The following is a 288,358-nucleotide window of genomic DNA, read 5'->3' on the forward strand; positions in this document are numbered from 1 at the left end:
TTCAACACAGTTTTACTATCTCATATTAGGTGTAGTATTCTTAGTATTTATCCTGATTGATGTTTTTAGCATTTCTTAATTTTGTTCTCTTCCATTAGTTTTGGTAATTCCTTGGTTCTTATCTCTTAGAATATTTTATTCCTATTTTCTCTTTCTTCTCCTGAAATTTTTGTTATTATATATATATAGTAGCTCTTTCACCACGAACCTTACTTACATCATTACATATCTTATATCATTTCCATATATATATACCATTTAAAAAAATTGTTTCTGTCTATTTCTTTCTGACTTATTTTCCAGTTCACGAATTCTCCTTTTAGCTCTCTCTCATTTACTCAAATGCACTTATTAAATTCTTAATTTCAGATCAAGTATTTTTCAGGTGCAGAATGTTCTACTTTTCTCTTTTTGTGGGTTCAAGTTTTCTGGTAAATCTAAAGATAGCCATCTAAATTCCTGGATTTGTTAATCACATATATTTTGAAGTCTATGTCTGATAACTCCTGTGAGACTGTTCCTTTTAACTATGATTTAATTGGATTTCTCTTCTTTGTTATGTCTCCTGTTGTGCTGTGTAATTTTCAAGTGAATGCCAAGCATTTTGTAGTAAAAAAATTATTAAAATAATTTAAGGCTCTGAATGTTTTGTAAGGCAATAGGATTTAGAATAATTTATACCACAATCCATGAAATATTGAGGTCATTTCTGGTTTTATGAGGCTGTACACCCAAGAATATCTGCTTGCGCATCTTGAGTTCTTTACCAATACTTCTCTTCCTTAAAGAGTCCTTAATTTCCAATTTTTTCCTTTATCTGTTAAGATTAACAAAAATTTCTTAGCTTCTTAGTATCTTTGAGAAACAGAAAATGCCTCAAAAACAAAAATGAAATCAAGGATATATGTTAGACTTATTTCAGCTCTCCCAACTTTCCCACTCCCTTCTCTTCCCAGGATATTTAATGTACACACACACACACACACACACACACACACTCACACACGGTTTTAAAAAGTGTTCTTGGTATGTATGTTTATCCTTAACACTATTCCATCATTGCTGGGGGTGGAAATCCTTCAAAAATCCGGTTTTACATACCACATGCACAACTCTACCCAACTTGAGGATAGGCTGCTTGATATACTTCTGATAGCCAGGTCTGTGAAAACCTTTATCATGCGATTTGAATAAATGCACTTGTTGAACTAAACATTTCTGACAATTTGAACTAAACATGTAAACTAAACGTTTCTGAGAACTGATTCTTTATTATCCCATTGTACTCTTATTGTCCTGCAGTCCCCTCAATTCATGTGAGAAATACATAAGCGATCCCAAATTTCAGATTTGAACTCAATGGCAAATTTAAAGATGTTATCCAAAAACCAGCAGGTAGGGATGTGTATGTAGGGATCATGGCCATTAAGTTGCTTATCAGTGCAACATATTTCCCATGCTGTACCTAACTGGAGCCATTCTTTATACTTCAAGTTCTGGCAGCACCCAGAAATAGTGTTCTGTGAGCTCTTTCCTGTGCCCTGACTTTGGATGTTTTCTTTTGTCAATGAGAGCAACCAATTTTGAATCAGAGTTATATGGCATCTTTGGAATAACAAATATTCTGGCTCAGACTTGTACTTTCAAAATTCAGCTCCATTAAAAGGGAGGTTCTAAGCCTTTTAATGTGTTGAAAACTGGGTTGAATCCTCCATTAAAGGCAATGCTTTACACAGACTGTAGGACTCAGTACGAAGACAGAGATGAGGAGAGACTAATAGGCCATTCTGAAAGAACTACCCGTTAAATGGTAAGTACAGTATGTTTTAAAGTGACAAACCCAAGAGCTGAAAATGACTCTTTGATCTTTAAAAGGCCCATAAACAGGGGCACTGTACTTGCAGACCTATATTTATGTATTCAAGAATTGGGAGGAAATCCAAGCAGAGTCTCAGGATTGCCAGAGTTTGCAGTTTAGACAAAAAGAGGCCAGGGAGGAGGGCAATTACATCAACCTTTTACAGCATGAAGCAAGCGTTCTTTTCTCCTTGTTAACCAATGAACTAGAATCTTGGAAAGGGCTTGTTTCTTTATGTGGGTCTTGAACCAATCATTACACAGATGTAAGATATTTGTGAAGAAAGAAAGAGACAATTGAAACCAAAAGAAAGAATGTTTTGTTTCTGAATTAGATTTGTGGTTGATGCCATCCTCTTTTACTTTGATGAAGGGCCTCGAACTATCTCCTACCCTTCAGTGCCACCCACATGCACATATCCCTCTTCTTTGGTATTGAAATCATTAGCCACATCTGGAGAGCTAATCTATGGCCAGCATACCGTGGAACAACCAGAGAGGGCTCATAAATAGCTTCAGGGACACTGTGAGTGCTTTGAGGGTGGCTGCTGTTAAGAGACATTCAAAGAAAGTCAAATAACTATATGACTTATATAGTACATGGGTGTTTCTCTTCTTACCCAAATGGCCCAGCCCTTAAGAAGAAATAAACTCTACTTTGCACATTAGAACCATAGTCACTGGAATGACTATGCAGCCATTTACTCTTTTACCTGGTTCCCATGGTGATCATACATATGTACTGGTTATGTGACAGGTTGGCTTATGAGATGCCAAGGAAACTGTGAACAGAGGAAACTCAGTTGACTCAAAATTGAATTTTGATCCCATTAACACTCTACCTGAGTCAAGTCCTCTGAATTATGATAAAATAAATATAAAGAGGCCCAAGGAAGTCCTTTACCCCTTTCCACCACATGAGGATACAATGTGAAGTCGGCCACCCGCAGCCTGGAATAGGGCCCTCACCAGAACCTGACCTTGCTGACATCCTGACCACCCAGCCCCCAGAAGTGTGAGAAACAAGTGTCTGTTGTATATAAGGCCCTCAGTCTATAGTATTTTGTTACAGTAGCACAAGTGGTCTAAAATAACACCCAAACACTTATTTCTATTCACATATGTATATATGTATGTATGTATACATGTATGTATTTTTGATACTGAGGATTGGACCCAGGGATGCTTTACCACTGAGCTACATCCACAGTCTTTTTTATTTTTAAGATAGGGTCTTGCTAAGTTGCTTAGGGTCTTGCTAAATTGCTGAGGCTCACTTCTAACTTGTGATCCTCCTGCTTCAGTCTCCTGAGGTGCTGGGAGACTGAAGAAGTGCATCATCATGCTGGACAACACCCACATTTAAAAAAAAAATCATTATCCAAAAAACACAGCAAATTCGATGACTGCCTGTCGAAGATTTTTTAAAAAGTAAAAAATGCCTACAGACATACTGAGTAGTTAAAAGCACAAGACGGCAGATGAGTTGGGGACAAGGGAGAGAATGTAAAAAGCTTTAAACTTGGGTATCATTTTAAGGAAACCTGGTTACTAGGCAAATGGATCCCAGACAGAGTGGGTTCAAGCACAGCAAGGTGGGCACATTTGGATTTTCACAGCTCTCAGGGAGGAGGTGAGGGGGGGCTTGCAGTGGAGACGTGTCATGGCAGATTGTGGGGCTACCTTTCCATCTCCTCCCACTTCCCCATTGCTCTACGATCCTGCAAGGCCCTTAGGAAACTGGAAGGCATTGGAAAGCAAGAGGAAAAAGAGCACCTTTTTTCCTGGCCAAAACTCCTGTCAGAGATGCTCGTGGACACCGTTGGGTGTGTCAGTACCGGGTTGTTCTGTAGTGACAGACATTGGGCCAGGCTCCTTCTAACGCCACCCTCCCTCTGTGGGGTGTGGTGTTCTTGTTTTAACCACTCCCACCTCATTTCAGGGCACTGGACTGAGGAAGAGAGGAAAGACTAGGTGAAGTAGGCACACCAATTCTCTTTTAAGGAGGTTTCTGGAAGCTCCCACACCCCACCTCTACTTAGATAACATTGGCCAGAAATTCGTCATTGGGAACACCAAGCAGCAAGGAGGTTGGGAGGTGTGGTCTTTCTTCCATGAAGTCATGTGCCCAAGGAAAGCTATTCCTATGAAAAACAGATTGGGATAAATAACGAGCCATTTTTGTCTAACGTTCATTGTTAGAAGGAAGGTCCAGGTGTTTTTGGCTACACAGATCCTGTTGTCTTGCAGGGTTTAACCTAAAGGCCATTCTAATTGACAATCAAAATCAAGGCACACTCAGTGAAATTCTGCCTCCATTTTTGAGAAGCAGCTCTTGTAGAGTGAAGGTGAAGCCACCCCTCAGGCTACCACTGTGCATGAGCAAGAGGGACAAAGGAAGAGAAAATGCCTCACCTGTCAACACGGACAATGAGGAGAACCTAGAGAGGAGAGTTCAAGAGGAACCCTGACCTTGCAAAGGGTCAGCTCTCCATCACCAACTCCTTGTCAGAAGATGGATCCTACAGTGCTCTCAAACAGCATTCCTACTAGGGGTGGACCAACTTTTTTCAGCTACCATAATTTCCACATGGGTGGATTCTCCTTAGTTGGATCTGGAAGAAATATCAAAGAGTATTTAGTCAGCCTCTCCTTCTCCTGCCTCAACATCAGCCTGGGGTCCCTAGGCAAACTCATCCCTCCCCAGATTTCCCTCTCAGGAAATGGCCAATGCATTCTTCAGGTTGCTTGGACCAAAGACCTTTCTCACACACCATGTACAATCCATCAGCAAACCCTCTTGACCCAAAATTCAAAATGGACTCAGAATCAACCACGTCTTACCTCCTCTACTACCGTTACCTCTCACCTGGAGTGCTCAGTGGTGAGGGTGAATGGGAACTGGAATCCAGCCCTGCTCCACTTACGGAGCTGGGTGCTTTCCCAGGGGCTGCATCAACCTGGAAGAAGGGGCACCTTTATCAGTTTTACCAAGACGCCCCATAGACTAGCAATTTCCCAGTAAGTTAGCCCATGGCATTCCTCTGCTGAAAACCCTCTTTCTCAGAAGAAAAGTCAAATGCCACAATGGTGTCTCTATGACCTGGCCATACTACTGCTGTGATTGTGTCTCCAAACCTGACCACACTAGTCTCCAAGCAAGATCCTACCTTGGGTCCTTTGCACTTGCTCTTTTCTCTGCCTAAAAGGACTCACCTCCACACCACACAAGATATGAGGTATGGGATCCAGAGACACATCCAGAGTGGATCTCTGGATCCCATAACTCATATCTTGTGTGGTGCATTTACCTCCCTTCCATAACCATTTACACTTCTGTTGTAGGTTGAATCATGTCTCCCAATATTTATGTTCAAGTCATAACTCCTGGTACCTGTGAATGTGACCTTATTTGGAAATAGTCTTTGCAGAGAATCAAGTTAAGATAAGGTCACACTGGGTAGGCTAATCCAATGACTGGTGTCATAAACATAGGGGAGAATGTAGGAGGAGGAGTTTGGAGTGATGCATCAATCAAGACAAGTGTCTCAGTACATTTGTGCAAGCATCTGAGATGGAGTAATTTATAAATAACAGAAAACTTGTTTTTCCACAATTATAGGGGATGGGAGTCCAAGATCAAGGTTCTGGCAGGTTTGGAGTCTGGTGAGAGCTCTCTGTTTCCAAGATGGTGACTTATTGCTGAGCCCTTTAGAAGGAAGAGATGCTGTGTCTGCAGGTGGAAGAAGATACAAGGGGTTAAAGAGGACCTGGCTAGTTCCTCCTAGTTCTATTCTTGAGGGCTCAATCCTTATGACTTAATTACTTCCTCAAAGCCCCACCTTTTAATACTATCACATTGTATTAAATACTATGAATTTCTACTTATTAATTTTGGAGAATACATTCAGATCATAGTAGCAAGGAGCACAAAGGGTTACAGAAGTCAGCAAGGATTTGAAAGCCTGGAACCAATTCTTTCTCAGAGTCTCCAAAACAATCAACTAACTGACACCTTGATTTTAGGCTCTGGCTTTCGTACCTGTGAGAAAACAAATGTCTGCTGTTTGAGGCCATCTAGATTGTTGTTCTTTGGTGTAGCAGTCCCCATGCGCCATGTCCTCTATTACTTATCACTTTGTTTCTCTGTCTGCTCATCAGGTGGGAAAGGATTTTGTCTGTGTTGTTCACTGCCATGTCACCCAAGGCTGGCATGGTGCTTGGGCAGAGTAGACACCACAAATACTTCCTGGAAAAAGGAAGGAAAGTTTATTCAGCTGGGCCTGGTGTGTGGGACTCTCGGCACTGACTGTAGTCATTTTCTGCTGCATCCTCTGCCTCTCCCATCTACAGTGGGGGGCTGACCCATCGGTGGCAGAGGAATGGCACTTGCATGGCACAGGTGCACCTCACTGAGATGTCTGAACCTGGTATCTTTCTAGGCTGCTGATGGGTCAGTGCCTAGGGATCCTAACAAGTCCCTTCCACCAGAGATGTGCTTCTTTCCTCTGGAATCAGAACTTAGGGAGAGTGAGAATTGTTGTAGGCCATGGTCTAGGTCTTTATCACTTTGGAATTACCAATCATGGTCAGAGAGCCAGCACTCAACACATAGTTGTGGCCTGAATTAATAAATAAGAACAGCTTTCAGTTTCAGAGCGCTCATAAGGTAGCAAGCAATGTTCAAAGAACCTAATGTGCTTCCATGCATACCAACTTCACAACAAGCCTATTTTACAGATTTGCAAAATGAGACTCAAAGATAGTTTTTATAATTCACTCTCAGAACCCTAGGGAACCTGTGGTAGGGCTACAGTCTGGTAGGAGTCCTCCTCTTTCTGATTTGCACAGGACAGTAAGACTTCATTATGAAGACTGACAATGGAGACTCAGAGGGAGTCCTCAGTGGCTGGTCAACTGCATTTGTATTAGATGAAAAAATTATGAACAATTCTGGAACAATTCTCCTTTTTCTTTCCAATGCATTGTATAGGGTTCCCCCTCCCACCGCCTTAGGAAATGTATTCTAAGAATTATACTTTGCTAGTTAACATGTTATTTCATTTGCATTCACTCAGAGAAAGGTGATAGGTGAGGAAGGCAAGCCAAACAGGATTAAATTCCCATGAATCACCAGGTGGATAACGTACCTTGGACGCTCGAGGGGGGAGTGTTGAGATCATGTCTCTTCCTATAGGACTTGTCCTTGGGAAATGAACGTGGTGACAAACACAAAACTTGAATACTTGTATCAGCTCTGTGGCTCATGGAGGACCCCTTCTATGCAGGGGGACAATGCAAAGGCAGGAAAGAGAGCCACGAAAGGAAGCAGTTGACTACCCCTGCAAACCTGAGCTTCCGGCAGTTGCTGCTATCTTTGGGATCTTTGGCTTATAGAAGCCTCACCTAAATCTCTGCCTTCATCTGCACATTGGTATTCTCCCTGGGTGCATGATTTTGAGTAAAAATTCCTCTTTTTTTTTTTTATAAGAATATCAGTCATATTGGATTAGGGATCTACCCTAATCCATTATGATCTCAACTAATTATATCTGTAACAACCTTATTCCCATTTTAGCACATTCTGAGGTACTAGGTGTTAGAACTTCAAAATTATGACTTTTGTGGGCACACGACATAACCCACTACAGTAACTTTGCCACTTTCTCCTTTTTGGCCCATGATGACCTTATGTGGGAACACTTTCGAGTGTCTACTGTTGAGGGCACAGTGCTGTCTTGGGTTGTGGTTACGAGATAGTAGCCTGTGGCTGGGAGACAAGGATGGGCCATGGCTTAGAGCAAAATCTGTGGGCTTTTACAGGGATCTGAGCCCAGAATTTTATTCAATGCCATTTTAATCCAATGCATTCAATGACTCATATGACCTTGGCCTTCCCAGCCTTGTGCTCCAAGCAGCTGACCCCCTGGTGTGTGTGGGTATGTGCTCACATGTGTACATTGAGTGCATGTGTGTGTGCACATAGTGTTGGAGACAGAAATAGCTCTAAGAATGGTCCCTTTATTACCCTCCTGATACAATTATTCTTACCTTTTTGGATCTGGTGTTTCTTAATTTGCATATTTTCACTTTTTTGCTTGGTGAGGGTACTGGGGATTGACCCCAGGGGTACTTTACCACTAAGCCACATCCCCAGCCCTGTTTTTTTTTTTTATTTTAAGGCAGAGTCCCACTAAGTTGCTGAGGGCTGTGCTAAGTTGTTGAGGCTGGCTTTGAACTTGCAACCTTCCTGCTTTAGCCTCCCGAGAGCCACTGGGATTACAGGTGTGCGCCACAACATCCGAGCCTGCATTTCTTCCTCTTGACATGACCGTCCTGTCTTTTGAAAATAAATGCCAATTATTCATCGAAGTCTTCCTTGATGTTTCCAGGCTGTTTCATTAGTACCTTTTTGGATTTTTTCATGCAATGCTACAACTCTACATGCTGTACTTTAATGGTGTGTTTGTCTGAGGTCTAATTTGTGGGTCTTATGCAGAATGAGCATGCAGGACTCCTTACTTTAAACATTATTAATGATTTCAAGATGGCTGCAGAATAACAATAAACCAAGTGGGGCTCTCCTAAAAGCACTGGCTGTGAAGTTGGCCTCTCTGCCCACCTGGCTCATGGGTTATGCGCATCCTTAGTACCAGTAACTCAGCAATGTTGGGTAAACAAATGAATCAGGGGATAGGATTGTGGCTCAGTGGTAGAGTGCTTGCCTAGCTTGTGTGAGGCACTGGGTTCGATTCTCAGCATCACATATAAACAAATAAATAAATAAATAAAGATCCATCAATAACTAATAAAAATATTTAAAAAATTAAAAAATAAATGAATCAATCAATGAACGAATATAAGGGTAAACTTAAAAATTATGAAAGGCAGTCCTCTTTATGCCTGCAACTTTAACGCCTGCAGAACCCCTCACAATCACTGAGGTGAGAGAAAAAAAACGGCTGTGTGCAGTTATTTTTAAGAACAGATAATTTTACTTTGTATTCGTGTAAGTCTTCTCATCTTCAAAACACTTGCAAAACATTAATTAATCCTTACAACAGCATCAGTGAATTGAAACTAGAAGGAGAATTTGAGGCATCCAAAGTTTAATTACCAATATTAAAATTTGGCACACAACTAACACTCCTCCCACTGGTGCAGCCAACACATTCCATACCATCTCCCTCCTGCTGAAGAGCTGAACTCTATGCTACCAGTCAGGAAGGCTGCAAGCTACCGTGAGAAACCCCAAGGGCTGGGGAGAGGGAATTATGCACTTGAGACAGAGTTGCCTTTATTGGCTTCTGAGTTTCCTTAAGAATCTGGGATCTGTAGTCACAGACACAGGGTGGGCTCATTTTTAACAAAGATGTGGAGACTTCTATGAAGTCATAAGACAAGGCTTAGCCAATTATCCTAAACAGAAAGAAAAAATAAATGTGATATATACTTCATATATATATAAAGTAAAGTGAAGAAAAGCTTGGCTTTGTACAAAGACAGCCAGCCTAGTGGGCCCACAATGAAGGCAACATTGAACTTCTAGAACCACCAGCATTTTGAACTTTTGAACTTTTGGACTCTGTAGGCTGGAGGGATGGGACTAGGGCTCGTGCTCTCAGTAGAGGGAGAAGCCTGTCCCACCTAGGGTCTGTACTATTGTTCTCCTACCTCCTGAAAGGAGATGAGCTTAACTTCCCATTTCTTAAGAGTGGACCATATGCACAGTGACTTTCAGAAAGGACAGAATGAAGGAGGCTGTTAAGCGTAACTTTGCAGAGAAGACTGGCAGACACTACCTCAGGCAGGTGATCAAGGTCAACATCACCGTGCAAATGTTATTTTCTTCTTCAGGCATAGATTTCTCCTCTGGAGTACTTTGAGTCTTCAAAAGGTACAATATTTCTCTGACCTTAAAGTTCAGTTTAAAAAACTGCTACTGACAGTGGAAACCAACATTCCCTGACTAGTTTCTCTTTTCTTCTCCCAGTGCAGGGCTACATTGTATAGAATCTGATCCTCCCACCCATTTCCTACCTCTGCTCCTTGGAGTCCTAGGTCACTTGCTTTGGTTCCTGATAATTTTGGGGGTCACCTTGTGGACCATTTAAGACCACTTGCAAGTCCATGAGACGGCAGTGACAGAGCAGAAGCTCTAGGCAGAAGTTCTTGGGAGGAAGGTGATTTGTGTCACACCAAGTCTTGAGACTGCAACACTTTGTGCAGGGGTGGTGGTGAGGGAAGAATTTCTTAAAAAAAAAAAAAAAAAAAAATCCCAACTACTACCCGGACCTGACTTGTGTATTTATAGAAATGAAGGCAGATGTGTGTGACTGGTCTCAGGTTGGACACACACCTTTTATTCTAAAAATGCATTAAAACATACTTTCGAGCTCCTTCATGCCCAAAGAATCAAGCCCAGGTGTCTAGGCCTTTTCTGGGTCATCATGCCTCAGAAGCCAGGGCATGCTGGAAGGACTGAAGGGTGAGGGCTCAGACTTGGGCTTGAGGTCATTTGTGGAAAATATTTTCATAGTGAGTTGTAATGGGCTTCACTTGACATTCTAGGCATCCATCTCAGAGAAAGACAAAACCAATTTAATAAGGTGTGCGTACTTGTCAAATTGTTTATTTGCCATTCACACTAGTTATAATATTGGATTTACAGAGGAAACTGTGGTACAAAGAAAGTAAGGCTCCAATGGCTCCTGGCAGCAGCAGTCCAGCTGCCCTGCACAGGCTGGGCATGACAGGCCCTCCCAGAAGAGGGGCAGCTGCCCATCCTGACTGTACAGTGGACTGTGCACATGGAGTACCTGCTCTCCCGTGCTACTTAGAAACAGCTTGCAGAGGGGCTTCTGGGGTATTCTCTTGTATCTTATCTGGTTGAAAACCTGAGCTTGACAGTTCCCCTTCAGGAAGTGTTCAGAATGTCAATACTAGGGAGAAAGAAGCCCATGCACCAGTTTTCAGGGTGCCTGTGACCTAATTGATGCACAGTCACTAGGTAGGGGCTGAAGTAGAACTACATTCTCCATTGTTTTTCCAATAGATGTATTATACTGTCATTTCAATTTGGAAGTTTATTTTTCCATTAATTTTTATACATCCAGAATAACACAAATAACCAACAGTTCTTTTTGTTTTTGCACATTCATTTCCCCTAGAACAAAAAGTGAACTTAAAAAAAAAATCGGAACCATGCTATTAGCTGTTTACAAAAGTGAATAAGAAGTAGCTTGTTTTTAAGTCTAAAATAAACAAAATAGAAAGAAGCATTTTTCCTAGTATTTAGCAAACATAAGAAAAAGTCCTTAGAAACACACAAAAAAAATTGAAAAAAGTTATTACAGGCATTAACAATATTTTATAAAGAAGCTTAAAATCTATTTACATACATAAATACAATTAACTTTGTTGAACCCTTCTGGAAGGGGGAAAGAAAAAACAAGCCAAATGATCAGCATCATCAATACTGACCTGGCTTAAGGGAGGGAAGAAATTCCCAACAAACCAACCAACCAACCAACAAAAAACCTCAAACAAATGTATACTCTAGGGTAAACCAAAAGGTATTTTGTTCAGATGTTTAAAAAAGAGTTTCTGTCTGAGATTATTGTCAAACCAATCTTTTTTCATGTATAAGAGACCCCAAACATGTCATTCCCTTAAAAAAAAAAAAAAAGAAGAAGAAGAAAAAACAAACAAAAACAAAACAAAAAACCGTCAAAACCAGGACGGAATGTCCCAAGGAAACAGGAATCTGCAATCCTAAATTGCAGGACATTTGAGTGAAACCATTCATTTCCTTTCTAATCAGAGAATTTCTGTTTATCTGCCCAGAAACCTTAGGCAGCAGAAAGGCTCTGTACTCCCTGATTGTAATTTGCCGAGGAAGTTTTCTCTTGCTGCATTTGGACAGCAAGCAGATCCAAAATGGTTGGCAATGTCTCTGTTCTGTTGGAAGAAACCCATGAGCAGGAGAAAGGCTGACTCACCCTGTTCTTTATGCAAAGGGAGAAGAACTGGACCTCCTGTGTTCTGGACATTTGGTATGGGGTGGGTGTGGGCTACTTCCCCAGAGAATGGGAGGATGAAGGAGGAAGAAGGTGGGGCTTGGAGGGGAGAGGAAAAGGGACACATTGAGGGGCAGAGGAAAAGAAATACAATGTCAGATAGTAAGAAAAGCAGAAAGAACTGAAGTCTGTGTCCATATAGGAATCATATGTAAGGACATGAATAAGCAGTACAAACAGTGTGTTCAGTCTTTCTTCTCCTGGACCAATGTTCCCAGATACATACAGTAATTACATGGTTGGCTTAAGGGTCTTGCTAATCTTAATTTACCTGAAGGTAATGAATGCAATTCCTCAGGGGCAAAAATTTGTTTGGATGAGACCTATCTCCAAAAGAACTAATGTGGTGTTTTTGTTTTTTTTCCTGAAATGATTAAATACTATATATGCTGGTAAGGGTCTGTGAAGCTCTGAATGGCCAAATAAATGAGTCTACAACAAAGTGATAAATCCTCTCCATACATGGCTTTGAGAGTAAAGGTTCCATGAGAGATTATCTGGTTCCCCTCTTAGGGTAACAGGCTGGTTTTGAGTTGGAATATCTTCAGGTATCAGAATTAAAGTGAAAAATATAATTTTTTTCCTTCATCTTTCCCCAACATTTTCTTAGGTCATGTATGGAAACATGGGCTAAAAAGAACATTTAAATTCTACTTGGGGGAAATAGGCTAATGGTCCTTTTCAGAAATTAGTTTTTAATTTTTCTAACATTGGTGATAATTAAGCTGCAAAAAAGGTGTGATATGGAATAATTTACTGAAACTTAATTGTGGCGGGAGTATTATCTAAAATGAAAATGAATATTTCTGAGTTTCTCCAAGACCTGCTATAGCTCTTCTAGATAAGAACAACCTGACATCACAAGCTGCTTTACTCTTTAACTCTTACCAAAGTGCTACTGCATCTGTGTAAAACAAATAATCAATATATATATATAACTCAACAAGTTGTTTTAAATAAGTCCAGCTGTTTTGCTGCCTGCAGCCAAAGATCTAATTTGAATGCTTAAATTTATAAAATAAAAATCAAACACTGTTCTGAAGTCCTGCTTTCAAACACTCTTCAGAGTTGACCTGAAATTGTTTCAACTAATTAAGAGGTACATTAAATAACACCAGATCATTTTGAGCACACATGTCAAAACAGCAGTTCGTATTTATGAGTTGTACAACAACTGCATTCTGACCAAGTCCTCCAATAAAAATAGTGCTATAAAATTTACAGTGACATTGTATACATTTGAATTGTAGCCATGGGCAGCAGTGACATGAACTTTCCTGTCATGCTGGTGCACAGATAGAAGTGCACACACCCCATAGGGCAGGGTCTCAGCCTGGTGGAAGCAACACAAAACTTGGTGAGTGAGCAACCAGAGATGGGGGTCCTGCACAGGTGGTATGAGGCTCTCCCACATGATTCCACTGAGGCAGGCAGAGGAAAATTGACTTCTTCAGGCCTGGTTTTGGGCCCACCCTCTGAAAATTTAGCTGGAGACCTGTGGTCCTAAAAGAACCCAGTCCTATCTCTTCTGCTCCCATCTTTGGGGGATAGCCATAGTCCTATTCTGCTTCAATGAATGGGTACTATATTAAAGAGAAATATTTTCTTGTTATCCCAGAATTGAGCAGTTAAGGAAATGATAAATTCAATCATTTATGTGTTTCCAAAGTAATACTGCTCCTTCACACAGCTTAGTTTGGATGTGTTGTTACAAAACATGACTGAAATTCTCAGAAGGCCATGGAGTGAGTATACCCCTAGGCAGAAAAAAAATCCTCTTCATAGGTGGAATCATTAGCACCTATGGGGCCAGATTTAACCTGTTTGAAGAGGGAGCCAGATATGAGACCCTGTATTGAGCCTAGAAGAAAAATCCCATACTTCTGATCCTTGGAGTGACCCTCAGTGTCTAAAATCCTATTTAAAACATTGCTGCATTAGCTACCAACTTGTTTGATTAACATGAAAGGGAGTTTAATGTAAACAATATTTCTAGATAACCAAGCAATCACATTACCCATCCTTTTTTTCCAGCCTTCTTCAATGTAATACATTTAACTTTGGCTACTATAAAAAAAATGTAGTACTTGATATCTTTCTTCTTAATATAAGTACACTTAAATAGTTTAAAAAAAAGTATCAACACATAAGTCAATGTCTGAACATCAAGATACATAAATATCTAGGGATTCCTTGTGGGAATACAGTAGTTAAAAAATGACCCAAAGCTGTAGCTGTCTCTCAAAACAAACAAAATCTACCCAAAAGTCCAAAAGAAAAGTTAAATAAAACTTACAGAAAAGGGAATCATATTTCTTTCAATTGTCAAAGAAAGAAGCAAGCTCAAATTTATATATATGTTTGTAAAAATAAAAACCACCCAAATGCAAATTTGCATTTTGCAATTTATAAGGTGCGGAAAAGAAAAATTAGAAATAAGAATTGAGAGGCCAAACAGGGTGAATTGCGTCCTCCCTGCCCCCCCCCGGGAACCAAGATTCCACACTCTTTGGAATAAACAACTTGGTTAAAAAGTTAAGTCAAGGGTATAAAATCTTTCTTTTATTCACAGCATTGCTAAATCAGAAGCATTCACAGTTTCCCTCCGGGAACTTCCTGTTTGCCTCGCCACGTGCCCACGTGGCAGCGAGCGGACGCTTGGCTCGGAGGCTGCGCAGGCCCGTCACCCTCAGTAGGGCCGCCACACTGCCTCCTCCAGGCGCGCGGCCGGGGCCATGTTGGTGGGCGAGTTGCTGTGGCTGCCCTCGGCCTCCACCACGTCGCTCTGGTTCGGGAGGCTGGGGTTGAGCAGCGCGGAGCCCGTGGAGGCGTTGGTGCAGGGCGGCAGGATGCGCGGTGGCGAGCGCTCGCCGCCCACCATGGAGAACTGGTAGGAGCCGGCCGAGGTGCCGTAGTACAGGTGGTAGGACGGCGAGCTGGCCTGGAACGGGCCGCCTTGCGCCTGCGACGAGCCGGGGTAGGGCGGCGGCAGGTACGTGTGGTAGCGGGTGGCCGAGCCCATGGCCGACATGCCGATGCCGATGCCCGACGTGACAGGCGTCGGGGAGTAGGTGAAGGCGCCTGGGTAGTGCATGCGAGGGTCAGAGATGGAGGGAAGCGCGGGGAACTGGCGCGGGTCACCGAAAGCCGTCAAGTCGGGCGCCGCTGCAGGGGCGGAGGAGAAAAATGCCATGAGTGTGGTGTTGAGGCCACGCCCCTTCCGCCAGACTGCTCCTGCCCAGGAAATGGGCGACCACCCAGAATGCCTTGTCCCAGGAAGTGAGGGGACTACCCAGAATGCTGCGGTCCAGGAAGGTGCGGGTTTTGTCCAGAATGCTAATCACCCAGGGAGGTGGGTATGAAAACTAATAGTGAGACAGACAGTAATATAGGCCACTAGGTAATATGGCATATGTTATAGGGATGATATTGTAAAATAAATATTTGTATTACATAGACACATAGATGTGCTACAGTGTAATATGTACCATTTAGATAAAAGAGTGATTTGATCCTAAGGGGGCAAACTGCAGCCTGTCAGCCAAATGTGACGGGGCCAAAGCTTAAGATTTTTTTTTTTTTAAACATTCTGGGAATTATGAATTCTTCTTCTTATTATTCTTTTTAATGGTAGGGAATAAAAAGTCCAAAGAAGAATAGTATTTTCTGATGTGAAAATTATAAGGAATTAAAAATCCATTGTCCACTCATAAAGTAGAACATAGCCTCACTCTCTCATATATATTGCCTATGGCTGCTTTTGAGCTACCACTTTTGAGCAAAGTTGAGTGATTGTGACAGCAACTGTAGGCCCCATAAATCCTTAAATATTTATTCTCTGGTTCTTTACTAAAAAAAAAAAAAAAAAATCTACTCTCTATATATGTTAATCGATATTAATGCCAATTAATATGTTGATAATATGAATGTTAATGTATCAACATTAATATAACAATATACAATGATATAACACTATATATAATGTAACAGATACACTTGATATATTACTAGTAATTGAATATAACAGTATTAATATATACTGCTACATTATACATAATACTTAGGTTGAATCATAGAAAACTCTGCCATTTTTGAAAGCCTGTTCTGAAATTGCTAAAATTTCTCATTATCCACATAATGCATGCCATAGTAATGACTAAAGAGAATGTTGGTAAATACCATTAGCACTTCTCTCTGGCGACCTCTGTCTTCAGACTGGTTCCAAATTTGTAGAAACAGTACAGCCTTGATTTCACTTGATATTCTCTAATATGTGCTCCAGTAGCTTGTTGAACCAAATCACTGAATGTAGAACCTTGATTTATCTATTCTATTTTTGCACATGTTGAAATTTTACAAGGAATGGCAAATCTTTGTTTATAAAATTCATTTCATAAGATTGTGAATTTTCTGTCTCACAAATTCTTGGGCTGTGGTTGTTCACTGTATCCCTCTGCATTTTTCTAACCCATAGGTTGCCATTGGGAATTTCAAGAGGTTATGAGTACTAGGAAGAGTTTCCTATGTCCTGCAGATCAGAGTTTATCAGAAGTAGCACTATTAATTTTTTCAGTCAGACTATTGGTAGGGGGGGTTGGGGAGCGTCTTGTGCACTATAGGATGTTTGGCAGCATCTGTGGCCTTTTCCTGCTAGATGCCAGGAGTGCCCCCCTCTCCATTTTGACAACCCATTGCAAAAGTTATCTGAGAGCTGGGGTGAGGGTCCCAGTCAACCCTGTCTGAGAACCTTTGCACATACAGGATGGCACCCTGGGGTAGTTTTTATTCCTCAGAATTATTCATTAAATGAGCAGACCAGGACTATAGTCATTACATCAGCAAATCCAAAGACAGCAAGAAAAGAGCAGAAGCAAGAATTAAATGTTCACAATTTTAAGTTATCAAATCAACATATAAAATAACTCTAAGCTCAGATGGCATGCAGCCTGTGTCCTTTTGAGTTCAGACTGATAGAGATCCTTGATGGAGCCAAAAGCTTGCTCTGAAAGGAAAGCTACCGGAGCGGATTAATCTGTTTTTGGAAGGCATCGGCTGTTGATCAACTTCCTCATATTTCAAGTCTATTATTCCAGCAGGGAGAGCTAGTGTTCTCTCTCTCCCTTTCTCTCTCCTCCCATTCTGACCCAGTCCCCCAATAATCTTTTATTGCACTAACACATTTTTAAAAAACGAACTCCTGTGTACATTTAGGGTGAATGTGATGAGGGGATCTACTCCTCATCAGAAAGGTAATTAAAGTTTATAGGAACAGCCAAAGTCTACAGCAAATCCCTCCACTAATGAGGAAACCAGGAGTCTGACTTTCAAACAAACACTCCTGTTAATCTTTTCAAAGCGAGTCAGACATGTGGGCAGGGAAAACGTTGTAAACTGACAGTAGTTCTGGGGCTGCCCTTCCTTGGCCACTCTCTAGCTCATTCTCAAGCCAGGCCACACCTCATTCCACAGGGTTCATCCCTGCCTGCTTGCGGGGCCATCTGTGAGCAAGCCCTGTGTCACTTGTTTTTGCTTACACAGAGAGCTGTGACACATTTGAGAGTTAACAGGAAGCTTGACTCCATTTTTCCAGTTAGATTTATATAGTCTAGGGAGAAGCCGAGGTAGGAGGAAAAGCATTAGGCAAATACAATCAATTTGTTGTCATCTGATGCAATGCTCTGGACACAAATAAATGACTCTGCCCATTATTCCTCTTGCTTCATCTGCCCTGAGACAAAAAGGTGAATCTACTGGAAAAATGAATGAAAGGTCACCCTGTTTCATAGCAGTGTCTGGATATGCTCTGCCAGTCTGTTCCAACTACTACATGGTAATGTGGTGATGGTACCAAGTTACTGGAATCCTGAGTGAGTCCCTGATTTGTCATGGCTGTAAGTACTGGAATGATGTTACAGTCTCAGCTGTTGGGGAAAAATAATTCTTTCACTGTGGGCAGAATATCTGAAAGATCCTGAAACACTGCCTGCGATGATTCTTCTATCTATACAGTAGCAATGTCATTCCCCAAAAGACCATCCATTTGGTCAAATTATCATTTTTACACACATTTTGATAATAAAACAACTTAAGTTCTCTAGATATGTTCAAGTTCAAGTGTTCTGTTCAAATGCTTGTTTTCATTTTTGTGTCTGTTCTAACAGCCCTTATTACGACCCATCAGTCATGAACAAGTCACCTACTGGGTCATAGCTTATCTGTCCTTTTGGCAGGCCTGGTGCCCCCTTATTCAGTAGCAGTATGGGCAGAGATGGTCATAGGGAGCTTTTTAAGAATAGGAAATCTGGAATTAGGAGATTCAGGTATTTTAGTTGGAAATGTTTCCCCATCCATCGGGCTAAATATTTGCCATGACAGATCAAGTCTCTACTCTGCAGCTTGACACGGATGAAAGCAGCCCCACTCCAGGGCCCCTCCCACTGCCCCCAAAGGATTAAACAACCTGAGCAGATAATGGCTGCCTTAAAAGGATCTTTTGCATGACTCAGATTAATGCATGCTGTCTGTCGCCCAGGTTGGCAGCTAAACATTAATTTTTTTTTTTTTTTTAAAAGAAGAAAAGAAAAGTAAACCTCCAGATGACAACTCTTTTCAGACAAGGTGTGGAGTCTGTCTGCAAAGGACAGGGAGAGAGACAGACAGTGTCCATGTCCCCAGTGCAGAAGGAAGCCCAGGTGGGGCTGGGGGCTGGGAGAGGGGCAACACACAGAGCTGTCAGGTGAGATTAAAAGGTAAAGCAGCCACAGAGCAGTGTCAAGTTCTCAAAGCTGTCGGTCTGGGCAGCCACTTTCTTTTATGTACCCCAGCCCCCTCCTGCCCCCAGGTTTATGACAACACTTTTTAGTCTGTGCTCCAGGCTTGATTTCTCAGAGGGAGTTCTGCCAAGTTGAAGAGTGTCTCCCAGGCTGTTCTCTGCCACTGGTGAAGGCTTGCCTGGAATTCTCCAGTCCTCCCTCCAGGACGGCAGAGCATCATTACAGAGTGCTAGAATGGGATGTGGTTTTTATCCATGTCCTAATCCCATGCCACAAAGCATCTGTCCTTACTCCTCGGGTGATGGAATCCATGTTATTTAGAAGCATAGTATGATTATAGATTTGGGAATACACATGGTATATATTCTTTTTTAAAAAGCCACCCTTACTTCTGAACACTGGGCAGCTGGAGGAGCTGACCTTGAGGATTCTTGGACTATAGGTACAGATCTTGGGTGGTAATCAAGTCAGAAGGGACAGACCAGCAGCAAGGATATTTCTAAGGGAAGCAGTGATTGTTTCAGATGTAGACTATAATCAGTGGGCACAGCAGTTCTGTTGAGAAGAACCAGTAAAAGCTGACAGGGGCCTTTGGAATCAAGTTCTGTTCCCAAGAGATAGGTTTTTAGAAAAAAGCTGAACAGACGGCACTCAACTCCTTAGACCAGCAGTGAAAATATTGGCATTAATGGCCCAAAAGAATGTGAAAACAATACCTAGGTTGGCTTTCCTGCTTTACTGTAGCATCAAGGAACATCTGAAGGCAGTGGTTCTCAGATGGGGGCAGTTTTGCTGCCCTGTGGACATTTGGCAATGTTTGGAGACATTTTTGAGTGTCACACTTAGGGGAGGTTCCCTAACATTTCATTCTAGGTGCCACTGGCACCTAGAATCCAAGGGTGCTGCTAAATATTCTACAGCACATAGCACCCAGCACCCCTCCCCTGCCCCAACAAAGAATTATTTGACCCAAATGTCAATAGTGCTGTTATTGAGTAGCTCTGAGGAGACATTTATATGAAGCACTAAGAAGCAGTTAAGGCATCTGGTGAGATTTCAAGTAATCACACTTGTTTGGAAAACAGAAGTTCCCAACATTCAAAATGGCAGACGTGACTCCTTTGCCTGACCCTGTAATCTGCTATAATCTGATCCCAAGAGCTAAAAAGCAAAACCCATCACCCTCCCCTGGTTCCAACACACATGCAAGTGTGTTTGCAGGCCTCATAATGCTTAAGTTCTCTGAAATATTTCCACAGTTTGGTCCAGCTCCAATTTCAAAGCCCCAAATAGTAAGTTTCTTCTTTTGCTTTCAACAAAGGAATTTTTCTCTGTAACTCTGATTTCCCTGCCCACAAGCAAAGGTGAGTGCCAAGCCTAAAGGGCTTGTAAGTTAAATGACTAATATTTAATGAGCTCATATTAACAACAGTTATGCTAACCATGACACCTGAGCTTTTCACTGTGCCCCTCTAACCTTGGTCTGAATAGCTCTTACTCGAGAATACCTCATTTGGGGTACATTTGCTTCCTATCCTGCATGTGCCCCATCGTGTCATTCATGGGACCTATGAAAACTCACCACCACCAGATAGACCAGTTCCATCAGCCCACAGTCCAGTTGGAATAATGAGTTCTGAAAGATGGCCACTTTAGCTTTACAGGTTAACCCTTTAGCTACCATTCTTTCCCGACAAACATGAACAACCCCCAGTGCCCAAGGAATCAAATTCTCCAAGCCACTTCTGTCTCCATATTCATAGTCCCTGTCTTTCAGTATCAAGAAAAATCACTGCATACTTGTCAGGTATGGTGGCACCCATCTGTAATCCCAGCAGCTCAGGAGGCTGAGGCAGGAGGATGGCAAGTTCAAAGCCAGCCTCAGCAACTTAGCAAGTCCCAACACAACTTAGTGAGAACCTTGTCTCAATCAATCAATTGAGGGTGTGGTTCAATCCCTGGTCCAAAAAAAAAAAAAAAGAAAGAATCTATGCATGGGCAAGGGATTTAGAGCAGAGATAGGCAACTCTGTCATTATGTCATGTTTTAGTCAATTAATAATGGTCTGCCAACCCCCTTTATGCCACCTCCTCTAGCCTCCCAAACCTTCCACCACAGCTGTGCTGTAAATATTTTCAGAAGACTTACTTGAGAGTCGACTGGAAAGTTCTGCAGAGAGGCTTGTCATGCCACTGGCACGTCCAGGTGATATAGGCGTTGCTGGGTGTACAGAAGGAGAGGCGATCGACCCCAGGTATTGGTAGGACTGATCGTAGGACCATGGTGGGGACGGCTGGATCTGCCTTGTATCTGTAGGGAATCAGGGAGGCAGGTTAGAGTTGTGTGGGGTGGGATTTAAAAATAAAATTACTTTATAAGAAACGAGCAACCTTTGTTTAAATATATTATAATTCATGCAGTTTGTTCACCAGTGTTCAGTATGCCTACTTGACTCCAAGAATCTGCCCATTATATGCTTTTTCCCTTAGAAGATGCTGAGGTACAGATACTGAAATATATTTGATTTTTGTCAGACAACTCTTCCTTCCAAAGGTTTTATTTAATCACACTAATAATGACAAGGGAGTCGATTATGCTTTTGAGTGTTCTGTTCAAACTGTTGGAGTACTGGACCTACAATACCTGCTGACTTCAGGTATGGGCCACTCGGTGGCCCTTTGAAGCTTCACCAATAATTAGTTACCATTATTGGAAACATTTTACATTAAACTCAGGTGATCACCTGTCTATCAGTATTCAGTAAGCAAAAGGGATGTGGAGTTTGGCAACTTTTTGTACCTTTGACAAAAATATTCCATGGGCTTGTGTTTTCCATGTAGGTGGATGATCTTCCAAGAACGACAGAGAAGATCTGGCTGAGGAACTGGCAGTGGCTCTAATGACCTGTTCACAAACCCAGCAGTGGCATTGGCTCTGTCAACCCAGGCAGCCTGCTGCTTTTCCAGACTTGAAGTTTGCAACATTTGAAGGGCAGATTTTTTTAGTAAGTATTTTATAGATTGCCATTATAATAAGAGACTTGAGACAGAGAAGGGACAATAGTCTGACTTCAAAGGATTTAGACAAAATGGATTTTATCAGTTTCCCTGTAGCACACAGAAGACTCTTAGTTTTCCAAAGCATCACATTGTTTGCAGAAGAAAAGGTGAGGGGGTGGGGCCTCTGTGCTTAGGCAAAATATGCAAGGAAATTTAAGTCAGATGCTGTTCCCTACTACAGGACAGTTTTACATTTCTTTAGGGTTAAACATTTATTTTCTCTTTGTGTCCCATCTTTATTGTGGACAAAAATAACAGAAACTACATGACTCCCAAAGGTCTCTCCATAGTTAAAGCCTCATGACCTTGGGAGTTGCAATCCAGGAAGATCAGGCTTCTTTAGGAAAACACCAGGTTTAAGTTTTGTGAACCCTGTGTTATAATGAAATGAGTTATTCCTGCTCATTATGAAATATGTGGGTCTGCTCCTCCAGAGACTGCATTTCCAGCAAAGTTTATCTCTTTTTATGTTTATCTCTTTGAAGTTGCCACAGTGGACAACAGAATCAGACATTTGGAGACCCAAGTCTTCCTCCCCACTCTTTCCCTGATAGCCTTCCTCCCTCCCGCGTACTGATCCATTTCTCTCTTTTTTCCCCCCTCAAAAACATCTTAAGTTTTAAGTTTCAAAAACCTGGTAGTTTCTGGGCAAATATTTTTTAACTTGGAATCTTTCAAATCTAATAGTAAAGAGAGGTCTTCATTTTCCCCCCAAATTTGAGAGAACTTGAAGAGATGGAAGGAGTAAGAGAGCTGGTCCATATTAAACTCAGTGGAAAATAAATGTTGAACTGCAGTTGAAGCTCCTATTAATCTCATAGCTGGCAGTTTCTGTAGTTGAAGGCAAACAGATATAGTAGACTATTCAATATTTTCATGTTACTTGATGTATTTTGCTCCAAGTGGGAAAAAAAATCACATACTCAGATGTTTTCTATAAGATGCATTATGTTCTAGATACACACATTTACTAAGTGAATATATAGTACTCAAATATTCTAATCACTTAAAAAGCAAACAAAAGAGGTTTTATAATTGTCATAAAGCCCTCTGGGGTGTGAATTGCGGTATCGTAATTCACGCCTTGTTGTGTAGACAGCCTAGTACCCCTAAACCCATGTCTAAAACCACACTAAGCATAAAGCATTATGCCATGATTCATGCTCTGTCATGTTTTACTGTAGTGAAAAAGTTGTGCTAGGCTTTTCTAAACTCATAATTAAACCATGCAAACGTTGCATAATATTTCATAGCCTTTTAAAAATATGCTTTGGTAAAATGATCTTTATGATTAAAGTCCAAGTTCTGTGATTTCTTTTTTTAAACACAGGGTTACAGATTCAATATAATTTTACTTTACACCATAACTTGGCTTTCCAGGTTTCAGAGTAGGGGACAACACACAAAACCTGAAGCCACCCTCCCATCGGCTTCCATTCCTGTGATCACTGTGAATTGTGTGCTTGGGTTCATTGCCAGTGGTGGGCCAGAAGGTGGTGATGGTGAGCCTTTCCTTGCAGTTTTGGGTGTTTTCTTCTTCTACAAGTGTTCTTAATGAAAAAGAACAAAATGGGTGTGACAATAAGGAGCTTCCTGCATATAATTTACCAAAGTTACCATCTTTGCTCTGATGGGGCCCACATGAACAGGCAAGCATAGAAATGGCGGTGTCGTGGGCTGCCTGGAGCACTGGACTGACAGGCAGAAGTGGGCTTTGGGCCTGTCTGTGTGGTGAGCAATTAGGTGATCTTGGATTACTCATTTATGCTTTCTTATTCTTATCTCCCAAAGGATGTGATCTCTAAATCCCTTCTGATAGTAACAGAGCAGGATTCTTAAATACTGGGTATTTCTGGGCTTAACTTGTATGCAACTTGGGCTTGTTTGTTAAACAAAGCCAGGAAGAATCAGGTGGGGAATATGGGTTAAGGAATGGTCCTTGTAATCATAACTGTATATATTTGGGGAAGAGAAAATAGGGAGGGATAAGATGGAAGTTATCTAGAAAAGGCCATATGTTGAGGAAGAGAAGCACCAACAGTCATTCTCCAAAGCACAGGGCTACTTGTTCTTGAAGGGTTTCCTCCAAAAAGTCAATTCATCAAAAATCACACAAGTTCATTAAACATATACTATGTGGCAGGCATATGCTAATTTAGCTGACAATAGTGGTAAAACTAATATAGTTCTTACCCTACCACAACTTATGTCAGTGAAGATCTGAGGACTCTGTGGTGTTTGGAAACTTTTCTGTTGCATTAGTCATCATATTGAGAGTTGCTTCATCCATCCATCCATAGGTTTGGAAAGTTTTTCACTTGCTCATTCATTCATATTTCCACAAACATTTTGCTTTACTAGGGCCACTGTGTTGGAGACTCACTAATGAATGGGTTGTAGTCCTTGCTTCTAGGATTTACGGCCGTTGGGGGAATATAAGGGCTGTATCAAGGCTAACTGCTCTAAGTTAATTATCTAATTTGGACTTGCAAACAGCTATTCCCAAGGTAGAGGTAAGAAGTCCAATGGTATTTGTTAGGTGCTTATGTTCTGCTTGTGAGTGGAAAAGTCAAGGGAAAGTACAGAACTTAACTCTCAGATTCAGTCTGAATTCTGCCTTCACCATAAACCGTATGACTTTAAGCAAGTCATATTTTTTTTCTGCTCCATAGTTTTCTGACTTCAAATGTTGACAGTGAGGAATAAGTAAGATAAGCCATACATAAATCAAGTACCACAGTTTCTGACCATAGTTAATGCTCAATAAGTCTGAGTAATTATTATGATTATATTACTGAAAAGAAAAAGAAGCCTATACCAAGAGACATCTGATGTTTATTGGTAAGGCAACACACACATGCTGCAGGATGAGGCTCAGGTGACATTGCTTTATTCTGTGCTAAGGAGCTGGGCTCAGGAGATGAAATGGTGAAGGAATAAGGAAACTAGAAAGTTTCCATGAAAGTGGAGATGGCAAGAATTCAGTATTTTAAACTCATGTTTTCATTTTTTAAAATGTACTGGATTTGATTTGAAAATTTTAAGTTGAAGTCTTTCTGCACTGAGGTGTTTCAAGAATAGATAATGTTTTGATGCAGATTACATTTTATAATGGGACTGCTTTTATTTATTTTTATACAGTGATATTAAAATGTCTCGAGTCAATAATGACCCTATCAAATAATTAATGTCAAAATGTCCTGCTTCTCCAGTTTGAGCTCCAGATGTGAAGAGTCAGGATTGTCCTTCTTGTCTGTACAACAGAAAAAAGCTGAACAAACTGAATACCCATGACTTCTCTGGGATCTACTAGGGAAGTGGAGTTGCAGGGCAGGCTGCACCTCAAATCTTGAGAGGCAGGAAAATACAGAGAATCCCAGTGAGGGCTGCTTACCAACAGCAGAAGCTGCTGGACATGTAAACTGATGGGGACAATTGTGATAACATTGCCGGAAGCTGAAAACAGGGGAAGAAACTCCTGGGAGCTGTAGTCTTATCTGGGAATGGCATTTTTTGTTTTCCACTCATGAACTCTGCTATGTTCTCATGGAATCAATATAATAGTGGGCTACAGCTTAAGGAGCTTCAAGGCAGAGGCTATTTAAGGAGGAGGTTGTAGGGAAGCCCAATGATGATAAGGGAGACAAAAGCAAGGACAGTGGAGAGATTTGAATCCTTTGGCAGCTATAGCAGCAGTAAACATTAAAAACAGCTCAATTCCTGCCTAAACAAACATCAGAACTCACTCTAAAGGCCTCTTTGCTGAAGTTCCTACTGCCTGATAATTCATGTTCAACTTTCAAAAAAATTTCAAGAGAAAACACAAAAAAAAGTGTGAGAACCAGACTCAGATATGACACAAATTTTAGAATTTCCAGCAGGAAAATCAGCTATAATTAATAAGATGTTAAGGCTCTAATGGAAAAAGAAGATAACATACAAGAACAGATGGGCAGGAGATGGAAATTCTAAGAAAGACTCAAAAAGAGATGTTGGAAATGAAAAACACTAACAGAAACGAGGTACACCTTTTAGGGCTCATCAGTATCAGGGCTTGATTGAGGAAAGAATCAGTCAACTTGAAGATGTGTGATAGAAACTTCCCAGACTAAAAGATAAGGAGAAAAATGGAAGGGAAAATCCAGAACATGGAAGAACTGTGGGATAATGTTAAAAGGCATGACATGTACACCTGGAATGCCAGAAGGAGAAAAAAGAGAAAACACAGTAGGAGAAATATTTTTAAGTATTAATGGCTGAGAAATTTCCAAAATTAACGAAAGATCCAGGAAGCTCAGAAAACTCCAAACAAGTCAAACACCAAACCTACAACAATGCAGAAAGCAGAGAAGAGAGAATCTTTAAAGAAGCCGGGGCAGGGCAGGGGAATGACACTCGCCTAGGGAGGAACAAGGGTAAGAACTGCGCAGATTTTCCCCCAGAAACCATGCAAAGAGAGAGCCGAGTAAAATAACATGTTGAAAGATAAAGGCCACCAACCTAGAGTGCTGTGCCCAGCAAAATCATCTTTCTAATGTGAAAAAAATAAAGACATCCTCTGACACACAAAAATTGAAGTCATTCATTGCTGCAAGACACAAGAAATGTTAAAAGAAGTACCAAAAACTAGGCCCAAAAACTTAGATCTGCATGAAGAAAGGAAGAGCATCAGAGAAGGAATAAAATTAAGGTGAAATAAAATCTTATTTTTCTTATTGTTGTTTAGTTGAAAGATGACCCTGTTTAAAGTGACAACAGTTACACTACATTGGCAGTTGGAGCATGGGGATAAATGAATGAAAGTAATGCCAGACACGAAAGATGTGATAGAGTATGATTCGATGGTGAGCTTAGATTAATCATTCATGTGTTTTTCAAACTCTAGGGCAACCACTAAGGACGTTTTTTTAAAAAAAGTATATTTCATGATCACAGAGGAGATAAAATAGAATCATATAAATGTTTTTAAAACCAGAGAAGATAGAAAAGAGAGGGAAAGAAGAACCAGGTACAACAAATTTAAAAGTTATAAATATGGCAGGTATTTATCCAATTATGATAGTAACTAGTTTAAGTACGAATAGTCTAAACACCAGTTTAAAGACAGATTGTCAGACTGGGTTAAAAGTAAGAACCAACTATTCGTTGCCTCTAAGGGACTCACTTTAAATGTGGACTTGGGTAGGTTAAAAGTAAAGGGAAGGATAAAGATACACCATGCTAACACTAATCAAAAGAAATCCAGTGCAGCTATGTTAGTCATACACAAAACTGGCTGAAGGAGAAAAAGGGATGTTTTTAGTGATAAAGAAAATTAACATGATGATAACGGGGTGACCTCTCTAAGAAGAAATATTCCTTAACATGTGGGCCAAGAAACCTGAGGCAAAAACTGGTAGGACTAGAGGAGAACTACAAATTGTTGTAGTCAGAGGAGTCAGCACCCCTTTGAGTCTTTGATACATCAAGCGGGCAGAAAATGAGGACACTGTTGACCTGAAGAGCACTACCAACCAACTTGATCATCATGGACTGCTCAACAAGCAGCAGCAGAATATAATTTTAAGCTCACGTGTAAAATTAACCAAGACAGAGGCCCCCAAACACACCTTAAACTTAAAAGTACTGCAGTGTTACAAGGTATTTTCTTAGGCCACATGAATTTAAACTAAAAACAAACAAACAAAAAACCAGCTGGAAAATCCCCCCAATTTTGGAGATTAAACAACATACTTCTACATTACACAAAGCCAAATAAGAAGTCTTAGGAGAAATTAAAAAGTGTTTTGAACTAAATAAAAATAAACATTACAGTTTGTGGAATGCAGCAAAAGCAATGCTTGGAGGGAAATTTGTAGCACTGAATGTACATATTAAAAAAGAAAGCTCCAGAATCAGTAATCAAAGCTTCCACTTTAAAAAAACTAAAGAAAAAAAAAGAGCAATATAAACCTAAAGCAAGTAGAAGAAAAGTATTAAGAGAAAAATTAGTGAAAACAAATGTTTATTCTTTTAAAAGTTTAAAATGTCATGCCTCGTTCTGATGTTCTCCTCTGACCACGGAAGAGGACAGATAAGAGACATCTATCTATTGGTCTGACCACCTACTTCCAGGGTCTTTTCGATACCCACCCCTCAAGCTTGAGTTTCCAATAGAACCTGGTGAGCTGTGACACCTTCCCTCTGCCCGGGTGGGAAGTCGATGGGGCTCTGTTGCTCAGGTGATGAAGTTAAAAGAGCCCTTTGCCTGGCTGAATGGAAGTATCTCTAAGAGGCCAGCTCTTTCAGTCACCTCTCAGAGCCATTTATAAATAAATAGTAGTTTTGCATGTGATGGGGCTTGATCATCTATTTCTAAAAAACCAAAACTGCTTAGTGGACACATAAGCCCTTGTGGCCACTCTGGTTTTTTCCTTAGAGGATTTTTCCCCCTCTTGCAGTTTGGAAGAAGGCAGGGAAGTTCCCAGGGTGCCCTCCAAGTGCACCTCAGTCATGGGTAGCTGGTGTAATGCCCTCTTGGATGCCTCAGAACACACAACAGGATGTGACTCAGGACTCAGAGATGTGAGTCAGTTTCCAGGGTGATGTGTCAGGGCGAGCCCCGGTGGAGGCTTGCATCTCCTCATCTGGGACCCTTGGGAAGAAAGATCTGGGCTCCCCTACAAGCAAAAGTTGCCCCCAGAGGCTTCGCAGCTACCAGCAGAATTGTGATAGCTTTCAGGCCCAGGGGCTGGGTAATTCTCTGCGATAAAAGGGGCTTTTTCCTGAAAGGTCTACTGTCTTTGAGAGGCAGCATTTCCTCTGGCTTCTGTGCAAGGAGTAAAACTGCAACACAGCACAAGAACTAACAGTAGTGTCATCTCCAGGTTCCCCCAGGTAGCAGACACTGGATTAGCACCTTGTCACTGTATCAGTGCAGACCCGTGATAACATGAGTCAGTTCCCATCAGCTCTGGATCCTGGAAAAAAGGGAGGTTGTGAAAGAGCTCTGGGGTTTGCCAACCGTTTGTCTCTGGCTGGCTGCAGACATCTTGGTTAGTCATGTGTAGCTCAGATGCATTCATTGTTCCAGCGATTACTTTGAAGGGAAGCATCCAGACCAAGCCGGGACAGAGACCTGCCCGGGTATGCAGTGTTTCAAAGGCCTTCAGGGTTTGGAGGGATCCCTCCTCTCTGCCAAGCAGCGGGCCTGGGAGGTGGCAGGCTGCCTGGGAGAGAGAGGAAGGGAACTGTGTGGCTGTGTGGGCACCACACACTGCTTCCGGGACCTACATTCCTCACTGGGCCTGGAGAGGCTTCGTGGCTTTGTGGTCAGGGCCCTGTGAATCTGGAACGTTTGTTCCTAATATCAGGGCCACTCCCAACTCTGGTGGCTCACCCCGGAGTCCTTTTCCTCTCAAACCTCTGTTTCCTCATCTTTAAAAATGGGGGTAACCAGACTCACCTGCCTCACAGGTGTGAGAGTTAATTAATGTTTGTGGTGCAGCTTTGAGATCCACAGATGAAAGGCTCTCTATAAATGCAAAGTGCTATTCCTCATTAGAGTTGCCAGACAGTTCCCAGGGGAAACAGTTCAACCCTCACCACGAGGCCGCTCCCTCAGCCAGATCAGTCTGAGACGTGTCTGGAAAAGGGCTCTGTATTTAGGCAGAGTCCTCTCTGAGGAAGGGTTCAGGGATAAGTCACTGGCTTCAGGAAGAGACGGGTGTTTTTATAACTCGTCTCATTCTCTTTTGGCATTGTTTCCCTGAGGCAGAGGGAGAATGACCTTCGGTGCACTCAGTGGAGGGACCATGGCTCTGAGTACATGGAAGGCAGCTTCTGGTCTCCTCTGTGTCCTCACCTGCAGACAGATTATTTCCCTGTACTTTGTTAACTAAGTGTCCCTTGCAGACCTCTCATCCATAAGGATTTTCTGTACCCGCTTTCTGCTCCTGGGCCCTCCAAGTATACTTTCTAGACCTGAAGGAACCCTACAGGATACATTTCTGTGACACCGGAATAATATGTGGTGTATCTGAATTTTTCTGTGAGGACCCTATACTTTCCTCTACTCTTCCAAATTCCGAAATATGGAGGGTAAAAATGGCTTTTCCCTCCATCCATAGGTCCTTCTTAAGAACTTTTGCCTTCTTTTTTCCTTCTTTGAAATGGATGAGCCAGAAATATTGTGTGAAGGGCTGGGAAGTCCCGGCAGCCTCTGGCCCTCAGAATAGATTGAGGACCCCTGTTCACAGAAGACAAGTTACTGATGCCTAAAGTGGATGTGACAAGCAAGAGAGGCATGACATCTCCCAGGACTGCCTGTGACTAAAGAAACATGCTGTTCTGAAGGGACATTGCACATACGAGGGTGGCACATACCGTAGAGGGGTGAAGGCTTTGCTCGGATGGTCTAGGATGGGAGATGTCAGAACCAACCTGCAGTTCAGGATGGTGTGGAAGGCCGCATATTCTGGCCAGTCCTTGCTGTGTTCTGATGAGGAGATTCCTGGCATCCCCAGAGGGGCACCTGCAATCTCCTAAATAGATGGAGAAAGTGCTGTCCCTTGGGCAGACCATATTAAGCAATGCAACCAAGATTTTGTCCAGGATTTTGTAATGCTTTGGGTTTGCAGCAGACATGAAAAGAGGAGTTGTTGTCTTTGAAACTGCAGAGGCTGTGATACGCTAAGCCCCCCACCCCATGAGTTGTCAATGTTGGAGAACATGATGCTCTTGAGCCCAGCTCACAGTGAGATCTGGGTCCCTGCAGGTATCTGTCATGCCATTTGGCAGCTTGGCTTCCGCTGGGGGTCACCCCTCCATCTCTGCAGGCCCAGGTATCTGTGCTGAGTGTTGCCTCTGAGCCAAGAGCACCTTTGGTGGGGGAGACAGAGGGACACCCTGCCCACCAACTCAGCCATGGTGACCTCTGTGTGCCTCCCCTAGCAGCACTTTAACTTTGGTGCTTTTGTGATTTTGTCAAATGTCAGGGGTTTTTGAAAAATTCTAGAGTCACATGAAGGCCATAAAGCTTTCCTAAAGACTCTGTCATCTTCTGCTCCTGTGACCCAGGTCTTAATGCATCCATATTGGATTTTATACCAGAGACTCTGGTTTTAAGCAGCAAACTCTGAAGCACGACATCGTAATAAAATCAGAAGAAAAACCCATTTCATGGCGAAAGGGAAGAGAATGCTGGACAATACCAGCAAGAGAGAGGGCGAGGGAACAAGCTACTCCAGCTGTGCTTTGGTTTATGTGGACCCCAGACACTTCCAGGATTTGGGAACCTCATCTCTGAGCTTCCCCTCCATGGCCAAAGAACTTGAGCAAGGATACAGCAAACTGCTTTGCAGGCTGAGAGATCAGAGTGGAGACCCAGCTTGACCTCTCACTGTGTGCTGAGGCAAGTGGCTTATTCTTTGTGGACTCAGTTTCCCCACCTATAAAGAAGGGTGATTGCATCAGCCCTATGGAGAAGGTGATGCAGTCACCTTCATCAAAAGCCTCATCATTGTCAGTGCAGTTCCTTGTCCCTGGGAGGCAGGACACAGTCCTTTCTCCCTTGGCTAACAATGTCTGAAGAGCACGGCTCAGCCCACTGTCCAGCAGACTCCCTGTCCATGCCAGACGATTCTTCATGTGACAGAGGGGAGACGGGCTCCATCCCCTGGTGTCACCAGGAATGAGGCTTTCTTAGCCAGCCAGAGTTCCAAGGGGCAAAGCATGATTGCCCAGCTGATGAGTCTGCTGCGCTGCAGGGTAGCGCCTACACTGCTAGAACTTAATGGAAGCCCTTCCTCTTGCGGAGCAAAAGCGGCCACTTTGTAGAAGGTGACCACATCACAGACACATGGCAGGGTCGCACAGTCTCTGCCAGGAGAGGAATCTGAGAGCTGAGTCTGAGTCGTCAGTCAAGGATTCATTGTTCTTTGTCTTTTGAGGTGTGACTCACATCCAGTGGCAACCGATCTTTCTTTAAGAGCTTCCATTCCACACTCCCAACTCAGAAGAATTCTGACAAAGGAAAATAGAGTAACCCCAGCTCAAGCTGAAGCGCCTAGTCCCTTTGATAAATGCTTGTGGGTGAAACCAACTCATCATCTGCTTCCATGTTCTTTTCCTGTTCTGTGCATGCGACACAACTGTATGACTACTGTTCTTGTCACACTTGTCTCCTCCTTGTTTTACTCTTGCACACATCAGACCCGAGCTTCTAGAATAATTTTCTTGCTGTAAGAGCCAGGAGGCCAGAACCTTGGGGAGTTGCCCCGTGGGGGTGTCTAGCTCTGTATTCTGTACATTCTGTAGCTCCACCAGGCTCCTGCACACAAGTCTCTCCCCCTTTTAGAGAAGTCTCAGAAATGACCCATCTAGTGTCTGCCTGAAGAGAGGAGAGAGCACTGTGTGACTGCTGGCCATGCCGTTGCCTCCAATCTTTAGAAAACCTGGGGGAAACACTTTGGATGTTTGGAGAAAAGATTCTGTTTGTCTCTTTTAAATGACACTGCCATTCCAGTTGTCCTTTTTTATCTCTCCCTCTTCTGTACTAGAAATAATGAAAACCCAGGAAGTACGTTCTCTTCACGTAAGAAGGGGCCTGGTCCCCAACTGGAGACTATGCCATTCATATATCTGCTATCTGCTCTGTTGGTGACCTCAGAGAGAGAGCAGGATGTGCAACACTGAGCTCAGCATCCACCTTTATTTCTAAGACATGATGCCCTGTGGCCCCACCAATTCCAGCTATTTTCTTTCTATAGACAAATCTTTGAAGGAATAGTGTCTATTACGTTTCTTAAACACAAGGTTTCTCCATATGCAAAAGTCCCCTAAGAAAGAGCTCCTCTACGCGTCTCTTTATTTTTCTAAAAATTGCTGATCACTCAGATATTTGCCATCAAGAACAGAGTGAGGAAAAGGGGCCAAACTATTCTCTCATCTGGTTGCTCATTTCTGTGCAGGTTTTGAATTCTTGAGAATAATTGGACTTCTTAGGCTCTCAAACTCAGGGGAATCACCGTCAAATCCTTCTGCAGTACTAAGCAACTCCTTCTTCGAAGTTCTGCCGCTGCGATCCTGTCCCCTACCTTCATTGTGCTCTACACCAGGGGCATTTGTTCACTCAAGTTTGCAGCCATTTTGCACACCCCAAAGCACTGACCTTGATGTGAACTAATTGGGATTGCAACAGATTAACAACACAGGTTCCAAGGTGGAGTTTGCAGCATAAAGGAGACCTTTGAAGATAAGAGCCATTCGTGCTTTCATAAGCTCATCCCTGATGCTCTGAACAAAGGACATAAACTAATAAAGTCAGATTCATCTGGGGGCAATCTACACTCGCAGAGGAATATCACCCCATACTGATTCAGAAAGGCAAACGGAAATCTGCCAGAATTCTTTTAAACTCCAACACAGATCTCAATTTAAAAAATGACATACACACACAGGAAAACTTCTGGTAATAAGCAGACCTCTGATGATCTAAAGATCCACAGCTTCATTTATTGACTTAGAGAAAGTAAATGGCATTTCAAATACAACCTTCATACTTTAATAGATGAGGTCACCCTGAGAAAGATGATACCGCCCGGCAGTGGGAAACTTCTCTCTAGAGAGCTGCTTTGATTTACAAGGTCAAGGAAGTCTTTCTCATAGAAGCCATAGGTTTTTAGTGACTTGGACTAAAATGGAAGGATTTAAAAAGAAATTAAACATAGAGATGGAGATAGCCAACAATTACAAGGCTGTTGGTCAACAAAAGGGATGACCTATGGAGAACCGAGATTCGAGGGACCTAAAGAAGTCAAAATTGATTTATAGACACCCAAACAACTCACATTCGTTTTAGGCATTGAGATCCTGTGTGTGTTGACTAAATCCTTGTGAATTTCCCAGATGGGTCTAAATCAGCAGCTGTCACATGGGTGATTTCTCCTCCAGGGGATCCTCAGCTGTATCTGGAGACATTTTTACTTGTCTTAGAGTCTGGGGAGTGCTAGTGGCATTCAGCAGGTGGAGGGAGGCTGCTCGACATCCTGTAGTGCACAGGATGGGCCCAACAAGAGTGAGTAATCTAGTCCTGATCCTGCCTCAGTGTGTCACATGTCCAGTGACAACAAGCCAGAAGATGTGACTTACAGAGATGTTCCTCAGACAGACAGAATGCAGCATTATGCCCTGGGGGGAATACACATGGGCCTGAGGTGCGTGGGGAGGTGAGTTGTGTTACATGAGAACCTTCTGGAGCTCCTGTGGGAATGCAGTCTCCAACCACCCAGGGACAACTGCATCCCCACACCAAGATTTGGGACAACTGCTTTCTCTCAGTCTTATTACTGGCACACAGACTTGGAGCTGGCATGTCAAGCCCTGAGTGAGCCGCAGGTGTAAATGACCAACAAGATCACTCCTGAGCTGACCGTCAGCTTTGCCACCTGGAAGGGGACAGGCCAGCACTTGCCTCCCCTGAGCTTCCCGGGCATGAGTCACATGTAACTAGATAATGATGCAAATCGCTGTCAACATTTCTGAGGTTTTATTCCAGCATCTCATGGAATGATAGAGCAGAAATCAGCCTCAGAGACTTTCCATGCCAACCTCATTTCAGAGAAAGCTGAAGTGCAAAGGGAAGGGCTCCCTCTACCCTCATGGCAGGTCAGTGACGAGGCAGGGACAGAGCTTTCCATTCTTTGTAGAAAAGATGTTAGAAACCATTCCTGCCTCCCATCCAGGACTATACACTGGCAAACATAAAAATAAAAACAGGAAAGACTGACTTAAACCTCAAACAAACAAACAGATGGGAGCAGCTGCCCAGCATGCTGCCGTCACAGGTGCTGGGGACGGTACTTTCGCCTGCTTAGTGGTCGGTGGGATTCTGAGCTTTGTGGGGCTGACTCAGAATTCCCTCTCCCCTTTATTTCTCCTCTGCACCCTGAAACCAAGTCCCTACAACCCCAGATGGCAAATAAGAGTTGGTGTCTGCCACTGTGAGTTCATGAATAACCCAAAGTCAAACTTAGGGAGAGAAGGGACTCTTTACCCACTCTGCTTTGGGGCTGGGGGCGGGGGGGGGGGGGGGGGGCAGGCTCCCAGAGGCAAGGGCACTGCAACAGGATCACACTGTCACCCTGCTTGTGCTTTTTCCTCTAATGGCCTAAAACTGCCAAGTGGCTGCAAGTACTGATTTTAAACCCTTTTATGGAAAGTGCCATACCCTTTTCTGCTCACATCACTTAAAATAATGAGTTAGCTGCACTTGTATTAGTCTGTCTTTCAAGTGGATTAAATTCATGGGCTCGCTCCCCTCCAGTCTCGCAAGCCTTGGCCTGGCTGTCTGAACCTCCAGATTAGACTGATGAGCACATGCCAGACAGCAATGAAACGCAATTACCTAGGCAAACTTTTGAAGGATTTGAGCCCTGGGGCGCAGGCTGTTTATGAAAGACTAAAAGCACCGTTTGTACTGAGCAGGACCAGTTGCCCTGGCCGTTTGGAGTCCTGGATCCCGCCTGCCACTGGACTCCAGGCAGGATTTCTAGGGGCTGATAACATCAGACTTCTGTCCGCACCTCAGCACCTCAGGGTCTTTGCTCTGTTTTTCAACAAGAAAATACAAGTACCAACAAAAGCCTATTATAACATCTCTCTTTGTATTCACTGACTCTCTCTGTCATTGGTTTCTTTATTTTAGTTTTGTATTGTGTACCACCCCCAAAAAATGCAGCCAGAAATCATCCTGTAGCTGATTGTCTCTGAGCTGCTTTGGAAATGAACAACCTTTCCAAAAAACAGGAACTTCCTGTCTTCTTAAAAAAAAAAATTAACAAACCAGTTTTAAAAGCACATCCAAAGTATTCTCCCCATGATTTGAACAAAAGAGACTTCTGAGGACTGGAAGGAAGAGGAGGAGCTAAAGGAACCAGAAAGGGAAGACTCACAGGGGAGTGACAAGGTCCCCTGCAGGTCCCCATGTTTACTATTAATTTATTTTTTTCAGACAGGGAACAAACACACATGGGTTGGGGTGGTTCTTTGCCCACCCATCAGATGTGGTCATATGAATGAAGAAGGACATGGCGGTGGGAGGAGGTGGGGAAGGTTCACCGGCTGCTTGGACTGGTGTGAAGCAGGGGTGAAGCTATCAGGTTGTGAGGGTGGGCCCTGCAGCCCCCAGGCCAGGCAATGGGTCAGTCTGTGATGGGGCTTCCCCTGGGGGTAAGAAGGTGGGAAGCAGAGCAAGAGAGGAGCACACTTGGAAGCATGGGTCTGCAGAGTGCTGGGAATGGACCGGTGGTCTCAGAGGAGGAGGCAGCACAAGAATGCCTGGACAGCAGGAAGCAGGAAGCAGGCTGGGGCACTGGAGGTAGCAGTGAGGTGCGGGGCTGGGATACCGAGGAAGCTGTGAATAAATAAGAGTCTTACTTTGGGATCTAGATCTCCAATTAAGTGTGTAAACAGGTATTTGCAAGATTGCCTGGGGGAGGCTGAGCTGTCTGAGGAGGAAGGAAGACACAAGGAAAGTGGGTGAGAGCAGAGCATTTGGCCTGGGGCAGGGGATGGCAGAGGGAAGGGTGTTGCTGCTTAGTTAACAGAGGCTGTGGGAAGTCACTGGGCCAGGACATCTAGAGGCACAGAGACTTGCCATTTTCCTCCGAGTCGCAAAAGCAAGGGAAAGGGCCCTGAAAGGGCCTGCCTTCAAGTTGGTGCTTTGGGAGAAAGGGAATCAATGAGGGGACAAAATTTTGAAATTGGGCTTAAAACCTACAAATAGTTTTGAACTGCTGTCCTGAGACCAGGGAAAATCCTTCCCCAAAGACTTCTGCCGGCCCCACCTGGAGATCTGAGCTAGCACCCTGGAGGTCCAGGGCAGTAGGAGAGAGACTTCCAGCCCACCTGGGGCTCTCCCCACTTGCTGACCTCAGAGCCCTGATGGCTCTGGGGACGAGAGAGATGTGCTGCCTCCACACCAGTGGGTTGGCTTGGACTATCTTGCAGCACAAAGGGAAATACCACCCATGATAGCTCGGGAAGCAGCCCTCAAACGCATGACCTCTCTGGTGACAGCAGAGGGCCACGGATGGGAAGATGTCAAAGTGAGAGGGACTGCCAAGTGGGTCCTGGAACTGGGAGAGGAGCCAGTCTGTACCACCATGGGGACAGAGATGTCATGAAGGACACAGGGCAGATGAGGTACATTGAAGAATGGCAGTGTTTTGGGGGTGGGGCTGGAGGTGATGACAGGGTACAATACTAGCATGGATTAAAGCTTGTGCACAGGATCAGCAGCTCACAACCACCTCAGTGCCCCAGGCTCCTCCCTGCTCAACGGCTCCTCATTGCAGAGTATGGATGGGTGGAGGAATGGAGAAGCTCATAGCCCAGAACATGGCAGGGAGGTGTGGCTAGAGGAACTCCATAGGTAGCATCTCTGACTTCTCGATCAGGCCCTCCCTGGCCATCAGGTGGCTTGAAAAGGCAACATCTGCTTGCTTCCTATGCTATGTCTCTCTAAAGGTGACAAGCTCAAACTCACTGGTCCCAACTAGGAGCGCAGGGCAAGGGAGGCTGTGTGACAAGGTCCTTGGACTCCCTGCAGGTCAAAGTGTGAGGCCACAGGGTCTTCACACATATTGTCACTCAGTGCCACAAAGAGGGGACTCACACCAGGTCAGAGGGCAGCCTGAAGTCCCCAGAATTCCCATGTCTCATGGCTGTTCACACTGTATCACTTTGCTGTTTCTGAAAAGCTGTCCTTTTGTCCCTCTGGGGATGTTGGCTAATATCCATATTGAGACAGAAGGTGGGTGAGTTTAGTGATTTATGCTGTGAGGGGCAGACTGGCCAAAGTTCATCTCTAATGGCTCCTGGGTCTCCCATGAAGTGACAGCATGCACATTTTCTTTGTTGTGTCTCCCAGGCTGAAGTTCAGAGTCTGATGTGGTCAGTGCATAAATAATTTTCACAAATAATAAATTGTTTGTGGGTAAGAAGGATGGGCCGCCTGTTTCTTGTTGGAAGAAAAGCAGAATAGAGTGACCACGGGCACCTCAGTGCTCAATGGGGAGGTCAGTGCCTCCCTGACTGTGAAGGGCTCTGGGAGTCTATGGAGCAACTCCCGCCCCCGGGGCCATTGAAGCTATGTGGGGTGAACCCCTGTGCTCCTGTGCAGGCTCCTCACTGAGGGTCTCACTGCCAAAGGCAGGTTCATAACTTTGGAAAACTCTTTTCTTGACCTTATCCTATGAGCCACCACACTGTGTGGTTCTATGAAAAATGAGTCATTTCAGAGTAGCTTTGGTTGAATAAGGATCGTTCAAAGGCACTGGCCTTAGGGGTGCCAACCTGGAAGGATTCCTGCCCAGGAGCTGCCTGTTGGGGTCTCAGAAGGGCAGGGTTTGCACAGGGTCTGCAGACACAAGTGCTGGTGGCTAGCTCTGTTCTCTGTGGATCACGTGGGACACAAGGCTGAACTGGGACGGAACCATTTGCTATTTCATTGGTGAAAAATATTGAGCTGGGGAAAAAGTTCCCCTCTGCTTTCTGCTCCAGTCACTGCAACGTTAGCAAAGGAAGAGGAAAAGAAGAAGATAAAACATTGCAGGACACGCTGGTCAGAGGCGAAAGGCTCAAGGTTCAGTGCTGGCAGGGCTGGGGTCTGCACCTGGCTTCTCCACTGTGCTGCTCAACCCCCACAGTGACTGGGAATTTATTCTACAACAGGCCTCGAGTTCCTTGTTTTGCAGAAGGAAATTCTCCTTCATAAGAGGACTACTGTTGGTATTGTTTGTTTGTTTTTTAATTTCCAAAAATAAGGAAAAGTTTATAAAACCTGGGGAGGCACTGTAGAGGGGGCAGGGGACCCCAGCATTTCCAAGCCTCCTCCTGGCCTCTCCCAGTCCCCCTGCTCCAAGGTGCCCCTCCTCCTGATTCTGAATGTGAAAATAAGCAGGCTGAGCCGCCTCAACTGGAGATGTGTCTAACAAGGCTCTCATTGTCTCAGACAGGTGTGAGATTGGACTTGATTCGGGGCCAACACCTCCAGTACCAGAGCCAGCTCTGTGAGCTAAAAACATGCACCAACCCTCCAGTAATACCACTGCAGCCAGCCAGAGACTCAACAATTTAAGGCTTAGCACACACAACATAAATCAGAGAAGGATGGACCAGCCGACCGGCAGCTTCTTGGGCAGGTGCCTGCAGACTGTCTGCAGATCAGACTCTGCCTGTTTGGGTTATTTGAGCCTTTTTTTTTTTTTTTTTTTGGTAATATAAAGATGAGAAACTGGGTGGAGCAGTGTGCAGAGGCTCACTGGGGTTTGCCCTATCTTGTTCCAACAGCCCCTCTTTTGCCTAAGTGCTGTTTTGAAGGGACTGCTCAGGACGGTTCACATTGCTACCTCCAAACACCAGGAACATGTTCAAGCTGGGGAGGATGGGAGACGACAGCTGAGCACTAGAATAAGCACGCTGTCCATGTGACATGACGCATGTCCCTTAACCTTTCTGGGTTCCCATTGCTCATCTATTTAGGGAGGGGGCTGACCATCCCATGATGGTTGAGCTTTCTATGATTCATTCATCTCCAATGGTCACAAGTTCAAAGTCACCATAAGAACTGCCCAAATCAGGAGAAATTGCTGTTGAGAGAAAAGTCTCAATACCCAGACTGCTGTGCTTCTGAGGGGGATCCGTCTCTGAGCAAGAAAAGCCCATTTCCCAGCATCACCCGTCACCACGCTCCTCTTGTCTTCGTTAGAAACCTGTGGTTTTTCAGACCACTGAGGCAAGCCCAGGGCCTGAGGCCCCTGAGAGTGTGGGCGTGACACGTCAGGAACCACGAGCCATGGGACGTGAAGTGGAGAGGACAGGTCCCTTTGGCTAATGAGCACCAGTCCTCCAGTCCGTTTAGGAGGCAGGATGACAGAGCCACTGGGTCTCCATGAAGGAAAGGAATCCAGAAGCCACTCCATCAATGCAGGGACCTCTCCAGCACCTCCTAGAGAAGGGCATTTGGTCGCTGATAATTCCTGTGACATTGCAGGGTGGCTCTGGCCCTGCTATTCACGACCCTGACCCTGAATTCGCAGACAAGGACATGGCTGTCACAGAGAGCCTTTATCTGGCCTTAGCTTTCTCACTCTGTGCTGTGAACTCTTTCGTGAGTAAATGGCATGAAGCTGGCATGATGTCCTGAACTGGGACAAGGGGACTGTCACTCAGGCACCAACCTTCTACCCCTCCCAGCCTCGCCTGCCAGAGCCGCCTGGCATTCCCACAGCTGTGCTCCCGGGCTCTGCTCACACTCACACACCTGTTTGCTGTCCTTCTTCTGGCCCGACAGCCCAAGCCACAGCCACACGCAGGCTTAAAGGGCCCGGCTTGTGGGCGGAATCAGCGGAGGGAGGTATTTACTTAAAATCACACAGGAAGGTGAAACTTGGTTCAAAGAATCCTTTTGTAGATGGTTCATTAAAAATGCCAAAGAGGCTGGCCGTTCACACTCTTGAATGTGTCCGATTCATGCAAGTCACGGAACGAGTGAGGGTTCATCTCAGACCGCTGCCCACGTGGGTCCCGTGGCAGGAAGTAACCTGTCAACTCCATGACAGCTGTTGCTCTCCCCTCATGCCAGGGAGCAGGGCTGAGAAGGACGGAGGGTGGCTTTGAGAAGAAGAGTCTGTCCCTGCTTGTTTTAAAAATCCCTAATCCATGGGCTGGGGTTGTGGCTCAGTGGGAGAGCGCTTGCTTAGCATGTGTGAAGCACTGGGTTCAATTCTCAGCACCACATAAAAATAAATAAATAAAGGTATTGTGTCCATTTACAACTAAAAAAATAATAATAATCCCCAATCCCACAAGCATTAAATTCAACATTTAAAAAAATGGAGATGGCTGGGCATGGAGGTACATGCCTGTAATCCCAGAGATTTGGGAGGCTGAGGCAGGAGGATTGCTAGTTGAAAGTCAGGCTCAGCCACTTAGTGAGGCCCTAAGCAACTTAGCAAAAGCCTGTGTCAAAAAAAAAAAAAAAAAATCAAACAAAGGGCTGGGGATGTGGCTCAGTGGTTAAGAGCCCCTGATTCAATTCCAAGTACCAAAAATAAATAAAATGGAAAGACAAAAGAAGTGTAGGGTACCTAATCCAACCAGAGGGACCTATCATCTCATTGAGGAAAAGTATATTTCTAGAAAAAGGCAGAGTGAGGCTGAGCATGGTTAGATGTCCACATGAAAGATCCATGCTGCAAACAGACTTAAACTGCCACTGGGAAGTGTGCACGGGCCAGGAGCCGGAAGGCTGGAATTTCAGGAACACCATCACCAGGCGTTCACCAAAACTCTCCAGGTCTCTTGGGTAAAATAAAGAGCTTTGAGCAAAGAAGGCAAAGTTCCCTTTCACCTTCGCAGTTTAAATTCCCATTTGGTCCTGTGGAACCATGGTTATAGGTCCCTCCTGCCCCCTGTGAGTTTTCCCACAGAAACAAAATTCAACTGAAAACACCACTAAAACCAGTACTCCCCTTACTCCCCAGGGCTGCAGTCACTGCTGGGGAACAGGGAGACTTGAATGGCGATTGCCACAGAGTAGCCGAGGAACATAAGACTGGACAGAGGCACGGCACCCTGGTGACCCACGAGCACCACCAGTGACGACAGTGAGCAACGAGAGCTCAACAGAATAACACGACTCTGTTCTTCAAGTGTACAGTCTCCACGAATACCTAACAGAAGGATATCTCAATCTATCAGGTGAAGCTTCCCACCCGCGAGGCCTCGAGTACTCTGCGCCTGTTGACCACTTAACCCTCACAGCTATCTCGTGAGTTAGGTACTATTAGTAACCATGCCCAGGGTACAGGTGGGAACACAGGCACAGAGGACGTCAGTGCTTCTTGCCAGGTCACACAACCAGGATGTGGACAACGTGGGACTTGATTCCAAAACCTATATCCATTATTCTCCACACATATTCAAGGGTTAGTATTATGGATCCATGTTCAGTTTTCCTTATAAAGTGGGAGGTCCCAAGTGTAATTCTAGTCCCTTCTAATGATAAAAAGAAAAGAATAGCTCTATCCTGGTTGGTGGGATGGATGGACAGACAATTGGCATTCTGCCTTGACATCTCCAGGCTGCTGCGTCCTCCTTGGATGGCCAGGGAGAAAGTTCAAAAATGAGAGAAATTCCTTACAGACCCACTCATATATCCTCCCTCCCCCCAAGGCGTGAAAGAATCAAATGAGGAAATCGGGAAGAGATTCTGGAATAGGAATAACAAGATTTCCTTTCCCTTCCACCTGAATTGGCCATCCGTAATTTTACACAAATTCAATTTTAAAGTCATGCTTTGTAATTTGTGGAAAATTACATTAAATTAAACAGATCCATGTCTGGGCAATGACTTCTCTTATTTAGCCAACATATGGTGGCTCAGAGCCTCTTGAAGCTTGATCCACAGGAAAAATATTAACCCTACCCCCAAAGTAGCCTTTACTCAGAGGCAGAAGAGTGAGAGGCTCTGGGGCATCCCCTCTGGTTTCCCTGTGAGTGTTAAGGGAGGTCCATTAATTCTCAGGTACTGCAAAATCTAGAATCCCAGATCATTAGAGTTTCAGGCTACCTGGTGCATCACTTACATGAGCAACAAGGGCCTGGCACTTGGTGGTCAAGGAAACAATGCCAGGACATGTACAGAGAAGGGAGCACAGGCAAACCTTCTCCCCACCATAACATGCCCCTGTGGGTGGCTGGACGGACTCCACAATCCATTCTATTGATGTGAGCTATTATTGTTTTATTATTGCCCTTGGTCCTTGTTATAATGTTGCTGCCTCAACTGCTCCAATAACAACCCAGATGCAGACACAATCACAAACATGTTACAGTTTCAAAAGGTGGAGGGGGGGATGTGTGGGTCTCCCACTCCAAGCACTTCTGCATTCATCCTTAGGATACCAGCCTTGTTGGGCAACCAACAGAAGTGCGTCCTAAAACTGAGGTAATTATGGTTGTTCCACATAGCAAGCAATTTACAACAAAGTACAGATGAAGATTAACAGACCTTGAGACAAGAGATCTAAATAAACCACTTAGCGGGCAGAAAGGCCAAGTCAAGCCCTTGAGCTTGTGCTGACTTTTACAGATATTTTAATAACTTTATCATCATATAATTTGCCATCTGATATGTTCAGAGAGATGCACTAATGGAGTGAGAGTGGCCACAACAGTGCGGTCATCCCCTGAGACTTCATAAAACAACCACGTTCGTTCCCCTCGTATAACTGGCAACGCCAAGAAATGCATCCCTAGTCACATTATGTCTTCCTCCCTTTTTATCTCAAGATGTTCCTTTAAAACTACAGAAGCAGCCCTTCTAATGAGGGATCTGCACATTGGATGTGCTCTGGGTCTTGGGTCTGGCCTTGGAATGACTCAGGTTGAACACCTACAGATGCAGGGTAAAGAGGACTCCTTCCTAAGCAGAAACCAGTGGCTTCCAGAGCTAGGGGAACTTTGGGTGAGGTGCTGACACTCGAGGTGGAACTGACCCACAGACTTTCCCTGATGACCCTCTGCTCTTATGATACCAGTGGAGTCACTCCCAAACCCCAGAGCTGAAAGACCCAAGTGCATCCTCGTTGTACTCCCAGAAGAACCTGGCTGGTCACCACAGTGGCCCAAGCCTTGTTAAACAGAACTGATTATATTGCTTTATGGAGCCTCAATTCAGTGACCCAATTCAGACTGCATGGAAGAACCAAGATGGTGGGGTGACACAGGCACCATTCCAGTTCCTACGGTGTTTCCAAGCTCAGGTCTCATGCCACCCAGGAGCTGTAGGTGACATGAGATGCAGATTCCTTCTGTCCAGTCCATGCTGATTCCCTCTGGGAGGAAATGCAGGGAGTTTCATCTCTAAGAAGAGGAACTGCAGTTCCATGGGGGTGGGGAGTTAAGTGGGATGATAAGCTCTGGAGATCAGAATTGGAAGACGACTTTCCAAATCCTGCAACTCTATTTGGAAAGTTCTAAACCCTAAACATGACGTGAAGGTGGTATGAAATAATGATAATGATGGTGTCTGGAACTGTGGCAGTTCAGCCTCCATCTGGAGAAGGCTCTCCTGTCCCTGGCTCATCTAGGCACTTAATGACATGGCCCATGCTTTCTCTTGAAAATGCTTATATATTTTTAAACAGAAAATGTTTTTTTCATGCTACTCAGGAGAGCTGGGATGGGCTAAAACTAAACCTCAAGACTTTTCATAAACAGAAATCAACTGGGTACGAAGTGGTACACTCCTTATTTTCTCCCCCGTCAATTCTCAGGAGTGCACAGAGAGGCAACACACACACACCACTGACCAAAGTTTGTTTCGGGGGTGAGCTCTATACATCTTTTAAAATTACTATTTTGTCTTATTTACTGTGGATGGTAACTGAATCTCTAACATCGAAATGTATAATGTTCTGCCAGAAAGAGATTATAGAAGAAAAGTCTATGGAAAGAAACTGGGTTTGTCAGGGAAGATTTTATTTGCAGGCCTTTTGCAATCCTGTATCTTCAATCTCCATAACAACTGGCTGTTCAACTGCACAGGAGGCAGATGTTTCATAATGAAAAAAAAAAAAAGAAAAAAGTAGGGGCTGAGGCTTTGAAAGGGAAATGTGAATATATGGTTCACATAGGCACAGAAGCCACTGTTGGTGTGGAGGCAGGGGAAACCCTTTGCCTCACTCCATGTCCCCTGAAAGTCAGGCTGGGGCGCTCTGAGGGAAATAAGGAAAGACAGAAGCAGTTGCAGTCCCCCAGCACAATTTAAATCCCAAATGCTGGATTTGAAAGAGTCTGAAAATGACAAATAATAATGCAAACGAGTAAAACCAACTCAGTTTGCAGAACTAGGTCTGTCAGAGCCATTTTTCATAGCTGACAGAGTGTTTGTTCTTCTTTTGGCACAAACTTTTGCTAAACTTCGATATGACTTCATGGCTACCATCAAAATTTCTTTGATAAATATCCCAGTTTGAAAGACTGTCGTCAGGTGATTTGTAAATTTGGGATAATGAGATATACAAAGTAAACCACTATTCCTTTGAAACAGATGTCTGGCAATGATGCTTTGCAATAAAGCCATTTGTTAAAAAGGCAGCTTGTTTCAAAACAACAGTGTTATGTCCAGCTTTGTCCAGGAGGTCATATTCTTGAGCCCATCCCAGCTGGCTGGCTTTGGTCTTCCTGTCCTTCTCTGGTCCTCTGCTTATTGATATTTATACTGCCATGGCTTTGGGGGACTAGAATGAGAGGCACCCAGGTTGCCTGTCTTCTGTCTTGCATTGCTTCCGAGATCAGGGATAATCTCCCTTTCTCTACCACTATTGGGGTCTGTGTTTCCATTTGTATAGGTGTTCCAGAAAATACTGAGAAATCTTACCTTATCTAGGAAAAAAGAGAAAAGAAATCCCATGTTCTCCTGGCTGGGAAATGAAGGTGCACAGCACTAACCCCCAAATGGTGGACGGAGATGCTAGTAGTGGTAGGACGTGAACTGGGTGTGTAGGCACAAGTCCTCGTGTTCCCATTCACCTGTCCTCCTATCTGTTATGGGGGATGGACATGCACAAGCTATATGTGGACAAACCTGAATGCCACTGGCCAATGACCTGATGACCTTGGAATGTGAGTTGAATGGTGCCCCGTAAAAAGAGGTGCATGTTCTGACCTTCAGAACTGTGAATGGGATCTTATTTGGAAAAAGGTTTTTTTAAATATTTTTTTTAGCTGTCGATGGACCTTTATTTTATTTGCTTATTTCTATGTGGTGCTGGGAACTGAACCCAGTGCCTCACCTATATGAGGCAAGTGCTCTACCGCTGAGCTACAAGTCCAGCCCCTGGATATAATTACATAAAAGACCTTGAGGCCACCAAGGACTGGGTGGGCGGGGCCTAAATCCAATGACATGTGTCCTTATAAGAAACAGAGGAATAGATGAGATAGAGGAGAATGCCGAATAAAGAGGGAAGAAGAGACTGGAGGGACACAGTCACAAACCAAGGGATTCTGGAGCCACCAAAGCCGGAGAAGAGGCAGGAAGATCCTCCCCTACAGCCTGCAGAGGGAGCTTCATCCTGCCAACACCTTGATGGTGGACTTCTGGCTCCAATTGTGAGAGAACATATTCCTATGGTTTTAGCCCCGAAATTGTGGCACTTCATCATAGCAGTATCAGAAAACCAAAAAGCTTGGTATTGTTTGTCAATGCCAATTGTGACGTGGCCCTTCCTGAGTGTTAACTCTGGGCTGGCTCTCACATCCACTGCCTTATGGTTCACTGTCACTATACCATCTGCAAGGATAGCTAGATAATTCCCACGTGTCAGATGGGAAACTGAGGCTTTAAGGGGTTAAGTATCTTGCCAAAAGTCCTGTAGCACATGTTGTGGAGGCCAGATTGGGAAGACCAGTTTAGGGGGATTGCCTCTTGGATCTTCCTTCTTAGCCTATGCTCTGCTATCTTCTAACCCTATTGTTAGCATCAATATCATATAAGTGCACCGACTTATAGCTTTGTTAAAACAAAGCTTCTTCCCCAAAAAATCTTTTAGTGCACTGTGTGCACCGGCCTCTAGGTTCACAAGCATCAAGGAAACTTTTGGAACCTATGCAGCCAATAAGAATAATTTATCATTAAGATCAAGTCCTAAAGTGAAATCTTTTCCCCTTCTAATTAGAAAAGATGCCCACAAGGTACCAACATGCTCCTGAGAAAGTGGCTTGACCATTCTGAATGATATCCATGGAAACATTTGGTCTGCAAAGGAAGCCTGCTAAAATGTGGGTTTTGATTCCTAGGGTGCTGGGAGGTCACAGATTGGCAAGCCCCTGTGAAGGGCTGGCTTATTAACTACTTAGCTATAAGTACCTAGCTGTAAATATGTCGCAGCACTGGAATGTCTGTTCGGGGACTGCTGGGTTGGTCCCTGTGCCTATCTATAATGGCAGAAGGTGGCACATCAGAGAAGGCACAAAAGGTCTGGCCGCTCTAAACATCATGAAGCAACCCCAAGGAGTGACTAGCCAGCAAGGATGTCAGCCACCTGGCACAGGTGGGTCAGGACGCAGGGCCAGCCGGCTCCTTCTCCTCCACTCCTCTCTCCAGTTGTCCATGGCCACAGTGCAGTTCCTTACTTTTACCTTCCCACACTTTCCTTAAACTTCTGGTTTGTGTTGCACCCGCCAAGAATATAGAATAGGAACCGCGTTCCAGTGCCTGCCTTGAGGAGCTTCTCATTCCACTAACCTGCCTGCTGGTGAGGGGGCGGGGGGTGGCTGCCCCTCACGCCCAAAGGGGGCTCTTTGTTCAGTGCCCATCCCCCTAGGTTTCCCTTCCTCTCTCCTTCCCTCTCTTCCTTTCCATTTTCATTTTCTCTCTCTTTCCTCCCTCCCTCCTGCCGGCCTCCCGCAGCCCCCTTCCTCCCTTCCTCTAGTTTATGGGAACACCGTACTCGGGCTGGCTTTTCAGGTACGGTTCTGGTGCTATGATCTTTAGGTTCTCAAACACTACAGCTAGGTAAGAGGGGTTTTTCTTGTTTTAATGAAATCTTGCATTTTCGCGTTACAACAGGTCTTACAAGTTGGCTTCCAGCACTGAATATTTTACTGTATGATCATGAAATGATCATTATAGATTTCCATATGAGAGTCTCTGGTTGCGTCTAATTTGATTGTAGTATATAATTCCAAGGTAAACAAAGTCCCCCTCACTTTGTTTTCAAACTTCTAGAATTGCTAGAAAAGAAAAAAGGGGGGGGGATGGGAAGGAGGGAAGGAGAGGCGGGTGGGTAATGCTCTGCAGCTGGTGTGTCCTCCACGTCTGGAAGGGGTCTTCATGTCATTTTCTGGAGCTTTCTGGGCAAGAAGCCCCCAGGCCCCTTATCTCCTCCTCTGGCATTGTTCCCTGGAGGCAGGGGTTACCTCTGCTCCCTACAGGAGGGTGGAAAAGTCTGCCCACACGGAGAGAATCAGACTGACACGAGGAACCCAGCACAACTGAGGAGCAAGGCCGATTCAGTACCTCAAAGAATTTCACACACGGTGGCAAGAGAAGACAATCTACTTAAAGTAACATTAACTTTGGGGGAAGATAAACATCAATACTAAAAACCAGGAGATGATCTGTGAAGACAGAGCCCTCTTGGCCATATGGAACTCTCCAGTGGAGGTACCCACTCTCCTCAGGCTGATCAGATGTTTCCTGGTTTGGTTCCATTGGACCCTACAAGAAAGGCTCACCCCTAGGAAGGCAGTTGCCCCATCAAAGGAAACACAGAGTAGCTGGGGAGCCCTCTTCCTGCCCACGCATCCCCCTTCATGCATGCTCAGAGATTCATTATTCTGAGTTGTCTTTTCTCCCCATCTTATAAACAAATGTATACAGCTGGGCACGGTAGCACACACCTGTAATGCCAGCAGGTGGGGAGGCTGAGACGAGGACTGAAAGTTCAAAGTCAGGCTCAGCAACTTAGCAAGACCCTGTCTCAAAATTAAAAAAAAAATAAAAGAACTGATAATGTGCCTCCACAATAAAAAATTAAAAAAAAAAAAAAAAGATAATGTGCCTCAGTGATTAAGCACCCTTGGGTTCAATCCCCAACCCCTAATTTTTTTTTTTTTTTTTAAAGTACAAATGTACCAAAAGGGGACAGTTTAGAAAGGCACCAATCAGAGAGCCCAGAGTCATCATTACGATCAACACTGAGTCATAACAGAATGCATTCAGTCAGGACAGCTCCGTGAGCGGCTAGCCAACACCTCTCCCATGTCTCTCCTTTTCAACACTGGTCAGACCTGTCTGCCCTTGATCCAAGAGTACAACTTGGGAGCGATTTCCAGCCCACCTGCGCTAGCTTCATGAACTGCCAGGAAGGTCTGTGTTTGAGTCCAGTCCAAGCCAGGGAGCTTGGAGACAGTGGGCACGTTCGGCTTCTCTATTAACCGTGTGAGACGGCCATGAGCATAGAACATGGGAGACAAAAGGTCTGACCCGTGCCACGTCACAAGTAGGCCAAGGAAAGCCAGCAAGATGCTCAGAGTAACCAGTGGGCGCAGTGACAGCAACACCGGCCTCTTAGTTCAGCTGAGTTTGACAATTTTCTACAGCAGCTAATGTCCCTGTATCCTCATCTCCCCAGGAAGGAGGAAGCTACACCACCTTCAATGCGGTTCCCCAGATTTGGTCAATCAGAGTTAAATTCTTAAAATTACTCACTTGGGTTGCCCCAAGCCATCTCCAACTGGGAGGTGAGACCAAACAGCTCTCTAGAATCTAACCCTGTCCCCTGGGTTAAAAGGAATATGCGAATTCTGAATCACAACCATGGAAGTTCATGCTCGCATCTCGACTTGCATAACCATGAAGCCATGCAAAAGGCTTTCCCTTCAATTTTAAGACCTGGCAAAATAGGAAGTTGAAATTAACCTCAGCCCTTTTATAGTTAAAACCTCAACAAATAAATAGTGGTTTGGTGGCATGGCAACCTGCCCCCCTCTCCATCTGCACCCTGCTTCTGATCATTCCAGATGTCTATTTTGAGTGATTCTGAAGCCCATCTGATTCTAGATAAATAGAGGTGCTATTCTGTATCAGTGACTTCCTGCTGACAGAGGGGCTGGCTTAAGCCTCCCCCCCCAGCCTCTCTATGAACCTTGGTGATCCCCAAATCCCCAGGTACAGACATGGCTCTCTGTAAAGCTGAAAAACATTCACACAGCACCACAGAAGGGCTGCCCTGCCCACTTCTGGGATATTTTTCTTAAAACTACTGCCGCCATTTCAAAGAGTGATTTCTTAAAGTATCGTCTTAATATGGACACTCTAGGCTAATCCTGGAAATCAGCCTTTTTCTCTTGTTGAGAACAAAGTGAAAAAAGACTGGTGAAAGAGACTTGCATATCATCCCTGTTAATTTTTTATTTATTTATTTTTTTGGTACTGGGGATTGAATCCAGGGCCTTGTGCATGCAAGGCAAGCACTCTACCAACCGACTTATTCTCCCAGCCCATCCCTGCTAACTTCTAATTTCCAGAAAAAAAGCTTAAGGGGCTACTCAGAATGTGACTGTATAACACCATTTTCTTACAGGAAATATGGTGGGGGGGGGGAAGGAAGCGGGAGACAGAGGAGGGGAGGAGAGAGAGAGATTGAGAGAGAGTGTAAGGGAGAAAGAGAGAGGACAAGTAGTTTTAAAGAAAATATCTTGCTCACTCATTTCTAAGATGCTGTTCCTTCCATTTTACAAGTGAAGTATTTATTGCATATCAGATTCATATTTTGGAGAGAAAGAACACCAGCAATATAGTTAACACATTCTTTAGAGTAGCAACCAAGCCCCTAGGGTACTCTAAAAGCAAGTTATGATTGCTTAGATGTTGCAGAAGTAAAAAGTTTTTAAAAGGAACAAAAGGGGTGATACTTGGCGCTAAGCACACAGTACTCCAAAGAGCTACAGGATGCCTATGGAAGGCCAGGCCTCTGGCCCAGAGCCCAAGAGCGGCCGCCTGCAGAGGACAAAGAACCCAACCTGCCAACTTCCCATCCCCCTCTTTTTTCTTTTTTTCTTGGCAAAGAGTCATATCTGATGAAAAGAGAAATCAGATTACATTTGCTCCTCACCAAAACTGTCCAAAATAAAACAGACCCAAGGTGAAATTTTCAATTTGCCCCACCATGGTTGAATTCTCTTAAAAATGCTTAATATTTTTCATTCAGAAGTCTGTCCTACAGTCAGCAAATCCCTTTATCAACATGGTAGTTCAAATGGTCACAGAAACGAAGAACGTTTAACACAGTTTTAACCCTTTGATCTTACACACGAATTGAAAGATGACTTACATTAATTTAAATGATCCTAAACAAGATAAAATAATCTCCTGGATATTTTCAAGATAAAAAAATCTTCAATTTTTCATTGAAATAAAACTTGCCCCAAGTCCATCACTCTAACATATATACCAGCTGCTCTCATTTGCCACACATTCATGCACTGTGGAATCTTTTAAAATCAGTGTGCATATTTTGAATAACTATATATGATTATTAAGCATAAGGAGACTAATGATTTCATGGGACTGCTTCCTAAATACACTTACAATGAGATCGCAGATGAGAAAGAGCCTCCAGACCTCAAGCTTTAGGTTTCTATTTGTATACAAAAGGGCTACCTACAGATAGGTCACTCAGTACCATGTGCACAGTTCATCGTATGGGGAGATTTCTTTGGGAACTTTCCACTCAAATAAAAGCACCTCCCTCAGGAGCCTCACTGTGAGAATGAATGGCCTGGGCTTTCCATAATGCTCAGTAGAAGATGTGGGCACGCCTTGCAAGAGCCCTGCGTGTGTTAGCCCTAAAAGAAAGCAGTTGGCCTAATAAAGACATGCTGCCTGCGCCCCTCACAACACAACCCACATGCAGAAAATGCCTGGGGAAGCTAACGTCTCCAAGGAACTGCTATATCCCCTGCTGGCTACCTGCCCTTCTCCAGATGTGTTGTTTATCTTTTCCTTTGAGTTGAACAAAGCTGCTTCTTTGAGAAGGGAATCTTACTGTGACCATATTAAATACAGCTGTGTCTGCATGGCACAGAGAAAATGACTGCATTTCAGATATTTGAAATGGTACCATGGAGCAAGCTATCATTGACATCAGTGGTTCTCCGATGTAAACAGTAAACACTGTGTTATCTAATTTGGCATAGTGGGTTTTATGCAATTATTGCATTTTATAATAGTTTTGCGATTGCTCACTGGCCCCTTGGGGTGGGGGGACTTGTGTACTTTATTGCTTTGCAAATATTATGCTTGATATAGTGGCACCCATACATTTCTACTACTTCTTAATATTTTAAAAAATAACATATATTAGATACAAACCCATAAATACTTTACATGCATCAAGAACTTGAAATATCCCCACCTCACCTTGCTAGACATGCATGTGTATGTGGGTGGTTGTGTGTGATGTATCTTCAAGCCTAAAGAGTAGGTAAGAAAATAGCACAACCAAAGCTCTTTAAAAAATTCCAGATTGCATATATGTGTACACACTCAGACACACTCACACACACACAGAGTTGGTCCTCTGTATCTGTCAGTTCTGTATCTAAGGATTCAATCAACCACAGATTTTAAATATTTTCTTAAAAACTGCATCTACACTGAACATGTAGAGAGTTTTTTCTTGTCATAATCCCCCCAAAATACTATTACAACTAGTTATTTAGCATTTACATTAGCTACTACAAGTAGTCTAGAGGTAGCTTAAAGTATATGGGAAAATATGTGTAGGTGATATGCAAATATTAAGCCACTTTATATAAGGGACTTGAACACCCATGGATTTCGGCATCTGCATTGGATCCTGGACCCTATCGCCCATAGATCCTGAGAGACACTGTGTGCCCATGTGTGTGTATCTCCTTATCTCCTCTGCAGCCTAAGCAGCACGGCTTCTCAGTCTGCACATCCCGCGGCAATGCAGACCTGACTCAGTGGGCGGAGTGGCCAGGGACTGCATTTCTAACCAGCTCCCAGGTGCTGCTGCTGGCTCAAGGGGCTCCCTTTAAGCATCCAGAACAAGCCACCCTGGTCTGGGTGGGTGGGGGAGACGCGCCCCACCTGGTACTTACCCTGCATCTGGCTCTGAGGCTGAGGGTTAAAGGCAGTGGAGTGGTTCAAGGAGGCCCGAGGGTTGGGCGTGGGGGCTGGGTGGTGCGGGCTGACCCTCATGGCCGTGCGCCGCAGCTGCTCCAGTTCACTGAGCCGCTCGGAAAAGGACAAGCTCCCAGGCTTGGTCTGATCATCTAGTTTCTGACGATGTCCTATTGTGGGCAGCGGGTGGGAGGGGTGGGAGACAGAGAGGGAGATGGGGAAGGAGGGAGGGAAGAGATAAGAAAATGTATCGTGGAATTTCCAAAACGGGGGCTTTTCTCGTCTTTTCCCTCCCTCTTCCCTCACCCCCAACGTGGACTTGCTGGACATCTGCCCAGTGGGAATTTGGCTGCTTGTGGGAATTTGGGGCCACTGTCCCTATTGCAGACCAGGACCTCTTTCATCATACTGGCCACTAGTGCTCCTTCAGTCTGGGCCTGGTCCTCACCCCCCCCCCCCACTCAGCTCCTACCTCAGCTGGGCAGGATGAATGCAGGAGGACACAGGAAGTGGCCATGGCAGTGGCAGTCGGGCAGGAAGCTGGGTTACCTGTTGGCACTCTGCCATGGCTGTGGGCTAACTGTGGTGGCCAGGAAAGGTGCCCTCCCTGCGGCACCAGGTTGCCCCTCCCTACTGCAAACCCAAGTACCCTCAGGCCTAAGCAGCAGCCCAGCTGGCCCTGGAGGCCCCCAGCATGCCCCTTCCAACAGGAAACGGAGTGTGGCCACGAACCACTGCCCTGGAGGTCAGATTTCCTGTCATAGGTGCGCCTCCAGGGGCCATCCCTCGGCCCCCCACCCTCTCCAGGCAGGCGCCTCGGGGTTATTCTTTCTTCCCCGAAGCCCACTCCCTGGGTTCACTCCTATGAGGGGGTCGACAGGAAGGTGTGACCTGGTCCTCGTCCAGTACTCATGCCAGCCCAGGACCTCTGGAGCGCAGAGCGAGCAGCCAGCGAACTTGGGGAGCTTCCCCAGGCTGATTCAGGGATCTAAAGTGGGAGGGTGGGCCTTCGGTGTCTCTGTGGACAGTCGGTGTCACTGTCACCAGGAACAGCCAGCAGAGGGGCTCACATGGGGTGTACCAGGAGGCCTGGGCCTCCAGTTTTCTCTCTTAAATTCCCAACAAAATGTCATTAAAGGAGAGATAGCAGAGCTGAGGTTCCCATGTAGGGATGCGGCCCCAGTGGGCCTTGGCAATTCATTCCTCTTTCAAAGAAGATGCCCTCTGACCCCCTCCTCACCCTTGAGGTTTGTTTGGATAAAGAGTCCTTGATCGATTTCACAAAAAAAATCCCAGCATCAAAACAGCCAGCTTGCTGCCCCCAGAAAGCGCTCCTTCCATACCTTGTCCTAACCCTAAAGTAGAAAGAGAATCCTTGACTGCACGCCCCCCAGCCCCGGGTAGGGGTGCCACCTGGAGCAGCACATTTTCTCCTAGTTCCCCATCACTACAATATAAAATTAAATTGTATAACTCATGTTATGGTTCCCAATCTCCGCGGCCTGCCGGTTCTTCCTGCTTCGGGGCCCCTTGGCACGGTTGACACTGTCTCAAATTCCACACCAGAAAAAAGGCCCACTATATTGCAGTGATTTTATCATTAACAAGACCTGTTTGGCTCCAAAAGGAGGAAAAATACTTAAGCATAATATTTGTGTAGTTCAAATGCAACGCTCCCTCTTTTCATGTGTCACCCAGGCAAATCTGGACTCTGATTCAGTGCTCCAGCCCACAACACTCGAGTCAAACGCAAACACCCTGAGTCACGCAGGCTCGGCCGGCTCACATGTGAGAGGCCTCTTACAGGCTGAGTATTTTAAGCACCAGGTCTGTGGACAAAAGGGGCCAGGTCCCGGAGCAACCGCCATCATCCCTTTCCCTCAGAAGTACAAAAATGTCCTTTTCTAGAACATTCTATTTCCATCACGGTGTAATTCAGTGTCCCTGAATGGAGTCCTCCTGGTTCCTTCCTCCTCTTAGGACTGACCCTCACTTCCTGATCACACTGAAAAATCTGAAGGTTTCCTTGCAGAAAAACCCACAATTCCAACTCAAAAACCTTTAAAAGCATAATTTAGCCCTTTAAATGCCTCCTGAAGTTTGATGCCTGGTATTAGGAGTCAAGGAAAGAAAATGGCAGGAAGCATGATTCTGGAGTGTTCTACGGCCTCAGAAAGAATGCTGGTTGGCAAGGGCTTCCAGCAGGCTCTGTCTACATTTCAACCTCACATTCCTTGGGCACCCAGTGGCATTTTTGAAGAACACTGTGTGAAGGACAGTGGGTGACCCAGGGAATGATGTGTACAGGACAGTCCCGAACGCACGGCTTCGAGTGCGGTGGCCTCTTCGGCCAGCCTTTGAAGAAACCTATCAGTGTGTCTGCCTTAGCAAACCTGGGGACAGGTGCCACCGAGAAACTAAACAGGAATAAGTCATTTCAAGTGGCCACTGTGGCCCGACGCTACAGGAGGTTGGGATTTTTATTAGTCCCCTCTTATTACCCTACGCTCTAAAAAATGTTTTAACATGTGAACCATTTCTGTACCAGCTGACACCTGCCAAAACTGTAGTCATTTGCAGAGATTAACTGATGGCCGCCTGCTTTAGCAGGAATGTTCAGGCATAGCTCTCAGAGAAAACAATTCTGCACTCTAAGCTATTCCCTAAGCCCTGAGAGTCTTGGGGCTGAGTTTAATGCCAGAGGATTGGGGAAGAGTTCATTCCACACTCTCCCCACGTGTGTTCTGGGAGCAGGGAGGAGCAGTGCTGCCTCTGGGGGGAACTTGACCCCCAAGCTCACAATAGCATTAGAGAGAGGCAGCTGAGGGCACAGGGAAAAGTACACATCATTATGTCCAAGGTGTGGTCCAGATGCGCTCAGGAGCTAGAGCCCAAGAACACCTAATTCTTCTTTTCTGAAACCCCCAGGCATTGTGTGCCAAATAAGCAATATTTTGCATGAAATATAGGAGCTTCCGATATAAACTTTCAGACTGGGGAAAATGGATGCTTTATGTCTTCAGTTTCCTGTACTTGTGTGCTATTAAAGCGTCAATTTGCCCCCTGAATTTTAAATAGAGGAGTATGGAAAATGTCCACTATGAAATTCACTTTTCTGCTTCCTTAGTGAGGGCGGGACTTTGGAGGGCAACAGGGAATTCAACACAGGACCAACCCCCTGGGAGAATTACGATATAGCCCTAAACATATGCACGTTGGCAACCTGGCTTTTGGAGCGTGTTGAAAGTCAGGCTGCTGACTTGAAACCACGGCTACCCCAAGACTCCACGCTGGGACAGCTCACTAACTCTTAAACAGAGTTGAAAAGTACCCTGAATTATTTCATTATCATTTTTACATTTGTGAAAAAAAGTATTGATTGGAATTTCATTATATATGCAGAGTCACAGAAAGAATGAAAAAGTATAATAAAAATGAGTGAACGCCATTTGCTAAATTTTGCTTCATTACAAACACATTCCTGTAGTTTCCTGGGATGGCTGCTCATGAGGGTATTGCTAAATGTTATAATATTTTATGACAGATAATGAGACCAGCTTTCATTTTTCTCGTAGACTGAGAAGGCATGCGTGTCTCATTGATAACTGAAGTGGCTTTTTCAACACACCATTGTGATCTGTGGTGGTAAGTGAAATGTAGTAGATCATCTTCTATCAGAAAAAACCAATATGGCTAAATTGCTAACTTTTCTTGGCAAAAGTTAGGCAAAAGTGTATAAGGCATTTTCCAGGAATCAATAACTTGTTTGTCCATGTTTCTGACGTGGGCTTACTACTTTTCTTGACAGCAGAAAAACTAGGAAGGTGTGTACACAAATCACCAGCATGATGAGCAGTTGGGAAAAATCTATGTGAAATGATAACACTAAAGAGATCTCTGTGTGCTCACGAGTGTGTGTACAAAGTTGCAGGTCTCCTGAAAGAACAGATGGACTTCATACTCTCATTTTAAAAGGACACTTACATTTCAATAGATGTTTGCCGATGAACCTGACTCTAAATTTAAAAACATGGAATTTTTCCTTTATCACTGCAGTTATATGACTGGGGAGAAGAAACTGATCCATGTAGAGACAGCTCACCTTGCCTGTGCAACAGTTTAAACTCTAGGCTTCAGGGCCATTGGGGTTTTCAAGTGACAGTACTGAATGTGAATGTAATCCCTCACTCTTGCAAGTGAGATGTTACCCTGCCTGACAGCAAACCCAGCCTTCTTCCAGCTTGTGTAATTTGGGAAACTTTGTCCAATACTATATATCATTTACATATTACACATACAATATATAATGCAACAAAAAGCATGTAGTGATGTATAATATGTTTATTACAATATCCTATATATTACATATCCTATTATATATTACATATGTATGTTTATTACCCAATGTTCTATAAATGTAGACAGCCTCACTTCTCATATAGTGAAGCTAACAGAACAGCACAATGTGGTTGTATGGCAAAACAGGAAAAAGGCCAAGAAATCTATCACATTTTTATACGCGGGAAACAAAGTTCAGAGAGGTTATGCCATTTAATCCACCTCACACAGCCAGTTAGAGGAAGAGCACAGGCCTAAAAGACATGTCGCTCAATACCCTCAACATACACACTCACACTTGATGCTCCTAGAAACAGAAGTTTCTGTGGATCCAAAGTGAATCGAGATGAGCAGCACACAATGCTACTTAGATCTAGATGGCAGGGGTCTGGGCCCTTCAACTTCTGCCCTCCCCATCTGTATGATCTCACTTGCCAGCTTGGTTTGCAGGTATAATTAGGAGAGCCAGAGCTGGGGTTCACGGTGGCAGTGTGTCAGCATGCTTGAAGCAGGCGCTGCAATACCTGGAGATGCCAGCTTGGCGGGTCTGGAGTATTCGGGGGCCTGAGAATCAGCATTTCTAGTAAGATCCCAGGTGCTGCTGCTGCTGCCAAGCAGGGCACCTAGAAGCATGAGCTAGAGGGAGGGGCGGCTCCAACTGCGAGAGCTTCCCCAGTGCCTGTCTCTGACCTGCTTCTAATTGGCTGTGTGCTGGGAAATAAAAGGCCAATAACATTCATCTCTCAGGATCCTCAGGGGAATGGTCCCAGGACCCTGGTGGCTACCAAAATCCACAGACACTCAAGTCTCTTATTAAATGGCCACATATTTGCACATATGTACGCATCCTCCTGTGTACTTTAAGCTATCTCTGGACTATTTATAAAACCGAATATAATGTCAATGTCATATAAATAGTTGTTACATTGATTAGGGAATGATGACAACAAAAAGCCTTTACCTGTTCAGTACAGGTGCAATATTTGTTAATATTTTCAATTTGTGGTTGGTTGTTGAATCAGCAGATGCCGAAGCCACAAACACAGAGGGTTGGCTGTAGACCTCCACTGTGTTTAGACTAAGTGTCCCTGGGCACTGAGTGATGGCCTCATTTGGTGATAACTATTTGGTAAGGCTTTCCAATTTTTTTTTTAATTTTGATGTATGCACAGCAGCTTAAAGGGCCCATACTCTTCCCTTCTGGGTGGATGGTATGTAACTAACTGTCCTCTCCCAGTATAACTAGACAGATTCTTCTAGAGCCCAGATCTGACAATCAGGTGATCTGTAAGGTGAGCCTAGATTCTCGAATAGGAAGTTACCTCTGCCTCACCATCTGAGGGAGAACTTTAGGGAACGGCAGCAAGAGGTCACATGGAAACTTATACCATTCTAGAAATGTGGCATTAAGACCTGGAGCACTCTGAGGATCAGGATGTCAACACAGGTGCCATAATCCTCCTCCCATCCGGAGAAAAGACACGGCCCCAGGAGACATCACTGCCAGTCTGGCACACACGCCCTCTGCTCTGAGTCTGCATTTCCTCCAAACTTTGCTGTGGACGAGAGGAGTCTCCTCGTCACGAAGACTCCTTATCTGGAAGCCTGGAATTAAAGGACTAAGATGGATTACTCCAAGGGGCTCTAAAAGCATCCATAGCAATTACTCCTGCTGTGATTATCTACTCAACCGGTTCTCACTGAAGGCTCCAAGCACCCTCTTTCTTGAACAACTTAAGGTGACCTTGCCTATGACTTTCAAAAGCTCCTTTTTGTCTCTTGCAGGTAGATACCTGGCCTTTGGGAGCCAGTCCCCAGCATGGCTGTTGAGATGGTTCTCAGAGCTCCATCTCAGTCCCCACCAGGTGCTCCTATCTGGATTCCACTGGCAGGCCCTACCTTTCTGAGTGCTGGTGACTGGCAGCTTGGCACAGGGTGACCTAGGGACTTGTCCTCCCTCCCGAGCTGCTCTATCAGTGGCTTCTTGTACAGTGGCTGTTAGTGACGAGGAAACCCGTCTTCTTGGGTCCACTGCTCCCTCCCCTCAAGCCTCCATAGAGCCTTTCCTGCCTCCCTACTGAGCAGGACATGGTGTTCTCCTTTGCCTCTGCCCCCCTGCCCCTTTGTGGCCCCAGAGCTGAGTCCAGAGGGAAGGAGGTGGTAAACTCAACCTAAAGGAACTTGCCAGGGGCTGCAGCTGGGAAGAAAGAAAGCCACTCAGCTGAATCACACCCCAGCTCCCTCTTCCCTGCTCCTCGTAGGGTTAGAAAATAATGATGCTCTGGGGTCCCGAGGCCCTCACCTCCCATCAGTGGCGGGAGAACGTAAGTCCCCCTTCAGCTGCACTTTCTGTGCAGGGCTCCTGTCCTCCTTTCTCAGACTCGTCCTACCTTCCAGAGGTGGCTAAGTCACACCAAGTCAGTGGGGAGAAGTCTGCCAGGATGCCACCTCTTCTTAGGTAACAAACATTTTCTGCTTACTTGAGGGGCCCAGAGACACACGTCTTACTCCAGGAGAATCAGCACAGGGGATGGCGGTGCCTCTGTCTGCCAGGAGCTTTTGCCCCTTGCTGGGGGCATCATAAGTAAGTGCACAGAGTCCACCTGTGCATGGTGCCCCTGTTCCTGGGCCCAGACACTCTTCCTTCAGATGCCTGTGGCCTTGTGCCCCTCCTTCAGGCACTTTCCTAAAGGCCATCTTCTCAAGGGACCCCTGGACACCCTAAGTGGCCATGTCTCCCCATCCAGCCCTTTGGCTTTGGCTCTCTCTGAGTGCTTAGTGTCACTCATGGTGCTTGTGTCCCCCCCCCCCCAGACCACAAGGGACCAAAAGACAGGGATAGAGACATTCCTAGTGCCAAAGAAAACTTGGCACATAGTAGGCTCACTAAATGCTGACTGACGGCCTAACACAACAAATGGGTGCTCAGATCCTTCATGACTGGTGTGGCCAATTGTCTCCACTGACACATTAAACATAGCACACTACTCACCTCCATCACGTACACACACATACACAATCACATGCTTATATCACACACATACAAACCACACACATACACACACCATACACATATGTGAATACATGATAAACACACATACACATACAGGGCCCATACACACACATACACACATCACGTGTATACATGGACTCCTCCCACACACACACCATCTACTTCTATCACACACATAATAAGATACGTATCGCACACATGCACACATTACACACATCTAAACATCACATCCAGATACATGCACACAGAAATACACATACACATAGCATATGCACGTACACACCATATACTTATTTTACACACACACAAAGCACCCCACGATCGCCTCCATGACATGGGCTGATACAAAAGCTCAAGTGAAGTGCAACAGGACAGACGGAGGAGCCACCGTAAACGGGAGGCAGAGGCAGCCAAGTCCAAAGAAAGATGAAGAACCAGCGGCTTCAGGGGAAAGGTCGCACAGGGCCGGATCCCGCCTACCTCTCTGGGACCCGCCTCCAAGACTCAGGGAAGAAAACAGAACCCACACTTAGCTCTTGACTTCAAGGCTCAGAGTGACAGGCTGTGGCGTCTGCCGCCACTCACAGGACTCTGGAGGCCTGGGCCTACAGAAGCAGAATCAGCCTCTGCAGGCTCCCCTGCCCTTGGTCACCGCCTCCTTCTGTCTGTCTGGGACTAAGGAGGGAAGAGCAGCTTAGGGTGGAGCACTGCTCCACCACAGGTAGCCCTCTGTAGGTTGGAGAGGCAAGTTCCCCACAGCCCCAACCACAGGTTCATCAGCCTTCCCTCAAGACATTGTCTCAAGGACCCCTGCCACGTGTCATTAAAAAGTAACCCGAGTGGGGGCTGCCAGTGAGCTTGCTGTTTATCAGATAGCCCCCATCCTAGGGAGATGAAGGGGGACAGCCCCAGAGGGCAGTCTGAGATGCAGGGCAGGGCAGGGGAGGGCTTAGCGGGTGAGCAGGGACTCCTGCAAGGTGCCTGGAGTTCCCACCAGCTGTGGAGTTCAGGCCTTCAGCAGGCCAAGCCAAGCCCCGGTGGACAGGAGGCCTTGGGAGGAAACAAGCCCCCAAGCCTGCCAACTCCCCGTGCGTCAGAGTGTTTCCTGGCCGCCATTCTCTACCCAGACCTTCTCCCCTCCTGCAGGGTCTTGTCCCCCTCCTGTGTGAATAGCAGGGTGCTGAGCAGGTTTGGAAAGGACCTTTCAGGGCTGAGCAGTGCCCCAGTAAGTGCGGCCGAATGAATGAAGGAGTGAATGGAGGACGGCCCTTCTGTGGCCTAGGTTGCTCCAGGACGTGCTGGGTGCAGGGTGCACCCTCCTCTGTGCTTATAAAAAGGGGCCAGGAAAGTCCCTCCTATTCCTCAGAGCTCTGCCCACGCGGCCCCAGGGCCTTTCCCAGCAGCAGGGGAGGGCACCTGATTCTCCCTCTCCCTCCTGTCACAAATGCCAACTGAAGTTCTAGACTGGCCGAAAGAAGAGCCTGGCCGGCACCGGGGCCTGACTAGCCAGAAAGCCAGAGTTACGAGTTGTTTTTATAGACTATTAGCCCTGCCTCCCACGTCCAGAGGAAGGGCTTTCAGGCTGTTTGGGGGATGACAGTTCCACTCAGGCCTCAGGCAGCCTTTTTTCCACGGCTGTCTGCGGAGGCCTGGGGGAGGGCGACAGAAAAGGCCACGGGAATCTCAGCTACCACTCCCCTGACAGGCCAGTGGCTACATGCCTGGACTCCACAGCAGGGTGAGGAGAACGGTCCCACCGTCTGCCAGTGATGCTGGGAGGGAAAGTTCTGTCTTCCAAGACACAAGTGCCCCTATTCTCCCTGGTAACCACATCTGAGTCACTTATGGAACTGAAGGGGGAGAAGACCTGGTGACTTCCCTAGCAAAACTCAGCGATTGATTCTCCCTTCAAATCCTTTTCAGATCTGAAAGCTGCAAGACCTTGCCCCTGGCCCATTGTTACCCTGGGACTCGGCCCAAGGAGGCTGGCCTTGGGGGACCAGACTCCCCACGCCCTCTGCTACCTCGGCAGTAGGGAACCCTTTGCCTTTTGACAAATGTTTTGAACTTTCCTGTCAGCTCCCTGCACAGTCACTCTTCTGTGTGACCACGCTGGTGTGTCAACACAGAATCAGCTCTGGAGAGCTCTATATTAAAGGGCCGCAGACCTCACTGTCTTTTCCCAGCCTAAGGGGGCCCCGCCCCACTCTCTTCCATCTCTTCCCCACCCCCAATTTTTTATTTTCATTTTTTTTTTTTAAAGCCACTTCTGCTTCCTTCGTTTTTTTGCAGCTGCAGCGAGAGATATAGTAAAGCTACTGTATAGGATTTTGAAAGGAGGGCCGCTGAGAGCTTTCCAAGCTCCATACAAGCCGGTTATTCTCTGGCTTGTTTTCTTTGGCTTCGGGTTAGCAGCACAGAATGAGTCAAACAGTATTAACTTTCAATAGGGAAGTGGTGTGGTCAACCAGAGCTGTTTGCGGCTAGATTGTGAAGATAGGTAGGGCAGGTAATGAAGAACAGCCCATAATACTGCTCAGAGAAGGAGGGAGGCAGCCTCGTCAGAAACACTCAAACAATTAAGTCAACAGAACTCACACCATCTTTTCAGTTGGCTGAGGAATTCACACTACGGTCTGTGGCTGGGACAATTGAACACTTTGTAGGTTTAAGGATGTCTTTTTTTTTTTTTTTCCTTTTAATGTTGCCAAAGTCATGGGAAATCTAGTTAGGAAGATTTCCCCTACGTTGGCATGTCACTCTTCCTGGACCTTTGTTCATCTCTTCCTCAGCTTGGGGTGTACACTGATGGACTCTCCCTCCCTCCCAACACCTGCCCCGGCCCCAGTCATCATCTCACTCTCCCAATTTGGTGCTCTGATTACAGCGGGTCACAGCTCTCCTTCTGGAAGGTAGAAGATGATGCTTTGAAGGCAATTGCTCTCACAGACATCAAAACATACTTTTAGGAAATGAAAAGAACCTTGAAAATCGCTAAACCCCTCTTCCTCTCCTGCAGATGAGGAAATGGAGTTTCTGAGAGGAGATGGGACCCGCTGAGCTTCCTGGAGGAGGCGGGGCCAGAGTCCAGGACTGGGCTCTCTTGGGCAGCTCCCTTGCCAGGGCTCAGGATTCCTTTTAGAGCTCAACTCCAAGAACAACCCAACCCTTAAGACTCAAATTTCTGTAGTTCCCAGTTCTTTCTCCCTGCACGAGGTACCTATTTATTTTGAGACTGGCTGAGTTACCCAAGGAATAGAATGGGTCTCTCTGATCCTAGGGGTGACTAGCATGTCAGCAAATGAACAGGACAGCAATCTGGCCCGTGGAGCTTTGGAAGAGTCTCACCTCCAAGCAGTTGCAGTTTTTAAAACTGGCACCAAGTCTCAGGGGTGTAGCATTTCACCACCCTGAAAGCTAACCCAGATATCTCCAGAAAGCACCATGTATAAAGAGCCATGGGAGAACTCAAGGGTTAAGGCCCAAGGAGCCAGCAAGTTGCCATGTGGTCTACCCCATTTCCCTTCTGTTCCCAAGTGGCTGTTTCACTCTATTTGAGTGTTTCATAGAAAGTACATGGAATAATAGAGTTGTAAAAAATCATATTTGGTCTTGTCAAAGAACATACATTCAGATAAAACTCAACTCTCAATTGTTGGTCAAGGTTCCTTCCTCCGTTTCTCACATTTTTAAAGAGTATATAGATGTAGGCAGGCCAAGGAAATTAAAAGATATTCTAATGAAAAAAGGTAAAATTTCTGAAAACTATGGATTCATAGTGATGGACGATCTATATTTCCCTATTTTTTCTCTATAATTTTCTTCTCATCAGTCCTGAAAGATACAAGATGATATCTATCTTCGAGAAACTAATAATTATCATATTTAAGATCCCTAAAATTTCTGTGTAAAACATGCAGAATGGTAATAGTAGCTTTGTATTACTATTTTCTAGTACATTGCTATTACCTAGCTGAAAGATTATTTAAACCACACTTTGACATAATCTGTCTCAATTTCTGCAAAACAATCTATGCAGTGGGCAGAGTTCATATCATTATTTTATCTTATAGACACACACACACATACACACATGCACACACACGCACACACGCACACACACACACACTCCAGAAGCTTAATTGAGGGATAACAGGAATCAGCTAGATGCTAGGACCTTGGCAGCAACATGGGTGCTTACTGTTCAGTTAAGAAATGCAGTTGGGCCAGGTGATGCATGCCTATAATCCAAATGACCCAGGAGGCTGACCTGGGCAACTTAGTGAGACCCTGTCTCAATTAAAATATAAAGAACTGAGGGTATGGCTCAGTCGTAGAGCATCCCTGGGTTCAATCCCCCATACAGGGGGGGAAAAAAGGAGCTACAATTTGATTAAACTTTTCATGTTTGGAAAAAGATCATGTCTCCTTCTCTGAAGCAGAACAATAGGTTACCCCAGTTGTGCTTCAATAACAAGGAATGAATTTGTTAAAGTAGGTCCAGTTTTCAGTATTTGGAGTTTCCAATAGATAGAGTGAAAGGAAAGAGAGAGGGGGGGAGAGAGAGGAGAGAGAGAGAGAGAGAGAGAGAGAGAGAGAGAGAGAGAGAGAGAGAGAGAGAAAACCCTTATTATACTATGTCCCAAGGGCCCAATTTGTGGGGATTCTTTTTCTCTTTTAAATAACTTGGCAATGGCAAAACTTTGACCCCTACTTGGGCAGGATTCCACTGGATTCCCTGGTAAGGGCTGTGGGACCAGGGAAAAGGAGCTGCCTATGTCCCTGGCATGTGCTTGAATGATGACAATTAATATTTAAGGGGCAAGTCTGTGCCTAGCACATGTCCTTATAGGTATTACTTCATCTTCATTCAATCTGCACAAGAATCCCCAGATAGGAATCCCATCTTCCTGGGTTCATATTTGCAGAGCTGACTTGGGGAGGTCGGTCTGGTTATGATGGAGAGGTGGTCCTCAGCTGCTGCAGGTCCAGGTGGCCCCTCAGTTTCTTAATTAGTCCTCACATTCCCTCAGGGCAGATATCAGGAAGCCCATTCTACAGATGAAGAAACTGAGATGTGCAGCCCGTAAGCAGCAGGGATCAGACCTGAGAGCTAGGTTGTCAGGTTCTGATCTCCTCTCTCTGAAGCTCCATGGGGTTCCCCTCTGAGGTGCTGAGCTAGGCCTGCAAGTCAGGTCAGGCAAGAGTGAAAGATGTTGCTCCTTAGTTCTTAAAAAGGAGTGAATTAGAAATACCATAAAACCACTCAAAGGTAAGAGAAAATAAGATGCCAGGAACAAATCCAAAAAGGGCCATAAATTTATACAGTACTTAAGAACTGACTGACTTCAAATGTTTACTTTTTATCTCAAATGACCAGAAGATGACTTATAAGCCATGGTGAACAAAAACAAAAGCAAAAATCAGGAAAGCACATAAAATATCCAATGTTTGCCAGTTCAGTATAGGAAAGTACGCGGAAAGATTTCAATAACAGCAAGAGCTTTAGTCAATACTTGCTTTAATGGAACCTGAGTGTACGTAAGTCATGGAAGCACCAAATTAATGCATTGCCATTAACTGGCTTTATAGGGGTCTAGGGAGTTGCAGATTAATTCCACTGTGTTGCTTTAAAAAAGGCAAACAGAAAAGAATAATGCTTCGGGTACTGAAGTCCTTTCCCTTCTTTTTTTTCCCTCTCCCCCCACCCCTTCTATCTTGGCTTTTACCTTTGGAAGTAAATCTGGAATATTTGCTATAGACTGGAGTGAACATTCCCAGTGATGCCGCATAGCTGATGTGTAGAACTTGATCAAAATCATACTATGAAAAAGGCATTTCCTGTCCCACTAGATGTGTGTTGCCGTGTGACTGACAAGCCAGCTTAGCACACACGAGCAGGTGACACCTGATGATTCCCTTCCCTGATGCAACATTTCAAACTTTCACAGCCAAAAGCAAACCTCCTGAAAGAATGGTTTTTGTTTGTTTGGTACTATTTATTTGAACCCAGGGGCACTTAACCACTGGTTTACAACCCCAGCCCTTTTTGAGACAGGGTCTCACTAAGTTGCTTTTGGGCCTCTCTAAGCTGCTGAGACTGGCTTTAAACTTGAAATCCTCCTGCCCTCAGCCTCCCAAGTCACTGGGATTATAGGTGTGCACCACTGAGTCCCGCCAAAGAATTTTTTTATAGGAAACACATAGAAAGAACAGGGGAACTCAAAAATTGCAAATTAGCTCAGATGAACTTAAACACAGATAAGGATGTAGGTTCACCTTATTTAAGTAAAGCTTCTGGAGTGTGTGTGTGTGTGTGTGTGTGCGCGCGTGCACACGCGCATGGACAGTAATGGTAGAGCTCTAAAGAGACCCAGTGGATCAACTCCTTACTAAGGTCTTTCATAGCTAGCTGGCTTATAAGAAAAAATACAAGCCTTGGGGAAAACTTTAAAATATTTTCAAAATGGAAAATGCAAAGTGTCTAGGGGATGAACCAAATTCAAAACTCCATCCAAAAGCAGAGAAGCAGACACATATGCTATGAAGCTGTGACTGCCAATCACAATCCATCAGCAAGCTGTGGGTCCACCCACCTCTACACAGTAAAGGAGCCTGCCCACCCCTGGAGGGATGGGACCCAGAGGTCACAGGCAGCAGACACAGCTGCTGTGCATGAAAGAAAGGGGCTGCAGCATGTGCATTGCTTTAGGAACCCAAAGGGTGGCTAACCGTGTTTCTATGCCTGCACAGCTTAGCCGTGTGTGGCTGGAGGTCTCAGGCACGGTGGGAAGACGCGCTGCACTGGCCTAGCACAGTTGCCCCTCCGTGTCTGTGAGTGCGGCATCTGTGGATTCAACCAATTTGGACTGAAAATATTTGGGGGGCGGGGAATCACATCTGTATTGAACATGTGCAGACTTTTTTTCCTTCTCATTATTCCCTAAGCAATACAGCATCACGTCTATTTAGATAGCACTGACATTGTTAAGGCTCTATAATAATCTGGATATAAATGGAGCAGACCAGGAGAGTGTAAGAAGGTTCTTACACTTTACACTCTAGTATGTGTTATATGCACATACTAGGCCATTTATATAAGGAACTCCAGCATCCTCGGATTTCGGCATCTGGATGGGTTCTGGAATCCATCCTGAGGTCACCAGGGGAGGACCTCCCTAAGAACCCTGCGTTTGCATGCAGCAGTGAGGAAGGAAGGCTTCTCCAGCAGGATCATATGCATATGGAAAAGGATTCACATGTTTGATTTCAAATACCCACTTTTGATGCTACTCAGACATGATTTTTCCCCTGAATTCTTCACAAAGTGCCACATCTGGGGGCAAGTCTATTTTACCCATTAGGGACTTAGAAATAGTACCCAGAGAGTTTCAAGGGCCCATATATACACAAGAAAAGAAATCTTACTGGGTCTAAATACAAAACAAAAAATAAAACAAAAAAAATAAGATTTATAAATGTTTAATTAAATGTTAAAAAATACAACATTGTAGCAACTTCACACATTTTTAAATCTAGGATTCATAGATCTTTTTTTGTTTAGAGTTTTCTCATTTCCAAAAGGATTCTAAGACTAAACATAAACAACAGCTGACCTCTTCTGAACACTTATGGTGTGCCAGATAGGGCTGTAGGCAGCCCACAGAGGCTGTGGCCTTGAGCTTCTCAGCCTCAAGACATTATGGCCACCGTCACTGTTGTACAAAGGCTCGGTTGGACCAGATCTCACCCGGAGCTGGCCCCCCAGAGTCAGCAAGTGAGAACACGGGAATCTCAACCCCTGGTCATAATCCCTTGTTGGTGGAGAAATCAGGGCCACAGGAAATTAAATGAATGACTCTTGCCAGAAAATTTCAAAAACAAATCACAAAGCCCTTTCAAAAATGTACAGCAAAAAGTGATACCTGAGGTACGGCGTGGGTGTGTTGGGGTTTGCCTGATGTGACGCAGGTTGACACTGCTCAGGGAAGAGGGCTTAGAGGCTGTGCCCTGAAAGGGGCCCAGTTTGTGGGAATCCATGACTATTTTGTTGACAATATTTTGTTACCCCTTTTGAGAACTAATTTAGAGATTATCTCGTCCCATTGCCTGGTTTGACCAAAGAGGAAAAAGAGGACTAAAGTACTTAAGATAATTGCCTAAGTTCACACCCACAGGTCTGGTGGCGCCATGTGAAAACCCAGGTCCCCGGGGTTCAGCATCCAGAAATATTTTTAAGCATTTTAAGATTAAGGAACGGAAGCCTAAACGTAGACAGGATTTTTTTTTCTTTTTCTTTTAACACATCATAATAAATTCTAACATGGACTGCAATGTTAGCTTAGATCTCAACTTCCCTGGTCTGCCATTCAAAGTATGATATAGTTTTCCCATGATCAGGTGGAAAGAATGGAAACTGGTATCACAGGAATGGTTCACGTTTCATTTCACATCTTCTTTCTCCGCTCTCTGCCTGCACTATAGACTGAGAGGGCACCTAGAGCATTTCTTTGGGTTCTTCCTGGGACCTGGAAGGAATTGTTTTTCTTCCTTCTCATAATAATACAAATGTCACCTAAAATAATCTTGGTGGCTTCTGTATAAGATGAGTGGTCCCCAAACTACTGGGGGCAGAAACAGATTCCCTTCAGGGTCTTCTCACAGATCCATTTGCCCCTGGGGTCCTTTCAGACCTCCACAGGAATCAAACTCTTTTTTGGTCCAATTTGATACCACCAAAAGAATGAACAGGAAGAGATCCTAAAATTCGTGGGAAACACTTAGGCATGATTATTATTAATGTCTTGAAAACTGCTTTTGCTGAGCCTTCAGGTAGTTGGGGAGCTAGCACAGTAGAAACTGAAGTACCAGGGCAAGGTCCCCCAGAAACCTTTCAGAGTGGGTGGAGGGAGGGGAGCAGGCCCAGCTGGTTCCTCCTCAGGGACCCTCCGTCCTTCTCCTACTTCATATTTAGGAGACAGGGATGAAGAAGTATTTCCTTTTTCCTTGGTGGATCAAGATCTCATCTAGAAAGAACTGATGTCCAAATCTGATTGAAGAAGGAGTGAGCAGACCCCCGTTCACACCCAGGAGACTCCCGGTGAGCGGTGCAGGTGTGAATCCTGAGATGGCAGGATGAACCCGCCGGACACTTTGATAACCAGCTGGAAGCAGAGAGCGGACGGGCTCTCTGTGCTGGCAGGACGGCGTGCACACGCGTGCCTTCCACCAAGCCCTGCGCTAAAGGGAGAAGGCGGCCCTGCTGGTCATGTGCCTTGCCTTCTTCTTTCCAGGGTGCCCACCGCAGGGTCCATGCTATGTGCTGCTCTGGGTTAGGTCCCCACTAATGCGCGTCCCCAAGCAGAGCTAGGTGACATGCAGCATCAACCAGCACATGTGACCACGGTGGCAGCGTCTGTGTGTTAGGGGCTCCTCTGGGGTGCATGTCACTCCAGCCCCACCTGGAAGAAGACACCAATTCCTTCCTCACAAAGTAAAAACTGCAAAGTGGCAGGGTTCTATATCCGTGAAGAAAACCGTATGTGAACCAGACCTGTATTGGCAGGTCTAATAAAAAACACAGGAATTACCACACAGTGAAGCTCAAGAAATAATCCGCACAGTCCTTCAGGACGATCAAGGGCATCTGTGGATTCCAGAGTCTGCACTTCTCAGTTTCGTTTCTGGCTTATTAGTTGGACCTCAGCAAGGTCCTCAATTTCTTTCTGTTTTAATTTCCTTATCTATTCTTCCAAAGATTCCACACATCGATATGCATGGAGTACTCTGAACAGTGTTGGGCAAATAATTAACACTGTCTAATATTAGCTGTTATTGTAACTGATTTTATTTTTGAGAGAAAATAATATTTGGAAGAAGTACTGTATGTTACCCAATCACGAGAACAGTCCATAAACACACTCGCCCCACAGTTTTCTGCCTGTCTCTAGTGTTTTAAGTCCATAGCCACTTCACAACACACTCGGCATCTCTAAAGATCCTACTTCACGGGCAGGTAGATGCAGAATGACACAGATAATAGGTTTGCCATTTCCTTTTCAAGTCAGAGATTATGTGCACGATATCATCTCAGTAAAGTACTTAAAAACGTCACTGGACAGCACGGGGCTAAGACCTATTTTAATGAAAACTCTCTATAACAAAAGACTAATCAGCAAGATGGACACTCTGGAAAGTTCTCCAAAGTTTTAAGGAATGGCTCCGCCTTGCTATCTGTTCGCGTGACTCTCAAGAGCTCCCACAGAGCGCAGTCACTGTGAAGGTCTCCTTTACCCCAGGGTGTAGGTACCCCCAGAAATGGCCAGTGCTTGCTTCAGTGACCTCTTGAGAGTTTCAATAATGTTTCTCAGTGTTCCAGATGTAACAGATATCTGACCAGACAGGTGACGGCTGCCCAGACCACACCAGGGTGGCCCCCTGCGGGCCCCTCGGCGCCCCAATCATTCGCTCTCCTTAACCTCCCCCCAGCGGAACATCTCCTCCATCTCAGGGAACCACACCATGCGTTCAGATTATTTGTGAAATACCTGCAGAGAATGTCCTCTGGCCTCTCATCACGAACACAGAGTCACTAACTGCAGACTCGGCAGAGAAAGCTGAAGCTTTCCCACTGGATCCCAGAAATAGGAAGACTACAGAAAATTACTCTTCTATATCCTCTTCCTGAAAAACCCTTTTGCTGTATCTTTTGTGCTTAACTTATCTGTCCATACATTAATGAGGCCCCGAGAGTCCCACCCACCCACGGGAAACTCCTCTTATAAGAACCCGTTAGCTGATGGTGCTTTTTCTCCATAATAAATTCAGTTTTTCAATAATTACTCATTTCTATATTGCTCTGAGATGTGGGGGGAAAAATCCCATGGAATGCGTTGAAAACATGTTTTGGACTTATTCAGTGGCAGACCAGTTACTGTAAAAAAACAAGTCACCACGTGAAATGGAAACCACTTCCAATTTTCTTTGGAATACACCTTGTACTACAGCGTCACCACCGAAAACCATGCGAGGGGAGGGACGCATCTAGTCACCCAGCAGTGTGTCCAACAGATTGACTGTGCGCCCTTCTCCATGCTTTGTCCTTGACTCAGTTACCTGGATGGCAGGTGAGCAAGGGGAGCCTTCCCTTGGGACTTTTGCACAAACCCTGCAAACTGAAGGCTCTGAGGCTACCTTTCTAGACAACCTCAGGTCCAGGACCAATTGAAAATTCATATTAGCCACTTGCTCAGTTCAAGGGTGAGGATGCCAGGATCAGGGGCATTCCTAAGAGATGATATGCGAACCAGATGCAGTGGCACATGCCTGTATCCCATTGGCCCGGGAGGCTGAAGCAAGAGGGATCGTGAGTTCAAAGCCAGCCTCAGCAAAAGCTAGGTGCTAAGCAACTCAGTGAGACCCTGTATCTAAATAAAATACAAAATAGGGCTGGGGATGTGGCTCAGTGGTTGGGGTGCTCCGAATTCAATCCCTAGTACCACCATCCCCCCTGCAAAAAAAAAAAAAAAAGAGAGAGAAAGATGATGTCTGAGACTGTCCTGGGGATGTGGAATGAACCCGAGGACTGATGGCTAAGAGTCCAAGGTTAGTGTCAGGGCTCCTGTTCTAATTCTGACTCAGCACCATTTCTTTTAGGCTGAGGCTGATCACAGCATTTCTCTGGGGCTGCATGCCCTTAGCTTTGAGTGTTTATCTTGGTGGCTCCCTAACATCCCTTCTAGCTCCCAGAGTCTGTGATTTCGAGGAACAAGAGAACTTTGCAACACTATTCAACCTGGTGCATGATGGCAAGGCTGTTCTGCTAGAATGGCACAGAATTCACACTCATCATCCTGGAGGAGATGGAGTGGTCTTAGTAATCCAGAGACCTGACACCAACTCAGGCTCCAAGGCTCACGCAGGGTCCTCCCTGCCCATTACATTCAAAGCCACTGTGAGTGGAACTCCATCCAAGAAGCAGCCCCCTCCCTGAATCAAGATGTTCAACCAGGAAGCACAAGAGGCTCATGAGAACCAGCAGACAGCCAGCCGGCTCTGGCTCTACAGGGCACAGAGAAAAGTCAGTGTCTCCCAAGTTGCCCTGGGAGTCTGTTTGCATTTGGCTTTTTTAATAGAACTCTCATGTGAAATTTGAGCCTGTCTACCTGGGGCTAAAACATCTCTTTATATCTTACTTATCCTTATTTCCACCCATTTAATTTTTCTCTAGACCCCAAATTCCATTTGGCAGGAAAGACTGTGCACAAATTGGTGCCTCTCTGGAGCAGATCTCTTCTGCCTGTTCAAACGGCCCTTCTCCTACACTGTCCTTAAGTTATAAAACAGCAGGGGCTGCGTAAACTGTAATGCAGGCGGCCCGTTACAATACGGAGATGTATTTTTCCCTTCTGACTGCCAATTCTTAAAAGTCGGAGCAGCCACTCTCTGTTTGCTGAAGTTGAACGACTTCATCAGGTCTTTGCAGGAAATGTAACAGGAAATGCTGGCAGTGGGGTAAAACCAGCCTTTTTATGCATGAGAGAGTAACAGGCGTAGAGGGCACATCAGGGGTTCCCAGTGCGAGTGCCTAGACCAGGCCAGCATCAGCGGGTCCACAGCCCCTGAATGGCCTTCCTGAGTCTGCTCACCGCAGTTTCCTCCAGCCCCACTCCTTGCCTGCTGCAGGCCTGCTTCCTCTGTGGTCCTCTGTGGACAGCCTGGCCCTTTGGTGTTGTCACATGTAATGCAGGGTCCCTATTGGTCTTCAGCTAGCCACTCCTACTCTGGAAACCTGGGACGTGCCACAGTGGTTCCTGGGTTGTGTGACAACTATATGGTCCCCCAACTTTGGTCTGCTGTTTACATACACAGTGGAATCAGGGGTGTTGTCAGCCCTAGGGTTCCCCGAGTCTGGGCAAGGCCAGGCAGACTCTATGGGCTTCAAGAGAAAGGCCAAGAGACCCTCCAGGGAAAACAGAGGTCAGAAGTGGAGGGGAGGGGACCTGTGCTGGAGCCGGGGGCCGTCCCTGGGGGCTGGGCTCTCTGCAGGCTCCACCACTCAGGACAGGGGAAGGAGGGGTTAGGCAGGGGAATGGTCTAACGGGGCATGGGGTGTGGCCAGGACTGCAGGGAAGGCCACCACACTGCGGTGGTCCCCCCAGGGGGCTGTGAAGGGCTAGAGCAGAGAAGCCCCTCTGGGGTCCCTTGTATTTCCCAAGCCCTTTCTCTGCACCAGGCACATCATTTCATGTGCTCTGACAAAGGCACGCTCACTCTCCTCCCCATTTTGCAGATGAGGAAACAGGTTCAGAGAGGCTCTGAGACCTGCCGAAGGCAGAAGCACTTCACCCCGGAGCCCAGACTCTCAACCATTCTGCCCACCCCCCCGGCCTCCTGCATCGCAGCCTCTGGGGACAGGAGGCAGTCCCACTTCTCGATATCCCCAACTCTGAGAAGAGGGTATTAATGTCACGCCAGGGACCTGGTATGGCTTGGGACGTGCAGGGGCTGAGCCAGGGCTCCAGTCGGCCCACAGACACAGACCCATGGCCTAGTCTTAGGTCCTGGGGCAGGGTGTGGCTCGGGAAGAGAGTGTTACTCTGTGTTTACTCAAAGATAGTCATTAAGTCACTGTGAAGAAATCTTTTCTGCAGACTAAACAACCCCACTCCTTTTTTAAAAGCTTTCCTCACAGGAGCTATTTTTTGGTACCATCTTCTATATTTACTGGTTTCCCCCAGGCACTCCTCTACCCTCCTATTCTCTATTTTAAACAATCCTGTAGTGGGATTTTCATCTATGCCAGAAAAAAGAAGAGGCTCATTTTCAGAGTTTTCATCTTTGGCTTTAACAAATTAATGAAAACTGGCATGGATGGTGGTCAGTCCCTTTGGTCTACTTTGACCCTCAGGTCTTTTTTTTTTTTTTTTGGTCTACCCTGTACCTGACCAATCTTCTATTCATTGTTTGTTTCTGATAATACTGAACTTCACTTACTGTTGAGGAACTTGTCCTTAGTCTCATTCAGCTCTAAAATGGTTCCAACGTGCACTTGAGTCAGCTAAATTTCCTTTTGACCTCTAAAAGCATGATTCAAAAACAGCCCAGTGCCCAGAGACAACATCAGAAGTGAATGTGTTGACCATGAAATTCCTTCTCTCTGCAGGGCCCTGACATCTCCCTGGGTGGTGAAGCCACAGACTGTGAGACACAGTGGGTTCCTGAATGTACCAGGCCAGAGAGTGTACCGACCCCAAGGGGGCCCACTTACTTCGGGGTTCTCGGGGTCCATCCACTGTGATTTTGATGGCTCTGTGGTAGGTGGCTACTTGCGGTGGGTTTGTGAACACGGTGATGGTCAGAGTGAAGCTCTTCCCTGTTGGGACACAAAACAGAATGAAAAGAATGAGGGGGTGGCCCGAATACGTCTGTGGGGTAACTGATGATTCATTAATGCTCTCCAGCTCTCGAGGGGAGAGGCGGGCGCTTCAGGCCAGGCTAGGGTCCCCAGGCGGGTCTGCTTTGCTGTGTCTGGGATGCACACCTCTGGTATCGGTCCAGGTGCAGCTACAGGACTTTCCGTTGCTCACCAGCCAGCAAACAGGCTCCAGGGTGAGGCTCCAGGGATCACAGGGTCGGACTGGCAGCTCTCCGTCCCTGTCCCTCATCTCCACCCATCGCCCGCCCCAATTATTTATAAAATCAGGGCGAAGAGGAACAGAAGGAACTGCATCTTTCCCTCTTTTTGCACATCTCAGGATTAGAAAAGACAGAATTTCTAAATCTGAGGATATGCTCAGTTAGAATTACTCGGTCTTTTTAGATATTAATTGCTGGTTGGCTTTAGATATTATTTGTAAATACCCAAAGTTATCAGGGACACTCATGGGATTGTCTAGAATGAAATTCATGGCCAGCAAATGAGCTTAAGGATACGTAACCGACAGACCAAGGAGCAGTAAGCACTAGCTTAGATACACAGGTGGACAGCCTTGCACACGCTTTACCTGCGCTTAGGAAAGGTGAGCGCACCTTCACTGCCTGTGTTTAAACACAGTTCTTCCCGGACAAGTGACGTGGGGGATGGATTCTGGGTGTGAACTCTGCTGGACCTATGGCAAGTCCTCAGGCCTACACAGCTTTGGGCCTCAGTGTGCTTGCCTGGAAGGTGGGTACACAAAACTTCTACCTTCTAGGGTTCCAGGGAGGACGAAGGAGCTCATGTCAGCCAAACCATGAAAACAGAGACCGTTACAGGCGTTCAGAGGTGTGTGTGTGTGTGTGTGTGTGTTGTGTGTCTTCTCTGTTGCCCAGAGTCTAACATTTGAACCCATATCTAAGTGCAGTTCTTTAGTTAGCACAATTTCTCTTAATCGTGCAGCAGAAACAGGACCCAAAATAAATGAAAGGAAAACAAGCCATGCCCATCCCCCAAGTCATGCATCATTTTAAAACTCCGCTCATCTTCCTCCCTGACGTTAGGAAGTGGGGATATTTCCAGTTGTCACGCTTGTTTCCATAGAAGGGGAGGCCACGGAAAACTGCTCCAGGGCCACCGCGAGCCAGGGACCCCTCAGGAGGCGCCTCCACCTAACGTTCCCCAAGGACATGGATCCACCTCCTGACCCCGCACGTGAGGTGGGAGGATGGCACCTGTTTTGCCTCAAAAGACCCTGTGGGCCACCGCAAGGTGGCCAGGAGACGCTGTCCCCCCTGGCCCCAGCTGCTTCTCCTTTGGGAGAGTCCTGTCGAGCTTTAGAGCCTCGCCACCATCAGACAGATGTGACGGGTGACACTCCAGATGGTGTCCTGCCCTGGCATCCAGCAGCTCTGGAGGAACAGAGGGCAGAGGCTCTGGTGGGCCGGCCAGGGGGCGCAGGATGGCGGTGGCACGGAGGCCCCTCGCTTGGTCGCTGCTGGCTGAAAAGACATCAGGGGGCAGCAGCGGCACCCCCGCGACCCCCTACTGGGGAAGACTCTTCCTCCAGGCCCCATGGTCAGTCTGTCCCTCCTCATCAAGAACCCATGAACTTCACAACTATATCATCAAGATGCACTCTCAGAGCCAGCTTCTAGAATCTTCCCCATTGTAGGGCCCGAGGGGTCTCTGTCACCCTGCCACATGCCCAGCCACTCAGGAGTGGCTGCTTGAGAACCCCTGCCTTTGGAGACCGCTGGCACTGGCTGCCAGCGCTCCAGGTGGCCTCCCCTGCGGAGGGCAGTGTGCTCTGCGGTGTTTCGACAGCTTATAAGCCCTCTCCCCTTCCTTTACCCAGGGCCTGGCTCCTCGAGGACAGGGACCACGCACGCTGTGTACCCGGCAGGCGCCACTCCAAGAGAACTGGGAAAGGGGGGTGTGGGAGGGGCTGCCAGGGAGAGGGATGGGGCACCAGCAATGGCAGTGACACTTCCCAGTCCTGAGAAGGCCTCGGGTGCTGGAGGGAGACGGGGCAGTCGGCTCCCTCCGGGAGGCCGGGCGCCTGCCCAGCCCATCCCAGCTCCCCAGATCTCAGCTCCCCGACCTGCTGAGCCAGGAGGCTGGGGGGCGCCATGTGACATGCAGACGTCACACTCTCCAATCGCCACCCAGAGGCCCCAGACACGGCGACTGCTTCCTCTGTCACCGATGGCGCTGGCACTTCACAGGCTTCCTAAAAACGCCGAGTCCATTCCCCAGGGCTGCCATGATGAGCTGCCACAAACGGGTGGCTTAAAACCACCTGTGCGTATGGCCCACAGCTCTGGGGGCCCGTGGAAAGCCACGGCGTGGGCAGGGCCGCGCACCCCTCCAAGGCGCTGGGGGACCTTCCTGCCTCCTCCTGGCTGCTGGTGGCTGCCAGCACTGCTTGGCAATCCCTGCTCCCCTTCACGTGGCTGTGGCCCATCTCCCTCTCCTGGTCAGGACGGCAGTCATGGACTTGGGGCCTGCCCAGGCCAGCACACCTCACCTGAACTGGATGACGCCTGTGAAGTCACTGTTTCTAAATGAGACTATTTTGAGATTGCAGGCAGATGTGAATTTTTAGGGACGCTGTTCAACACAGCAGCAACTGTCCTAAGGGTTCGTTTTGCCCTCTGCACAGTCTTGCTCCTACCCTGGTCCTCCCATGGCTGTCCTATCCACGATTTCCTAAATGACATCAAAGAACGTGCTCATCACATTGGCATTTTTAGGTCTGGGTAGAGCTTACAACTTTTCAACACTCGCCCATAAAGCATTTTATTTGGTATTCACAATAACCTCGTGAAATAAACAAGATAGACTTTACTACCTTTAATTAACAGATAGCCAAGCTAAGACTCAGAGAAGTTAGGTAATTTTCTCAAATTCACACAGCTCCTACATAGAGCAGAGTCCCCAAGATTTACTCTCACTGTTCTTTGTGTTATTGTTGCCGTTGTCATAAATCTCCAATTGCAAACCAGGACAAGGAATCCAAACTCATGGTACTCTACCGCTGTTCCAAAAATGGAGGATTGTTCCTGTGACTAATGTACATAAACTGTCCTGTGAACCTGGAAGACTGTGAACCTGGGTTAGGGTTGAAAAGCAGGTTCTTTGGGGCTGCATTTGGGCTTCCAGCTGCTGAGCCCTTCTGAGGAGCCCTGGGTAGCCGCGGACCAGCCTCCCGAGGAGGGACATTCAACCAAAGTGGGGGTCTGCCAAATCACTGCTCGCCATCCTAAGTCTCACATTCTGTGCCGCCATCCTAAGTGCAGTCACAGGGAGTCCGCCCAGCAAGGCTGCCGCGTGGATCCTCTCTGCGAGGGGTCTGGTCCACCCAGCAGGTGACCTGTAGTCCTCGGCACCACGGCCTCTGTCTGCAGCTGAGTAGGTACGAGGACATCTGCTCATTATCTCGCAGACGGGGTGACTGTCTTCTCACAGGCGACTGGTGTTTCTCTGGGGTGAAAGCCCTGCCTTCCTCTTCCTGTGTCTTCCTGGGGCCAGACCCCGCATGCCCTTGACAATGGGCTCCAGGTAGCCACTGGGCATGGCTGCCCGAAGCCCGTGCTCCGCCCACCGGCCCCCGGCTGCCGAGATGCAGCCCTTCTTGGCCAGCACCTGCAGAAGTGGGCGCTGCCCCCCCGGAGCACACCTGTCATTAGCCAAATTCCCTCATTAAAGCGACCTGCGGGCCTGGTATTTCAAGTGCGTGGGTGTGGGCAGCGAGAGACTCTCAAGTGTTTTTCTCAGCAAGTTGCAGCCAGAATAGCAAGAAGTCTAAGGGCGGCAGAGGCCAGGCTGGCTGCAAAACAACACCCCGATCGCTGGGCAGGGTGGGGGGCTGAGGGCCAGGCTGCCCCAGGGAGAGCCCACGTCCTTACTCACCACCTAGCAGGGCCCCGGTCCCCAGCTCCCAGGCCTCGAGACCAGCCAGAGGCTTTGGCTCCAGGGCTGCCCCACGGATGCTGCTGAAAGGGGGAGCCCGTGGCTGGAGGGGCAAGCTATGGGAGCCGCAGCGCGGGCACCAAGGAACGGGACACACGGAGACCCTCCTTCTCCTGCTCACAGACGCCTGGCCAAAGCAGCAGCAGCCCTTCTGGCTAGGCGTGCGCCAGGAGGACAATGAGAAGCAGCAGGACTGAATAAGAAAGTGCAAAGAAGCGGCAGGGGAGGGTTGTCCTGACTTAAGTGTGGAAGCCGAGAGAGACAATCCCTTGCTTTTCCAACCCATGGGGGTAGGAACACAGGGTGACAGCTAATAGTGCAGACTCTCAAGTTGAACCACCTTTGTTCAGAAATGCCACTTGCTAGCTGTGTGGCCTCGGGCCAGTCACCTCACCTCTCTGGGGCCTCAGCTTTGTCATCTGTAAGAGGGAAGACAACGGTCTTTCCATCTCAGCCTCGTTATGCAGGTAAAATGAACACGGATGTGAAAGCAGGGCACCGAGCAAGCTCTCAGAAAACATCAGGAAAATTGTTAAAGACATAGCAAATGTTATTTCACAATCCTGGAGCTGGGGGAGCTGGCATGTCGAAGAGCTGGATGAACGGCCGTGCACATGGGATGTGTGCCTGTGTGTCCAGCAGGTGACGGAGCTGCTACCAGGCCCAAGTTCAACTCCAACTTCAAGTTCAAGTTCACTTCTGCCTCACCAGCTGGCAGCCTTCATAAGGTGCAACTGTGACTGGCTGGTCCGCTACATAAACAAGCCCGGCCACGGCAACAAGTGTTGTCTCCCTCGACGCCAGTGTGTCCATCCAAATGGCAGGGCAAAATACTAACTGCTTTATTTAGTTGGGAAGAAGGTCACGGGGTGAGCCTTCCTGGACACTTGCTGCCCAGCCGTGCTGTCCAAGGCAGGGCTGCAGGAGGCCCCGGGTCTAGGCTGAATGGTGGAGTCAGTGGCCGACTGTGCACTGAGAGGGCAGGGCTGGACCCCCCAGGTCTGCATGCAGCCCGCTTCTCACCATGTCTGGGAAGTGGTCAAACCGCAGAACTGCTGCAAATATGCACTCTGCTCCCCAAAACGTCAAGGTGAGGAGGAAACCAAGGCAAAAACTCCAGGGGTCACTGCAGTGGCCAGTCCCGAGCAGGGGGCAACGTGGATACCTCTGCTGCTGCACAGGCACGCGCACGCACACACCACGCAGGACCCTCCACACCACAGCAGGGGCCAGGCTGCGACTGTCACTCTCCCTGGAGTGAGTCATCTTCTCCCTCCAAGGGCAGTGCTGGGGGCATCTGAAACTAGCCCTGTGTCCTGGAAAGGAAGGCCTCAGGCAAAGGCTCAGTCTTCCCTGAGAGTGGGACCTCACCCTTCAAGAAGCACAATATTAACATTTTTCACACACTTGTGTATCTCTGTAGGAAACTGCTTGTGCCCACAAACTGGAAGCACCCAAGAGAGTGGGAGAGGAGAAATGAAGGGAAAAAATACAGACTTTTTTTTTTTGTTTTGGTGGGGGGTCCCAGGGATTGAACCCAGCCACAGCCACAGTCCTTTTTGCATTGTATTTAGAGACAGGGTCTCACTGAGCTGCTCAGAGCCTGGCTAAGCTTCTGTGGCTGGCTTTGAACTCAACATCCACAGAGAGCCAGGGAGGACTCAAAGTCAGCTCTTTGCAAATGTGGGAAATCCCCAAAGATCCTGAAAGGGTGCAGGGGGATTTCTCCTTAGACTAAAGATTACTCCAGGTCTAATTTTGATCACAATTAAGTATTAAAATCAATGCACCGTTAGATTCCAGTGGCAATCTGCATTTTGGAGTATTTCACAATGCACTTTCAGTTATTTCTTACTTTTCCATAGGAACAGCCTGACAAAATTCATGCAACCACGTCTCTGCCATTTCCTACCTCACACTATTTCTGACAGTAAAACTACATAACTGATTTATTTGAGAATTTGTGAACAGGAAACAAATCCTTCACTTGTACAAATCTCCTGGTTTCTCAAAATTGAGTTGAATCAGCTGTCAGTGTATCTCCACTCATGTGCAAAGTGCCCCACGTGTGCAGATGCCCTTAACCATGTCACCTGAGTCCAGACAGGCAGAATGTGGACCAGAGGCCCAGGACTGGCATAGGAACAAAGCCCAAGAGCCAGGGGCTTAAAATAGAGAACACGGTTTTCCGTAGGAGCAGCCTCTGTATGGAAAGAGGAATTATTTGGAAAATAGCTATTTTATTTAGAGAAAACCAAACCTTGAGAAGCATTTTCTCTCAAGAAGTTGTAGGGAGATGAGACATTTGAGGACAGGGGTCACATCTGATTCATCCCTGTATCTTCTCTTCAGGAGTTGTTAAAAAATCCGAAAAGTGAATCAAGGAATCACTCCGTCAACTTGGACACCTGGCTCTTCTTGGTGTCTAACTCCACTTGGAGAGAACTGCTTTCCTTTTGGAGGCGGGAAGAGCTCGGACTTAAAACAGGAATGGACGGGAAGCCTGTTCCTTCACAGGAACACAGTGGGTCCTTTGGTCCATATCAGAGGGTTCTGTATCCAAGGGGTCAGCCAACCGCAGAACGAAATATTCAGGAACAAGATACTGCCTCTGTACTGAGACTGGATGGACTTTTTCTTGTCGTTGCCTCATAAAGGTTACAGTGTAACACATAGCTCTCACATTGCATCAGGCATGTCATGAGCTATGACTTAAAATACATGGGAGAGCTGGGTGCAGTGTCAGAGATCTAATCCTAGTGACTCAGGAGGCCAAGGTAGGAGGATTGCAAGTTTGAGGCAGGCCTCAGAAACTTAGCAAGACCCTGTCTCAAAATACAAATTAAAAAATGACTGGGGATGCAGGTTAGCATTAAAGTATCCCCAGGTTTGATACCCAGTACCACGCAACCATACACACAGAATAATGATAAAAAGAAAAAGCCTATTAGGCAAAAGGGTTTACGTAGGTTACATTCAAACACTAAGGACTGGAACATCCATAGAACCTGGCATCTGCAGGGGTGGACTCCGCCCCTCACCACCATGAGGGCTGAACAAATCACCTCCCACCCTAAAAAGGACCCTGGTGCTCTCCTGCACTTTGTGCTTTTCTTTCTCCATGCTTCACACTCCCTTCCCATCTTCCTGATTCTGTTGGTCCCAGAGTGACTCAGCGGAGTCGCCCACCTAGCGGGCCATGAATGCACAGTTCTCTGTAGGCCAAGGCACCCAGGAGAGCCGCTGCTTGGCACACCCTCTACCCCAGGCTCCGCTCATCCACCACGGTGTACTCCAGCCAGAGGCCACACAGGGCAGAGTGACCTCCCGGGTTGGCTGATGCCCCAGCCGATGTGTGCCCAGAGCCCAGAGCCTCGAGCACACAGTGCATGCCATCTGGAGCCACAACAGGGGTGCCCGAGGCTGCGCAGCTGGGCCTTCAGATCCTGAGAGCCTGGACAGCCAGGTAGACCGGATGCTATAGGGCAGGAGAGAAGTTCAAGGCCAGACTGAGGTGCCAGCTGACATCTGGGTACAGCTACCTTTACCCAATGGGTGTTTGAAACTGAACTTACACGTGTCTGAGGCTGCCTGATTGGAAACCAGTTCTCCACCTCTGGATTGTCTGGAGTCCCTAGAACTCTCCAAGTGTCCCTTCTTTCTCCAAACCTGATCCACATGTCTGCTATGTTTACATCTGGTGGTGGCACTTGTCTGTTGGTGCTCTCCTTGTCATTAGGGTCAGATCAATTCCTAGTGTGGACTCTAGGCCTTTAAGGGCATCCCTGCCCCAGCCCTCTCCCAGGCCTCTTGAACTGGCCACCAGCATGTGCCTTGGCTCCTCCAAGACCTGGTGTTCCCACTCCACGCTAAGTTCTCTGCTGGATGCCTCCACCTCAACAGCATTGTTGTCACCTGAAGGTCTCAGCAAAGATGACAACCTGTCTGAGGAGACTGAGTGCCCCTTTGCCAGGTTATGCATCAATGTTCATTTGCTCCCATCACACCTGCTCTCTGCCCTCCTGCTATCCTCTACAAACAGTGATGGCCTGCTTGTCCTGCTCCTCACTAGTCCCCAAAGGCTCGGCCCAACTTTGTATCTCCAGTGCTAACCCAGTGCCTGACACACAGTAGACACACAGTAGACACATGAGGACAATTTGATGAAGGCAGGCAGGCAGGCAGGAAATGCCCTCCATTGATGAGCCAGGGGACAAGGCAGGGGAACAGTTACAATGAAACAGAAATAGACACTATGTTTCAACAACAATAGTCAGTGCCCAGCAAATGTTTGTAGGAATTATTATGCGTGCATTTATTTGTGACTGTAAGAAATTCTTGCTGTATCTCGGCACTGTCATTTCAGGTCTATAATAAGATAAAGGAATGCAAGTCCCTTGCTGTGAAGGAAGGACTGGATTGTGGAAATCTCTGCCATTCCTAACTTTCTGATTCAGTAAGACACGTGCTGCCTCCAGCCAGCTGTCTTCTCTCCTCCCTCGGTGACTGTCACTGTAGAAGGAAACAATGTCACAGAAAGGAAAGCCGTGGCTCTTCTTCCTGCCATGTTACCTACATGCAGCACTTTAACCCTTCTAACGACCTTGTGGGGCCTGGATTAAAGACACGTCACACCTATGTACAGAAGGGGAGACTGAGGCCCTGAGGGAGTCCCGCAGGACGCCCTATTTTCATAGGATGTCACACTACCTTCCTAAGATCTGTAGAGCTGTCGCAAATGGACGTGTGTTTCTATGGGGTTATTATGAATCAGAGGAATATTAAATGGACACAGTGGTCCTGGTGTAATCTAGAGCCCAGGGATTTGGCAAGCACGAAAGATAACCATTCAGAAAGACACCTCTCCCATTAGCAGCCTGGTCAATCAGTTCTTGGGTTTACATTTGGCCACAAGAGACAAACACTCACGGACATTCGCGTGCAATTTAGGAAAACGCTGAGATACGATCTTCAGAATGGCTTCCGGTGGAAGAGTCAGCATGGCCCGGAGTATGGTCCAGGGCAAGCTGCGGTGACACCACCATAAAACTCCCCTCCACTTGGGTGGAGGCAGCAATTATGGCTCAGGAAGAATGTGATGCTGCTGGGTGCCAGCCTGTGCGGCCCAGCGACGGGACAAAGGGATTATTCTGCTTCATTGTTAAAATGCAGTGTTTATTGTTAAAATACGATCGGGAATTAAAAGGGGCATTATGAATCATAAATATTTGCATGCCATTAATGTTTGAACAAAAGAGCTGGAAGGGCTAAGTGGGGAGGACTTCTTTTCCCATGAAAAACAGCGCCTCAAATTACAGCGCATATTTAATTTCATCTCTGCCATCGCTAATCTGAAATCTCAGTGCCTGTTGCATAATAACCCTTTCGGGGCCTCAGAACTCCACGGGGCTGAGGAATAGGGATAAGTGTCAATTCTGCCTTCTGGAAAACTCATCCACTTTGACCAACAAAGAGCAGGCCCCTGGGTGATACTGTTGCTTGCTATGAACTCACAGTTGTCACTGTCTACTCCAGAGTTGGTGTCACTGCAGAGATCTTACCAAGCAAAGAAACGAGCCCCGGCCCATGCTTTACTGGGGGTAATCCGTCCTCACTGCCCTCCTGGCTCCCGTGGAGCAAGGCAGAATCGGGCTTGGACTGGTCAAGCTACTTGTTCATGGTGACGTATTTTTAAGTCAGGAATTCTCAACTGCTCCTCAGGGGACATCTGGCAATCCTGCAGACATTTCTGGTTGTCACAACTGGGAAGGAGGTGCACTGGTTACTGGATCAAGGGCAGGAAGGCGACCAACATTCAACAGCTCAGGGAACAGCCCTGCACAGCACAGAGCCACCAGGCTGAAATGTCAGCAGTAGCTCAGGTGAATCTGCTTCCTCTTGGTGAAGTATCCAGTGAAGCCCACGTAGGACCGCTTGGCTCTACCGCCTGGGGCAAAACAGTCCCGGAAGTCATCCGTGTGCAGATATTTCCTGAGTGTCCCCATAGTCTGCCAGGCACGGACCTCATGGCTGAGGATGCCACTCGGAGCTTCCTCTGGGTATGAGCTGGGTCTCTTGCTTGTGGACGATTCTTGTCGGTCCCCCTCCGGATGCTTTCCAGACACATCACGGCTTCTGTTCCACCGTGCGGGGGTCCAGGTGACTCCTGGAGTAGGCCCCTCCCACCACAGACCTCCCCCAGCGACCTTCACTTCCAGGCACTGTCCTGTGGGCTCCGGGCAGTCCCCAGCTCCATTACCAAGGGAACGCCCACCTGGACTAACTCTTACCATCACTAAAGACTTGACACACAACTGAGCTCTCTGCCAAACCTGGGAGCTCCGAGGAAGTGAGAAGTAGAGCGTCCCAGGGGAGCTAAAGCAAGCAAGTGGAGAGAAAAACAACGGAACAGTCGCCGCCACTTAGTCCAGAAATGCAGCCTGCCACAGAAGAACACCTGGAGGAGTCTCCTTAGACTTGGAGATTTCAAACCATCTCTCCCTGAATCTCAGTACAAAAACAGGGGAAAGCTAACTAACTCATGGGGGGACGTGGGGGACACTCCAGAAGCACCCAGCCGTGCTTCTGCTTGTGGAAGCCACAAACCCAGCGCAGGGGCAGCAAACCTGGCTATGCTCAGAGACAGGCCAGAGAGCTGGGCCTTAGTCTCCTCTCCTCTCCATTTTTATTTCATGTGCACACACAGCCCTTTTGGAGTCTAGGGCTCTGTGGATTACAATTACCATGGCCTTACTGTTAGCACTTTATAATTCTAGTAAACTGTGCCCATCACATTAATTGATGTTCATGAATCAGTGGATCTGTGGCCCCTAGAATGAAATGCTCAGGGAGAGCACTGGATTTGCGCCATGTGACCTCCATGAGGGAGTGGCCGCAGTCAGGAGACTCCCTGGAAGAGCTGTCCCTGATGTGTGGACCACCCCACTGGCAGCCTCTCTCTCCTCTGGCTACCACACAGCCCTGATGCCAGGTGAGTCTGACAGACATGCAGCGACAGCACAATTCTATGCACTTTAAACACTGGGATGTTTTCTTTTTTAAAATCTTAAATTCAGTGATTCTCTCTCATTTCATTTTTTTATTATGTGTAATTTTTTTTTTCTTTTTTTCAGTACCAGCGATTGAACCCAGGAGCTTTTAACCACTAAGCCACATCCCTATCCCCTTTTTATGTTTTATTTAGAGACAGGGTCTCGATAAGGATCTTGCTTAAGGCCTCACTAAGTTGCTGAGGCTGGCTGTGAACTTGCAATCCTCCTGCCTCAGCCTCCTGAGCTGCTAGGATTACAGGCTTGCGCCACTGCACCCGGCTGCGTGTAAATTTTTAAGTTAAGTTTTTCATAAACTTGGTGGGGAGACAGACATGGTGGGGGGAGGGGCAAGGGAGATATGACAACTTATGAATACTGCCGTGCTAGGTCTGGGCTTTGTAATTGGTCTCCTCAGTTTCAGCATGACTGACATTTTGGATTAGGACTTTGTTGGAGGAAGCTGTCCTGCACAGAGTAGGATATTTAGCAGGTCCCTGGCCTCTACCACTAGAAGCCAGAAGCAGTCCTCAAAAATCATGTGTGATAATCTAAAATGTCCACAGTTATTACCAAATGTCCCCTAGGGGTCAAAGACCGGAAGCTGATAGCCACTGAACAACAGGAGTATTCTTAAAATTGATAAGCAGAGCCATAGATAAGATAATAAGCGTGACCTCCCCACAGTTTCAAATGGAAGGACAAAAGCAAAACATTTATCATAGGTTCTGGAGACACTAGTTAAAGAGGCAGAGGAAGCCTTATTGATGACATAAGTTGACAGCGTCTTGTTAATGACAGATAGATAGGTGGACAGGTAGATAACTAATAGCACACAATGGTTTCAGATAGGAAGAAGGAACACAGCCATGAAGTCCTGCAACCAATGGCCTGGGCCACCGGGAGTGTTTCCACCTCCAACACCCCTCCTTCATCATCTACCAGCACGTCCGTGGCTGACGGCACTAGAGCCAGCCACGTTGCTGAGCATCACACACCTTTGTTGAGGGCCGGCCAGGCCCCCTCACTGGCCAGACGCCTCCCTGGGTCAGGTGGTGGGGAGACTGGGCAGCGTGGGCTGCCCGTGCTCCATGATTATGGTCTTAAATCTCATGGTAAAAGCAGGCAGTAACCTAAGTTGTGAAATAAACAGGAAAATTACTTCCATCTTCTTAGGGAAAAATACAGTTTAAGTGGTTCCTGAATAAATGCTTCCTCACTGAAGAGCCTCTTAGGAAGTGACTGGGATTCCCTCACAAGTTATGGGTCCCCAACTCCGTGATGGCCTCATTGGAGAAAATTCGATAATTGAATCTCAAATGAAATTCCTGGATGGGATATTGCTGCCCAGCGTAGGCTAAAAGAGGTCTGGCAATGCTGGATTCCCAAATCAGAGCAGCGCTAAATGAGCGCCAATCTAACTCCATTCCTGACACAGACAAAAATGCATCTCTGTTGTCTGTAGAACTCACGTTGGAACTACGCACTGAGGGAAGGCACCACTGAAATCCACGAATGCAGGCTGCTAAATACAACCACCACGTGTGGGGTTCATCGGGCCTGCACCTTATGGGGAGCAGACAACACTGGCACCTTTGAACAAATTCATAGACAGCTCATTAAATCCACTTGACTCACTTATTAATTTCTGTTAATTCTTTAGTCTGGGAAGTGTCATCAGCATGGATTTAGTCCTCAAAGACATCTTGGTCCAAGAAATCCCTCAATGGAAGTATGTATGGTCACACACACACACACACACACACACACACACACATACCCACACACACACGTAACCGGCTAAGAGTCCAACAGAGTCTTCAAAAGTGGGCAACCACTGCAGATTGATAGCACAGTCGGCCCTCTGAATCCACAGGTTCTGTATCCATACATTGAACCAACCATAGATCTTATCTATACAGACTTTTTCTTGTCATTATTCCTAAACAGTATAGTATGACAACTATTTACAGGGCATTGACATTGAATTAGGTATGGGCAGCAGTCTAGAGACAGCTCAAACTGGACGGGAGGATGTGACTAATGCAAATACTACATCACTGATAGAAGGGATCCAAGCATCTGCAGATTTGGGTATCCAAGGCAGGGGGTGCCCTGGAGCCCGTTCCCCATGGATACGGAGGGGCGACTGTACACGTTCCTCATAAACATCCCTTGCTGATCTAAACTTGTTTTATAATCATCAGCAGAGAGAGAACAGTCATCAGACATTACACCATCTCTCTGTTTCAACAAGTAATTTTTCTTTAAAACTGGAAAAAAATTCCAGAAATACAGAATATGTTCTTCTATAACCAGCCTTCTCCACCCTCCCTCACCCCTCGCCAACCAGCACAAAAAGAAAATACAAAACTGATTTATTAGAACCAGAGGCGCGTTGCAGCCGCTGGCTGGACCAGTGTTTATGTCTCTAATGCTTGCTGCCGAAACAGGAAGCTCTAAAAATCACTCAACCATTACTTCTCTCCGAGGCACTTTCTGATTGATAGTCTTCTGTCTTGACCAAAGAGAACTGGCTCCACCAAGCTGGCTGGTGAGGAAGGGGTCGAGGGCAGGCGGAGAGAACAGCTTCTGCCCATCAAGTGAAAAATATGTTCGTACAAATAACCTCAATTAAGAAAAGCTGTCCAACACCATGGGCAATGGCTGGCACTTCATAAAATCAGCAAGAGGACCATGAAGGGATAAATTGTGACACTGTTTGTTCAGGCACAAGTTTTCAAGTAAGTTTTGCTCTGGTCCTTGCTACAGCAAGGCTTTAAGCAGGGCAGAGAACAACTTGCTTGAAGAAAGTGCTGTTCCTCTTTTATTGGCGAGTGTAAAAGAGAGTGAGAAACCTGATCTCTGGAGATGAATTCAACATCAGATCACAGATGCAAGCTCATGACCTGCCATGGAAAGGCGGTATTTGCCAGGGCTGGCTGGGGCTTGCTATATCAGAAGCATGTCTTTTTTCATCCTTATTTGCTCACAGTTAAATCTCAAGAAAGCAAATTTCAATCTATATGCTATTTAAAAGTGTAGATCAATAACAATAGAGAAAAAGCGGGTGGGGGATGAGAGACTGGGTTTTAACATAACTGGTGTCCTCTTGTATTTTCTCTAGGAGATCTGATTGCCATCCTGTATCTAGAACGTTATCCGTGGAATGTCTCTGGGGTTGGCAGATGGATTTTTTTTTCCCTTTCCCTGTTATATGAAATCTGTAATGTAGTAGAGAATGACTTGGATTCTATGATATTATTGTGAGTCATTCAGACCATCTTTCAGTAAAAACCACTACATAAGGACTTGTCTCTCATTTAGAATATGGGTACAGTTCGCCAGTTCCCAGTTATACCTTCTCTTCCTCACCACCACAGTCTGCCACTCATCTGAATGACAACGTGTCCATTCTGTGCTCGGAATGATGTAAAAGAACCTTAACAATGTAAATTCCTTAAGTAACCAACCTCACATAAATATGAAACAGCCCAGAGTTTGACAAGAGAAATATTACAACTGGGAAGATATCCACAGTGAGAGCGAAATGAAGGAATTTCACCTTATAAAAGCGTCAAGAAAGGATCCTACATTGAAAGTGGACAAGGTTAAGGTTGCCAGGGAAACCATCACAAACACCAAGAAATGAAACCTCATCCTGACAGGCCTCAGAACACTCAGCATCCCAGGACTGGGCCTGGGATTCCCAAGGTGGCCCTGCAGCAAGGGGCTGGTGCATACAAGAGGGAACAGGCTGCAGTGTCCATGACAGGATGGGCCCCCTCCCCTTTACAAGTGATTACATTCACCCACACCTGGTGGCCATCCAAAGGCTTGGAAGGGCAGCCTGGATGGGATTTATCTCTAATCCTGCTAACCAAGTCCTGGCTATAACAAAAGAAGGCCACAAGCAAAACAGCTCAGAGGCAAGGAAATGCCCACCTCATTTACTCACGTATTTTTTCATTTTCCAGATATCTACTTGATGAAACCTTGTGCTAGACTGAGGCACTGTGGTCGATGTGAAGTTCTAAATTCACGGATTCCTGGCCTGGCACCCATGGATCCCCAGAAGCTTTACAAACAAATTCCAGAAGCTCTGGAAACTTAAAATTGTGCAGGAAATTTCGTACACAAGGGCATATTTTTCCTCCTGGGGAAAAGTCTTCCAAAGGATTTTCAAAATTACGTATGACATTTTCAAAATTGTATTCTGAGAAAAAAGAGAAGGAAATCTGCAAGGGATTCTCTTTCCCTGTTTATGATGTGGCTGATGATATGGTTTGGTAGATTTCTTGTTTGGTTCTGAAATGAAATAACTACAGCTGTATTCACGGATGGACCGATTTCTCTCTAGCTGATTAAATACGTCAACAGGGACAAAGCACTCACAGATGTCATTGCTAAAATTTCTTAGATGTCTCCACCTGAAGCCGTGACACACTTATAACTCTGAACATATCGGGAGCATGTGCATTAACTGCAGGTAAAAACTTATGCAAACTGCTGTGTTCAATAATCTCACTAAAGAGAATCACTTTTGACCCTGAATTTGGGATTTTCTGGAGATGACTGATAGTCCCAGGCCATGTGGTTAAAATGTGCATTGTTCTGAACAACCAACTGTATCCTCTCCTAATCTCTAACTCCTAGAGCCCCCTACTCCCTCCTCCGGGAACAGCTATCTCTTCTTCCTTGGCTATTTATCTTTTCTTCCTTTGTAAAGGTGGTCAATTCACATGGTGATACTGAATCAAAGGGAGAAACTTTCCAAGGCTGAGATATAGCCTGAATTAGATTTAAGCTGCCAGGGAGAAAAAGGAGGAAATGGAAGAAAACGAAGAAGGTTCGGGCTTCTGAGGCCTTCACCCATATTTTTAGGGGCCAGTGCAGTTAGCAGGGCTGTGGAAGCCGGACAGGCAGGTTTTCCCAGTTACAGGCTGAACCCGAGGTTAGGAGCTGTGATTCTGGACTCCAGCCAGCGCCCGGACAGATCAGTTTTGTACAACAGAAAAATTGGTAATCTCTGGCAATTTCTCTGAGGTTTACGATCCCCACAGTCGGGCAACTAGGAAAATAAAGGGAACATCTTTTTCTACCTTTCATCCTGCACTAGGCACCTGGTCCCTTTGGGAATCCATCAGATGAGTGGCTTTGGATAGAATTAAAAATTGGTACTGAAATGAGTAGATGAGCAATGGACCTTCTGGGCCACCATGGGTTGCATCAAGACCAAGGGCTTATTTTCAAAAGCAGAAAATGAAACAATAGATAGTCTTAAGATCATCTAATTAGAAAAAAAGCAACAATGAGACTTTTAAAGGATAAGATTCAGTAAGGAAGATTAAGACTAATTGTCAAAATTAGTGAGAATCATCTGCTCTCCTCCTAATGAGAAGCAAATTGCAAAGAAAAAATAAATAAATAAATAAATAAAAGCAAAAAGAAGAGGAGGGGGAGGAGGGGGGGAAGAAGAAGAAAGCCTGGCAGGCTCTGATGTTGACACTTACACTAGAAAGAACAAAATCAAATTACACTTTACAACTATGGAGTAAAATTGTGAGACCAAGTCAAATTGGGCCTCTTGATAACTCATTTGTATTATGCATTGATAACCCCTTTGTCCCCCCAAAATCACTTAAGACCAATATTACACACGCTAGACATAATCAGGTCAAATGTTCAATTAGTGTTCCTGTATTTTTGATTACTTATTATCATTCATGGGAAGGAGAGTCTGTGCAAAACACATATTGCCATTTATGGCATTGAGTTAAGTTTTTCATTCCAGGGTATGAGAAGACAGCCCAGCCTCGGCTGCAGCTATGTCACTCTGGGGGGTTTATGCAAACTCAAGGGCACACTGGCACAAATCAGGCAGCCGAGCGCAAACAATCCACGCCTTGGGGAAACAGTTCACTGTTACCCAAGTCAACGCAAGCACCTATTAGTCACCCACTCAAAACAGAAATGGCCAACAAGGGATAAGAAATCAGCCCTCACTACCAGAAAAATAAGCACGCTGCTTTCAAAACTCCTTCTCTACAATCACCGATTTACTGCACGTTGCCAGAAAGCCACTATTGAACTCCTTATGGGAAAATGTCACTGGCGTGGGTCATTAAGTAGCTTTGAAAACTTTTAGAATCAAAATCTGACACACAGCCCCACACAGACGCATATTATGAAAATAATCCTTTCTCTGGAAAAGCAACCAAAAAGATACTATACTCAGCTATCAATTTTGGAAAGTAGACATCCACAATAACTGGACTAAGACTGTTAGCCAGGCAGGTGGACCCGGCTTTTATTGGCTTCTCACCCATTCTGCTAGCAACTCATCCGGGGCCTTCAAGATGATTTCTAAACACACATCTCTGAATCATAATGCAAATTCCATTTGCTGAAAGGCAGGGACTTTTAATATAACAAGTGAACCCATTTAATGACTTGTGCTTTTATATCTTATAGCATCACTCGTACTTTCAATAAATGGATATGATTTTCTCTGCATTATCCTATTATTAACATAGTTACTACTGTGAGCATATATTTTCAATCATGTTCTAAGTTTTTCATTTTCTCCAGCTATGATTCTATTATGAAAATGATCCGGACAGCAAGGGTAGCAAAAAACAAACAACAACAACAAAAAAAAACAGTCCCAAAATCCAATACTTGTCTGCCCCTTTCCCCTGTTCCACTAATCCAACTCTTTAAGAATGCAGATTTTCTAATATTTTTGAGTGCCTTTATAAAGAATAATGACTACTCCTGCAGTTGATCTTTTCATTTTTTCTTTTTTCCAATACAAGGACTATTGTTACTAGGTATTTATCGTGTCTCTTTTATTAAACTTGAAAAAACTTTTATTCCTAAGATTATTCAGTAGTATATTACAGAAATAAGATTTTCAAAACGAATTATCCTGCCTCTTTCAATTAAACTTTTGGTGCTTGTTCCCGTGTATAAAATGTGGCTTAGGTTTTTACAATGCAGAGAAAAGACAATACTTGAAAATAATTGGAAACTTGAGATGATTACAATGAGCCAAGATTCCTTTTCTTGCTTTAATACTTTGATACAGTGTTAAAGAGAAAGAAAAGCAAAATTACCCATATAGCTGAACTAATGCAACAATTTCTTTGGATTTTCTGGTTTCTAATGTCATTAGTACCTAAAATGTTAAGTGGGCCAATTCCTCTCCCCAAATCGTTACAAGGCATTCAAAACAAATGTAACAGGAAGGGCATATTGCCCTCAGTAATACTGACATGATTTCTTCCTATTTTACCCTAAAGAGGTAAGCCTGCCTCAAACTATGCTTCCATAGCCTTTCACTAAGAATCCCTTGAAACTATTCAAAGAGGTCACTAGAAATCCTGCCAATTGTCACAGATTGCACATGAATCATAAATTCAAGGCTTACATTACTTGATTACCAAAGAACCCCCATCATATAATCTGTTTCCATTTGGTAAATTTTATATTTTCACATTTTAGTAAAGTTTAGTAAAACTTTGAGGGGTTTTGTTGAAATTCACAATTTGTTTTGCATGTTCCATATCAGTCTTAAACCAATTTAGCAACAGAAAACAGTAACATAAAGTTAGATTCTGTTTAAAACATTGAATTTTAAATAAATATTTTCAAAAAACTTCGACATAACAATATAATAAAGACCATCACAATAACTGCTGGAAGTTTTGAAATCTAAATTGGTCACCACATAATATTTTGTGTTGCAAATTCAATTTTGACAGATACATACCTCTTCCACTCCGACCGACAAACCTGAGGTCATTGAATCTTGCCACTTGGTTCTTCATGGCCGCGGTTGCATTTCTAAGCTCAGCCGAGTAGTTTTCATCATTGCCAGCCATTACCGTGACCAGGGTGCCATCTGGAACATCCCCTAGAGCCACCACCTAGACACCAGTCAAGGGACAAACACAGGCATCAGGAATGTCATACATACACTTATATATCATCTGTGAAGCAATTGTTCTAAAATAAAATGTGTGTTAAATGATACCTTCTAGTTTGCAGAGGAACATAATCATAACTTAAGCAACACAAGGAAACAGTTAATAATGGGAAGATTTATTCTAATTGCATTATGTATAAGTAAATATAATTTTTTCCCTGCTGAAACTCTTACTAAATTCACCTCATGAAGGTACCTAAGGTCATATTGCCCAGCTGGAATGACTAACAATGGCAAGGACTTTGAAAAGCTATGCCATCTCATGAATACAATTATCCTCTTAATTCCACATATCTGAGAAACAGAATGTCTGTGTTTGTGAGTTTAGAACCTAACTCATCTTCTATGTGCTCAGACCTCCACTGATGGGCCTAACTGAGCCTGGACTTCAAGTACTTAAACTTTTTTTTACTAAAACTAAATTCAACCTTTGCTAATGATTCTTGAATGACGTAAACTGTCCCTTTGCATTTCATCTTTGGTCCCTCTACTGGGTTTGATTATATCAAAATTTCACTAGCAGTGAATCCTGTCAGGCAAGGGGAGTGGGGAAATCAGATAGGTAACCTTTGATTATTACTAGTTACAAAACTGGCAGACCTCAGAGAAAAGGTCCTCCCACTTTGGCAATTCTCAAATCCAGGGTGAAACTGGTTTGCATTTTTATATCTGTGAGTCCCAAAGATGTGTTAATTATGTCCTGATAGATGACTGAGGTTTTATCCAAACTGAGCTCATCTTAACCATGAATTCCTTTAATGTAATGAAAAATATGGTTTATTATCAGGACTACTGAAAAAAACCAATAGATAAGTATTTTGAAACTCAGGGAATGAAACAGGAGTAACTCAAGGTAAACTGCTCTGAAGAGCATGGCCTGAAGATGCTTTATGCCATGGTATCCATTTCTTGGCCATTGTGTGACCCTGCTAGAAACAGTTTTCTTGGTCTAGACATTAATTATTGGCTTTATTTCTATTGTTTCAAAAAATTTTCAACGTGATCATAGAATTTCAAATCCAAATGCCCCAAGTTGGACTTGTTCCTATCATTTCTGATCTTCTCGGTGAAGATCAGTAATCTTTCTCAATCAGGAATGACGTTTGTGTTATTCATTCCAATGGTATAATTGTTTTCTGGTGGTTTTCCAACTGCTAACAATCAAGGATTCCTTAGTCTACTGTTAAAATTCTTCCCCCTGTTTTTCATCTCCCAATTTCTACCTCATAATTGTTACATCATTTTTTGGTGGGAATTTCAAGTCCTCTCTCTGTATCTGAATAAGGCTGCCAGAGTTTCCTTTGTCTGACACCAAAGTCACATTTCTCAGCATTCCCATCCTCATTATGAGCTTAGTCATGGCCCCTTTACTGTGTCCTTCAGATGACCATGTGCTGTTTTTATTCACAGTGGCTACTTCAGCGCCTAGGTTCTAAGGAGCGTAGCAGAAAATGAGCCCGTTACTCTGAAAGGCAAAAAGCTCTGGATCCTAAGACCTCACCAGGACAACCTACTCCCAAGGCACTAGGTAAGTATCTTCCTCATCTATTTCACCCAATTTACACTGTCAAACAAGATCTGGGCCTCTTATCTTTGTTTTTAATCCTTTCATTTCAATTGTTAGACATGTTTTCCATCAAGGAGATTTTAAAACACTGGTATTTATTCTCCAAGCAATCTCTAATTAGGTATTTAGTTCCCATTATAAGTGTGTTTGTTGCCATTTAATTAAGAACCCTAATACGACAATTTTCTTTTGTTTCAAAAGACATTATTGAGATAAATCTCCTTGATCAATGAATTATTTTTACCTTTTCTTCCACTCCTACAAAATATGCTTGCTTTATTCTGCTCTTTTTAGTTTCTTATTTTTTTTCCTCTTTTTTCCCCTATTTTCACTTCCCTCTGTGAACTTAGCTCACAGTGTTGAAATGCTCTCCTTTCACACTGATTTTGACTTCCTCATCCTCACCTCCCTGTGGTGACCCAGGCTTTTCTATTTTGATTCAACATGCAGTAAATGTGCAGGGTATTGGTCCACGACATGGCTTTCAAACTGAATAATTCATGGTCGGGCCCAAATCGGTAAAGAGATTAAGATGAATAAATCTTGTTTTATAACCACCCAAATGCATTCTGAATCTCTGTGCTGTTTCTCTGGTCCTCTACCTGTGCCTCTCATCTGTTCAATTAGAGAGCTGGCACACTCAGGAGGTGGTCACCAAGTAGAAACAATACAACATGAAATTATCATGGTGGCTAGATAAGAAAAGGTTGTGATGTTGGAGTACAAGAATAAAAAAAAAAAATAGAAATGCAACTTTCACCACTCCCATTTTCTAAAATGTAGTGGGAATCCAAGATTTTGGGGTGCTCAGAGATCATTTACTTGGCCTTTTCCTGATCTCTGCCGGATTGGCAGGGGGAGTTGTTTTCCAGGGTAATGTCATTAATAATGTATCTCATCCAATGAACAAGCATACTCAGGCTAGTTTAAAATTTTTTAAATGTAAAAGTAATATGTCAGCTAATTTGATCCAGTTTTTTTTTTGTCACTGATAGGCAATGTGAAGAGAATGAAGAAATATCTCATTTCAAACAGAAAAAAAGAAGCAACTGGAATGAAAAGCTATAAACAATAGGTAAGGGAACACAAACATTGACATTTTAACACAGACCAAACAGACAAGAAGGGACTTGCTGGCCAAAGACATCTCATATTTTGTTTTACTTCTCTGTTTCTAAAGTATCAGGAAGTTGGGCAAAATATCAACTCTCCTCTGCACTGTATGGACCTCCCAACACTGCTCTTTACGACTCAGTTCAAACTGTCATTTTCAACCAATTCTAATGAGGTTGAAATTACAGTTACAATTCATTTACTTCAAATCCCTTAATCTTCCAGTGTTTCAAAGAAGGCTATGGAGTGGAACACAGAATTCAGCCGAGATGACATTTAATGCATAGCTAGGGACGGTGATCTTGGAGCCAGAAACATTCCTTTTTTACAGAAAGCCTATCACCATCAGCATCCAAGGTCTCCAAACTTCCCTGTTGAAGGCATGTTTATGTCTTTGGACTTTGGTGTACCAGGGCCTAAACAAACTGTAATATTATAGCATTGCAAAATCTATCCTAAGCCATCCAAACAGCTCTGTAGGCTGCTTCTGTAAATACTGGGCAACACGTAGCAAATTTAAGATTTTCTCAGTGGTAAAAATATGTACCTCATCTGTGCAAAAATAAAGGTCTGCTATGGGAGGAAGGGGGTGGAGAACAGGTTGGGAGGCCAGGACACATAATTAGGACAATTTTAAAGAAAATTAACAATTTCAAATCTCTCATGAGTTCTCAAGATTAAGGCAGAGGATTTACACATAGAATTTCAGAAGACTCCTAAAGAGGCACTTAAATGCTCTTTTCATCGATATTATCCAACTTTATAATTGTTTCACATTTTCTCTTCTATATCATAGGGAAAATATTAAAATCTCTAAGGATTAGCTTTCTAAAGAGATTGAGGTTCACTTAAATGAAATTTTAAAGGAATACTTTTTTGAGAAACAGCTTAGGAGGTGTTTGGTGGGTAGGTATGTACAGGGTGCAGCCGGGACCCACAGTAAATCAAGCCAGGATGCAGGCGGGGTTGAAGTTTCGCCTGCTTTTATTCTTACTCTTTAGGTTTACTTCTGCACTGAAAATTCTGTCTACTCTTTCAATTATGTAGTGAGCAAGTCTCCTTGAAGAAGGAGCCTCTCTTTTCGGGACTTGGTGACAGATATTAATCAAGTGGTTTTTCTTTGCTATCCTTTTCTTTCTCCCAAATGTTCTTGAGAGACCCACTGGGACTTTTTGAAGGAGCTATACACCTTGACCCTACAGTAGCCTACAGGCACAGTAAAGAAAATTAAGACTTTTTTTTTTTCTTACAGTGAATTGTCTAAAGTCATTTTTAAAAGGAAATTTATATATAGTTATTGCAATTTCTGCTAGAAGGAATTTTATGGCTCATAAAAGCAACTTGTATGACTTTTCATTCTTTTCGAAGAAGACTTTCATGTGGTGGCTGAAGATTTTGCATTGGCCTAACTCCTTTTTATTAAGCATTCAGTGTCTTGCTATATTGGGGTGTGGGCTCAGAGGCAGCACAGAGTTCAGAAGAGACCCTGATTTCTTTCCAAGGGAAGCCACAAATCCCTTCGTGGGCTGGTGTGTCAGGGGACCAGCCTTAAATGGTCCCTTCAGTTGATTATCAGCCTGTCTTCTCACTGCTCTTGCCTGACAGTGACCCCAGGACCCAGCCCTGTCACCCTTAGACAGTGAGCTAAGAGATCTGCCAGCACATGTAAGGGGATTAGAATGATTTGAAATTGAAATGCCCCCCAACCCAAATCTAAATAATCAGAGGAAGGGAAGGAAGAGTCCGCTGGCTTCTCCCCTTATTCTCATTCCTTTCCCCACCCTAAAAAAAAAAAAAAAAAAAAAAAAAAAAAAAGCTTTCAAAAAACCAAGTAGAAAAGGAGGCAACTGCAAATTGTGTTATTTTTTTAAAAAATCACAATCTAACTTTGGAAAGTGTGTAAACTTTAAAAATGAAGAACCCCAACTTTTTTTTTCTAAGTGAACACTATTCATTGTAATTAGATCAAAATCTGTCTAAGATCTGGACCTATAAAAAGCTTATATTACATTAATCTTCCCCTTATAAGGAACAATTATTTTAAAAATACATATAATATTTTATGAGTAGCCAATCTTTACTGGTTGAATCACCTGCCTTATTTAGCTCTTTAAATGAACAGGAAATGACCACACTGATTGTACTAAAAAGCTGCACTTTTTAAAACCCACCAAAGACAGAATCCCCACCGCAGAAATTAAATTCCTTCTGCTGGCTGCCAGGGTAGTAGGGTGGTTGTTTAAAAACGCCCTGAGGTTGTTTATATATCCTAGTTGAAGGCCAAGGTTTTTAAAGGCAGCTCAAAGCTAGGGCAAGATCAGGGGTGAAAAGTGAACCCAGACCTTTTGAGCTGCTCTGCTGAAGTTGCCAGGTCTACCCTGTGCCCTCCACTAACAGAAAAACTGTCGGATTGGACCTCCAGGCTCTCAAAAGACACCTTTTGCTGCCTGGGGCTTAATCTAGGTGAGCAATGATAACGTCTGGAGGGTTCCAGGAAAAGAAACAGGATTTGCTACTTGCCGCTTTGGGCAGGAGTAGACTAGAGGCTCGAAAAACTCTTCGGAAAACTTTTGCAAACTTAGCTGTGCCTGCTGTGGACTTTGTACATGCTAATTCCTATAGGGCGGTTTTTAAAAGGAGGGGAAAATCCCTGACAGTTTTCCTGGGTGGTTTGTTTTTACAACCGGAAAGTATAAAAGTATCTCTATTTTATTTCCTGATGCCTTCATCTGAGACAGACAAAATGTTTTGAGTGTTAAGCCAGAGGTGGTGAGAGTCGTATGAAAGCATAAGGGCTTGTCCCTTGCTAGGTTATAACTTTTCCTACTTTGTATCAAAGGTAAGGCCCTTGCTAGGGAGGTCCCGGCTGGCCCTCAGTGAATTTCCTAAGGGCATCCTGATTTTTCAGCTCTCCCTGGATGCCGCTCTGGCGGGTTGAGGCGGGTCCCTTCCAAGGGTCGCCACGGCAACGCAGCATCCCGCATCCCCAGCGCAGATAAAAGGACCAGGGGCAGCGGTGGGTAGCGCCGTCTGCTTTCTAGAACCCGGCCCCGCCTGCCTGGTCGCTGCCTCCCGGGTCGCCCCGGGCATCAGCCGACCTGTACTGGTCCTCCCGTCACCCACTCCAGGCTAAGTACCTTGAAAGCGATGGGCAGGGTCTTGTTGCAGCGCCAGTGCGTGGGCAGCACAGAACAGAGGAAGTTGGGGCTGTCGGTGCGCACCAGCTCGCCCGGGTGGTCGGCTAGCACCTCCACCATGCTGCGGTCGCCGCTCCTCAGCTTGCCGGCCAGGGCGGCGCCGGCGTCGGGGGCGCCCAGCGGCAGCGCCTCGCTCATCTTGCCCGGGCTCAGCGCGGTGGAAGGCGGCGTGAAGCGGCGGCTCGTGCTGGCATCTACGGGGATACGCATCACAACAAGCCGATTGAGTAAGGACCCTGCAAACAGCTCCTACCGGACGGCGACAAGGGCGCGGATCTTCAGCAAGCAGCTCCCGAGAGACCAACATACAAGTTCAGAGGCCTTTATTACTGCGGGAGGGCTAGGGAGGAGGGGAGACGAAGTTACCAACAGTTCAGGATAGGGAAAGTTCTAGTTACGCCGACCGACCGGCCTCAGACCCAGGCAGGACTCCTAGCAACCGGCCGCTTAGTGCATTAAAAAGTGGGCAACCAGAATCCAAAGTCAAATTGCAAAGGGAGCCTATCTTCTTCTGAGTCTTGCTTTGAGAGTTTAAGTTCAATCTTTGGCTATTAAAAATGTTTCCGGAGGCAAAATTCCCGCACTCTCTAAAATATTTGTGCGGAGAGCAAAACGACCAGCAAATACATGGTTTGAAAGTTCCAGTAGTTAATCGCCTGTCAGTATTTTTTTTTTTTTTTTTTTTTTGGGCAGGTGAGTTTTGTCTAAAGTCCCATCAGAACACAAAATACAGGAGTGTCTTCCATACAGGGTGCCCCCTTTATCATGAAAAACTGGCTTCAGTCCTCAAAAGCAAGAGCTGTGACTTCCAAAAGTTGTGCTAATGTATGTGAACTTATATATAAATATATACATATGCTACTTCATAAAATATTTACAGTACAATCTGTAGAGAATTTAAACACAACAGAAATCCATTAAAGTCCGCTGCAGATTTTTTTTTTTTAAGTAGCCTTGAAAATCAGCTTCAGTAGTTGGAAGAGGGCTGGGCTAGAATTACTTGTCATGTTCTCTCAATAAATTCTGGCAAAATACTCAGTGCGGAAAATTCAGCTTTACAAAAAATTCTAGCTAAACTTTAAAAAAAAAAAAAAAAGTCCAAGTCGATGATACTCAGGGTACAGCTCTCCAGATCTGAGAACTTGGGTTTGGGGATGTTGGTTAAGTTTGTGGCTGATCCTGTGGTTTGGTGGGAGTTGAGCTGCAGCCGAATCACACACATGCAGACACGCACCCTTCAGAAGCCAGCCACTGTCTACATCGGCTCGGTGAGTCAGCCCAGACTTGGGCAGTAGCGAGATGATCTTCCTCCAACGTCGCCCCAGCGCCGGCGGGTTAGTTCCTCCGACGCACAAATACCCAGGAGCACCGCGTAACCGCAGCAGGTGGAGCGGGCCTTGAGACGAGGCTCTGCGGCGCAGATCGAAACAGAGCAGTCGGCTCGAGTTACACACGCGCGCACACACTCCCACGCACACTGCCAAGCACACGCAACTTCACGGTTAGCCGGGAACCGCAGCGCACTTTCTCCCGCAGTTGTCAAAAGAAACAATCGGGGAAAAGTTCACAGCCAGGAAAGAAGTATAAACAATCCAGCCAAGAAGCCAGTTCATTGAAAAGTAAGAAAGAAGGAGGGGGAAAAAGAAAAAGAAAAATTAAAAAGGTCCAACGCAGGTCAAGGAAAAGCAGCAAAGGTTGACTTTCTTGTGGCGTCCCCAGGAGCCCGGGTTAGAGATGCCTGCCGGCGCAGGGCCGGGCAGCGTGGTGCCCTGGCTGGGTCCGGCCGCGGGGCGCCCGTCCCGCCCGCGCCCGCTGGCTCTATGAATGAGAGTGCCTGGAAATGAACGTGCTTTTACTGTAAGCCCGGCCCGAGGAATTCCATTCCCTCAGCTCGTTTGCATAGGGGCGGCGGGCGGCCAATCACAGGCCTTTCCGGTATCAGCCAGGGCGCGGCTCACTGCCGCCTGCTCCTGGAATTGGCCCGCGCGCCCCCGCCGCGGCGCGCTACTGTACGCAGGCTCGGCGGGGAGTTCGTGGCGGCTGCCGAGGCCACCCCCGCGCTCCCCGCACCCACGCGAGGCGACGCGTACACACGCACACCCTCGCTGGGGGTCCCTCCCGGGTGCTGACCCCAGCACTGCAGCAACGCGCTTGGTTGCAGTGCGGTTCGCCGGGTTTTGCAGCGCGCAGCGGTGCCACAGGCGGCCACAGTCCGGAGACCCAGAAGGAGAAATAAGGACCCAGCCCGTGAGCTGCGCCAGGAGAGGCCTAGGCACCAGCTACAGGGAGGCGCCTGGCGTGCCTTGGAAACACAGCTGCCGCCGCGAGGCTCCGGGGCCGGTCCCAGCTGTGGGAAGCCGCCCACGGCCAAAGCTCCGCTTCCCGGGCAGGGGTGGGAGTCGGCCGCAAGGGGGCCGGAGGGCCCGGGACCCCCAAGGCCTGGTTGTCAGCTACAGCGAAAGACGCTGATCCGTTTATTAAGACCTGACGATGCTCCACCACCCGACTGCTGTGTTTTCAGCGTTTTCCTTTATTAGTGTTTTCGGCCGCGTCCGGCTCGGCTCCTAGCGCGCCTCACTCTGGCTGAGTGCTAGCGGCCAGCAGAGGAGTCGGGTCGTAAGAGACCCCAAAGAACCCGGGGCCGGAAAGAAAGTTGAAAGCCTCCCCTCGCTGGCTCCCGGAGCGTCGGCTCCCCCAGGGCCGGGAGAAAGCCTGCCGCGGGGCCCAGCGGCTGTCCGCTCGCAGCAGGGGCCGCCCCAGAACCACCCTTCTGCTCCCCGGAAACGGCCCCCGCTCCTCCCCGCCCCGCGCTCCCGTGGCGGGGTGTTGAACCCACCCGGCTCTGCGCGCGGCAGGGAACTTCCCCCTAGGCCCGTCCCCGCGGCGCCGGGGGCATTTTCGCGGAGCTTAAAGGACCCGCCCCTGGTCCGGCGCGCTGCCCACTCCCGCGCCCCGCCCCGCATCTGGCGAGGCTGCTCCCTTCCTTCCCCGACCCCCAATTCCTTCGGGGACCCTTCATCCTCCGAGCTCCTCACCCCTCCCCATGACAAGGCCGAGTCCCTCAACAACAGGAACTCCCCCGCTCCGGGGGTCCCTCACTCGTCCCCGCGGGTCACCTCCCTCCCCTCGCGGACATGCGGCTAGGGTGCTGGGTGCTGCCTCTGGGGCCTGACGGAGGAGGAGGCCGGGTCGGGCGCCGAGGTATTTCCCGGGCGCCCGGGCCGCTTCCCTAGCCCCAGGCCTGGAGAGGACGGCTAGCTGCGCTGGGCGCCAGGGAGGCCTTCGCGAGGCGCGGCGGGTCTCTGGCTCGGGGCGGACGCCAGGGGGCAGCAGCGGCCCTCGCTCGACGCCCGGGGCTCCGGGCAGCAGCGCAGTGCACCCAGAGCGCCCCGACGGCGGGAGCTCTGCGGTTCTGCCTCGCGGCCTTCGGGTCGCCCTCGTAAGAACTTGGGTTTAGGGAGAAACGACAGGAAACGGCCGCCGGAGACAACTTGAGCGGCCGCGTCTCGCCTCAGCGGCCCTAGGCAAGCGGCTCAGCTGACCTGGCTGGGAACCCGCGGGGCCGGGGTCCCTGCTGCCCAGACTCTGCTGAGTCCTGTGTTTTCCCGAAGGCCCTCCGCCTGGTCACCTCTGTCGGCTCACCCGGGACCCTAGATGCTCCAGGTGACTCGGGTGCCTGGGTAGAGTCGCACTCTCCAGTCCCGGGCCTCGCCTACCCCAGCTTTCTGCATTTCTCCCCAACGTGGGCCATCCCCTAACTTTTTTGCGCCTGAAAAACAGGGACACTGCCAGCACCGAACTACATTTTCTTTGTTTAATTGGGTCTGGGGTCTCTGGAAGAAAAATGCTCTGCGTTCTTCTTTCTAAATGATTTTTTGAAGAAACCTTATTTCAGTTGTTAAAGCCCGAATGTCTATTCTCTGACACTCCGCCTCGGCTGCGTGAGGCCACACACTCGCTTTGCTGCCGCCTCCCGCTGCCGCTCTCCTGCCTGGGGCCATCCTTTCGTGGTGACCCGGCGCAGACACTGCCTGCTCTAGAGGCGAGTTCGGGGCTAGTGGAACCTGTTCTCCTGGGCTCGGCTCAAATACGCTCCCCAAGAGCCGACCGAGGGCTCTGGGGGCCACCGACAAGTGCATCCCCAGGGAACCCGAGGGACAGGGATGAGCAAGAGTGTGGCAGAGACAAAAGTGGGCTGTGATTCCACGTAAGGAGCTGATTCAGGAGTAATCTGCCTCTCAGAGGTGAAAGGAGGCTCCTCTGGACTTGGCCCTTTGCCTAAAACCCTAAACCTCGCGAGGGACTGCGGGTGGGGACCTTGGCTGAGTGTCCGCGGGGAAAGCCAAGTTCCCTTTCACAAGGAAAGTAAGTTACAGCACCTAGCTTAACTTTCTAGGGCAGTTCCCTGGGTGCTGCTCAACTGAGTTTCAACCCATAAACCCTAAGTTCCGAGCCAGAGGAAGATAATAGCAACGAAAGCTTCTAGATCGGGCCGCCTGACTTGTGGGCTTCCTCGGACCTGTGCGGCTTGTGAATGCGCTGCGCGGTGCACACTTGAAGAAAACTAGAAACAAACAAAAAAACACCGCCCCTTCCTTATAGAGGAACTAAAATGAATGACAAGCGGGGCAGCTTGGGGCTCCACTAATGGGTACCTGGGATCCCTTAGTCGAAGGGCTTTTTACCGAGTTTAAAAAGTACTGTAACACCGCGTAGAAAATGAGGAATTCCTTTCCACCGAGAGCGCTCATTTCAACGACAATATAGAATTTCCTTTCCTTTGTATCTCCAAGAGAGAAAGGAAACATTACCAAGCTCAATCCCAGTGCTACCCAGAATAATACAAAAATTTACTAATATAAATGAAAAAAAATGAGACGCAGTGATGTATTGGGAGGATGCTATATGAAATTCTTCTGAATTTGTTGCAGGGGGGATATTTGAACATGTCCAAACAGGAATGAAATGTAAGTTTCCACAGTGAATTAAGAAGTAGTTGATTATCTGGAAGACGACGATTTCACTGGAGAACAATAACAGTTCATTGACATTTTCTTTCCACGACTTTAGGTGGTCTCAGAAAACATCTAAATGTTTTTGTATTTTTGCTTTTTCGAAACCTTTTCCAAGATAAAATGAGTTTAAAAGTGGGATTGGAATCTCAACAATTCTCTTAAAATCATTGTGATATTTCCAAGATTAGATTTCTAAAAAAAATGTACTATTTCTGAAAGAATTGTTTCTATTCCTATTTTCATTCTTTTTTTTTTTCTTCTTCTTCTTTTTTAAATTAGAGAATGTATCCTGTATTGGTTCTGGACAAAATTGCTGCAGTTGGAAATAATGTCACAGGGATAAGGAACTATTCTGACAAATAGTAACATATATGTCCACAAAACCTGCTTTTCTCACTGTTCAGTTTTGAATATTGAAATTCAATCAAGCTTTTTCCCCCCCAGAAGTGACTTTGAGGTTATTTCACTTTTGAAATTTAATTACTGGGGGGATGAGATTCCTTTTTCTTACACTGTATCCTTCCCCTGTGTGAAGAAGTCCCTGGTATGCTGTGGTTAATGTGTGATTATCTCACTTTAACTTCATAAATCACTTGTGTACCTCACAAGTAGCAAACTGAGAATATTTTACATTAATCTTTTGTAAATTTAGGGGTGCTTAGTAAACATTTTACCCTTATAAAATTTTGCATTACCACAGCTATAACAGAAGTAATAAACTGGGTTATAGGAGATAGAAGCTAAGCTTTATTTTTTAGAGAGTCGTATAGTCATTTAATAACAGCAGAATGTACAAGTGGTAAATGCCATAGAACTGAAGGTAGCATTTAAGGTTTTATTGAAATATTTTATATGGTATGACATCTGCAATACAGAGAATTGCTTTTAAGTATAATGGAATCAGCAAAAAAAAGCTTTAATTATTTGTTAAAATTATATAATGTTTCATATATAAACATAAAATCATGTATATGCATAGGTGAATATGCCTTTTTATAAAAAATATCATTTAAAATTTAACATACCGTGAACATCTCTAGAAGGATTCATTCCATGTACGCATTCTGAAATAATAGAAAGTAGGAAAATAAAAATAGTCATATGAATATACTTGCAACCAACTGACAGTTAATGAAATTTAATTTAAATATAATAACAGCACGTTTAAAAACAATTTCTACTGAATTATTTTTTTGTTGTTGTTAGTTCATGGCTTCTCATACTTTTTAGTACTGGAGGTTTTTCACACCATTGTCCAAATATATCCAGCATATTTGGCACAAAACTAAAAACAGCATATCAACAAATAAAAAATAAACTGTCATAGGCACATGATTTTATGTGTCATTCATCCCATTGCCTGCTAATACTGAATGTGTGTTTTAGACCTTTTCCCTTTAAGCTCTTTATATGATTTAATAATAAAGATAAAAAAATACACCAGGAAGGTATAGAAATGAATCAGAATTCAAGGTGAAATTAAAACCAAATTCTAACTGAATGTAAGAACACTTTAAAATCTGTAACCAAGCAGAGGCTAAATAAAAAAAAAAAAAGCATCCTTTAAAGCAATGAAAATAAACAATTTAGAATCTGTCTTCTAAAAGGAGTAAGCTGGTAGATAGATATTATAATCATTTACTTCCAGTGACAAGATGTTTTAGAAATATTCTCCCTTTCTTGTTTTCCTTCTCTTTATCTAGAAAGGAAGTTTGTTTACATTGAAACTACTCTTGAAATAACAGGTGATATCAATTATTATTGTAAATAATTGTCATACGATAATTTCCAAATAGAAAGAATACAACAGTTACTAATATGGCATTATGTAAAAATGTGGATGTGTAACCGATGTGATTCTGCAATCTGTATTTGGGGTAAAAATGGGAGTTCATAACCCACTTGAATCTAATGTATGAAATATGATATTTCAAGAGCTTTGTAATGTTTTGAACAACCAATTTAAAAAAAAAAAAGAAAGTACTTACTACATGCTGCTGCATAGACGGCTCTAGGGAAGTACCTGAAACTAAGTCATATAAAGCTATTCTCTTTCCCTTGAATACTTACAGGTAATATTGTAATTTAAAATTACCCTATCAGCCTTGGGTATTGATAATAATCAGCACCCAACACATATTAAGAAAATGCTACTTTTTAAAGCCTTAGGATTAGAGCATTTCAAATACTGCAGACCTAAAGCTTTGAGCCCCACTCTACAATATTAGTATAATATGACTTTTAAAAACATTAAAAATAAGGAGGTAATTATTTCAGATTTCCAGACGCTGTTTAAATAGGGAGGAGAACAAGATGTGCAGCTCCTTAGTTGTATATTTTTGCCAAAGTAAAAAGAGCAAATAAAATAATTAGAGCTTCTGAAGGACTGCCCTATAATGAAAGATTAAAGGACTTAAATATGTATAGTCTCAAAAGAGCTTCCTTAACACAAAAATTTTAAAAAGATCATGGTTTACAAGTACATAAAATGACTCCATAAAGATTTTCTTAAAGAACAGGGCAGGGACAGAATCATTTGCACTAATTATGAATGACAAGGTAAGAAATAACCAGTGTACCCCAAAGCAGGTAAACTCAGTTTTAACAGCACAGAGGTACATGGGGGATTTCAGACAGCAGGATTTATGCTGGAGACCCAGCAGAACCAGGCACCCTGGAAGTTCTCTCGAGAGACCCCGAGAAGCCTCTCCATGTCTAAGGCTGAGAAGCTGCAGGAGAGTGGAAAACAAGGTTCATACACACACCTGCTATTTGGAAAGAAAGGCCAAGATTTTTGTTCTTTAACCTTAAAGGCAAAAGCGAGAGGCTTTTGAAAGTTATGCATGTTACCTCTTAAACACTTTTTCGCCTTGAGAACTCAGCAGGCAAGGGGTGCAGGTGAGGTAGAATATGTGGGGATTTGAAAGGATTTGCCCACAGAGATGTGAAAAGCGCTAACTTAAACCTGAATTGCAGGAGAGGAGAGGTTTGTGGGTCCGTGACAGTGGAGGTGGAATCTGGCAGGCTCATCCTCTTGCCATTACCACTGAAAGTGATCACATGCCTCGCCCAGTTGAATCCCTGCAAAACCATTTCCCTCTCATTTTACAGATCAGGAACCTCCCTTTGAGAATTCAGGAAAGTTGCCCAAGGTCACTTCATTCTTGACCTCTACACACACACACACACACACACACACACACTCCCATCACACACTCATGCACTTATGGGTTCGCATGAATGATGAGCTATGTTTCTTTTGACCACAACTGTGTATTTTTATGGGTATCCCTTGCAGAGTTGGGAAAAATTAACTCTGATCTCATCTTTCATTTTTATCCTATGGTGTGTTATGCATGGTCTTTAACAGAAAGTATTTCTGAAATTTTTACCATGCAAATATCAAATATTTAGGAGTCACATCCTGACATAATTTCTGGTCATCTAGAGGGCTTGGGGAGCAGGTCAAGGGTCATTTGACTGAGATGATTTAAAATGCATAATAAATATAAAATGGCTTTCTAGTCTTTTCTGACCTCCATTCATCCCAGCAGGCAACTTTGAGCCTTTTCCAGAATATGAAGCATTTGATTTTCCTCCTTGAGCATTTCTCCAGTGGTTCTTATGTGCCAGGCAGGGTGCTAGGCTCACTGGTGACAAAGTGTAAAGAGATGGCAGCAAAGAGGTGTCATAGCTGCTAACAGACTCATGTGCAGGGCACAGGGAGCCGGTGGGAAGAGACACAGGAAGAAGAGGGCCCAGTACCACCTGACAGGCTCAGCAGAGACTTTTTTTTTTTTTTAGTAGAGGTGGTGCCTGATTTGACCTTTGCAGGTTGGGTAGATTTGTAGGTGGTGTAGAGGGATGGAGGAAGAGTTTGGGGAGGGGACGGTAGGATGGAAGAAGGCTCTCCAGGGCAGAAGGAGCATCTTAAGCCCGTCAGCTCCAGTGCAGTTGGAGCGAATGCTTGAGATCAGGCTAGGGAGGGCAGAGGGTGGCGGCTCACAGAGAATCTGAACATATAGATAATGGGCAGCTTACCCAGCCTGAGGAAATGTGAACTTCAGCATGAGGGCCATGATTCTAGAGATGCCATGCACACAGCAAATTAATGAGTACGCCTTTCAGAAAATAAGCCTGTCAAAGGTGGCTACATGAACTGGAGCAGGCAGAAATGAGAATCAAGGGAGCTGTGAAGGGATCTTGAGGATCTGAGTTAAGGCAGAAGCAAGAGGAGGGACAGGAAGGCTGAAGGTGAAAGAGGCAAAGTTCACCCACTTCCTGGCCACTAGTCGCAGCAGAGAAGGACAAATGAGGATGGGCTTGGAGGTCAACATCAGGATTCATCTTTAGCGGAACTAGAGGTGCTGCTGGTGGCAAAAGCAGTCAGAAACCCATGGAGCGGTCTCATGTGGAAATATCGAGCGGATCATCCTCAGAATTTCTGGGACAACTTTATATTCCACAAAGAACATGTCCAGGGAGAAGAGAGCATGAAGGGGTGTTGAGAGCCACAGCCGAAGGGGCCCCAGCAAACTTCCAGCTGCCGGCTGATGATTGGCTCACAGCGGCCCCAGCAACATCTAGCTGATTGGCTCCTCTGCGGTGATGCTCATTGGGCTGTTTCCCTGCCCTTTCAGACCACGGAGCTGCTCATTGGGGGACTTTTTTGGCTCCGCCCACGTGACCCAGCCAATAGGCCTCAAGAGCAGGAGGATTGTGGGAGGTGGAGAGAAGCTTGTGTGGGAGAGAGAGGCTTGTGGAAAGCCGGTGGTGGCAGTTGAGGCTCTGAGGGTTTTTCCTGAGAGGCTGTTTTGTTTGGCGTGTGTGGTTCTAAAAATAAAGTTAGTTTCTTTTGACAAGTGGCTCCTGATTGTGCCCAGCCAGACTGCGGCAAAGGGGCTCTGGGGTCCTTCCAAAGATGAGCACAGGAAGAGGGATGGACCAAGGAGACTGAGCTGGGAAGGGAAGAGGAGAGAATGGGCCCTAGAACCTAAAGAGACGGGAGTCTGCAGAGGAAAGCCATGTCCCAAAGACCAGAGAAAGGTTCTGAAGAAGAGGACTGAAAAGATCCTGTTGGGTCTGTGTGTTGGCAGCGTGACCACAGCTGGGCCAGAGAGAGGCAGAGGAGCAGAGCAGCCAACTGTGGAGCACAGAGACAGCCGTGGGGAGAGCCAGTGGGGTGCAGGGAGGGGGGGAGGGGCTGGTGGAAGAGAAGAAACCCAGCTGAGTGCAGAAGGCGGGAAAGAACAGGATCAGCGGTGCAGTGCGGGTGGGAGAGTTTTACTGAACAAAGAGCAAGGTCATCAGCCCCCACCTCAACCGGGTCTTCCTGTGGTTCCCCCATTGCACTAGCTTCACCCCATTTCCAGACTGGAATCCATGGATTTATCTTTGACTTCATCCAATCTGTTGCCAACTAGTTTTCTTTGCTTGATTAATTTGTCCCCCTATTGCCATCATTTTGGTTCTGATTTTCTGACCTCTTGCCTGATTTCTGATGAAGATCTCTTTCAAAGGGTTCCCACTCATCTCATATGGGACTGCCACACCCCAGCTCTGCCAGCCTTGCCACCCAAATCCAGTGCAGCTCAGAGCATCCTGCAGGGGGAAGGCCCCCTCCCCTCCTTGTCCTGGAAGAGGATGTCAGGGCTCTCAGCTCTGCCTCCCTCTCAGAGACCAGCCACAAGCTTCACCGGGGCTTCTGCATCTTCTGAATCACTCTTGAACTATACTTTGGGTTTTAGGCCTTGCAGTATATTGGGGTGTGGGCTTGGTCAGAGGCAATGACAGAGTTGTTTTTTTTTTTCAGAACAACATTATTTAGTGTAAAACTCTGGGCCCCTTTCCACACTCTTATTCATCCTCTACCATAAAAGATTGAATTGCTTGGTTAGTAACTTTGAAAACAGAAAAAAAAAAAAATGAAGAAGAATCCTACCAAATGGAACCTCTGAGATTCCTACCCTAATCCCTGTGAGTATGACGATGAGCTATTATGCTCTGGCTATGGTCCTTGGAAAAGAGGGCTATTTCCTATGTAAGCATAGGTTTTGAGTCAACCTACAGGGAGATCAGCCCAGGAAGCCTAGCCTCATCCAGGGAGACTGTTGATAATGGAGAGCATTTCTGATTGGGTCAGAGGTGACGTCTATTCCCGGAAGGGGCAGTCAGTATAGGAAAACAGTCCTTCGATGCTGAGGGTGAGCCCCTGGCAGCTAGCCAGCAAGGAAACACGGGCACCATCCAATAGCTCTGAGGAACTGCACATGCCAATCCCCACTTGCATATGGGTTTTCCCCTAAAGCCTTGAGATAAGAACTCCACTTGGCTGATCCCTTGATCTTTGGCCTCGTGAGATCCTGAGCACAGAACCCTGCGGAGACCACCGTCCTTCTAACCTACAGAGCTGTGAGTTCAAAAACAGGTATTGTTTGAACCTCTAAATTTTATAACTTGCTAATTGCATAACAGTAGAAAACTAACACACTGAGCATACTCTTCCTCCTTCCTGTTGTTTTGGGTGACACTACCTGTGTATCAGTGAGTGAGTCTGCATATTTCTGAGGCTCAATGGTAGGAAGTCTCATGCCTAAAGCTCTAGAATGTCTATAAGTGAAAAAGTTGATATTTTGATCATGTCCATGTGTGTATTCCTTTGTCCATCTCACACTTGATTAGGAGCAGGGGAACCTTTCATCTGGGCCCTCCAAAGTCCATTTATACAGTTGTCTTATTCTCTTCTGATCCACTCTCACCTATACACAAACATGACCACTGGATTTTCAATGCCTCATCCATGAGGCTGTGTCTGACTTATCTTTAGATTTGCTGGCACCAATGCATAAATTGAAGCCCCCATATCAGAAGCCCTGGGGGTCTCAGTCACTATAAATTCTGACTTAGCAGGTCTGAGGAGGGGGCTGAGATTCCTGCAGTTCCCCAAAGCTCCCAGCTCTACATCTATGACGGCTGGTCCAAGACACTCCCAGCTTGGCAAGTCCTCAGCACACAGCTTGGTCTCCAGCAAAAGTCACGCCTAGCACAGACTTTTAGGCAGGAAGTTTTAAAAGTTTTTCATAGATAGCAACGTAGATTGACAGTGAAGTCATCTTGGATTGGACTTTTTAAGCTAATTGTAAATGGGCAATATTTGTATCCCCCTCAAGATTCACGTTAAAGCCCTAATTCCCAATGTGATGACATCAGGAAAGGCACCTGAGAGAAGCACGGAGGTTAACATGAGGTGGGGAAGTTGGGTCCTTGTGGTGGGACCAGCGCCCTTATTAGAAGAGAGATCCCTCTCTCAATCTCTCCAGGACATGCGAGGACAGAGCAAGAAGATAGTCATCAGCAAGCCAGGAAGAAGGCACTCTCTTCAGGGCCCAATGGTGCTGGCACCCTGATCTCTGACTTCCCAGCCTCCAGAAGTGTCAGAAGTGAAGGCTTGTTATTTAGGTCACCCAGTCTATGGTGTTCTGTTATAGCAGCGTGAGCTAAGCCAACTGTGACAATGGAAGTTGTCTCTTAGTGTTTTTCTGTCAGGCCTTCCCCTGAACACTCTCCACACATTACCCCACTTCACCCTCCAGCAAGGAGGTCTACAGACACAAAGGAGGAAACAAAGATTCAGTAACTGGACATTTTGAACCCAAACTCCATTTACAGTTTGCCACGAGAGTGCCTAAGTTGTAACCAGCACTCTAAACCACCTTGCAAGTTGGTTCATATTCTAATATTTTGTCTTTAAACCAGGTGGGCATTGTTTCTTATCCTAGAACAGCACCATCTGATAGAAATATAATATATGTATCTAACTTAAAATTTCCTAGAAGCCACACTTTCTTACCTTTTTTAATAAGAAGAAATGGATGAAATTCATTTTAATTATGTTTTATTTAGCCTAGTCTATTCAAAACATTGTCACTGGAACATGTCATCAAGGTAAAAATTATTGGTGAAATATTTTACATCTTTTTTTATTACATCTTCCAAACCCTGTGTGTTCTTCATATTTACAGTGCATCTCAATTGGGTTAGCCAGAGTGCAGGGCTCAGCAGTCACTTGCAGTTAGAGGCTATCATATTGGTCAGTGCAACTCTGCAGGGATACTCAATGCACAATTCCGCCTGAAGAACAATTCTGCTACTGTTCTGCTAGACCCCTGTTTCTAACCTGCTACCAGTGAAGACCATTAAAATGTGCACCTTCCTTGGCTCATATTTTCCCTCCGAGCTATCCTGAAATGAAGTTCAGAATTTTTACTATAGCATCACTTGGTTGACTCAAAGGCAGAAACACACACACACACACACACACACTCACACACACACACACTCACACACACCACACACACACACACACATACATGGCAGCGACTGGATTGCCCAGGCTACTAACCAGTGTCAACACCCCAGTGCACTCCACAGCCCCTGGTGAGCCACAGCTCTTCTTTCCCCTTGGCACTTGGTAACCATGGATGGATGGCTCAGCCTGTAAACTACTACCCTGGTTTCTTTGAACTCTCAAAAAAATTATCAAAAGCGTCTCTTGTCCCTTTCTTTTCCTACAACACTAGTATTCTATGAAATCCATCCAATGGTTTCTTAAATATCAGCAATACAGCCTAGAAATAAAGGTTCTGTTTTCATAGGTCACAATTTAAAAATTGCTAAGCAGCTAAAGAAACTCATTCTCAAATAGGAATCCCTACAAACAGATTTCCTTTGAAAATATGGCATGTAGATTTTTCCAAGAGCCACTCAACACGCCAATGTGTTAGCAATCCATCAGTTAAACTTCAGCAATAGTTCAGTGCAGTGAGGCAACTTGTACTGAGCTGTGAATCACATCCTCCTGTCCTCAGAAGACAAAGCCAAGGTCTGTCATAGAAACCCCAGGCCTCACCTCCCGGAGGGGCTGGCTGCTGGGAGCCCCCAGGGGCCCGCTGTGTCTTTTGAGCTGCATACTTGTTGCCATCCTTTAGTCCTTCCAGTGGACTGTGAAGTCAAGGGCCCATGCATGGACCCTAGAAACAGTGTGGACCCTTCTCCTCATTCTCTCCGGCACCATTAGCCATGGAGGGTGGGTTTGAAGCCTATACTGAGAACTCAGTTTCTGCCTGAAACTGTCTCCTCTTTGAATGCTACCCTCCTCTAAGCATTATGGGGAAATACCCATGTGTTAGGGGGCCTCTCAAAAATCACCTGGACTTGAGGAACAGGGAGGTAAGTTTAGGGACTTGACCATGACTCTGATTCTCTACCTGAGCACTCTGAGGCCAGTAAGGCATGCTGCTGGATGATGAAAGCAGGGCCTATAAAACAACTAATGCTATTACAGCTTGCTTTATTTTAGGCATTTTAGTTAGTAGATTTAAAGCCATTTTAACCACAATGAATTTGAAACAAAACCAATATTTATTTCTAGGTTTCCTAAGAAACCAATGAATGAATGTATGAATAAATAAACAGGGTCATCTTATTTTTCCTATGACCATCTCACAAAAAAAAAAAAAATTCTCCTCCCCAAATTGAATAGTTTATTTTGTAATTTACCTTTTCTCTTTCATTTGGATATTTATGAAATAGGAAGGTATGTTTTTTTTCCCCTTAAGTAACATTTATGTTTAAAAATAACTGAGTCATTTTAAATGGCTCTTGAACTATTAGCCATAGAGAGGAGGATTGGGATTAACACAGAACCAACTCAATATAATACATTTTAATGACTATCATTTTCCAGCGTTTCTCTCCTTTCATATAACATTTTCCATTCTTTTCAAGCAGGCCCAAGGAAATGTGATTTCAAACACAAATAAGTAGCAAAAAAATAACTTAGCTTTTATATCTTCTGGAGAATAGTAAAACTGCATTATTGCGGTGTTCTGTAGCTTACATATGGATTAAGTATAGAACAAAACATAGTTACTTAGTATATGTTACCTGTAATAATTTATTATTACAACCATTAGAAATTTAAAAATCAGCTTTTTCACTAATTCTTCTTTCTCTGTTAGCCCAATTAGTAAAGTTTCACTATTATATTACAGAATAATAGCTTTAAAATAATAGGGAGGTACAACACAGTCTACTTTCTTTAAAATAAACAGTTTTGAAATTATTCATTATTAGTAGTACTATTAGTACTTCAGATTGGCACTTTATATTGAGATAAATATTTTTCTATATGTGATTTCATATAAGACTGCCCCACACATACAGCAGAATTCCTTAGAAAAGGAATTTAAAAAATTAAGATAGATCTTTGGAGCTAAATTGCCTATTTTGCATACAAGAATTCTACTCAAGAATCAGGAGTAAGAAGTGTAGCTAAACTGTGAGATATCTATATTGCTCAGTTAAATAATATATTATAAATGTCTGCCTTAGAATATTCCACAAGCACTCAGGCAAGAAAGCAAATACTTTCATATTAATCCTGCTATTTTCCAATTTGGAAAATCAACTTTGAGCTAAAGTTGCCCTTGCCCTGTTTTCTTGCAGGATCATGGAATTATCATGATCCATAAAAGCTTTAAAATGTCATGTTGCTATATAAAATTTAAAAATTTAAAAAACTGAAAAAAACCTAGCAGCAGCAGAACTAATAATTCTAGTCTCTATATAGTTACCTTTTGAAAATTTCATAAAAATTGTCAACAATAGACATGAGAATGGTTACATATTTTCAGATTATACTAATAGTATTATATGATTGATGTTCAAGAAATAATCCCATTTTATGAATAATGCCCCATACAATGAAATGGAATAGTTAACATTTTTGGACACTTTTGACAAAACAGTATTGTCTATTTCTCAAGTAGACAATGGTTAAGTCAGATTTAAACTTTTCAAAATAAGATTTCCTTAAGAATATTCTGCCATTTAAATCTATCGCCTATGTTAAGGAAATGTTAAGGAAAATGTTAAGGAAATTTTGCTACCTTTTTGAATGAGTAACTGGTGTTAATTTTCTAGGGTCTACCTTTTCCTGAAAAAGAAGAAGAGTGAAAAGAATTGTTTTTCAAATTAAAGAAAGATTTCTGAAAATAGATATTTTCTGATACCTATTTTTCAACTTATACTTCCATGCATAATGAAAGTTTTACACAGACATCACCCACAAATTTTAAACATAATGGAGTACAAAATAATATTTGAGGAATGTTATTATATGTTTTTGCAGAGTAGGTAGGTTTTTAAAAATAGCAATAGCAGAGGGACAGATGTTTGACCACACATGACCACAAATGAGCCCCAAAATGAATTCTCGCTCATTTCTACGAGAACCACTGACCAAGGAGTGTGCTCATACTTTGTGGTTATACCACTCTCCCATTTTTTCCTGCTTCAGTAATTACCTAAACAATTCAAATGCACACGAAGATTCCCATTTTGAGGGGAATTTCAAATGTATTATGGGTTAATATCGTACTCATAAGATTCTAAGAAGGATCTGAAGTAAATATTTCTATAAATGGGAATTTTAAAGAATATTTTTAAAGCATTCATGTTAAACAGTTCTGTAATTGTCAAGTTTTCAGTTTAGGGAGGAGCATGCCCTGTTTGAGAGAAACATATTCTAGGTCAAGTCTTTCCATAGGAGAAATTGTATGGTTTCTCAAAGAGGAATCACTCTCTTTAAGCCAAGAACTCTCTTTTATACCGAAGCCACCACATGATGGAGAGGACTTCTAAGGAGAGAGGAAAAGGTCTGCAGTTGGTCTGCAAATACCACACCCAGGCCATTGGAGCCACGCAGTCAGAAGGGCCAGCTCCCAGCCTAGCAGGATGACAGGACGGGCAGTGGGTACCTACAAAGTGGGTGGTGGGCTCACTCTCTGAGGCCTGCACAGACCCCTTCTCCTAATTCACTCTCTGCCCCGGGCATCATTATTTAACACAGACAAACGGAACAGTGACACGAAGTAAAAGGCAGGATGGACATTCTCTTCCCCTCACTACCCCAGCTCACCAGAGAATTCATTTCTCTTCTTTTTGCCTCAGGCATATATAGGCTAGCAATTTTCATTTCGTTACTGAAATGATTTCCCTCCTACACTGCCCAATTACAGTGGAAGTGGATTAAGACTTCAGTTAACCCCTTTGTTTCCAGGAAGAAGAAGGAACAACGCCACAGGTAGGTTTTGTTTTTACTTTTATGGGTTTTTTTTTTCCCCTCCTAATCAGGATAAACCTATAGATTCATCATATTCTCCCCAAAAGACATTCCTGTAGTGAAAACACGATCCTGCCTTAAGGTAAGTAGCAAAATAAAAGCCTCTTTATTCAGACTTTTATTTTTATGCTGATCATCTTTATATTTAAAAGTGCTCTTGAATTTTTATGCATAGAAGTAGGAAATTCAAATATAAACAAGAAAGTTATAATAACACAAGAAACACACCACTTCCCAGGTTATAGAGAATGAATATGGAAAACATGGAAAATTTCCTTGGTTTTATTTAGCTTGAAATATCTGAATCTTTAAAAATAAAAAAATAATAAAGAAAGCAGTGTGGAGAGATGTCTAGAAAATGCAGGGTCACCTCAAGTCTGCAGCTTATTAAGTAGTCCCCACCACAACCCCAAGAACCTAAAAATAAAAACTCCTATAGTAAAAACATCCTCTCTTTATTGATCTTTAAGATTTTGGAATGTTGAAGTCCAAAGTCCATATCCCTTAAATAACTCCTCAGTAGCAACCAGTGAAGGCAGAGCTTGTCTCTGTTGGAGGTCTGTTTATTTGCAATGAACAAAAGGGAAGGGGATTTGGTCTCCCTGAAAAAAGCTAAATCCCCCTCTGAGATAAATTCTTGAATCTTCAAAAGTAACTATGGTTCTTTTCAATTTTTTTTTTTTTAAGAAATCTTATGTAAGTGTACACAGGATGGGCTTAACAGGTGGAGGACATAATTTACATCTCAGGAAGAGCCTGGGTAGCGGAACAGCAGGTCATGGATGCACTGGATCTTGGTTATGCTGGAATTTGATAGATTTCGGGGTTCATGAAGCAACTGGATCATTTGACATTTGGGAATTCATCAGGGGTCCCTAGTTTATGAAAATAGAAAGCTATGGAATCTCAAAATTGGAAGACTATGGGCTGATAGTGTTTTGATGACTGAGCACATTTTAGTGGACAAAATAATAAAGGTCACCCACATTTTCTGAGCTACTCTGAGCTCCAGGCAATGTGGCAAGGCCTTCCCTTCCATTATCCCTTTTAGTCCTCCTGCTAAATTCATTAAGTGAGGACCTATTAACGTCCTCAAGACCAAGTTGGAGAGAACCTGAAAGTAATCCTTTGACCCCGATACAAAGAGCAGATGATCTTCGAATTGTGTACATTTAAAAAAATGTTTTTCATATAACTCTTTCAAGAAGTTTTATAACAAGGACTTTAGAGGATGACTTTTGCTTCTGGAGGCAGCCCCTCTGGGGGTGAAGGGGCTTTGCCAACAGGCCAGCTCTTGCAGGTATGGTGCAAAGAAAGAAGGAACACAGAACTCAGATAGAGGGATAAATATTTCAATGACTTTTCCAGAATGGTGCTTAAGGAGCAGAGCCCAACTCAATTTGGGTTTGAGCCCATGGCCTTATGGTTTAAATATAAAATGCATTAAAGCTCTTTATTTAGAGAGCCATATGCCAGTTTTAGGGAACAGCCCTGATTCTCCCTCTGACTTTAGTGGGAGGACAATGCAGGTAGGTGTCTCAACGCTGTCATTAGTATTCATTATTTATTAGGACTTGATGGTGTACTCAAAGTCAGCCAGGAGGGTCATGTGCCTCTTTGGTGCAAAGCTTGACTCTAAGGACAGAGCTTCGAGTGTGCAGCCTCAAGAGGCCCTTGACAGGGTGAGAAAACCAACACAGCACACAATCCCTGCAGGTCAAGGTCTCCACAGTCCATCACTTGGGTCAATTTAGAAAAAAACAGAAGGAGGCTGCCATGTGACGTTTCTGGAGAGTCACTTCTAAAGCACAGCTTGTGATGTATTTGTTGGCGATTAATTAACACTAATAACAAAAGAGAAGGAGAAGAAGAAACAGAACCACCAAATAACTGGAAGATAGTTTCACACATGGTAAGGAGAAGTACGGCTTCCTCAGGCTGCCTGTTGACTGATGGCAATTTGAATGATGGCAATTTACTTCTGACTGTTGCTTATTTTTCAAAAAAGTTTGAAAGACTCTTGCCTACCATGTCCTTTTTTTCTTAGTACTCATTTTGTCCCGAGTCACATGGCTTGGTGGGCTAACTCTCTGTGGCTCCAGAGGCCTCCTGACCTTCCTGGGCCTCAGTTTCCTCCTTTGCCAGTCTAAAACCGTGGAATTCTTAAGAAGACCAAATTAAATCATAGCTGCTGAAACACGTTTAGGAGCAGAGCCCGATTCAATGGTCATCCAAGGTAAAGCACTATTATGAAATAAATCAGAGCAGAGCTGTTTTGAAGGCCACCCTTCTACAGAAGAGCATCAAATCATTTTGTTCAAGAGGTAATAAAGAGTCCCAGCGAACACTCCACGCAACTATTCATTTTGTAGAGGGAGAAGGAGGCTCTGAGAGATGATTTGGCTTTTCCAATCTCATTTCCAAACAGTAACTAATCTGGGGTCCCTGGAGTGTAAATTATTGTTTTCTCATTGTTGGTACTGGGGATTGAACTCAGGGACACTTAACTAGTGAGCCCCATCCCCAGCCCTATTTTCTAGTTTATTTAGAGCAGGGTCTCAGTGAGTTGCTTAGAGCGTCACCATTGCTGAGGCTGGCTTTGAACTCATGATCCTCCTGCCTCAGCCTCCTGAGCCATAGGGAGTACAGGTATGTACCACTGTATCCAACTACCTGGAGTATAAATTCTTGTCTCTCTCTACAGCTTGCCTCTCCCCTAAAAGCCATTTCACTGTTTTTTTTTTTTCTTTTTTTAAAAAAGAAGGATCATGTGAAAAAAAAATTATAGGAATTTTACAACTCCTGAAATGCTAAGTTGATTTCTTCCCTCTCAAAGTGATTTCTTGGTTGCTGTCACATATACTCAATCCCAATCCCAAAAAGAAATCATAAGAAATAAGTACTACATCTCTAAGAAGAGAGACGGATGAAAAATTCTTTGAAATTCTCAAGATTCAATGAAAATAAAATATGAAGAATAAATATTATTAATCTCCTACCCCAAATGTCAATTGAACATTTATTTTAAATAGCATTGGAAAGGAAGAGGGAATAATATTTCTTTTCCTTCTTTCAAGATCTAAACTGAAAATAAGGGGAGAACAACAACAACAACAACAACAAAATCACCCCAAATATCCTCTTTGGCTCTCCAGAGGAAAAGTGGTATAAAATATAGACATGAATGATACAGCAAGGTTGTTGCTCAATTTTATGTTGAAACACAGTTTTAACTGTCACTGAGGGCCAAGATGGCAAATATTGCATCAATTCCTCTGCAAGGTGTTTCCTGGACTTTGCAGACAGGGGATCGGGGGCGGTGCAATCTATTCTTGTGAAGGGCAGATAAAGTTTTCTGCCCTGCCATTATCTCTTAGTGCTGAAGCTGTAGATAACAGTTTCACACACCCCTGCCCAAGTCCTGCTTTCCCAATTTGTAAGTCTTTATTGCTAAATTCTTGTGTGTGTGTGTGTGTGTGTGTGTGTGTGTGTGTGTGTTTATCAGACACATTTTATCATCCTTCTCCAAATGTCCTTTGTCAAAGTCAGCCTTTGAACTTCTTTTGCTTATGCATTGAATGGGACCAATGATTCAGGATATGTAAAAGGCTTATCTTATAATTCTAAAGAAAGAGGAACAGAACCATTGATCTTTCTGCTAGAATAGATCTTGGGGCTGGTGTGGGTGTGTGTGTGTGTGTGTGTGTGCACATGCTAAGGGATAAGATGTATAACTTTTTTTAATATTTAATTTTTAGTTGTAGGTGGACACAATACCTTTATTTTATTTTTATGTGGTGCTGAGGATTAAACCTAGTGCCTCCCGCATGCTAGGCAAGTGCTCTACCTCTGAGTCACAATCCCAGCCCAAGATGTATCATCTTATTATTTATCTTTAGGGTAAAATGTAATAAGTTACATTATAAAGATGTTTCATGCCTTTTTGTTTTTTGCATCAATTAAACCTCAATCCTGGGGCAGTGAAAACATGCTGAGGTCCAACTTGTCTTGGATTATACTAAAGGCTCCTTTGCCCCCTGGAGCTGGGTTCAGGGTCTGACCCTGGGACTCTCAGTGTGCACTGCACCGGGCTGACTCCATGGCCAGGGCTTCATAGGACTCTTGATCTTATTTGACTGAGTGGACTCTGAAACTGAGCATCAGTCTTTGCACAAAGAATCAACACTTGTTTATATTGCTTACATCTTAATGAGGAAAACAGAATCCATTTGGAGCACAGATAGGTTTATAACTTCTTTCTCTCTCTTTTCCTCTCCTTCTCCCCCTCTTCCTGCTTCTCCCTTTTTAAAGTTTTTCACCATTACCTGTCAGGTTGTAAACCAGTTGCCCACAGTGTTTCGTGAATATCCACAGGCCAGGGTGGCCCCTGAGACAAGCCAGTGGATTCAGTTTTACACAAATCAAGACTTGCACAAACTGCTCTGGGATCAGCTTCCCCAAGCCAGCTCTAACAGCACGTGCACAGCTGATCTTTCCCTGCCCCACGGCTCCGACTCCTCAGTCTCCCAGAGAGACCCAAGTCTGCATCTGTGGGTCTGAGTCACACCGTGTGGCTCCCTGGAGTCTGGCAAGCCAGGCAAGGGCCATCACTTCCCCACCTTCCCCCCACTGGCTGGAGTGCTCAAGACTCTCCCAGGCCCTATTTTTCTCATTTTGGTAATTTCCAGATGGAATCTTCAGTGATGGAGATAATTTTCAGAACTTTTTTTTTTTTTCTGGCAGAGAATTCATTTAGGTTTCTGGGAACTAAGAACAAATGAACTGTCCTTCTGAAGTCAAGAACTGCATAATAAAAGCCAACTGCAGAGGCAAAAGCCGCTCCTTACTTTGTCCTCTCCCTCGCTAACCCTGGACAAAGTATAGGAGTGCGAGAAAATCAATCTCACCCTGCCCCACTGAAACCCTGCGATTGTTCTGAGTGTGCCCACAGAGCCCTCTATGGACTGGACAGTGTCCAGACGCTGCCCTCTGAGTGGCTGTCCTGGTCCTCACCCCATCTAGAGTGAGCATGGTGTGGAGCTCCCAGGGCTCATGCTGGGACTTGATTTAAATAATGCATCATTTTCCAAAACAAGACCTGGGAAGAGGGCCCAGAAAGCCTTCATTGGCGTTTACTGGGGACAAAAGGAGGTATCAGATTAGGGGAAAGAGTTGCTTCTTGATTTCGTCTCATGAAGTTGTGGTATAGGACCCAGGAGAGGGACAGTCAGTATCAATAAACGCTCGTTGGATAAACCTCGTGGCCGTCACATCAACATATACTTAAGGGAATGATGCAAGGTGACATCAACAGGAGCAACCTCCAGTGTCTATTTTGGGAGGATCCTGGTTCTAGATGCCTCACACCCAGCAGCCTTGGGAGGGGGGAATCTGATGTCCAGGAGGCATAGAGAAGGGAGATCTGCCAAGGTTGTGTGTCAGACTGTCAAGGTTATGTGCCTTCGCAGGGGAATGGCCTGTGGTCTGCTCAGTGTTGGAGTCTGTCTGGGGGAATAGGAGCCGTCCCTCCAGCCAGCATCCCCACCCCTGGTGGTTGGCATCTCCTCCCTGTGCCACCGCATCCTCCTGGTCATTCTCCCCACTCCTTCCCTTACCCCACCACAGCCAAGCAGTCAGGGAGAGAAATTGGAACGTGGTTTCCTTCATCCAGACTCTCCAAGTGCTTTCCAGGGTATTTGGGGTTCCAGGCCCTCGGTGTACTGGCCCAGCTAGGACCCTGGCCTGGGAGTCCCTGTCCTCCTCAGCTGGCTCTACCGTGGCACCTGTTCTGTCCCCCAGACATACCAAGCTCCTCCTGCCTCGGGAACTTTTCACTTCTTTCCTTCTACCTGGACTGCCTCCCACCCCCAGGTTTCTCATGGCTGCTCAGCACCATCTTCCAAAGCAGCCCCACTTCTTATCCCTGCACCCCTGGGGTCACCATGGCTTTCATCTTACTTAATTTACTGATTTGTTGTCTAACTCCATCCTCCAAGGGACAGGTGGGAAGGATGGAGTGAGGGAGAGTTTGTCCTGCTCACTGCTGGAGAGCACCTGGTACCAAGAAAAGTACTCGGAAATGAGTCAATAGTCAATAAATGCTCTTTTAGAAATGAATGAATGAATCGCTGGCGATGCCCTCTAGCTGCCACCTCCTGCAGCCTCCTGGCACCCTGAGGCGGCCCAGATCTCAGACTGAGGGAAAAACCACTTCCAGGTGTTGAGTGGCTGGGAAAACCATCTCCCTCTGCCTCGGCTCCTTGCTCCTCTGTCACTGGGTGACACGGGAGCCCCAGGCCACCTCCTTTCTCCTTCTTCTCTGTTTCGCAGTTCTCCTGGTGTCTGGAGGGCTTGGAGGTTGATGTGGTCAGAACCCCCTGTGACCACATCTGAGTTTCGGTCACAGCAACAACCACAACTGGCCAGCAGCACTGGAGCCTCTTCCTAACACACTGCTGCAGATGCTTTGGTTATGCAAATGTATGGCTTTTCTCTTTCAGATGGTAAACATCTCTGGCCAAATCAAAACCAGAGACACCCCGCGGGAAGACTCATCTGTATACTCTTGGTTTTATTGCCCCAGCCTGCTCCCCGCTTTTTACAAGGGCAGACCACTTTGGGATACAAGAAAAGTGGAAAGGGATCTCTTTGCATTTGGAAATCCCATGTCTGATGCGTATCTGAAACTCCAGGTCAGCGTTAGTTAGAATTGTTTCCAGGTATGTGGGACATGGAGAGAGGAGTAGTGAGTGGATCTGAGCTGAAGGGTCCAAGTCAATGCAAAGCAGTGGACAGGGTGGGGGTGGGGTGGGGGGAGCTCCTGGCTTCCCACTCGGTGCTTCACTTGGTCTGTCTAGCCCAGGACCAGGCCTAGAGCTGAGAAGGAGGGCGCAGTCCCTGGCAGGGACTTTTCTTTAAGATGAGCATGGGAAACAGACACCCCAGGGCTCTGGTGCAGGGTGTCTATCCACAAAATGCAGCCAGGAGCCCATTTTCTGCAGAGAGAGGAACTATGGTTGGAAAACCAGGACAGGAGCCTCCTCCACCCCTTTGGGGACAGCGTGTAGCAGCACCCACAGACTCCTGCTTCTGCCAGGCTCCATGCTTTTTAAGTCTCGTCACCTCGCTTTGCTGTTTTCTCTTTCAGCCTTCTACCATTCTGAATTGGGATTCAGGGCAGAGTCCTGATGGACATTTTGCACTGCGCTGTGTCACGGGGTCCAGTCTGGGGCAGGCAGGGGGACCCTTTACATTGTATTGTTTAATAATTCACATGGCAGCATTGTAGGGGTACTCTCAACTGCTTCTTAAAAGTAATTAATTGATTTTCTGACATATCAGTTAACAATATTACCCTGACACAAAGTTGAGTTTAGGCTCTCGATTGGACTAGAGGCTGCCTGGATTAAATTCAGCCTGAGTTTAGCTTAGGAGATTCTAAAAATATGCCTCTATAAAAGGAAAGGCTTTTTACATGGAGTGTTGTCTAAAAATCTAAACCATATGTCCTTCCTGGGGCTGTCAATGGACTAAAATATAGGCCTGAGTGTGTGAAGCTGCTCAGACTTGAGCATGTGGGAGACGTGAAATCACCTGCTGGTACTCAGTGAGTCTCACACTCTGGAGGGAAAGTCGCCCAGGCTGTGCAGAGGGAAACGGGGGAACTCCATCCAAAGGTGGCTTACTAGGGGCTCTTGGAATAAAGCAATGGCCCTCTGTCCCTGATGCTGATCATCTCCTGGCAGGCAGGCCGACTTTTTGCATAGCTGACTTTGCAAGATCCATTCATGGCTGCCCTGTGATGCAGGTCTTGTGCATAGGGAGGATTCTTGTCAACAACACAGACGTTATTAATGGGCACATTAAGACACAGATTGGTTAAGTGGCTTGCCCTAGGTCATGTCATGAGGCAGTGGGATGTTGGGCACAGGCACTTCTGACATCTCGGCTTGTATAGGGACTCATGTGACGAACTTCTACGATGAGGAAGTCCATGTGTATTTAAACACCTAATGAATCCGTGGACATTGGGGGTGTAGCATTTCTTCCTCATTCCTGATGCTTCTAGACACAGGGAGGGGAAGGGACTGCAGGAACATGGCTCTGCTCTTTTCCCCTCTCTGGGTTGGGAGGTGAACCCAGAAGGGGGAGTGGCAGCTCAGGAATGCAGCCTCCTCCTCCAGCCTTCTTCTTGGGCTGGCCCTGCAGGAAGCACACCCTGTGGCCTGTCTGCAGGGCCCAGCACTGGCACAGCCCTGCCTGAGACAGGCGAGTGAGTTCAGCAGTAGAAGCCATTGTCCTGTGCTGTGAAGCCCCATTGGGCAACCTTGGAAAAGCAAGGATTTTGACTTGCCTATGTCTTGCTTCTTTCTATCTATGTGTTCATTGATTTGGATCTCAGGAAACCTGCCATTTATCTTCAGCATCCACAAAGAGATCTGAGCTGAGGGCCAGACGATGGCAGAGCCAGCCCGTTTGAGTCCAATATACACAGAGCTGAGGTCTTGCTTCCCAGCTGGGTTGCTTGCACTAGGCTGGTCATTCATTCTGCTTCTTGAATGACAGAATGGGGATGATAATTCTTAACTCATAACACTGTTATGGTGATTAAACGAGATACTCCGTGGGACAAGTTTACCCCAGCAGGTTCTCAGTTAGTGAGACCTGAACTATTTTCTATTGCGAAGTACCAGAAGATGTAGGAAAAGTGCTTAAAAACCTCACTACATTTCCATATTGTGCTATTGTACTTTTTAATATTTCGAGAGCATCTTAAGTTCTGAGAGAGACTTTCCTGGAAAGATTAATGACTATGTGAAGGGAAGGGAGAGTATCCTTTAAGACAAAAAGTTCAGGGAACATCTCACAGGGAAAGCCCAGCTCATCTCTGATCAGTTCCTGCTAAGGATGGTGCTTGACAATCCTCACTTAACTGTGGGACGCTTCTTTCTTCCTTGCTTAGCCTAACCCGTGTGGGCATAAAGATTCACATTTCTGGTATCTGCTTTGGTTACATAGATGTTTTATGTGGTGAGCCTCATGAGAGAGAAAGGAATTTTAAAATCACGTGAAGAAGTGTTATATGCAAATAAAAATGTTCTCATTGATATTCATATGACTCTATGGATCAGGTTTATTATTGTGTTTGTTGCTTCTTGGCAATGTGGAAGGTGTTGTCAGACTACAGAAATAAGTGCAAGAGATCAATAATGTTTGGGTGACTCACTTCAGAATTATCTCCAAATATTAACACTCGCAAATTCCTTTTTTTCTAGGTCAGTGTTTTTGCTTGTCTGTCTTTTTTCTGAGACAGAGAACAAAAGTTAACGTAAAAGTCTGAGTAGAAGTATCCTGGGGGTCTGAGGTGTGTAATATCAACAAGGCCTTCACATTTCTTATCTTTAGAAGTGCAAAAGCTTTTACCCCGAAATATAGGTTGTTTTCTGTTTAAAAGTATGGTAACAGGAGCTCCAAGGCAGATTCAATAATGCATATTCTGGAAGTTATTTAGGTTAAGAATAGAAGAGTTGTTTTTGTTGTTGGGGGAGTGGGGAGAGACATGAATTATTTACCACGGCTCTAGAGACGGAAGAGAGCTTTAAGATTTTGCTGAAGTCACTGATTGATTTTCTGACACAACAAGTGAGATGAAACTCAAGCGGCCCATCGGCATTGCATGTCAGACACACGATCTCCTGGTAAATGCAGAGCTGTGTTTCAGTTGCTGGGGGTTTGTGTTTCGGTGTGGGGTGGGGGAAAGCTGATCTCTGTTGCCTTATAATTAATATGCCACATACAGTTCTCGAAGAAAACAACATATGAATTCTATGCTCAGTTCATGTGGCAAAGCCTTTCCCATGCGAAAAGTCCTGTCCTAGGCAATTTGGGGAAGTGAAATTTGATGCAGGTATGGCCCCCAACCCTTACCAAATGCATAGTCTAAAAGATGGATCCTCAAATACCAATAGTCCAGGCTAGAATGCCATGAAGGGGGTCATGGAGACAACCACTGGAGCTACGGGAGCTCCCTGGGAGCTCAGGAAAGGGGGGAATGGGCTCCATCTGGGGAAGCTTTGAGGAGATGTGGAGAGGGCTGAGTCTGGAAGGAGCGTGAGTTTTGAGATCCTCTACTGGGCCAAGGAATTTGAGGTTAGCAGCATGACAAGAGGAAAGTCAAGGAAGTAGGAAAACACAGGGAATGTCCCAGAGTGGCACACAGGGGAGGTGGCTGCATCACACAGCAGCATGGGGAAGAGGCTCAGGCAGGACACAGGGTAGATAGGGAGGCCGACCCTGGGGCAGGGCAGCATTTAGTGAGCTGCCAGGACCCGAATTAGTTCTTTATATGTGTTATTTATTGATTGCTCACAACACTCAATAGATACCATGCATGTTCTATTTTCATAAATAAATAGAAGATTTATAGAGAGCCAGTAATATCCAAGGCCACTCAACCTGTAAATGGCAGAGTCAAGATTTAGGTTCAGCAGCATTGGTACAGTGAATCCATGCTGTTTCTGGTATAATAGAAGTCCTACAACTAAGTCTATAACCCAGGGGTTTAGAGACTTATTTCCCAAGGGCAGGTGAGCATCATACAAGGAGTTTGAGTGACAGAAAAACCTAAGCAGTTATACTTCTTAGAAAGCCTCAGGAATGAGTGGGCAGAGGTTGGAAGCCCCTCAACCAGTGAGGAGATATGGTAGACATCTTGGTGAGGGGCTGTGGTAGCCAAGGAAACAGAAGGTGGATGGAGAAGACAGGTTGAAGAACACTTAGAACTTTGGAACTGGACATAGGGGTTCAGATGACAATGTCCAGGTGTTGAGCCTGGGTGATGGGGAGATTGAAAAATACCAACATTATGGATCATCAGGCGGCTCTAAGTTGAACTTAGAGAACTAAATTGTACATTAGCATTCCGGATCCTCATTCTGAATGCACGAGTATTCGATTATTAGCCGATTATTAGCCAGTAAGAGAGATGCTGGACAGAGTGGTAGTAAATCAAATTAGGTCCACTCCTGCTGGGGTGAGAGATTTAATGAAACAACAGCATCCCTTGATGTTGGTCTTGCTCTTGGCAGAAATATCTCAAAGAAGAGAGATGGGAAAGTGAGCAGACAAATAGAGAAAATGAGAGAGAGCCTGCAACGTTTAGCCCTCATACAAGCGCTAAAGTGCATGTGAAGCTTGGCGATACAAAAGGCAAGCCAATTATCATCACGGGAACTTGGAATCAATTTGTAAGATGGCTCAACTGGACCCCAGATGCATAAACAAAAGAATAAAAGATGGTTATAAAGTCCTTGGCTTTTACCCAAGTAATGATGCTATCTATGTTAAGGTCAGGTTGATCTGAAAAATCACTATGCAGTAGTCTGAGCTCTTCCCTTGGTGGTGCTCATGAGATGGGAGATGCCTGAGACGACACTTCTCACCTTGAAAAGCTCTAGGGGAGGCTTCTCAACAGATGTTCATGACAACTGTCCTCTGGCCTGGGAGTTAAAAGAATCAGGTGATCAGCCGCATTGCCAGGTTAGCACTGGCACTTAGTGAAGTAGCCATCTGCAGTTGCAAGTGGTACATGGAGGGAATATGTTTATGAGTTTATTTTGAAGATTTGCTTATCTTATATATTGTGCTGTCATTGATGTCCTTGACTTTTATTTCTTGGGACAGGATAGCTTTATGATCATGAAGACTGTACTATAAATCTTTCACAAACTTCGTAAATTATATGAAATAAGACGTGAGATATAAACAGGAAATTACAATATAGTTTTACTTTGAGATAGATCATAATGCTTAGTATATGCCAGACACTATCATTATATATCAATTCATTTTAAACTAACTCATTAATTCCTTTCACATCGATGCTATGAAGTAGATATTATTGTATGCATATTTTGCCGATGAGGAAACTGAGGCAAATAGCAGTCAAATAACTTAACCAACCTCCAAGCAGAGGTGGGATTTGAATCTGAAAAGTTTGGTTCCTGAATGTGCCTCTTAACTAGTCTTCTAACCTGCTTCCCTGGCACTGAAACTTCATCCTTAGCATGGATTTGCAAGCACAGTCTTTGAGAAGGGCTAAGAATGGAGACACAGGACTTCTGGGAGAAGAGACCTCTGACCCAGTGACCAATAGGAACCAATTTAACTAAATTCAGTGAAGACTTCATTTTATATGTGAACCCTGTTATTGGAAAAGGGGCCCATTCGGTTCTTTGGGCTTCTTGACCTTCTGCACTATTTGCCAAGTTTGCATGGAAGCTCTGGCTGGAGGATCTCACAGGCACACTGGCCATCCTTGCTGCAGTGAGCCGGGTAAGCCTCTGTCCCTCCTTAGCGGCGGCTTTCTCTCCACCACACATCTGGCTCGCACTCTTCTGGGGGTGGTGGGGTGTGTGTGGGAGAGATTTACCAAATTAGCATGGAGATAAAAATACTTTCTTCTTTGATTGAGTGGTCTTCTTATAGAACAGAGACAAAATTAGATCCAGGAAGTGGCAGGTACTTTGGTAACTGATGCTTGATCACTGAGCATTATTAGATTCAGGTTTTTGCCCCAAAGAAACAAAAGAACATTAGAAAGGACTACTTTAGATGGATCAAATTGTGAGGGGCACATGCACATTCTGTATTAGTGTTCCATTTTGGAGGCATGCTGGAGAAGTGGATATAAGCATGCTCTCAGTGGAGAAATCAGAAGGAGCTCAAGGTCCATGTTTGATGTGTGAACATAGCAAAGCAGCACAGTGATCTTTGTCCAAGAAAGGATCTCTTGGTCTTTAGACAGCTGGCCTCCTTCCTTCTTTGATCAGCTTTGGAGATTCTCAGGTACTTTCTTCCAAGCAACTAAATACATTTTAAGGATCACTCCCACCCACATAGAGGGATTTTTAATTTTTTTTTTATTTTTTAGTGTTTTCCTATTCCACAACCAAAGCCTTTGACCCTGCATTTTCTTTCAACTGATAGTAATTATGGCCAAGTCATAACAGGAGGAGGATTGTCCTGTTTCTGGAAATGAGAAAAAGCAAGTACGAGAACAATTGAGGTAGCTGGTATGAACTACAGTGGAGTGTCTAGCCAGAAGCTCACCCAGAAGTCTGCCAATTTCGACCAAATTGAACAGTCAGTATAAACCCTATGAGCAACACCCACCTCTGCTCCTCACAGTTCAGCGGGAGGCACTACATTCAGGGAACACACCTGAGAACGTCTTTTGGGGTGACTCTCTGGAGACGGTCTTAACACACCTGAGATTCTCAGGACCTTTTCCACTTCTCACCTGAAACCTAGAGTTGAACATGAGGCCAGCGCTGTTCCTCTGAGATGGCGATGGAACAGAGAGATCACACTCACGTCCCCACGGGCAAGTCACAAGGGCACTGGAGAAGGCCCTTTTTTAGGAATACCAGGAGTTATTTAAATATCATTTCCCCCCTCTTTCTACATTGATGGCAGTAAAATGTGCTCAACATAACATTTGCCATTTCAACCAGCTTTAAGTGGACAGTTCTGTGGGATTAAGTACAGCCTTGCACAAACATTGCCATCATCTCCAGAACCTTTTCATGTCCCCGGGTTGAAACTTTGTAGCCACTAAACAACAGCTCCCCATCCCGCCAGCCCTGGGGGTCACCATCACCTTCTGTCTCCATCAGGTGACTGTTTAGAAAACTCCCGGCAGTGGAATCAGTGCATTCGTCTTTCTGTGGCTGGCTTATCTCACTAAGCTTAATGTCCGCAGGCTTCCTCCACGTGGTAGGTGTGGCAGAATTTCCCTCCTTTTCAAGGCTGACTGACATCCCATTGGAGGAGTGGGCTACATTCTGTCTGTCCATTCACCTGCCGATGGTTGCTAGTGTTACTCCCACCTTGTGGCTCTTGTCATTAGTGGTGTTATGAACGTGGGTGTACAAATACAAATGTTCCTATTCACTCTGTTGACATAAATAGATTTTAAAAAATATGCAGAGTCCCATATGACCAAGCAAGCCCTTTAGAAGATCTGTGGCAGCATTAATTAAGATGAAGATCTTAATTTAAATTTATAGAGGTAGAAATTTTTTATTGGAACATAGCTAGTGTTTGACAGGGCAGTGATATGGAGCAATGTAGGCCCCAAATGGCCAATGGTCATTATCAATGTCCTGTGTATGTGGCAGACCCTAAAGGTCAACTTCCTCTCTTTAGCCTGATACAGTGGGGTTGATGAATCCTCTTAAGGGACAGCTCAGCACGGCCGTTAAGACAGGTGGCAATGTAGTTCAATGTGACCAGAAATAAAGACAAGACTCAAACACACGGGGGCTGCTCATTCCCTTTCATCTTGTGCAACAGCAAAGATGAAATATCTATATTTAAGTTATGTTCCTTAAGAGGGGGGCTGTCACTGTCCGTTAGCTTTGTGGTTTTCTTTCCAGCTCAAATCGGCCTTGTGAGGAAATTGAATAGCAATGAGCCAGGCCCTGCTTACTTGATGACAGTTAAGTACATTTTTAATCATGACGTCATGAAAACCAGTGGCACATTTCTAAAGAGTCAGAGCTTGATCTCAAACAAAACTCTAATTTTAGTTGTTTCTAAAAACATCCGCACACACAAACCCCAAAACCCACAACCTACTTATCAACTTTGTAAAACCAAGATGTCCCATGGGAATTCACTCAAGTGCAAAACTAAACTTGTGGTGACCCCCAAACCTACTGCCCGCCCTTCTTCCTCAGTTTCATGAGTGGCAACTCTGTCACCTATCACTCATGAGAGAAACCTCAAGCCTCTCTTTCCCACCATTGCAACCTCCTTCCCATCCACTGGTTCATGCCGTTGACCCCCTCTACACTGCCAGGGTCTCTGGAGCTTATTTGTAGGTTCCCTTGCATGGCCTTGACCCCCAACTTCCATCTTCCATGTTCATGCTGAACCAAGTCTTTCATATTCAAACCTGAACTTATATCTCTGCCTAAAATCTGCTGATAGTCCTAGGTGCCAGAGGTCCTGCACATTGGGGCCTCTGTACACACGCCTATGTACCACATGTTTGTGCCCCAACCCAAAGTCACATGTCAAAGTCAACCACCGATGTAATGATACTAGGAGGTGTGGCCTTCCAGAGGTAATTAGGTCCTGGGGGTGGAGCGCTGTGAATGGGAGTAGTGCCCGTACAGTGACATGCGCCAGAGCTTGCTTGGTCCCTGTGTGAAGATACAGTGGCCAGGTGGCCATATGCCAAATAGGAAGGAGGACCTCACTGGAACTGAATCTGCTGGCACCTCATCCTTTTAGAGTAAATTTTTTTCTTCTGTAAATGTCTATAGCATTGATAGTTTAGGTCATATTGTGAAAACTTAATTATAGAGATCTCCATTCTCTAAGAAGATCATACAAATCTATTTTTTGCATCCCTAATGCTATACATTAAATCGTGGCCCTCCCCAGATGTGTTGAAGTTCTAACTCCCAATATTTGTGACTGTGACCTTATTTGGAAATAAAGTCTTCCCAGTTATAAATCAAGTTAAGATGAGGTTATTAGTGTGAGCCCTAATCCAAAATGATTGGTATCCTTATAGGAAGAGCAAAGCACCACAGGACAAGACCACGGTGGTATCAGAGGCAGCGACTGAAGTGGTGCAGCCACAAGCAAAGGCATGCCGGGGGCTGTGGGCCACTGTGGGCAGTTGGGAAGGGGCAAGGAAGGATTCTTCTCCATCATAGATTTCAGAGGGCGTATGATTTTGTACTTCAAGCCTCTAGAACTAGGAGACACTAAATTCTTTTTTTTTTTTTAAGCTATCTATCCAGGAAATGAATATATCCAATTATTGTCAACTGTGTGCTTTTCAGAGGTAGCCAATGAATAGAGGACCCTGGATTCATTACAGCACAGCTCAGGAAGTTGTTCAAGAAATATTTACCAATTGATTATCTGATAGGTGCATGGAGTGGGGGTGGGGGGTTGTGGAGGAGGGGTCAGAGCCATCTGCCCTCCGGAGCTGCTAGGCTTCGTGTGTTCCTCCTTGGCCCTGGAAAATCTGTGCTTCTCTGTTATTTAACTTCTGGTCTCCATGGTCATTAAAAGCAAAAATGAGGGCTGAACATAGGCACAATTGTTAACAGAAGTTATCTGTAGAGGTGATGTTTTGAGTCATTTCGATCAACTTTTTGCTTTAGTTGGAAAGGAACACGTATTTCTTTCGTAATGAAAGGAATTTTTTTTTTAAAGGCAAATGTCTTATGTGCCTAATATGAAAAGACAGCGCATATTTGTTGTTGATTGATTAAATCTGTCAGTGTCTTGATCCGCAGCAAACACAAACTGGGTTTTTCTAAAGCTCTTTGGGGCCTCTCATAAAGCAGGCTTTTTAGCCAATGTTTTGAATATATCAGGTTAAGGTATGCGAAATAGTCTCTCCAAGTGGGATTTAATATAATGCAATAAGAACTGAAGATTTAATAGAGGATTTCGTTTCTAAGCAAGGGAAGAATCAGGTAGTTGTTTATCATTCTTGGTAAGGGGCCATTAGCACTTACATCGTCCAGACGGGTAAAGACAGATGTTCCCTGCAGACATCAGCACCTTGCAAAGAAAATCAAAACTACTCAACAGAGAAATATGAAGGTGGTAGGTGACGCAGATATGTCTGGAAGGTTGGCTGGGAGCTAGCCGCGGTTTCTCACACTACACTGCTTTTCCCCTGAGGCCCTGAATCTGTCCCTTTGGCTAAAGCGCTGTAGAAAGGGCAGCCGCTGGAAAGAGTCCTTTAGTGGGAAAAGAGGTGTGAATTCAAGCATTTCAGAGAACTTGACTTCTCCTTTATCAGAGCAGGGAGAAAACTCATGAAGAAGGTGAGCCAATTAAAGAAATAGGGTTTTCAGGTTGCTGATACAGGGAAACTGAGGGTCCTGCAAGGCACCATTAAAGAATTTACGGATGACGAGTGGGACTTCAGCCTGTTTTTTCTGGGCCACATCCCCATAACAGAACACACAGAATGTGAAGCCACAGGTGTGGTTTATTTGGGCACAAGCGTAGGGCACTCTGCTGTTCGGTTTGTTAATCAGACTTCCCATTTGGTGACTCTGCCCTATGATGTAACTTGTTTTCCAGACATTAGGCTTTGTCTTGGGTAGAAGGTGATGGGCCAGAGCCCTGGGCCAAAGATGGCATCTCCTCTGTGTTTTGGGAAGATGCAGATGGTGTGTGTGTGTGGGGGGGGGAGGGCAACTCATTTCTCCTGTCTCCTTTGACAACAGGGACATGCTCATCTGTTCAGATCTTAAATCTTTCCTTGAATTTGCTGTTTACTTTTGACATTGATGTTAGTTTACCAAGCACAAGGCTATTTTACAGCACAATAAGGTGCTGTTAGAACAGATTAAATACCATGCCTGTCACAGAGTAGATCCTTGTTCTCATGTTCTCAGAAAACATGAGAATAGCTTGCTTTGGGGACAAAAAATCAAACCGTATATTGCACTGATGATATTTCAGACGTTCAAATCCATGTGGAGCTAATAGATGGACTAGCTTGCTGAGTCTGGAGGAGTTCTTTCTAGAGCAGTTGTTCTAAAAAAGATTACATGTTATGATTTCCTGGAGAGCTCTTTAAAAGCATGATGTCCAGGCTACTGTCCCTATCAGAGAAAATGACACTTTCTGGGATGGCAATAGCCATCAGTCTGATGTGGCAATTTAGAATTAAATTAATATAATTTAAAGTTTCTTTTTTAGTCACAATAGCCAACTTTCAAGCACTCACCGGCCACCTGGCTAGTGGCTACCATGTTGAACCATAGAGAGTTGAGAAACATCCATTATTGAAGAATTTCTGTGACTTCACTTAGAGGCTAACATTCGAGATTTATATCTACGACACTAATATGAATGAATACTGAATGGCCACACTGCCAAAAAGATTTAAAATAAAAGAATCTTGCCATAGTTTTTTTTTTCTTTCTCTTTTTAATTTTGACCTATATCTCTGAAAGGGTCAACTTACAACTAGAAGGCTAATTAAAATCATTTAAGATTTTCTGGCCAAAGTTATATCCCTCTTGGCTGAAAGAACCCGCCGTACAGGTTGAAACAGTAATGTGCTTTCTTGAGACACACAGGGCTGTGATTGGTGCTCACGGTTGTCCCATAGAGGTGACTTTGATCACCTTGCCACAGAAGAAAAAGGGACAGGCCCCACAGAATGCACTGGTCAGTTCTGGGGCCAGAAAGGCCCCTGGAGTCCTGCAGGACTCTCTGGATTTCTTTGGGACTTTGTGAGCAAACCCCTTTTAGAGCTCCCCACTCTCTGCCCTGAATCCTTAAATCTATAGGAAGCATCTAGGCATGTCCCTTTTATCCCGACTCTGTAGATCAGCCTGAAACAACCTGTCACTAAAAAACAGAAAGTGAGAAGATTTCCTCCTACTTTAGTAATCAGATTATCAAACTCAGTCTCTCTTTGGAAAAATCACATCTATAAGGCAGAGCTCTCAACAAGTTGTCTAACTCAATCACGGGATATTTAGGAGTTTGATTATAAAGGTACCTTTTGGCTAAACAACACCACCATTGGCAGACAGACTGGTGCTAGTTTTGAGGAAACAACTTGAAGATTCGATAGATACTTCATCTGAGAAAAACAAGTGACATGAACAAAAACATTGGTTCTTTAAGAGATGAAGCTGACCTCTCAGGAAGATCCCAGTTCAGTAGTCTTTATCCAAACCACTTCTGTTGCCATTTTACCAAACACACACACACACACACACACACTCCTTACAGTGAATTCTCCAGAGCCCTAGAGATGCCACCTTGGTATTCTATGAATTGTTTTCATCCTGGAACATTCTAAACTTAAGTATTCATATAGCACCTTTTCAATATTAATCATTGAATCAGATATAAAATAAGCATAAGACACAATTTCTTGTTCTTTAGGTATGAATGATATATATATTCAGGGTAAATGATCAGATAGATAGATAGATAGATAGAGACTCTATTCAATTTCATTTAGAGATGAAATATTAAGATTTGAGAAAAGAAAAAAAATACCAAGTGAACCAATTCAGAGGTAGCTGTTCAATTCCAAGGTCATAGCCACTTCTTCCTTGTTTTGTGGAAGATGGCAGTTCCCATACCCAGCCCTTCCCCAAAGTTTCATGGTTAAATCTGCAAGTCATGTTCAATGCCCAAGAACTCACCAAGCAATCTCTGGTAGTGAGTGAGCAGTACTGGCTAGATTTGGCAAGAGAAACCCATCTCTGTCATCTACTTGACATTTGGGCTGGAATCAGATGGGTTTTGTTTACTGTAAGGATTATCAAATTTACCTCCAAGTTGTTCTTTGTCATTCTTGGAGCCCAGCATCCTGATGAATGTGTAAGTGGAAATTTGAAGTGGTTTGTGGTAATCATCTTTACACACTTATGCCTAGAGGTGACTCACTCTTAAAATTCCTCCAATAATATTATTATTTTTCTAACTGTCTGGAAGTTCATGTCTGTGTTTGCTAAGGATTGTTTACATTTGAAAACAAGTTAATCATGTCTTTTATTAAGCAGTTAACAGCAGTAATCTGGTAGGTCGTTCAAACCCAGGTTCTTTCTTTCTGACAAGATGACTAGAGGAGAGTGGCCAAATAGGTTTATCTGGAATCCCACCTCTGATTGATTGGTACTGGCTGATTCTGAGACCATACTTGAGCACAGCAGGAAGAATGCTGCGATCAATTAGTGATGTCTGCAGTAGGCAAGAGGGGAAGATGTGGCTGAATGCATAATAGATAGTTCCAGTCTCCAGAGTATAAGTTAAGCACGTAGAGGGGACAGTGGACCATAGGTAGCATAGGATGAAAGACACCTTGAGAAATTTGAACTTCATTCCTTAGGCAGTGGAGAGTCACGGAGAGCCTTGAGCATGACCACAGTATGATCAGATCTGAATTCTCAGGAAACCAACTTCACTGTTTAAGGTGAGCTGAAGTGGGAGAGGGCAACCAGTGAACTTGGAGCCTAAGTAAGGAAGGCAAGGACAGGGCAGGTGCAGGAGGGATTACGGGGATTAATTTACAGAGTTTTCTTCTTTTTTCTGGTTCCTAAGTGGAACAGTAGCACACCATTTTTTCCCCCTAATGTTTCAGGACACTAACACTGAACAGACATTATAAAAATGTTTATTGATATAGAAGTAAAAGTGTGAATGGATGACAGTGGAGAGGAGGAGATGATTTGAGAGGAAAAGGGCACATTTTATTTTAGATATCCTGAGTTTGGGGCATTGGCAGAGCCTCAGTAGAGAGATCTGCTGATCAGATAGCTCCCTGGTCCTCTGCAGACCTTCTGTTATACCACTGCTGGGTTGTAGATCTTTCCTTCTAAACAACTACTTCCTACATTCTTCCTTTCCAGACAGCTCATTTAAGAGGCTCCTTTGCACAACAGGTCAGGGTCTCTTCCTATCTAAAACAATGACCATTTCCAGAGGACTTCGTCAAATGTACTACTTGTACCGCAGTGTGTCATTCAACTTTCATGGCTCCCTGTTGTCACATAATTATCCCCATTCTACAGAGCCGGAAACTGAAGCTGACACTCAGATGGTTTCCAACTCAAGTAAGGAAGCTAGGACTCAATCCCAAGTCTCCCTCCCTCCAAACTTGATTCTTGTCTCATTTTCCCAATCTCATTACTGATTGATAAATTGTGGAACATGCTCATCCTATGCCGGCCTTTTGCCCTAGTTGATTGTGTGTAGAGAACCCTTTATCACTCTCTGAATGTTATGTGCTTCTTTCCCACTGTGTCAGTCACCTTTCCATGACTATAACAAATACCTGAGATAATAACTGATGAAGCAAAAAGGTATATTGTGGCTCCTACTTTTGGAAGTTTCAGTCTGGGTTGGTTGGCCCCATTGCTTTTAGGCCTGTGTTGAAGTGGGAGTGTGTGGTGAAGAAAGCCTATTCACCTCATGGTCAGGTAAGCAAGAGAGAGAGAGAAGAAGAGACTGGGGTCCCACAGTCCTTTTTAAGGCATATCCTTAATGACCTAAAACCTCCCACTAGGTTCAACTCCTTTAAGGTTCTCACCACTTCCAATAGTGCCACACTGCAGACCAAGAGTTTACGTGGACCATTCCAGATCTAAACTGTAGCACCCGCCTTACCAACTTCTCTCATCCCTGCTCTGACCAATTAGCCACTCTTTCCTACTCACCCTCCCTGGCCCTGTTCCTGTCCTCATTGCATCTGTGTTCTCTTCTAGGTTTCCCCCTCTCTTTCTCCTCTGAGTACAGACTCACACGTGTGCATAATGATCCCTTGCTCTTGAGTGGTGCTAAAATGACTTATCAAGAAAACGTGGGACAGATATGGGTATAATGTTGTCCGTGTGCAGATGAAGCTGGTGGCTTCAACCAGAGATCTCGAATACTGACACAGGGTGTTGCTATTTTGAAAAGCAGTTGGGGACACCTTGGTGGTGGAGGTGTTCAGAGGAAAACGGCTTCCCCCCCACTTTCTGTGTCCACCCACCTTCTACGGAGCTGCCATCTCATGCGTACTGTGAGGTGGATGCTCTGTCAGTAGGGACTCGTGTTTCCAAACATCTCCATTACTAGGACAAATGACATCCAGAGCCCTGATGCTTGGATGCTATTTACATTTCTCATTGACTCCAAGTTTCTAATGTTTCAGGACACGAACGCTGAACCCGACATCTGACATTTTATGAGTGGTGGGATGCTATCAATCCTTCACCAAGTTTTGATGGGCTTTTATTTTATGATTTCTGGCATGTGGGAGCCATTAAGATTTATTACTAGAAAAAGGAACAAAGACGGTTGTCACTGTGTCCAAGGTATACTGAGTTAAAAATAGATAAGTTTCAAGACCTGTGTTCTTTTTTGAATAGAAGGTTCCTAGATCTTGCCTTTGTCTTCCGTCTGGCTGGGCATGCAGTACACTATACTGGATTACCTGGCGGATCAACAAGTCCCTGCACCAGCATGGAAACTCTTGGCTCAGTGCCATAGAGCTTGTCTTGTTTTGGGGTCTGGGTAGTCTTGGCAATGGGACAATAGCCACTGTCATAAATGTACAGCTGCTGGTATTGTCATTACAGACTAACAAACCTAAAGGGTGATGCTAACAAGAGGCGCTGGTCACTCCTGTGTGTTACCTGGGGGAAGGGATATATGGATGCTGATGCTGGGTTTCCCCAGTGGCTACTTGGAGGTGCTGGGTGAAAACTCATATAAGAGCAGGATTGATATCCCATTGGGTGAGTTTTTGACCCACAAGAGACAGTAAATGGGAGGACCCAGAAGAGAAGTTGTTCACTTTTGTTCTAAGACATGGCAGACATGTGCAGGCGTGTGAATGTGGGCATGTCCTGAGATGCTAAGTGCTCAGCTGGGTTTCTTGTAGGCCACGGCTAGCTCAGTCATGCAGCATCTTAAATGGCTCTCTCTTCCATTGGGCCTCTTTTTTATTTCCTTTCACTACTTTCTTGGGCTTGTGCACCCTTGTCACCCTACTCCATAAGGTTTTCACATATAGTATTTCAGCATAAGATCTGCTCTCTACCCATCTTAGGATAAGACACTGTTTTGTCCTTTCTACTAGATGGCGAGTTCCGGTAGGGTGGAGATCACATCATATCATGTTTCTCTTGATAGGACCTAGATATTTAACCCATATTTGCTGAATGGACATGGCTGGCTGACCAGCCTGAGGGACCTTAGCCAAGGGAACCTGACTCAAACCCGACTCACTTGGGTTTGACTTGTATATTCACCTCACGCCCAACCTGTCACCCAAACACTGGTCCAGCCCGCTGTGTCTTGAAGATATTGGAAACATGGCCTTGGATGTGGGTACACAGACCAGCTCACATGATGGAGCTTCAGGTGGAAGGAAAACTACGAGAGAGAAGTGGAAACCAAAGGTGTGGCGCCATCTTGGTGGGCTGTGGTCCCTCAAGTCAGGCAGTGACAGGGAAAGCTGTGATGGGCTCATGGAATCAAAGCTCTGATAGGCTTTGACTCTTCTGGAAGAAGGCCGTGTGGTGTGAACCAGGGAGGGGGTGAAAGCAGGGTGGGAGTTGGGCAGAGAGTGGGCAGGTGGTTCGGGGGTGCAGGGCTCACTGGTTGAAGACCTTCAGGAAACAACAGGCATATCCCTCCATTTTCCCCCTTTCCCTTTTATTAGGGCTTTTCTTTCTCCCCTGCTGTCTTTCTGTTCCATCTTCTTCATTCTGTCTTCCTTCTACATTTGTTGGTTCAAAATATGATCTCTTTACACTTAATAAATTCTTAACCCAATGACATTTTTTAAAAGAGTGAAATTAATAAAAGAGGATTAGAGAGGAAACCAAAGTAGGCGCCTATAATGAAAGTAACGTGTTGCCCACATGGTAACTGATCTTACTGGATGAGGACTAGGAAAAGTACCCAGGCGTGGCTCCTGCAGCCGTGGGCTCTCCTTCCGTGGCTGGGACTTTCTGCTGCACAGCAGGAGATCTGGGGATTCCTAACTGGGCTGGAGTGGACCAGAACTGGGTTTAAATGCTGCTGCAGATGTTCCAGTGTCACAGGAGTTGAACACTTGGTTTCTTTATTGTTATACAGGTAACACCTTCATATATGTGCTGTGGAAGTTCAGGGAAGATAAATGAAGTAAAGGCTGAATATGATTCACCGGCATGCTGGGTTCAGGGATTTTAATGTTTGTGCAATAATTGATTAATATGAGTGATCATGCTAATTGAACCAGGCCTCAATAAACAAGGTGGGCTGATACATCTTTGTTGTGGAGAGTTTTACTCTATATTATGGGAAGCTGAATATACACCCTTGACCTCTACTTACTGGAGATCGCCAGCGACCCCTACTCATGGTGTCCCATCCAAAAATGTCTCTAGACATTGTCAAATGTCCCCTGTGGGGCAAAATCACTCCAAGGTGAAAATCCCAGGGATAGAGCATGCCCAGTAGAGCCATGGTCTCCCTCCTTTATATATTAATGTTTTGAATAAAACTCAAAAAGCAAACACAATAGATGCCTCCATAAACAGCAGAGTGGGCTGGTGCCTTTGCCAGTGTTTATACAGAGCACATGACTATGCTTTGCTACGGCCAGTGACACAGTCGAGAGTTTACTTGCGATCCATACTAAGAAGGGAATCACACAGGGAGGGACAAGAAGCCGGGAGCCTGCCCTCCCAGCGGCCCCCTTCCGGATCACGAAGCACATGTGAGCAGCGAGTGTGAATTGATTTACGACTCCAACGATATTTGTCCACATACATCAAATAAAATTTGAGACTTCGAGACACAAGCCACATGCTCACCCCCCGCCCCTCATACTTGTGTGTGACAACCATTTAGAATTCAGCCTGTTTTTTTTTTTAAACAATAGCTTGCTGTCATTTCCAGAAAATGTTTTAAATTAGTATAAAACTTGGCTAAATTTAGCTTTTATAGAAGAAAGAATAAAACATAATTAACTGTTTAAAGAAGAAAACAGAAACCACATGAAGGAATGAAACTTTCTGGCGAGAAATCTAACAGTAGTGCTTGGTAGCTAACCCACCTCCTGTGGAGCAGATGTTCACGAATTTAAATGGGAACAGGACGGGCATCCTGGTGGTAGTTTCTGTGATAAAAAGCTGCTAACCGTGCGGAGATACAAGTCGGGCACAGGTGTGGTATTTTGTCTCTCTTATTGTGCAGAGATGGAACTGTATGATCACTGGTGTGGACCTGCCATCCCAGTGTGGTCAGTGTGGTCAAAGAAGGCTTTGGAAGTTCCTGGCCAGCAGGCCCCGTGAGTCCACAGTGTCTGCTAATAATTGCCAGGCAAGTGCAAAGCAAACTCTGCAGCATTAGCCTCTGTTTTGTGCAAAACATATTACATCTACTGTAATTTCTCTGTAAATACTTGCCAGTTGAAAAGAGCTATTTTTTTTTCTCCCTATGCAGACTACTATTTATGGTACTGTAGTGGGAAAGGGGCAAATTTGATTTAAAAACTGAAAATGATTCTCTGTTTGGTTTTTAAAAAATATTCCAAAAATTCTGCACAGAACAGAGAAGAGACAAAGGATCCTATTGTACCACTGACCTAGGTGTGCCTCGTCTCCGAAGGAGCCTGCCCTGGAGCATGTGAGATTATGCACACACGGGTCCAATCTTCACCACCTAATAAAGACTCATTGAATCAAAGGCCAGGTTATCATTTATTCTGCAGGACTGACTAATGCAACACTCTTTCTTTAATGCAGTCTTTTCTTAAGACTCAAACAATTATAGCTATTATTATTGTTGTTGTTACTGTAATATTTTAAAAACACAGATGGACCTGGTAATGTGCCATTGTGACATTGTGGCTGTTGGCCAAGAGAAGTACAATAATGTATTGTTGAGCTGGAGCTCCTCTGTGATTCACAGGCTCTGGGATAATCCAATAACTTAATCCACTCTCTTTTCTATTCTTTCTTTTTTTTCCATACTGGGGTTTGAACCAAGGGGCGCTTTTCACTGAGCTATATCCCCAGAATTTTTTATTTTTAATTTTGAAACAGGGTCTCACTAAGTTGCTTAGGGTCTCACAAGTTGTCCACGCTGGCCTTGAACTTGTGATCCTCCTGCCTCAGTCTCCAGAGCTGCTGGGCTAACCAGTGTGCATCAGTCTTGCTCCGTTTCGACATTTCATCTTCTTTGCAAGGCTCAAACTAATAATAAATGAGATAACCAGCAAGCACCTTGAGAGATTACCTCATATTTGGTCACTTTTTACTTGAGATCTCCCTAAATATTCAAAGAATGGCTTTCTTCAGTTGAAAAAAAAATCTGAAAAATTGAATCAGAAAACTTTAGATGCTCAGTGAGGGTGTTTGTGTTCATTTTTTTGTGTGTCATAACTGATTCCATCAGGTGATAAAATTTCCTAGTGAATAAAAAGAAGAAATATTTCTGTTCCCTGGGTGCAGGAAAAGAAAACCTCCACCCTGACTCAGTTACCTTACTTTCCACCTGTCTTTTCTGAAATTTTTGACAGAAGGTGCCAGATGAGGTCAAGTCTCCATTTAAAAAAATTTGGACTCTCTTTGACTTGTGGATTTAATAATAATCCAAGAGGTCCCTGTGTCCCTAAGAAATAAGAAGGGAAGCTTACTGCCTTTTCTTTTACCTGCTCTCCCCCCAAATGCTAAATTTATCACATGAGCTGTCAAGGGTTTGTATTGTATAGGCAGCCTGCATTTCTCATGTGCACGTGCTATGTGCTATGTGACTTAGTACCATGGATGGCTTCCAAAGTTTGCATTTTAGTTAACAGGAGCAATTAATAAGTTATACACTCTGCACAGTGAATATTCCCAGTGATGCCGCAGAGAGTTTGACATATGCAGTGCCTCTGTGAATCATCCGTGAGTTCTTCTGAAGCAGGCTCAGTTCTGATTTCCAAGAGAACCGAAGTTGGTGTGTTTATCTTCTTTCACTGAGGAGTCAACTCGATCAAAACAAAAAGCTACCAAACTCTCTCTCAGAACTTAACATTTATCTAAACTACCCCAGCTTTAGAGTTCTCTTAGTTCTCATTAGAATGAAGAATTAGAATAAATTGTTCTTCTTTTTTAAAATATTTATTTTTCAGTTGTAGTTGGACACAATACGTTTATTTTATTTATTTGTTTTTACGTGGTGCTGAGGATTGAATCCAGGGCCTCACGCACGTGAGGCAAGAGCTGTACCGCTGAGCCACAACCCCAGCCCTGAATGAGTTCTTCCTTTAAGATGAAATTTCCTTAGTCTGATATTTTGCACACAGACCAATGAGGCAAACTAGATTCCCTAGGTCCTCTCAGTTTCCTTTCTGCTCTTCTTCTGTTCTTGGAAATTAATGCTTTCCTATACCTGGTTGTCTTTCTGACCTGCCAGAAGCCACATCTGTCCAAGTGCAGACACACACTGTCTAAGAATAAGGATGAAAAACTGGCCCCTCATTAAAAAAAATAATTTAAGAAACATGTTTTGGTATGCAGCTGTGCTCACCAGATACAGTTTCTTATTCTATAGCTACTTCTGTAGACAGTAGCAGCAAATAGAAAACAAATAGTATTTTCAAAGACTAAGTGGCTACATTCATTGGACTGCCAATTGTTGAAAGAGTCGGTTTGCTTGTATGCTGTTCTTCAAAGTTCTTATCTACTACTAAAATTCACTTTGGGTTCCTTCTATTGGAGAATAACATAAGGACCATGTGTGAGGTGTAGCGCAAAGATCCTCTCGGCAGAAAACATGGGGGGAGAGAATGTGTCTGCCATCCAAAGTGCTCCAGCCAGGTCAGAATGAGAGGAGAAACAGAAGGCCCCTAGTCTCAGTCTTGAGCATCTCAAACAAGCACCCGTGGGGCCTTGGGGTTCAGCCTTCATGAAACTTTGGAACAAAGCATTAGGAGCCCCCCCTTCTCAATAACCAGGGCTAACTGGAGGCTGCCTAACACTTTCTCCGTGGGTGGGTGGGTGGCCTAAGCACATCAGCAAAAGCAATAGTCCGGGGAGCAGAGCTGCATTTGCTAATGGGAATATTAGACTCCAATCAGCTCCTGTGTGAGTGGTCCAGAAAACTCTGGAACATTTCAAATTCTAGGATCTTTGCATCACTTTACTTCCAGGCTTTATTTTATTTATTTATTTTTAAAGTTTTCTTCCTCCCAGACAAGACCTTTCAGGTTAGCCCAACAATTGTGCAACATATAACCAAGTATGCCTCTCCCCTTCTTATTTTGTTTTGTTTTTAATTTAAAGAGAAATCAAGAGCCACCACCCATATAATGATCTGCAATAAGGAGACTAAAGCAATTCAACCTTGTTAACTTTTCAGTGTAAAAAAAAAATAAATAAACAGCATTAGCTTCTTCTGGTATTCAGACAATTCCATCTGCTTTTGCTTTGTATGTCCAATGGGTGGTTGAGTTGGGAAATAAAGCCACAATGTGGCTATTGGGAATCTTGTGGAAAGGCAGCTGCCAAAGGGCTGGTGAAACCTTAATGATTTATGAGGCAGATTAATAATGGCAGCTTCCACATAAGCCCCAGCCCAGAATTCTTGGACCATAAGTAAAGGGTTGCACGTGGTCTACCAGGTGGTAAGTATTCATTAGAGCCTTAGTGTCCTGGTTAAATGCGTTTTATATTAGTCATCAAAATCGAGAATTTCTCAAGTCAAGTTCTAAACACACAGAAAACAACAGAGAACACACTGCAGGAATATTTCCTCTCATGATTTTTAAAATCAGTTCTTTGATAGTGCAAAGCCCATGTTCCTATGGGTGAGGACAGGGGACCACGTGTATGCGTATTCGTACTGTCACCTGGAGCAAAGAAGAGTTTGCATCCAATGGATTTCTAAGTGCTAAATCAGAGCTGAGGGAAGGCTTGAAGTCACCACACTTAGTCCCCCCTCCCCCCAGGAACAAGAGTGTGTGAGCTTTTCAGAAGTCCACCATTAAGTAGTTTCACTTCACCTTGAACTATTCTGCTCCCCAGAGAAGTACAGTGATGCTTTACCTAGAACTTTCATAAGGGAGTGTAGGAACTTTCTGGTGCTTTAAAGGGTGATAATTGGTAGGTATGTCTTCCACTGGGCTTGGAAACCTTTAATTTGTTTTTCTGGGCTTTCCAAAACATATTTGCCCTCTTCAACATGAAATTAAATAAATTCGAGCCTTGGTTGCCTCCTTGAGGGGAGCGACTACCCAGCAATGACTCTTTATCAGCCTAGGGAACTGAAAATGTCTGATCCTGACACTGCCATAGAAGGATTGCTGCTACGACTGCACTCGGGGGGTCTGGGATAGTCCTCCTCTGGGTCTGTGCATTCGGGTCTGGCAGAGAGTCACTCTCTGTAGCCTCAATTGTCTGATCAATGTATGAACAGCTAAAGTATCCTCTGGACAAGCCTTAACCCAGAATTGTGACAATTGCTGCGCTCACCCTGGTGTCCAAGAGTCAGTCAGCCTTCCTTCAGTCTTGTCTGTGTCTTGGAAAGGGGATGGGGGGAGGGTGGTTGTTCCCAGACAAGAATGGTAAAGGCTCAAGGATAGAACTTTTATGTCCCTGGGAGAGTCAGACCTGCTCACAAGACAGTGGTCTAAATCAACATGGTGTAAGAGAAACATCTGTGGGTTGGGAATTGAGGCCTAGCTTTTCCTCCTGGTTCTGTAACTGATGAGGAGTGAGACCTGGGCCAGTTTGCTCCTTGGTACTATCTCCACATCTTCCCAGATGAAGCCTATATAATGATATCCATGAACTGGAACTCTGGGTCGTCTATCACTAGCCTTCTATTCTCCTTCTGCAGTTCTACAATGCATTTTTGTAGAAAGGGAAATAAGTGAAGATGAGCACAATAGGCACTTTTCAATGGGCATGTCCAGGCTAACTGTGCAGATGCCTCTGGCAGGAGTTGGGGGAGCTCGTGATTCCCGGCTGGTGCCCACTGTACTCCAAGGCAGTATATGAGGTCTGCTTCCATCTCCCATCTTCAGCCTTTCTGTTCCTGCAACAGCCCCTGGATCTCCTCCCAGGTAAAATCCACTTGCTGTTCTGTCGGAAGAGCCATCGACTCTCACATATGGCTTTAGCACCCTGCCCAGTTCCAGCCACCCCACGCTCAGCGTCTGATTCCATCACAGTCTGAATAAGAGACCGACCCAAGAGCAACGTGTTTGGCTTTGTGATTGCTAACGTCACCTACAGCTAGCCTTTCCAAGTCCTCACCTTCTCTTTTATGACATATTCAGACTCTTGCTAAAGAGCTCTCTTAAATGTCAGTCCCTAGACACTGCAGAAAACGTGCCTCTACCCACTGTGATCTTCTCTAAGGTCACATTACTGAAGCCAGATAACTGGAAGATGAATGTATGGAATCTAATTTCTTAATGGTATGGAAAGCTAAAAATAGCTTTATTGTTTGATGTTCAGCTATAGATGATTTCTCTTTCTTCCCCACTTTTTTTTCAGGTTTGGAGGATTACTTAATGAGAGACATATGCAACATGTTAAAGCTTGAAGCTTCCTTCATCTCAGTAATGCAGAAAACTCCTTAAACTGTTGATTTTCTTTTCGAAGGCCCTTGGAACCATGCAAAATATGATCTGATTCCTCAAGGAAAACAAAGAAGGAAAAGTACCTTTGAATTTATGAGTCTCCCTCATCACCCCCATCCAATCCAGGATTCAATTAGTGAGATTCAAATGCCAGAGATGTTATAGTAATGGGATGTTTAGAAATTATTCCCAGAGGCCCCTGCCTGGACTGGGTTGGACCTTGGTGCTCACAGGGACAGAGCATGGGAGTAGGCCAGGTGATACACCACAGGTAATTTGTATTGCACCTTACCAAGATTTATAACACTGAACTTGGCCATACTCTGACGTGCTCAAGTCAAAATTACATTTTGGTTTACCTGTCCATGATAACTGTCTCTGGTGAGCGTCTACATGTGATTGCACAAATACTTTCACATAATTGGCCCTCCGTGAGGTTTCCTAGTCACTTGACACTCTCCAGAGGCCCGAGGAGCACCCGCCTTTCTTCCCTACACTCCAAGTTCAGGTACAAGTGTCCATTATGGCTCTAAGAGCGAGACTTGATTGTGCTTAATTGATATTTCCATTAGTCTGATGAACACAAATGGCATTAAATGCCAGGATTGGACATGGATTGAGAACAAGAGGTCCTCGCAGCCCCCTGGGAGGGTGAGCAGGGATTTTGAAGGCAGAGTGGTGAGGACAATTAGCAGGACTAATGGGCTCTTTCCAGGAGTGAGATGACTCCAGATGTCCTTCGGGTGGGCGACTCTGTGTCTATGCGGGTAGCGGATCTCACGGGTCTCCGTTCAGCACAACTCTGTGCTGCGGACATGAAGCTGCAAGACGGTGAGCGGGATCGAAGCCTCGGATCAGGCTGAAGGAAATCTTCCTCCTCCTGGCCCACCAAGTCTCCCTGCCAGGTGTGGAGCCGGGAGCTCTGTCCAGCTGCCGGGACGCCTCCCTGCCTCAGGCTCACTGCCACAAGAGCGCCATGTCAGCCTTTAACACGGGTCCCTTCTGCCCCTATCGGCACACCATGCACCTCCAAATAATTGGGATAGACGCAAAGCCTAAGTGGGGATGGTCCACAGGGGACAATCAATCATGTCATCAGGATCCCTTTCAGAAGAAAAGAATCACAAATGTCTTAGAGAAAATAAGCTAATTTCACTCTGACTTGGTTTAATGACCGTGTTTTTTTACACTGTGTGGAAAAATACAAAGAACTGCTCAGGAACTAAAAACAGAAACGGACTTATTTTGAGGACGGTCCCTCACCGACTTTACCCAATGTGATAAGCCCCATCCAGCCCCTAGCAAGTGCCACACTGTGGACCCAAGGCCCAGTAACCAAAGCCAGGATTCCTACAGCTTAAACATGTAGGAATGCCATCTTTTGGGTGAAGGAATTCACATGAATTTCCAGTTTTCCACCAAAGAAGGATGAAAGGACCAACTCATCAAAAGCCATTTTATTTAATACAAAAGGGAGAAGTTATTACAGAGCATTAAGGTGACTGCGGTCTTCATTCAATGATTAGACTAGCAGTCTCCTACATGTTATCTATCTATCTATCTATCTATCTATCTATCTATTTTTGGTCCTGGGGATTGAACCCAGGGGGGCTTAACCACTGAGCCACATCCCCAGCCCTTTTTTATATTTTGTTTTGAGACAGGGCCTCACTGAATTGATTAGGGCCTCTCTAAGTTGCTGAGGCTGGCTTCGAACTCATGATCCTCTTGCCTCACCCTCCCAAACTTCTGGGATTATAGGAGTGCTCCATTATGCTTGGTCTCTTACATATTATTTTATGTTGACATTTTCTTGAAGATGCTCAGGGATTTATAAGATTGTAAGGGATTTATAAGAGTTTGGGCTTGCTCTGATGCACTCAAGTAAAAATTACATTATCAATTTACCTGTCCATTGACAATTGGGTCTTATAAAACTTGGGGAGGAGAAAACATGGAAGCCTCTCCAACCCATTGCACACAAGCTTAGTTGAACCACATAGGTTCACTTTATAGTCACTCCACCTGGGGCAGTGTTGGTGGCAGCTACGGGAGGATTTTCCTAAATAGAGAATATACTTATGTAATACATAAGGACATAATACAATTTCTCTTTCATCCAAATCCTTTTTTTTTCTTTCTGTTTTAGTAATGTAGGAAGAAAGAAAAGAAGATTTAGGAAATTATTTCATGTACTTTAGTACAGACTCCAACAGTTTCCTTATTGAGTTTCTCATCTTAATGAACAAAAAAAGGTCCCGAATTACGTAGGAATCAGAATAAAGTTATGTGGATTCAGATCATGTGATAATTCTTTTGTTTGGCCATTCTTCAGAGTATTAGACAAGGAGTGTATTCTTCATTGGTTAACATCTGTGTGCACAAGCGTGCCAGCACATGAAATATGTGGTTGAACATTGTATTGCTTTAGGTATGTGGCCTGATACGAGTGTGTCTAACTTGAACATTATTTGGCAAACTTGGCTCTCACAGTTCAAATGCAATCTGGGGAGGGAGGAGAGGGTCTGTCATCTCTACTTAGGTCTGATGGCAAATGCTGCAGGGTGAAAGGGAGAATTGGAGAAAGTTGGGTCTGTACTGATGTGGCTGCAGAATACAATAGAATTGTTAAGGGAAAGTTAAAAGAAAGGGAATTGTTTTGTTTTCAGTAATTTCAGTGATGAGTATCTGCAAATCAACTTGTAAGTCTAATATATTCTTTGGCTAATGTCCACCCATCAGTCAATAATCAACTACTGTAAATTTCCAATTGTGTAAGTAAAAAATTGCATCACATACAATGAACCTCCCATCATCCTAGCTTAGCAACGCGACTGGGAGCCAAGGCTCGCGGACGCTGCCCGGATTCATGGGAGAGGATTGTACCGCATGTCACTAGCCCAGGAAAAGACTGAAGCTCAAAATTCACACCATGTTGAGTCAAAGCTATCATTAAGTTCATTAAACTATGCTATCATTAAACATGCAACATGTTTATGTTGCATCCAAGTTTCTTCTTTGGTTTCCTGAGTTACTTTCCAAATTATCTTTCTGACATCTAAGATTCCCTTGAGTCCAGTTAAATGAATCATTTCATGGAGACCAGGCATGCTATTCTAGCTGTCATCAAGAAATGCCATCTCTCAGAGGCACTTGATGACCATCTTCTATGGGCCAGTCACGCAGTGGTGGATCTTCATCTATCATCATGGATGTCAACTATAATATGTACACGCCTAAAGTTTCAGGTGGACTGTGACATCACGTTACATGAAATACAGACAAAGGCATCCTGAACTTTGGCTTTTCAAGCATAAGACAATTCTGCCATCTCCCAGAGGCATGGAGACCCTCGTCGCTGTGCTCTTGCTCCTGGGTGTACAAGCCACCTTCCATGACCTTGACACCTCCCCTTTTTGAGAGTGTTTTTTCTTACCCACGTCTCAGCCACACACCCCACAAGAGTGCCCCCGCCTCCCACCTCAGTCTCACTGTCCTCTCACCCTCCCGCCCAGGCCTGTTCTCTACTCCCACTGCTCTCCTGAAATTGCTTTCTGAAATGTCACCCAGGTCAGCCATTGCTGATTCACTTCTTCCCTTCCAGACTTCTCCGCAACGCCCTTGACAACACCCTCCCCGAAATGCTCTCTGCCCTCAGTGGCACCCGGGCATGACAGCAGCCTGAGGCTCCTCCACCTCTGATGGTCTCTTCCTTCTCTTTGCTTTTACCCCCTGCACAATGGAATCCTGACTGGTTTCCCTCTCCTCGGTGTGACCCTTTCCTGCAGAGCTGTGCATGTCTTGGGCTTTCTTACCTTCCATGACCGGCAGCACTCCTCCTCCAGACCTGGCTTCCCGTGAACTCAGCCCACGATCACCGTGTGTTAGTTGGACACCTCCTCTCTTGATTAGTCTTAGAATTCAACACGTCCCTCAAACTCATTGACTCCCTCTCCCTGGGCACCTTCTCTTCCTGGGTTCCGATTTGGGACAGGGCACCCTGATCTCCCTCTCAGTTGGTCATCCAATACTGGCAGTTCTGTCCTTACCATCTCAGTGACTATGCCACCTTTTGGCTTGTCCTGCCACCTTCTCCCTCATTAATTTCCTCTAGGATCGGGTCTTCCTAACGCTAGTCTCCCTTCTCTCTGGTTTTGTCTCACAAGTTCTCAGGCTAATCTCTGCAGAGAAAGATAGCACTGTGACACTTTGCTCTTCCCAAACACCTTATTGTATTCTGATCCCCAAATTCGCATTTTAGCCTTTTCTTCTGCTCTTCCTTGAACACAATGGTTCTTCACACCCCGTGGCTGTGGTGGTAGCTTCAATTCACAGGTCACATTTCCCTCTCTGTCCCCCTTCTTTTGTGTGTCCTTCCAGCTGTGTGGAAGATTCTCCTGCACTCGACTCTGTCCTTGTCATCCTCTGAGTCCCAAGTTCTGGTGCCATGCTCTCCACAAAGCCTTTCCCCTTTTTGTGGCTGTTTGGGAAGTTACAGTAAGGCCCTGCACATCCCTACAGTTTGGCCTGATTGAGAACCACAGATAAAAAAGATTGGAGGCATCTCCTCCATATGGCCACACACCATGGACAACTCAGGAGGAAGTGGCTGCTGCAGGCACAGCCCTGCTTGCCAAGCCTCCTGGGCCAGGCTTGGCCGAGGCACAGGCCTGGAGTGGTGGTCACAGGCGAGTCTGAGCTGTGACATCTCTGCTGTCTCCAGCCTTGACTGCTCACCCCCAAAGGACTGGTCAGCCCCACAGGACTCCACAGGTGGGCATCACATGTCATCTGACTTCAGAGGAAGGGCCAGTTCTTCTACCTTCCAAAGCATCCACCTGCCTCCCTCAGCCCCAGCCTTCTCAGGGTCTTTCACCAGCTACTTCTCAACTCTGCCAAGCCAGTTTATTCTTTAAAGACAAAGCACCTCAAAGGCCACCTCCTTTTGATTTAATGCGTGGTCATTAATGCTCTCTTCCTCTCCTGACCAAACTGGCGCTATATCTGGGCCTCAGTTGGCTCAATGACTGTGCTACCTGGTGTTACGAGGTTCGTCTCCCACATGGATTCTAAGTCTTCTGAGCCCAGAATCTGAACTTCATTCCTCATGATCGTATCCAACAAGGAGCTCAGCATGTGAGACCTTTGCTTACGGACCATTGCATATGGCAGCCCTCGGCACATGAGCCCTTAGCTCCTAGCTTGAGGTTTAATAAGTGTTGGTCAAATAAATCTTGAAGGATGACATTTTGGATTCCTTTGGCCACCACCACTCTCAGATGTGTTGGTGAACTATACACGTATCCCACGTGAACACGAAACTATTCGCCAAACTGCTGCTCGAATTTATGACTTTCTATAGGGCTTCTAGGTAGAGCGACTTTTAGAATGAAGACACCCACTCACCCTCTATCACACAAATGACATAAATGACAGAACAATCTCAAACATTATTTATGTAAATACAAATCGCTGCACTAAAACTTCATTTATTTTCTGAAAGTGAAATCACCATGACAAAGCAGGTTGTGTCTTTTTCATTTCTTTTTGGTCAGACTTTTTTTCCTTCCTAGTGTGCTCACGAAGGTGTCCCATGTGTAACGGGGACCACAGCGATTTTTCTGGTAGTCTGAACACTTTTCACAGAAGCCCTATCTATTGTGGTAAATGATACAAAGGACTTTTGTTTGTTTGTTTGTTTCCTGCACACAGCCTGCGTTTTCCTTCCTGTGCCCCCTCGGAGGCCTGTGCACAGTCTGAGGGGACTTCACAGTTGTGCTATCCATAGACTCACTCTCAGGTTCCAACCTTCCTAGAAGTGTCCCCTGAGATCTCCACTGTGGTCTAGAGGTCCTTGGCTACGTTCGGAAAGTCACTGTCACGCTGTGAGGAAGCAGTGGTGAACCTCTGAGCTCAGCTTATGAGGACACCTCACCTCCGTGGCTCACACCACAGCCCGAGACCCCAACCTCGATTGTCTCTCCCTCGGTGATTTTTTCCAGTGTGTTGCTTCCTGATCTCCCTCTCAGCGGCCTTGTCCCCACCTAGACATCAGTTACACACAAATCCTTCCATTCTGAAGTGAAGGGTGGTAGTTCAGCTCTAGATTTAAAGTGGTCATATAATATATATATATATTTTTTTTTTTTCAAAATTCAATTTTTCATCTAAATTACAAGAGGGTTAAAAGCAGAACAACAAAAGCAACAAAAAGAAGGTCTCTTCCAGCCTGGTGTGGTGGCTCGTTCCTGTTATCCCAGTGGCTCTGGAGGCTGATTTTGAGTTCGAAGCCAGCCTCAGCAACTTAGTGCAGCCCTAAACAAGTCAGCGAGACCCTGTCTCTCAGTAAAATATTTAAAAAGGCTGGGGATGTGGCTCAGTGCGTAAGCACCCCTGGGTTCAATCCCCAGTACAAAAAAAAAAAAAAAAAAGACCTTGTCCACAATAGTCACAGGAGCTGCCAATGTGGACTGAACCTGACCTCCCGGCCAGCCCAGTGGCCTTCCTTAGGGACGGAGGCCTGCAGCTCATCTGTCTGCTCTGCATCCTCCTCCTTTCAGTTTCTAGCTACAAAAGGAGTTTCAAAGGGCTCCCATTTGGATAGGCCCTGGCTCCGAGAGGAGAATTTCTCACAAGACTCCAACGCGCTCTGCTTACATTACTCCAGGCCTGGGCCTGAAGGGCCAGGGCCCAGAGCTCAGACATCTGTTTGGGGCCGTAAGGACCTGGAACAGGGATGAGGTGGCATCCTGGCTGTGGTGATCAGCACTTCCCTGATTTGGGTTTGGCTGGTTGAGGAGGTCAGGGTTCCCCAGGCCGCTGGAATGACAGAGTGGCCCAGTCCTGGCCTGTCCCATCAGTGTTGAAAGCAGGGAATTACATTTTCTGGTCTGGAGATGCTCCCTTGTTTATGTTACTTCTGCCTCGGCCCCAGACAACTCAACTGGGCTTGTTTGTCTGCAGAATTGCAAGAAAGTGATGAACAGTGGTTTGCGATGTTTTAGTGAAGTCTGACCTAAAAATAGGGGAATGAACTAAATGACATACCAGAGTCCTTTGTGTTCGACCACCTATGTCTGTGCAGCAATCACTAGCCCACTTTTGGGGTTCACCGGGGGAGCTTAACCACTGTCGGGGTTTTCAATTGGTAATCTCTCTCTTACTGAGTAGATGTTTTCCAGCTGCTGCACTGGAAAGTGAATTTCTGTAAAGCAAATTGTTTATCATGTTTTTTTGTTGTTTTGTTTTTGTTTTTAAAAAGCAAAATTTCCACCATAAAAGCAGAGATGTAAACTTCAGTGTTGGAAAAGCTCTCTGACCTGGCTGGGTTCAATGCTGTGGCCAGGGAACGGTTGAGGGGGCACTCTGAGAAGGTGGACCACCACCTGGAGGAGGAAAGAGGACTTCCTTGGCACAGAAACCTCTCTCTCCAGGTATGCCTGGCCATGAAGACAGCCCAACCCCAGAGACCCGCGGTGGACACCTCACCCTCACCAGTGAGGGAAGGCCAGTAAGGCTCGTCCTGACTTTTACCCTGGTACAGCCCTGGCAGAGTGTGAAGTGGGCATCTCAACCCACCCTTCATCTTTTTTTGGCCAACCAAATCATATCCCCTAGGGGTACAGGTAGAAAAATGCACCAGGCCTTCTTCCAGGAGTCTGTGGCTCCTCCAGGTAAACCAATCTGGGTGTCCCCCTGAACTGACCAGCACAGAGTAGGTGACAGCGGTGTCGGCATCTTGTCCTCAGAACTACAGAATCACAGTTGCTCTGACAACCCAGGGTCATGGAATTCGATAACGCTAAGAAGCCTTAGAAATCTTTTAGCAAACCAAAATGGAATTAAACAATTGCCACAGTACCTTATAAATGCCAAGAGCTAAACAAACATGATCATCATCTGTCTGAGCCTCTCGGTTTACGAAGGAGGCGGTCTGTCTCAAGTGAAATGATCACCAAGGGCTCAGAGGTAAGTTGTTCCAAGGGATGTTTAATTATCTTGAACAATATTTTATTTTTAACTAATATTTTATTTTTCAAATTCCGTGATAACAGGGCTTATGAAAGAAGCTGCCTTGAGGATAAATTGGAAAGCAATTTTGTTCTGCATATCTAAGGTATGATTAATAAGACCAGTCAATGAGCAAGAAGCTTCCAACCCTTATAAGGACAGTTTAAGTAGTAATTAATTATGCCTATAATTACGTGATGATTTAGGTTGCCTGTCATAGGATATTTGTGGTATGCAGAGTACTGGTGAGTGGCCCCCAAGATTCCCCACCCTAATCCTCATGCATGTCTGACTCCCAGCATCATTCAGAGGAAGCATCAGTACCCTGCGGAATCCCAGAGAATATAATGAGACTTCTGTTGATAAATCCCTTATTGACATCAGTGAATGATTACAGTGCTGCCAGCGGCTCTGCTCCATAATAGCTCATCATGAAGTTTTTTACAGAAGACATTAGCATCTGTCAACAGCCTCTGGAAACCAAGTGACAAGGTATTTACCTTTGACAGTGTTACCAAATGTTAGGATCTCCTGGCAGGCGGGAATTTAGCCATTCATTTACCAAAGGGACCATGCACCCCGAGTGGCTCAGATTTGTTGAAGCCACACTACAATGAGTTCTAAAAGTCAGCAAGAGGAAGATGACAGCAGTCCCAATGAAGTGTCCCTTATCACTGAAGTTTGAGGCCCTGCTTGGAATTTCTTTTGTCTTTCTAATAAACTGAAATTCTTTTGAATAGCATTTTTTTTTTGTACAGAGATTGACCATCTCCATCCCATTTTATTTTTTTGTTTTGAGACAGGGTATCACTAAATTGCTGAGGGCCTCACTAAGTTGTTGAGGGTGGCCTTGAACTTGCTATCCTCCTGCTTTAGCTCCCTGAGCCGCTGGAATTACAGGTGTGCACCTTGAATAGGAGGATTAAAAAAAAAAAAAAAAAAAAAAAAAAAAAAAGAAGTGCTTGGAATTGGTGTGTCTTTATGCTGAGTGCCTGAGATTTCAATCTGGGTCACTGGTACACAGTCATGTCTGGAAGACCAGAGAGTCAATACCTGCCGCCTCAAGGAATGAATTCATCCTAAGCTTGCAACTGCTTTATGACTCCCACAATTCTCTTGTTGTATCATCTTATTGAATCACTTTGTCCTCATTGCTTTGGAAAGTAAAAAAAAAAAATAATGTTCTCCTTTTACAGAAAAAAGAAACTGAGGTTTGGAAGTTTAATATGTCCAAGGAGCCATTTCTGATCACAGGTAGACTGTTTACTGACCATGATGGGACTGGCGTTAGGCTGGTCTTTCACACACATTTCACATATGTAGGCCCTCCACAGTCCTTCCTCATTAATTACTTCCTCACACCACAAGGTTAGTTTTGTTTTTTTTTTTATCTTCAGTTTTAGTTCACAGGCTCAGTGAGGTTACATAATTTGGACTGAGTTGCATAGTTTGTGACTGACCCAGCTGGCTTTAAACTGGACATCTGTCTACTGAAGAGAGCAAGAACCACCTTCTATAATTGGTCTGTCCTTCCAGCTGAGCTACAAAGTGAGGACTATTGCCACTTTTAAGTCTGAAATTCAGAAAACACCAGCGTAAGTCATGGTTAAGTGGACAGCTCAATTAAACAGACAGCTTTGGGTGTTTTTTTTCTTTTCCTTTGTAAAGTACATTTTGTAGCATTTTTATGCACTCCAAATGAATTAAATTCAATCCAGCAAGCTTTGATGAGAGTCTGTTTTGTGCAAATTCTGTGTGATACCCTGTGTCCATTTCCCCTTTTTCTTTAGAAATAGAGTTACAATGTCTTTGGGGACCACAGTGTACTTAGGGAAAAAGATGCCATTTCTCATCTTTTTGTGTAGCTGGGCAGCCATGAGAATACATTTTGGATGGGATTTTTTAAAGGGCTCCTTGAAGGGCCATTTTGACTTTCCTCCTCCCTCTGGCTAGAATGTAGACATGACATCTGTTGCTTCCTGGGTTATGAGGCATCCTTGTGAATGGTAGCCCAGGGGTAAGCAATGAAAGATATACGGAGCCTAGATCCCTAATGGCATGATAAGACCATCAGATCAGGCTACTTACATCTGGATTGCCACATGAAAGGAATAAAATATTACCTTGTTTAAGCCATTACATTAATTTTATTTATTTTTTCCTGATATCTGAATGTAATTTCTAGCAGACAGAGTGCAGAAAAACTAAACAAAATACACTTATTGGTCTCTATGAAAGACAATTCCACAACTCATTAGAGTATGGTCTGGGTGTGATTTATCTAATGGAAAGGTAAATTCAGTGTGGGGGCATTCCAAAAAAAAGAAATTAGTTCTTTCTGGCTAAGAGAACGGTGTCAGGAAAGCTGTATTATTCCTTGAATGGAAGAAAATAAGAAGTGAAGGAGAAAACTCAGTAAGGAGAAGCTGGTGGCCAAGAGGTGGAGGGTAGGTAACTGTGAGTTTGATGCAACCAATGGTGTTGTTATTTCTGAGATGATCTCCTTGGAGCTATCAGCAAAGCATGGACCATCAGTCAGGGCTGGACCTCGCTGTATGGACCCAAGTCTAAATCACACAGCAAGTTGGAGTGTGCCATTTGGGATATTATGATACACTGAAGTTCCCTTTTTAAGCACATAATCTATTAAGCGGTTATATTATAAGCAACAGAAAAAGTGGGTCTCCTTTCTCCACTGGGCTGTAGTTGAGTGGAAATGGCTTTCATAAGATTCAGGTTTCAGGCCTTTCTTTGACTAAGGTGGGAGGGGAGGGAGAAGACAAGTGCCATTTACTTATGATCCAGCCCTTCCAGGTTGGGCCCATCTGACCGCCTGGCCTCTCTCCCTACTGTGTGACATGGATCTTGTATTCCAGATGGTGTAAGGTAGAAGCAGCAGGGGACCCTGAGTCACTGCAAGGGGACTGTCCTTACGGAGACATTTCCTTTGTGAGTGAGGTAAACTAGGCTTGGCTGTATGAAGACGCTGGACTTGGGAATTATCATAATGGCAGCTATCACTCTGATTCTGACATTACTCTTTGGCAAAGAAAATCAGTGCCACTCTCTGGTAAAATGAGTGAATGTTGGTGGAGCTCTGGTCAGGGGCATGGGATCTGGGGTTGACACATCCAGACTTCAGTTTGATTTCTGGGTTTGGTGAGTTTCCTAGCCTCTTCTACCCTAGATTTGTATCTATAAAATGAAACTCATGGTTGTTCCTCGTCCCTAGTTGGAGTTTTCAAAGTGTGGCCGTGCGGACCACCTGCATCAGAAACATTTTCAGTTCTGCTCTATTCTATTAATGGCCAATCACTGCTGCCCACGCAGAATCTACTGAACCCCCAGATTGTGGGGTGGGTGAGGGGCTTGCATGTCCATGGTTTTCAACAGGCTCCCCAGGTGATTCTCATGCCCACTAAAGTTTGGAAAGACCACTGTGAGAAGTTGGGAGGTCACTATGCAATACTGTGAACCAAGTGCCTACCACCATATCTGGCCCGTGGTACATGTTTAATAAATGGGAGTGATTATTTTTTATCACTTACAGAACACATCAGTGCTGGTTGTAACTCACTCAGGAAAGTTGAGCAAGTCCATAAAAGGTGAGAAGGGAGATGGCCTCCCTTTCTTTAGGATCTAACTCTGACCTCAAGGGATGGTGGGAGGGCAGGCGTACTGAACGTAACCCGATTTGACTTAAATGGAAGGTTGAGGCAAATGGCTGTGATGTCTTGTGTATTCAACAACAAAATAACCTGAAAGCAGGCAAGAGAGAAGGTCACTCTCCTACTGGCAAAATCCCCTAAGACTCCCAGGCTTTGCGAAGGTGAATTTTTATGCATTGATGGAAATGCGCTAATGAGCATATAAAAATGTGGTTGGCTGGTGACCACTGTGCCTGAAGCTCTGCTGAAAAATTATTGACAGCTATATTGCTTATTCCTGTAGTGGTTAGGAAATGAAATGCCTTTCTCTAATCAAGTAATTGCATTAAGGAGCTACTGGGAACATTTGGTTGCTTTTCCGGAATAGGCAAGAAGTCAACTGTGCTCCAACCAGGTTAACTGTCAAGAGGAGTTTGGCTCAAATTTCTTTTAGTTCAACTAACATATTTTTTTTCTTCTTACATATGCAAGCAAACATGTAAAAATAAAGTTGAGTAATAGTCAAAACAAAACAGCACATTTATAATAAATCCTGCCTGCTTCCTAAATGAAATTCAGCAAAATATGTATTTTAGGGGGTGGAGGTGGGAATGGGGGGTATGGGTTTGGACACAGGGTCAAGTCCTAAAACGAGCAGCAAAGGCTAGGACCAGCAGAATATCCCAAGTTTCAGCGGGCAGCTCCATGCCCAGCTCAACACTGTTTCTCTTTCCTCTGTGGGGACAGTCCCCGTGCATTTTGCTATAACCCACAGAGAGAGAAAGAGTTTCAAGTTACGTTGGTTTTCATTGGTAGGAATTTCCTAAAAATACAGGGTCAATTCTTGTCTGAAAGATTAACTGGAGGAAATTCTGAGCTCCCAGAACAAGACTTAAGCAGAGAGGAAAGTGATTGGTCTGTGCTGACACTGTCCCAGTGAAATCTCCAGCCCCTGGGGTCTCCCGAGGGTCCCTTTTCTCTCTGTATAGTCATGAAGATACAGGCACAGAGTGAAAACAGGGGTGGGGTGGGGGCAGGGTACTGGTCATCTGGTTTCACACTGTTGACTTCTTGGCTAGTCCTTTGGTCATCCAACTGTACACAGTGTCCTTTTCATGTCATGCCTAGGTACAACTAGGTGAGGATGGGTGCCAGGATGGGTGACCACCTCCCTCATGGGCCGTGGTTCCCAGGCCCTGGACCCTGAGCCGAGTGGACTCGAGTGGCTAGAACTTTTGACCACTGTCCCATGATCCGTCTCTTCCTCTCATTTCCTCCCGCCCACACAGTAATATGCAGGGTATATCACTACATTCTCTACCTCAATCCAAATGACTTCCATCTGTGAGGTGAACTTGCTCTTTCTCGTGGCCTTGAACTTGCTCCCCAGCCTTGCTGTGAAGAATGAGCTTAACAATAGACTAACGATTTCCCTGTGGCAGGACCACGGGTTCCAGAGCACAGCTTGTGCTTCTGGATGGCCACTGTGCTGTTCTTGCTTAAAGGGCAGTGCTTCATAACAGGAGCCTATCTGATGCCGGGGAAAGGTGACACAAGAAGGAAGCCAGCCTTCAAGCCTCTGAGCTGGGTGACACAATGCTGGCCTTGACCTGAAGGCCAGGCTTCCATCCCTCCCAACAGCCAGGTGCCAGGCCGGGAGGGAGACGCTGACTTGGCCAATCTGGGTGTTATGAGTGTTTGCTAGTATTCGCTGGCTGCTTTGAAGATGAAAAGCATTATGGGGCACTAAGTACAATAATTATCAATTATAAAGCCTCACGCAACTCCCTGGAAAATTAAGGATAAATGGGCGGGAAATAGAAGTGTTTGTGACTGGAAGCCAGGAGCCAAGATGGCCTTGGACCAGCCAGGAGCTCACGTGTCTTTGGAAAGTCAGTGCTACCTTGAGCTGATGTAGCAGTTGTAGGGGAGGCTGGAAAGGAGATTCCCTTAGAAACCTGTCTTCTTAAGCACCCGGGCCTTCTGGGCAGGGGTCTCTGTGCACGCTTCCTCTCCAAGAGCAACCGGGCCAGAGCATGGCATCTTTGGGTGCCATGAATGGAATACTCTGTTTGGAGCATAAGCTTTTTCCTCATCTTTTCTGTATTACCTGAGGGTGGCAGGGTGATAAACCCAGGACCTTTTGGCCACTTGATACTCACACATGCAGACCCCTGTGATGGTGATATTTGAACCCCACGGTTGTGACACTATTGCTTGGATCCTGGAGTGAGGCACACCTTCTCTGGCTCACAAACTGACGCTTTTTTGCCTTAGAAATCCAACCTTCCCTGAGTCATCGGAGTCATTAAGCTGGTGTTACAACTGGCTCTGAGCACCTGTGCTGTGGGCAGTTGACCCTATAGCCTCGTGGGAGGTGTCGGGAAGGGTCCGTGCCAGTGTTTGACCCTTTTGCCTATCATGGCACCATTGGGAATTTGTCCAGTGTTGGTTTGTCAGCACAAGCCTCTTAACAAATCCATCTTGGCAAAGGGTGTTGGTAAAATAAAAGTTCTTCCTAATGCATTTTTTTTTTTTGTAAAATAGAGAATCAGGGGCATCTATGGGAATTACAATGCATGTTCTCATATTAGATAAGTGATTTTTAATGGGCTGATGTGTGACCACAACACAAGACAGTGGACATGGTGCCTCTTATTGGGGGGATGTCCAACACCGATGCCAAGTGTGAGATGGGCAGCAACCAGCCATGTGGTTGTGGACAGGGCCCTTCCCCTTCTCAGGCTCAGTGTTGCCATCTGTAGAATGGAGCCCAACTAGAAACATAAGTTTAAACACCTTTCTACTATTAAGACACAATGTCTTTTGAGCTAACTCTAAAATGTTTTTGTCAGGTACAAGAAAAAGAGAGTATTATGGCCTACGTGGGAGAAACTGCTAGCTGCATGATCCTGGCAGAGTATTTAACCTGCCTGTACCAAAGCGTCTCAGTGGAGATGACCCTGGCACTGCCATGCAGGGTTCTGAGGATGACATACATTGATATTGGTAAAGCTCACACATAGTACCCAGCACATAACCAATTCCATGTGGAGGTTTATTAATAACAATGAATAAACTACAAATCCCTTCGGCAGCTAGAGAAAGAGAGCGTGAAAGGACCTTTGCCAGCCACAAATCTATTAAAAGCGAAACCCACAGAGATTAAAAAGACCTTCTCAATGTCCTAAAGAGGACAGGTGTTTACAAAAGGTTAGGAAGGCGTTCAGTACCCAGGGTTGGAAGGACGGAGAGAGTTGATTTTGCCAGGAACTTGGCGGCCCGAAGGAAAAAAGCTCGGCCTAGGTCAGGAGGCAGAAGCAGAGAAGTATGGAGAACCGGAGAGGTGACCCGGTCAGGGCTGGAGGGGACGGGCTCCCTGGTCAGAGCCCATTGATCCTAGGCAAGGGCAGCAGTGGGTGGAGATGGAGCAGCAGCAACAGGGACAGGCTCCCCGGGGTTACCTGGAGCCTGGGTGCCCTGAACAGGAGTGGGGGCAGGTGGGCACATGGCCGGGGTGACAGGCGAGGTTAAGAGGAGAGGGATCAGTGGGAAGTCTGGCACGTGAAGTCACCAGATGCAAAGAGGTCGGCAAATATGAGAGTATGGAGAAAAACAGACAAGAAAATGGGCCCTGAAGCCCCGGGCGACTTCAAAGAGCAGGCCACAAGCAGGGGTCCAGCTACAGAGCAGTGTCCGTCACCACAGAGGAGCTAGGGGCCAAACCTGGGCATCCCAGGAGCAGAGCTGCTCTGAGTGTGGCAGAGGTAAAGCCACGTGTGCCCCCAAGTATTTCCTTTCTTTCTGTGCCCAGGACTAGAGACGTGTCCAGGGCCCAATAACAGAGGCTGGCTTGGGACCAAGTCTGGCCAGTGGAATAGGAACAGAGATGGGGGCATCATCATTCCTGCCTGGTTCCAGGACTCCCCTGAATAATCCTCCATTGGTTTTCTCTCCTCAACTGTTTGCAGAGCAGCGTGGCAGCCTTGGAAGGAGTCAGGGCCACAGTGGAAGGGACCTGGGTCAAGGATCCAACCAGGAACATCTGTATTGGACTTCATGGTGATAGAGCACTCAGGTTTGTGGGTTTCTTTGGTATATAAGCTAGTGTTACTGAGGTCACTCAACTGAGGCTTTCAAAGATAAAGTCATCTAAGGTTAAGGTCAAAGACATCCTAAGACCTGCCTGGTCTTGAGAAGCAATGGAGGGCCCTGGCTACTACCTGGAAAGTCGCTGAATTTTATAGGAGTGTTGGTTTTTGGTGAACCGTGCCTAATTTTTACTCCAGGACTGGACAACTAAAAATAAAAAATACTCTTGGTCCCTTTAAAAGAATAGAAATCTTATGAAAGCCCAAATTAGTGACCAGATTTGGACAAAACCTACCCCATTTTTAGAAACAAGGATATTCATACATTTTCTTAGGACAGGGATCAATTGTGACTTTTGAAGAAAAGTCTGAGTTAACAATCCACAATAGACTTTGAAATGGAACCATCCTGATCCACTGAACTTCAGGGCCTGGTAACTCTGCTTAACAACTGTATTAGTAGGACAGAGGTCAGTGACCTCAACCCAAGCAGTGGCAGCTTCTCAGAATGACATCTGACCCTAAGCTAGCCTGTAATTCCAGTTCCTACAGTCACCAAGGATTTTAGTCACGATGCACACGCAATGTCCTTTCCCAAATCAAACTTCCATGAGAGGGGAGAGGACCAGAGGTACAGGGGGTGAAGATGTGCTCGCTTTCTTCCCAGTGAGCTGATTCTGAGCCAGGGGGCCTCCGTCTGTGTCCTTCAGCATTGCAAAGTTCTCATCCATTTTAATGGAAGTTCTATTTATGTGTCTCTTAAATTTATAGATTTTTTTAATGTTTGAGAAGTTCATTGCACTTTTCGCTTCCACCAAATATTTTAAAACACTGAGAAAGAGGAGGCTGTGTTTTGCCAAAAGTAAGAGACCGAGTGCCCTTTGCAACTTAAGTCTGCTTAGAACTCAAAACAGGATGTTGAGTTTGACCAAAAGAAATCGTCTTTCTCTGCTTTTAATTCTCCTCTTAACTCTTCCCTTTGGAAGGGATTTGAGAGATGCTATCACCAGGCAGAGAGATTTACAAATCACTGGGCAGTTTCCCCCTGCATTCCTGCCAATTTTGACATCTGTCCACCATTGATGATTGTTGTTATCAATACGTTTCCTTCTTTACCACTCCATCCTGGATTTTTGAGGCTAGACTTGGGTTCAAAATGTTAAGTGAAAGGATCTTGGGCATGTGGTCCAAATCCAGGTTTACGTACTGGAAATTCCCCCTCCCCAGTCACAGACATGCCATCTTCCCCATGACCATTTTGCAAAGAGTGATGGAGAGAGGGCGAATGTGCTTTCCTCCCCCAAAGACCTACTGCCAGCACCTCCCTGCCTCGCAGTTGTCACTCTCCTGAGTGTAGGGATAGAATTTGGATACAAGTTCTTGAACTTTGCCAGTCCAAATACGTGCCTGCCTTACTGCCCCTTAAGAGACCCTACAGCAAACCCAGGAAAGAAATGCCACTGTCATACTCAACAGCAGCGCTTGGTTCTCTGCACTGTGTAAAAGCTCCCAGGCAGTCCCATGAGCATCGAGGCGGAGGACCCCAGCTGCAGAGCTATTTCTACGGGTTGGCCCTGGTCCTCTTAAGTGTGGGGCCTTGACTTTATGGTATTCCTGTCTCCGCAGCATAGAAGGATCGCCCAGCAGTGCTGAAGGCACACACTGCTTGCTTTCCAAAGACCAGAACTGGCTTCCCTGGGCTCAAAGCCACTGCTTGGTGTTTATGGCCAAGTGGGACAGAGGTGCTAAGGCCACATGGATGATGATGTCCCCATCTTCCCAGTCTCCAGGGCAGGACACAGTGGCCTTTCAAAGCTTAAAGGAGGCTTATAAAAGACCAGAGGAGCTGCAGAAGGAGGCTGAGGAAGCCCAGGATGGAGTGAGGTCTCACCCCAGCTTGGCTGCCAACTGGTCCACTGTTGGTCCTTCCCTGGGCCTCCGTGTCCAGGGACTCAAAGTGACCTGCTGTGCTCAGATGGTCTCTCAGATCCTCTGCACTGCCCCCAAACATCCTTCCATTTCCAAAGTGCCAGGGGGGGAGTGGAGGAATAAGCCTGAGATGAGGGGAGTTTGACAACCAGGATGGCTTTTGACACCCACCCCACTATACACTGTTCAAGCCTTGGACCCCTCCCAGGGAGCATGACATCAGGACGGAGTTGAGGGCCGACAGATGTGGGTTTTGACAGGATCAGTGGGCCATGATTTAGCACAGCTGCTCTGTTGGATGACGGGACAGGAGGCTCTGACCACACATTCGAAGTGGACAGATCCCTTGAGAAGAGATTTGGAGGGACTCGCAGGTCCGACTGTCAGACACAAGGAACACTGAACCTGGTCCCCTGAGCAGGGCTCCCAATCTCTGCTTTCTTTAATTTCAAATTAGTAAAACGCATTGACATAGATGGATGGCTCGGGCTGCCAGCCATCCAGCCATCGTTCATTCTCTCCAGAACCTGTCCTTGTCTCGCAGAGCTGGCCAGAGAGGGGAAGCCCACTGAAACCAGAGTCAGGCACAGTTGGAGACACACCCCTCAACTCGGTGACCAGACCTGCGATTCCAGCAAGAGCATGTTCATGGCAGAGATGGACACATTAGTACTAACCTAGGATTATGAACTCCCTCTCCAGCCAAGTGCATGTCCCTCAGAGCAAGTATTGAAGACACAAAAGTCCAGGCAAGTGGAGGTGGGCTATCAGTGCCCCGGGAAGCTGGCCACAGCAGGTGGGCTCTTGAGGGCCAGGAGTGAGGAAAAGCAGCGAGGGCAAGAAGAGCAAATTTGGTTTCTGGTTCAGCATTTGCCACAAACCAGCTTTGACACTGGGTGGACTAGGTCCCCCTCTGGGCCCTGACTTTCTCTCTATGTATTGAGTGCAAAATGTCTGAGCTCTCATCTGGCTGGCTCCGAGGCCATGGCAGCTGGCCAGCGCAGCTTCCCACCAGCAGTGTCCTCAGCACGCACAGACAGACACGCTCACACTCATGGGGAGCACATGTGTGCTTGTGCATACACATGCACATACACTCACACAGGCAGCCTTCCTGCTCACTCTCACCACATCCACCCATGCACACAGGTGCAGATGCAATGCACACACACACACACACACACAGAGGCAACTTCACATTTCCATGTGCACGAAACACATACAGGCTCCACTCACTTGTTTACACAGGCTCTCACGTGCATGCTCCCAGGCCCTCATCCAAGCACACTCCCACTCATGCACACACACACAGGCTAACACGTGTGCATACACAGCCCCATACACACACACGTGCACGTATACACTCTCTCATGCACACACAGACATAAATGCACTCAGATCTCAAGTCCACTATGCCACACTTCATTTCCAAATTTTCAGAAAACCGTAACAGACCAGTCAGGAAACGAAAATAAAAATCATCTGGAGTGTTTTTATAGGATCCTGATGATCTCGCAGCCTCTGCTTAGACCCTTTTTCCACTGCATAGGGCCAGATACTTCATTTTTATGTAGGCACCTCTTCTAGGGAAGGAAAGCATTAAGAGAAAGAGCTAAGGGAATGACATTTACAACAAGAAAAAGCAAGAAGTAGAAAAGAAGCCCTTCTACTCCCATCCATGACAAAAATAAATTAAAAAGTATAAAAGGATGTTTAGCGTGTTCTTTCAGAATATTTGTATAAAGAACTGCGCGTCCTTGTTTACTTTCTGTGGAGCCCCATTTCCTCCCTAGAATTCCTGGTGCTCATACTCACCAGTTATGGGGCTCTTTAGATGAAAATCAGAGATACAGAGAGCGCACGCACGGGCAGGCAATCCCGCCAGGCGGGCTCCCAGTCAGGAGCACTCTGGATCCAGCATCTGTCTCCCTGTTCCTCTCTGCTGTCTGTTCCCAGATGAGGACAGCACTGCTGGGAGTCCTGCCTGGCAACAGCTGTGTGGCCCATGGTCTTAGACAGTGCCCACCCCCAAGCCTGCACACCAGGACAGGGACTGTAGGGGCCAGCCACTCTCGGCTGGTCCACTGCGTAGCTGTCCCGGCAGTGCCACTGACTGTCCTCAGCAGAAAGACAAATCTTGGCAAAGTGTGCTCCCTTCTTACTTGATTTCTTCCACACACGGCACACGTTCGAAATACCCTGTTATATAGTTTCGGAAACGATAGAGTGATTAATGAGCCAGAGATCACCCAGAAAAGTGGAAGAGAGGGAACTTGGTCTTACATCACCTACGTCCAAATGTTGTTCCTTTGCCGTTGTATCGTGAATACTAAAGAACAGTAAAACACGCTAATCATTTCAAAATGTCTGGCACCATCTCAAGTTTTATGGTATCAGTTTCTCTAATCGTCACAATGCTGTGAGGTGGACACTTTTGTTAGTAGGTGTGGAAACTGAGCCCCCAAAGGTTAAGCCACTTGCGTGAAGTTTTTATAGGATCACAAAAGGGAGAAGGGACACTTTGGTCCAACTACTCCAAGCCCCAGAGGAAGGCTTGGGCTCCCTCCCCTCCCAGCAGACTTCAAAATACAACGTCACTTGAGCCTCAGCCTATCATGGACACCATGGAGGGCTTCACCCCACCGATCGGTGACAACTTACTTTCTCCCCAAGAAGCTGATAATTAATCTGTTCGTGAGTTTGCGGCCAATTGAAATGAATGCTATCAGTCCTTCTATTTATTTTTGCTTTTCCTGCTAAAGTAGCTATCATGGTTGTATCTGCCATTTAAGAATTGTAGCAAGGTTGCTCCTAAATTAATTTCCATCCAGGAGTTTTTGATTTTCACTTTTGATGGGGATGGAGACTGCCAACATGAAACAGAAATTCCTGTAAATCCTCTTCCTCACTAAAATGTGACCAATAAGGCAGAGAAGCAGGACAGGAGCTGAGAGTAAAGGCACATTAAGAAGGTTCTTCAGACATGTTTCCCGTGTCTTTAATAATTGAAAAACAATCTTAGGGGACGTCATAAAAACAAATTAATAAACACATTTTAAAAAATAGTGTTTTGTTTTCCCACTAAGCTTTGCGGGGGCTGAAGGCATATGGTTGGCCCTCCCCACCGTGTTGACTGAGCCGTTAGTGCCACACATACGGAAACATTAGTGAAACAGCTGAGCTCTGCCCCCATTCCCCCTGAGCACAGGACCCTGTGTTGGGAGCATGCACCAGGCCCCCAAGTGTCACTTCTGATGTTCAGTTGAAAAGGTGTGCTTTACTGTTTGGGAGACCAAAGGATCCTCCAGCCCCATGGTGAGAAGTGACAGAGCACACTAAAAACAAAGACAAGGCACAATGTAATATAACAGAAGGGTGACCAACTGGTACTAGTTCTGGGGTCCTTGGAGACCCCCCGGCAGGGTCCTAAGGACTGGATTGAGGCCTGTGTGGGAGGCCTGACAAGCCACATGGCGCTCCACCAGGACAACAGCCCTGGTTCCCAGCACTGAGGGCTGCAGTTTGCTGTGTCACGTAGTCACCTACTTCCGAGAAACGTCTTTTCCATGTCAGATGAAAACCAGCTTTGAGGCCTCTCGCGTGCAGGTGCTGAGGCTGAGCTGACTGGAGAGATGGTGAGTGCCTTCCTGCCCCCATTCCCTAGTGGCCCAGCGCCTTGCAGTCTGGGAGAAACCCCCATGGACGTTTCTGGGTTGCTGCGGCTTCTTCCCCAGTGCTACCTGCTGCATCCAGCTTTCTGCAACCTTCCCAAGCGTCAGAATGTCCTCAGGAGGCAGGTGGCAGAGTTGCTTAGCTCTAGGGTGGAGTCCTGATTGTCTCTCTGAGACAGAGTAAGTGAGTTGGTCTACACCCTCTGCGGGGATCTGGTGCAGCCTGTTCCTTTGGCCTGGGGATCCTTCCAAAGCAACGCTTCCCTCTGCAGCCTCCTCAGACCTGCAGGGTGGTGTGGGATGACCTGAAGGGAGGATGGGAAAGTCCAGAGGCTGAGGCCTTGGTCACAGGATCCTTTGGCATGGCCTCTGAAGAGCCAAGTGAGGGGCAGGGCCCTCCCAAAGCTGGGCTTGAGGAGCCATTCGTGAGCAGCCCGACATGGAAGGAAGGGGGCTCTGCTACCCCTCACCAGATCCTCAGGTGGCCTCCTGGTTGTGTGTCAGTTCAAGACTAAGACTGTCTAAGTCCAACTGATAATGTTGGCAGAGGAATGCAGATGAGGAGAGCCACAGCGTGTCCTGCTCTCAGCCTCCCCCTCCCCCAGGCCCAGGAGCTTCTGGAACATTCCAACATTGCTGTAGGGTGTCCACGCAGCATCTACCACAGTAAGCGCATGACCTGACCCCGGGAAAACCTCAAAGTGACTCACCTGAGGGGAGCAAGTGGGCTTTGTGATTTGAAAACATGAGCCGACAGAGTTTTCTCATTACTTAGCAAGGCTAAATTCACGTGTTTTAGGAAGCCGTATTTGGGTTGATATCCAGCTCAGACAATTCAGTGACCACACAGGCGATCCTGCAATCGTTCTTGGGGTGGTGAAATCAAGAACGAAAAGTTCTCTCTCCCCATTTAGAAACCCACGGAGCCGGGAGGCCCAAGGCAGACTTTTTATATTACAGGCTCCTTCTGTGTGAAGAGGAAGTTCAGTTTTCATTTATCTCTGGCGCCCTTTGAAGTACAAGCCTCTGTCTGCTTAATGGCCCAAACCAGAAAGACCAGGATGAATTCCTCTTACATTAAACAAATCCAAGTCTGAAAAGGCTGTAATATTTCTAAACAAGTGAACCCGCCTCGATCCTGGCATTTCCTCGCTCAAGATGGTGCCTCGGAACTGTCGCTCATGCTGCAAAAAATATGCTGCACTTCACAGCACGGAGCTGTCGGAGGTGACAGAGGAGACCCCTGACAGCTCTTCCTGCCCGAACCCAAGTCTTCTTCTAATTCATTCTACTCACAGGGCAGTCTGTCTCCTGCAGGGGCTGAGAAAAAATAGAGGTAGAAAGAGAAGAGGGGGCAAGAAAGAAAGAAAAGATGAAACATGGAGAAACAGCAAAGGAAATGAAAAGAACTTAACTGCTCAGTTCCTTCTCCTGCCTGACCCAATTATCAGATTTTGCATTTAAGTTTAAGACAGAAGATCAAACAGCAAGAGGCACTTTGTACTTCTGCCAGGAGACCATATGATATCTCTCAGTGACTCTCCTGCATGCCAGGAATACGGAACCATGCCTCTCAGCCCGCCTGCATATGGTGCAATGCATAAAAAAACAGCAACATTCATAAGTGACTGCACTCATGGATCCTGTCCAGGATTTATGGCACTTTATCAGTTAAAGAAGAAAGGCCATGGCACAATCTAATTTTAACTTTCCACAAATAAGTCAAAAGTGGAATGAGAACTGAAAGAAGGACCAAGGCTTGTGTCACGCTTACTTTGCAAAATTGATCATCTCGAGGGTCGTTTTTTTATGTGGTACAGAGCTTTTGACAAGGTATGGATCATGTCTGCTCCGGGTATTTTGACGTTTCTGGCAGTGGCCATATGCATTCTCCATAAATGGGAAAGGCTGGATGGCAAACCTTCCCTGCTTCCTGCCCAGGCTTACAGCTTGACTCCTGGGAGAATGACTTGAAGAACACATTTATGTTCAGATAGTTTATGGGGGCCACGGTGTTTCATGGGGTTTCGTGCCTCTGAAGAAGGCTTTGTGCAGCTAGATGAAATAGATAGACGCCTTGCAAGAGTCACTTCCCAGAATCGAGAGAGCGTTGTGAAATCTTGACTTCTACTTCAAGGCTGGGAGTTTGTGAGTGGTGGGTGGAAGGATCTACCCTTTGTGGTGACAAGTTTTGGAAACACCCTGGATGGCTCCCTCACTATGAGTGGCAGCAGAATTCAGTTGGACCAGCAGAACTCATTTATCCAAACGGAATCAGCTCAGATTCTTTTGAGATTTTTCAAATTCAGCCCCCCCCTTTTTTTGCGAGAAGACAGATATGACAGAAGATGGAAATGGCTGTTTTGTTCTGTTACTGGATGGCTGGGCATTTTGAGATTGACCTTGAAGGTCTCCCCCCCATGGCCCCTGCACAGACCCCACTTCCCTTCACCCTGGAGGAGACTCACTTCCTCCTTTGCACCTTCGCTGTGCTCCTGAGTTGGCCAGAGGCTCTGCTGTGTTTCACTGTGGCAATTAACTTCTGCTCCTTGTTCTTTGCGTCTGTGAACTCATCTGTCCTCACAGTAACCCCAGGAAGAAGGTGCCCTACTGTGTCCATTTGACAGACCACTATGGACCACAGAACACGGACGAGAATCCCGACTGCATGAAGAACGACGGGGAACAGTTGGCCAACCTGGGCGGAGAGTATGCACCAGTTCTTTGCGTTACTCTTGCAACTTTCCTGTGTGTTCAAATTATTTCATAATGAAAGGGGGAGAGAATCTCAAAGGTTAGACACTATCAGTGTGTGAACGATGGGTTTTACATATAACAGCTCATTCTATCATCGCTCTCTTATCAGTTATGCACGTATCATATATTTATCCCAACTGAGGAAACTCGAATCAGGGAGATTGAAGAAGACATTCAAAAAGGCTGTGCTTGTACATCCCAGCTGTGCTTAGCTGCAGTTGGAATTGGCTTATTAATGTGGTGTTAAGCTCTCAAAAGCTGAGAAGAAATACAATGTCAGGTCAGTTCTTTTTACCAAAGAGAACTTGATGAGATAGTAGCTGCCAATCAAGACTCTGACCTCAAGAGATACAGTATAAATCTTAAAGTTTCTTAGCTCTCTTTAAATTAATTTACAGATAATAGATTAAAAAAGTGGAGGAATCCAGGGAAAGGCTAAGCATTTGGAACTTTGTTAATTTTAACCCTTCCTTGTAATCATTAGCATTTAAACAATAATTTTTTTTTTACTTTGTCTTAAAAACATAACATGATCTTGATCTCTTTTATCACCTCCTGGGTACATCAAAATTTTTTGTTATATATCAGTGTGTCTGTCGTTTATCCAACCATCCATCCATCCATCCCTCCATCCATGGACCAAGGTTTCCATCCATCCTTGCATCACCCGCCATGTATGATGTATGTACTATGAACAGGTCATGTCCAAGTGAAGGCATATATCTTGCCTTCAGTGAATTGGAGGCAGAGACGCATGTGTAACTAACTAGACCAGGGGAAGAGTGCAGGTCAACCAGAGGGCAGTAGATAGGGAGGTAAATGCCAGAAGTTCAGAGGAGGAGAACTGGTCCTGCTGTGGGGCCTGTGATTGCAGCAATCAAACCTCAAGCACCACATATTTCACAGAACAAGCACAACAGCATGTTGTGTGGTTCACCAGCTCTTTATTAGGGATTTCTGTGGCTGTCCAGATGGAGCAGTGCACTGCATCGATGTCTCCCCTGGAAGTACCATCTCCGGGAGGATCTCCATGACCCTTGTCACCAACACAGGTCGTAACTGATCACTTAGAGACCATCATGTTTCCTAAATCCAGGGTAATTTCTCCTAAATACATTAATAGGCCAACATTTAACTTTATGTGGCATTTTTATTTCCCACTATCTAGATCTTTCCAGAATGTGTTTATTGATATGGCACCTGGACAAGTTCATTTTCACTAGGGAAACTGAGAATTTCACTGCCTGTTGCTCTGATTTCCAGAGGAGTTATAAAATATTGAACTGGTGAGTCCAACCTGACCCCTGGGGACCTGGAATTAAAACATTTCATTTAGGAAAATGTCCATTGGGTTTCTGCCTTCATATCAATATTCTATAGCAAAACATCTTCCAATTCCATAGTAATTAAATAAACAGACATTTTTACTGGGCCCTGTGCCAAAGGCCTTTGGAAGTGAAAATTGATTCTATCTGCTGGCTTCGTTTGTCCACTGGCTTATTCTTTACATAAAGATATCTGTACTATATACGTTGCCCTAAAACGCAAACAAATGGAAATCACCAACCCATCTTCCTAAGAATAGTGGTTAAATGCAATTTCTGTTTCCTGCTTGGCCAAATGAGTCATATATTACTATCACTCGGGCCGTTTGCTATTTGATAGAATTCTATCATAAAGTAACACACCACCCCAATTGATCTTTTGTGAAAACTAGATGTTTATATGTTAGGTTTATTTACTGTAGACTATATGCTATAATGGAGAAGTGAGACATGACTTTCCACTTAAAGGGAAAAGTGGTTTGGGATTTTGTATTGATCAACTCTGTGGAATGACAAGAACTCCCTTCCAGCCGGTGGTGTGCACACACCACGGCTTCAGGCCCTGTTTCCCAGGCCTCTCCTCGAGGATCTTCCTACATTTTCCAGTTGCATAGACAGACTCATGGGCCCCAGACCCTGAAGTGAACTTTGACCCTCTTCCCCCTCAACGTCTTGGGTGGGGGGAGGAGGCGAGGTCATGTTGTCACACCACTTTTACATTAGTGATTCCTAAATCCAAGATCCTCAGCCCACAACTCCTTCCCTGGAATTCCAGACTTCAATTTCTGGAAGACATCGAGATCTCTACTTGTATATTTGATGGGATCTTCAAAACCAGTATATTTCAAATTAAGCCCATCACATGAATGGATTCTGAGGCTCACTGGATGGCAACCTGTTAAAAGGTTTTTCCCTCCTAGATCTTAGGTCTGTCTCCTGGATTTTCTAGATTTCAGCCCTGCATTTAGGAGGCAGACGCAATCTTTCATTCATCCTCCTCAACTCTCTAAAAGATATTCTCAACCGGGCACCTGTGACATCATAGTGTAATGGTTGGCATATTTGATTTGTTATTATATGGAGGACAGACTTCTGGGTATGAGGTGGACAAGGGAAGTCCAATCCCTGCAGCTTCCTGGCTTCCTGACCTGGGCTCACATAACTCACATAACTTTACATAAAGTTATCTGTACCATGCATTGCCCTAAAAAGCAAACAAAGGAAAATAACCAAAAGCCCTAGGATCCAGGGTAGTCCTATGTGGGGAATTTTGGGGTGTGAGTTTTATAACATCTCACAGATCAAAACTATTTTTTAACAAGCCTCTTATTTTCTCTTAGAGTTAGTATTCTACTTTGTACCCATTAATGTAATCTATTTTTCCCCCACAGAACCAATCCATTCTTCTGTGTGTTCATTGCGATAATCCTCCAATACTTCCTCTTGTAGGTCCCAAGTACTAGTTTAATTTACTAAGAGAACAGTGGTGGCCTCCCAACATGTCACTGGAGGCTCTTCACATTAGACCCTGTTCCCCAGGGCCATCACCACCTGAGCAAAGCATGTTAACCCTTTCTACTACTGCCAGTCACGAGTGAGTCACACCACATCTGCTACTAACATGCAGACTGACATCCACCCCAGTTGTCATGGCTATTAAAGTGTTCCCCAGGAGGGGACCCTGGAGCTGGCTCTCACCCCTCCTGTGAGTGAGCTCTTAGGGTCCTTTTGCCTTATTATCTCAGTAGTTCTGATGAGTTAGCATTGTGGCTTGGATCATCTTAACCTTTGCAGTACAACTCTGTCTTCTTATGCATACAAAGTTCTAGACAGTTCCTCTGTCCTTTTTTGATTCATTGCTTTTCAATTTTATTTTTTAAGTCAAGAGCAAAGAATTGAACTAATTGATGTTTTTTTCTTTTTGAGGAGCTTGACGGTGTTCAGCCATCTTAATCATTTCACTAGTGAGACAGCTCAACCCTGGGCCTTCTGAGGGAGAACAAGGAGTGACCTCCCCCAACGCCCCCACCAGGCTGGCTGACCCTGGAGAGTGCTGAGTAGGGACAGTCCATGTTAGTTAAAGACGTGCCGGAGCTCCACCAAGGAACTCTCCTGAAACTAGGGCACATTGTACAGAAACCCCATTTTCAAACTGAAACCATGAACAAAAAAAGGTGGTTCAGTGTGGTTTTTACTCAAAACCAGGTGAAGCTTTGTGGTTCAGCCAAGTTTTGACTTGAAGATAGAAAGAGCTTGCTGTGTTTAGCTGGATCTTATTTTAACTTTCATGTTCCATTTGGTTTTGTTTCCCAAACCTGAAATCTGGGGTTCATATGATGGGCATGAGATGAGGGAGCAGCATGAAATCTGGTGCAGATGAAGACAACCTCAGCTTCGCAAGGGCCACCCCCCCTCCCCCCGGGGTTCTCTCTGCTCCTTCTTTCTCCTGACACTCCTTCCAGAAAGGATCTGGCCCACACTTGGGCTTTTTAAAAAAGAGTAGAACTATTAATACCATACAAAAACAGCAAAGGCTGTTTTGCTCTTGTTTATTCTAACAGATCCATTACTGAACCAGCTTTTGCAAAGCAGCCATTACAACTTTTGAGGAAAAAAATTTTAAGCAACAGACTGCATTTTACATATGATGTAATATTTATATTCTTTAAGTATCTATTGTGTGCCATATATTCGGACTTACTAAATTCTTACAATATATCACAATATTTTACAAAAAAGGGAAATTAGACTCAGAGAAATTGGATAATAGGCCCATATACTTAAGAGAAGGCAATCAAGTGATAGATTGAGTATCCCTTATCTGAAATGACTGGGACCAGAAATTTTAGATTTTATTTTATATATTTTTTAATTTTTAGAATATTTGCACATACATATGAGATTGATTAGGACCGGACCCCAAATCTAAACAGGAAATTCATTTCGGCTTTATATACACTTATTCATATAGCCTGAAGGTGATTTGATACAATATTTGTAGTGCACCTACATTTTGAATTCACCTAGAACATAAGGTCAGGTGTGTAATTACCTGTTTGTGGCATCATGTGGGTGATCAAAAATGTTGGATTTTATAGTATTTTGGATTTTTCAAGTTAAGGATGCTCAATCTATACTGGGTAGAACCATCTAGTAAGTGGTAGAGGAAAGTGTGCCTCTCTCCCCAGGGACTTTCTCTAGCTCTTTCCATCATACCATGGTGCCTAGAAATCAGGCCAAATTTCTATTTTCCAGTGGTTTTCAACTTGGCAAAGAAGCCAAAATACATACCTAAAACCATAGTCCATGGAGAAAGTGCTCAATGTCTTATGAGTTGCTGGGATGGTAGGCTGTGTAAGGCCAGGGGAGAGGGAAGGTCACTCACAGCAGATAAACGAGAGGCTTATTGGTTAGAGTGTCACATTTATCAAGGAGAACCGAAAGAAAGGAGAGGCTGGGCCTAAACTGTGGAGGGTCTTGGTTTTGTGGCCAGTGAATTGAATTCTACCCAGGGAAACCAATCAGGATTGACAAAATCAGAAAAAAAATTGCAGGCTAAAACCTGGGATTTAACTTTGAAAGTCATTCATGTCTCACTGAAAATTTGAGAGACGCTTTTAAAAATGCAGTAATTGGCTCACTTTTCAAGAAAAAATCACAGGAAAAAAAATGAATCATTTTTACACTGCGCTCAACAATGAGATGTAATTATAGATTAATATGAAGCTTTGCTTTAATTTCTGAAGTATTTATTAGCACATATCTTGCATCTGTCAACTGCCTACTTTCTCCAATCAAAAAATTTCCCAAAATATATGGGCTTTTTTTTTTTTTTCATAATCATCACTTCCTAGGAGAAAAATGAAATCAAATTTAAATTCTCCCTAATGAGAAAAATGGGATGCTAAGGAAGAAGCTCTCAGGTAGGATTGGACCTTGGAATACCACAGAAGGTATGATGTCTGAGATCATCTCCCCACTGATAAGTAACTTTCATCCCCTTGGATGTGACATGGCCTCCACTGGAAATGGGAGGCAAGGTCCCAGGCTTGCTTTGGCATGCTATTTTAGTGAACATAATGAACGCTCTAGAATATGATAAAGGTTGTATTTCAGAAAGGTGGACAATTGCTGAGATGCCCCCCTGAAAGACAAAGGTCAAGCAGAACCTAGAAGGATAATCTTGTTGGAGTGTCATGGTCTATCACCTGTTGGTATTTATGCTTTCCTTTGGCTACTAGTTATTTCTGTAAGATAATTTTTATTTATTTATTTTTTACCAAGCAGCCTGGTAAGGTTATGGCAACAAAAGAGTCAAGAAAAATCATATATGAATTCTTCAAAACCCCAAACATGAAGGAGGCCAACAATACAATAGACTGCTGAGGTCTAGAGTTTACACTGACTCCCAGACTGCCTCCTTACACTGCCTCCTCACAATTATCCTTCACGTGATAATTGTGAAAATGTTCATTTCAACCAACTCTGTGGACATTTCTTGGAGAAACCTTGATTAACTTATGAATTTGATAACCTAAAACAGTGTTTGAGCATGTAGTGTTCTCTTTTGACTGTTGTTGCTTTACTGTGGCTACTGTATAAAGTCCTGTTTCTTTTCAATCAAGATCATCCCTTTTATCTTTAAAAAAGAAAGTGAAAAACTGAAAAAGTTGGGACCTTGTGCTCCCTACTGTTCCCCAAAGGCCAACTGTTCATCATCTTCCAAAACGAATATTTTGAACCCACATCATAACATTTGGCAAGAGTGTGGTTATTTTCAAAGATCTTCCAGTTGGAGAACACTTATTTATTTTTTTTTTCAGAAGCTACCAAAAGTCATCTCTGGAGGATTATCTGGGTTCATTGAGCTTGGGCTATGGACTTCAGAACTGAGTTGGTTGCAATTTTATAAAATTTGACTTTGGATAAATCATTCCAAGAAATCATCATCTCAGCCAAAAGTCTAACTTGATGGCTTATCATCTCTAACCTATGACCACCTACTGTATACAGAGAGAAAGACAAAGATTCAACCTGAAAGCATCTTTAAGCTGTCCTGAAATTGCTGACCACAGAAGAGTGGGCTTCTGTGGGCTCTGATCTGAATCAGGTTACACCTAACTTCACACCAACTCTAGAAGTTGCTCCTGGCAGGGTTCCGGGACCTGAAAGCACTAGAGTGACTTGTCCATAACCCTGTAGGGGGATGTCTTCAGAGAGAACTGAATGCTGTCTCTGTCTTTGACCCAGTCTCCTGCTCATGTGGCCCAGAGCTATGTGAGGGATGGGACTGCTTCCTCATGGGCTTCCTATTCCCTCACGGGTCCATGAGGCAATGTGGCAAGCGTCCAAGGTCCAAAGTCTTCGCCGAATAAGGGATGCTTTGCGTCAATGAGCAAGAGGCCCCTTCAGACATTCTTGCACACTGACTGACCGTCCGATGACGAGTGTGAGGGGCTCCTTCTGGTGAGTTTTCCACAGAGCTCACAAGTAGGTGGTCCTTGTGCAGTAAATGAATGGGAAGGTGCTTTCAGAAATGAAAAGGAAATGAGCCATTCTTCCCTTTCAACTAACCTCAAAAAAAAAAAAAGAAAAAAAGAAAAAAAAAAGACAGAAAGCCTGGGTTTGATGTGTTATTATTCGTACTTTCCCAGGAGGGGAAAAAAAGGCCTTCAAACTTACAGATTCTATTTTTACAAGAATAACAAGATGTCACTGGGAGAACATTATTTTATTGGGGAAAAAAAAATTTATTTGTCTGCCGCTGCTTCACATATTTCACAATTGTGTGTTTCCTGGTTAAAAAGCACTAACTTTTTCAACATTTGTTGCTCATTTTGTGAGCCAGATCAGGGCAAGGAAATTCCATTATTTATGAACAGCTGTAGAGGGTAATTAAGGGACAGTCTGATGTTTCTGCCAGTTGCTGATAAACTGTGGGCTGTCTGCTTGAAGCTCGTTTTTCTGACTTGGGGGTATGTTTTCCAAAGCCACCTGGATGCAAAAAGAGTTTTTAAGTGGCCCAAGGGTCTCCCTTGCTGGAGTTCTCAGACAAAGGAAACACTATCCTGGGTCTATCCTGGGCCAGGTAAGCTCCTGGTGTCTTTTAGGAGACAGACCATTGTCCCTTGAGCTGGGGAGGGGGGAAATTCCATGCTCCCTGTCAGCTCTGGGCTCTGGATGCTCCAGCTGCACATGGCTGGTTGGCAACGGCCGAGCCTCAGGAATATTGCACATATGCCCACACCAAAGTCTTGGGATTTCACAGCACATAGAGTGAGAGGAAGGTTCTAGAGCCCCTGATCTGAGATACCCTCTGAGTTTTATATGTTGTAAACCCCGTTGGTCTTTCCTGTAAGTCACTGTCTCTACTGCCAAGGTTTTGTTTTTTTTAATCTTTTTTTTTCATTGGTTGATAACTCAGAGATCAATGCCAGTTACTCTCTACAATTACAACCAACAATATTTATTAGGAAAAGTTTTTCTTTGTTGATTTGTCAGAGAATTATGTAGGTACGTACGTGGGTTAGGGGGACTTACGGTTTCCTTCAGCAGATGTTGACAAATGTTAATATAAAACCCTCCAGACTGATACCTAGTCTTTCTAGAAGTGTCCATACTGGCCATTTCATGGCTGCTTCCCTTTTTAACCTGTGATATATCTATTGCTCAATATTTTGATTATCTTCCCCAAAGTCATATGCACTCACGGGTCTCTTAACAACAGGGACACATTCTAAGAAATATGTTGTTAGGCAATTTTATCATTGGGGAAACATCATACAGTGTAGTCACAAAAATTAAGACAGCTACAATGTCACTAAATGATATCATCTTACGGGACCACTGTCAAATGTGGTGGCCATTGCTGAACTGAATGTCCTTCTGTGTCACATAACTGTACATCTATCATCTGGATAAGCCTATCTCACAGGTGGATAAGTCAATTCCACATCTCCTTTTAAGTGCATTTGATAGTACCCTGATGATCTTTCTAGTGACATAAAAAGAGCAGCTTTGAGTTGTGCATGGTGGTGCAGGCCTGCAATCCCAGCAGATCTAGAGGCTGAGGCAGGAGGATCGTGAGTTCAAAGCCAGCCTCAGCAACTTAGTGAGGTCCTAAAGCAATTCAGTGAGACCAGGTCTCTGAATAAAATATAAAAAAGGACTGGGAATGTGGCTTACTGGCTAAGTACCACTGGGCTCAACCCTGGTTCCAAAAAATAAAAATAAAAAATAAATCAGCTTTGTGAGTTGGGCTTCATTGACAAGCTTTTGGTTGCCTTGGTATAAAAGCAACACAATACACTGCAAAGGGCAGGACCAAGAGGCGGAGATGCTGGCTCTGCAAAGCACAGGGCCTTGTGTGAGCTCACGAGGCTCCAGAACCAGGTTGCCTGGTCCCAGCACCATTCCACCCTGTTCATTCATGGCCCCGGGCTGCTGGCCGTAGACGGGATCATAACACCCATCCTGCAGGTCGCTGGAATGATCAAACGAGTCAATACACATGAAGCACTTAGAAGTGTGCCTGGCCGAGAGTAAGTGCTTTGCCATGCAAGGATCTGCTGTGATTACTTGGATCTTGGCTTTGTCCCAGGGGAGCAGGTTGGTGAACCCCTCTGGGTCTTGATCTTTTCATATGGAACATTAGGACTGAGTTCTCTGAAACCTTCACCTGAATTTCTTTCTTTCTAAGCAAGGCAACTTGCAATCGCCTAGGGAAGGTCACACAAAGGAAAGGACTAATTTATCCACCAAAACAGGCCAATGGGCACAGCCGGGCAGTGCAGTCTGCCTCATCCTGAGCCACGCACAGAGATGGGGGAAGGGAGATTCCGCCTGTGACGATATGGGGGCGGGGCACGTGGTCTCCAATGATGAAGGTCACATTTAAATGGCCCTTAAATGAAACAACTGCTTCCCAAACCTGACATCCTATTGGAACCCGTGCTTTTTTTTCAACATCCATCTTCATTTATTCCTGACTCATAGAGGGGACACCAAAGGAGGAGACCTGAGTTAAAAGTCATTTGTGTGAATTTTTGTCAGCTGTTTTCTCTTGTAAAGCCACATCCACCATCCTGAGAGAAACGGTTTTCCCCGTCGCTGATGGAAAGTTCAGTCTCCTCATGAGGAGGATTTCCCTTCCAGAAATCCAAAACGAGGAAAGCATCAGACAATGGAATTTTGTGCCAGGGAGTAGTTTTTTTCCAAAGATTCAAATGGAATAATTTGTTTTTTCATGGTTTATAGGTAGTAGATAAAACTTACATGGAAAAACGGATGAGAAGAAATGGAAAATAAGACACAGGCCCTGGAATTGTATGTTGAAAAAGCAATTTGTTTTCCTTTGGCTGTGCCCAGAAATAACTTGAGGTCAACAAGTGAGTATTTCTACTGGAAGAATCATCTACAATTAGGTCCCCAACTTAGAGAAGAAGTGGGCGGAAAGTTCAACACCAACTCTATCATTATAAAGGCACTTGATCAGCAGAACTGTCAGTGATGGACTGTTGACTTAAGATGATTAAGAGGATAAAATATCAAAGCAGAAGATGAGGAGTTTGTGGAAGCCCCCCTCCTAAGATCAACAGCAGCCGAGGGTCCAAACATGGGAAAGTGGTTCTAATAACGTCCCTGGGGACTTCGTTTGAACTCCGTGCCTTCCACACAATCTGATGTGAGAAACACGGGTGATTCTGCTCGGGGTCTCTGATCTGGCCATGGAAACATGGGCCATGCATTGAGTTCTGGTGGTGACCAAATGACAACTCTGTGATTGTCAAGGATGACCGAGACATGGCAATACTCTTCTGATGTCCTGCTGGGAAATTGGATGTGAAAACCGAAAACGGTATGCTCAAGCTTCTCCTTAAACAATAAACACAAATGACCAAGCCTGGGGCCAGTGGACAGATGGGCTGGCCCAGCTCACCCAAGAATGGATGTATTTTTTTTTCTTTGAAGTTTATTTAAGGTTTAAAAAAAGAGACTTGTTAATTGGATACCTATTATCACATTATTTATGGGTTTATTAATGACATTTTATAAATATCAGATCCATATGAACCATGAGATGCAGAAAGTATTATTCCTGCTTTGTTAATAACTGACTTTTCACAGTAGTTTTTCTTGATAATTAATTTGCTCCATTTGGTTTGATCATTGCAGAGTCTGAACTACCCATTGATGATCTATTTTTTTTTTCTTTCAAATCTTCCTTCCCCGTAATGACATGGCTTTAAGTTTCACAATCTTGCTTCTATTTCGTTAGCAACAAAAGGGGTCTGGGTCCTGGTTTTGGGTATCTGAGGCTCACTCAGTGCCAAGAGTTCCCTAGGAAACCTTCCGTCTCCACAGCGGGCGGAGGCTTGGACAGAAGCCCAGAGAAGAAGGGTCTAAGAACATCTGGCAAACACGCAGCTGTAAAGCCAGGCAGGAGCAGGCAGCGCCAGGTACTACGGCATGTATCAGTGCCCAGCGGTGCCAACGGGCCGTCTGCAGGTGCGCTGCCTCAGGCCACCGCTGTCATCTCCATCATCACGCGGATGTGAGCACTTTTCTCCTGCAATCGCCACCACCACGAATCGCCACACCCTTTCTTACCAAGGATCTAAAGAGTCTCCTTGGCCACAGACGAGGTGTTTAGAACTCTCCCAGGAACTCTTTGAAGTCCCACTTACCCACAGAGCTGCCATCTCTACAGCCTGCTCAGTAAAATGAAGAAGGTTTACTGTTGATGGAAGGGTGGGGTCAGTCCAAAGTTGTTATGAAGTCGGAAGGGGTGTGTGTGTGTGTGTGTGTGTGTGTGTGTGTATGAGAGAAAGAGAGAGAGAGAGAGAGAGAGAGAGAGAGAGAGAGAGAGAGAGATATCAGGTTGGAAAAGCTACCATCCACTAGACTCCTAGTGTCAATGTTCTCTTTATGGTGAAGAAAACACAGCTTCATTAATACTTATGACATTATAATCTCCATCTTTAACATAGGAAATGAACTTAGAGAAATTAAGTGATTCCCATGATCTCACAACCAATAGGTGGAAGAACTGAGGTTTAGGCAAGTTGGCCTAACCTGGTGGTCCAGGACACTAAGCTGCCTCCCGAGTGACTCTTCAGGAACATTCCAGGCACCCAGTTCTGGTCCTCTGCGGCTCTTTCCCCCACCCACAGATGTCTGGTAGGTCACAAAGGGAGAAGGCACTGAATGTCAGGGCAAGTGCATAAGGTAGACTTTTTGAAGGATGCCCCAAATCACACGGCAGGCGTCCATCTTGCTTTTCAGTGTGACTTGTAGGAAGGTAGAGAATTGGGAGTGCTGGTGGTCACGTGACTCATAGGAAACTCGAAGCTAAACTAAACTCCGAATGAGTCATTCTTTCCAGAAACAATGGCCCTTATTTCTCCAAAACTCTTAATAGACTTTTACAAATAGGGTTATAAAAAAAAGCTACTTAAGTTTAATATTACCGCTACTTCCACTCATTATTGCCAAAATAACTTTATTATCACCAATAATAGCTTTCCATTTTTGATAAGCTGTTATCAACTTGTCAGATTCATGTTATCAAACATCAAATAACATGCCTGGATGTCAAATAAATGCTAATTACACTTAATGGCAATGATCCGCGATCTTTGCACTGTCTTGTCTCACACAATGTCTCTTCTATCCTTGGCCCATGACAAATTTGGTTCTTGGAAAGCTGGACTGAGACTTAGAAACTAAAGAGGTGGAAAAGATGGAACTTGGCCAGTGACTGGGAGTGGGTTGAAGGATGGGGACATCAAGACCCACTCTCAAGTCCTAGCCCCACTAACCAAGGGCCAGTGGTGCCATTGGTAGAGGTAGTGAAGCAGAAAGTCTGAGAAGATGTTGATGAATTCAACTGGGGACCCACTTGCTTCAAGTTCCTCAGGGGACACCCCAGTGGATGTGCTTAAGACTTGATTGACAGCAAGTCCAGAGCTTCAAGGCAGCTGGCCTGGCTGGGTCCAGTTCCAGTTCTGGGCCTGCAGTGTCAAGGGAGGAGTGGGAGGGTCTCCAAGGGTGAAGGTGGACCAGCCAGAGTCTAGGACTCAGATGGAGTAAGATGGAATGAACAGTGGCCAGAAGAGGACGGGCTAGTAGGAGTAATGAGACCTACAGGGAACAGCCAGTGTGAAGGAGAAGGGTCAAGGGGTGGGAGACATTTTTTCAAAGAATTCAGTGATCTAGAATTTAGTCCCTTGTGTATCATCACATTGGTCACCAAAGTGGCTCAATCTTGGTATTTCATTGTGTACGAGTCCTTTATGAGGGCTAGAGAGAATTACAAAGAAACCTAGAATGATACAGCCTGCCTGGACCTCGACCGTGGAGGAACCATTGCTGTGGCTGCCCGTCTTTGGTGCATGTGGAGGAAAGAGTTCGAGACTCAGTACTTCAGAGGAAGTGGTGGCAAAAGGAATCTATGCAGATGGTGTCTGGCAGGCACAGCAGAGCCGTAAAAGAAGGAATGTTTAAGATGAGAGAAACGCCCACCTGGTGGAGGGAAACCAAGAGAGGAGAGGAGAGAAGTGCAGGGGACGAGGAGAGGGAATGAGGAGCGGATGCAGGAGCTCTAGAGGGAGCAGCAGGTGACCTGTCACGCCTTTGGGAGGCAGTTGGGCAAATGCAATATTCATTAGAGAGAGGAAACGAGGTGCTGCTAGATCCTGTCCTGGGAAGGAGGGAAGTTCATAGCTGCTGCTCTTCCCAGGAGCACAGGACTGAGGGGATCTTCCCAGAGGTCGGGGTGCCAGGGCTGGGGGTCAGGGTGGGCAGCCCAGGGCTGGGTTTGGCATACCTCTGAAGATAGAGCCTGGCAGAAGGCTGGGCAGGGGCCAGTCAGCTACCGAGTGCACAGGTTAGAATGAAAAGAAAATCGTGTCCAAAGTGGCCTTGTGATGCCAACAAGTTTTAGGAGCATTTGCCTAGAAGGGAGGAAGGAAGTGGAGGGGAGTTTCCACAAGGGAGGCCACTTGTGGTGGTCATGGAGAGTGAATGAGTGACGAAGGTGACAAGTTCAGAACTCTTCTGAAAGATGCAAGGGATTCCGTGTGACTGTTTAATGGGGCGGTCCGAGCATAGCGTCTTGCAGTGGGTTGATGGAGCTGCTGGAGGAACTTCCCTAGAATGACGGGACTCATGGCAGAACCAAGGTGATCAAAGGACACCGCCTGGCACGGGAGCAGACGTGGCCAGAGGCAACGTCACCATGAACATGGAAGGTAGACAGGAAGGAGTCGAAGCCTTGAATGAAGGAACATTGCAGAGTGCGAGATCTTGGAGACGACACCATTTTTGCTCAGAAAGTGCTGAGCCCACAGTGAGCACTGAAATAGTGTAAGACCAAGGACACCTTCCTCCTGCACTGACCCTCGTCCCAACGTTGGGGAGGTGTCCTTAGTGAGCCATGTCTACCCAGAGCCTCAGAGTGTGACATCTTTTGCAAAGAAGGTCTTTAGAGATGTGATTAGTTAAGAGGAGGTCAGACTGGATTAGGGTGGGTTCTCCATTCAGGGACCGACGTCAATGTAAGAAGGACACAGAGGTTCAGGGGCAGACCCACGTGAAGATGAGGCAGAGACTGGAGTCCCACAGCCACAACCCAAGGGACATCAAGGACTGCTGGGAGCCACCAGAGCGGGAATAAGCAAGGGAAGACTGTCCCCCCGAGGGACCATGGCCCTGCTGACACCTTGCCTTTAGACATCTGGATTCTAGAACTACGAGGAACACATTTCTGTTGTCTGAAGCCACCCAGCTTGTGGCAATTGGTGTGGCAGCCCTAGGTGGCTCACAGGGTCCCTGAGCCCTGCCTCTGAGCTTTTCTCTGTCCCCCTGGAAAGCTCCCCCTGGGGTCACACGGCCCTGGTGCACGGGTCATGATTGGAAGGCTCCGGAGCCCCACCGCAAGGCTTTGGGCCCAGGTCAGGGCCTTTCTCGGCCTGCCAGTCCTCCCAGCATTCTGACTTAACATCTTTGTTCCTTTGAACTTGAGGCGGTGGCTCTGGCTGGAGGCTGGAGCAGGAACGTTGTTTTGACTAAACTCCCCACTGTGTGGTTTCCAGGTCAGACAGTCAGCCTTTGTTCTGTGAGTCACCGCCCAGAGATCCAATTAAGTCCTGCCTCCTCCGCCCGGAGGCCAGGGCTCGGTGACTTAGGGAGACCTGGAGCATTTAGCTGGTGACTGAGGAAAGCCAGACGTGCCAGGGGAACCGAGTGCTGACACAGGCAGTGAGCTCAGAGATTAGGGGCCCAGGACGGTGGGTGGTGGCAAATGAAGTCCCCTGATCGCGGCTTCCAGGATCAGGAGCAGCTGTTGATGCCTGACACACTAATTTAGGCCCCAGGAGAGAAAGTGAGGGGCCTTGGCTACGTTCTTAGAGGAGGCCCGAGGTCAGGGGGAGATGAGACACGCCTTAGCACCTCTGTCCCTTTCACATGGGATGAGAAAGAGTCACCAATGGGAGTCTGGCGGGATCTTTGTGGCGGGGAGGATTCCTTTGAAGTCTGACATCACTAAGAAAATTCTCATAAAACCGAGAAGTGGGGGAAGAGACAGAACGTCTCATCCTGGCAGGGAGCACCCCAGAGACCTGGGACGTGAGACCCGAGTCACCCAGAAGAAGGGGCCCCACCCCCCTAGAAATGAAGAAATTAAACAGACAAGATTTCCAGAAGGGCCTGGAGAGTGCGCCTTTGTGGACCGGTTTTCCCCTCGGGGAGGAGTCCCCTGTCCTGAGGGCACAGGTGGCCCCAGAGTCACAGGGGTGCTCCGGCCTCAGCTGGGCTTCTGAGACGGGGGGTGATTTCTGCTGGTCCCCTCTGTCCTTGCAGGATGTGTGGGGCCCAGAGGGGCCATGTTTTGTGACTTCCCACTGCGCATCTCTAAACGTGGTCCTATACACACTCCCCCCACTGAAGGGCGCCCTGACCTCCCTGTCACTGCCACCACGTCAGGTACCTGCCACGCTGCCACCCGCAGCCTGGGTCTGTGCTTTGCTCTGTTCTGTGACATCATCCAGTACTTTCAAAAAAATGTGCCCGGGGCGCGCAGCGGCTCCTTCCCTTCCTTCCGAGGGAGGGTCTGTCCTGGAGTCCTGCCCAGAGGCTGCCCCTGAGGCGCGGCCGTCCCTGGGAACAGGAGCTTGGCATTTTCTCTGTTCCCGGCTGGCTGGCCCCTCCCTACTCACCCCCCCACACACACTCCCGACTGTAGAGCCGAGCAGCATCGACCTACTAAGATTATTTCTTTTGAATGGACTTCTCGACACCCCAGCCCTGGCCCAGGTACAGCGCCTGGAGTGACAGTTGTTTGAGGTTGCTGGCTGGATGAGTGAACAGCTGGTGGAACAGCTGACCATGGGCAAGACACCTTCAGGCTCTTGGGAAGGGGAATGGATGGTGTGGCTTTCCAGGCTCGGGAGCCCCCGATCCTCAGAGGACTGAAATGATGCCAGTAGTTGGGGGTTTAGAGAGAGCAGGGAGGTGGGGAACATTGCCTTTGGGATATCCTCTTAGTTCATACTAAGGTGTGAGTGACTGATAGTTTTACACTATCCTGCAATGGAAGGGGACTCCCTGGTTCTCACCTCCCACCTCTGTGCTGTGGGGGACGGCGTTTTTGTTGCTGGTTATTTAACCTCTTTCTGCTTTCTCTTGGAGTCTCCTCAGAGAGTGGACAATGAAATGAAATGACACACATAGAGTATCCAGCTCGGAGGTAGAAGCACCATAAATGTGAGCTATCCTCACAATTACTCGGGTCGCCCCTGCCCTGTGCTTCTATGAATCTGATTCATTTCCCTGCGCAGGGACTGACCTGAGCATTGAGGTTCTATCCTTCTTCTCTTCAGAGCTGCTTCCCACCAATGGGCTGTTCTTCATGTCTCCTTGTCAGTTTCTCTCTTAGTCCACTTTTTATTACTATAATAAAGTACCTAAGATAGGTTACTTTATAAAGAAAAAAGCTTATGTGGAGTTCATGGTTCTGGAATTTTAGGGGTCATGTCATGTGATAATCTTGTTTTTTTTTTCTTTTTTTCCACATTTTTTATTGGTGCATCACAGTTGTGCATAATGATGGGATTAGTTGTTGCATGTTGGTGTATGTGCACAATAGAACAACATAATTTGGCCAATATCACTCCCCAGCCCTTCCTCCAGGTGATGATCTTTTCTCTGCCATCTCACTGGCAGCACAGAGCATCCCATGACAAGTGACAGGAAGTGTGCTGTGTATGCATGTGTGTGTGCTGTGCGTGTGGTCATGTGTGTGCATGTGTGTGTGCTTGTGTGTGAGTGCATGTGTGCGTGTATATGTGTGCTGTGTATGTGTGTGCTGTGTGTGCAAGCGTGTGTGTGCGTGTGCATGTGCATGCATGTGTGTGTCTCTGCAGGGTCTCTGTCTCCATCAAGCCCAGGTCTCAGTCATGAAGACACCACCCTGACGACCTTACCTAATCCTAGCCACCTCCCAAGTGACCTTGGTAGTGACATTGTTGGGTGGAGTGGCTACCCTACCTGACAGTGGGGATGAAGTGTGACCCATAACAGGTGGGAGAGCTCTCATCAACCCAACCTACACAGCAGTGTCCTTCAGAGGAGGATCAGATGAGCCGGTGTCGCTGTTAGGGTGGGCTCTGAATCTGTGACTAGTGTCCCTCCAAGAAGAGACAGGGAAGGATGTAATGCTGGGGTGCAGCCTGAAGTGACGGAGTCAGAAGCCAAGGAGGCTGAGGGCCACTGGCAGCCACTAGCTGGCAGACAGAGGCAGGAGGAGCCTCCTCCAGAGACTGCAGATGGCGCACGCCCTGCTCACACCTGAGTTTGATTTCCAGCCTCCAGAACTATAAGACTCAGTCTCTGTGGTGTCGTGTTCAGCCCCTCAGTTGGTGGCAGCGTGATTTTGCAGCATGGGTGGGTAACGCACAGCCTCTGCAGAGCCAAGGGGGCTTCTCTAGAGCCTGCAGAGGTCCTACTCTTCCCAGGAGCCCAGAGAGGCCAGGGGGCTCCCTGGACACTCCACCCACTGACAGGAGCATCCTGTTCTGTCACACACTGCACAGGAGGCCCCCGGGGCTTCTTCTATGAGATGGCATTTTGGGAGGGTCACAGTATTGGAGCACAAACCAAGGGCCAGGGCACATTCCCAGCAGCTGGACTTCGGGAAGGTGGACACCTGGAGCCTCGATTTCCATTTATAAAAAACTGTGCCCATAAGTGACTGGGAGCAGGAGTGATCTTGGTGCCGGGATGGAGCAGGCAGCAAGATGGCCTGGTCTCTGTCTCAGGTAAGGAACCCTCAAGAGGAGGCAGGCAACAGTCTCTCCACAACAATCTCTCCAATCTCTCCAAGCATGAAGATTCCATGGAGTAATGACAGATGTGGAGAGGAAGCCACAGAAGATGGCATTAAACCTGCTAAAGACCCAACACGCCGAGGGCCGATTCCTTTGGCTGGCAGGGTCACCTGTCACACAGACATCCTGGCGGTGCAGCAGCACCCGGCAAGCTCAGCCCCCGCTGGTTCTCGGACTGGCCCTTGGGCTGGCCCAGCTGGGGTCAGAGGGCAGCCGGCTGGTGGCCAGTGGCCTTTCCAAGTGCAGTTTTTCCATCTTGGGGCCAGCCGCAAAGAGGATGACTAGACAGGCAGACAGCCCAGGCCTCCGCAGGGAGGAGCAGAGACTCCTTCCAGGCCGTGTCTCAGGCTGAGCTGGCAGCGAGGCCCACGGTTCCCCGAAAGGGCCAGGGCCCTCTCTGCCAGGAAGAGCAGACGGGGCCACAGGAAGCGCACTGAGAGGTGCGGGGCTCGCAGGCCTGGGTCAGGCAGGTGCCTTCACCCCTGCACGTGCGTCTAGGTGACGGCTTGGGGAAGGATGATGTAGCCCAGAAAAACTTCCAGGAGGAACAAAGGGCAAACTTTCCAATCTAATGCAGATGTCTCGGTGATCACCATGGGTCATTTGAAATGCAAGCAGAGCGACTTAGCAATAGGAGAGGATAGCGCAAAACCACAGTCAGGTGAGGGATGGGGTAATAGAAACCATCCTCTTAAAAGATCAGTTTTGGAGAGACGGGCAATTCTAACTAAACAAAACTGAACCGGGAGCTCCTTGTCCCTCCCCGGCTCTCCTCTGGAGTTACCTTGTCAGACAGAACGCATTAGGAGGAGGGGGGCGGCGGTGGGGAATGTCAAGCTGTTTGCTCATCCTAGACACACACACTCGCATGTCCACATGCACACACACACACACACACATGTGGATTGTCCCAGGAATGTAGGGGAGGCTTGGTATAAATGCAGTGGGCTGATGCTTCCTTCCCACAACACTCTTTGAGAAGAGTGTTGCTAATTTTTCCTTAAAGTTGAGTTTTATACCCTTTGAAATCAGGAAAGGGCTTTGGTAAAAAATATGTTCCCTCCAAGGTGGCAGCCTGCTAGATTGTCTCAAAGAGCCAACAGCCACAGAAATAAGGGTATCTCTCATTCGGGAATGAGAAAATAAAAGTTGAGGCTTTGGGCTTAGAGCAAATTTTGACAATCAGTGGGTCATTTAATGGTACCAGAACATTCCGGAAGAAGGACATTTTCTTGACCACAATCATTATATTTTTTCCTTAAAAAATTAAAAATAATCTTGGAAGAAATTTGATAAGCTGGAAATAGGATAAAATATTCACTGAAGATGTTACCTCTGCAATTCCAATGATGGATCGTCTTTTTCCATTGAAGGGGACACCGCGGAAGCTTTTGCATTTTAAGCTCACGTACATACTCGCAGACTTTTAAACCAATAATTCATTTAGTCAATAAGATGCCAGTTGCCCTAAGAAAATAGGCATTAACTTCCAGCCTAAATATTGACTGGGCACTTCTGTTCTCGTACACTCTCAGGGTCCGCAGCCAATTTCTGGGGCGGTGATCTTGGTTTCCTGACTGGAACTGTGACTTGTAGCTCCGGGCAAGCCTGCAAACCCGGCGGTGGGAGGTCCAGGGGAGCATGAGTCAGCTCAGCTCTGGCACCCTGGCGTTGGGGCTTGAGAGGAAACTTGACCAGTAGCCGAAGTCAACAATAGGCTCCAAGGAGCCGCGCTGTGCAGTGCTGGCAATGTCGGGCAGGGGTGGGAGGGGACCGGGCAGGGCAGGGGCAGGAGGGCCCTCCAGGGCCAGCATGTCCATGGACCGACACACAGCAGACTACCCACCATCCCCAGCTGCCCACCCAGGGCAGAATTTAATGACCTGGGAACTAGTTTCTCATTGGTTTTGGTAAATTAAAAATGCTAGTGTGAGTCAGACACTAATATCATCTTCTATTTTTAAGGAACAGTATCAGAGCTCTGAGATTTGGCCTCACTGGAGTAGTGATTGCTACCTGGGGAGCTACTGAAGTGAGCTTTAAATGCTGTACTTTACTATTGTCCTCTGCTGGGAGCCATTAGCCAAGTAGGTATGACAATTTCCTTGCCAGCGTACCCCATGTTGCAGTGACATTGAATGTACGTGACCTTGCTCAAGGACCAAGGCAGATTAGGGTGTTCCCGGTTTTAAGATAGTCGTGTTTAGGGCGTTCCCAGTTTAGGTTCCAGGTTTAAGGTTTAAGATTATTCCTGCTGGGAATAGGGCGTATCCTGCTGCCTGAGTTCCCCTTGAGTTCTCACGGGATTCAGACAGTATATTTTGGAGATAGAAGCCCAGTGGAGGTGGATTTGGGCAGAGAACGTGGATTTGGGCAGAGAACGTGAATTTGGGAGAGAAGGTGGATTTGGGAAGAGAACGTGGATTTCCCCAGAACGTGATTGTAGACGGCTGGTGTGAGTTCGGGAATAAAGAGTTGCTGTTTGAATCTACAAGCTGTGTGGTGGCTCGTGATTGTGTGCCCAGCCAGACTGCGGCATTTGTGCCCAGCCAGACTGCGGCAGTCCTCTATGGCCGCGGGGTTCATAGCAAAGGCCATCGGGAACACAAGGTCTCTCGGAGCCTCTCTGTCCCTTCTCTGCCTCTGTATACACACGGGGGTGCATGTGTGCGTGCCTGGGTGTGTTTTGAGACACTTGTGCTCTTGCATGTTAGAACACCCACACGCAGGTAGACTTGTTTGTCAGAATCATCGGAGGCTCCCAGGCTGCTTTCTGATGCCTGAGGAACATTGACCTGGCTATTCTGCAGCCCGGCCAAGGGTGAGGGCAGCGCTGGGATGTCAGGCTGGGGAGCACCGTGGTGCATTGCCGTGGACGCTCCGCCTTGTCACCCTGCCGTCTCTGAGCTCTCCAGGTTGGGTCCACTCCAGCAGGGGTGAGTCACTTTGCACCCTTCAGCCCAGCTGAACAGCTTAGACGTGACAAGGCTGCTGAAGGGGGGTTGAGGATGGGATTCAGCTGAGGGAAACGTGAAAACACCCGATGATCTGGGCAGAAGAGGCAATCAGAAAGGGAGGCTCTCCACGTGGGGTTGGGGGCAGAGGCCGGGCGGGGGAACTGCATCTCTGGAGAAGGGAAACTTATCGATGTGCATTAATGTACAAGCACTAGTATTTCATGCATCCCAATTTTCTATCAAAGACCGTCTAGCAGTAAAGGCTTTTTAAGTGATACTTCTAAAGAAAAGCAAGATGGTTACACCCCACTTTTTTTGCAAAAAAAAAAATGTTTGCTATACAATCTGTGCCGGTCATGCAGTCAAATACAGAGAGCAGCAGATTCGCCTCCACCACGCCGCCGTTCCGAGTGTCTGACCCTTAGCAGCTCTTTCTCAAGTCAGACCACGAGCTCGCTGGGGGCCACGGGAAGGCGAAAACTGAGGGTGAAATCTTTGGCTTCAAAGCAAAGAGTTCCTGGAACAGTTTTGACACTTCCAAAGCAACAGCTCGCTCAAACAGGAACGGCAAACTCGTCCCCCTCCCTCTGTCCACCTCTGCTTTCCCTCACAACAGTGAAACCATCAGTGGGGAAAAAAAGTAGGTTTCACAGAGATCCTTGGTTCAGAAAGTGTCGCTGTGGATGATCTGGAAGCTGGGGCGTTTCTGCAGCCCTCCTCTCCCCGGCTTATTCTTTACACTGTGAGACCAGGAAGTTAAAAATAAAATGCCCATGCCTAACAACCCACCTCCCCAACTGGAAAAAAATAAACCCAAAGGGTTTAAATCTTGAGCAATAGGACATAGATACCACCACAATATTTTGCAAAATTCAGAAACATTGCCACATTTTCCACAGGATTAACTTTTGAGACAAAAAAGTAATTTGAACTTGTGATTTCTTAAAAAAAAAAAAATTCCCTTCTCCGAGCTGAAGAACTTTACTAACTGTTGTTCCCACAATGAGAAACACATTCCCACGGCCGTCCGGCCAGCCACTTGCTGTCATTACACCACAGGCTAAAATTGCATTCATCTATAATGAGTTAAAATATGAATGAAACTTTAAAGTGAACTGGGAACATAAAGTCATGGTTTAAACATCCCATCCCTCCCCCCCTCCCCCAAAGCAAGAGAATGCTGGCTGGCAGTTGACATAAAGATCATTTCCAAGGATGAATCCCAAACCCAACAGCTCATATTTAATTTCAAACTGGATGCTGCAATTTCACAATTAAAAAAACAAACGTAGGCATGTCCCTGTTGCAGTGACATAGGAATATAATGGCTTTGAGCGTGCTCCTTCCTGCCACGTATCTGGCCTGGAGTCTACAGAGCCGGCCCACATCAAAGGAAGCAGGGGAGATGGTGTGCGGAACCCCAGATAGCTGCAGGAAGGGGAACCGTCCTTTGTGAGAGCAATTGCTAAAATTAGATGGCGAGGTAGCCTCAGCCCTGGAGGGGATCTTGCTGACCATCTGCTCCTATAGGTGATGGGGCCCCTACTTACTCCCAGACCTTCAAAGAGAAGGGCTTATCCCACAGGCAGGAATGCTGAACAGGGCCCACGAACCTTTCTGTCTGGGGATTCTTCCTGCATCTCTCTGGAATTCTTCTTGCTGATATGCAAACCCCTTTTCTTTTCACTGTGGTCCTCCATGCAGGGGGAGGTGGCAGGCGCCACGCTGGCCCTGTAGACTTTCTAAAATGGTTTTCATAATCCGAGACCATCACTGCTTCTTTTGGCCTCCTCTGTACATCTGCGTTGTGTGCGGGAACTGTGTCTGCACAATAGGGTGGAAGGTCAAGGTCAGCTTGGGCTGTGCTGGTCACCGGGATGCTCTGGAGCAGCTCCCCTGCCCTCTCTCCGCTCCGTCCATGTTGCCCTGGGACAGTGTCCAAACGTCTACCCCTCAGGGATGTAAGCTTTGGGGTAACGTTGCTCTGTTAAATTTTGAGGTCATCAGGGAAAGGTCAAGCCCGAATATTAGTATCTTTGCTGCCCCGATTTCCTCTTGAGAAAACATTTAGGGAAGCGAGAAGGATTGAGAGGGGAGATGAAGAGAGTAAGAAAAGGGATCAGGGAAAGGGATCTGCACGGGGCCACAGAGATCAACCCTGTTTCCCTGAGAACATTCTTGTGGCTTCCTCCAAGCACCACACGATGTCCAGAGGCCACTGCATGACTCTCAGAGATAACAGGGGCAGTTCCTGGCAACACTGGCTCCCCCTCCCCTGACATCCTCCGCCTCCTTCCTCCCCCTCTGGGGAGCTCTCTCTGGCTTTGGGCACCATGAGCCTCCACTCTGCAGAGCAAGGAAGGAGCCAGAAGGCCATCGTTCATCTCATCTTGCCAACGTCTTTTTATATATATATATTTTAGTTGTAGATGGACATAATATCTTTATTTATTTTTATGTGGTGCTGAGGATCGAACCCAGGGCCTTACATCGTGCCAGGCAAGCGCTCTACCACTGAGCTACAGCCCCAGCCCACCAACTTCTTTTTTAAGACCCAAACAAACCACAGACCCTCTTACCCCACTGCACGTCCACCCATGAGGTTCAATCATTCCTTTTGAAGGAGGTGGCTTTGAGCGCTCTGTCCCACACATGGGAGGTCTCACAGACCTGAGCCAGGTGGGCCCGCAGTGGCGAGCGGGTTGTTGGGGAACTGCTGAGCTGCTGTGGGTGAGCCGGGCACAGACAGCTGGGCAGAGTGGCCCTTTATCTCATGCCAGCTGGACCCAGAGTCGGGGTTTGGAGGCTGGAGCGATCTGGCTGCTCTTGGCAGAGGTTCCCCAGACGACCCTGGTGGCTGTGGCTCCAGGCCTGGCCCAGAGTAACACATTGTTAGCACATGTTAACAGGGTGCTTTGGCTCCAAAGATCACAAAATGCATTCCAGTTCGTGTCTGTTCCCAAAGTGTTACTATCCGTGTTTTATAGGCAACAAAACCGAGATACGGCGAGGTCACGGAGCCCCACATCTGAGTCTGAGTGAGTTAGGGGCTGACCTGGGGGCCTGCGCTTCGGGAGTCTCAGGCTGCTGCTCACCAGCTTTCTCCTGACCTTTTCAAAATCTTTCCAGAATGGTCTCTCTGGCTGGCAGATCTCAGGGTCTGGTGGGAGTTAAAAGGAACACGTGTGATCCGAAATGCCTGGAAAAGGGAGCGGTATTGGGCGCAGTCTGGTGTTCAACATGTGGGGACAGATGAAAGGAGTCGGCTGCTGCAGTCGTGGGTTCTGTGACCACACGTGGCCAGGCCTCCGCCCCATAGGAAGCACATGAAAACTGAAAATAAGTCCAAGAGCTGGCTCCCCCGTCCCCTCCCATCAAGCAGTCTTCCTCGTTGGAGAAATGTGACCATCACGGTCCCCCAAACTGGCTGAGGAACTCACCACGGCGGAGAGCATTCAGCAGGGAGAAGCTTCTGGACTACAGCTCAGTGGAGTTTTCCTAATGTGTTCAGCAGACCCTCTCCAGAGCAGAACCAGATGAACCTTCACCTAAGACACTGGAGCCAGACTTATAATAATTGATTTTATGCAAATGAGCCTTTACTTGTAACCCAAATGAAGGCAAGTGATTCCAGAGTTAGAATCATCAACAGAAGGCTCTGAAACACCTCAAGACACAGGCTGAAAGTGAATCCAAGGCGTCCTTGACTCACGGTGGGGCCACGATAATTCCCCAAAGGGAGCTAGAGTCCACCGATTTTTTTTTTTTTAACTTATAGGGAAGATGGCATGATTTTCATCAGGAAGGTAGGAAGGTCTAACAACCAACCAGCAAATACTTCCTACGGACCCTGTGCAGGCAGGGCTGTGGACAGGCACAGGGATGCGCACTTCATGCATGATTCTAGGGTGGACAGGGTCATGCTTTGTTCACTGGTATAAAAACTAGAAACTTCACTCAGCTTTTGGAAATTCTTGGTCATCTCTTAATTGTCTCACATTCATTGATTTTAAGTGGCCTCCTAACTTGACTTCTGTTCTGGGAGAGATGGGGATGGGGTCACCCTGTGGTGACAGAGGTGCACGCACAGGGACCACCAGGCTGGCCCTGAGCCACTTCTTCCAGTGCTAGTCTAAGCAGCAAGAGGGGCAGAAAGTGCAAGGCAGGCCCCCTGCTGTCCCCAGCCTGCCCCCTGCTCTCCTCCTTACCCTAAGGAACGTGGGTTCCTCCTCGTCCTCTGTCCACGCTCTCACAAATCATGCTGCCTGACCTCCAAAGCAGCCTTTCTCCCTCGACCAAGAATACCTCCAACAGTTTCCTATTTGGGCTTTTATTTAAAAGTGTTTTTTAAAAATAGCTTTCTTGAGATAAAATTTGCATATTCTACAATTCACTTCTGTAAAATATATACTTTGATTTTTTTTACCTTTTATAAAGTTTTTGTTGTGATAAAATGTGTATAAAATAAAATTTCCATTTTAACATTTTAAGTATACTGTTTGTAGCACTGATTACATTTGTGTTATGAATCACCAGTATCTATTGCCAAAATGTTTTCATCACCCAGACACTCAATAATTAGGAATTTGTTCAACATGATAAAGTTCACATATAAAAAACCTATACTTAAAATCATACTCAGTGGTGGACTACTGAAAGAGGTCCCCCCTGGGTCAAGAATAACAAAGGAGGCCCACTTTTGCCTCTTTTACTTAACAGAATACTGGAAGTTCTAGCCAGAGCAGTTAGTCAAGAAAAAGAAATAAAAGGCATTCAAAGTGGAAGGCAAAATGTAAAATTATCTTGGTGCACAGAGGCCATGATATTATATGTAGGAAACCCTTAAAGAATCCTCTAAAAACCCCTATTAGATATAATAAATGAATTCAGTAAAGTTTCAGTGTGTGAAATGACTACATGAAAACCAGATGTATTTCTATACACTGGTCATGAACAGTCCAAAAAGGAAATTAAAAATCAATTCCATTTATAATTGCATCGAAAGAGCAAAACAGAGAAGGAGTTAACTAAGAAGGCAAATTCTTGAACACCGAAACTACAAAACATTGCTCAAAGAAAATAAAGGTCTTAGCAAATGGAAAGACAGCGCCTGTTCATGAACCGGAAGGCTTCATGTTGGTAGGATGTTAACACCATCCAGAGCAGCCCACGGGTCCGTGGCTGTCCCTATCAAAATCCCAATGGCATTTTCACAAAAATAATAAGACCCTTCCCCAAGGGCCAACTGTCATTTGCACTTGTTATTTCTCCCGCCTGTCTGGTACTCTCTTGGCCAGGTCTCTATCTACGTGGATCCCTGTCCCACCTCCTCCAGGTGAGCATGCCACCTCCTCAGTCACATGACCCCATCACGCTCTCGGTGTGGCCCCATTCACCCTTGCACCTCTAGGAACACCTGTTCATCTTTTCTCTATTCCTTGTACTATCACTTTTCACGCTGTCTTTTTTAGTCATTTATTTTTAACTTCATCCCTTACATATAAAGGTCACAAGGGGAGGGACTTTACGTTTGCTTACTGCTGTATTTCCAGCGACTAGCTCAGGCCAGGCACATGGTCATCCCCTAAGACAGAGATTTACTGAATGCAAGCAGGAGTGGGGGACAACTATTCAAGTCATTTTTGTAATAAAACAGGAGACTACTCATGGAATTTTCCCCTCATACTTTCCTTAACAGAGTCGAGCTTTATGGCGAAACATATTGGTTGCAAGAACAACACGACTTCATTACCCATCCAAAGAAGTGGTGAGTTCATATGTTTCCTCCTGTTTGAAAAGCGGGTCCACTTGGGCTCTTTACACATCATCAGCTCTCCTGCCAGTGTGCTGTTCCCTGAATCACAATGCATCTGAAATCACTTCCCAGTCTGAAAAAGTCATCAAGGTATCTTAATCCCTCTTAATCTCCAATGGCAGAGGCCCCTGTGTGAATGGAGACGCAGTTATGACTCAGTGTGGGGCTCCAGAACTTGGCTTTGGCAGGGTGGGAGCAAGTCCCCATGGCCAGGGAGGAACCGTCATCTGGCAGGGGAGAGCGGGTGCACTGTGAACCTGTGAGGGGACAGCCCGCCATGGGAGACCCCGCGAGGGGGTGTGTGAGCGCACGCAGTCTCCTCTGCTGCTGACCGTGTGGGCCTGCACAGGCCCGACGCCTGATTTTCACTTTAATGGTGATGAGTGAACAAGGCAGGAGGAGATCTGTCTGTTGAAGGAGGTGACTCACCCACGTCTCATTTGCTGTCCGTCTTGGGAACATTCTGCTGAGATTCATCACTGATCTCATGCAGCCATGAAATCTCCAGAAGAACATCACCAAGCCACAGGCTGGTGGCCAGGTCACCATGTCATGGCGGCACCTCTGCTGGGCTCATTTCCTGTCTCAGGGGGTGTCATAGGAAGAGAAGACTGCTACCTCCCCGAGACCAGAACTCAGCTTTTCCCACCCAGCTGGGTGCCTGAAATGGGTGCTGGAGCCCAAGCCATGGACTGCATCTTAAAAATACTCATGAAGCTTCACTTTGGCTCTTCCTAAGGTGGGACTGGGACATGGTTCCAGGTTTGATTTCTGTGCCTCAGTGTTCTGCTCTCCCCACTGCAGCAAACGCCTCTCAGCCTAAGGTCACCTGTGGGTGTCCACAGAGAAGTCATCGTGGCTATTTCATTGATCTGTACAGAGTTTTCTAGAAATCATGTTCTTCTTTTTTTGATAACCCAGAGTCTCTTCACCACTGAGCCATATCCCCAGCCCCATTTTATAGTTTATGTATTTAGAGGCAGGATCTTGCTGAGTTGCTTAGGGCCTTGCTAAGTTGCTGAGGCTGGCTTTGAACTCGCAATCCTCTTGCCTCAGCCTCTTGCCTCAGCTGGGATTATAGGCATGCGCCACCATGCCCGGATTAGAAATCATGTTCTTTTTTAGGACTGGATATCTTCCCTGAATCAATGTGCTCACCCCATTTGACAGTGTGTTGGTGAAACAGGAAAGAGAGAGATGGATGGATGGATGGACAGATGGATAGACAGACAGGCAGGCAAGTAGATAGCCTCCACTTAATTCTACCCCTACTACACACACTGGAATTCTGTATCCCAAAAACACCATTAGAATCCTGTGTGACAGATTTTATGTCCCAAGAAACAGCCTCTTCTGTCCTCTAAAGTACCACGTCACTTTGAATGCCAGACTGAGTCAAACCGGAGTCACATTCCACCAAGGCTCCACATTTAACCCACAATTTCATTCATCTATTCTGAGAAACTCAACATCATATATTCTCCATCAATGTTTAAGCCTAGTGACGTCAGTTTTCCAAACGTGCCACACCACCTGGAAGGCAGTCTCCCCAGCCCCAACCTGTCCCTGGCACCTGACGGTCATGCTGCACAGCAGGGTAAATATCCAGCTGCCGTGGCTTCCTTCCTATAGCTGGGCCCTGGTGGGAGGGCCCCGGGAACGCCATCAGCACTGGCTGGTGGGCATTTGCCTCTGTGCATGCTGCCCTGAGGAAGAACAGGACATCTGGTGACAGCTGGAGCCCACCCGTTACGTACCTTTCATGCCAATACTGGGACATGGGGTGGCCTTGTCATGGGATTCCCTGACTGCACTTGAGGCCTGCCACATGACCTTCACCTGCTTAAAGCTACTTTCTTTCAATTGGAGCGTGGTGGCCAGCACACCCCCAGCTGGACCGCGGGGGACTGACTTGCTGGGCAATAACACCACAACTGGGAAGAGCCCCTGGAGGGTCTCTGGCAATAACTGAGCCTCCCTCTCAGCTCATGGTTGGCAGTGCCCATCTGAGGTCATCCTCCAAGACAGGGAGGCAAAAGACTCATCCATAATTGCCACCAGGCCTCTAAGAGGAGCTACATGACAACTTCACACCTGAGCATTGTCTCCGAGAGAAGGACTCTGTGGGAGGATAGGAAAACGCACGCCCTGGAGATCTGAGGTTGGAACAGAGAACGTCCCGTTCAAAGGAAGAATCTGCTTTGCTTCCCTGGAAGCCTCGAGCAGGCAACTGAGCTCAACGTTCTTTTCAGGAAGCATAATGAGAAGGATGCTCCATCTGGTTCACAAAATCAAACCACATCACTCTGTCTGTCTTTCAAGCCTTTCAAAGCACCCTTCCTCTGGCAGACTTGGAGGAGAACTCCATGTGGTTCAAAGGTTAAGAGCCTGGGAGTTACTCTCCGCCAGATGTGGACCTGGGTTCCCGTTCTCTGGGCGACCCTGGGCAAGTTAGAAAACCTCTCTGAACCGCATGAGGATAACAAGAATGCCATTCTCTTGGTTGTTATGTATGAAGCTCTAGGCACAGGCTGGAACTCAGCAGGGCTCAGTACAGGGTGGGTGACATTATGATTATTACTACATCTTTTCCTGGAGTCGTGGACAAGAGCATGGAGAAATGGTATCAGCAAATCCTTTGATCCGGGGGCTCAGCCTGGTGCTTAGAGGAGTTGAAGCAGGGTTTGAGTCATTGCGTGTACCCAGCCTTCTCCACCAGGCTGAGAGATGTGGAAACACAGGAGAGGGGAGCAGCGGCTGCCAAGAGGGAGCCCAGGGCAGGACACTACCTTCCTGCTTGGACCATGACAGTCCTGTTCACTGCTGATGCTACTGGGACACCCTGCCAGTCTGACTATGCGCCCATCTCAGGGACTCACTAGAAAGGGCGGAAATGACTGTGTTAACCACTTTGGTATGGAATGCTTGAGGAAGTGGTATGGGCACAGCATTTGGCGGTACGGGGTTAAGTTAGTACTAGCAGAACTGACCTACCAGGTCACCTGTTTGAGGACGGCTGCCCGGGAAGTCAGTGCGTGGGCTTGTGCTACCTTCTGTTGGACAGAGGTAACGATCAGACCCTGTGGACAGTGGACGACTCTGTGCTGGGTGGGCGCCACGGGAAATGCCCCTCGCCCATGGGACTGCTGGATGCCCTGGGCTGACGGGATCTCCACTCTGATCCCTTCCGGCCCAGACTTCTCTCTGGGCTGCCCACTCCCCGGCATCCTGGGGACCAGGGACCCTCATTCAACACATGCACACCCAGGTCAGCACCTCCCACATCCCATCTCCTATTGCTCTTCCATCAATGCTCCTCACCCCGAGTGACAGCCACCAGCTTCCAGCCCCCTCGACACTGGTCTCGGCTCCTTTCCTCCAGGAGAGTTCCTGCCAGGCCCCTGTGTCACTTGTCTTTCAAGCCTCTTCTTGCTGTCCTGCTGCCCGGGTCAGGCCCTGTTATTCTTTACATTTATTGTTTCAGCATCTTCCAAACCTCTTATTTCTTTCTGCACCACCCCAACACCAGTGGAGTGTCCTCTCTCAAGCAATGTCTCCGAGCCTCCGTTATGTCCAGCCCTGCACCCTGGCATTCGAAGACTTTAGGACTCAGGTCCACTTTTAGGTTGCAGCTCGACACCCTGTACTTTTGAGGGCCTCTCCCACCCCACCCCACCACCCCTAAGCCAGGCTGTTTTCTGTGGACACACGCCGTGTTCTTTTTGTTTGTTTTGTTTAACCTTTGAGTCTTCGGTCTGTGGTGCTCCTTGGCGCTACGTCACCCTGCCCCCTCATCTACTTTGGAGAGTTCTAACTCAAGGGCACAGTTAAAAACCCACGTTCTCCACACCTTTCCCAGGAGAGATGCTTAGTACTTGGCACCTATTCATCTCTTGACCCTCCTTCCTTCATAACAGCTAGCACCAATTTCAATAATCCCTTGGAAGGTGCTCAGTAAGCGACAGTGAGTGTGTCAATGACTGGTGTCAGTGACCTGATGGTCATTGACCAGGCGTGTCTGAACCGAGGGCTGGGAGAATTCCCGGAGGACCAAGGAAGAGGGTCTAGAACCTGGTAACATAGAAGCAGAAATGGGGACTTTAGGCTGTGCACATCTGTATAGGCAGACTTCCCAAGGACGTCACATGGACTGCTGGTTGAATGTGCGCCACAAGAATATTCAACGTCAAGAAGATCAAACTTCACTGCAGAGGAGAGAGGTGGACTTGGCTCTTCTCACCATGCTGACTGTGGAATGATCATGGAGACGGAGAACAAGGAATGCTTCGGAAGGAGGTGGAATGACATGTGTATTAGGGTGTCAAACAAGGCCTTATCTGAAAAGAGCTGCAGATAATGGGGAGAGAGAGAGAGAGAGAGAGAGAGAGAGAGAGAGAGAGGGGCCCCGGCTGTAATGGAGAATCTGCAGCCTGGCTTTCGCGACGGCTGGTCGTGTGTGTGTGTTGAATTACAGGCAATTATCGGTGGGCTCCCTGTTGGCCCTGAAGAATTCAGAACCAAGCGTCAAAGGGAAACCTGACCCAGCAGGAGGGAATCCTGCTGCGTCTTTTCACCCTGGGCCAACTCTGCTGAGCTGGAACCTTCCCACGGTGCATTTGATTCTCGAAATCTCACAAACAGTTGTTGGTGAAAGTTTATGTGAGGATAAAATTCTCTGCCAGGTCACATGGCTTTTTAGGGGTCCCCATTGGGATTGTGAAACAGCTCCATGACTTTGAAGGTTGAAATCAACCCTGCTGAAGGTCTCTGCTGACTAGTGCTCTGTCCGTAAGGGAAGAAGTGACATTTTTGCAAGGACCAACTGTGTAAGCTTCACTAAGAGGACCTCGGGGCGCTGCAGGATCAGAGGGTTTGGTTTGACTCCTCAAAGAACAATCCTAGTGTGGCCCAAGCAATCTTAGTGTTAGTTCCACATCATTACACTCCCGGGGCGTGAGCATTGCAGACACTTGAGCCTGCGTCACTGGGAAAGAGACCCCAGGATGGTCCAATCACCTCTTGGAGCCAGGCCTGCTAGACAGCAATGTCCCGATGGGTCCCCATTGTTGTTCCTGTTCATGCCTGTCCCCAGCCTTTGCCTATAACAGAGACACACTCTGCTTCTGATGTAGAAGAAATGAATGCTATTGGGTAGAGAAAATGGAAGCCAAATGTCGGAAGGATGACCCTCTAGGTTCTTATTTCCCAGGTCAGATTAAAATTTTGACACTAAGGAAACACAGTGTGGGCCAAACAGCTTGGCATTCCTGCATTCAGTGCAAAAAACGTGCAACTGTGCACACACAGCCCCCAACCTCAAAATCCTACCGGTTCACGCTCAGGCTGTTCCACAGACCACACCCTGGAGAAAACATTCCCTGAAGTCCGTCCTGAGTGTTCTTGAAGGGAGGCTGCTGACAGAGAGGTCTCCATGACAATTGTCCAGAAACCGAGCCCTGAACTCTGTGGCTGGCGAACACCGTATGTTGGTGATCGGTGGGATTCTGTTTCCTCTCTGGCTCTGAGGCACACGAAGGCCATGCTGCATATTCTGTCTCAAGGTGGGTTCTCCCCGCTACATTTTCAACCAATAGTGAATCATGACTATTCCACAGAGTTCAGAGGCATTAAAACAAAGACCTCAGTACCGTAGATATGGGGTCGTGACAATCACAGCTGGAATTGAGTGTCACCAAGCTCCTTTCCATGAGCTCTTCTACCTCCACGCTTAAATAAGCAGAGGTCCAGGCACCCACAGTTGTCACTATTCATGTCACGTAGGGTGGGCCCTTTGCCAGCGATGGGAATGTTTCTACCTGACTGTATTTTGGATTTCTTTCTATCCTAGCTTCTGGAACACTACTTGGTGGAGAACTACGGTTAACAAATTTGCCAAGCGAATGAGCAAAAAGTAAAAGTCACACCACCCCAAGTAGAGAACTCTCTCTCTCCCTCCCTCCCGAGACCTATGTCGGAAGACATCTCAGGACATCCAGTAGTCTAGGAATGGCAGACACATTTCATCTCCTTGGCTCTTGACCCAATCCTAAGCCCAGGACACACAGAACAATGGACCCTGGCCACTTTCCTACAGAGATCCTTCTCCATCCCCTGCTCACAGGCAACAAGACAGCCACTTCTGATTTTCTGAGAGCTGTCACTTGGGGTAGACTCAGGTGTCCCACCTTGGGCTAGGGACTGCCCGTCACTGCCAATGAGAGCTAATACATTGGGGTCAGGTGCAGCCCTCCGTGGGCTCAAACAGGAAAGAAGAACCTCAAACAACCTGGCTTTGGCCAAGGGAAGCAGAGGAAGATGAGAGACATCTGTATTCACCGAGGGTGGGAAGCAGGAGATTCCAGCACCCGGAGAGCCAGGGCCTGTGGGAAAGTGCGCCGTGACCCTCCCGCACAGTCTATCCCTCAGGTATCCGCATTTCCACAGCGAGTGGAGGGAGAAGAGCATTTATAGTCAGGAAACAGAAAAGAATCCCTGCTAATGACCATCTTGTCTTAAAGCCTGGTAGGACCCGGGCACCCTCCTCCCCTGCCAGCTCCCTTCTCTGGCTTTTATGTGGGCAGAGCTGTTGTAATTTCTCTGTTCAAATAAAGTCTGTAGAAAGCCACAAAAAGAGATCTGGACCCTAGAGCTTAACGGATTCTGGAAAGCAGCTGGTTTGTAACGTGAGTCACCCCGGCCCTAGCTTTCTCTTTTGTGTGTTTTTCTCTGACCTAAAGAATGGGTGATTGGGTGTCTCCTGGCAGGTGCCGCAGGATTAAGGAGGTGGCTGGTCAGAAACAAACTTTGAATTAGGGTGTTTTCAAAAACTAGTTTACTGAAGTAAATATGATCTTTAGCTTAATCCCCCATATCTAACGTGAGGTTCAAATTTAACCGTGAGGTTGAAGAATCGGGCGGCATGTGCATCTATTATTTGTGCCTCTGGGCCCCGCTTCCGGAGTTACCTTTTAGTTGTTAAGGACGCTGTCTCCAGTACATTCCTGTTTATCATGGACAGTGATCTGAGAGCTCTACTAACCATATTATTTTTCCTTTTTTTTGCAATGACAAGAGAAAACAAAGTGGAATATTAATAAACTTACTGCAGGGAATTTTTACTATTCTAAAAGTCATTTTTAAGGGTTGGCACAAGGTCTGCAGAGGGTTCACGGCGGTCTCACACTCCTACAATTCCGGGCCATGATAAATGATCAGATTTTCATTATGATGATTCTCCGGTACTTGGAAAGATGCTTCAGAGTTGTGAATCATGGAGGAAAGATTGACTTGAATGGTCTATTTTAGTGGTATCAACTCTATCAATATACCTAGTACTCAAATTAGCAAGAATTGGTGTCCCGCGCGCTTTATGTCTCACTGGATTTAGATGCAGGGTAAGATCTAGGTGCGTAGGTCATTGCCACTCCTACACTTGTTACCAAACAGAAAGCGCCAGGAGGAGGGTTTTGAAGGAAATGATATACACTTGCTGGAACAGATGGACGAAGAAGGGGCAGATACAGTGGCCTTTTGCATGTGGAAACTCTATAAATAACTCCAAATTTTGGATCTAAAGATCTAACTTCAAACTCCAGCTCCTCCTCACAGAAGCTGAGCACGACCTTGGACAATCACTTAACCTTGGAGAGATTTGTCTACTTGTCTCTCCACTGAGATGAATAGGAACACCTGCTCTCTCACAGGACGGTAAGGAGGAGGGAGGCGACTGTGGCCCAGCCCTTTGGCTACTCACAGGAGAATACACACCAGGTGTCCATGAGGGTTCTTAGTGCAAGCTGGACAATCAACATCTTAGGCTTTGTGGGAGAGGTCTCCATCAAAACTACTCAGCTCCATAAGGTGAGAAGGCAGGGAAAACAGCCAGAGCTGATTGATAAGTGAATGGGCACGGGCACGGGGGTGTTCCAATCAAACATCGCTTACCCCTCAGGCAGCGGGCCAGACAGGGCCCATGGACTGTCCGTCATTTGCTGACCCCTGATGGAAATGATAGCCCTGGCCACGTCCACACAGACGCTCACAGACCCCCAATCAAAACTCAAAATCTTGCAGCCTCTGAAACAGCATTTCCATCGCTAATAACTTATCCCGTGGAATCTCAGAAATGCACCCAAACATTATGTTCAGAGATGTGCACTGCACCATTAATTAGCACGGTGAAACAGCAGAAACAACCTAGGTTGTCATACTTTAAGGCTGTTATGGAATTCCATAGAAGTCCACATAATATTTTAGAACAGCGGGAGAAAAATGCTCATAATATCTCTAAGCAACAAGGGAATAGTTGCAAAGAATACTTGATGTCTGAGGCCACATAAGCATGCACTTCAACACCAAGGAAAACTGAACTGCTAGGTGGATGAAGTGGATTTCTTTAATTCTGACTTTTCCAGTATTTTTTGCAGTAAGAAAAGAGTAAGCACTATTCAAAAAAAAAAAAAAAATCAACATCTTGATTGGCCCAAATTGCCTGATCTTGAACTACATTGTTTCTGAGGATGTGGACACTTGTATCTAGATACGTATTCATGTTGAATGACACGCGTCATCACCCTGAGTCTTCGGTCTCCTGCAGCTGCTGAGTTCACGGTGATACATCCTGCTGGGTGATGCACCTGTGCAGGTGAAGGACTTTGAGGTGCAGACACCTGATTAGGAGTCAGATGACCTTCCTTCTTATCCTGAGTGGGCACTTACATCCCTGTGGCCCTGGGCACATTTCCTAACTCACTATAGGCAGGAGCTAGTCTTCCTTAGTCAGTTTACCTCTGAAGAGTTCTGGGGAAGGTGAGCTATGGCAGGTATGTCAGGGCTTTGTCCTCATCACTAGTACTCAAATCTGCACGCTCTGAAACGCGAAGGCTGAAGGCTGTATAAAGTGCTCACAAATAACCTGCACAATATTTGCTTTTGACAAGAGTGAGTGGTTTTCGCCAATTGGAGACCCCTTGGCTGGCACTGCCAGGGCATCCTTAGGGCTCTGCTTTCTCACTGTGCACGGGCAATCCCTCCCGTGGAGGGAGGAAGCCGGTTTGCTCTTCACTGCTGCAGGGCCAGCTCACTGTGGCTTATTTTTGTATCTCCCCTTGGGGACACAGGGATGCTCTGATCAGAGCGGGCACCCACACCCTCCATCCTCATGGCTACCCTCAAGGTCTGGGTGACATGCAACCCACCAGCCTACAGTCCTGGCAGGGACTGAGGAGACCAGGAAGAGAGCGTCTCAGCTCTGGCCAAGTTCAGAGGCGAGGAGAGGAAGAGCTGGAGGAGCAGAGATAGCTGTGCAGAGTGGCCGAGGGCAGAGATTCCGAGCCCAACTGCCTGGGTTTCCTCACCGGCTTTGCCATTTCAGTTGTGAGACCCTGGCAAGGTCCTAAATCCCTCTGCATGTCCGTTTCCTGGCCTGTGTGACCCCCTTAACTAACCGGAGTGCTGCTGTGAGGGCTAAACTGGCTAGCAGACGGGACGCGCTCGGGCTGCACCAGGTGAGCCCTGCGCTGGTGTTCCTGCTGCTGCTGCAGGGAAGGGTGGCGTTGCTGTTGGGCTGTCTCCCCTGGAGAGGGTGCCGACCAGGGGAAGGACGTCATGGGTGCATAGGTGGACAGGCAGGTGGGAGGGCGTGCGGGGGGCTGTCCAGCCAGCAGATGGGAGGAGCCAAGCACAGCAGAAAGAGGCATCGCGTCCTTGAGGTCAAGAGCAATGAGCTCAGAACCCATGACGTGGGGGTCCTGCAACTGCCTGAGTGGGAGGTTCCAGCAACCTCCTTCTGGGTTGAGATGGTGAAGGGCAGTGGTAGTGTGGGCCCCAGTGTAGACACTCACAGGAGGGAACGATCAGGGAGGGCAAGAGGATGACTACGGCTGCCAAAGGAGGGTCTGGATTGGGCAGAAGAAAGCAGGACAGAGGAGAGGGACGCAGAGACTGAGCAAAGGTGGGTCCTGCTGTGGAAGAGTAGTCTCCAGGAGGGGAGATTGGGAGGTGCAGAGGACCACTAAGACCCCAATCCCAGTGTTCCCTGAAGAGGGCCTGGGGCTGAGGTCTGCAGGCAGGACCACAGACCCAGCCTCCCACGAGCTGGCCCTGGCTACATAACACAAGTCACTAAAGGACAGGACACATGGAAAACGATGACCAAATCCTCCAGCGGGTACCTGCCTGTCCCCTGGCTTCTGTGTGAGGTGAACAACGATCTCAGAAACCAAAATCGAAACCAAACCCCAGCCTGACCTGCCCTTGACCTAGAGAGTGGCCCTTTGTTCCACCGAGCAGTGTCCAAGCCTCATTTTCCTCCTGTCCCTGCAGGTCCCTCTGCATGGGTCGTAGCCACTTGGCAGATGGTCTTGGACACTGGCACATGGAGTGGGATGTCCCCCTTGGCGGTTAGGGTGGGGGCTCCTCTATCCTGTGGACGTCGCTGCTACTCAGACCCTTTGAGAAACTCCCCTCTGGTCCCCTTTCAGAGGCAGCTTCCTGTCACAGGGGATGGACCACACACAAACAGTCATTCTCATATCTGGTCTCGTTCACTTTCAATCCAGTCTCAGATCCCAATGAATTGTCATACCATCCAAAAGTCAATCCACACTCCAAGGAAGATTTTCTCCCCCACTTCTTTGAGGATGTTCATTGGAGTAGACATTTATTTTCAAATAAGAAGATCACAAGTCAAACACCCTTAGATATTCTCTGCCCAACAAATGCCATGAGATGTTAATAGGCTTGAGAAACAGAGTTAACCAGGAATATCGTATCACTGCGGGACTCCTCAGAGCCTTTAATATTTGAAGGAACCCTGTGACTCTCCCAAGGGGGGACTTTCTGGGCAGTAGGAACACATTCACCCATGTTCTGGGGTTCATGCTGTGAAAAAGGCCATTGGGTGAAGTCAGTTAGTTGGGAACCAAGGTCAAACTCAAAAGTCACAGTGAGGTGGGCTTCTCTTGGCCACGGAGAGTCCATCACTGGAAGAAATCATGTTTCTCAAGGGAAGTTGTTGACGGAGAAAATGCCCTGTGCATGCGCAGGTTCGCCACACCTGCCCATGGATGTGGGCCACAGCAATCTCTTGGTTGGCCATGGGGAAGACTGTAGAATCTTCTGGAATGAGCCTTCCTTGGAAGGTCTAGAAAGTCTGTCCCAAGTGGGCCTCAGGACAGGAGGCCAGCCTAGAGAGCAAGAAGAGCTGGGAGAGAGGAGGGGGAGGAAGTGGACAGCACGTGTTTTCCAGTTCGCCTGTGTTGGCGGCGGGAGTGGCTGCTCCTTCCCCCTTCCACCCAGGTGCCCTTACCTCAGGGCCTGACCTCAGTTACCACGGGTCCCACAGGCAGCCTCCTTTCCACGGAAGCTGGAGTCTGGCTCCAGGTGGCTGCAGGAGAGACTCTGGTTCCAGGAGGGCTGCTGGGCTCTGCGGCCACACCCCAGGCACAGGACGGGGGGCCTGGAAGGACGCCTGGATTGGGCTACAGACAGAGAGCAGTGGGAAGAGAGGGGACCACAGCCCAGGCTGCATCTCAGGAGGCCCCAGCTGTCCTTCCCAATGGTGGGCTCTGGGGTGGCTGAGCCAGCAGGAGCAGAGTGTGTTCTTGGGATCCAAGAAAACTGCTCACCACGGTCCCCCCACACGTGCCGACAGCCCGGTCTGTTTGCAGAGCACGGGGTAAAGCAGCGTCTGAGCGCAGCTCCCTCACTACATGGCTCTTGAGCTGGCTCCACCTGCTCACGTCTCTGAATCTCAGCTCTGTCACCTGCACAGCAGGGACAACACGGGCCCCACAGAGCCTTGTGAATGGGAAATGATGCAGGTGGAAGGCCCCTCCAGGGCAGGGCTTGGAATGCCCTGGGTGCATAATGAATGCTCCTTCGCTTCCTCCTTCCTGTGTGACCTCTACGTACACCTGGTAGGCTGGTGACTTTTGCCCTGTCATGAGTTTCCTGGCACTTGTCATGAGCATCCATATCTCATATTCGCGTCTGGGCCCCCACCACGCAGGGACCCAGACAGCTCCGAGGGTGCAGCCCTGATCCTTGCACACCTATGGCCTAGGGCCCGGGGTGTCATGTAGGAGCTTTATTTCTGGGGTCAGAGTGCAGAGGCATGAAGGGACCAAGACAGAAGGCCCTGGGGCCCTCCTCGTGCGCCCCAGGCACCTGCTCCCTTGGTTGGGCCCACGTGGGGCTCTGTGTTAATCATCTGGGGAGCCTGTGGCATCAGGATCCCGGGGCTTTAAACACGGGCATGTTCCCTGGTTGTGTGGGTCTGGGCACCAGGACTGGGGCAGGGTGGGAGGCAAGAGCTGGCACAGTGGGTGATGACAGGGACGAGGTCAGGAGGGGAGGGGCTGGGAAGAGTGGACGGCAGCCTCCCTAGGGACTGGAGCCGGGCTGGGTAGCCTGGGTTCAGAAGGGGACGGGAGCCTTCCTTTCCCAGGCTCGGCCCTCCTCTGCCGGCTCAGGGTGGGCAATGCCTGTTTCCCGGAGTTTGAGGTTGGAGACGTCCATCTGCCAGGCCTCGGGGAGCTCGGACACCAGCGCAGATGGACTTCCTATTTAAATAATTCCCAGAACCTGGCCGGTTTGATGGGAGAGAAGAAAATAAAGCTTATGCAGCAGAGAGTTCAAGCCAACCAAAGAAGGAGCTGATGAGAGGGGAAGACTCGGGAGCCACCAGCTTGCAGACGGTCCAAGAGTCACTCTTTGGTGAGGGACCAGGCTCACTGTCATCCGTGTCTGAACAACTGGAAAATATCTGAGAATTTGCCAACACCAGTTGTGAGAAGGTGTAAGAATTCTGAATTGGAAATGAGAATGCTTATGGTCTTGTGCTGGGGCTGTCCTGTGTGACTTTGAACAAGACACTTCACCTCTCTGGGCCAAAAGGGGACAAGCTATAGAATGAGCAGGGTAATGAGGGAGTTGTTGGGGTTCGTGCTGCGGTGAATTGCTCTGGGTCTGTGTTTCGGGTGACTAAGGCAGGGGGGAGTCTGGGGTGTCCGTCTTTCTCACAGTGATGAGCTCTCAAGTTTGCTTTTATGATAACTGTCTTTCCAGAAGGGATCGATCTGCGAGGCATTCACACGGGGCACCAACAGCCCCTCCAGAGAGAGAACTAAAGCCTGCAGCTAAAGAGCAGAAGTTTCCACTTGACTCGGAAGGGCTGGCAGCTGTGGGGCAGCAAGTGTGTCTCCAGACTCTGAAGTCACACCTGGAAACCAGCTTTACCGTCACATAAGACCAGGACATGGCACCCATGCCTGGAGTTGACACAGCCTGGCAACAGGGGCAGACTCAGCCTCTGCCCTCTACCCTCAGCCAGAGGCTGCAAAGGAGGCTGGAGGCAGTCGAGGCTCAGACATGAAGCAGGCTTTTGAACAGTCACTAAACCAGAGACTGCCATGGATACTAGAGTCTATTGCTATCAGGTGAATGGTGTCCCCCAAGTTTATATGTTGAAGTCACAAACCCCCGTACTTCAGAACATGACCTTATTTGGAGATGGAATTTTACAGAGGTGATTAAGATAAGATGAGGCCATCAGGCTGGGCCCTAATCCAATATGACTGGTCTCTTTTTGGAAGAGGAAATCTGGATGCACACAGGAAGATGGGGGATGATGTGTGGACGCCATCTACGAGCCAAGGAGGGAGGCCCAGAGCAGGTCCTTCCTCTCAGCCCTCAGGAGGAAGAATCCTGCCGACACCTTGATCTTGGATTTCTAGGTTCCAGAAGTGTGAGGCAATAAATGTCTGTTGTTGGAGCCACCCAATCTGAGGCACTTTGTTACAGCAGCTCCTGCAAACTCATACGCATGTCATATAAACCTTTCATGAAAACCCTCGGCTCTGCAGCCCTGGCAAGTAGTTTACTAGAGTGACCTTATGTCGTCAGGCACTCTGCCCATGAACAGACCCGTGGGTACACTGGCAGGTGAATGGATGATCCCTTTGTGTGAAATGACTCTTCTTCTTCTGGTGGTCACATCTCCTGCAGGGTCCCTGGATTTGACAGCGCCCTGCCTCCATCTCCCCAGCTGGAAACAGCTGTGCAGTGTCCAACCTGGCCAAGCCCACTCTGTAGGCACCCCGTCCCGAGGTTTGGGGTACACTTGTTCCCCATGACTGGCAAAGTGAAACTGAACCCTGGAGCCAGAAGGTCAGGCTCAGGCCTGGACCCTGGCCACCAAATCACACTCCGGTTTCCCTTCTGTAAAAGGGGCAAAGGGTTCCTACCAGGTCAGGGCTGTTTGAGGAGTTCATGGCTGTTCACAGCAAAGTGCCCGGGACAGCATTTATGAACTGACTGACTGACCGACCCACCAGAGGGTCTTCACTTTTCAGCCTGGCTTTTCCTCTGCAGGAATACTTTGTTCGCGTGCTCTTGTGGAATAAGCATTAAGGATGGAAACTGCAAGCCAGCGGCTTCAGAGACTCACTGTGGGCGTCTTGGGTGCCCGCGTGTGCCGTGACCACGCAGGCAACATAGAAATTCATCGAGTGCTATCATCCGGGTCATGAATGTTCCCCCAAATCAAGCAAAGGCTTGGTCTCCGGAGAGGCTCTGTTGGGGGGCTCTTTAACAGGTAAGCCCAGTGGGAGGTCTTGAAGGAGACTGTGGGACCCTGGCCCCTGCCCACTCTCTGCTGCTTCCTGGCTATAAGGTGAGTGGTTTTGCTCCACCACGTGTTCCTACCATGATGTGTGCCTTGTCACAGGCCTAAAGCAACAGGGACCACTGAGCAAGGCTTGACACCTCCAAAACGGAGCCCCAAACCAATTCTCTTTATTATCTGATTTCCTCAGGTTGTTTGTTATGGTGATGAAACGCCACTAACACTCAAGGCCCAGCATTGCTGCCTTCCTCACAGGCTCTGGAGCAACTGAGAGATAAACCCCAGAAGCCAACAGAGACGTCCAGTGTCAATATTTGGGCACAGAGATGGATGGAGAGCACGGCTCAGATCTGAGGCCAGGGAGAGCCCCTGGGGTTTCTTCCACTTTCTACCTGAGTTCATTCCGTGGAAACCTGTCGTTCCCCACCCTCCCTCCAACCAGCCGCAGGGGCCTGGGCCTGCCTCCCCCAGCTGGGCCCTTCAGCAGGCAGAGTTGTGGTGGGGGCAGGAACCTGGAAGGCAGGCCTCCTGGGGCCTCACGCAGGGGGACAGGGCAGGGGAGAAGTCACCCACCTGTTCAGCTGGCCCAGAGCTCCTCCCCGGGTGGAGGGGCCTCCCTGCCAAAGAGACAGCCCAGAGCCACTTCTTCAGTGCTTTCTAGAAGGTTCCCATGTAAAGATCCCAGGTGGCAAGAGCATCCCGGGCACACACGCCAGCGAGGACCCCATGCCTTTCTGCTGTGGAACTGCCAACCTAGTCACCGGAGCAGTTTTCTGGGGCTAGAGTCTACACCAGGCTGGACCCGGGTAGCTGGAGGGACCTGGGGACAGCAGGCAGCCCTGAAGGAGCTCTTGGCGCTGCCGGGCTCCCTCGCAGCGCTGGGGAGAGGGGTGTCTTGTGTTTGTGGAGGCTGAAGAGACCTGAGGAGGCGCCTCTGGCCTTGCTCTTGATGGAGCGCGCTGGTCCCGCAGCCCAGCTGCCCAGGAGAGCTGACCTGCACTTCATGTCAGGGGAGGGATGGGGACAGAGCCTGCTGCTGTGACCTAACCCCAGAGTGCTGGTGGGACAGCTTGGCCACCAGGTTCCCAGGACAGAAAGCCTGACCTTACGGCACTGGGCAGATTTCAGCAATTCCACTGATCACTGCAGCTCTGACCCCAGCGGTGCCCGCCATTTAAAGAGAAGAGATGCAGGTGACCCAAAGCCCAGGCAATTGTCAACGGTCATCAAATGACCAGGCAGTGAGGACTCGGAGCATCTGTCACTTTCGTTTAAGTCCGTATGATTTCCTTTTGCATCATGTGCGTGTTTGACTACCAGCTGGCAAAATTCCTGAAAGTTGACAGTCCGCTCTCGTGAGATCTGCAGGCCCCAGCGGCTGGGAGCCTGGGTCTCGCTGCAGGAGGAGGAAGCGGGCCTTCGCCCACAGAGGTTTCCCTTCTGTGACTCCCTCCCCTCCAGGTGGGACAGTGGATCAGCTGGGCTGCAGCTGCAGGCAGAGGGTGGGGTGGGCTGCCCTGGCCATGTCCCTCCCACACAGAGGCCCCTGGCAGGAGATCAGAGGGCTCCAGGTGACTTAGGGGCCAGCCTTGCACTCTGTCCCCCAGCTGGTCAGCCCTGCCCATGGAGCCCAGGGCCCGGCTTTCCCTCCTGGCTGCTCCCCAGCTGCAGATGCTTCTGGATACAAAGGGACCTGGAGCCCGAGGGTAGGAAAAGTGGGGGGGCCGGTCAGCATTGTTTGGCTCCAGGGGTGGCTGCTGGGGAGGGTACACAAAGAGGATGGACGGAAGAGAGAGCAAGACCAGCCTCTGTGGGCACCAGGAGGCTCAGGGTGTGCAGGCTGCTACTTTGGCCAAAATATAAAGTTGAACATAATTTATCACATATGATGTCAAGTTGCTGCATATTTTATTTACATAGTTTACACCCTAAGTTAATATAGTTTATCTATTTATAATAGTATGCTACATGTATACCATTTATAAATATATGAACTATATTAAATAAATATAAATGAACAAGTTTAGCCTGACACTTGGCCACCCAGCAGCAGATGACATTTCTCAGCCTCCCTTACAGCTAAGTGTCTCCATGTTTGTTTAGGTTAGGGTCAGTGGGTTGTAAGTGGCATTGTGTGCTAAGTTTGAGATCCTATTCTTAAAGGGAAACAGTAGGTGTTCCTCTTCCACATTCTCCCTTTCTGCTGGCTGAAATAGGGATGTGTTGTTGGGAGATGGAGCAGCCATTTTTGAGCCATGAGACAGGAGCCAGGTGTTACAGAAGGGAGCCCATCAATGTAGAAGAGGCCTGGTTCCTTGTGATTGTGAGGTGCCATGCCAACTTCCTGAGATGTCTATAGGAGAAACACACTTCTATCTTGTGTGTGAGCCCAATAATTTGTAATCTCTTACAGCAGCCTAGCCCATACCCTGTACAATCCAATGTACTTTCCTGCCTGCTATTCAAAATCAGAGCATGTCTGTGGTAAAAGTGGATCTATGAGCATTCTCCAAAAGATGTCACAGAATTTTAATTGACTTTCTGCATCTCATTCCTTTAACTTCTCAAATAGTGAATTTCAGTTATATAATTAAGTTTCTGCCCTAAAAGTACTACTTCGTAGTGTTCCTGCTTTCCTGTGATTTTGCTTTCTGGGATTCCACTTAACTAAGGTCAACTGAGTCTGAAAATATATGGAAAATTCCTGAAATAAAAAATTCATAAGCTTTAAACTGCAAACCATTCTGAGAAGCCTGGTAATATCTCATGCCATCCTACTCGGTCCCTGGAATGTGAATCAATCCTTTGTCCAGAGTATCCACACGGTATACACTACCCACCCATTAGTTGCTTAGTAGCCCCCTCGGTTTGCGGATCCACAATTGTGGTATTGCAGTGCCTGTGTACAAGTGATCCTTACTTTCCTTAATAATGGCCCCAAAGCACAGGCAGTAGTGGTGTTGGCAATTCAAATAAGCCAAAGAGAAACCAGAAAGTGCTTCCTTTAACTGAGGTGAAAATTCTTTACTTAATAAGGAAAGAAAAAAACGCAGTCCTTATAGTAAGACTGAATCTATTTGTGAAGTTGTGAAGAAAGGGGGAAAAAATCATGCTATTTAACTGTCACACCTCAAATTGAAAAAGTTACAGCCCTGCAAGGGTTAATTAAGATGCAGAAGGCAATGAGTTACAGAGTTCAGTGCTCTCCTTGGTTTCAGGCACCCCCTGGGGGGTCTTGGATGCAGGACCACCTTACAAAATCGACACAGCACCAGGCTGCAGGGTTGTTTTTTCCGTGTGATCAGTTGTAGTGACTTTCTAAGCACACAGGTGCACAGCTCTAGGTGGGTGATGTGGCCTCTTAATCTTAGCACCTTGCAGCTCCACACTCTTCTCTGTGATGGTGGACTTCTCAGTGTCCAGCTGGAATTCACAGCTCGGAGCATATTCTACGGAAGAGCCACAGTGTCTGGGAGATAGTGATGGATTGCATCTTTAGAAACAACCAGAAACCACTTAAGACCCAGACAAGAAACTTTACCTGGTTAACCAACAAACTGACTCCCAACATCATTTCCAAGGAGCAGATCCAAAGAGGTTGAAAGTCATAATGACACTGTTGCAAGGGGTGCCCTGCTGCACGCCCCCCGGGACTACTTGGAAGACTACAGTTACAGATGCAAAAGTTCTGAAATGTATCTTTACAGTCAGTTTAGTATTTTCTACTCACAACTTAGGCACCTTTCAATTCATTTGTTAATGATGGCTTGGAAAGGAGAAAGTCCATTTAGGGCTTTTCTATGAAGACTGGGACTCCCCAGGCATCAGCTTCTAAGCTCTCCCCGTGCTCCCCACCCCCACCCCACAGGGGCACCATCGCAGACTCCCTCTGGGCTCTCCACGCCCCACGCCAGCTCAGGAGACCCCCAAGTTCCCCCAGTAGATTGGACACCTTACACTTCATAGCTGGCCCAGGCCAGCCCTGGCTCATCCCCCCTCCTTCTCCGAGAATGAATCATCCTCTGGCCTGAGATTTTACTCCTTTCCATCCACATAATGTTGAACTCATACATCTACAGTGCAGACCTGACCTGCTGAAATACACAGATCTTTTTTGAATATTTGGGCCAATATAATAGAACCTGGAAGATTCATGAAGGTGTGCACACTGTCTTTACCCTTGGGTTTTGGACCAAGGGGAACAACAGAAGCAAATATGAAACTCTAGTGGGATAGCTAGAAGGACTGCCGGGGCCCTGTGATGATGGGGACTCCTTCCCGCGGTGGCACAGCGGTGGGTTCTTGCAAGACTCTCCATCAACCTCCACAGGAGCCTTTCCTGTGACACAAAAATCCCTCTTTATGGTGTTTGTTCTTTTCAATGCTCAGAGAAGTGCCGTCTTCCTCATCTGAGAGCACTGAGTTTTTCAGCCTGGGAGAAACTATTTTCAGGTTAATTCTCAACTACACCCTTTGCCTCGGAGGGTCAAGTTGTTCGGTTTCCAGCGAATTTGTGGTCTCACCTGTGGTTACCCGCTGACTTCTCATCTCCTCGCTTATCTGATAACAGGCAAACGGGGAAAGAGTTCTTAATACCCCTCAAAAGGGAAGACTGGCAATGAGTTATTCACGGCAGGTCAGTCAACCTACTCCAAGAAGGGGGGAAATCTGGATATGGGAGTTGGGGGTCCCTTTTCCTCCAGAGTTTGGCAACTGAGGCCTCGTGTGCACTTCTGGTCTCTGTGCGCACGATGTGTGCGTTTCTTTATAAAACCAGCTCCAAGCCCCACATAACGGAGTGCAGAACCAGCCACCTCTGCACCCCCTAAACCGTCATTTTCGTGACAGCTCGTAAATTTCGGCTCATTCCGGGGTCCACGCGCTGCCAGCATCCGCCCAGGGAAGTCATCGGTCGGTCCATCTCTCCTAGCCGGGGGCATCCTTTAGAAAAAACAATGGGCCAAGTAACTGAAAGAGCGACGCGCACTGCAACAGCCAGAAACGGTGGCGGGGACGCGAGCGGCGGGGACAGGAAAGGAGGCGGTGGCGCGGGCCGGGCGCGCTGCGCGCTGCAGCGGCGGAACTTCTGCAAAAGCTGCCGCCCGCCCTTATCAGCGGCGCGCAGGCCTGCGGTTTTCTCGCTCTCGCAACCCTGCTTTAACTGCCGCTTTATTTTTCGACAAACAGGATGCCTCCCTCGGAGGCTGTCAGCATCCCGGGCTCTCGGAGAGAACAGGGGTAGTGCGGCCCCACCCCAGGGCCAGCAAGAAGCTTCCCAGAGAAGTGAGAAGCCTGCAGGTGCAGCCCGGAGCCCGGGGGGAGCGGCCAGCCTGCGCAGCCCCGCGGGGACGACCCGCTGCCCGCCTCTGCAGGCAGAGCCCCCAGGACAGGATGGGCTCCCGAAACTCCAAGGCGCCTGCAGATCCCTTGGGCGCTCCAGGCAGAGGCCCCGCTCAGTTCCCAGGCCAGGCTGATGCGCACTCTCTGGGAGAGCCGCCTTGGAGGAAAGGCTCATGGGTGGGCACAGGTGTAGGGGGTGGGGGTGGGGCGCCTTGATTCCCCGGACTCTGGTTCAACGCGATTCCTTCGTGTTCCAGAAGCAAGGGAAATTTGAACCGTGGAGGGGTTTAAAAATCCCCGGCGGGTACACCTCCGAGATTCAGGTGCCTGGATCGGGGTTCTGAGCCGCGAGATGGTGGGGGGGGGGGTAGCATGTGACAAAAGAAATAAAAACACGCCCCCAAAACACCCACCCACCCCCGCCCCCCTGTCAGGCTCTAGGCATTTTGCCTTTGGAGCCGCCGCAGGTCCACAGTTTGCAGAAGCTGGATCGTTCGACGTAATGGCACAGAATTTGGAGCCCATAGTTAATCTCCAGCCTGCTCTAGGATCCTGTGGCACGCACTTCAAAATGTGCGTTTTCTACTCACCTCTAATCACTAAGAAATCTGGCTGGAAGCCCACCCCTTGTATGCAAAATCACAGGGAGGCCTCACTGTCGAGACCGCCTGGGTCCTGCCAGAGGCAGTGCCCTCAGGTACAGAACCAGGTTCTGCTGAATTTTGCTCAGGCCTGAAGTTGCATGAAGATTCTAGTTAGACTTCTTCAAAATCAGTCAAAGACTTCCTGATACAGAATCTAATGTGGAAGACCCCCGGGGAGGCAGGGTTGATAAATGCAAATTCTTGCTCTCCGCCCTGACTCATGGTTTCCCAGGGCAGGTGTTAAGGGACACTGCACAGTGGTCTACAGGTTCGGGTCCAGCCCTTGGATTGGGTATTCAGTTCTACCCTTCCCTGTGGGCTGCTGCGGCTGCTCCACTGCCCTCGAGCATCCCTCCAGCCTCTCATCCGCATCCTCCCTGGCCCTGGTATAAGATGACTCCCATCTTCCTCTTTGAACCCTTCTCAGTTCACAGCTTCTCCTATAACAATCGGCGACTTTCCTGGACTGTGGCTGCTTTGGGACAAGTGACATGCTGCTGAGCGCACTCCCTGTTCCCTACGGCCCCTGAGCTTGGGTTTTTCTCCCCCAACTAACTGGTGAGTTCCTTGAAGGTTGTTCATGCAGCTCAATCTCATGTATTTTGGGCCATTAAAATACATGCTGTCATGGCCACTGGGACCCTTCAGTAGCAAATGGCTCACAGAGGTTAGCAGACACACACAAGCTGGGAAGAAAAATGGGAGTTCCATGAGAATCGGATCCCATGGGTACAAAAGACACAGAGGGCGTGGGGAAAGGGGAGGGGGCTGTGTGAACTGGGGAGGGGGCTCCTTTTAAGTTCTGCTTGAAACCTAGATCACCAAGTCTGTGAACCAAATGGCGGGTGTCTATTCTTCACCCTCACCCTCCCAAGCCAGGTCTGTGGTGGCTTCTCTTCACGGACGGCTCTTCCTCTTCAGGTCTGGCTGGCTTCCTCCTCGCTTTCTGTCTGGTTGGTGGTCAGCTCAAAAGCTCACCTCCAAGCTAGAGGAACTCTCAGTGTATTACACGCAGCCGGGCAGATGCAAAGATCCGGAGTGTATTAATAAGCTTGCTTTGATCTGAGCTCAGTATCATTTGCTGTGCAGCCTCGGTTCTCATTCTTGGCCACACTGAGTTTCAAGATTTTTGTTCCCTGGGCTCTGAGCTTCTAGGTCATCTTGGACAATGTCATTGTCACAGCATGGGCTGCTCAGGCATCCAGTGGTTCAGGGACATATGCACAGAGACCACCCGAGGGAGACTGGCGCACATTGGGTGCTCCTAACCGACTTTCCAGGGAAAGTAATGTGTTCCTACTGATTGATAGGACGAGGTTGGACCTCTGCACCTCGTCACTGTTCACATCTCGGGCCTGGAGGGTCTTTGCCGTGGGGCTGTCCTGTGCGGTGCACTGTGGCTGGTAGCGTCTTTGGCCTCCGCCTATTAGTTGCTAGTACAGCCTCCCTAGCTCAGCCACATCAACCTTTAAGCATCTCTAGAAATGGACAAATCTCGCCGCTCCACTCCTTCCCCCAGTTACACAGCACTGGTATAAAATGTTCTAGGTTGACATTTGTGGAGAAGAAAAGTAATTAGAACAAATACTCTGGCAAGATAAATATGATATCAATAAACGAAAAAACACACAGAACAAGTAGGCCCGCTAGAGAAGGAACGAGGGGACCAGATCTTAAGGAAGAACACAAACATTGCAACAGTTAGAAGGGATGAAATCAACTACGACTGGATTAAAACCGTAAAACCCCAAACTGTAAAACTTCTAGAAGAAAATCTAGGGGGAAAGCTTGATATTGGTCTCAGTAAAGATTTTTGGATATGATCCTGGAAATACAAAAGAACAAAAGTGAAAATAGACGCATAGGATGACATCAAACTGAAATCTTCTGCAAAGCAAAGTAAGCAATCAACAGAATGAAGAGGCAACATGCAGAATGGAAGAAAATATTTGGAAATTATATATCTAAAAAATACAAGGAGCTCAGACAACTCAATAGTAAGAAAACAAGTAGCCTGACTAAATCACAAGCAAAGACCTGGAAGAATATTTCTCAAAGACCCACAAATGGATGTAAGTATAAAAAAAGGCTCAGCATCAGTGATCACCAGAGAAATGCAAACTGAACCCAAGAGATGACTTCACACCTGTTAAGAGACATGTTACCAAAAAGCCCAAAGAGAACAAGAGCTGGCAGTGACATTAGACAAAAGGGAACTCTTGCACACTGTTGGTGAACATAAGTTAGTAGATACATTTGAAAAACGGTAGGGGAGTTCCTCATAAAACTAAAAATAGAATCACCATATAACCTAGTAATCATATATATATGTATCCCCAAAAGAAATGAAATGAAATCACTATATTGAAGAGATGTGTGCACTCCCCATTGATTACAGCATTATTCATAAGAGCCAAGATAAGGAGTCAGCCTACGTGTGCATCAACAGATTGCTGAATAAAGCAAATGTGGCGTATCAATACAATGGAATACTATACAATCCAGAAAAATAAATCCTTTCATTTGCAAAAAATAAATCCTTTCATTTGCAAAAAATAAATCCTTTCATAGATGAACCGGGAGAACATTATATTAAATAAAATAAGCCAAACATACACAAATATTCCATGCTCTCAAATGTGGAATCTAAGAAGCGGTCAGTCTAAAAATGTTGGTATACCATAAATATATACAATTTTATTCACCAATAAAATATTTTAAATAAGGCATTTATTTGGGTGGAGGGCCCGCTAAAGAACATTCCTGAATGGAACAAAGAGAGTCAGCACTGACAGAATCTTAGCTGTGTATGTGGGCAGAGGTGGGAGCTTCTGGATGACAGATGGACGGGCCTGGTAGAGTGACAGGTACCCAGGGGCTTTGAGGAATGACCAGATACCACAACTGTTTGACCATCACAGGATGGAAGAGGAAGAGGCAGATTCAGCACCACTTGTCCAACACCTCACTGAAGGGAATTTTCCCCTAAATTGAGAGATACAGGAAAAGGGTGGTGGGCACAGTGGGTTGATGTCCAGAGGGACAGACCACACAACCGCGCAGCATCCTATTGTCTTTGATCCATTCTTAGAGCAGCCAGTGTGGAACGGACCAAATCTCACTATCGTGTGATCAGGCTCTCGGGCCATGGACATCTACTTTCCTCATAGGGGCTCGATTTACAGCACAAACCCATCGGAGCAGAAAGAGGTCCCTGGACTGTGGTGTTTCTCTCCTGCTTCTTACAGACGTGCCCCGCCTCCCTGAGGGACACCCACAGGACTTTTGGCCTGGCAGCCGTGGACAGAAGTTGAACCCGTCTCATGCCTGCTTCTCCTCCCTGTTCCAACACCTCTGCACAGAGCTGCTCAGTGCTCACAGGAGGGGAGGGTGGAACCCAGTCTGCATGGAGGCCCCAGCCCGTGGCTTCCTACTGTCGTTGTGTGCTGACGGCGGGGGATGACCCTGACCTCTTCTGATCATACGCCGTGGGGTTTTTATGCCCCAGCAGTAAACAAGTGGCTGGTGAGGCTCCATCCAACCATCCATCCATCCAACCACCTGTCCATCATTTATCCTGCATCTCCCTCCATCTGTCCACCCATCCAGCCAGCCACCTCTCCATCCATCCAACCACCTGTCCATTCATCATTCATCCCCCATCATCCACCCACTCACCCATCCACCCATCCATTTTTTTTTTTTACCCTTCCAACGTTTGTCGAGTGCTCGCACCCTGCCAGGTTCTGTAACTAAAGACATAAGTGAGACGTGGGACTCTCTCAGGTGCTCAGTCTCTGGGAGCCCGCCTCCTGTTTGGGGGGTGCCTCAGTTGATGTATGCACTGAATAAACTTGAGCCTGACGGAGAACGTGGCCCTTGGCCCGAGCTCCCAATGGACGCCCCAGAACACTTGCTCCTGTAGTGTCACTTTGGCAGTCCAGCTGCATGAGGGAGCGAAGGCAAATGGAGTGTGTGTGTGCCAGGTCTGTGACGGGGACAGGGTGGCCGGGGGCACACTCTGGGCTCTCCCAACACCTTGTGCAGACACAGGCCTCAGCTTTCAGAACCTGCTCAGTGCCTTTGCTGGACCGAGCAGCAGCCCTGTCACGCGGCTTCAGGGACTCTGCTACCAGGAACTGTGGAGGGAACGCAAGACATTCAGAGGAGCACGGAGCAGCGACCCCCCAGAGGGGACTCGAACATACAGTGTAGAAAAATGAAATCCAACGTGCTCTGGGGTTTCTGGACCTTTTGACTAAGTCTACCATCTGTAGATCCTTGAAGTCTATCACTGCCTGCTACTCTCAGTTACTTCTCTCTCATGTTCAAAAAAAATCCTTGTGGGAGATGATCTCCACGAGGAAAAGAGAAGGAAAAGGAGGTTCTCAAAGTTAGGCACCACAGCATCAGAACTATGGCCCTGTGCACTTCAAACCCAGTTTAAAAAGAGTCCAGGTCTCCTTGGTCACTGAGTCCCCATCCTGTCCCCATGACATCAGTCATTAAAGATGGAGATGTCCCATTTTAAGTTTATTCCAAAGAGCCGGAGTTCCCTTGGTCACTCTCTAGAAGTCCACGTCTTGACAACGTGCACAGCTTGGTGGCCGAGCGCCCCCGTCGCTCAGGACAGGGTGCAGCTCATAGTGAACACTTTCCATCCTCACCTCCTGCGGGTGGTCACTTTCTTCTGAATCGTAATGGAGCAGCATGGGACCTCACGTTCCTCCCTTTGCCCTGGGAAAACGGGTAAAACTCGAGGTAGCCGTCCTGGCTTCCTCTGGAAGGTGCTCCCCCGGGTCAGTTCTTGACTAGCTGTTTGGGTCACGGTCACCTTCCCCCTCTGCCCTTAGCTACGGGAGATGAGTTGGCTGCCCTGATTCCGTGCCTTGCTCACTGACCGCCGGCTTGATGGACCAGGGTGGGCTGGAGCAGGGGTTAGGTTAGGCTGCAGGATGCCCCTGTGTTGAGGAGGCTCCAAACCCCACACGCCATTTCCTCTGCTTGGTGGGTCAGTAAATGGGAAGTCACGACAGCGTATTGGCTCTGAAGGCTTTTCGGGGGCTCTTTGGTTCTCCCACTCCAGATTGTATCCCTCGGGGCTCACTGGGTGACGCTGGGAGAATCACAACTTGCTGGGGACAGGGGGTTTGCTAATGGCATCTGGTGGGTGGGACAGGGAAGCTGCTTAACAGCCTGCCACGCACAGGACAGACCCCCCCCCCCCACAAAGGACAACCTGATCCAAACAGCTACAGCTGGAGACCCTCCAGGGTCAACCGAGGGCCAGCTCAGCCTGCCTGACGCTGTTGGCCTCGAGCGTAACCGCCCACTGTCCCGGCCACCGCTGTCTCCTGCAGGGTGGGCTGTGGGCGAGGAAGGTCCCGGCACAGAGGCACGTGCGGCCAGAGAGGAGGCTCGGCTCAGCCCAGGGCTCTTTCTGTCACACCGAGCCTCGTGCCAAATGTCAGTGATGTGCTGCGGGGGTAAAATGTCACAGGCTGCAAAAATGCATTAGTGACCCTCTGCAGTCCCTGGAAGGGCAGACGCGGGGCTCACTGTTAGACTCGGGTTTTGTGTTGTGTGAAAAACATAAAATGGGAACATGGAGGGACACGGTTTGTAATTGAAAAGTAAACCGGAGTGGAGAGGAAAAGCCCAGGGTGACAGTGTCTGTGAACTAGATAGCGTGGCCATCCCAGCTTCCTGTGCATTTCTAATTCAGGGCTTATAAAGATCCTAGGAGGTCACCACTGTCACCATCACACTGTACAGAGGAGGAAAGGCCGGGACAGAGAGGGGTGGGCATCTGCCCCAGGTGGCTCAGCAGGGCCAGGCAGGAGCGGCCTCTGGGTGCCAGACGCTGTGACCCCACAGGCTGCACCTGAAGCCCTGTCCCTGGCTGCGGGTCGCAGAGAGGCCCCACCAGAGCCCTGAGAGTCGCCTCCCTCCCGACAAGCCGTGTGGCTTTTGTAACTCTCTCTGCTCTATTTTCCTTTTTGGTTTTATCCAGTGGCAGCGAATCTGCACCTGTATCGTAGGCCTCATGTCCTGGTGCTGGGGATGGAACCCAGCGCCTCGTGGGTGAACCCGCATCCCTCCCGGACCTCAGCCCTCCCGCTCCCACCAGGCTCTTGTTTTGCTGTTCTTTTTAGATGTGCAGGACAGTGGAGTGCATTGTGACACTCATACACACCGGGAGTAGGACATTCTAATTAGGGTCCAGTCTCGTGGTTGGACGTGATATGGAGCGACACTGGTCACATTTATAGGAGCATAGGAAGTGATGTCCATTCACTCTACTGTCTTTCCTATCCCCATCCTCCTTCCCTTCCCTTCATTCCTCTTGACTAATCCAACGAACTTCTACTCCCCGCTGCCTTACTGTGTGTTAGCATCCACATATCAGAGAGAACATTCAGCCTTTGGTTTGTTGGGATTGGCTTATTTCACTTAGCATGATAGTCTCCAGCTCCATCCATTTACCTGCAAATGCCATCATTTCATTCTTCTTTGTGGCTGAGTAATATTCATTGTGTATATTTACCACATTTTTTTTTATCAGTTCATCTGTTGAAGGGCCTCTAGGTTGGTTCCATAGCTTAGCTATTGTGAATTGAGCTGTTATGAACACTGATGTGGCTCTGTCACCATAGTATGCTGATTTTAAGTCCTTTGGGTATATACTAAGGAACACGATAACTGGGTCAAATGGTGGTTCCATTCCAAGTTTTCTGAGGAATCTCCATACTGCTTTCCAGAGTGGTTGCACCAATTTGCAATCCCACCAGCAACGACTGAATGAACTTTTCCCCCACACCCTTGTCAGATTATTGTACTTGTATTCTTGGTAATTGCCATTATTTAATCAAGAATGTGAAGAGAGAGGCTATATAATGGGAGAAAGTCTTTGCCACGTGCACCTCAGATAGAGCAGGAATCTCCAAGATATTCAAAGAACTAAAAAACTTGACACCAAAAAACAAATAACTCAATCAATAAAATGGGCAAAAGATCTCAAGAGGCACTTCACAGAAGAAGACATCCACCAGGCTAACAAATACATGAAAAGATGCTCAACATCCCTAACCATTAGAGAAATGCAAATTAAAACTACCCTGAGATCCTCTCGCTCCAGCCAGAATGGCGATTCTCACAAGGCTTTTAATTGAGAAAGACGAAGGGAGCAGCAACTGGGGACAGGGGAGCACCTGGTGAGTGCTACTTGTTCTCATGATTTGTGTCACCATGTGCCTGGATTACGGTGTGACTTTCACCCTCCAACCCCAATGGCCCAGCGCTGCTGGAAGGACAGGCTGGGGCTGCCTGGCCTCCCTCTCCCTCCCCTGGGGTGTGGGTCCAGCTTCCCAGAGAGCCAGCCGAGAGGAGGTGGCTGAGGTGACTCCGCTGCCTCTGTTGGTCCTAAACTGGTGTGGTGGAGGTGAGACCTGCCACTCAAGACCGGGGGACACCTGGGCCACAGAGGATGCTGCTGTGGGCTGTCAGTGGAACCTGGGGACTGAGATCCAAGAAAGGACCTAGGTCTTGACCCAAGGGGACAGTGGAGGCCACTACCCGGAGGGAGCACAGAAGAGGGAAGGAGAGAGGCTTGGCCGGCCGGGTCCTGGTGGTACGCGCAGCACTAACTAGGCATGAAGAAGCTCCCGAGGGCGTTTCCTAAGTCACAAAGTTGTCCCAAATACAGTCTCGAGTTTACTTCCTGGGAGTTCAATTCGCTGCGGATCCTACACCCTGTAGGAGAAAAGCAGCTCCTCTGACCTTTCCAAGGAGCTTCATTGTTTTACTTTATTATTATTATTATTTTTTATTGCAGAGCATAATTAGCTTGAGCACATTTTAATTTGCTCCTATTAAGCTGTTTGCATAGCAACAATTAGAGGCTGGCGCGGCTCCTGCATTTGTACGGACTTTCCGTGGCTGCCCAGGAGCTGGCTCTGGGAAGGGGGGCGTTAATTATTGCACTGCCTACCCACCCGCAGCGTGTCCCGAGGAAGAAGGGAAGGAACTTTCGATGACTCTATGGTAACTGGCTACAGAACAGTCCGATGGGAAATGCCTTTTCTACAGATACAGGTTGAAAAGGGAAAAAAAAATGAAACCTCAAACCCACTACGGGAAAGAAGGATCTGCAACGGTGCAGGAGACTGGTGGCGTGCACTTTTAAAATGACAAATGTTTCTGGAGAAAGAGAGACTGATGGTGAAGTCCACCAGTAGGGCCACCTAGCACCAGAGCAGGGAGGGCCCAGTCTACAGGAGGGACTGGGCCACTTCTTGCTGTCTCAGCTACCTCAGCTGCTTCTGGGTAGAATTTCCAACCACAGCAAGGACTGGATGCACAGTGTTGCGTGGGAGCCTCACGGCCAACCCTGGCCAAGGTCAAGGTCAGAGTCAAGGTCACGAAGGTGCTGGCTCCCAGGGCCTCCCTGCCTCCTGAAGGAGAGGCTCAGATGGGAGGCCCCTGGCTACTGGCTGGATCATTGTGTGTGTTCCTCTGGGTCCCTGGGCCTCCACTAGGGTGGGACAAGAGATGCACCGGGACACAGAATTTAAGGGGGCGTTTTCTCTTAAGGTGGTGCAAGTACAGGGTGGACCCTGATCCTGGGAGCTTCTTGTGGGAAGTGCCTGGCATATGGGACCTAGTCTCCCTCCTGACTGACACCGAGGAGGCTGACAACAGAAACAACGGACTAGTTGGGATGGAGACTGGGCCACGGTTTCTCCCCCAGCATCTTGAGGCAGGCAGGAGGCAGCTGTGGTGTGGAGGCCACGGGGATGAACCTAGCAGGCAGGGGAGGCCTGGACACTAAGGTGGAGACCCAAAGCCCCCGAATGCAACCAGAGCCACAAATGCAGCCCAAGACAGTGAAGGGTGCCCTGGCCTGCAGCCACCCACAGTGCCCACCATGACCCCGGGCCTTGGCCTGCCCCTCACTCGGCACGGCCCCGTCTTCTGTGGGTCAGACAGATCCTTTTCACTCCCACCTGCTGCTCTACGGTAGACAGCGGCTCTGCTGCACAAATGCCTCTGTTTGGACCTGGCCCCTTCATTTCCCAGCAGCCTGCCCTCAGGAAGGTTCTCTCTCTTCTGTAAGCCCCGTCCCTCCATCAGGAGGTATCCATCATGAGAGTCCTGCTTACAGGGCTGGGCAAGGGTTTCATCTGCAAGAAAAGGCTTGGCATAGGCAGGTGCCTGGCATGTAGTATGTGCTCAATAAACACCAGCTGCTACTATGACCAGTTCTGGTAAGTGTGGGTCGACCCCCTGCCCAGGAGCCCTGGGACCATGCTGCACTGGTGCGTGATGAGGGAAGCAGACCCCATGGTCTTTCTCACAGGTGGCTCATTCGAAGAGCACACAAATGCCCTTGGTGGCATTTTTCCATGTTGCCTTTTACTTTTTGAGTTTCTCTGTGTGTCCAGAGTTTCATACATGTCACCTCAAATCCTCAAAGTGGAGGTCATTACCGCTTCTTTACCAGCAGGGAAGCTGGGGCTCCGTGAGGCTGAGTCAGTAGTTCAAGTTCACATCAGACAGATGAGACAGAAGCCACCTGATTCCAAAGCCCCCCACTCTGCCTCTCTGCTGCTCAGGCCTGTCCCCCTCCCAGTCTCCCCCAGAGACAACTTGTGGGAGAGAACACCGTTCCCTGAACTTGACAAAACTACGCTAGGTACACCTAAGAATATACGACAGTGAATTCCACTTTACGCACAGCTACAAAACACTAAATAAAAATTAAATAAGTACAAAGACCCGTCGAACAGAAGAAGGGGAACAGGGAGAGGGAGGAGGGGAGGGAAAGAGGAGGCACTGGGGCCGATACGGAGCAAATTAAATCCCATGCATCCACGATTATGTCAGAATAAACCCTGTTATTAGGAATAACTATAATGCACTAATAAAAGCACTTAGAAGAAGATCTGGCGACCACAGAGGCTGGTGAAAAAGCAGAGAAACTGTGTCCCTCCTGCACTGGTGGTGTGAACGTCCGCGGGCGGAGTCACTGGAGGCAGCTCAGTATTTTCTTAAAAAAAACCAAACAGGCAACTACTGTATGACCCTGCTACCGCACCGCCTGGCACTGATCCCAGGGAACGAGAATTTATGTTCACACAAAAATTTATATGTGAATAATTTTAGCAGCTTTATTTATTAATAGCCCCAAACTGGAAACAGCCTAGATGTTCTTCCACAGGTGATTTGGTTAAACAAACTGTGGTACATTCACACCACAGAGGAAAAAGGGAAACAGAAAGATGCTTTTATTGCTAACATCACACATTTCCAAAATCTTGGTTTCCTCTGAAGCTTGTGAATCTGACAATTAAAAATATATGTCATTGTATAAAACAAAAAAGAAAGAAAGAAAAAGAAAACAGGAAGCACAACTCCTTGCAGATCCTTCTGGATTGTTGCCTCTGGGGGAAGAGAGAGGCTGAGTCCTTCGGAACAGAGACACAGTATTTGTAGGCCTCTGGGGATTTTCTGATTCAAATTGGGTGACCATGGAGGGCTGAGCAGAATCACAAGTTCTGTTTGAAGCTTATAAATCTCTTTCTAATTTCCATCTGAGGATGTGTTTTATAATGCAGACGCTGTAATCACACCAGTGCAGCACGCAGGCCTGTAATTGGTAAGGAACTAACTGCCCGGGTCGTGGAGCATGCTCACCAGCTTCTCCTCATCTGTGGCACAATCAGGAGCCGGAGGAGGCTGGGGGAGGCTGCAGGAGGCCCACGTTCAGCAATTCCTGCTGCCTGGACAGAGCTCTGCCTGAGGCAGTGCGTCCTGGGGCGAAGTTCCAGGAGATTCCCCAAAGCATGCACATTTTGAATGATGCCCCCCACCCCATGTTGGGGGAGGCACTTTGTTTTTCCAGAGAGAGGCCACTTCTGAGTGTATGAGCTTCTCATCAGCAGTGCTGTGAGGACACTGATTCTTGCACTCAAGTTTGGGCAGCAGTGACTTCCTCTCACTTTCCAGAGGCCCTCCCTGTCTGGCTGGGGCCTGGCAGTTGGTGGAACACATCCCTTCTGCATGGACATGCCCATTTGCATTCTGCTCATTTGGATTTCACCATGGACGCTCACCCACACCAACCCAGTGAACCATGACTTGGCCCCGGGGGTGGGCTGTGGTGGTGAAGGGGCTGCTGGGTTTGTGGGAGAAACGTACAAAGGGCTCCAGCAAAGTGGAGGGCCTTTGGGAACAACTGCCTTCCTCATGCAGCCTAAGGAAGGTGCTCAGGACTTAAGGCTCCTCACACGCCGCCCACTTCACAGTCTCACTTTGTCTGCAGGGGTATGGGGTCCAGGGAGGCAGAGGAAACCAAGAGGATTTTGGTGTCTGCTAATTATTTGGACTCCCAGATGGAATCAGCCCCATTGGTCCAGTAGCTGCAAAATTCTGTGGGCAGAAGCTAAGGAGACCTGGTTTTTGGTTCTGACTCAGGCATTGACCGACTGTGGGACCTTGGACAAGTGAATCTTTCTGAGACCCTAAGGTCAGAGTGTTTTAAAATTACTCCATTCAAATATTTCTCTTTCTTTCTAAAAGTCTTGGAAAAAAAAAAAACAGTTACATATAATAGCTGTATATCTACAGCTATATAATTTCAGATCCTCACCAAAACTATATAAAACTACTGTACACAACACTATACACAAAACATAAAACTTACAAAGCACCATCATATGGGGAAAATGCTCACATGTGTCCTAGTTCATTGTGTTTTAAACAGATTCATCTACCTCTGTCACACAATTATGTCTTTGTGTCTTTGTTTTGAATATTACCCAGGAAAAGCATATGGAAGGTAAAGTTTTTTTTTCTTTTTTCAAATGCAGTAATGATGTGGGGTGATTGACAGTTGAACAAAATTTCCTTTGTTGGCATGTCTGAGTTTTTATGCGGTCCCACACCCTTCACAGTCCTAATATTTGTTAAAGGTTGCTAACATTTCTTTCCTCTGGGACTTTGAGGGCAATCACTCTTTTGATCTCTATAAGCAGCGGATCCAACAACAATAAAAGAGCAGCCTGAATTCCTGTTCCTACCTGCGATGTCTACACAATTTCATTTTCACTATTCCTGCCACACTAGGAAGAGGGCTGAGCTAAGAGCCAACCTCTGAAGACGTAACCACCTTGTCCCTCCTTGGGGTTCCTCTGGACCCTTGCATGTGGCCTCAGATCTGATAAATTATACACTTTCAAAGCGGGTTAGTGTCAAGCTCACTATGAGTGTTAGGGAACCCCACAGGCGCGGCCTGCAGGTGGTGTGTGATGGGGGCTTCGTGTGTGGGGTTCAGAGTGCAACAGAAGCTGTGTAAGAAAGTGCCGCATGCTGAGGTGGTGTTGAAAGTGCTCCCAGGGAAGACAACATGTGGACCAAGGCATTTCAGCTAAACTGCGTTCTTCTCTGCACCTTCTGAGGCTATAGGAATAAAAAACATTGAAGGCTCCTCGCCGTACACAATTTGCATAGGAAAAGGAAGTGAGCAAGGAGACAGCTTCTTTGATGTCATCTTTTGCCTCCCCTGGTACAACTTACCCCGATGGAATGTGGTCTGTGTGACATGTGCTGGGTTCAGTGTCCTTTCATTTGCTCTCTTGAAGACACCCCTATCTGGCAATTCGACTACTGCAATATTTTCTAGACCTTCCTTCAGGGTCTACAAATAATGAAGCACCCAGTCTGCAAAATCTTGTCCATTTCAGCAGCATGTGAGTGCCACCAAGACCTCTGAGGAGAGGAGACCGAGGCTGCTCTGTGGCATTGCCCCCAGGCTATAATCGATGGATCGCTCACATTCGGTCAATGCGTTCTCCATCTAAGACCAGAAGAGATTCTTTTGAGGAATCGGTGTTCACAGGGAACACCCAAAGACCAGGAGCACAAGCTGGACGGTGGACAAACCAGGGAAAGCAGAAACTCGGCAGAATGTGAGAAGTGCCTATTTCTCTCTCCCAGCGGATGTGGCTTCCAGACGTGGTATGTGGAGCCCGGACTTAGAATCAATTTAACACGGGCTTCACATGCACACAAAGAGGCGTCAGTCTTGAAATCAGCAGAGCGCTGAGCAATCCCGACTACGAAACTGAGATTTCTATTTTTGGTGACTCCCCAAATGCTTCCTTTGGAGCCCCTCTAATGTCTGTTTAAAAAGAAGTCCATCTAAAAATAGACAGTGAGGAGCATGAAGCCAAGGGATAGCTCTGCGTACAAGACCCACAATCCTCTGAGTGAACACCGATCTCACAAAATGGAAGGTCTGTGTTATTTCCTATCGCAAGGAAAAAACCTGAATAAGGACTTTCTTTCCTTTTTCTCAGGTTTTGCAAAGGAAGCATTGACTCAGGGAGACAGATTTGCATCCACACTCAGGAAGTAGACAGTAGTTACAAGGCAAAAGTAATGTGTGTCTTGCAGCAATACGAAGCAGAGATCAGCATGAAATCTCCTAGATAGACAGCAGTTATCTGCCTTTCGGATTTCTATGAAAGATAAGAACACATTTAGGTAAACCTAAGGCGGATCATTTGAAGGAAAGTTTCACTCAAGAAATTCCGTAGAGGGTTGGCAGTGTAGCTCAGTGGGAGAGCACTTGCCTAGCATGTGTGAGGCTCTGGCTGCAGTTCCCGGCATGCGCGCGCACACACACACGTATCTGCAAAGAGATTAGGGTTTTGGGTGATGGAGTTTTGAGAATTTAAAAAGAATGAGAAAGAGAGAGAGAGAAAAAAAGGAATCATTGCCATCTATTCGAGCCAGGTGTGGCAGCTCTGATGAGCTCCGTTCTGGGAGAAATGGGGCTGTGTTCCTTTTGCTCACGATGGTGAGCAAGTATGATTCTGGGCTTTGGCATTGAAAATTGATCTGACCTTGTCTCCCATTAAGCCTGCTCTCTGCCCTGCCCCACCCTATTTCCTACTGTTTTGCTTGCAATTAGCCAAGAATAAATACCAACCCCCCACATCCATCTACCATTCCAGGGACTCAGGAAGAAGTGAGTGTTTGCGCACGCTTTGTAACTACTGTCTACTTCCCGAGTGTGGATGCAAATCTCTCTCCCTGTGTCAATGCTTCATTTACAAAACCTGACACCCTGGGTGTCCTGGGAGGGTGGAGGACCTTCCAGGAACCTCTGTGGAGACCAAAGTCCATTATATAACATGGCAGAGTGTTGGCTATAACCTGTGCGCGTCTTCCCCACATTTAACGCACCCTGGATTACTTGTCATACCTAACACCAGGTAAGTGCCACGGACACAGGCTTGTTATACTGTGTTGTTTAGGGACTAATGAAAAGGGAAAGTGGGTCCATGTTCAGGGCAGACACAGTGTCCTTCCCTGAATACCTTCCACCTGCAGTTTGTTGAATCTGTGGATGAGGAAGCCCTGGATACTCGGGGCTGGCTCTATTTCCAGCACACCCCGGGCACGGACAACAAACCCTACAAGATGTAATGGGAAGGAACAGCCTGCACAACAAGGGTCTTTGGTGCCGGGTACAGTGGATGCTAAACAGCCTCACTCAGTTCCAATCCCATCCTCCTACCTCTCAGCTCTTCTCTACTCTGTGGGCAGAAAGTGACAATTCCACTGTCCTAGGCCATTTCCAGCCAGAGGCTTGTGACAACAGTTCTTGCCTACATGATATGGAGGCTTCCTTTCTCGAATGAAAAGACCAGGCCCCACAAGGAGAAGAGCTAGAGGTCTCCCCGCTCCTTCCCTCCTGGACAGATCTTGTGAGGGACCATCTTGCCCTGGTTCAAATAGTGGAACCAAAAGCAGAGGCATCCTGCATTCCTCTGTAGCAGCTCTGGGTTGCTGGCCGATGACCATCTCTCTACACACAGACCAGCGCCACCTGCCAGACCACTGTGGCCAGCTTCTCCTTTATGCGTAGGTGAACACAGTTCTCACAGATAAACCCAAGCAAGAGCTTCACTCTCTTTCTGTTGTTGTAATAAAGTGCATCATTTGCTGAGGTTTCAGATACAGGACTCACTGATTTCCCCATCTTAGTTCCTCCAGTATCATTCAATGTGATCAGGAGGAGAGAGACGAAGGAGAAAGGTAGGGGAGAGAGAAAGATCCAGGAAGCCAAGAGAGGATGAGAGTATGTCTGTCCAACAGAGTGGAGCCTGGGCCACATCTGGGTGTGTGTGAGCTCATCTTGCCAGAGGTCAAGGGGACCTGAGGTTTTGAACCCTGTGATCACGAGCCTCCCCCATCTTCTTACAGCACTCCTGATCTTGTCCATGGTCTGCAAAGGTCTCAGAGGAAATGCTCCCTTTCTACCACTCAAGGACACCACAGTTATGTTTCTCTGCAGGAGGTTGGGGAAGAGGTCCAGAAAACACATAACCTTGGTTTGAATTGATATTATTACATGTAGCCCCCGCCCCCCCCCAAAAAAAAGAAGAAGAAAGGAAAAGAAAAAGAAAGGGATTGGTGGCACCAGGGAAAGTGCTTGCAGATTTTAGTGTCTATTTGGGCAACAGAACTGCTTCTGCAGATTTCTCTAAAGAATAAAATTTTGGGGAAAAAAATAGTGAATGTTGGAATCTGACTTCCATGTGCAAAAGGGCAGGATAAGTTTTCCTAACCAAAAAAAAAAAAAAAAAAAAAGAAGAAGAAGACATAAAAATTGCTTCGTGGTGTTAAACTAAAAAGATTGGTGATGTGTTTTATGATTAAGGTAGTCAAAGATTTTGAACAGGAACTTGGTGACTCTGAGGCAAGCTGGCTGAGAACACTATTAGCCCCTTTTGCAGAACTCAAACGAGACAAAGACATTTATTGACTCATCTAGGTCACTGGGAAGTTACCTGAGAAACTGAAAATGTGCATGAGTTTCCTGTGTGGGCCTCCCCACCCGCCCCAACCAGACCCAAAGCCAAAGCTGCTTTGTCTCTGAGCTTTGACAAAGGGCACGAAGACAAATGTCGCCGAGAAGGGAGGAAATGGCCAGCTTCAGAGCCCTGGAGAAACTGCACGTGGCTCAACAGGCAAATGGTTGTTTCCTTCAGCAGAACCTTCCAGAAAACAAAGCTACCCAGAACTCCCAGCCAGGGGAACCACCTCTACTGTCCCTGTGTGTTCAGACCCAAGACTGTGTTGCAAGGTGTCCCAATTAGCCTCTGTCTTTAAAAGCTCGCCCTGCGAAGTGGAATTCCACAAAGGGCTCTTGCTCTTTTTCTGGCCTCTTTATGGCCACTGACAAAGGATCATCAGACCATCAGATGGGCCCATGAGCTCAGGGCCTCCCATGCCCCATATGGGGTCCTATAGTTCTACCTGGGCCAAGGCTGGACCCCCAGCCTAGACTACCCTTTCCCTGCTCTACCCTCCCCATCTTCTCTGCCAAGTCCTGCGGGGAGCGTTTTCTCCTAGAGCAGACAGAAGTTGACCAAGTAATTGCCATTTTAGGGAACTGAGTAGCTTCGATAAGTAGCCATCATTAACTCCTAACTGCCTGCTCGGCGTGACTGGGCCACCCACTTGCCACGGGTTATTTAATGGAGTCTGCAGTGCTGCTTTTTGTTGATAGGCATTGCAACTGTCCTCAATTTGCAGATGAGGAAACTGAGGCTCAATAGAGAAGCTCTGTATGCTATTTGACCAAAGCCAGGAGAGACAAGAAGGAATAGGCCCCACGGTGTCCCCGAACACGCCCCACTTTCAGACTCCCTGTCTGTGCCCTTCTAATAGGGACTGCTCTTAAACACCCAGCCAGGCCCCACCTCTCTATGAAGGCCTGTGTGTGTGCACGGGCTATAAGTCCTCCTCTGTCCCAGCACGAGGCCGGCCTTGCTGCCCCTGTAAGGGACTACATCACTTTTAAGCACACCTTCCACACCTATGTCCATAAGACAGAAAAATCTCCCTGCTGCAGGTTTTTGCCCTTTTAAAATGTAAGCATCTCACTCAACAAGACCCTGTCTCAAAATAAAAACAAAATGGGCTGGAGATGTGGCTCAGTGGTTGAGGACCCCTGGGTCTAATGCTCTGCTACCAAAACAAGACAAAACTGAAGCATCTCAAAATTGCCATTTTGTTGTTCTCAAAATTTTCTCAGTGTGCAAATGAATTAAATAGCAAATGGTACAAATGTGATATTTAGATAGTATTTTTTTTCACATTTAAAAAAATAGTTTCAAAATGCCTGGGCAGTTTTAGATCTGAAACTCTATCTCAGGAGACCTGATTCTTCAACAGCCTGGAGAGCAGCCAGGATCCTTGTACCACAGAGTCCTACAGGTCAGGAGCGTGGGACTTCCTGATACACACCATTAGGGACTACGGTGCATCCCAATCCCCCTACCCGGCATTCACAGGTTGAAATCCCAATCCCCAGTCCCTCAGAAGGTGAATATTTGGACCTTTAGATAGACTGAGATATTGGTGTAGGCCTGAATCCAATGTTCCTGATATCCCTTTAGGAGGAGATCAGGACAAAGACATACCCAGGAACAGCCATTCGTGGACAGGGAGGAGACCGCTACCCACAAGGCAAGGAGAGAGACCTCAGGAAAAACCAACCCTGCCAACACCTTCACCTCAGATGTCTGGCCTCCAGAACCAGGAGGAACACATTTCTGTCATTCACACCACTGAGTCTGTGGTATTTTGATCTGGCAGCCTGAACTGACCAACACAGATTTCACACGGTGGCCGATGCCATGGCCGGTTTAATCCATGGCTTTTTAAAGTCTTCAGTTGGGCTAGAAGAAGTGTTTGGATAGATATACACTTTTTAAAACAGTGGCAAACTGGTGCCCATGAAGCAGCGGGTTGCACACGCTAGATCTCATATTCTACAGTCCCCTTTGAAAGGCCCCAGAAGACTGGAGTCACCCAGAAGCAAGCGACAAGTAGTGTTGCTGAGATTTCTACCTGTGGTTCTAGGAACTCAGAGGCACCTCGGCATTCAGACTTTGCATAGACCACTAAGCCACTTCTAAGAACCAGGGTACCTGAGGCATCTTGCAAAAATATGTATGTGCTGGGGCTTTTCCTCTCCACACCTACCGCAGCCCTTTGGGCCAATACATCACCCCTTTCTAGGGGATCAAAGTTGGGGTTCTGCAAGAATTTTATGTTACAAACCACACGTGACCATTCCAGGGAATCTCAATAGCATCTTATCTTCTTTCCTAAGCAAACCAAGTGAGGACCTGGTGTGGTGTGATAGAGAAGAGCTGCACTCTCTGTGGTAGACCACACTCATTTCGCGTGCCAGTGTCTCAGACGCTGGCCTGACTCTCACGAGGAAGGGAACAATGGTTTGCTGGGTCCCACATCTCTCTTTCCCCCCATTTCCACATGGGTATCTGGCTAAAAATGAGTTACGAGTTTCCTCCTGTGAGAATTGCGGGGACTGATAAAGGACCATCCCAGGAAGAAAACAAGACGCTGGGCCGGCTCTCAGTTGCCGCTGGGAGGGAACACAGGCTATAAATTACAGGAGGAGAAGTGACCGCACGGGGCACTGCCGGTGGCCAGGCTGTGGGAACAGGGAGAACTGTGGGGGAGAACAATTCACTAGAGGGGAGAGGGTTACTTCTAGCATCTGAGGCTAAGGTGGTGTCTAAACGCTACCAAAAGAAAGAAAGAAAGAGAGAGAGAGAGAGAGAGAGAGAGAGAGAGAGAGAGAGACGGAGAGAGAAAATGAAATTTGCCACCTCTCTGCCTCGGTGAGTGGTGTGGACAGTGAATCTGGACAATTAACACCCTTGTATTCTTGTATTGATGGATCATTGAGATGAAATTAACCAGGAAGCAGCCACAATTTCACTGGACCCCCAGAAACTAAATCTCCATATTATATTATCAGGTTAGAGATTCCAACCCCAGGTTCTTTTAGCCAGGGGGAAGGACAAAGACCTTCACAGATGAGCCCTTCTGAGCCCTGCGCTGCCGGGGGTGGCCCCTCGAAAGCTGGCTGGCCCTTGTTCCTCAAGTCGGGTGGTTGGGGTGGCTCTCCAGGGGCACAGCAGTCCTGAGGCTCAGCTGGGACTGGGCTCCTCCTATTTCCTGGTGTCTGCAAAGGTCACCATGTCCCCTAATTATCTTTGCTGTTGGGACAGTAAGAACAGCTCTAAGAGCCAGCACTACAGGCTGCCCGCCAACCTTACCGCCCAAGGGAATGTTCAAAAATTTCCTGAATCTGCTTTCCTGAGTTGATAAAATAGGAAACAATAAATGTTTGGAGGGGGTACTGAAAGCGGAGTAAACGCAGGAAGATCTCTTTTCTGTTATTCTACAAATATTGCTTCCTTTGCCTGTTAGCAGCCCAGAGGAAATGCAGCGAGGGGGCAGATCGCAGCTTTGCACCAGGGCCCGGTGTCTGCTGTGCCCGCAGCACGACTCTGCAAGGCGTGTGACTCACTCGAGTCCGCATGATTCAACTTCACTACATTTCCTCAGCTGCCAGGAAAGGAGCACTTGAAAACCTTTTAATTTGAAGGTTGGAATCAGTTAATGACTTGCTTTCCTCCCTTCTCCCTCTATCCTCCCCATCACCCCACTGCGCGCACACTCACAGGAACACGCGGACGCGCACGCGCACGCGCACAGCTCTGCCAAGTTTTTAAATTTCAGGGACCCGGAAGCACAGAAGCTCTGTGGCATTCACAATGGCATTTGTGGTGACACAGTGGCTGGCAAACCCTCTGCATTCCCCTGCACACTTGACTGTATGAATAAATAATGAGTCACAGATACTGTTTGGGTGTGCTTGAGAGTTTGTAGCCAGAAAATTAATTATTCCCCCATCCCATCCCACTCCACCCGGGCTCTGCCAAACCATCAAGCCACACTGAACATCGGTCAAAGTGTGTGCCTTGACACACTGTGAAGCCTTCGTGACATTTTTACGGCATTATTTTTGTCTAAGCATAGCCTTCTTTTACCACTAAAGATACACAGTACACACATATGCACACACAGCCACTCATGGCTCAACCCCAGCTTTGCATACTTTAAGATACTGGGTACAAAAAATGCAGACAGGTTTTGCACACTAACTGAGCCTCTTTGTAAGCACGCAGTCTAACGATTTTAGCTGCGAGAATGCTTGACTTAGGAGACGTCCTCATTGCTCTTTTTGACAGAGACCTCATAGGCGACAACTTGCCTTCTTCCTCTCTTGAAAGACACTGGTTGCCTCTTTGCAATGAGGCTACAAGGGAAAACACAGCATAACCCCAATCTGATGGTTTAACCTAAGCACATCAGCCCGGAGGTTCCTGGGCTCTGCTTTTGGGGACAGCAGAGCTGCCACAATGGCCGTGGTTGAAGGCGTATCCATCAGCCTCCTCCAGCCCACACTGGCTCCAGCCCTCCCAGCCGGCTCAGTACACGTGCCTGCTGAGCCCCGGGGCAGGCTGCAGCCTGGGCCACACAGCAAGCTGAGTTAAGCATAACTCAGACAGACTCATTCCACCCCACATGGGAACCGCCACCAAAAGCCAGGGAGCTTCGTCAAGCCTCCTAATCTCTAGGACTTTAAGCAAGAACATCACAACTTCCCCGCACTTGACAGCTCTCACACACTGACCGAACACTTCAACAGCTTAACTAAGCATTTCTTCAAACATTTCTGAAGAGCTGCCTTCTGGTGAATAAGTAATCCAATAGCCTGGTAATCACACGCCTCGGTCTGAATTCCTCCCACCCCACCGACAGAGAACCGCCGGCTCCGAGGTGCATCTGCACCGAGGTCCAACAGGCTGCCATTTCCTTACACGCAGAGCTGAGCAAAAGTAGATATTAAAAGACCAGCGGGTACTCACCTCTCATGAAGCACTGTGGGTACGAAGGAAATGACTCAAATATGCTGTCTGAAGCCATCGCTTCCTTCTGAAAATGTACCCTCTTCTGAAGGCAGGGGATTCAATGATTTACCTTAAGAGCGAAAACCAAGAAAGGTCACTGTTTCAACCTCACCTCTGCCCATGGCTCCTTGCATCTCTTTTTCCTCCCCCTCCACACCACTGGGACTCCCCAAGCCCTATGAAAAATGTACCTTCGCGAAAACAAATATTCAAATTGTTAAAGATTAAGAAGGGGGGAAAAAAAGCGCCGCTTTGGCTGTGGGTTGAGGATGCTCACCACTCTGCGAAACCCTGTGGTTTGCATTCAGTGTGATTCGTCCTGCCTGCTGACCACTATGCCGGGCTCAGACTTCTGACACTGCCAGCCTACCCAACTTGTGGTTCTGTGGTTGTTTATGAGGCCCAAAGAAGTTTTCACACAACCCAAATTACAAATTTAACTGTTCCCCTTTCCACAGCTCATGTTAATTGGTTCTTGCCAATCATGTGACTTAAGTGATGTCAATTTTTTTTTTTTTTTTTAACTTTCTGAGCAATGTCCCTCCTTCTCTCCACCTGCCCTCCCCCAGGCTGGGTAAGAAAATAGTCGAGTGCAGTTTGCAAGAGAGGGAATGTAAAAAAGTGACTCAGTCTCTTATTATATCTCCATGCTCTTTGCTGATTTAGTATAGCTCGGCTCCTGATGTTCTTATTTGTGGTTTTTGGAACAACTGATTATTTTGATAAAGATTTCATTGCTGCTTATTCAATAGTAATTCAATGCTGGCATCAAGCTGCTGCTTAGACAGGATGTGGCTGCCATCATCTGAAATGCTGGGCATTAGCTCCGGGAGAGAGTTCAGTCCTTGGTAAAGACTATAATGGCATAAGTGAAACTATAAAAGGGAAAAATAAATAAAAGGAAATGTTTTGGTGAGAGTCTGACCCCCTAAAAGGGGCTAGCAACTTACTGCTACTTTAAAGCCTGAAAAAAAGGAAAGCATTTTAATTTTGAAATGAAAAGATGATTTTAATAAAACCCAAATTATGTGGTTTGGGGCTGGGGCTGTAGCTCAGTGGTAGAGTGCTTGCCTAGCATGCATGAGTCCCTGGGTTCAATCCTGAACACCGCAGAACAACAACAACAACATGTTGTGGTTTTACTCCCGCATTTCTTCAAGTGAAGAGATAAATCATAGCAGCTCTTAGCAGCCACATCTACACCCACACTCACACACCAAGTAGGAAGCTACAGGAAAACAAAGGAAGAATGTCTGCATTCTGGGATGAAACAGTGGTTCTTCTGTAACTGTCTGTTTTCCCCCCAGTCGAGGTCTGACTACGGCAGACCTTGCTCATTGTTCAAGTTCAGCTCAGATCAATAGGCTAATTCGCACCTGCAGGTCCCACTCCACTTTGAGCCCCTTGAGACTGCCCCTCCTCATGGGGCTGCCCAGGGAACATCACACAGTTCATCTTCTGCCTTAGGAAGCCAGGCTTGTTTGGAGGAGCTAAAAAATAGGACAATCCTGGTGGGAGTGACCCATTCAGCTCACATATATTTATGTGCTTCTTCTACCCCTTGGTTTTACCTGCTGACAAACAAAGCACATTCTCTTTGTCGTTCCAGGAGGAAGAACGACTTTCCTTTCATAATTAATTTCTTCCTTTCAGTCTGATCTACATACACCCTCGACTCTGCATAAGTCAAGTCTTGACACACACTTGATAGAAACAGTGAGATGAGACGAATCCAGCTTGGCTTCCCAGGAACCACCAGCAAAGGTGTTTTGAAAACTCCGAACCCCCAAATAATCCCTTGCCTCATCTTGGTGCAGGTTGTTCTGCGCACAGAGACCTACTGCGATGTCACCTTCGATGGCACAGTTCTTTCAAAAGGAGCAGACATAAGTTTTACTTACTCCTGTTTTGACCCAAGCAGGAATTGAAACTCTAGAGACTGCTTTCTCTGAGACTGCTGAGAAGTCAGCTCGACAATGTCACACTTTGCTCACATTTAATAGAGTGTAATGCTTGAATTTCTGTTAGGAAGCTCATTGATATCTGAACGCAGTGCTTCTGAAAGCAAGTCCGCGGTTGACAAGATCCACTCATGTTCCTGTGCTGTTAGAGTCCCTAAAATGTCAAGTCTGAGTCAAGGCCCCACTGGGTTCTGTTCTCCCTTCTCCACTGAGGGTGGGGGGCTTCTGGGAGCTGAGGCCCGGTGACTATAGCTGCCATCCCAAAGTCGACTCGGACTTAATTATGACAGAGAAATTCAAGTGGGGATGCACGCCGAGTAATCTGGAGACTATTTCATTTTAGAAAATCCCTGGATGATTTCAGCCTAGGATTCTAGATGCCTGAGCAGAGGGTTTGGATATGTTGGCTTCTCTCTGTGGCCTAGTTATAGGCTACGTGTCTTTCTCGGTGGGGCCTTCAGAGGACAGATCAGAATTTGCAGAAGGCCGTGAGGCTGGGGCTGGCCAAGGGCTCGCTGCACACATGTGTCTCTGGCTGAGTTTCCGGCAGGCAGCAGGGGGCAGAGCACAAAGGCCTCACCAGGCCGGGCCCTGCACTGCCTTCCCTGGGCTCTGTGGCCACAGCAGCCGCAGCTACCTTCACAGCCTGTGAGGCAACTGTGGGGCTTTCCTGGGCCTTGTCCAGGTCCTGACAGGGAGACTCAGCCGGCTGCTGGTGAACTTGGCCTTCCTGCTTCCTTAGGAGCCTGAGCCGCAAATACTCATCTGTCATCAATGAACAGCCTGGAGAAATACTTCATCACATCTTCACCAGGACTGCTTAGGATTCTTTAAGTCTATGCACGGACCCAACCCTCCAAGTCTATGCACGGACCCAACCCTCCAAGTCTATGCACGGACCCTTCCTGCGAGTGGCTCAGATGGTGTCCTGAGCTGCTGGCTTGAGAATTGTCCCCGAGTGGCTACAGGGAACTGCGGCTTTGCCAAGTAATTGGATGGCAGTTTTCATCCTTGCTAGGGTTAGCTACAGCTTCTAAATGCCACCCTTGGGGGTGGGGTGAGGAATATGCTCAGGTGTCTTTTTAAATGGCCCTATAAAAATACCAGCAAAGGTTGAAAGATGCATAGTTGCATCACCCTATAATTAATGCACAGAGCTGTGTGGGCAATCCAATCCAATTAAAGTACTCTCTGGTCTGCATTTTTATCGCCATTACTACATGCTGCCTCTGAGCTCCACAGGTTGATGATAAAACCTTCTCTGGCCAGGAAATGGAGGTAAATAGGATGCATTTTATTATTTTCTAAATCTGTGTTTTCCAACAGAGGCGCTAACTTGGAAGGTTCCATGATAGGCAAACCATGAGCTCAGAGATGATTCTGAAATCGAGGCATAGGAAGACATTGAAGCTTCATGGACTGAGCATACCTTGCTCTTGGCTAATCCAAGGGTTTGAGGTAACTGGACAGCCCAAAGTGTCCACCTGTTGCAGATTTCTCCTTAGACACTTGGGATGGGTGTCCAGGTGAGGCAGGTCTCCCTTCTGCCCAGGTCTTTCCCTCCTCCAGGTATAATTCAAATTTAAGCCACTAGAAGAACTCACCTGACAGCCAAGCAAGATCTTCACATGTATTTTTTTTTCCTGTAGATGAAAAACTATCGTTCTTTGGGAAAATTGAATATAAAAAGGAAAACATTGAATTAACCCATCAAATCAACGTGGTCTATTGAAATGAAACACTGTTTACTGAGAATTGTTTCAAGTGGATGTGTTTAAGCCTCTTTGCACTGTACCTGAGGACTGTGAGCTGGCAGCAGTGACACCATCTGGCACTTGCTAGTTATCAGGATCCTGGGCTCCATCCTAGGCCTCTTGAATCAGAGCCTGCATTTGTGCAAGATCTACAGGGGACCCCTGTGCCCATCAAAGTGGGGGATACTCGCTCTGAGGGAAGCAAGCATTGCGCGTGCTGGAATTTAGTAAGGAAAGAAAGAGCAAGGTGCTAATTGTTGACATTCTTGAAGATCTCCTCTTTCCCCAAGTTTTCTGAAGCATTTGACTTTAAAAGCATCCGACTTGGCATGACTTTTTAAGTCCTGGATGTTTCTAGACAGCAGAAACCCACAGGAGGTATGGCCCATGTTCCTCCACAGTGAGCGTTCTGGGGTCGTCACTTGGACCACTCATCTCATGCTATGTTAAGGTCAACTTTTCAGTTCAGGGTCTGACACTATGTGGGGGGCACCCCTGTGTGCCGTGTTGCTGGTGGCCAGGGGCTAGACTCAGGGGGCTTTTCCTGCAGGGACACTGGACTCTCAGTTTCCACCTACTTTGCAGTTTGGAAACACGTGGATTCGTCCTGTGAGTTCTTCCAGACACACACCCCATATCTGGGAGGCAGGCAGCATTGCAGGTGGTCTTGGGGTCCCATGGAGCTCTTCTCCTCCCCAGGGGGTTCCTGCCCCTGTTCTCCAGTGACCAGTGTGCACATGTCATGCCCTGACCTTGCTCCAAAAGGAGCGCTTGCCACTCGTAGCAGCCAGACCTTCCAAGGTCCAGAGGCTCCCAGGAGTTGGCTCCTTCTCTTAGATGCATCTGGATCGTTTCAGGTTTGCTGTGGGCCAGAAAGCTTGTTTGGAATAGTTTCTTCTTACAGACTTTTGGCCCTTCTGTTTCTGGTGCCATTTGAAACCAGGAGGGTAAAACTGGGAAACTTAAACAAACCCTCTTTGAATGCTAGAAAGGCTCCGGCATTCGAGGTTTGGTCAAGTGATGGAAAACATTCTGAGTTTGTACTGAACTTTCCAACCAGTTTCTCCAACCTTGAGGCTAATTTTAGTAGGGTACCCACATGGGGGAAAGCAAAGGGAAATGAGGAAAGGGCTCTGGGTTGGAGAAGCCAGAACTCACATTGGTTGGATAATGTAACACTCAGTACTTCAGTTTAGGTGGCAAATAATGGTTCATGTCCCAAGTATGATCAGAGCACTTGGCCTTAGGAACTTTGGACTTTTATTTTAATTGCTACTTCTTTTCCTGGTGGCAGGCAAATTAACCAACTTCCACATGACTATTTAGAAACCAAAGCATAATAGTACCTTTGTCACTTGGGTGCTGTGCGGATCAGTGAGTGTTTGGACTATGCAAAGTGGTTTTGAATGGACTAAGAAAGAGGTCTGTGGTTGTCATTTTAATATGGAAACATCTAACATGTGAATTTTAATACTTGCACTTGCCAGGTACCATGAAGACATGGTGTCAGGTTCCCACATTAGAGGTCCCGGTAAGAATGAGGTGAAAATAGTTGATGCTACAAAAATCCCGTGTTCATGACTTCAGTTTTGAATTCAGTGTTATTTTGAAATAATATCATATGGTCCTACAGATGCAGGCTGAAATTCTTTCAGAACCTCAAAATGTCAAAATTAAAAAGAAGTCAATTTTACAGAGAAACAAAAATATTGGCACTTAAAATCGTGCGCAGTGGATTTTAATTTCCGCCTCTTTGAATTCCATCTTCTTGTTGCCAGTTCAGCAACTGGCTGGATTTCTGGGTGGAAAGCAGGAAGGAAGATCTGGTGCATGTTTCAGTTCTGATTTCATCTCCTTCTCAAATTTTTACTTCAGTTGAAGCAGAGAGAAGACACTGAAATGTCACCTGTAGTACAGGGATTGTACCACAGCTACCAGGACACGATCACAGCATCTGGGGCAGGTTTTTGTCAACGATTAGTCACCTGATGTCATCACTGGGACCCAGATTTGAAGATTTGAAGAGTACAAGTCTGTGTGTGTGTGTGTAAAACACATATATGTGTATAAAATAGTGGTAAAAACACTTAATATGAGATCTACTCTCCTAACAAATTATTATTATTATTGTTATTGTTGTTATTATTATTATTATTATTATTATTATTATTATTATTATGAAGAGCAAGCCCAGAGCCTGATGCATGCTAGGCAAATGCTTCCCCACAGAGATACACTCCCAGTCCCAACACATTTTTAAATGTACAATATAACCTTGTTAGCCATAGGCATGATATTGTACTTATTCATCTTGTGTAATTGAAACTTTATGCCTGTTGGTTAGCAATTTCCCATTTCCCCCTTATCACTGCCTCCCAGAAACCACCATTCGACTTTCTGATTTCAAGACTCTTGACTATTTTGGAGACCTCCTGTAAGGCTACCATGCAGTATTTGTCTTTCTGTGACTGACTTAGTCACCTGGCATGACATCCTCCAGGAGGGCCCCTGTGGCCACCTATGGCAGGGTTTCTTTCTTTTTAAGGCTGAGTAATATTCTGTTGTATCCATGCACCCCATTTTCTTTATCCATTTATTTTTTTTGCTAATGGACATTTAGGTGGTTTTCATATCTTGGCTACTGTGAATAAGGCTGCAATAAACATAGGAGTGTCAACGTCCTCTGGGGTCTCAGTTTTAATTTGTCTGGATAAACATTCAGGACTGGGATTGATGGATCACACAGTAGCTCTATTTTTAAGTTTTTGAGGAACCTCCATACTGTTTTCCATAGCAGCTGCATGACTTCCTACCAACAAATACACACATACATACACACATATATATATATACAAACCAAAGAGACTGTTTCCCACATAGGACTTGGATCTGAGATAACCTTCCTTCCAGAATAAGGGGATTTGGAGGGCTGGCAAACATAAGACTGAAAGGTTATTTGGAACAAAATGGGAGGCATTCATCTTGTTTTCATCATCAGAGGGCAGTGGTCTTTGCTGTAGGACACATTGAGTTTCAATGGCCTTTGATTATTATGGAGTTATTACCCTTAGGTTGCTTTTTTATTTCTTTCACATTTTACCATACTCATGTCATAATTCTCAGAGTCTATACTGAGATTGGAGATTCAAAGACGTTTTATCTTGCCCATTAGGACCACATGATGTGGACTGGGCCTCTAGACCTTATTCTAACTCAGAACTGACACCAGGGGCTTTCAGAGATCAAGCTAGCAAATATTGAACATCACTGGGGATTCTAAAACATTCTGAGCTACTTGAGGATTTGATTTCTTATCTCTGTTTTAGTCAGCTTTTTTCACACTGTGACTAAAGGATTTGACCAGAACAAGTATAGAGGAGAAAAAGTTTATCCAGGGGCTCAGGGTTTCAGAGGTCTTAGTCCATAGAAGGCTGGCTCCACCCCTCAAGGCTCGAGGTGAGGCTTAACATCACGGCAGCAGAGTGTGGCAGAGGGAAGCGGCTCACATCATGATGATCAGGAAGCAGAGAGAGACTCCACTCTCCAGATACAAATATATACCCCAAAGCCATACCCTAATTCCCACCTCCTCCAGCCACACCTACCACTTCAGTTATGGCTCAGTTAATCCCTATCAGGGGATTAAGTCACTGATTGGGTTAAGACCCTCACAACCCAATCATTTCTCCTCTGAACCTTCTTGCATTGTCTCACACTTGAGCTTTTGGGGGACACCTCACATCCAAACCATAATAGTCTCCATTAGTATTATCCAAGGAAACAAGTTTAACAATGTGCACTTTCAAATTTTGCAAGCAATCTTTAAGCTTTCTCTATGGGGCTTTTATTATTATGTACATAATTCCATCTATATTCTTCTGGCTAGTCATAAATACCAATTCTTGCTCCTCTTTAAATCACTATGTTTCCATGATGGATAGGCTTTTTATTTTTACCCTTCAATTTTGGCTATGGCCATAGCCATGTGTGTATGTATTTAGCTTTATCTTCACTACAAAAGCCAGCCCTTAAAGCCCTGTTCCTCCATCCCCCATCTGTGTGAGTTTACATGGGGTCACCCCACTTGCTGCTCTTCTGCTTCCCAGATGCAACATGCCCCACAGATACTCCATGTCATAGCAACAGTGCTTGCCTTTAACTCTTGTATCATTCACATATATTAACTTGCCTTAATCAAATGTAGAATCATTCCTCTTCCCCTTAATCCCTACAGTATTTGCCTCTTCTGATCTTTTCCTTTACCAAGTATCAGAAATACCCCAATTTCCCTGCAAACTTGGTTATTTCTCTAAGCATTTATCAGTGGTTACTTGGTTACTTCACTGAGAATTTATTTCCTAACCCTGTGTGATGCAGATCTGGTCATGCTCAGAAGGTCCACAGTCGTATGAGATATTCATGGAAGAACTAAATTTTTAAAAAAATATGCTCAGGTCTGGGTCGGCCCAGGGCTGGTGCTGGTGCTAGGGGTGGGCGAGTGGGATCCTGGGGTGCAAAACTAAAGAAGCATGGTCTGTCAGTGTCATCAAGTCTTGCATGGCCCTAAGAGTGAGCACCTCCTTCAAGTTTGCACCTTAGGTACTTTATTTGCCTCACCCTGATCTTGACCTTGGATTTGGCTCACAAAACTAAGCAGAGACCATGGGGTCGGCAAAAGGTGGTACCTGAATCAGGAAGTGGGGTTGTGGCTTAAAAACCTACAGCCACAAAATAGTATAGTCCTGAGCTGGACCTTGCAAGATCTGCATGGTTCATCTTACTTGTGCCAGGTGTGCGCACCTTTGAGAGCAGAAAGGACAGGGAGAGCCATGGAGATAGGACAGAGCTCTGAGATAGAAGGCTTATTTCTCTAAGCCCACCTGCTTGGGGGATGGTGAGAACCACAGCCTGGCAGATAAAGAGGCGTTTGTGAAGGAGATAGCGAAGGACCCAGCTGGCCATGTCAAACTTAGTCCAAGGAAAGGAGGCTTTCAAGGCCAAGCTGAGGAGTTTGCTTTTATTCTGCTCACAGCGGGGAACCATGGAAAATGTTGGACCATAAAGATGATGGTACAATGGTGGAGCTTCTGGAAAATCGATCTATGGTTATTCTATTAATGGACTGACTCTCGAACATAGGGAAGGATGGATGGATGATGAGGCTTTATTTGGACGAGAGCCAGGGAGTCAGGCTGTAATCTGTCCACTATGGAGTAACAAGCCCTTAACTAAGGATACGAGTAGTGGACATGAAAGGCAATGGAACTAGGACCACATGAATGTCCGTAGGCTTTTGCATCTCTTTGTGATAACGTCCTTTGTGCCATAACTGTACTCCTCTCCCACTGACCCTGACCTTGTCCAAAGACTTGCTTTGGCCAGTGAGATAGTCACAAACCTGATGCAAGCAGAGGCTTGGAATGGGAAAACAGTGTGCATTAGAACACGGCTAGGTAGGTGTCCTGGAAGGGGAGAGCCGTGGAAGAGAGTCAGTCATCCCAGCCCGGCCCTGGTAGGTAGCTCCACTGAGAACCAGCTGACCATCAGACACTCAGTGAGCTTCACCCCACCTAGAAAAATGAACCAAACACAGCCATGACCTACAGAACAGGCTGCCTTCCCACAGATCCACGAGTAACACTACATGGTTATTCTTTTAAGCTGCAGATTTTGGGGGTGGCTTGCAGCATTGCATTATTGGGGTGGTAGGAAGAGACACAGACGCAGAGAGCATTAGTGCAGAGCTGCCACCGAGGCAGTGAGCAGGCAGCTAGTTTGCAAAGGGAAAGAGTCCACATGAGAACACAGGTAGGAGGGATGGGGGGAGGCAGGAGCCAAGGAAGGCAGCAAGAGGAGGAGGGTAAAGAAGAAGGGGGCCCAGCACCCATCCAGGGAGGAAGAGGCTTCAGGGGATGGGAAAGAAACAAGGAGAGGTGCTGAGGATAGACAGGAAGAGCCAAGACTCTGGAGAGGTTGACCAGCCACTGGAGAGCTGTTCCTTTGTGACACCTCGTCAGACTAAACATCAGAGTGACATCCAGTTTTTCTGGTATGCAGACAAGCAGTTCTCCTCTGCTTGAATGGGAAGTTAATATGAAGTTAATTGTTACATTTGGACGCTTGTCTACGCGTATTTAAGTGGGTGATATGGCTTTCCTCTTTCAATTCAATTCAAAAAAATATTTATAAGACATCTACTTCATAGAACACGGAGAAATTACAACTAAAGAAAGAAAGATTTTGGCCCAGCGGCTCTGGAGGCTGAGACAAGAGGATTGGAAGTTCAAAGCCAGCCTCAGCAATGGCGAGGCGCTAAGCAACTCAGTGAGACCCTGTCCCTAACTACACTAAAAAATATAGCTGGGGATGTGGTTCAATGGTTGAGTGCCCCTGAGTTCAATCCCCAGTACCAAAAAAAAAAAAAAAAAAATGGATATTAGGAAAAAAATAGAGGTGTGAGACATTCCAAAAATTTCTGAAAGAAGAGGCATTTAGACATTTGATCTTCAGTAAAGATATGAAAAAGGTTAAGAGTGGTGATTGGAGAGCCTTCAGGGACAGTGCTTTGGTGTGGCGTGGCTGAGGCAGAGGGAGGAATCCTTCTTACACGTGGAATCTAGTAAGAGGGGCTTAAGTGGGACATAAGAGCATTTGTCCTGAAGTCTGGGGCCTGATTCAGTCCTCGCCCTCTAAGAGGGAAAATGACTTCTTATAGGATAGGAACCACTTGTACCCTCCTCCAAGAATCCTTAGATATGGGATTCCCAGTAGGATCTGACATTATTTTAAATAACAAACTTTTCCCAAGAACATGGACTTCCCAGGCAAGGAGATTTGGGCCCAAAGAGGTTACAATGCAGACCACAGGGATCAGGAGCTGTGAGGGATAGAGGCCTAGAGAGGACGCAGATGGCACCCACAAGGGCTCCAGGTGGGAGGCAGCCCCTTCAGGTGTCTTGGAGGCCAGAGCAAGCCTCGCCATCAGCCAAGCCCCTCCCTCTCCCTGTGTCCTCTCCAGCATGGCGGGATGCGGAGCCTTGGTTAGCAGTGGGGTGGGACCCAGAACTCCAGGCTCTAGGAAGGAAGGAGCTTGACCACGCATCCTCCACCAGCCTGCCCAGCGCCTCCAAAGGCCGTGATGGGTGTCCGTCAAGTTTGCAGTTTTGATTCTTTGAGCCTCCGTGATTTGGAGTGACTCTAGGATCTGTCTTTTCAGAAAAAGGATGGCAACACTGAGCATGTTTACAAGGACAGGGGAAGACACAAACCAAGAGGCTTTTCAATAGGTGAATACGACCCAAAGGGCCCATGGAATCAATGTGAATGGACACATAGATAGACATATGGACATGGAACAAAACAGTGCTCCACTCTAACAGGGAGGACATTTCTACACGTGGTACAACCTGGATTGGAAACATTATGCTCAATGGAAGGAGGCAGACAGCGGGATGGTACCGCAGGGTCACGCTCACATGAGTATTCAGCAGGGGCAAAGTCACAGAGTGGAACAGAGGTTACCAGGGGCTCAGAGGAGGGTTGGGGGAGGGCAAGCCATTGATTAATGGGTACAGGGCTTCAGATTGGAAGGAGGAAAAGTTCTGGAGACGGACAGGGGTGATGATTGCACACCGTGAGTGTAATTAATGCCACTTATGAAATTATAAAATAACAATTATATTGTGCATATTTTACCACAATAAAAAAATCAAGGGCTTTCGTCATTAATGCCAACAAATTCTTTGTGTCCAAAATCACCATTTAAAACCATGGTGTGACTCTTTTTTTTATTGTGGTACCCAGGATGAACCCAGGGGTGCTTAAACACTAGCCACATCTTCAGTCCTTTTTTTATATTTTAAGACAGGTTCTCAGTAGTTTGCTTAGGGCCTCCATAAGTTGCTGAGGCTGGCCTTGAACTTGGGGCTCTCCTGCCTCAAGCTCTTGAGTTGTTGGGATTGCTGCATCTCTCTTTGTTTTTTATTTTTTTATTTTTTTTAAAATCTTTTTAGTTGTAGATGGACACAATATCTTTATTTTATTTATTTATTTTTATGTGGTGCTGAGGATCGGTGTGAGAGCCTCACACAGGCTAGGTGAGCACTCTACCACGGAGCCACAATCCCAGCCCTCTGTTTGTTTTTTAAATAATGGTTCACACTGTTCCTGGGGGGAGCCGACTTCCTTATTAGAGTCAATCCCCACCCCAGCTCTTGTCTTTAGGTGACTGGTTTTCGTATCCTCTGTTTGCATCCTGAGATCCTCAAGAAAATTCGTTTGACTCAGTGTGTGTGTCTGCTGGGAGCCATTAGCCAAGTAGGTATGACAATTTCCTTGCCAGCGTACCCCATGTTGCAGTGACATTGAATGTAGGTGACCTTGTTCAAGGACCAAGGCGGATTAGGGCGTTCCCGGTTTAGGTTCCAGGTTTAAGGTTTAAGATTATTCCTGCTGGGAATAGGGCGTATCCTGCTGCCTGAGTTCCCCTTGAGTTCTCACGGGATTCGGAGTATTTTTTGAGAGATAGAAGCCCAGTGGAGGTGGATTTGGGCTGAGAACGTGGATTTGGGCAAAGAACGTGGATTTGGGCAGAGAACGTGGATTTCCCCAGAACGTGATTGTAGACGGCTGGTGTGAGTTCGGGAATAAAGAGTTGCTGTTTGAATCTACAAGCTGTGTGGTGGCTCGTGATTGTGTGCCCAGCCAGACTGTGGCATTTGGTGGCCCGTACGGGGTGTCCCAATTAAATATAGTACTTGCTACCTAATAGGCATTTATTAAACATTACCTTTATGATATTGGAAATGAAATGGGAAGATTGCCCAGAAAAGTGATTTTCCAGAAAGTTTCTGCCTTTGGCTGTGCCTTACATGACGATCCGCACCTTAGACGAACTTGGAAAAGAACGCAGCATGGTAGCTTACTTAGTTGAGGAAAAATACAATTTAAGGTTGTTTTTTAATGCCCCCCCCCAACAAAAATTAGTTTGTAGTAGTGTTGACTTAAAAACTACAGAAACACACACACACATACACACACACACACGATCCAGGGTATTGATTCCACCTTGGACACTGCCTCACTTGGGAAGAGTAGGTCAGCAAGCCTCAACATACTTATTTCCTCTCAGTGTTCTCTGTTCTTGTAGGTAGTCCACCAAGAAAAGGGCAGGTCTGGAGGCCATAACTGATTTCATGATGAGACAAGTGACTTTCTCTGCAGCACCGTCGTATGTGGAGATGATCTCGCTTGCTCCCTGAGCGCTGTATCTGCTGTCACTCCTGCTTATTCCCACACGAAACCTCTTTTCCTCGAACTTACTCGGGTGCTCGACAACAGCCCTCCAGGCTTCCGTCACCCATGTGGACCGTCCACCATGGAATCCCGTGGTGAGTTGTTTTATCCTTCCTGGAGTGGCGCACCTCCCAGTGCGCCCATTATAGAGACGGCAGTGGAAATTCAAGATGAGAGAGGCGTTAGGACTCCGGGTTGACAGCTACGTCCCTGTCCTGTGCTCACTTTTAAGGTAGTTTTCCATCTTTGTTTACATCACAGATCTGGTCCGGGGAGCTTTACCTTATTGTCTTTCTGGGGTGTAGAATGAAAACATCTGGACCCCTCAGGTGACACCACTGTACACCAAGCCGGCAAGTTCATGGAGTCACTTATTTTTGGCCCTTCTCTTATGTTGAAGTTCAAGTTTATCTCCTACCAAGCATGTATCTGTGATGTAATGAGGGCAGAGTGGCCACATTTAGCAAAATAAAACGAACCAAAAACCAAAAAGGCAGGCATTGTTAGCTTTGAATTTCAGAGAGAATACATTTTTAGCATGTCCCAAACATTTCATGGGACATCCGTGTAGTAAAGGATTCTTTGTTGTTTATCGGGAATTAAAATTTAGCTAGAAACATTTAATTTCAGACACTTAATTTAACTGAATTCACTTTATGTGGCAACCCCTGTCAGTGGCCAAGATGTGAGGAATGTGTGCATCTGCATCTCCCCTAGGAAGCAGGAAACTTTGGGGGTTCACTTAAATAGACAGGAGGAGGTAACTGAGCACGCCTTTGAACTTCAATCACTGCAGGCTGGTGAGGATTTTTTTCTTCCTCTTTCTTTCCAACCTTGCAGGGCCTGCGAGGAGAGTTCGACACAGGCTCACCTTGCTGGTGGTTTGTCCATCAGCAAGACACAATGGCAAGAGGGATCATTTACCTTGTTTTTTCTCCACGCTGGACTCACCTGCTTTCGGGTCCAGAAGGACTTGCTGTGGTATCGTTCTTCTCCGCCCCTTCTCCAAAGGAGAGCCCAGGCGTGCTAATTGCTGGGTGGCAGCTACACCAGACGCAAGTGGATGACATCTGGGTGCTGGGCACGCTCTGCAAGAAGCGTTTTGGGTTTCCATTGTAGTCAGCACCGTAATCCTGGCCCTCCGTCTGCACTAACTGCTGTTTTAGGTCTCCAGCAATTGGCGGGCGCTGAAAACATAAACACCTCCCTGCGCTTGCCCTTATCATTTTCTTTTTATGTTGGCTTAGGAAATGCACCTGAGAGACCCAGCGCTCACAATGAACCCAGCAATTACCGACCACCAAGGGCAGGCAGCTAATGTTGGAACAACAGCACACCCGAGGATGGGCGGCCACGGGCCTCCGCCTTCCCTTGGGGTCCAGGGCCCCAGACCTGCATCTGGGATGCCCGCCCACCTCTGCCCAGAGACAGGTTCCGGCAGTGCTGCCCAAGACAAGGAGGAACTTAGGGAAAGTTTCTACTGATTTGTTTGGAGTAAACAGCTGGTTCCGGTTATGTGTGGTGCTGGAAGGCTATTTAATAAAGAGACAGAGGCAGGACATTACTGGCTTGTTTGCCATCCGTGACTCATTGAATCGCTGAATTGTTAAAAGGAAAATTGGATCTTTTTTGATGTTCCCAGGTATGGCTTTGACAGAAAAAATCCCAAAGGAACCTTAGAAAATAGAGATTGAGGGTGAGGGTAAGAAGAGACATTGGAAAATAACACTACTTCATATCTTTGGGGCTGAGTTTTTCTTTAATTTCACAAATATTTTTGGAGCACATTCTATGTATCAAAACACTATTTTAGGGAGCAAAATAGACAAAACACGCATCCTATTAAAGTTCTGAGGCCAGATAATTGGCAGTGATGGTAATTACCACGAACCCAGCCAAACTGTATGGGTTTGAAACCCCAGCTCAGCCACTTATAAGCCATGTGTCTTTGGGCAGCCACCTAACTAACGTGTGTGCCTTGGCTGTCTCACCTGTAAAATACCACATATCCCTCAGAGGACTATGAAATGGAAATCCGTGTTTCTTAACTTGTAGGGTGTTGTGAGGATCAAATCAGCTGAAGCCTGTGAAGCACTGTTCTTGGCATGTACTACAAACTGAGTGCACACTCGCTTTTATTTGGTTATGTTGATATTCAGTGCTAATGGATGTGCTATCTGGGTGACCTTTGGCTTAAATGATGGGGAAAGGAAAATGATTACCTCTCAAATTTACTAGGAAAGGACTAGGAAGGCATGGTTTTATATTCATGTTCCCTCCCACGGATAGTAAACTGCTTTGGTCACATTCTACTTTGGTCCCCAAACATGAAGAACAATCTTCCTGTTACAATTTGTAACTGGGATGTTCCCCAAAGTCTTAGGTGTTGAAGGCCTGGTCCCCAAAGCAGCAACGTTCAGAGATGGAGCTTTTAGGAAGTGATTGGATCATGAGGCTCTGACCTCATAAGTGGATCAATCAACTTAATTGATTAATAATTTGAATGGAGTATTGGGAGGTGGTGGAAATGGTAGGCTGGTGGGCTGTGGTGGGTGTAAGTAGGTCACTGGGACATGCCCTTGGGGACTATGTGTTGTCCCAAGTCCCTCTTTTTTTTTTTTCTTTCTCTGCCTCCCAGCTGTCATGAGCCGAGAAGCCCTCTGCTGCCTGCATTTCCACCACGATGTTCCTGCCTTGGAACAAGCCCATCATGGACTGAAACCTCTAAAACTGTGAGTCAAAATGAATCTTTCCTCCTCTAAGTTGTTTTTCTCAGGTCATTTGTCACAGTTCTTTAAATAGTTCTTTCACGCTTATCAGGACATCAGTGATGTGAGCCACCTACAGGAACATGTAGAAAGCATGTTGGCCACCAGCTAACCTACAATCAGAATGACCCCACTGTGCGGTTGAACTGACTCTTCTGTATGTTCCCGTGGCTCATGACCGCGGGTCCTACACGTTTTGCTTGTCTTTCTGCCATGAGATTGACAGCATCTTGCCACAACTGAGGCACAGCTTGCAGGCAATGTGAGGAAGAAACCAACCTCTGTGGTTGTCCACCATTAACACTGGGATAGTTTGTGGTCCTGGTAGAGCTCACCCCAACTTTTACATTGGCTCCAACCAATATCCAAGAAACCCACTGTTCTCTGTATCTCTGATGCAAGGGATTGCTTTTTATTCATTAATTGGTTGATTTTTTTTTTTTGTACTGAGGCTTTGACAATTAATCACGGAGTCACAGCTCCAGTTTTTGTATTTTATTTAGAGACAGGATCTCATTGAGTTGCTTAGGGCTTCACTGAGTTGCTGAGATTGGCTTTGAACTCATGGTCCTCCTGCCTCAGTCTCCTGAGCCTCTGGATTACAGGAGTGCACCACTACACCTGGCTAACTGGTTGATTATTATAAAAAGCATAGATATTTCATGTATTAAAAAGTAAGGACTGTATCAAAACAATTTTCATTCCATTACTAAATGTTTGTGGATGTATCAGCCATTTATCTAAGTTCTTGCAGACCTGTAGTTAGTACCTTGTCTATGATGGGCTCTGGGCTGGTACTGGGGGTGCAGGTGCAGTTCAGAAATGCAGATTTCCTGTCTTCAGAATATCTATCAAAGGAGTGGAAAAATCTGTTTAGGACATGTGGGTTCTAGACATTGACGCTACATTTATAGTAGAGTTCTAGAGATTTGCTAGTAACATTGTGTCCTAATACCCAGCTCAGATTTCAAACTCTGGTCCTGGTTATAGTTATTGTATGAGCTGGTATTGACTTAGTGGTTGCCCTAATTTGTTCCCTTTGTGCAGATTCAAACTTAAAGCTTAACTTTCAGGTAAAATACCTGCCTTGTTAATATTCCTCTCTCACTGGGTGGCTGCTCTGTCTCTTCCTGTTAGTTTCCCCTTGCTGCTGATGTCTATGTCAGTGATTTCTCTCTTTCAAACAGATATCAAGAGTGATTAAAATCTCTCTAGGTTTGACACCTCATGACTTTGTTGGTGAGGAGGGTATTATTTTTTCTGCAGTTTTCTTTCCAAAAAAATCCAGAGGATGAATACCTCAGATGCATTTCTCATTTACATTAGTCTCTGGCCAGAATTTTTTTGGATAATAATAGTTTTGGGCTCTCTCTCTCTCTCTCTCTCTCTCTCTCTCTCTCTCTCTCTCTCTCTCAGTACTCAGTGTACTAAGGATTCTGTAGGTTCTGGAGGCCAGGACTACGGGAGTCAAGTTTCCTTCAGTGTGAACACTTTCTCCAGGATCCTGAGTACATCACATATCTTATTAATATCTTATTCCTCTGGTGGTCATATTTTCATTTAGAAAGTTATTTCTTTTTTATAAAGAGAAGAGGAAAATCATGTCTTATTTGTATTATCAAATGAATGATCTTTGATAATGTGAAAACTTTCTTTTTGAAAAGAAAATAAGAAATGCTGGGTCAGTTACTGGGAAACAGCGCTGACTTCATCATCAATGGAATGCAGTAGAGCTTACTAAGGACAGCAGCGGTCATTGCTTGACTCCCACTGAATGCCTTACAGAGGTGACCTTGCTTAGTTTTCAGGTCACAGTTTTTATCCCCATTTTGCAGATGATAAACTGAGGCACAAGGAGGTAAAGTAATTTCCAAAGCTCCATATACAGAAAGTGGGGGAGACTCTGCCCAGTTGCCACTGTATTTTCAGTGCTCACCCTATTCCATGTCTTTGCCTTTATTTGTTTTCATTCTTAATTGAAGAATCAACTAAGACAGGAGAGGGGAGGTTTGTTCCAACAGGATTTCAAATTTCACACGCTTTATAGATCCGCACTGGGATCGTTCATTTGAGATTAATAGCAGTATTTTCTTTAAAGTTCAGAGGGTTCGTGGGAGGTAGTTTCCCCAATTTTATTGTCTTTTGTCTCCACAATATACATTATTTATAAGGTGTTCAATTAGACTACAAAGGGGTCATATGTTCCCTTTGGAGATTTAAAAAGCATATTTTGAGGGATATTATGAGTTGGCCATGCCCAGGCCTGCATTTGTCCATGTCCCCACAAAAGGTAGGATGCTTTTAGGTCATTTTAGGTCTTATTCAATGCAGGGGATGTGATTTAGTAGTTCACTGAATCATCTGTGAAGAAATTCCAAATGACTACTGACTCTGTCCTTCCTCCGAGATCTCTGGCTCTTCTTAGCCACTTACACAGTGAGTGCCATCTAGGCGAAAGCTATCACCATATCTTCCCTAACCAATTATGATCTTCGGAGGGTCAAGGGGATGCCTCGTTCATTGCTATGGTCTTTCAGAACTTAGGAAGGGGTAGGGCCTTCACATTTCTGCTGAGTGCGGTGTCAACTATCTATCACCACAATCGCACTACATTACAAACATCCAGAAGAGCTGAGTGCACTTAACAACCAAAGGGTTCTTACTGTTCTCAGGTCTGTGGGCCAGCTGGGCAATTCTGGTTCCAGCTGGGCCCACTCATGCGGCTGTGGTCAGTTGCAGGCTGGATGAGCAGCTTTGAGGGCCTTGCCTGGGCTCTCACACGCCGGGTTGCTAGTCTAGGACAGTCTCAGCTGGGAGACTTGGACCCTCCACTGTGTGGTCTCCTATCCTCCAGGACACTCCCCCCAGGCAGGATCACGTGGAGGTGACAGAACAAGCAGCACAGAAAAGCACAGTCTCTCCAAGTCTAAGCTTAGAACTGACACGTGACCATTTCTGCTGCTTTCTAACGACCCAATAAAGTCACTAGGCCATCTCAATTCAAGGAGTGAGAAGTAGGCTCCAACTCTTGGTCAGAAGAGATTCCTAGTCACGTTACAAATGGCGGGTATGCCGGGAGGGCCAAAGAACTAGGACTAGTTTGGAATTGGTCTGCCACCACTAGAATAAATAAAGATCGACCTCAAACCACCATTGTCCCTACTTTCCTAACTGGGCACCAAAAGTGGTATCATGCAGTGAAAAGAGGGTCAGGGATGGAGCACCGGGCACAGGGTCCCTAGCCTTTCCACAGTTGCTTGAACTAATCTTGCCACATCCTTGATCACAGGTGACAACCTCTCTGAGGTTGTCATGGGAATCCAACTGGACAATGTGCATTGAATTGCTTCATAAATTATAAACCTCAATGCCTATGTGACCCACCATTACTGTTACTTCAGTTGAGGTTGGGAAGCCTGCCTAAAATGCCACTAATTTGACAGATTCTGTGTAAACCCACAGAAGAAAACCATTTTTCTTACTCTACTCTAAGACTGGGTCTCATGCATCCTGAGACTCAGAGATGGTCACCATGGTAGTGAAGGTATCATAGGAGCCTGCCTGAAACACAGAGAGGTTGGTGGACATGCTGCTTAACACCCATCCCCCGGAAGAGCAGATGTTCATTTCCTGCTGTCACACCCCAGAAAGGCAGCGTGCTGAAAATACAACGTCCGCATGTGTTTCTGCCTGAGGATTAACAGGCTCTTAAAACAAAGTCACAACTTCTCCCTCAGATTTTGTGGTTCCACAGTGGAATGGGGCCTTCCCTCTTTACTGATGCCTGGGTTGATTTTGTAGCCTGTGTGAACATCGGAAATAGTCCCTCATGATATTGATAAGAGTGTACTTTGGAGTATCCAGTGGAAGGAATTTCCCCCTCTTGTGGAGTTCTTTGTGACTGAACTGGAGATGGATTTTGCATAAATGACTTACAAGGAATCGCTTGCATATTCCCGTGGGCTGGTCCTGTTTATGATTCAAATGTGAATGCAAATGTTTAACACATCCTGAGAAATGGCATTTAGGGAAAAATGGACCTAAACTGATTGAATTTGCGATGGAGACAGCCCACACCATGTGACTCTAAAGAGTCGAAGACATCCACTAAAGTCAGACAGATCTGTGGATATTTATTTTGCTGGAAAACATGTGAGATCTAAAATCAAAAGACCTTGCAAGGACAGATATGTCAGAGAGAATTTGTTGTTCAGATTCCATTCTCCAAAAGATTTATCATTGCATGTGTAAATCCTAAACTCAAAAGTAGCTTAAATGAAACTACACGTGTTATATACAAAATGGGAGCTGCAAACTCACCATATATCTTTCTCCCCCTCTTCTTGGCATCGACATATCCTGCCATCCTTCACCTGCCAGTCATTTAAACCCAACCCCAGGCAATGCTGCGCTGGTTCTGCGCATGCGCTCATTAATTCGTTGGTCATAGCCCTGCTCCACTGGGCTGCCTTAAACCAGATGGAAACAACAAGGGTTGGCTTTTTCTTTCCTAATTTGCAAGCCACTTACCTTTTCCTGGCTCCACATCCCGTCCCTGTCTTAGAAAAGGGGCGGAGATTAGAAGGGTGGCCTTGGAGGGAATGTCCAGTCTTTGGGCCTGAGCGCCATCAGCCATCAGGGCGCAATGGCTGAGGGCAGGTGGGTGGGGACTCTGCGGTGACCGTGAGCAGGACTGTCTGGCCAACAGCAGCAGCACTGTGGTGGCAGGAGGGACAGCGCTGTCCTTTTTTCATTAAGTGTATTTATAAACATACTGAGCATGAAACATTTTTCCTTTCTTCACAGTGATGGATGATTATATGTCTATGAAATGTTTTCATTTATTTGGCGCCAGAGTAATCAAAATCAGTTGACACTGTCCCACTGAAGGGAAAGAAAACAAGTAGGCGTGGGACAGCCTGGGCTCCTTCCCTCCTCTCTTCCAGGGGAGGAGCTGGCAGAGGGCTCCTCTGCAGAGGAACGTGCTCTTCAGCTGGTAATTGCTCCCAGTCCTGCTCATGGCTGCCATCCACCGAGGCTGCCGCTCTGCAGAACTTTCAAAGCAATCGCCTCCACTCTGGAAGCCGTGTGGGAGCGTCAGGGCCAGGCTGTGCGTGACTCTGTTTAGGCTGAGAAGGAGCTGGTCCCAGAAAACCTTTGTGAATGAAACACTCCTGCTTTCATGTCTGCCCTGGCCCGTGTTCTGGGTCAGGCATCCTGATCTCCAACATCCTGTTTAAACTGCTGTTTCCACTACATACAGACAAAACTATTTCTATTATAAGCTCCTAATGATTGTGCAAAGACAAGCAACGGGGATTAGGTAGAAAAGCAGAGTGGCCCTGTGTGTGTGAGGGATACAGAAAGCAGAAGCCCAGTTGCTCTTTTTGATGGGATTCTTTGGACAGCTACATGGCTTGGATCTCTGTTTTACAAATGCAATGTTAACTTTGAAAGGCCACCGTTTTGGTGAGTTTATCCAGCCTAAACCACAGGATAATGTTGCTTGCTTCTGGACATCTCTCTGCTTTATGGTTTTCAATACAGACTTGTTTACAAGCAGGAGAATTCAGTCCCTCTGTGGGTAAAAAAACAATTGCCCTGAGACCACTCATCACCTTCAGGGAATTAAGTTGAACACTGGAGCAGAGAAGGAATTTTCACCTCTAGAATAGATACCAGAACTTTTAAAAACTGAATTGAAGGAATTTCTTTCTCAAGGGCAGAGTTTAAACTCTTTGCAAACAGACATAGAAAATAATGTGCCTAAAGTGTTCACCTCCTCAGCAACACCATAAACAAGGGGTTGTGAGGGGACTGGGGATTCCGCTCCCTGGTCACTGAAGTTATCAGCAAACATTGACAGTCCATTTGGCTCATCTGTACTAGTGACACAGTGAAAGGGTCTAAGTAATTCTTAATATCCCCAAAGTTAAATCGAACAGTAGGTAAGTGGCAAATAAGAAGTAATACCTTATAATCCATTTGGATAGACTGAAGTCGAACTCATACGTACCAGGCTTGGGGAGGAGGAAGGCTTAAAAACTATACAGTATTGTCCAGCAGCAGCTTCACAGATGTAAGAATCTCAAGGTGGTGGGTGAGTGGGGACTAGCCTGGAATATCTGGGTGGGCCCAATGTCATCAGGAGCACCTCAACAGTGGACTGGAGAGGTGGACATGACAGTGTCCGAGGGCCACAACATGAGAAAGACTTGTCTACCCATCGAAGCTTTGAAGATGGAGGAGGGGGCCACAGGCCAAGGATTGCAGGCACCTTGTTATGGTTTGGATGTGAGGTGTCTCCCAAAAGCTTACATGTGAGAAAATGCAAGAAGATTCAGAGGAGAAATGATCTGAGTTGTAAGAGTCATAACCCAATCAGTGATGTGATCCCTTGATAGAGATTAACTGAAGTGGTAAGGTGTGGCTGGAAGAGGTGGGAACTGGAGCTTGGCTTTATCTGGTGAGTGGACTCTCTCTCTGCCTCCTGATCACCATGTGAGCTGCTTCCCTCTGCCACACTCTTCCGCCATGATGTTCAGCCTCACCTTGAGCCCCAAGGAATGGAGCTGGCCTTCTGTGGACTAGGACTTCTGAAACTGTGAGCTCTCTACCATGGTTCTGGTTGGGTCCTTTAGTCACAGCATTGAAAAAGCTGAATAAAACACACCTGCTAGACACTGAGAAGGGCAAGGAAAGGTATTCTCTCCTGGAGTCCCCAGAAGGAAAGGCAACCCTGCTGACACCCTAGTGTTAGCCCCACGGGAGTCATGTCAGGTTTCTAACCCAAAGAACCATAGGGGGATGAGTTCGTATTGTTTTAAACCACTGAATTTGTGGTAATTAGTCATAGGAGCAATGGGAACATAACACAGAATTCTACCAGGAAATTTTCCTGGTTTATGTTCTGAAATTTGTGCAAACTGGATAAAGGGTGCTTTCCATTTTCCAGCGTTCTTAAGAGTACACACTGTTATGGAACCTGATTTCGTGAGCCTTTACATACACCCAGAAAAGATGAGCGAATGCTGCACCCATTTTGAGCATAGGTAACTTGGAAATAAAAATAAATCACCTTATCAATACATCAAAACCATGATGAGTTTTGAGTGTAATCTTTCACCATGTACATGTATCTAGTTTTAAGAAAACTATCATTGTGTTTATAGCCTCCTAGGTAAACACACAATGTGTTAAACTTCTGACGTTGCAGTGACTAAACTCTTCACGTGAAGAAGGACAGTTGCTTGATATCCTTCACTTACAAGGCAGAAAAGATTTTAGCTCTCCATTCTGCATGCAAGTAGCATGTGTAAGCAGGAAAGTGAATAAAATCATAAGGTTAAAAGTCTCTCTGATATAGATACAGCATCTTTTCTGTAGGAAACAAAGCTAACATGGACCACTGAATAACTAATAGGTCTTCCTGATACTTCTTAAACCCCCATTTTTAGCTGTGATTTTGGAGGTACCCAATTTCTAACAGTATCCAGAGCTGTAAATGTACTGGAGCATTGTTTAAGATATTTAAAATGAACGCTGGGTCAGTCTGCAGAAGGCAAAAAATGTGGCATAAAAAAATCCTCCATGTTCCATATGGACTTTCCATAATTAAAAATCAACCAATATAAAGTAAAAATAGGATGATAGTACTCGTAGAGGAACCCCTGAGAAGGGGACTCTTGGGTCCAAGGAGAGATCATTGGAGTTATTCTTGGGATGGCAACCCTGGTTTCAAATGTTTAGACTTTCATTTGGTTGCTACGAAAGCTGGAGCTTCTCTAAGAGAGGAACTGATTCATTCAGAAACAGGCAGTAACCAACTTCCTCCCAGTGAGGTAAGATGACATCACCTCAAAGTCCAGGCAACATGCTAAATTCCATTTCAAAGTAGCCAATCATGTTGGCTGAGGTGAAGCGACCACAACCAACCAGGATCACCCGTCCTCTATCATCCTGCCCCATTACCTCAGCCTTCAGAAAAAGTCCTGGTGAGCAAAGACAGGGGCAATCGGCCAAGTCTTACACAAAGCCCTGCGATACCTTCATCTCCGAATAAAGAGATCGTGTTAGAGACTTTGGGCAGAAGCCGATCCTGTGGACAGTTGAACTTGGGGTCTGTCTAGTTGAGGCTTTTCCCTCATAGACAGAACCGACTGAGTCATTTAGAAGGAGTCTCTTCTATTTTTATAGATGTCATGTCCATTTTAGTCAGGATTATATCTAAATTGGGAACAAGTTCTCTAATGCTAAATGTGAACTTCAAGCGGAAAGTCCTATAATCAGAGTGCAGTTCGATCTGTAGAATCAACTAAGTTCCTTCCTCCCTCCCTCCCTCCCTCTCCCTCCCCCCCTCCCTCTCTCTCTCTCTCTCTCTCTCTCTCTCTCTCTCTCTTTTTCTCTCTTTCTTTCTTTCTCTTGCCAGAGGATTATTTATTTTAAAAAGACACACAATGTCATTCCCACCTGGTGGGTTGGGCTGAGTTTAGAGTCCTTCACTTCTGCCTGCAGCGGGTTGCAGGCTGGGCCATCCTTCCATGAGCTTCCTGTCTCTTGAGTGTCTAGAATGCTTACTGTACAATATTCCGTTTCCTGAAGGACACACGAGACCTCACACTCTGGTGCATGAGCGTGGTCACCTACATTCAGGACAGGCTGGACCATTCGTAAGCTGTCTCCATCTCTTCTCTACTGCTCTACCAGGACACCTCAGACTGGCTAACTTACAAGCAATCCAGGTTTGCTCACAGCTCTGGAGACTGGCACGTCCAAGAGCATGGTTCTGTCATCTGGTGAGGGACTCTGAGAGTCTTAGGCCATTGTAGAGGGCAGAGGAGGAAGAGGGCAAGAGCAAGAGAGCCCAGACTTGTCTTTAGAGCCATCTGTTCTTGGGGTAACTAACTTCCTTGATAATGACATCCATTCATTTGTGAAGCCAGAGCCCTCATGGTCTAATCAATTATTGGGACCACCTTCCAACACTTGCTTTGGGGATTAAGTTTCCAACACATGAACTTTGAGGGACACCATAGCACAAGACCTTGTGCAGAATGAGTACGTGGGTCTCTTCTTCAAAACTTATTAAGAATTTCAAGTTGAGCTAGGTGTGGTAGTGCACGCCTGTAATAACCCCAGCGACTCAGGAGAACGAGGCAGAAGGATTACAAGTTTGAGGCCAGACTTGGCAACTCAGAGAGACCCCGCCTCAAATTAAAAAACAAGAAGGACCAGGCATGTGGCTCAGTGGTAGAGTGCCCCTGGGTTTAATCCCTGGTGCAGCAAAAAAATAATTTCAAGATGGCAACCAAGGAGCACTAAATCAGTGAGAGGTGCTTCTGAGTGTGCGAGGCCTGCGTGACCTCACAGGGTGCACACCTATGAAGTCGCCCTTGATTACATTAGTAATCACACTCACACACCCACTCACACACCCACAGGTTCACAGGAAAGAACATTCTTGAAGCAATTCAGTTTAAATACGTTTGGTACTGAAACTCCTTTCATTCTAATAACAATTACTCCTAACTTGGTCATGATATATTGTCAATGATGAAAGTACTACTTTCTTAAATTAAAATATCCATAGTTTATAAACAATTTTATATATATTTTCTTCTTTGATTTCAAGAAGCTCTTATTGTTCCTAATCTGCCGTTAAGCAAACAGGCTAAGTGACTTATCAAAAGTGGTGCTAAATATTTTTTTCTGATTGTAAGTGTACTACCTAGAAAATTTGAAAAATATGGAGAAAGAGAAAATATATATTATCCATAAAACACCCCATTTAGGGATAACCATTACTAAAGTTTTGGTACATGTCATTCAAAATTTATTTTTTTACACAAATTTTTGTATACAAAAATTTGTATAAGTTATTGTAACTTCTAGATCTAAATTGGGATCATATCATAATACTGCTTAATAATCTCTTTTCACTTAGTAATACCACAGAAACCTTTTCCATGTTATTGAACATTATCTTATAGAGCCTCACGTTTCATGGTGCCATGGTATCCCCTCGTGGTTGGTGAAGAATCAGTTTTGAAATGAGAAATGTTCAATAGAAAAAATAATGGTGCAAGTAGTGCTAATTCCTCTTCCTTTTCCAATCATAACTTCTTTTTTATTCCAGATTAAGAGAAAGAAACCGAGGCTCCAAGAATTTACACACTTTGCTAGAAGTCACATAGCAAAGCAAGAATTTGAACCCAGGTCTGAAGCAAAGCAAAGCTAGTACTCCAAGCATGTGACGATGACAATCACAAGTAATTTTATTACTTTACACAGAAGAAAGACTGAGGAGTAAGTGCATCCCTTAGAGAGTTGGAAATTTTCAAAAGTCTGGCAGTTAATTTGTCTGCTTTTGGGAAGAGGAAGCCAGGGGAGTTCATGAAACAGAGAGGGTCAGAGATACATTCAAGTAATGATGACAAGTGACGATCGGGGGCTACCTCTGAGCCAAAAAGTCTCACTCCAGAAATTATTTCCTCTCTAATGGGAATCCTTTTGGTAACAGATGGTTGAATTCACACATTAGGAGAATTTAGCAAAGATGACCATATGCTTATGAAAAACAAATGCAGGAGTAGGGTGGCTTGGTTTTCATCTTTAGGAAAACAGCATTTGGGATGAATTCCTAAATCATGTGTCTCTTACACTGCCTGTTAACTCTCTGAAAACCTAGGGCAATTTTGCAGAAAAAATGTATTTTAATTGTATTTTCTTAAAGTTTATAGGGAATGTCACTGGGAAATGATATCCTTGGTGTAACATTTTTTACCCTTCATTCATGGTCCCCTCCTCGTTCATCAGCTGGTCTCTTATTGGCATTCTGAGTAGAATGAGTAGACCAGCAGCCTAGTCCCAAAGGGGAATGGAAACAATTTCTGGTATTTACGTTAAATCAGAGACTTCTTGATGCCTGAAAACAGCTAACCTGTCTTGACTATAAAGGGATCCCCCAAGACCAGAGGTCATTGGCAGATGTATCAGTTTCCTATAGATGCTGTAACAAAAACACTACACAATTCTGGGCTTTAAACCATGGAATTTATTCTCTGCACAGTTTTGGAGTCCAGAGCTCCGCAGTCAAGGTGTCAGCATGGCTGTGCCCCCTCCTTGGACTCCCCCTCTGCCTTGCCCAGGCTCTGGTGATTCCAGGTAACGGGTACTTAGGACTATCACTGCAGTCTCTGCCTCTGTCTTCATATAGTCTCCGATGCCTGTGTCTTCTCTTCTGTCTCTAACAAGGACTCCTGTCATTGGGTTTGGGGCTCACCTGGATAGCCCAGGATGATCTCATATGGAGATTCTTAATTAGATCTGCAATGATTCTTTTTCCAAATTAGGAAAATTTAGCAAAGATGACCATATGCTTTTGAAAAACAAATGCAGGAGTAGGGTGGCTTGGTTTTCATCTTTAGGAAAACAGCATTTGGGATGAATTCCTGAATCGTGCTATATTCACAGATCTTGGGGAGTTTAGGACATGGACACATCTTTTGGGGGACCACCATTCGACCTGCAATAGCAGGAAGCTTAGATGCTGATGTGTCCCCGAGGAAGGGCTACTGAACCTTCTGGGTTTGGATCTTGGTCTGGCCTTCTTTTCTGGATAAGACCCTCATGAAGAAGGAAGAGCTCACAGCCAAAAGGCTGATCAGGTTACAAAGGAAGACAGGTCTTGGCTGTCTTCAAGTCCTCTATTTAGCAAAATGATGTCTGTGGGCTCCGAGGGTCAGTGAGACAGCTGAGGGAGAGAAAGCCATCTCCACCTGTGTGGCAAAGAAGATGCCAGACCAGGGGGTGACCCCTGAGGGGATACCTGCCTAGAGATAGAAGATTACCAAAGACTCAGCCCCTGCTTCCTGCTCTGTGTCTGTGCACGACATAGCCCTGGGACTGAGCTTCCACTTGGGGCAAGAGTGTACCTGGAACTGGGGATGAGCTCCCGGCCCACTGGAGAACTGAGCATCATGAAACAGAGAGGGTTTCATGATCAGCTTCACAACAGAAGCTGAAGACGGTACCATTTTAATTGTATTAGAGTTTTCCAGAGAAATGGAACCTTTAGGAAATCAGAAAAATGCATGCATGTGCATGCACGCTCACACACCAGACACAGACACACACACACACACACACACACACACACACCACATACAGTGAGAAAGAAAAAGAGAGGGTGCTGTGTGGTTGTGGTCCTGGAAGCTCTGAAATCTGCAATGCCAGCTAGTAGGCTGGCAATTGAGGTGAGAGTTGAGGGCATAGCCTGGGATTCAAGTTTCACAACACAGCAGGATTCCAGGGTGCCATCTGGAGAATCTCTCCCTCTTGGGGGATCCTTTACTTTTCAGGCCTTCAGGTGATTGACTGATAGTCTAATTCCCTCAGTCTCTAGGTTGTAAATATCAGTGGCAGCTGAGTACTTCCACAGCAACCTCTAGACAGTCTTGGCTCAAACGCTGGGCCAAGTTAGTACCTAGAGTGACTTGTCCAGGACACGCCACCAGGCATGGAACTGAGACCTGTTTCTGAGCACCCAGTAAGGGCCCTTCGTTGTGCTGTGTGTGTGCTGGAGATGTGGGAGTGGACGGGACGTGGCCTCCGTTGCCAGGCAGTCCACAGTTGACCCATTGATCCAGAACACACCACCCAGAGATCACCACATCCTGAGCGTGCAGAGGCTAGCTCGAGAACACTGAGCCGGGCCCAGCAACAGCCTGAGAAATCGAAGATGAACTTGCCAAACTAAAGGAAAATGGGGCAAGGGCTGGAGGCAAAAGAAGGAGGAGCCTCCTGGGCAGAGAGGGAGCTGGGAGGCAGAGGAGGATGGGGAACTTGAGTAGCTAGAAAATAGGGGCGTGGAGAGATGTCGTGGGCCAGTATGGGGCTGAGTGTCCTGTACGCCCTGAGATGCAGCAGTCAGACGTTAGTTTGAAAGCCCTGTGCAGCCAGCCCTGAGTTGGGGATGACCAGACCTGCCTTCTCAGAAGAGCGCTCTGGCTGTTGACTGGGAGGTGGGGGTCAGGGCCTGGACGGTTAAGGGATCCGTTAAGGGATCCCTGTGAGATGCGAGAATGGCCAGAGTTAGTCATAGCCTGAGGCTGGACTGCAAAATGCATTTGTAAGAGCCCAAATCAACCAAGAGGCTCCCCACCCCATTTTCAGATTGCTGTTGGGGTTTGGAAGGATCAATAGGTGGAAACACCCTTCCCAATTCATCATCCCAAGAGGACATGCAACTGAACATCGGTACCCATGGGGTAGCAACTGTGACCATTTCGCAGTCTTTTTTCTTCTGAATGGACTTTGTGATGGTCCTTTCTCAAATGCTTGATGTCTAATGTAAAGTGTTTACAAAAAAAAAAAAAGGAAAAGACTTTTTATGAATTAATCAATTAACCAATTGCATATAAGAAAGAAAGAAAGGTAGGTGGATAGTCATGTCCAGAGGAGATGCTTTGCATCCCCACGTCTTTGCCCCCAGCCTCAGGAGAGGCCCTTCCCTACCTCACCCCAGATGCTGACATCTTCCCAGCTTACTTTAGCAGCCCTTGGCCTTTCATTGACAGGCTGAAAACTGGAGTGAACTATAATTGAATGTTATTCAGCCTTTCCATATTAAAGTGAACATGAGATCAAATTGTTGGTTTTCCCAAACTTTAAGTCATTTTGTATTAGATTACTTTTCTCATGCCAGGACACAGAGCTCATATGAACCCAAAGTGGAAGGACTATTCAAACTTTGCCAAATCTATAATGTGAAGGAAAAAAAAAAAAAACTAACCACCTAAGTGAGGTGTATTTGAATGTGAATGAAAACTCCAGCTCTGCCTTGGCAACAGAATGAAATGAACTCAGCCCACACTTGGCATTGGGGCTGCTCATGTCCTGAACTCCACCTCCCAAGCGGTCTGAATCCTCGCACACCAGAGACACGTTTGGCCAGATGCTTCCCCAATATGTGCACTTAGTGTGGAATGGGATCCATATGTCCCTTATCCATTTACACTTAAATCATCAAGATGTTACTCAACGATGCCTCTGTGATTTACAGATCTCTCGCTCTTTTTTTTTTTAATTTCAAAAGGGAAAATCATGTTTTGTAATGTGTAGACTTGAAACCACAAATTTGTACAATGAAGAAAAATATGCGTCTGCTGTTTTCTTTCTTTTTGCTTCCAGCCTTCAAAGGGGAGGCTGCCAACTTGCAAACACATGACTTACCAGAAGCATCCACACCAACTGCATGGGCCCAAGGCTTCATCGCTCCTATTATCGTTACAATTCTCCATCATGGGAAAGGCGTGGGGTGGACAGAAAGAAAGGAAGAAAGAATGCTCTCCAGAAATACTGATAAAAAAGAGGAAGAGGAAGAAAGATGAAGAGAAGATGGAAGGGAAGAATTTAAAATTTCAGAATATCTAGGTGATTGATATATTCATATAGAATAAGTGAAAATATGCTTTTATTGGGAATAGCTTGAGTTAGACAATTATTTTATCATTCATTCTTTTAAAAGATATTTGTGTAGGGCCTTCTGTGCCGCAGACTATGGCAAAATAAAGATGGAGCAATGTCTTGGACATTTCTCCTCTGCAGAGGCTGGCCCATTTCTTTTCCACTGAATCTAAGCTGGCCTGGGGCTCCTTTGACCAGTGCAGTTTGGTGAAAGGGATGGTATGCCAGTTCTGGACCTAAACTTTCAGAAGATTGACACTTTCACCTTGGCCTGTGGAACCTACCTGCCATGCTGAGATCATGAGCAGACCCAGTCAACAGCTCTAGCTGGGTCACTGCATGACAACCAGCATCAGCTGCTAGTCCTGTGAGTGTGCCACCCTGGATGTCCATCCATGCAAGCCTAAAAAATATAAAGAATGTGCTAGCATCTTATCACTCCTTTTTGGAGCCAAAATGTTGCTTTTCTGTAAAAACCTTCGTGACATTGGTGGGCCAGAAGTATTTGCTCATACCATGGTTCTGAAGATAGGTCTTCAGAAGTTTCACGCCATCAGTGTCAGGCATAAAGGATGTAGGTTTTTCTGGGCAGCGAGTCTTTTCCTTTCAACAATTTCACGACCAAATAGCAATCATTGCCTTCTTAGAAGCGCTTCTTATTTGCACCAAAGTGATTTATTTTTCTGGAAACTAGCTAGGCTTTGTTCTTCAGATTCATTTTCTTTGGCTTTGATGTAAATCTGGAGGGAATGCATGAGTGACTTCTGAAAGATTGACTGTCCCCCACCTTTACGGCTTCCTATGTTTTTCTTTATTCCCACTAGCTTTTGAGAAATCGTGCTGATAGATGCCATTTTTTAGTATTACAATGTGCCAGAAACTATGTTGATTGCAGCAAATGTTATCCCAGCTAATTCTTACAACACCCCCTTTGAAGTAGGTATTCTTTTACTGTTCAGGAAGAAGAGACTTAGAGAAATTCAAATACTTGCTCAGGGTCACACAAATATAGATAGAACTAGGATTTGAATCCCTATTCCTCTTGTGAGATCATAGCACCCTGCCATCTTATCTTCTTATGTACTGACTCGTCCATAGGAATTCACTGGTTCTTTAGACACGGAGTGGACTCAATAGTTTTGCAAATGATAGTAGATGAAGGGCCAGTAAAGACCAATAGGACATTCTTCATGTTCATGAGGAGGTTTAATTTTATCAGCAAAATGGTACTACAGCTATGTCTTCTCTTCCATGAGGTATCGTTAGGGCTAGGCTGGGTTTTGATGTGGTGACAAATAATCCCACATTTTCAGCGGTTTAAACAAGGTTATTTTTGTGCCCATGCTATTTCTCCCCTGAGGCTTAGGTAGGGACCCTGTTGCATTTTGTCATCATTTTCACTCTGGAATGTGGCACTGTCTAGGTCACTAATAGTCATATGGCAGGAGAAAAAGAGAACTGTGGAGGTCTCAGCGGGTCAAGGAAATAGTCCACCTAGCCTTAATGCACTCTGTCCACACTTGTAATGCACTGGCCAACGCTAATTCTATCTGCCACAAGAAGCCACGACAGGCAGTCCTCTACAAGGTGGAGGTGCCAGAGCGGGAAGAACCAGAACATCTGGAGATCACACTAATACTACCACATAGAGGGCAATTTAAGAATTCATAATCTAATATGTGAAAGGATCTTAAAAACAGAAAAAAACACATTATGCCTGAAATATTATTAGTGTCATGGAATTCTACTGAAAGACTTGATGCTTTTAGGATTTCTTCAAATCCCTTCTTCCAGGCTAAAATAGGAAGAAGGTATTTAATAATCAGTCTGCTATGGTTTGGATATGAGCCTCCCCCATACTAGCCCAAAGCTCTGGTGTTAATGCAGGGATATTCAAGGGTAAAATGGTTGGGTTGTGAGAGCTGTAACCTAGTGGGTCCTTCCTAGTGGGAATGGACTGACTGGTTGGTAACTATAGGCAAGTGGGGTGTGGCTGGAGGAGGTGGATCGCTGGGTGCAGGCACTGGAAGAGTGCCTACTACACTGTGTTTCTTCTATGTCCTGGTCACCATGAGCTGAGAAACTTTCCTTCACCACGCCTTTCTGCCATGATATGCTGCTCACCTGAGCCCAGAGCAATGGAGTAGGCCAACCATGAACTAAATCTCTGAAACCATAAGATAAAATAAACTTTCTCTCCTCTGAGTGGTTGTTGTCAGGTATTTTGGTCACAGTGACAAAAGCCGTTTTCTTTCTTTTTTTTTCTTTTTCAATTTATGTGACAAGGCTTCTGCTAACACTGAAGGGCTAGCTCAAGGTAGATCAGTGCTACTGTCAACAAAAAAGAAAAATCCTGGATAGAGTGCACATCCACACAGACACATAGAGACAATCTGACAAAAGTTGCTAAAATGAGTTATGTTTTGGGGTTTGTTATAGTTTAGCTATGAATTGTCCCCCCAAATAGGAAGATAAGTGTAGGATAATGCAAGAAAATTTAGAGGTGAAATGATTGAGTTTCGAGAGCCTTAACTTAAACAGCACATTAATTCATCTATAGGGATTAACTGGTTGGAAACTGTAGGCAGATAAGATGGGGCTGGAGGAGGTGGGTCACTAGGGGTGTGGGGGTTTATATTTTGTCCTTGAGAGTGGAGCCATCTCTCTGCTTCCTGGTGATATGTCCTGAGCTGCCTTCCTCCACTACCTTCTTCGGCCATGATGTACTCTCTCACCTCAGGCCCAGATCAATGGAGTTGTCTGTCTATGGACTGAGAGCTCTGACACTGTGAGCAGTAAACTTTGCCTGCTCTAAAATGTTTTGAGTCACAGCTATTAAAAAAAAAGTTGACTAAAATAGGATCTGATATCTTACAAAGAATGGCCACTCACTTAGGACAGCCTGCCATTGTCCCCTGAAGTTCTTTCCTATCCGTCTCCTCAGCAGAGGCTCAGGAAGCAAGGCAGTCATAACCCAAGGGCAGAGAGGAAGGCCGTCCCAGCAGAGCCTTGCTGTCTCCTGCCTGGGGAGGTGGCAAGGGACCATCACTCTTACCAAGGCCACAAGACTGGAGGAACCAAAATTCTGGAGGAAATGAAAGTTCAGAGAACTGATATCAACTCTCTGAGCTGATTTCCCCCTAAAGATTCTTGCTGATTCTTGAATAGTTCAGGCTGAGAGACAGAGAAGTTAAGTAGAAATCAGTTACCAGGAGGCCAAAAAAAATGATACAGAACTCCATTACTCATGATACTGGGGTAAAAGACACTAGTTCAAGGTTTGCCAAAGGAGAGGAGCCTAGTTGACAACCCAGTTGGGACCTGAAGTACAGCTGTCCTTTAGTATCTATTGGGAATTGGTTCCAGGACCCCTGCAGATTCCAAAATTTGAGGATGCTCAAATCCCTTATATAAAATAGTATAGTATTTGCATACAACCTGTGCTTGTTCTCCACACACCTGGCATCATCTCTAGATTACTTATAATTCCTACTACGATGTGAGTGCTAGGTTAATAGCTGTTATGTAGTGCTGCTTAGGGAATACTGGCGTGAAAGAGTCTGTACCTGTTCAGCACAGAGGCGACCATCATAGGCCAACTGCATAGTGCATGAAGGAAACCCGAGGTGAGCAGGGCTCAGACAAGGAGAGTTGGGACCGTGGCTAGGTGTGTATGCACACCACCGCTTCCTGTGTGTGGATTCATGTAGTTCTCAGAGTAAAGCAAGTTCAAGTTTTGCTGTTTGGATCACTTGGAATTCTTCATAATGATTTTGATCCACAGTCGGTTCATCCCGCAGAAGTGGAACTGGTGGATACAGAGGGCCTACTACACTGTGTTTCAAGAGTCAGGACAAGCCAAATTAGATAAGGCCTTTTAAAGACTAAAATCCAATTTCAAGTCAGCTCCAACCCCAACTGGATTAAGGAATCCTCTTCTATGATAGCCAGTTTCAAGAGGCCAAAGAAGGTCACTGCGAAGTACATGAGATTATCCAGAAATTTTACTTTTTTCTCATAATTAATGTTTAGGATTCAATAAAAATTACCAGCCACATCAACAAGAAGGACCAAGAACAAGAAAAAAACTTTTGAAAATATAGACAATACTGAAACTTTCAGCTACATACTTAAAAAGTATGCTTAATATGTAAAATAAAATAGATGAAAAGTTGAAGAATTTTACCAGAGAACTACAATGTATAAATTCAATGGAAATAAGATTAAATGGATGAAATTAATTGTGCAACAGATATGACTGTCAGCAAATTATACAGCTGAAGAGTAGACTAGTTACCTGAAACTCAGGTCCATAGAGAACATACAAACTAAAGAGAGGAAAGACTTCTATGCAATAAAATACAAAATGTTTTTGTTAGATAAACAAGAGGATATCAATAAATGAAAATAATCAGGACACTTAATAAAACTTTTCTATGGATTACAAAACTCAATATCAGAAGAATAACAATTTTCCCTAAATTGTACTTTTCATTCAATACATTATTACTGAAAATTCACAGCAAGTTTGTGTTTATGTGTGTAGAAACTGACAAACTGATATAACAATATAGAGAGAGATGCAAAGGTTCAAGACGAGCCTTGTCTATCTACATGAGAACAAGTTGGAGGACTTGTATAATAAAATGTCAAGATTTTTTATAAAACGGCAGCTATTGAGATGATACGGCATATGGTGTTATTTAGTATAACCACTACTGAAAACAAAAATAGATCAATGGCCAAAGAAGAGAAGGGGAAAAAAAGAAGCAAACATGTCCCATGGGGAAAGTGATGGTATTTTAAATATCCATAAGGAAAGCCACATGGAAAAAATAAGTTCCATTCCCTACCTCACACCATATTCTCAAATTAACTGTAGGCAAGTTTTAGCTCTAAATATGAAATGTTACACTATAAGACTTCCAGAGGATAATGTAATTTCTTCACTGCCTTCACGAGATGGGCAAAGATTCTTAACTATGAAACAGAAGGCACTAACCATTATGGAAACTACCAGCAAAGTGGATCACACTAAAATCAAGAACTTCTGTTCATCACATGACACCAATAATTAGGTGAAAGTATATGCCATAGAGAGGGAGGAACATCTGTAATGTGTATATTTGACAAGAGAGCCAGGACAATACAAAAAGAATAGACAACTAAAGAGAAACAAGTTCAATACAAAAGTATTGAACAGGCATTGGAAACGAGAAGAGCTCTAATTGGTCAATAATCATATGCGGAGATGCCCAGCTGTGGTTGAGTCCAGTAAACACAAGTTAAAATAACAGCAGAATAGCACTAGTCATCCACCAGAATGACTAAAAGGAAAATGGCAGTGCAGGTGCTATTCAGGATGAGGATGCACCAAAATCCTCACGTTCCTACATTGCTGGTAGGGTGCACATTACATTAGTATCGTCACTTGGAAAATGTTTGAGAGTTTTTACTGAAGTTGAGTGTATGCATAATTGCATACATAATTGCACTGCAGATATGTGCAGTGAACATCACATGCAAGAATGTTCTTGGCAGCAGCATTCCTAGAAGCTCCAAATGTCCATCAACAGTAAAATGGATAAATTGGGTCTTCATAGAAGATACCACATAGCAATGAAAATAAATAAATATATTACCCATATGCAAGACACAAAGGATTATCACAAACCAAATATCCAGAGAAAACTGAAGTTACCATCAAAAGTGCATGCTCTGTGATGCCATCATATAAACTTCAACAAAAAGCCCAATTTATCTATATAAGGGCACTAAAGGTAGTTATCTTTGGGAAGTGGAGAGAGGTGGCTGAGGGGTCCTGATAATGGTTCATTTCCTTCTTTGTATGGTGGTTTAATGAGTCTGTTCATTTTCTGAAAATAAAGTAAGCTTTGTGGTAGAGCCTGCCTGTATATTGTACTTTAATAAAAATGTTCACTTAAAAACATTAAAAGTCCTATAGGAAAAATACATCTAGCAATTAAAAAACATCATTCTTCTCAAAGAATCCTTCAATGAAGCATATTGAGCATGGATTCACATTTTTGTATTGTTATAACCAAATCCTTTGCAAAGTAGAAAATTATCAGATGTTTATTTAGATGTCTGTCTTGATGCTACTAGTAACATTCTGAAATAAACACACAAAATATGAAATACTTATGATTATTTTGAATTTTTATTTTGATTTGTCTCTGTTCCACATAGATCCACATACTCTTAAAGAAAAATTTGTAGGCTTTAAGGAAAAATGTTCATTTAAACAATGCAATCCATTAAAAGGCTTTTTAAATGTTTGTTTCTGAATTTGGTTATATAAACTAATAATGAAATTAATTATTTAAAATTCTGTAAACTGTCATTGTGAAAGTACATAGTCTCACTTTAATTTTTTCCTCTTTGTTTAAAAACAACTGTGGGAGTTGGGCGCAGTGGAACACACCTGTAATCCCCGTGGCTCAGAAAGGTAAGGCAGGAGAATCACAAGTTCAAGGCCAGCCTCAGCAATTTAACAAGACCTTAAGCAACTTAGTGAGACCCTGTGACAATATAAAAAATAAAAAGGACTAGGGAGGTGTCTCAGTGGCTAAGTGGCCCTGGATTCAATCCCTGGTACAAAAAAAAAAAGAAAAAAGAAAAAAGAAAAAAAAGAAAAAGAAAAAAAGACTGTGGGAATTCAATGCTGATTCTTCTTCCACAATAACTCTGCCCTTTTATAGATGAGAAAACTGATGCAGGGGGTATTAACCAACTTCTCCAAGATCTCACATCTTTAGATAAACGTTCTGACCTTGACTGACATGGGTGTTTTTCCTAAGTTCACATTTGCCTCAGGTCTGCCCTGATGTGGATTCAGAAAGCTCAGGATCCTGTCTGGCCTGCCCTGGTAGAAAGGAAAGCTGTGACATCAGACAAAGCAGAGTTGAAACGGCTGGAGATCTAGATCAAGGCAAGATCAATTTCCACAACCAAACCATAAGGCAAGAAATAGAAAAAGATAGTCACCTACCGTAGATTTTATTGATAAAAAGAAAACCCAGAAAATGAGAAACACGTAGAACAAGATAATGAAAATCTAGTCTCAAGATGGTGCATCTGTTTCTTAAAAGGTTCCATTGCTTCACAAACCAAAATTTAAAATCTTCCACCCTCTCTTTCATCCCTTAACTAGGGTAGGAAATGGTGTGAGTGTCAATCACATACCTCCCTTGCTTATAGTGACTTTGGGACCATAAGATGGACTGGCCAGGGTGCTTTGGGGTCATTTCTGAGATGCTTGGGGCTCCTTCTCCATGGCTGTGAAGCTTGGACCCGCCAGGCCTCCCTTACCCCTCTCTCTACCCAACTGCTCCTTCCTCTCTCTGGTATCTGGTTCCCTCTGTCATTCTGCTGCTCCTCTATGATCCTGTCTCTGAAACCTGGCATTTTCCCATTAGCTCAGGAACATTGTCTGGAACCCAGCAAGGTCTTTCTTTTCTCCCCATTCTTGCTAGTCCCTATTCTCTTCCCACCTCAGGGGTGAGGGCAGCATGTCTGACCACAGTGGCCAGTGCTGGGCTCTGAGTTCATAAACGGGAGTCTGAGGCTCTCATTGGAATCCCCTTTGCCAAGTCCTGCTGTCCATACTGGTTATTGATGGCAAGGGACACCATGCAATGGCGACTCAAGCAATATGACAATTTCATTGTCCCCTGTAACATTTGTAGGAAGATTGCTTCACTTCCATGCAGCACATGGCTTGTGTCATCAGGGCCTGAGCTGTTCCCACTCTTCCTTCTCTGTGACCTTTGGCCAGTTGGACCAGCCGCCACAAGATGGCGGACATAGTCCCAGATGGCGCATTCTCATTCCAGCTACACGTGCAGTCAGCAAGAAACTGACCTCAAAAATGTCCCCCCAACAAGATGTCTATTGATTCAAAAAGTGGATCCCTTTATGCCTCCCTGTATGTCCCACTGTGGGGGACTAAAATATCTACATCTCTAATTGACCAGTAGCGAGGAGACTGGGATTTCCATGCCTGGTTCAGACCAATCAGACTTCCTGCTGAGTTCTGGGTGGGCCTAACTTTTTGAGGATGAAGGTCTCTGGTTAACACTGGAACACAATATGGGGAGGGGAAGCTGTGGGGCAAACAGGAAACCAGCCTGAAGGTGGCGTGGCACCAGGCACTCTGCTCCCACCTGCCTGACTGCGGCCCCCACGGGCACAGAGTAAGCCCTGACGGCAGCGACATCCGCCTGGATGAATGGGCCTGTGGCTGAGCAATGAGTGAAGGTGGTGACTGGGTGCCACCTTCTCCTTACTCTTCAGACCTGTCAGACCCCCCGCCCCCGTCCTGCGTTTGCCCTATGGAGGGGTTACTTTGGGTTCCGTTGTCACACTGGTCCTGTGTCTTATGGTTCTCATTCTCTATTTATAATCCTAATCTCTGGGGCCTCCAGGAAGCTCCTCTGTATCATGCTCCTCTTGCTCAGCAGGCTTCCCCTCTTGGACCCCTTCCCTCTCCCCGTTGCCCACTCTCCTCCTGGACAGCGTTCTCCGTGCTGGTCTGCCGGCCACGGGTCTGATGTTTCTTTGGAAAGTCAGGTTTCATTGAAGTGAGATGGAAATACAGTGGGAGTCCCCGTGTTTAGGTAGAAGGTGGGCTGCGTTTCCACAAGAGCCGTGGAATCGCCCTCCACGGCCTTTCCATCGGAGCCCGCAGTCAGGCCTCCCACGACCTCAGTCTCCTCCTCTGGGCCGTGGGTTTGCTCCACCAGGACAGGGCCTGTCTGCCACCCGAGGTTTTGATCCCCAGACACGGGCTCCACCCATAACTGCTCGGGTTGCTCATCAACTACCTACTTCGTGGTACTTATTAGAGCAGCCCGGGCTAAGACATTATTCCTGAAAATTCAGCCTCCGTGTTCTGCCCTCCAAGAGTTTGCTGTGGTCCCACTCGCTGGCGTAACAGGTCCTGCTCCTGGGCTCCTGTGGGAAGGCTGGCTTATTTCTCATGGGCACTTAGCATGAGGACCATACTTGGCTGTTTCTGTCTCTGTGGCCAGACAGGCTTGGTGGGTCTGCTGGAGGAGGGCCACATCATCATGCCTGTCTCATCCCCAGAGCTGGCCTGGAGGACTCTCTGTGCCGCTTGTTCACAGCCTGCAGTTCCATCCCACAATCCCTTTCAGTCTGACACACTAAAATCATTATCTGATTTCTACAGAAGTGTGAGGTGCACCAGGTCACAGGAGCTCATCTCCACACTGGAAATGAGTGAAACCAGGGAAACAACCATCTCCCACCCGTGCAGCTGGCTCTCCTGACTCCACTAGTCACCTGGAACTTCCTCCCATCACATGTGCCTGTTGTGATCCCCACCCTCCAAATAAAATTTGGAGGAATTGTTTTTTCCCTTAAAGCTTCATGCTGTCACATAAAATGGTTTAATTTAGAAATGTTCTAGAAAACACTTCCCCGCAGTTATAATAAATATAACTCTGAAAAATGTTATCAGACTTGTCTTTCAACAGTCCCACTAACTGCTTCCTTTGGTCCCCATCACCCGCTGCAGTGCCTACCAAGGATCCTTCATGATGTTCAGATAAACCCTCAGACTCACGAGTTATCACAGGATGCACTTGACATCCATCTGCTCAGAGGACGTGGGCCCGGAGCAGCAGTCTGCCAGCCCAGAGGCACCCAGCGTTCCCCTCAGTGGGAGTTCTTACACCAGCCGTCTACCAGCTAGGAGAGGACTCCACACTGGGCCCCTGTGGAATCCACTCCGACCTCCAGGCCCCATACCCTCAAAATGCACCAGGGTATCTTGTAACGACCCCAGAGGTGTGGTTGTTAGGGTTCCCTAAGGAACCGTGTCTCAGAAGCCCTAAGCAGGACACCTAATCAGGCTCACTTTTAGTTTCCCTAGTCCACCGGTTTACTATCTGTCAGCACCGTTTTTACCAATAACAACAAGAACCTAGTTGGCATTTAATCTTACCAGGTGCCAGGGAGGACCCAGCTAATCACAGGTTGATTCTGACAGGGAAGGGGAGGAGGTTTGGCTCATCTCCCCTTTGTCCACACTCACAAACACCAAATTCATTAGTGTGGAATCAAGGGAATCCAGCCCCGGGACAATGTCCTTCCATGTTTAGTCACCCTCCTTCCTATCTTAACATCCCTTACATCAACTGTCTCACCCTTTTCTGGAAACAAATTACCCGTGTGGCTCACCCGCAATGATTTCCCCACTTATAAAGCTTTCTCTCTTGCCTTTTTTGCTCTTTCTTTTTTCCATCTCATTATCCTAGTGAAACTCCCAGACCAACTATACCGTGCCCAGATTATTTATTTCAAGCACTCTGGGCACCGTGCTCAGAGTAGCCCAATAGGCACCTTTGTAAGAAAGCTTGTAACATCAGTTCTTAAATGAAATTGCAAGAACATTTTCCTCATGTATATTTGGTCTGAATTCCTAGAGAGGACATTGGGAATTGTGAATCTTTTAAGTATCGTGCTCAGATTCTTCATTTCAAGCACTCTGGGCACAGTGACCCCTCCCATAAAATCTCTCTGACATGGCTCCCCAGGTAGATTAAGTCATTCTCATATCTTTGCCCCTCTGCCTTTTACTCACACGTTTATTTCAAGTGAAAGATAGAAACAGACAAGGTTATCACTTTGAAATTTTTAGTGAATTCTTATTGTGGCTTCAACAAGACTGCTAGTCCTTAGACCATAGGGAAATCTTATCTTTGAGTCCCTGTACCTAAACAAGTATAGCCATGTGGCAAAAAATATTGTTGAAAATTTCTTGTAATCTCACGGATTACTGGAATATTGATTCCAATAATAGATCCCTAGAACATATCAGAACCATTTTAAAGATGAGTATACAGTTCACAAATATTTGATAAAGGTTTATAATTCTAGCAAGCTCTTGAGTGCTATGGCCACAGTTCTACTCCCTCAGTTAATATTCAGCACAGCCCTGTGGGGAAGACACTATTATCATCTCCATGTAACTAAGGAAGGAATTCAGTGCTATGGGGTGGTTTATCCCCCAAGGGTTCATGTGTCAGAAGCTTGGTCCCCTGTGTAGCAATGTTAAGAGAGAGAGTTGGACCTCTGAGAGGGTCCTAGTGGTCACTGATGGCACTGCCCTTGGAACAAGTTAGTAGGGTTTTCATGAGACCTGTGAGTTTTCATGACGGTGTTGTTATAAAACAGTGAGTCGGGCTGCAAAGTGGCTCTCTGGCTTCATATCTGATGATGTGATCTCTCCTTTTCACATGTTCTCTTGCCATCATGTTATTTGTCATTAAGCATTCAACAGAGGCCAACTAGAGCCACCCAAACTTGGACTTTGAGGCTTCAAGACTGTAAGCTAAATAAACCTCTTTTCTTTATTAATTTCTCAGCCTTGAGTATTTTGCTACAGTTATGGAAAACAGGCGAATGTACTCAGGTTAGGGATGTTAAATGACCTGGCTGTGATCACACAGCTATCAAGAGATGGAGTTGGGATTCAAAGCCAAGCATACTCATCACAGAGCCTGCCTCAGAACTCCAAGTTGTATTAGCTCTCTTACACCTGGGAGGATGTCAAGGACTGCAAGGATTCTTCATTTTTATTTTCTTCAAAGGTCAAATTCAGACTTCTCACTCTGCTCCTCTCTTCCAAGTGTCCATGGAGAACAATTTCAAGGCCATCTTTAAATTCAACATGTACGGCCCCCCTGGAACAACTGTGAGTTGAGTTAAACAATCCATTTGTGACTTTATTTGGGTACTCTGTAAAGATTATTTTTATAACATCAGTAAAATACATTGTAATAGTTTGACTTTTAAGGTCATGTTAGCTACTTGGCTCAATCTGATGGGAGTTTGATATTTTCAGGAAGGGTCTGAAGCCAAAAAAGGGTTGAAGCTTATGGTGTTGGGGGAATATTCTTTCTTAGTGTCAATATCTGGGTCATTGAGTTTGTGACTTCATATATTATTATGCTAACATGAATGTGCCCAACGTACAAATCTATCTGTGTTCCATTTGCATGGCATAAGAGTGATCACATCAGTTACTCAAGGTTGCCCAATAGTCTCCAATCAAGGGCAGAAATGTGTGATATTTTATCCTTTGCCTTTGATGGTGTATAATCATGCAAGTTAAATCTTATCCACATTCATGCACATTGAGTGTATGAAAACAAAAATATTTTAAATGATATCTTGGAATATTTTTGTCCAATTCAGTAAGTGTCATGAGTTACATTCCTGAGGCCTTAGCAAAGGTACCCAGACAGAATAGTAGAATCCACCCTGTTACTGAGACTATTGCAAAAGATTCTATTTTTTCCTGAAACATATGTGGTTTAATTTTATTTGACTGGCACTTCTGAGTTAGTATGCGAAGGAAGCAAGGAAATGAACTCGTCTCTACCCATTCATTTTTTCATTAATTCAAGCATTTATGAAGCCCCTTCTATTAATCTTGATTCTGTAAATTAGATTATAACAGTACTTTCTTTATTAGTTTAGTCTTCGATTATAGTGCTTATTTCTCACTGGTTTAAAACTTAGTTCCAGACCTAATGAAGAATTTACTTTGTAAAATCTCAAGATAGTAAAATCTTAGATGTAAAGGAGGTAGAAAAATCAAATGAAAAGTAGAACTCTGAAATGTTCCCCTCCCTTGCCATACAACAATACAAGACTCCAACTGAAAATATCCACTCCAGGGTTACAAAGAGTTAACAGGAGGCCTTCTACTGCTAGAGAGTTTTTAGACTAGAAATAAAGACCTCAGGTATCGAGTATTCCCAAAGGAAGATAGCAATTGGAAACTCATATAATTTTCAGGTGGCTTTGTATTTGGGGGTAAGAATCTGACACCAGGGAGTTGTTCAGAGTATATTTATTTGTCCATCTATAGACACACACTCTCTCTCCCCCATCTATCTACTGGTCCATCATTAATCTATCTATCTACCTATAATCTATCAATCCACCCACAGATTATCTACCCATCCATCATCTATTTCTTATGCATCATATATCACCTCGGAGGTCATTCCTACAATGGATACAGTTGAGGCAGAGCAAACTTGTTGATATATTATCTCTGAATTCTCAGGGTGATTTTGGTCTTAATGGACTGTGATTTTTCCTGGTGCTAATGATGACCATGTGGTTTTGGGTATAGACAGTGATGGAGGGTGTCATCTTTATGATCCTCTATCTTACTAGTAATCCAAGTGCTCATTGTGGTCCCATGGACTTCAATTAGTCTTCTACAGATAATTTGAATTTTTTATTTAGCTATAGCTTTTACGCTAATATATGGAGGTTTAAAAAGATATTAGGTTACCACAGGTATTTTTCCATCAGACATGTTGCTCTATTAGCAAATAAACCTTTCCTATATATAGAAATGTAAAACTAGACCCAATAACATGATAAAAGAAAAAAAAACTGTAACCAATACACTTGGGTTAGATTAAAGTTTGCTTATATGCTTTTATTTTTCCTATGATATTTTTATAAAGTAGGTGGTAGTCCAGTATCCAAAATAGCCATTTACCCCAAGAGGCTGTTAATTTCTAGAGATTAAACCACTCATCCCTACAGGACTAACTTGAAGAAAATGTTTTCATAAGTCTTTTAATTCCAAGAGGTTTCAAAGCAAAGAATCAGCAATGATATGAATTAGCTCCTTCCTTCTCCAAAATGCAAGATATTCTACAGAGCGTCATATATATGTTCAGTGTGCGAAGACTGAAGGAAATAAAGAGCTCATAGGAAATTGACTTGAGTGAACTACCACGCATGTTGGGCGGAACCGAGTGGTCTCCCAGAGCTCTGGCTTAATCAGACAAGGGGACGATGCCCGTGGTGTCTCGGTTTGAGTATGATGAGGTCAACTACTATCTCTGCTGCTTCATCTCAGTGTTGACTCACAATACTTCCAGTGAAGCCCAATGCACAAATCATCCTCATAAATTCTGTTAAACCTCAGGTGCCCTCTCACTTTCCACCCTCTCTAAATCTCATTCTCACTCCTCCCACCCTCAGTTTCCCCAGGTCCCTCTGGACCCTTGCTTCCTCCGTGTTCTGCAAGCCATCAGGGTCCACCTGGCTGTCCTTCCTTCTTTATCTGGCTCAGGTCCTTCACTTACAGTGAAAAGCATGTCACTTTTCACTGGGAATCCCCTTCGCCTTTGTCTTCCTGTCATCCAGAGCTAGCAAAGTACCACCCATGAACCCACCTTTTCCACTCTGAGGCTGCACGGCAGAGAGCTGGAGAAAACCAGCAAGACCCCTCAACCAGTCACAGGTGAGACTCCAGCGGCTAAGCCCACCGCTGCCTCTTTCCTCCACGCCTTACCTCCTAGCTTCCTGGCTCATGGCGGCTCATCTGGCCTCTGCAGACAGTCAGAAGCCCCTCCACTCCCCGCCTCAGGGCCCAGAAGAGTGAAGGAGCCCCTGGATCCACCTGCTACTGGGGCTTTTCCCTTCGACTCTCCGCGGCCACTTCCACAGCGGCACTCTGTGCTGAAACCCTCTCACCCCTTCCAGACCCTGTTTCCTCAGCCACCTCCCCTCTCTGCCATGTCCTCACCTCTCCCTCTTTACTGGGTCCTTCCCTTAGCATGAAACTACATGTATGTGACTCCTTGTGTCTAAACACAGTGACAGCTCTTGAAAAACATTTCCATGACCCACTCTTCTTGACTCCACTGATTTCCAATCCCCTGACCTCACACACACATTCCCAAAGCCATACCCTGGGACTCAGGGTAGCCTGGAGTTCTTCCTTCTCTATAAAATTATCCTTGGGCATCCGTCTTTCTGCCCACAGGTTTGCACTATTCTTGCTCTTGTACTTCTGCATGCTCGCTTGCTCTTGGAGGCTCTGAGTGCTTTTTAATCTCTTGCTGCCCTTACTTCTACCAGCAAAGTAGCCTCAGACTCATGACCCATCGCTTTAACCCTAGTATCCTCTGCATCTTCCATTTCCACGCATCCTCATTCTTCTTTCACAGTCGCTGCCAAATTTCCTCCCTGGGTGGACCCAACCATTCTCCTTGTCTACATTACATTGCTGGTGGGACTGCCCAATTGTCTCTCTACAAATCAGACGAGAGCTCCCCTGTCCATCCCTCTGAGTAATTGTTTCTCTACAACCTTCGGATTCCTCTGGGGACTCTCCCTTCTGCCCTTCTCAGAGGATGACATCTCTTCTTAACCCTCCAAACAATGGAGACCAGCACTAGTGCCTCCTTCAGTGCTCAGTCCAAGCACTGATTGCAGGTGGAACTGTTTTCAGATCCCCGAAATTTCTACAGAGAAACAAATGTTCACGTCTCACAGCCAAATTCCCCGCGCTCTCTCCTTCCTGGGTTTGGATGATCACTTACTACAGGTTCTCTGTCCCCTTCTCCGAAGCTGCTTCTCCCGCTCCTCGGCAGGTTCTCTTCCTCTGCCTTCCACTAAAGCGTGTTTCTCAACCCCAGGCCCCTCTCTGCCTTCAAACCTTACCCTGCCTTCCTTTCCTCTGTGAAGTACTTCTTAAATAAAACTCCTGACGAGTTGAGCTCTGTTCTTTGAAGACACATGGCATTATGGAAACTCCATCGATGCACAGTTTGGTTGTCTGTGTACTTCCTCCTGTGGCCTGTGAGTTCCTTGTGAGCCGGCCAGGCCCACGCACACACGTCTGGTGGTGACTTGTAGAGAAGACAGTCAGTAAACACTGCTAGACCTCACTGAGCTGTTATGTACCATCCACAGACAAGAGGGAGAAAGCCTATCAGTGCCCTGCAGGGGGCCTATGGTCCTGTCCTTGTCCTTTGCCTCTCACAGGAGACCTTAGCTTATTTTGAAAAGCTCTTGGAAGCACAGGCATCCAGACAGTATTTCTTATTCTCAGTTATATTTGTCTTCCTTTTTTTTTGTGCAAGTGTTTTCACATCTGACTTTACCAGAGAATTTCCTGTTTGGTCACCTCTTTAGATACTTCCTCTTTTTCTTCCCAGTCTGGATTCCACTGGGGACAGGTCTTTCTCTTCTGGTTGAGGTGGCCTGGTGTCAGGCCCAGGCATCCCACCAGCCTTTGCCCTAAGTCCTTAGGACTCGGCTTTCTCGGAGGTGGCTGCCCAAGGCACACCCAGCTTGCCCGCACCCACACTGGGGTGGAGGCTGCTCCTTTGGTGTCCACGGCCGCTGTCATTTCCTTGTTGGTTAGAAGGGATCTACAGAAGCCGTTCTGCATCGCTTCCCCTTTCGGCTGAAGTTGATTTCCAGCAGCTGTCCCTACAGCCTCCCGTTCCCGGCACCCTCCCTCTGCTGTCATGGGGTCTCTCCTCGCGACTGTTTGATCCGTGCCTGGAAGCCATCACCGCTTCCGCATCTGGGTGGGTGGTCTCCAGCACATTCCCGCTGCCCCCCTCTCCTTTAATCTTCCTCCAGACTCTCCTGCACAGTCAGTCCTCCACTGTGGCACATTTCCCTTCAGGTGTCCATGGCCTTGACCATGTCAGCTATTAATCCTGCTTCTTTTGAGGGAGGCCCTTCCTAGACCTTGGCAAGCAGGCCAGTCAGGGAGCTGCTGCTGCAAACCCGTCGAAGGCGGGTCCTGGTGTTGACCTTCCTGTGTCAACATCCAACATGCATTCTACGGTTGGCTGGATTCTATGCTCACTAATTTGGTGTGTGGACATAAGCACTAATTCTTGGCTCATTGTAAATTATTCTTGATTATGAATCACTTGGCACTAGGTATTTCTGTTTTCTAGATAAATCTTCTGAATACTTATTTAAACTTGAAAGACTTGACTATTTTTATCCCTCACATTTCTGTTTTAACTTGGAAAGTTTTTTACTCTCTAATTTTTATAGGACAAAGTTTATTATTACTGGACCATTATCATTTTATTACTATTATTCAAATATTATTACTTGGGTATTTGGGAGGATTATCTTCATGAGATATGCACGATTTGTAGGAAGCCATATTTCAGTATAATAGTCCATGGCACAGAAAATAAGATTCTGTTCCAAGAATACTAGCAGTAGTAGAAGGATAGTAGTTACCATTCACTCATGCAGATTAAGCACCTACCATATGCCCTGCTAGATGTTGGGGAGGAGAGAGGGGGACATATTTGCATGGCTCTGACCCCAGGATGCCTGCCTCCTGGGGAAGAATATCAATCTTCACACAGATGAAAACAAAACTCAGACCCATGATCAGGCCAGAGGCTATGGTCACCTGTTCCACCCAACCTGTCTCTAGGCCTTTGGTGACAGAACCCCTGAGTCCGCCAGGTTCAAGGCTGCCAAGCCAGAGATGGGGACCACATGCCCCCAAGAGAGAGGGGCCTCTGTTTAATAATTACTTAGGCAGCAGTCTCTGGCTAGTCCTGTGCGAAGCCCCTCACCCAGCTGGCTCCTTTCATACTTCTAAGAACCCTTTGAAATAGAGCTTATTATTATCCTCCTTTTATAGATGAGGAGCACAGTGGTTGGAAACTGAGTTCAAGATCACACACCTCATACTAGAAGAATCTGGGGTCCAAACCTAGTCACTGTGACTTCAGGGTCAGTGTTCTTGACCCTGGCACCAGGCTCCTGTGTGGATGTCTTGTTCTTGTGTGTACATGATCTCTGTGTGGAAATACACTGGACGCTGTGTGTTAGGTGTGCACGGAGCCCAACACTGGCTCTTTGATCCAATATTCCAAATTCAATGCTGCCTGAGCCTCTGGTGTTGACTGTGTGATATGAGTTTCTAATTGCTACTGTAAACAGGGCCCTGATACAGTTTTGAAAAAAAAAATCTAAGTACAAATAAAATCACGACAGTTTCAGAGAGACACTTTTCTTGTGGCTGTCGAATAGCATACGCAATTCTGCTGAAAACAAATGCAGCCAAGAAAACTTCTTTCTGCCCCCTGATCCTCATTTGGTGGCCAGCCCTGCTGAGCAGACCTGCATCTTTGACCTCAGAGGACTGCAACTTCTGGGGATAAATGGGAGCACACGGCCCGTGCAAGATAAGAGCCCGGCGGCCTGGAATAAATGTGCACAGAGATGCTCTTCGAAGCAGTCTTTTGAGGCAAGCACTGGTTGTTCACACTCATTAACAACCTTCCTTGAGTGGGGTTTTCAACATGTTTGTTCCTTTAACTCTGAGTTATCTGCCAAGGAAGACTCTTTCGCAAAGTCCGCCAGCAGTTGTTAGTTGGGTTGTGGCTCGCACAGCAGTTTCCAGCTGTCAGCACAGCAGGAAGGGGCAAGAATAAAGGCGATTTCAAGGTCCATGCCCAGGTGGCCCCTGCCCAAGCCAGGCAAGTGCCAGTAGCCAACCCAGCGAGCCCTGCACAGGTGCGTTGGGAAATTGCTGCAGTGCCAATCCACAAATGGCCCCTCAGCCCCCAAGAAAGGGCCTGAGAGTTCTACGGGATGTTTGAATCCTGGTCTATCAGGTTCTTCATGTGGACTCTATAGAAATCCTCCACGTAGCTGAAGCTCTGCAAATACAGGTCTCATCCTAATTTCTCTGAGTCCCAGGATGCCAATTGGCCTGATATAGTTGCTGTTGAGTAAACAAGAGTTAGACTGAGTGGAAGACTGTCCTTCCCAGGCCAGTCCACCTCTCAGGACCTCAGTCTCTGTGCCTGAGTGATGAATGGATGGGACCAAATGACATAGGATGTTTCCTGCTGCATCAAGTGTTCCCTACCTGCTGGCCAGGACTGGTTTCCCACTCCCGAGGTGCTCTCCACGGTTAAGACAAAGATGGCCAGGACACCTTTTAGGCCCCAGACATGTTTAAAGTATAGTGAAAGAAATAGATACACTAGTGGATCTAGTTCAAGCCTAAGTTGACCTGATGCCAAGAGGAAAAGGCAAGAGTCATTTTGAAAAAGGAAATGAGGAAGAGAAGATCCTGCCGTGAAATCTAACGTCAAACCAAGCACTGAAGAATCTTCAGATATTAAAAACATGTAGCTTTTATTTTAATGGTAACGTGTATTTATTTGTAGGAGTCCTAGAAGATTAGAACATATAAAAAAAAGGAGAATGAAATTATCACAATCCCTAGCATTCGGAACACAACACAGACATGTTACATGCTGACAGAATTCTAGAAGCTTCCCTGGGGTTCTGGTGTGTGAAGCCGTCACAGGGCAGTGGACCAATTTCCAAGACTAGACCTGGGTCCATTCTCCCCGCTCATTAGCACGTGGCAGTGCCGCACGCCTGTGCCTCTCTGTAGCTACCTTCTTAGCTGAGCCACAACCACAGCAGGGCGTTTCAGGCACAGAACGAGAAGTCAAGTCCAGGTGTGTTTAAGAACAGTGTTCACTTTTACCAAAGTGTAAGGTCTGTGTACAGAAATGTGCAGGAGCTGGAGACAGGGTCAGCGACGAGGCTGGGCCTATCAGGGCCTGCTTTGAGTGACAGGATTTGCTGTGGACACTATCAGAGGCAACTGGGGGTCTGTGTCAGGATCTACTGAGTATGCATGATGTGAAAGTCGGGGGTGAGTGGAAAAGCACTGGAGGCTGTGTGTCAGGAGTGTTCACCCGC

At 46.1% G+C, this 288,358-nt stretch overlaps 1 protein-coding gene and 1 long non-coding RNA gene across 6 annotated transcripts; one reads left to right on the forward strand and one right to left on the reverse strand.

The window, feature by feature from the left end:
- Window positions 1–10,457: 10,457 nt before the first annotated feature.
- Window positions 10,458–238,940, reverse strand: Runx1 (RUNX family transcription factor 1). Of its 5 annotated transcripts, XM_046439086.2 has the most exons (9): window positions 238,806–238,940; window positions 238,487–238,598; window positions 105,173–105,211; window positions 99,073–99,326; window positions 93,040–93,196; window positions 74,095–74,199; window positions 52,453–52,644; window positions 20,858–21,019; window positions 10,458–15,101 (listed from the first exon to the last, which is right to left on the reverse strand). In XM_046439086.2, exons 2-9 carry the CDS (start codon window positions 238,542–238,544, stop codon window positions 14,626–14,628), a joined length of 1,443 nt encoding a protein of 480 aa, XP_046295042.1. In that variant the 5' UTR covers window positions 238,545–238,598; window positions 238,806–238,940; the 3' UTR covers window positions 10,458–14,625. The 5 variants fall into 5 exon arrangements, with proteins under 5 accessions (XP_046295042.1, XP_046295043.1, XP_046295045.1 ...); XM_046439087.2 differs by lacking the exon at window positions 105,173–105,211; XM_046439089.2 differs by lacking the exon at window positions 52,453–52,644.
- LOC131423967 (uncharacterized) lies at window positions 190,348–190,770 on the forward strand. The gene is made up of 2 exons (XR_009226239.1): window positions 190,348–190,639; window positions 190,677–190,770. It is a non-coding gene; the product is annotated as an uncharacterized LOC131423967 (long non-coding RNA).
- Window positions 238,941–288,358: the final 49,418 nt, after the last annotated feature.

The sequence above is a fragment of the Marmota monax genome, unplaced genomic scaffold (assembly GCF_021218885.2).
Source record: "Marmota monax isolate L192 unplaced genomic scaffold, Marmota_monax_Labrador192_F-V1.1 WCK01_AAM20220418_F8-fsc00125, whole genome shotgun sequence".
Taxonomy (NCBI): Eukaryota; Metazoa; Chordata; class Mammalia; order Rodentia; family Sciuridae; genus Marmota; species Marmota monax.

Excerpts from the sequence above, each read along its gene's own strand:
- Runx1 (XM_046439086.2), bottom strand. The coding sequence starts at position 238,544 with ATGGCTTCAGACAGCATATTTGAGTCATTTCCTTCGTACCCACAGTGC. Across the intron at positions 105,212-238,486 it reads CCCACAGTGCTTCATGAGAG|AATGCGTACATGGAATGAAT; the intron begins GTGAGTACCCGC and ends CTATTATTTCAG. Across the intron at positions 15,102-20,857 it reads ACTTTCCAGTCGACTCTCAA|CGGCGCCCGACTTGACGGCT; the intron begins GTAAGTCTTCTG and ends CCGCCCCTGCAG.